Source organism: Numenius arquata, chromosome 3 (assembly GCF_964106895.1).
Source record: "Numenius arquata chromosome 3, bNumArq3.hap1.1, whole genome shotgun sequence".
Lineage (NCBI taxonomy): Eukaryota > Metazoa > Chordata > Aves > Charadriiformes > Scolopacidae > Numenius > Numenius arquata.
This window is the reverse complement of record NC_133578.1, coordinates 13,816,200-14,104,557: the sequence shown is the minus strand read 5'-3', so window position 1 is coordinate 14,104,557 and position 288,358 is coordinate 13,816,200. Positions and strand designations below refer to the sequence as shown.

The 288,358-nt window shown below is 44.3% G+C and overlaps 1 protein-coding gene across 2 annotated transcripts; it reads left to right on the top strand.

The window, feature by feature from the left end:
* The first annotated feature begins 112,465 nt into the window (after positions 1 to 112,465).
* On the top strand, positions 112,466 to 258,617 carry GLI2 (GLI family zinc finger 2). 2 transcript variants are annotated; one of them, XM_074144876.1, is made up of 14 exons: positions 112,466 to 112,598; positions 189,179 to 189,284; positions 215,951 to 216,153; positions 217,940 to 218,131; positions 228,724 to 228,925; positions 231,281 to 231,494; positions 233,122 to 233,235; positions 234,133 to 234,140; positions 236,651 to 236,816; positions 240,363 to 240,512; positions 244,051 to 244,215; positions 248,704 to 248,985; positions 252,092 to 252,428; positions 253,460 to 258,617. In XM_074144876.1, the coding sequence occupies exons 1-14, from the start codon at positions 112,466 to 112,468 to the stop codon at positions 255,808 to 255,810; spliced, it is 4,623 nt and encodes a 1,540-aa protein (XP_074000977.1). In that variant the 3' UTR covers positions 255,811 to 258,617. The 2 variants fall into 2 exon arrangements, with proteins under 2 accessions (XP_074000977.1, XP_074000978.1); XM_074144877.1 differs by lacking the exon at positions 234,133 to 234,140 and having other exon boundaries at positions 236,685 to 236,816.
* The last annotated feature ends 29,741 nt before the right edge of the window (positions 258,618 to 288,358 follow it).

The following is a 288,358-nucleotide window of genomic DNA, read 5'->3' as shown; positions in this document are numbered from 1 at the left end:
CAAGCTAACAGGACATCAAAGTATTAATTTTGAAACGATTTCCTTAGCTTTCCTATATTTAATAACCATGATCTACTTGGTTATGAACTGAATTTTTCCTTCCATGATTATACAGGGCTTGAAATTTAGCTCTCCTGTTGTCCCAAGTCCTTTCTTTGTTCTGTGCTTAGTGATGTTTTTATTTGCTTCCTGTCAACTGCAATCTCCTCTTTGCTGTTGGCCTCCCTGGACTGAAGGCTTTGTATTCTCTTTGCCAGCTAATAACATAAGAAGACACCAGGCTTGCCAATTGTGTTTGGCTTCTTGTAAAAATAACTATATGCAGAGATTCATGACCTTATTACTTGTTATATCCTGTGTATACAGTTATTTATCTAACTACTAGTCAAGCCAGGAGCAACCTGACTCCTCCAAACTCCTTCCTCCTGTAGCCTATGCTCCTTTCCTCTTGGCTAAAAACAACTGCAGCTAAACCCACTCATCTCTGAGGTAAAAGAGTATCTGGTACATCTCCTCCCTGATACTTCTGTCAATGCCTGTGATGCGGTCCAGTTGTATGTCTCCATCAGAGGATTAAATACATGTTGTGGCTGCCCAGATTTGGGAAACTTCCCAGGAATGTAAAATTAATTAAATATAAATGGGCAGATCTAGAGAGCAGATCACATGGAAAAAGCCTCAGAATTGCAGGGAACTCAAAGGTGTGTGACAAGGAAATCTAGTACTTACCCCAGAAATATTTAATCGGTCTGAGGACCTCACACGGGATGTTGAGGCCCATGGGTTCTGGGCCTCAAGGCCAACCCCTGAAGGTGGATAGTCAAATTCTCTGTATTCTCAAGTAAAGAAACCATTCTACACAATGCAGACTAAAAAAAAGTGGGGTTTTTTGACACAGTCCCACCTCTGAAATAATGCATTTTCAAGACTTTACAGGGGAAGTTGTAGAGCAAAGGGCAGATTTTAGTTGGGTCAGGTTTCTCGCAAGCTGGATATTTTGTACAGTGCTGAATTTGGCTTCCTGCATTGTTTCATACTGTTATTGTTTTGATTTTATTATCTGCATTATCCTAACACTCTAAAATCCCAATTTATAGGAATCCCACTGTGCTGGGGTTTATACAAGCAGAGCAAAAAACCAGCTTTGCCGGCTGCGTTTGCTTTCTAAGTGCAAACCAGGAGAAGAACACGGTCTGCCTGAGAAGCCGTCATGTCAGACATGTGGTCTGTGACCAGGGGAATTCACTATGCAGAATTTTCATAGACTTTTTCACAAACTTCCAGAGATGCACGCATCCTTATCATAACTGTGCATAAGTCTAATGAAATCTGGAACTAATAGTACATAAATCTTTCCACTCAAGCCATAAATTAGATGGTCTAGAACTGTAGTATTGTAATAAAGGAAGCATTCATAGGTTGGTTATTCTTTTTTTTTTTCCTGTTCTCATGGGAGCTGTGTTCAACTCCTCAGTTGATGTACTCCTAATCTCTGACTTGCATTCATTACCATAAAACTTACTCCATGCACTTTGAGCATGAAATAAAACAGAAATTTAATACCATGCTCATTTTAGATCCCCATTTCAAGTTGTTTATACAAAAAGAAAAAAAAAGGAAGTTGATCTCTTCTTTTTTTCTTTAAGGAAAATTGACAAGCTGCTTTGAAGACTTGCTTTGAGGCTGAGTTATTAGTTTTGCTGTGGTTTTAAGGAAAAGGTGAAGACAGAAGATGAAATTAGATCAGCAACAGGCTAAAAGTCCTTTCCCAGAACACCTGGAGAGGTTAAATAAACTGCATATGGCCCGCATTGAATTTACACATTGTTAAGACTTCTGGGAGTCAGGGAAAAAGTAGGTAGACTGCTAACTTGCCATCTTAAGCAAAAAGCAGCTGGAGGAATGATTATTGCAGTTTGAGACAATCATAATATACAATGAGATACATATCAAGCTTATAAAACACAATTTCTTAATTTGACTAAAATCTCCACGAGTCTAATTATGGTCCTGCATGCGAGGTTCTGAAAGCTAACTCATGCGTGGTAAACTTTTTGTTTGGTTTTATTTGCAGTGTGGGGAATTTGTTTGGTTTATTTTTGGGGGTGAGGTGGGGGAGGGGGTGCGTTTGTTTGTTTTTTTGCTAAACTACAAATGCCCTGGCTCCCGATGGACTTGCAACAACATCAGAGTTTGCTGATGCCTTGAAATAAATGGCAAGCATGGTATGCTTTCACTCAAGTATTCAGGATATCAAGGTTGGTTCATTGAAGTACCATTTGATGCTATACACTGACAATGTGCTTTTGTTTGTAACAAACTCTGAAGCCACAATCCTCGCCCTTCTAGTGTTAATCCAAGATCTTGGCTTGCTTTCAGGCTATAGAATTAACTGGGAAAAGTTGGAACTGCTTGAGATCTCCCAGCTGTCTTGCACAACGGCTTTTCTTCCAGTGCAACTCCTGAAGGCAGTCAGAAGCAATTAAATGTTTGAGGGATGAAATGCTAAGGAATTTTGAAAAACTCACAGAGATGAATTTAAAATCCACTGTCCTTCAAATGGCAGAAGACAACAGGTGGTAGCAAGTGATTTATATTTTTCTTCTGGGAAAAATTAATAGAGTCACATTTTATTTAGGTATTTTTGTACGTTTCGAGTAGGTTAGTTCTCTCCATATTGTGCTCTGGGGGTGATTTCTTTGGACCATTTTTGAGAAAGTATAGACTCCCTACTGCTAGGAATAGTTGCTGAACCTGCAGAGCTTTTACTGTTCTGTTGTCATGCATTGGGTCCTTCACTGATCCCGCTAAACCTGTAACAACAGCCCGTGGTAAGTGGGTCAAAAGACCATTAAAACAGATTCATATCTTAAAATCCTGGGATCCTCATCTGCACAGGGAAGCCGAAACTGTTCTGGCTGATAGATTGCATCTGACACCCTGCAAAACCTTGTTTGAGGGTCATTTATCCATGGGACAGATTGGTTGCCAATGTTTATGGCAAGAACTGATTGAAGAGAATACCTCTATTTTGGGCTGTGTCTTAAAATTCCCAGCTATATAAATATTGCTACATCTGAAACACTAATTGATCTTTGGTCTATAAATACACAGTACGTATGCAGCTCTAAGACTGTCCTGAGTTTGGCCATCCTGTGCTGAATGGACAGAAAAGCTATTTTTTGACTTCTGTAGATGCTTCTGAAACCTATTATGAAGAGTAGGAGTGGGAAGGCAAGCAAGTGGAGAAGCAACCGAGCTCGTGATTTTGTGCTGTGTGGCCAGGTTAGCCTTTAAGTATGTGCGTCTGACAACAGGTTATGTAAATGAGCATATTTTTCTGTTGAACTCAAGGCCATGGAAGGGAGGCAGTAAACAGACATGTGGTGGCTCATGTGATATCTTTGTGTCTGAATCCTAAAAGACACTGAAAAAGCAGCTGAACATAAAGATTGCTACATGATTGGTATGTGGAGAAGAGAAGGCCAGTGAAGTTCATTCAAGAACCCCTACCAGGATTGAAGGTTTGTCATGTTAGACACTACACTACCACCTAGCCGAGTGATAATCCAAAAAGTTTTCACTCTGAAGAGTTAAGGGACACACAAAATGGTAGCAGAAATAAGCACTCTGAAATGATGCAGCCAAATGCAAAATCCTACATCTATGAACAGAGAATGCAGGTCACGCTTAAAAGGGGGAGACCATTTCCATTAATGCAATGACATGAAAAGGGCATTGGGGTAATGGCAGAAACCCAGGTAATTCTGGGCTCCCAAATAGTCTCTGGCTTTTAAAATGGCAAATATGATTATTGGCTGTGTAAGGAGTAGGGAGGTAGGGAGACGACTCCTGGGTTACTGATGCTCAGCTTCACGAAGGTTATGGAAAAAATAGAAATAGCATTTAGGATGGAGCTATCAGAATGAGTTGAGGACTCAGATCTTTTGATCTTTTTGAGAGAAATGAGAGTGACGTTTTGTTACCAGTGCAACAGAATGACAGATGAGATGACCACAGATACTTTTTGTGGCTTTAACCCTACTAATAGGCTTCTTATGGACAACTCTCTGGATGTCCAATCTGGTGCATTTGTGCATTTTATATGGTTAGATGGTGTCTATGCACTAGGGAATCCTTCTTGGATGGTGCTGGAGTGGATTAAGGTATGTACTCTTGCCCAAGACTTCTCTCTAACATCTCATTTTTCAGCTTGATAAGGAGATGCCAATACCTGAGCTTTGTGGGGAGGTTAAATCTGGATTTTAGCTTTGAAGTTTCAACCTTTCTCAACTCTATATGGAACAGAATATTAATCCTGATGGTCTAGTTTCTTACACAAAATCAGTGGTAGCTAGCACTTTGATAAATTCTCAAAAGAGGCGCTTAAAAAAATTCTCGAAAGTCAAAGCTTTCTATTGTGTTTCCAGATAGAATAATAGATGAAAGCTAAGAAGATATGCCAAGTAATTCCAAAATCAACTTTAAAGCACACGATCATGTCTTGGCAATCTGAAAGCAGTGTGTGGAGAAGAGAAAAGGGTTGGCAGAGGAATGAAGAAAAGAAGTTTTCTACAAAAAAAGAAATGGCATGTCTTGGCAGAGAGACAATGTTTGCTAACCTGTTGAAGGGTTCAGTCGTAAAAGAACTGTGTTCATGAGAACTGAAATAGAGCAGAAACCATTTACCACTTGATGTTTTAAAGCAAACTGCCAAATAAAATTCTGAAAGGTTTCACTTTGCAGATCAACTCGACCTTATCATGTGATAAAATAGCAGGAAAACCTGTCCTCTCACTAGGTTCCTTAATAATGCATCTGAGAAGACAAGTCACATTCTGCTTACAGTTACAGCAGAGTAAGCCATAATATATCTGCTGAATTCATATTTATTTAGGCATAGCTGAGAAAATGAGATAGTCCAAAAGGTGCAGAAGGAGTAAAATCGGTCACTTGGGTGATAAATTAGAACTATAAACCAGGAGTCGGATGTTGAGCAGGGCAAGTATCAATCTGTGGTTGATTTTAAAAGTGCAAGGGATATTGTTAAAATCTAAATCTGGTCTTGCACATCAACATCCTCAGTGTTTGTTTTTTCAGACATAGACTGTTAGTCTGTCTTCTCTTCATCTGGCTTTCTAGATCAACTTTTATATAAATATATTGCATGCAATTATATAAATTCAAGAGAAAAGGGAACCTCAGATGTAGCAGCAACCATGGGTAAAACTAACTGAAACACTTCTAAAATCACCATGTAAAGAAATGTGTGGGGAAGGTTAGGCTCTAGTAGCCTGAAGAAGACCTGACTTTGTGGGTGACTGTGGCTGTGGCTATCTTGTGCAGACTTGCGCCCTGGCACGACAGTTGGGCAGTGCCGCTGCTTTTCTGCAAGCACCAGCAGGAATGCCAAAACACGTGAATGGCCACCTCTGATAGGATTTTAAAAATTATTATTTAGACTGAGGTTTTACTAATCAAGCAGGGAGCAGCTGAACTTTACTCACCCAGACAGAAGCCCTCTTACCCCTTTCCAACAACAGATAGCCCTGCTCTTTGCTCACCCAAGTGGATGTGCAGGCAGCGAAGCTGTGTTTGGATACACAGGGGGTTTGTCCAGCTTGAAAGATCCCTGTGTTTGTACTTAGCAATTAACTTTGCAGTTATCTGTCTTCAGTGTAACAGCTCTGCTGTGAGTACTCCTCGGGAGGGCTGTGCCTTGAGTACACAGCTGAGGATGTAAGCAGGATGTATACAGCGAGGCTGTCTCATATGGATTGGTTTGGGTATGCAAGGTGTTTCTTGAATGACTCCCGTTTTCTGAGTAGCAGCTCTCGTTATCCGGAGATAAAAGAAGGGTTAACACAAGCCCGTTCTCAGCCCCCCTTCTCTCCCCCACGCCAAACACACACACTCTCAACAAAATCTCTAAATCATGCTCTCTTCCCTGAGCTACAAGACTGTGAGTTACACATAGGACCTCTGTAGCTGCACAGTGCCACACTATTCTGAACGAGATGCTGAAGGCACTTGAGTTTCTTTTACTCTCTCCCCTCCCCTCCGCCCCAGATTTAACCTAGTTTTATGGCATGAACAGCCCCAAAGAAAGTTGGAGAGAAAAGAGATGAAGGCCAGAGAGCAGAGGAGGACCAATGAAAGAAGCAGTAACCATTCTGTCATTCCTTTGGAGAGCAACACTAGACACCTTTAAATGCAGAGAGTGTCCTCTGCCTTTTTGCCAAAGCCCTTTTATCTATGTGAATAAAAAGGGAGGCAGGTCAGCCTAGTTTCTGTTGCCAAATAAAAGCATGAATAAATTAGGCTATTCTTAGTAGGCAAGTGAAAGGGAGAGGGGGGGGAAAAAGTCAGTATCTATTTCTAAAGCAATTTCATATTCTGCCCCAACTGTTTGCACATGATAGAAAGGGGCTGGAGCTGCCTACTATTATGATTAGTACTATTGTTATCGCTGAAGGGCCTCATTGTTCTAGAAGATGTTAGGTTTGCACGATTCACAATCCGTCTCTATTCATCCAGGAAAGGTTAGGAGAGAGGATCTGATATTCTGCAAAGGGTTTTCTCCCCCCCCCCCCCCTCCCCCTGCCTTCTCCTTTACTGGCTTAAGGCAGAAAGCAGGCAGAAGGTCTCCTATTAACTAGAATTAGGAAACAGGGATCTAGGTGCCTGGGAACAGCCGCTCCGTAGCTCTAATCCCAGTGAGGACCTTAATTGTATCTGGTTTAACAGTTATTCATGCAGTTTTACTGCAGGCAGGCACGGTGATTAGGGACATTGGTTGGAAAAATCTGTTCATTAGCCTAATAAAGGCTGCCTAAGCCTGCTTGTTCAGCCACTAATAATCCAACTATTAGTGCCATGCTAGATGCCGTGGTATTAATATGTGTGGTTTACTAGTGTCACAACAGCAATATGGGTCAGTTTAGTCGTTCCTTGGTTTCACAATCAGGCACCCTGTGCTGGTGCAGGAGAAAGAAATGAATGAGTGGACAAGTCTGACAAAACAAATCACACCATATAGCAAACCCCAAATATGTTTTTTTCAGCAATTCGGAGGCAGCCCAGGAGCCTTAGGAACAGGGTTGTTTGAGGACAAGAAAATCAGCCCCTTCAAGCGATAGATGTTCTTGAAAAGCAGTTTATTTTTTCATAGGTGGTTTGCTCATTTTCTTCACAGAAGAGCTTTGGCTGTGTATCAAATATTAACAGAGGGTAATTGTTGGGGAAGAGGGGCCTTTGCTGTCCTCACAGCATCGCGCAGTGTATGGGCACACGCACCTCCTGGCATGTGCCGAGACCAACACCCAGCTTGGGAATGTCCAGGTTGTCTTTGGAGGAGGAGAGAAGGGCATATAATTGTCTTTTTTGCTGCTTCCTTGATTTCCCTCAGCTGACCTAAACTTTTCCTTTCCTGATAGAAGGAAGTAAAAATGCTGCTCACACGTTAGGGGATTCAGCCGCCCTAAGCATAATCCTTGGGTTGCTAATTAGAGTGGCAGGGGCTCCTTCTGTAATAAAATCCTGTCATTCATCTTGCTCTTTTATTTATGGGAAGGATTTGTTGCATTTTCCAATAGAAGATGAAAATGACACTAAAGTAATATTATAAATAAATTGTTGCCAGATATCTTTCTATAGAAGCTCCTTCTAAAGATTTTAATGAGGGATTAGAAAATTAGGAGGTGGATTATTGCTTTTTCCTTCTATAGCTGATCTTTCACCTGCTTGTTTTCAATAACTTTCCCTGTGACACATTATATATAACCAAAATCTGCCTTGACTTTGAACCAGACTAGATTCATAACTACAGCTGTGTTACACAATTAAACACGTACACATAGTGTGTGCCTGTTAATAGCAGTGGCACTTGTGATAAAATGGAAAAGAAACCTAAACCCACCACCAGACAGGTAGGTGACCTGTTGTTACCTATAGCTACCCATCCAAATCCAAAGGATATATATTCTACTACCCCCTGATAAATACCCCTTAAAATACATATGGCAAACCCAAACCCATTCAAATGGAAAAAAAACACACTCATTTGATTTCACTGGCCCTCACCTGCCCTCCTCCAAACCCAGAAAAAAATGACCCATATCCTCCCACAAAGTACAAGAGCCAAAATCTGGTTTTGCCGAGTGCTGGATTGTCTATGTAGGAATGATATTGTATAAATATAAAAGAAGTTGGCTGTTGCTGAAGTACCTTTAAAACAGATAGATGTCTTAATGCATCTGTTTTCAGCTAATGACTTTATTTTCTATTCTAGGTGTATAATTTAATTGCAATCGCTCTATGCCTGCTTATATAAGGATATTATTTTAATCCATTTGATTAGTATTTTGGGGGTTTCATGTCAATGCTATCCACTATTTTTTTGATAGTATTGCATTTGAACTGTTTATTTAGTGAGGTTAAGAGAGAACTCACCAGGTGGGCATGTGCTGTTCACGGTGGTGTCCGTGTGCAAACGCCTACATCTGGGGTGCTGGTGGTACGCTAAGCAGTGCTACACATTTCATAAATTTCAGTCAAGTGAATAAGTGTATTTTTCATGCTCCTGTGATCATCAGCTTCATCTCTGTGTTCAGAAACACTGCTTTCAGAACTACTGCTGCAGATCCCATGTAAATTAAGGCAGCAGTAAGGGGAATAAGCAGTGTACTTTTTCTTCCCCTTAATATGTTGGCTTGGAAAATGGGTGAACAATATTCACCTGTGAAAAATGATAGTAAGAGGTCTTATGACTGATGTCCTTTAACGTTTAAGGTTGGAATTCTGAATAGTATAGTCTAAAAGCTGGACTATTTCTAAGAGTTCACTGAGAAACATCCCATGTGCTTGTAATTCGGAAATAACAGATTTTATCTTTTTAAGTAATTGTAGTCGTTTGGAAAATATTATTATTAAAATAAATTCCACCTCCCTACAGAATTAGAGACAGGCAGCTGTTTAATAAGCTCCAGGAGTAGAAATAGCTTGTCTTTGTATGATTCCTGCTGTGTCTTCCTGCCTGGTGAGAGATGCTTTCTGTTGTAATATATTATAAGATGTTTTATGTAACTTTGTTGGAAGTAATCAGATTGGTTTGATATGCTGAAGAGAGAGGCTGTTGAAGAAACTCCAAGTATGAAATACCTTTGAAAAGTTCTGGATGTTGGCTATTACCGCATTTTATTATAATAATTTTATTATTACTACATTAGCTTTTACTGTTTGAGATTCAGCTCTATATCTCTGTCAGCCCCATTTTTTTATTTTATTTTACTTTTAAATTGGCAATGATAGACGTAGCAATATGTCATAGAGATTATACAGTGCTAGGAGTCCAAAATAAGACCGATCCCATTTTTAAATACAAGTAACATGAAAATATTGCTGTAGATGCTGTTGTGTTGGGAGTAATTCTGTAACGAGGACAGAAAAGACAGGTCTCTTGTACTCTATTTCCAACACTGCCATTGTTTGTGAAAAGTTTAGCAAGAAAAATGAACTTTTCATGACTAGCTTCCAGAATCTGTAAAATTATTAAAATGCCCCTTCCAGTCTCCAGAGGATCTCACAAGATTGAACTATCTTAGGATGTCTGGATGAAAAGCTCATGAAAAACAACTTTTTTGCTGGCCACATCTCTTGCAAGCCATATATTTATTTCATGAACAAATTGATTTATTTGCTACTTCATTTATTTTGGAGGCTGTATCTTAGATGCAGGAGTGCAAGAATTGTATAGAACAGCCCTGAGTGGATTTTAGCAAGTGAAAAGTAATTGCTCTACTAATGCATTCAGAGGAATTACAGTGAGCAACTTTTTTTGCTAAGGTGTAGCTAGATCTTTGCAATAAAAACTGTAGACCAATCAATGAATTTAAGTGAGCAAGGATATTTTTCCATTGCATATTGAAATCTGGCAGCACATTCTGGCACACAATCTGGCAGACCCCCTTCTCAGGGGTCATTCAGTGGAGAAAGGGTGCCAGCTGTTGAATCATGCAAGCAGAACTTCCCCTAGCACCTAAACTGTTGTTAATGGTCAACAACCTGTTGTATTAGTGCCTTGATTTGGAAATACCACAAGAAGTACAGTGATAGAAACAACTGACCACAATAGCACATGACGGAGAAGACAAATTGCCAGTTCTTGAAGACAGTACAGTAAAATGAACCATAACTCATTTTATTTCAAGCCTGCATCTATAGGGATATAGGACTAAGATAAAGCAACTAGAATGCAAGGAAATGCATAAGTTTTGTAGATGTCCCAGTTATGTAGATTAGATAGCTATATGGACTGTGACAATGCAAGAAGATGGTTCTTACCTCCCTGTAGCTCTTCGGTAAATAACCTCGATGTTGGCTAGCAAAACTGAGATGCTCACAGTGCCCGTGCTAGAAGTGACATCATGAATGTGGATATTCAAACATTAAGGAAAGGAAACCAAGTGCAGGACTAGTTGCCAATTGACAACTGAAAAATCTGAAAAACACTGGAATCATCTTTCAGTTGTACTGTGTGTGTATCTGTCAGATGTTACTTGGAGAAGGTGGAATTTAACTCACTTCAGCAGCAGTAGATGCATTCAACAGAAGCTCAGTGCAAACTTCTAATTCATGCTACTAATAGTTCAAGAAAAGATAATTCAGTCTAGACTTTGGTACAGTTTTAATTGGATTCCACGGATTTTAGATAAGCTTATGGCTGGAAGCCTAATTCTAAGAACCTTTAAGGAGCAGGAAATGGTAACTTTTATTTCAACACCTGCTAAAGAATACCCACGAATATGTCCAAAAATTAACTTCCACATGTGCCTTTCACATACATCTGGCTTGAAAAAGCAAAGAAATCCAATTGCTGCCTAAGGTATTACTTTTGAACACTTGGAAATGTATGGCAGTCCACATGAGGGTTTTCTGAGGCATATCCTCTCAACCTCATTGCTTGCTTTGCTGTAGAGCTGATTTTAAATTTAGGCATTGAAGTAAAAAGGCAGAGATGAAAGTAATTTGTGGTAACTTATTCTGTGACCTTATTCTGCCTCTAATAAATGAGGGAGGGATGGGTGTTTATTTTACCTGCTGGTAGCTTAAGGTTGATTGTTATTTCATTGTAGATGAAACCTTCTAGGTTTTCCACACATTACCAGTATTTATCTCCTCCAATATATAAGGACACTGTTATCTAGAGCAAGGAATGTAATTTGCGGCAGGCTGCTGAAAGAGCAGACGAACAGTGAGTTACTGTGAAGGACTGCACTATCTGATGGTGAGAACGTTGGATGGGGATTCATGAGACTCGTCTATTCTCAGCTCTGCCTTGTGCCTGTTGAATGACCTTCAGCAAGTCACTTTCTCTCTTTTGTCTCAGCTATCATTTTACCTGTTAAAATGTGATAATGAAACACTTTTTTTTTATAAACTGTTAGGTGCTGATGAACAGCACTGATGAAAAGTACTGTACAAAAGCTAAGTGGTATTGAATGTTTGATTGCATTTGGCTTTGTTGAATTATGACCGATAATACAGACCTTTACCAGCAAGTAACTTTATTGCTCCTGTAGATATTATTATATAACTATCAAATTTTCTATTTCTCTGCCTTTTTTAGTCTCTAAGAGGATGTTTCACAGATGACATTGATTTTGCTTTTGGCTGTAATTTCACAGAGAAGCTAAAATCTTGAAATCTTTTCATGGGCATTTACCCTGTTTGCTGACCTTTGGAGGGAATGGAGCTCAAGATGCTTATTCTGATTAGCTAATTTAAGATTGTTTTGTAGCAGGCTGAGGAGTCCAGAAGACTTGTATTTAGGTCAAATTCTTGTGGTTGTGCAAACACAAGACATACAGTTTCTTCCAGACATGAAGCAAATTGCTCCATTGTTCTACCTGATCCACCTGGGTGGGAGAGCAGTGATGTCCCCATAAGCTGAAGGAAGCAGAGGTGGCTGAGGTGCTTGCATGGGAGACCCTTTCTTAGGAGCTGTAGGCAGTTCTAACATGCCTTTCTGTTTCTGTGTGATCATGCAAGGGCCTGCTGAAGTCTAGAAACAAGTAACATTAAAGTAACTTACATGCTTTGCCAGAAATCTGGGCTAAAATAAATGTAGCTAAAATTTAGGGGAATACCATAGGCCTTTCAGAAGACCAAGAAGGCAAGAAAACAGACCAAGGATCCATCATGCTGCTAAACAAAAAGATTGCTACTAATCTCAAGGGCTTTTTGTTTCTAAAGGGCACTATCCTGGTGCAATTTTCCTCTGGTATTTAATTTAATTTCATGCTGAGCTTCTCAGCTGTGGGTACATTGGGACTTTTTTTTTTTCCTAACAATATATGAAGGTTTGGTAAAATTCAACCCTAAAATATCAGCTACCTCTTAGTGTTTCTTAATACTAACCTATATATTTTCAGTACTAAGTTACTACGGTTATTTTGTTGGGGGATTTTTTCAGAAACCCTGAAAACAAAGAACTACATGTGTACTTCTTTGGTGTAAAATTTGTACTCTGTTATTTTTAGTTCACTTGATGAATTACAGGATTAATATATCCATTCCAATTTGTTTATAAAACAGTCTTTTATATGTGTTTATTCCTCTGGAGCTGGTACCTTGAACTCTCAGATCCTACCTCTTGACTGAGTTGTCATAACTTTAATTGATGGCTTTTGGACATGATACAGTAGTAATATACTCCTTAATCATGGGCAAATGATAAGACTGTCCTGAAAAAGGTCCAATAGCTTTGAAAATACAAAGTCATAAACCTGACAAGAAAGAGATATTCAAAAGCTCAAATAGGGAGTAGGTGCCTTGTCCTCAGTGGCAGGTAGATGTCTATCACTCATGGCTTTTGAATATCATCTTTCCATCTTAGAAATAAAGATTGTCCTAAGGCATCTTTATTTTAGTGTTTCTATCATAGAAAAGATGAATTTGCCTCCATAGTTATGCAGCGTGCTGCAAGAACTAAAGAAACAGAGACAATTGATATAATAAAAATAGTGAACCAATATGAGCCTCTGTTAATGCTGGCTGAACCATCAGAAACAGAAAATTCCATAAAATATACTCATGTATATATAGGCTTGAAAGCTGTGATTTAAAAATATTTCCCACCTCTGGCTAAATGATGAAAATTACCAGGATGGAGAACTGTCTTATTTCCTGCCTTTCAAAGATGGAGTATCCTTATAACACAAAGGGAATTTTTATACAAACTCTGTTCTTTCAGGTTTTACCTCTGTCAAGAAAGAAAAATAATTTTTACATTTGTTCCCCAGAGCATAAGAGTATGAATTTTATTCCCTAAGTTTATTGCTTACCAACATGCAAAGATAAATATGTCCTATATAACCTAATTCCCTTGGGCTCCTCTCAGCTTTTGTTGTTTTGATTTAATTTCCTAGCTTTGGAGATATTCATTCAGAGGCTGAACTCCTTTGCTTCTGTACTTCCCCATAAAAATTATTTGCTTTGTAATCCAAACCAGCCAGTGAACTTTATAACAAGGAAGAACACAAAATCTAATAGAGAGTGATTCATCCTCAGCTGAGTTATAGACTTGAAGTCATTGCTAAAAGGTATTATTTTTAACAACTACTATCATGCATTTGCATTATAGTAACAACTGAAAACTGTCCAAGATTGGGATGGCACTGATCTAAGGCTCCTTTAAATGCCTAAAAAGAGATGATCCCTGTCCCCAGGAGTTGGCAAACTAATATACTGATTAAATATGATTCTGAAAAATGCTGGCAGTAAGGCTGCTTTTAAAGAAGGATGATTTCTGAAGTTACTTCTCACTCTGTTACATGGTTTGCTACATGCCTCTCTCATATCTTATTTTGTGATGTTATATATAAATTTTAAGTAATATACATTCAGTTTTTTGCTCTTTAAATTTGTGGATTTGTTTAGCGGCTGCACTAATTTTGTGGAAAAGGATAAAAAGAAGAGGTATTTGGATTATTTGAAACAGGCTTGCACAGAATTTCTTGAACGTGCTACAGCTTTCAGAGAGACCCTCTGGACAAGAACGTACTATACAGACATAAACATATTTATATCTACACGTATCTATGCTATACCAGCTGACTTCTGTGTTCACTCCGGCTTTCATTTAGGTCTTTGTTACGTTAAATTCCCAGGCTCTCTTCCATGTGTGACTTTTTAGAGGGTTTCACAGACGTGCATGTGTTACAGCTTGGGGGTCCTCAGGGCAGCGGTGGGTGATACTGCTGGTTGCCCCCTTCGCAAGGGCAGAGCGCGGGGCTGCTCTCTGCATCACTCCCCGTGCTCCTGCAGCCCTTGCTCCCCAAACCTCTCGCCTTGATACCACAGCGTTTGTGTGACTGTGCGTACACGGGCTCGCACCAGGAAAGTCATAGCTGCCTGTAGGTCACCTTCCTTCACCTCCTTTTCCAAGGGGGGGAACTGAAGCCAAATGAAGCTGAGCATTAGCCAGTGAACAGACTATTCTGCTGTTCTCACTTTTAGATGTGCTATTTCTTTAACCTTCTTGCTTTGAGCTGGGAACATTTTATGAAATAGTCATATTTTTCTCTAGAGCCTCTTTTGTTTACTTTTCACTCTCAAACTAGTGTTATAAGGGGCTGAACCGATATCCTCCACAATTTCCCTACCTCAACAGAAGAGATGCACTTGGAGCAGAGTGCAGCAAATAAAACATTTTAGCTTTATTATTTAACCAACTAAAGCTAACCTCTTGATTAAAATAGCCCTGAAATAATATGTAATTAATTTCTCTAATAGCTCTTAACCCAAGGCCTGCCTGCTTCCTCTGTTCTTCCTTCCCCCCAAATCCTTCCTTGTAGATATGGTCATGATGCACCTCGCTTGTGGGGTGTCTGCGGCACAGACAACATGACTGCTCTTACAGGCCCCATTACCATGAGGCAGCTGCCATTCCCAATCAACCTCTGAGAGATAAGGACCCAAATTAGTACAAGTTGACAGATACCCAGTAATGGGAGGAGGGCGATGGTTTCGGTTTATATGTTGTTAGGTTATGACCCAGCATATATTACAGGCTGAATGATTTGGCCTCACAAAGGCTGTGCATGGTAATACACCCTCAGCAGAGTTACCTGCTGCAGGTGGTCACCCTTGCATGGGGTAAGAGCAAGAGGGACAGGGGGTCTCCACCCCCATTGGGGTAGCCAGGAAGGGCTCGATGACACTGTGCGCAGGAATAGGTTTGCCAAGGGGTTTTGGGAAGAAGGACAGTGCTGTCAACACACAGATGGCAGCAAGATGATGCTGAGAGTCTCCAAACACTTGGAAACTTCTTGGAATTGGTTATAGTCTTCTGTGCTGTTTTGCTGTTCTTAGCAATAGCTCTCCCTCTCTTAAGAATTGTGTTATTAGAGAAAAGTGTAATTTCCTGTCATTGGTTGGAAATGCAAATATTCGTAGTGGTAGATCACAGATATTCCTGCATGGGAGAGTGGACACACTTCTTCCACAAAGGTCAATGAAACAGTCAGAGCTCATGCTGTTACAGACTTGGTTGCAGCAAGCAAAACAGAAGTACTACTTTTGAAAGAAAGTGTCATAAGAAATTATTATTGGGTTTGGAAAACCTGACTTGCTCCATTTAAAATCAGCTAAAAGAGTAAACACAAATAGTTCTGTCACTAACATTAGCTTGTATTTGAAAACAGACTTTGGTAATTTAGAGAGATATTAATAAAGTGCAATGAACTAAAATGACCAGAAATTTGAATACAGAGCATTCAAATATATATAAATAAATACATATATAAACATAATAAATACATATAAAATAAGAAGGTGACTCCGTTACAGCAATGACAGTCTTAGAACTTCTCTCCCCCTATTTTTATTAAATCTGCCTAATTTTGAGCTAGAAATGCACAGTTTTTAAGGTGCATTATATGGTATGGCTGTTAGCCATAGCAAGGCACAGAGCCGTGATCCAGACTGCTCCTTCCACAGTCATACATCAGAGCCTTATCCACCAGTAAAAGCGCAAGCCCGTAATATTGATCTTTGACTAACTGACAATCAAAATGAAACTGGGAAATGAGCTAATCAGTGTCTGAATTGCATCTAAGTATCTGAATAAAGTAAGTTAAGCTTCTTAATGCTGACATAGATAGTATAGGAGGATGTTGGGTTCTTGCTGCAGTTGACTGTGCGGAACACAAAGAGGAAGTTTAAGTTTTTTGAGCTGTTCTGTCACCAGCTGTAGTTCTTGTTTCACGTCTCAGCAAACCTGTGGCTTTCTCTCTTCAAATTATGTATTTCTTACTCAGTTTTCTCTTTGCTTTAAAAAGCCAGGTTTTCCATTATCATATGTAATAACTGGACTTGACATTTTGTCTTTACTCTTTTGGCTACTTAGAAAAATTTTAGCAAACCTCCATCTCCAAACAAAAGAGCTAAAGAAAGTTTGTCATTCTCTTCATGTAAAAGCATACGCTTCACTTGTTCAATAACGTTTATTTTCAGTACAAGCTCTGGATTGTCAAGTTGACATACAGTAATTGGTTATTATTTTCTTCCATCTTCTGAAATTTGGCTTTTCTTCAGTATCAGTTGTGGTCTTTTTAAAAAATAATGGTCAAACAGCCTCAGCTTGAGACGAATGTGCTCATTACACCAGGAAACCAGAACTATGACGTTGCATATCCAGCGTTTGGACATGGCCTCTACTTTTGAGACGCTACTTCTGTCTACCTCTGTAATACTACCGTCCTGATACCTGGATAAACTACAAAATCTTTACGGGAATCTGGCATCACTAGTGCAAAATGTTACCTTTCCCGTTTCTCAGGGATGAGCAGTTACTGTGTCTCATTCATTGGGCAAATTTTAAATGATGTTTTTGGAGCATAAAGCCATCTACTGAAATAAGACAGTATTGTAACCTTCATGGAGATCTGCTTCCTTTCTCCACTGAGGTTCTGTGTTCTGGCGCCCCTAGTTTGAGGCAGGACCCCCAGTGCTTTTCACTAAACAGAGAATTTGCTTTGTATACAACAGCAAGTGACTCTGCTGAGATAGTTAAAAACACATAACAGACTAAGTCCTTAAAGCTCCTACTGGTCTGTCAATAGCAGTCTGACTTGATCTCCATATGTGGTTTTCTTTCTATATGAATTTATTCTTATTTCCAGTTTAAATCTATGTCTTATGGTTCTATATTTTTATAATATTTTATCTGAAGGAAAGAATAACTCCTTCCTGGAGGTAGTTTGTTGGTAGGACCTGTGAAAATGAAACACAATTCAGGTATGCTGAAAACAACTGCTGGAGCTAAGGCAATGTCAAAATGGAAACTCATGAATTCTGTGGTTTACTTATGTTCAGGTGGTCTCTATGGACACAAAGAAATGGTCTGAGTGCACAGCCCCAGATTTAACTTTTATAAAACCGAACCAAACCGTGATTCAATGAAGCACAAACCCAGTGTACTGTTTCCATCTTCAGGGTTTTGCCTCTAACCCTCCAAGGCATTTCCTCCTGTAGTCTCTGATCATCTTTTCTGGGCCAAAACTGAAAGTCTGGTTATTTTCTCATCCTCCTTGGTCAATTTTGATATCAATAGGTTACTCCTTCCTTTTTTTTTTTTTTTTTCTTTTAAGGTTTATTCCTCTTATGAATCTGTTGAGCCTATGTTCAATATCTTACTAGCCCCACTTGCATGTCTGTCAGATACCTAGTATCAATTGCACATGCAGTAAAAATACATGAAGACCAGAGGGAGTGATGTTTAATTGACCACAGTCTATCAGATCTGAGTAGTTACCTGCGACTGTGTTCACTAGAAAATGTTGAAGTTGGACAAAAAGTTCCTGAAGTTCCAGGGGGATAAGAAATTTCTGCAAAAAGGCAGATAAGGACAGAGGAAGCTAATTGTCTAAATACAGCAAAGGAATTTGATGAATACCTCAGCTTGGAAGTAATTGATTTTATGATTTTTGTCTTACTGAAAGTTAGAACAGACACAGCCCCTCAGTTAAGCTCAGGGCTAACTTTAGTTACAGGACTCTGCTTTTAATCATGATCAACTTGTTAGTCATCATCATATAGTGCAGACCAATTTCCAGTTCTGGAAGATCACTGTAGTCAGTTCATAAATATCTGCATTTGTCAGAGAAAATGAATATCAGATAATATCTGAAGTGGTGAAGACTAAAAACTAACATCTTCATCACTTCTGACAGCATCTGGCATTTAGTAACAGCTACTAATATTTTTTAAATGTAGGGACTATTAGCCAATGATGCTGCACGTGGACATCATATTAGTGCTCTGCTTTGTATTGAAACATAACTTCAGTTAAAAACAAGACTATTGTTACCAATTTTGCATATAACTATAAACTTTAGAAAAGTGTTGAAACAGATAATTTACAGATGACTGATGTTACAAAGGCATTAATTTCAAGAGATCTTTAACTGACAACATTAGAATTATTTCAAATATGTCATTTGTTACTCTTTAGAAAATTGCTTTGTACTATGACTAATTTTGTCCAGTTTGATGAAATGAAGTCATCATCTATTCCACGCTTAATGTTTCTTTTACTTATGCAATTGTTAAATGTTCTTGATGGCACCCCTTTCTAGACCCAATGGACAGGAGTTTTCAAGCAGCTGAGAGCTGCCTTGCACAGACAGAGATTGATCAAGGTAATGATTTTTTAAATGTGCCTTTGTACATGTTACTTCACATCAAATATTTCTCCTCCCATCAGAACTGTATGCATATGTCATATGTCTTGTTTCCTAAGACATCCTTATCTCAACTATTCTGTTCTCCTTGTATGTTTGGCTTCCCCTGACTATTAACCTGGGACACTGCAAATCAAAGATTTGATCCCTTGAGTCTGATATTCCAGTTACCACATCTTCCAGTAAAGACAGACAAAGTTCGATGGCAATATTGTGTAATCTACTGCATGCCAGGAATATCTTACATACAGTTCTTTAGAAGGACAATCTGGTAATACATGTCACCACAGTGTATTTTAAAGATGATTAATGGACTTTTAAACGATTCCTCAGGTGAGCTGTAGATCTTCATTATCTTCTCTGAGGACATTGCATTGGATTTATTTGGAGAAAATGAAATTAGGGTCATGAACCTTTCTTGAACGGCTAATTTATATCTTCTGAAATATTGAAAAGCATTGCACTCTGATGTGATATGGTTGTTGATATTATAAAGACAACTGTCAATAACATCTGAAAGATAACTGTTATTTCTTATTTAACAACTTGGGAAGTTGCTGCTGTCTTTAAAGCTATTTTTAATAGCTGCCATTCCTTCTTCAATTTCATCTGGATACACTCGAATTTTATCTGACTACCCAATAATTAGTTGCTGTCAATCCAATCAGTGTAAGATGGGCTAAGCTCTTTTTTTTTTAAAATGCAAAAGTTGTCACAACACTGCTTGACAATATTATGTCATGGTGACGTTAGGTACTTTGCCACCTCACCCACTGCATAATGGCTAATTTGTATAATATTAATTGAATGATAGGATTTGGGATTTTGATGAGCCAGAATTTGCCTGAAAAAGTCTTGGCACACAGAATATTTGTATGTACTTCATTGGGATGAAGAACATCACAAGGAAAAAATTCCGTCATTTCCTATTGATATATTAAACCTTTCCAAGTAAAACACAACATCTAGATCTGAAAATAGAGGCTCTGGCCTATTTTGCGAGCTCCTCATTAGCTGACTGGGAGTTTATGCAGCGAGGAATCTAAGTGCTTGGCTTTTTGATGCTCTATCGTTATGTGTGGCCGTATATTTAATTCTGTCAGGGGTGTATGGAAAACTTTGCACAGCAGATGCCTTGTACCTCCATGATGATTGGGAAGTGGGTGGTTTGCCTGGAAGTACAATTTTGTCTTTAAACTTTTCTGCTGATCTTCGGTTTCTCCATGGTTTCCTGTGCTGTGACTATCTAAACACTTCCAAAAAACTGTGTTAGCTTTAAGTGGTCTTTAGTGGTCTTAAACATCCTCTGTGGTGTGAGGAGGCTCTGCTGTTTGGATTGCAATCTTTTTAATACCTAATATGTATGCTTTAGTATATAACTGAGATCAAAGAGGGTTTTAGCTGTGGACTGCTGATTAAACTGACATGTTCTAGAATTTCTGTATGTCACCACTTAACAGTACAGCTCCAAGCACAAGTCAGCTGCTTGGAAAGAGTGGATGTTTTTTGAAACTCCAGTGATCCTACTCAAACTGAATGGCCTTGTCTCTGGAGAACCACAAGCACCCATGGAAGACACTGGTGCACCTAGGTTTAACCACGTTACCCTCTCAGGGCTGGAATTAATGCCTGTCACACACGTGCAGTGCACAGAACGTCTCTTCTTTAAAGACTGGCAGCTCTGACTGTGTTTCTGTAAGGGGACTGTCAACACCATAATAAGCGTCATCACACCAGTGTTTTGGGTGAGGAGGTCCATTGTGTGGGCACAATGTCCACTTGAGGTAAAACATTCTCAGTGCAATGGCTGTCAGAGGAATAAGTGTTATCTCCCAGATGCTGGCAAGCACTTTAAAGTCAGTTTTAAGGTTTTCAGGTCCACAATGGCATCTTGCTAAGCATGGACTGTCTGTAGCATGTGTAACTCTTTCAGCCAGCCCTCTTTGAAGATGGCTTATTGCTCTTCAAACACATGGGACAAATCCACGCCCTAGTGCGCCCTGCACAATGGTTTTCACGGCTTCTTCAGGGTGTGCTCCAAGTCCCCTTCCTTTTCCAGGGCACACATCTGTGTGGTTCCCTATGAAAGGAGCCTAAGCAGAGGAAGGCAGCACAGACTGCGAGCATCCTGGAGCCAATTAGCATTCTGTTCCCTGTGTGTGCATATTTTTGTTTGGTTATAAAGTCCTTCAAAATATTAATATATACTAATATATATATTACTAATTATATATTACTAATTATTACTAATTATATATATACTAGTATATATATATACTAATCCCTTCATCTTTGACATTTCTTTATAAACTGAATGCAACCTGTTACCCCAGATTACATCATTCGCTAATTAAGAAAACTAGATAGAGAACTACAGTATATATTTTTCACCTGAGGTATTTCCAAGAACCCTTAGCAAAGGGAGTTACTGTGGTGAGTCTCAGCGTAGTGAAAAAGAAAAAAAGACAGACATTTTGTGTACCACTGTAGAATAATTGTGGTAGGACAAGTGTCGAGCAGCTCCCCCGTATGTTGGTGGGGTTGTCATTGCCTGTGATTTAAAGCTCTGGAATAAATGTACAGCTTTTTGCTGAGCGGCTCAGCGGCAATGGTTAAAATACCCTTCAACTGCACTATCACTTTCCTTTTTAAAAGTCAAAACAGGTCAGCGAGGGTGACAGAAAATTCTTTCTCCCACTTGCCTTCATTAAGCTTTTGCTTAAAAAAGAAGAGAGAAGGGACTGAAGCATGCAGCAATTGCTTCAATAACCTTGCAGCAGACTGCCAGAAAGTTTTCCAAGGCTCTCATGCAATTGAACCTGGTGAAAGGAACCTACTCCCCTACTCCAGCCCACAGCCCTCCTTAATAAAGTTGCTGGAAGTGGGTTTTTTTCTAAACACTTAATTGCACAGGTCTCCCAACAAACCAGTGCCAGCCTGAGAGAATCGGAGCTGACGTTGCTAGCAGGGAAGGGAAGAAGCCAAGCTGAAGGAGGACGCTCAGGGCTGGGGATCCACAGTCTCCGGTTTCCACTGCCGGCCGGCGTACAGAAGTCACCAGTTATGATTGGGTTACAGCTCATGACTATTTAGACTTGGACATGGACTTGAAGCCACTTCATGTCAGTACAAAGGGAGGAATGTAACACTGTCTCTCCAGTGCCAGGGGGGAGAGATTTGTAGGTTGGTATGTGACCTTCACTGCTGGCCCATGCAGGTGCTGTTCAAAGGCCCTCCCCATTCAGCTCTTGATACTGATACTAGATTAAAAAGAGAGAATGAAAAAAGTCGTTGTTAAAAACGTTCCTCTCTGTTTTTTCCCTTTATCTCTGTGAACAAGTTGTCTTTTGATTTGCTTGGGTTTGTGGGTATAGGAGGCTGTTTTCCTTTCAAGGACTTACTCTTGTACTATGTATTTTTTCCCTTAGTGAATAACATTTAACCCGGTGAAAGAAGATTTGCCTTGGGGCAGTTCTTGGGTCTTTTAAAAAAATTTTTAGTTCGTGTGCATGCTGTTTTGCAACACCACTTTTTAACACTTTAAATTGTAGCTCCTTAATTCATACCTTTTCAGTGCATGTGTTAAAAGAGTCAAATCAAGGAAAAGAGAAGCATGTAAAGCCAGCAAATTCACATCACCCAGGGCAATTAAAACAATAGCTAATAATGATCACTTGATCTTACTGGCTGCCGATCAGGGAAGGGACCAGCATTCTCTCTGGGACCATTTTTTCAGTGTCAGTTGTATTTCCGAGCAGCCTGCTGTTCTGTTCGCTTGGGTAATTCGCAGTATTTAAGATGTTTTCAGAGATGACGTGTTTGAAAACTGTTTAGCAAATGTGCCGCACCGCCCTGTAGATGGAAGAGGAACAGATCAGCCTTCCTCACCCTGCAAAGTAAACGACATCTATCAGCAAAGGAAGACTTTGCTTAGCACAGATGTTTGGGACTGAGTTTTGGGCTAGAAAGATCACAAGGTTTCTGGGGAGCTGAAGTGTGCAACAGAGCAAAGTTTATGTAAATGTCTTATGCTAGTAAGTACTCAGGTCAAATTTCTTCTTGAGTCCTCTTCGGAAGGCTGCAGAACTATGATGCCCCCTTTTAAATACTGTTCTTTTCCTGTATGTCTGCTAAAAGGACCAAAATACGTAGAACAGAATTGCCCTCTCTGCTTCCAAACTCTCTCCCTGGAATGCTACGCAGCAGAGCAAGCATGCCCAGCCTTAGCAGCAAATTTTTCCTAACCCTTATAAGGTTTTCCTATTGAAGTGGTTGGTATAATTAAGAAGCAGCTTGGCCGCTGCTGATATTCTTTGTTTTATATTTACTGGAGAAAACCACTGGGTTGTTAATCTGTGAGTTTTATGTTATTATTTAATTACATTGAGGGACAATCCTGCATTTTGGCCAACTTATTTTGAGTTCTACATTTTCCAGGGCCTCATTTCGTTCTAGCATTAATCCCTTTCCTTCACAGAAGTTTGCATATTGCTTTGGATTATTTATACTTCACTGTGCTTCCAAATCCATTATTAATCACACAGGTATTGAAATACATTTCACAGATAATACTGGACATACTGCTGTATTGTTTGCTCACATAATAGTCATGCTTTCACTCGGCAGGTTTCTCATACATCAAATTATCATTAGATAAGAAAAAATGTTACGGTGAAGATTTGCCAACAACTTAATGCTGAATGCTCAAGCAAAACCCTGATGTTCCCAATTCCAGGTGATGACTCCTGGGGACAATAAATGAGCAGATGCTCTAGTCAGATGAGAGCATATCACCTTCAGGGATGTGAACATTGCAAGGTTCTGCTCAGTGGACTTAAAGGAAACCTCTTGTTCATTTTTTCTCCGGCAGCAGTCCAGATGACTAAACAAGAGAGATTTCTTTTATGGTTGCATTTTGGTTAGTATAAAAAAGGGCCATACTTTAGTTTTGAGACTGTCCTGCAGCTATCAGTGACTGTAAGCCTAAGAATGTAAGGCTGGAAAGGACCATCTGGGTCATGGTGTCCATTTTCTGGGTCATCCAGCCTCTAGCAGCACATGGGCTGCAGGCCGTGCTTCCCCAGGCTTGATTGCATCATTACAGCCTCACAGCAAAAACCCAAAAACCTCAACTAAAAAGAATGGAAAGTCAAAGGAAAAAAGCAAGAGTGATCAAGAGGTTTAGCAATACTCTAGACCCTTGCAAGAACAGAAACTATTGAACGAAGCTCCTTGATGATTCCAGCAGTCAGACCTAGCCTACTGTGTAGAGAAAGACAAATTCCAATGTCCTCTGCTTTGCTTGCAGGTTTTTCCACCCTGAACCCTTGTGTAAAATTGGTTTAACCTTGAGAGTTTGAACAAGTGCATCAGCCAAGCTCTGGGAGATCCTACCACTGCTGGGATCTGCAGCTTGTGTATAGTCATTGCTTACTACCATGGCAAGATGTTTTAGATGATGAGCACAGCTTTGCACACTGGAGACAGCTAACTCATGAATGTGTTTCTCGGAACCGTACAGTATAGGGGTGTTCGCGCAAAAGGGATGACCCTACACTGTGTAAGATGGAGGTCCAGGTTGGATCCCTGGGACAGTGTTGCCATGTTCAGTCTGGTAGGGATCCCAGCATGAGTCCCTAGCTGTGGTACAGCATGGCACCGATCTGAAAGCCCTTCTCAGCTGGCACTGGCTTAGGGAGCTTAAATCTGGGCATATATGCAATGCAGGGACTAGGGAAGAACGCATTAAAATTTGAGATCTCAGTGCTGTTCCCAAGTTAGAGAAGAATCTTCATATATCTCTGTTTTTCCATTTCCACATCTGTAGTTAAGGGAAAGTAATAGCATTTTGACATAAAAGCATTTTTCTGGCCCTTGAATGGATGGTTGGTGCTGACATTAAGATATAAATCTGTTAAAGCTGAGGATTGGTTAAATAAGTAAAATATTATTACTGCAACAACTCTCTTAGCTGTTCAAAATGACCTTTTTTCTTAAATTAACATGAGTGAAAAAGGAATAATTGCTTTCTGTCTGCCCACACAGTCAGGCACACATGAAGTCCTCTGGGTTTATCAGACTTCACAACAGAGTGGAGGAGATCCACTGTGTCATCCTCATCGGTTTCTGCAGCGTCTGGCTCTTTTCAGCACGGTAAAAGGTCAGTTTCTGTAGACAAATAGCAACAGTAATAATGTCTACCTCACTCAAATTGGATCTATTATCTGAAATTCAGAGGAGTAGCAACACAAGTTTACAGAATTTCCTTCCAGTGATCTCAAAGGACTCTGCAAGTCGAAAAAAACCCTCAAAACCCCCACCCCCAGTCATTGGGACCCGGAGAAGTGTGACTATTTTGCAGGTGGCAAAGACATGTCACAAGCAAGAAGTGACTCATCAGATATACACAGGAGAGCTGGGGCACAGCAAAGAGCAAAAGAACTTGACTCTTGCCCGCCTGTGCTAAAAGCTAATCTTACAAAAATGAATAAATGCATAAAATAAAAGTGGGGATTTGTTTCTGTTGCCCTTTGAATTTCAATTTAAGTCAAGTGCAAATGACTCTGCATCCTTCCCTGTAGTGTAATATAAGCTCTAACTTGGCTTAGCCTTTGGGAAGGATGTTTGATTGACCGAATTAGAGAAGGAACCTCTGTCCACAGGCAACTCTACCAAAACCATTTTAAAGACTGGCTTAAGTTCAGCCTGTTCTGGGGACTCATGAAATCTCTTTATATGGTGATATCTATAATTTATGTGGAATAATCTTAATCTTTATAATCTATGTAATTACAATATATTAATGTGGTTACTTTAGATTTGTTTTTCTGCAGACAAGCACCACTGTGCTTCCCAATGTACAGAATTACAGCTGGGCCAGGACAGCATCCTCTAACCTGTCACTCTTCAAGCTCAGAAACGGCCTTGAAAGCAGAAACTTCAGCTTGCCTTTATGAGTTTCTCGGTCATCAGTTTTCCTCCGAGAACTGAGTATGAGGTCTCCTTGTTTTGCTTGCTAGTTCAAAAGCCTCTGCACTGCCTGCTCTTAGACTGTTAGTTCTGGGCTTGAAAAAATGGGATTGCACAGAAGTAGCAAAAGGGATTTCTTGGGGTGGAACAGTGTCTTTGATGCACCTAGAGGAAGAGCTCTGAGGGGACAGGACCATCTTCCAGCTTTGTCTCTTGAGTGCCCAGCTCACTGGGGGATTGCTCTGGAACAAGAGATCCTGCCAAAAGGCAATTGGGTGCAATGCAAGAGAGCTTTACAGTAAAAGAGCTTGAGAGTTTGTTTTTCCTGTAAGAAAGGAAAAGGTTATCAAAAGGAAATGGAAGTTTTATTTGGGGGGAGAATGTTGCTGGATTATTATTTTTGAAAACAGCAACATCATGACCCCTTGTGTGTTTGTGTGTCTTTTGTGAAGATTCAAACTATCTCCTCTGTGTTCGGGTTTGCAACATCAAAAGGACCATAGAACAGACTTCTTTGATGTTAAATTTTTCTGCTGATGCCATCTGTGGTCAGGTAATACCACATGATTAATGTACAAAGATTTGACCTTTGCATATTTTCCCATGTTCACTAGCAAGGCAAAGATGCAGTGCATCAGTGGGATACGAGATAGAGTCAATCAAGGAATTCCTCAGTATTAGAAAACAGATTTTTGGCTTCTCAAAATCAACGCTGATGTATTTTGTGTTTAATTTTTTGTGTGTTTGCATAATTGTTTAATATTAAAGAAAGAGAGCGTGGTTTGGTCATTTAGTTAGTAAAATCAGGCCTTGGGACTACTAGGCCTGGGAAGAACTGGCTCCTCTTGCCCTGCTTCACTCGGCTATTGGCCAGCCTGAGCAAGTTGCTTTGCCTCTTTATAAAATAAGGATAATCGTTCCTCAATTGTAAAGATGTGAGATCTACTGCTGAAAAGCAGTACGCGTGAGTTAGGTAATATTATTTCTGGCTCTCCTACAGATGTGCTTAGTGTTCAGTTTTCCCATCTGTAATGTGGGGATGTTAGAACTAATCTACCTCCCAGGGTTGTTTTGCTTAATTCCATAAAGTACTTGAAAACCTCACATGGAAAGAGTTATAGGAGCACAAGGTTTCTTAATAAAGATCATTCATGAGTAATGTATTTTTGAAGTAAGTGACTTGAACCTTCACCCATAGTTGGAAACCAACATGAGCCAAGTCGTCTTTGTTGTTCAGCAAAGGTTGGTTGATATTTTTTTCCTTACATATTTAATTCTCATAAGGCTTCGCATTTCTGGTTTCTGGCTATGATTGAAAGCAGAAATGCCAAAATACCACAAGAGAAGACTGGGGGTTTTTGCTTTTTTTTCCTGACCCTCCCAGAAGCTGGAAGTTTTGAAACATGCAAGAGTGTTCCCCACCATCCCCAGTTCTCAGTTTCCCCCTGCAAAGGTAGGTGTCTGAAGTTGTTTTCTCAGAAGACTGAGATTTACCCAAACACAGTCCATACCCTGCAGCTTGTGGGATCTGCCCAGCCATGTTGAACATGATGTGCAAGTGACTCTTAGGTGTATCAGGGCTGCTCTGTTCAGATAACCACTAGGTGCTTTATCAGCATATATCTACCCTGCCTTGAGCTATACAAGACCACATTCAATCTCATCCACTGCACAATTATTGTTGTTGATTATTGCACAGACCATGGTAAGGTTCTTTTGAGGTGCTGCACAAATGCTGAGGCTGAGATGGTCTTTATGTCAAAGGCTTGTAAGAGAAAATGAGCCAAAACTCATTTATCTCAATGTCAGAATTCCTACTAACTGGGGAGGAAGCGAATTTGGACCAACCCAGGAGGCTTTTAGAAAGCCTGGCCTTCGCACCATGGGATGTATTACAAACCCGGATTTGCAGGATCTCTGTCTGCAAATAATCCACAGTCGGAGCGCCCTGCACATATCATTTGATGTGTGTAAAAGAGGGATCGTGCCAGGAGCACAGAAGCTAACTTGGAGCCTGGGGAAGTTTTCAATCGTTTTTGCCAGGGTTTCCCTCCGTGGGAAGGCACGGACGGCTTTCTCCTGCCCCCTCCTGGTGCAGCCCTCAAAATGTGGCTCTGAAGGCACGGCAGGCAATGAAAAGGCTGAAAAAATGGCACCTTCATTTTTCAGGGGATGTGCACCTGGAGCGTATGGCAAAGTTGGTCTGTTTTCACGGCACAAAAAGGAGGTGTTATCCATTTTTTTTTTTCTTCTGGCATTGTAAATCCAATTGAGCTCTGTGAAAAGTAAGCTGAAGCTGGATCTGGTTAATGCAGTTGAATGGATAGCAAAATTTAGTTGCAGAGTCTTTCAGGTGTACGATCTAATGCCCTTCATCATTAGAATACATTGTCTTAGGCAATATTTTTATATTTCTCTTTAGGCTGGCCTTATACTCAGCCAACCAAAGAAACATGTAATGCAAATAATTTAAAGAAGGTAGATAAGAATACGTAGTTCTCTACCGAATGTAGGGACGCCATTCTAGGGGGGTAGCTGGAAAACCAAAATTTAATCTCAAGAACCAAACTTGGCAGTTTGTAAAATGTTCTGTCCCAAAAGACAGCCCCTAAGCACTGTGCTACATGAAGAGACAGTGTGGGGACTGCTGGGGTCTGCGGCACCACCAGGGGTATTTCAGCACAGTTGGGTGGACAGACCAATGCAGTCTTAAGTTTTGCAATATTTGAATATTTGCTCACAGAAACAGTAAATCAAAGTGTAATAACTCAAAATAGCTACTGTATGGTGTTGTTCCAGACTCAAACCCTTTAGTCTTTTGGATTGAACACAATTTGAATATGGTTGAATACAAACTGAAACAGAACTCCCTAAAGGTGAGCATCCTAAATCTGGGCTATCCATCTCTATCATCTGTGTTAAAGTATTCCACTTTTTTTTAATGATTATAATTCACCAGAACAGAATTTTTTTTAAAAATTTTCAAAAAAAATCAAATTTTCAAATTTTTTTAAAAAAATTTTCAGTATTTTCTTGAAATAAGGCTAAATCTTTCTTTCTCTGGACTAAAAATTCCATTCTGCATTTGATGCAAGTTCCCTTGACACCAACATGTTTCTGCAAAAAAACTTATTTTCACAAACTTAGAGTTTTCTAGTCATAGCAAAAAGAACTGATGATGAGTTTCTTACCATTTTGCTAAAAATCTGTTCCCTTATGCCTAATATATGTTTATTGCAGAGGTTGAATATTCTCCATTTTCTGACAATTTTGTACCTTTTTTTTTTTTTTTTTAAGTAAGTTTCAGCCACCTGTGATTGTGCTGTATTTTCAGAGGCTGTTTGTATTTCATGGGAAGGTGTTGAACTTTCCATCAAGTCTGTGTGGTTGTCTGAATTGGGGGAGCACTATGTATGCAGGATACGTAGCACAGCTATATCCCAAGCTGAGCTGAAGCGGTAGGTGCTTGCTACTCTATTACCTTTCTTCAATATATGTGTTTGAAAGACATGTCTTGCAGCATTATATGGACAAGCCTAACAATACAGTCCTCTCAATGAAAAATAACATCTCTTTCTTTTACGTGTTTTGGCTGAGAAATTTCCATTCGAGGTCTTGCAACAAAGCTCCCTCTGGGCACCACGTTTTCTGTCCAGTAGTTGGAGAAAGGTGGATGACAGACTGTGGTTCTGGTGGCTGTGTAGCTGCAGCATTGGAGGGGAGACAATTCCTGCTAAACGGACAATATCAGAGAGGGGGGAAAACGGCTGGACTTTCCGTTTTCTGTTAGTCGTGTCCAGTAGCTTTAAGGAGAAGGTTGGGCTGCACAAAGCTTTCTCCACCTGAGTGATGTTTTTTAGGGAGATTTCCAGAGACGAGTTCCTTTCAACAAGTTTCTCTGGACTTTTCCATTGCAGGGTGCATCTGGCCAGGTTTTGACCTCTGATGCATTTTGATACTATCAGCATCCAGCAGTGTAGCTATTGAAGCTGAAATGCATAGAAAGGTCTGAACAAAGCCACAAAAATTTTGAGGGGTGAATCATTTGTTCACCACTCAAAAATTCCATAGTGGCTTGACTTCTCAAGAAAATTTTCCATAAATTTATGTTTATATGCAGCAGACCACAAAGACAAAACAATTTCAAATCAAACAAAAGAGTTTAGTCAGCCTGATGAGAATAACTTTTTTTTTTTTTATAGCTCTTTCCATCAAGAAGCAGACATGAACTTCACTTCAGGGCAGTGTGAATGTTTCCTCTCCCTTCAAGTTCACCTGGCAAACTGAAAAATTAGTTATTTGTACAGGCCTCATTGTGAATCATCTTGACTCAGATGTGTCCCTGTTGCGGAGGACACATTAGCCCCTGCCACCTTTGCAGGGTGCTTTTGATTTTCTGCTTTTCAAGTTCACCATGATCCAGTTTGGCCTCAAATGGCCTGAAAAACACCATTTCTCAAAAAGTACTTGAACTGCTACAGGGCTTCAGGGCAGGTAAGTACCGAGATAGGTATTAGATAACCAAAACCTCCGTTTCTGATCTTTCCCAGACACTAGCATATCCAAAGAAAAATAATAAAAAAGCAGGCACACTTACCTTCTAAATAGAGCAATTTAGATGTGGAAGTTTTGAAGCATAACATAATGTTATGTTCAAATTTTCATTCAATTAAACCTTCTGCATAACAGAGGACCTGTCCCTCCCCACTAGCTTTAGCACCATGCCCGTGACTTTTACTTGAATCATATCAAAGAAATGATAGCAGTAGATGGAACCTTAGGAGGTAGTCTAGTCCTATCCCTGACCGAAGCAGAACCAGTGACACTGAAAGTGTTCTTCACAGAGATTTGTGTAAACAAGTCTGAAACCGTCCAGTGACAGTGACTTCAAAACTTCCCTAGATAATTAATCTGCAATGGTTACAACTGTAAAAGATTATTTCTCTGTCTCTCCTGGGGTTTTTGGGGGTTGGGTTGTTTTTTTTAAGAAATCCAGCCTAGATGTACAGTTTTAGCACCATCAGCATGTCCAGTGGTTAATTAGAGGGTTAATTAGAGTCAGTTTAATATTCTTAGCTCATTTTCAAGATTGGCTTTAAAATCTTTTTCCCTACTGGATTGCATTGCTGTATCAGATTAAGCCATCTTACTTGTGGATATCCAGAGCTTCTGCACTCTGATGGGACCTTGCAGTCATCACATTTTCTCTCCTGCATGCCACAGACTTTTATATTTCATGCTGTTACCCAATACTTTGCATTTGAATTAAGCATAGCTTTTATTTTGGCTAAAATATATTTTCTGGAAAAGCATCTAATTTTGATATGAATACATCAGGAAATGGATAATCAATCATTTCCTTTAGAAGTTTGTCACAGTGGTTAATCGCCGTCACTGTTTGAAAAATTGTGACCGTTTTGAATTTCTGATTTCAACTTCCAGTCACCGGTTCTCATTATGCTTTTCTCTGCCAGATGTAAGAACCCTTTAGTATCCAGTACGTTCTCGTCTGGAAGTAACTATGCAGTATAATCAAGACATCAGTCATTTTTTTTCTTCCCAATAAACTCAGTAGATGGGTCTCTAAATCTCTCATGGTCAGGTGTCTCCTTCATTCATAAGGTCAGTCTAATGTTGTACTCTGTTGCCATTTAAGTTCTTAATAGAGGTTGGTAAGAACTGAACTCCAGGCTTCTGTGAGATATACTGTGAGCAGGTAAAATCACATTACTGCTCACTACTCCCTTGTTTGTAGAGTATGGATCATGGGAACAACTTGCCTTTTTTTTTTAAGTTTTTCTGGAATTGGTAATTTCATGCTGCTTTACTTGTCCACTGTGATTCCCAAATCATTCTCCAGAATTACAGCTTTCCAGGATCCGTGGTCCAAATCAGGTTTATTTTGCTCTCTGCATTATAGATCACCTTTGCACTGACTGCATTTGGTTCAAGTGGGCTCCCTTTAACAAGTGACCCAGGATGCTCTCTGCATGAGTATTTTCTCCCCATCGTTATTTACCAGGCTGCTAATATTTGTGTCAGCCATCTGTCTGTCAGTGCTGACTTTATATTCCCTTGCAGAGCATCAGTGAAAATGCTGAATAGCACCGAGTATACTTCAAAGCCCTGCAGAAAGCCAGTAAAGCACCCTCATTTGATGATGGTCTGATTGACGCAGCTGGGTTTTGAGTTATGCTAAATAGCCATGTCTTAGCCATTTAACATAAGTTTCCTTGATGTTATATAGTGTTTATCTAGTAAGTATGTCATGCACTAAGTCCAAAGACTTCAGAAAGCCTGCTACATCTGTGCAGTTAGCTTTTTTGCAGGCAGAACATGAAACCAGTTTTATTTGTGAGGAGCTGTTTTCCATTCACCCATGTTGACTGGCAGTAATTAAAATCTTGTTCTTTCATGTTTCGGCAGTTCAGTCCTGTCTCAGCTTTTCCACTATTTTACCTGGGATTGATGTGAAGTTAACTGCTCAATAGTTCCCCTGTAATTGAATTTGATTTCCTGTTCTCCCCTCTCCCTCCCTCTCTCTTTATCTCTAGCTATCTCTTCACTTTCCCTTTTTTTCCAGGCTACTACCCTGTTTCCTGGAATCCCTCTGATATTAAAATTTATTAAAAATTAACATTAGCAAGCCAGAGTTCTCCTCAGTCAAATATTTTAGGACCCCTGGGTGTGATTTATCGAGGCCTGCTGATTTAAAAATGTTTATCTCTACTGAATGATGTTTAACATCCTGCTTATTTCCTAATGGGCTGGAAAGTACGTATTCAACCTTGGTCTCGCATAAACGCCACCATGCCTATTACTTTCTAAAATACCAAACAGAAACATTTATTGAACAAGTCTGGCTTTTTGTATTGCTGTTTGTAGCGTTACTGTAGCAGTGTGCCTCAGCAATTTGAACACTCTCCAAAAAATCCTGCTTAGCATTGCCACGGACCGATTTTTCACAATCTCTTTATTTTCTGAATTCAGTTTCTTCTACGTGGTAACTCTGCACTTCAGACAGTTGCTATATTTTTCCCATTTGTTGAATCTTTAGAATACTTTTGGTTTACCACTGAAGTAGCTAGGCCTTAGCCAGTCTGTCCACGATGATGCTGATGGACTGACTCTATTCTGAATGAACTTCTGATTTTCATTCATGTTTTCCTCTCTGATTTTTTCCTCCCACTCACCGTTTTATCATAATTTTCCTCAGCTGGAGGATATTAGCCATTGGGAAGCACCAGCTACAATTGTCTTCACTTTGTCCACTTTTAATTACGAGTTCTTAGGATAATGTCACTTTCCAGCTGTATGAGTGATGTGTTCTTTGTTAATCAAGAGGAGTTGCAAAATAAGTAGCTCATGTTGGATGCAATATCTTTTCCTTATGTAAATGCGTAAGTGCATGTTGTCATCAGATCACTTCCTCACTCTCATTTGGATGAACTGCGTTGCACCCAGGATTAACGAGATGATTAAGATTTCTCCAGAAACACAGGTCAGATCTGAGAATCTCTGCACTGCATTCAAGTCTGAACCTCAGCTTCTCTGGGGGATAACAGACTTCAGACTTGGCTTTACATTCTGGCCTTATCTCACGTTCGGTTCATTCCCCTCTGCCTAAGTTGCTCCATATTCTGATGCCTTCCTCAGGACTCACTGCTGCAGATGGTGGATTTATATTAACTTAAAGATTGCATTCCATCTTTCAAATGAGATTAATAAATTTTTTGGGCCATTGTGGTTACCCGACCCGACCTCCTATAAACGCAGCCTATAATTCCTCACCCAGATTCCAGCATCTGGCCCCGTAACTCATACTTGAAACACGGCATATAGTTTTTTAGAAATGCATCTTGTGGACGTGTAAACCCTCTGTCACTTGGACATGTTTCCCTATTTAGAATAAAATCTAGAATCTTGGTGATGTATAGACATCACAGTACCTATGGTTGTTTATAAGTGCGCGACAGTGACATACTCCTAACTGTATTTCAGTACCTGCCTTCTCCCTACCTAAAATACTGTCCTTAGTTTCTTTCAAGTGTATATTGTTCTAGACATGAACATGGGACCTGAAAGCCTCTGAGAGTCACAGATGGTTAATGAAAGATGCATGATAAAACCCAAAATAATCCAATTACCTATGGTGACATCCTTCTTAGACACATGTGCAGGGGTGCGTTGACTGTATTTCTTTGATTGCTATGTTTTACTTCTCTATAATGTCTTTCAAACAAGGATGAAGCTATAGCTGTTGGAATTAGGAGGACATTGTCATTTGTTCTGTGAAAGGGATGTGTCTTTTTATATCTATGATTAGTGTCAGAAAGCAGGAACTAGGGTAGAGTGTTCAACCTCTTACTAGTACTCCTGGGTTTTACACTTTTTTAAAATTTCATTTAATTTCTTCTTCTATGGTGAGATTTTACACTGAACCCTAATATACTCCTGCAGAATGGCATTCTCCTGGGCCTATTTGAAATTCTTGATCTTTTCTGCATCTGTTTAAATCCTGCGTTCATGCACGTACAGTACAAGGTCAACCCTTTTGTTTGTTATTTTTATGGAGTTTAAAGAAAGTCCAAATACCTGACCGAGGTACCTGTCTGGTGCAGCCTTGTGACAGTTGCAAAATCTTCAGACTCAGAAAGCCACATGATTAACTGTTTCATGAGGAATATAAGAAACAATAAAATCAGGGGGGTTGCCACGTAAAGGGTAAGCTTTGCCACTAGAGGTATTTAGGGCTGGCTCACCACTGATCAGAATTCAGGAGGTGGTGAATCGTATGCTCAGAGGAAAACAACTCAGCAGTATGTTGCGGACCCAGGCTCCGAACAGAGCCCCACGTACCGGGAGGCCAAACAGCTCACAAACAAACCACAAAGCTCAGACTTTAGCTTTGTGGCTAAAGTCTTCCTTAGACTTACCATCTTCAAATTCAGTCTTACCCCACAGCACAGCTAACCAGCTGCAGACATCAGAGAGTATGTAAGTAGAGATCACCTGCCAAGAGAACATTTGGGGTTATTTCTGCAGAAGTTACACACTTGAGTCTGGTACTGGCACTTTCCAAGTCAATACCAAACCGAGCCACCAGTTTGGCGTTGTTAGAGGTGTTGTACTCCTCTGAGATTGTCGTTTGTCTCACATATGAAGCTGAGCTGCCTGTAGTGGAACTGGCTGCACTGCTGAAATCCGAAGAACTTGCTCATGGAAGGCGGTGTTTTGTAATGGCTACAGTTAGCCCTGAAATTATAATTACTTTTATTTTTTATCTTTTTTTTTTTTCCTTCTTCCCCAAAGATAAACTCCCTTTAGACGTTTGAAGGGATTTTGTTATATTTCTGCTACATTTTATTGGTGTGAATCTTTGGGGAGCGGCTGATGTCTAAAGGAAATTTATTATTAAGAACTAGCTATACTGTTTCCCAGCAGTGAGCCTGTTACTGCCACATCTTCACCTAAACTCTATAATTGGTAATTATGTTTGTCTGACCTACATTCTTTTGTGTAATTGTAGTGAGATATGGTATTTTTCAATTCCTGTGTAAAAATGTCCACACCAGTTGTGGAGTGTTGCTGGGCAGAAGCTTTCACCGCCAAAAGACAATAGCATTTTTGTGGTAGAGGATGCATTTTTTTTTTAATGTATATAGCACTAAGATCCTATGGGGGTAAAAAGCAATGTAGAAATAAGTTAGATATAATGACATGATTTTTCAGAACCTAGGAAACTAATGGTCAATTAAATCCCAGTGGAGGGTGCATATTAGCTTCCTAATTTGTTTTGGACCCATGACTGGAATGTGTACGCACATGCTATTCAGTCTGGGGCGTTCATGCGAAAGATCCTTTGGGTAATTTAACAGCTACAAATGGCACTTCCATCTAAAATTGTTATTGTGTTGTGTTTCTGCACCAATTGAGTCTTCAGTAACAGATCTGATGATCAGGTTAGAAAATTCACTCTCCTACTGATTTTATCATCTAAGAAAGGAAAATTCAGATTCCTTCTAAGGTTCTTCAGAGGATAGAAAATCTTCTTTTCCACTTAACAAATAATTTTTGATTTCCCATAAATAACATGAGAAATATCTTCCCTACTGCTTCACCTCAGAAGTTTTCAAAGTTGTGCACCCATGAAGACCGGAGCATCTAGTGGATCGTTAGCATTTCCCAGTACGTGGACTAGATAATCTGACCACAAGTCTGGTTTCTGAGCCTTTCACTCTCTGGCTCATTGACCCAAAAGTTTTTCATCTGTTCCTTGGGGGCTACTGAGAATTCTGATATTTTCTCCATCTGTTTCTTGAAATTTCCCCTGTGAGCACTCGGCATGTTTCCCTGTTCCTTCCAGATGACCCTCTCTTGCTGTTCCCACTGGGTGTCATAAACTCCATGACTACTTCCAAGAAATGTTAAGGTGAGTCGCATTTTATTTATTGTGCTGAGTAATGCCATTAACACGTTCCAAATTGATCCATCAAAGAAGTCAGCCTGGAGAGCCTGCTCAGTGGCAACTTCAGGTCAAATATTTAGGTGGGGCACTGCTGTTCACCTGAGCACTAACTACGTGAAGTTGTTATCGAAGTATATTGCCTAAAATACCCCTCTGGGCTCTGCTGGAGTTGCTGGCCTATTCCATGAAGTCGACCAGCTGCTCCTTTTAGAGCCCCCTTCTGAAAAGTGAACACAGGACAGTGAAACTGTTGTCCCACCGGATCATTCATCTGGAAGAGACATTATTAATAAGGAGCGATAGACTTCCTATTGAATGGGGACGAAGGTATGTTTATTTTATCGGTGTTTTGTTTTCTCATGTTTTGAGCCCAGCACTGAGCCCCTGAGCACAGCCTGGCTGAGACTGAATTTTTCTTTAGGGGAGGCTCACAATATTGACACTTCCAATGGCTGCAATCAATGTTGGCAAAAGCAATCCCTTCATCTGAGGGAGACCAAAGTAGTCAAAAAACCCAGAATCAAATAATTCCCTGTGATGCAGCAGAGACATGAGGGCTGCTGTCTGGAGCTTCTCAGACATTGCTTTTTGGTCCTCAAGCTGTCTATGGGGGACAAGGGGCAGCTATTTGTTTCCTGAAAAACCCAAATAGGTTAATTTAAAAACCCAATAATTAACTTGTATTAAATCTATTTCTCTTTATGTATTTTGCCACGTGGCTTCACTGAAACTGTGTTGTGGGTTCCTCTTGCTCCTGTTCTCTTCCAGCTTTGCATCCACTTTGGGCTGCACATACCATGATGTTTCATGGTCCACACTTTGGGAAAAGGGGAAGCAGCCCCTAACAGGAATCCCAGCTGCAGGAGTGCTGGGCAAGTTGGAAGCCTGGCACAGGAGGGAGAATGGGAAGAACAAGACCACAGAATTACAGTGTCCCTGGTTACCAGGGAAACACTCCTAAATTGGAGCATTTTTTATTTCAATCAGAATATTTGTTTTCATTTGAAATATTTTTGATAAGGGTTTTGGGTTTTGATTAAAAAAATATACTTTTCAGGGAAAAATCTGTTTTTAAACTCAACTTTTTTTTTAATCAGTCTTTATAATATATAGATTTGATTTAAAAAAAAATATGGTGAGCTAGTCATTATCATCTTTTCAAAAACACCTAACCTTCGTAGAAATACAGACATCATTGATGGGGCTGGAGGGACTTAGAGAGGCCCAATGGTAGAGAACAGGATCAACTACCCCTGACTTTCCCCCAACAGATACTTGTTTAACGTGCTGGTGGAGAATTACCCATTGTGGGAGTTCCCGAGTCATCTCAGGTGGTCACACAGTTTCCCTACCCCTACAGTGGTAAGTTTTCTCTGATGTCAATCTAATACTTGCCACAATTTTAAAGCAGTTAAATAAAAATTTTGACTCTACTCTGTAGAGCAATCTTTTGCATATTAGCTGACCATTATGTATCCCCAGCCTCTTCCAAATACAATAATGTCAACGTTACTTTCTTGGTCAGAGGTCTATAATCCATGACCTTTCATGCTTATTCTCTTCAGACTCTCTATCTTTCTTGAAGTGTCATGCCCACAGCTCACATGAATGGTTTTATCCCAGCATGCACAGTTCTGATTGCAGGAAGGATCCTACTTTTTAAGCAATATCTGCATCTTTTCCTTTGAGCTGAACAGATATCTCACTATATCCAAAACTGTGTGTTTAAACATATTTTACCCTTCATGCCTATATAACAACAATATTTTGACAATGTAATTCGTCAGTAGCGTCCTCCTGTTAAGAGCTATCATCTATAAACTGAAGAAGTGATACAAATCTTAAGTACTCATAACCCTCTTGACTTGTTCATCGAAGATGATCTTACGTAGCCTTCACACCTGCCATTTCTCTGGCATTTTCCTCCACAGTATCCATTTGATGCTCATTAGGTTTTCAAGTTATTTTCCCAGCTTTTTAACTATGTGTGCAATCTTGTATTCTAAATAGGGTTGTTTATGCCTCATGTGTTTCAGTGAGTATTTTGGTAACAGTACACATGCAGGCGATATATTTGTCCTACACATCTTTGTCCCAGCATTCTGCAGTTCCTTCCCACTCGTGCCTGAAAATCGGAGTACACTGGTTTTTTCCTTCATCTCATCGTTGTTGTTGTATTTTTTTTACCCTCTAGCATTTTTAGAACATAACATATTTTCCTGTAAGTAGTGTTAATTATGTAACAGCAATTTATTTCAGATAAGATCTTTTATTTTTGTTGCAATTTTGCAATTAGAATGCAGAAAATTTCAGGCTTTGAACCCTGCCTTTTATGTCAAGTTGTCTGCCCACAATGATGACTATAAGTATCTTATTTGCCTCAGAAAAGGAAGTGAAAAAAGTACCATCTGCAAATTTATTGGGAATTTAAATATCTTGGAGGTATGACTGAAGGAATAGATCATGGAGTAGTCAAAGAGTTGCTCTGTAACAGTGATCACAGAGTACTTTGATTCAACAGCCTAAGAACCATTATCAAATGGCATCAAGAGTAAAAGCAGATCTTGCTTCAGACACATCAGGATAAGGCAACTGGCCAGTGCCTGATGGGCAGAGAATTGTATGGCAGGGAACCTAAATGAACTTTTCTTTGCTCACGCATCACAGTTTACAAGGGTTCTTTGAAGCGATCAGCAAGCATGTGGTTAAGGGAAAGCCAATTCATACAGACAACCCAGATGTCTAAGAGGCTTTTTACAATGTTTTTGTGAGAACTGAGTAATGGTTGGAGAAAAGGAAAGGCCATTGCATTAATTGAAATAGACTAAAATATGTAAAATGGAAGAGTAAATGGCAAATCTCACAGTGGACTTCCACAGGGATCTGTAGAAGAGTAAATGGCACATTTCATGATGGACTATTACAGGGATCTGTTTTGGACCTCTGATCCAACCCTGATCTTATTAACCATTCTTATGTTCTAATTTAGTCAACGCACCATGTGCTTCATCCAGGACTCTGAGTGGATGGTAAGTGACTTCCTGTCTCCTGAATATGTTGCTTCCACACAAACTCCTTTAAAGTGACTTCACCTAGATTTTTTTTTTTGGTAGGGACCTGAAACTAGCGGGGACTAGGCACTGTACTACTTCATTAAGAGGGCTCAATTTCTAAGGAGACACATTAGGAGGGCATGCAAGTAAATTTCATCCAGTGTTCCCTAGCTGCCTTCCTACAACCGTGGATGTTGATGTTGTATCATCTTTAGGAGAACCTATTGAGGTGCCACAGAACAAGCATGCTGGGCTTCCCACTATTGCTGTTCTTCCCATGGGGAGAGCTACACTGCTCTGCTTTATACATTTAATGTTGTGAAACGCATGTCTTTAGATGTTCACCTACCTTTACCATCCCCTGGGATACCTTAGTGACACAGGGTTATTACAGATCCTAATTTAGGTATATTTCCCGTGTTGGTAGAACACCATAAGCCCCATGTTCCCTATGAACTGCAACGGCACTGCTGGGTTATGGAGGATATTCCTCACTCGCTGTATCTATCACTGTCAGATTTGACTGTCCTCATCAAACTCATCAGCTGACAAATAGATTGTATTGCCTTGAACGTCAGAGTAGATTTTTCTAACTAGGTCTAGCTACTGAGCATATGCAGGAGCAAGAATAGCAGTTGCCTGCCTTTATTTCATCCTCCTCCTCTGACAAAGCTAAACTAGCTGATGTTCCCTGCCCAATATGATCTTTCAGGCCTTTTAGCACCCTCTATTTAATCAATTTCTAACTCTCTGAAAGATAAATTGTAGTTCCTTCAAGCCTGCTTTGTGGGGATGATGGAGAGGAATTACGCCAGATGGGTAGAGCCTTGCACCTATGTGACTCAAAGGATATCATGTATTACCAAGATGTATATCCTCTAGACTTCTTCAAATATGTATCTTTCTAACATCAGACATCCATAGATTAGCATTCTTGTGACACTTCATCAGTGTCGAGTAAAGAAGAGTCTGCTGGTTTTTCAGATGTGTTAGCATTGCTGGCTCTCCACTGATCTGCAGCGGAGCTCCCTGGTGTACAGAAAGTCCTAATGACACAAAGTCCTGATGACCCTCACTCTTGCACCCTGCCAGTGGCAGATCCTGCTCAGCATGGCAAGAAGGCAAGTTTTTGTTTCAGGACCTGCATGACTTGGAGAGGGGGAGACTTCCCAGGGATATGCAATGCGAAAGGATGTGCATGCACGTTCAGTGGATACTGTAGTGCTGTGAAGAAAACAGGTGCCTATTTGGTACATTTTCCTCATGCAGCCAGGTTTAAATCAGTCACCAGATTTGGGCTGAGGGAAGAGTATTTCCACAGCAGGTAAGATATCTCTGTTTGCTTCTTGTAGTTTTGTTCTCTTCTGCAGCACGGTGCATGGTCCATTTCCCAAGGAGTGTACGTCCCAAAGCTTGTCTACTGTATCCACCTATATTAACTGGCCAAATAACAGTTATCAACATTACTGATCTAAGATCACCCACACAGTTTCACACACAAATGCCCATGAGTCACAGTGTCCCTCCCCCATCATTATTCTATCCTGTTCTTGTCCTTTTCCATGGTCCAGTTTCTGAAGCTTTTGATCTTTGATGCTGAAAGTTTAAAATGAGTGTTGAGAGCTGTTCTGTGATTAGAGATGTCTAGGGATGGGGGGAGGGTAACAGGAGAATACATATTTCTTTCCTTACTAACCATTCATATACGGTGGCAGGGACTGTAGAGACCTGGTCCTGATGACCCAGCTAGACTGTTCCAATTCTGTTTTTTTCTCTCTCTTGAAGGACTGTGGTTCTTCAGCAAAAGGTAAATAACCCTGTTTCTTCTGACCCAGAAATACTTATATGAGTCATAATGTTCTAAATGTGCCTGTCGGTGTAAAACTACATGCCAATGTGAAATCCTTCTTAGGGTTTCAAGGTTGTTTCAGAACAAAGTGGTCTTTAATTCTTCACAAATATTTTACTTTATTGTTCTTAGAACTGGGAATGAAGGAACCATATGTGATGTTATTCACACAGAGCAAATATACGACTGTTTATTTCTGATCTCATAACTGCACCCATAGCAAGGAAAGAAAAGGGAGAAGAAGAAAAGAGAGTGCAGAGATTTAAGCAATTCTGACAAGGACAGAAAAGAAATCAGTGCTTCTAGAGAGTCTCTGTCTCCTAAATTTCTCTGTAGTGTCTACTGGACCATCCACAATCCCCATGGAGCAGGATTTTCAGAACTATTGGAGAGGCCACCGGGACTAGAAGTCTTTTATAATTTGTCTTCCTGAGCCAAAGAGATTCCCCTCAATTACCTTAATGTTATTCAGCATAAGGTTATTCTGACTCAGTTAAGCAAAGGGAGTCACCTTCTAATGAACTTAAGTGGACACAACACCATAACTAAAACTTATTCTTAAAACGTAAAGTTCCTTGAAACAACTCCTTTGTGAGTGGAAGAAGAGTAGGAGAGAAGGGGGCAGACCAAACTGAAAAAATTGCTGGGAATATGAGAATTATATAGGGCCAATAATGAGTTTATCAAAAAGAAGAGCTGGCTAAAAGCTGTAGGAGGACAGTGACAGCTTTGCCAGGTTTTCTTGGGTTTTTTTGTCCCTATTTTGAAGTTTCACAAAAATGATCTGTTCTATACAAATAATGCTTTGAGTTACTTTAAAATGTATGGTAGCCAGAAAAGCTTCTTGCAACTCTAGAGGTGTTGCTTTTTCTGTCTCTGGAGAAACTGTGTCTCTGCAGGTCCCAGGTGAAAGGCCCTTGTAAGTCTGTTTATTAAACAGTATGGACAGTCTGTCTAACACGGGCATTACAGAGTTGGGAAATGCTTAGCTAGTTTTGACAGTCTGGATCTGAACCTTGGGAGATTATAGAAGGGGAAGTAAAGGTATTTATTCAGAAGGTATTTAAGAGAATGCTATGGAATGTGACTCTATTGCTTTATGCTCCCCCTTGTAAACAAAGCCATAAAGACAAGGGTTCCTCATCCTGCTGTAGATGTAAAGTTGAATACAGGTAAGCGAAGTGCAAGACAATATCTGGTGCGCCAAGAAATTAGGACAAATGAGCAACTGGATCATGACAGAGCTCAGGAATCACAGGCAACCATTGCAGGTTAACATACATCAAGGTTGTAAGGCTCTATACGTGCTTCTTTCTCCTGCATAGAAATCCACATCATGGGCCATAAAATGCTGTAAGAAACTTAAGAGCAGTAGTAAAAGGTGTGAAACTGAAACTATAATATGTTGCAGGATAAGAGCAAGAAAGAGACAGTTCTGCTCATGCCCGAGGTCCTTGTGATAGCTAGAAATCTCTGCTAGAAAACACCAATGGCTCCTGGGAATCAGATTATGGTCCAGGGTACAGAGAAGGGGATGGATGAGGGGAACCCAGCATCACCCCTCCCAAAGAAATTCCCTCCATATCCAAATCTTGTCAGGTTGAAATTGGCAGTGTGCATGGATACCCTGACTATGCACCAGATTTAGCAGTTGGGAAGACACGGGTACAGGATGTTAGTGATCTGCTCCACACATGAAGCAGAGAGGTGAGGAGATCCCTGTTCCTATCCCTTGTGCTGCTTTTTGCAACGGTAAATGCAAGAGGAAAACAGAAAAACTTTGATCACAGAGGGCTGTGATTGTGGTTACACCTCAGGCTGCAGGGATCTGGGTTTTACTATGGGGAGATGATCAGTTGCAAAGAAGTTTTTGAGCTCAGATAATGTCAAACAGAGGGCTGGAAGCAGTGACAGCAGTGTGAAGTAATTTTTTTTTTTTTTTTTGTCTTGTGACTGTTTTTGTGCACACTGTAACTGCTGTACATTGGTGCCATCTACTGCCTGGCCTGTGGTTCTCCCTGCCTGGGCCTCCATTAGCATCACCAAAGCTACATGTAGCAAAAGTGCAGAACTGCTAGAAGCAACTCTACAATTCTCTTCACATAAGAAGAAAAAATTGTAATTGTCTGTCATGATGATTGCAGCACTGATTTAAAGAAAACAGACCTGCTAACCAGTAATACAGCTCATTGGCTTTGGAGGTAGGACAGAAACCATGGGTGAGCATCTCTTTGAAGGATTCAACTGGATTCCTTAACTGTGTCCACATGCTATGGCATGATAACTCTCACCTGCCATACCGACAGCAGTGAGACAGTACCTTGAGAGACAGGGGAGGAGGTGCTGCAGCTTTTGTGATGCTGATGGTATACAGCTGCTTCCCTGGTGCCAAAAACAGAGGTTCCTGTGGCATCTGTGCCAGGAGCCTGGCCAGGATCCTGTGCTAGGATCACCCCACAGCCACGGTGAGTGCCATCATGAGCAGGCAGCTGTACAGCTCTGAAAACCCGATTTGCGTGCCAGGGCATCTCTATAGTTCATGTCTGTCTTTTATGTCATTGCAGTAACCCGCTTGTGAAGCTTTCATGGTCATCCCTTAAGGTGCTGTTCACAGCTGCTGTAAAACCAATACAAGTCAGGGATGTCTCAATCAGCTGGTCTGAGCTGTAGAGCACAGTTCACATCAGCACAGTTAACTCAACTGAGGCTGCTCCAGAAAATTTTGTGTGCAGGGAGGGCATGACAAGGATGCTTAAACGTGAGAAAGAAAGAATTTCTGTTTGTACATAGAGTTATGCCATTAGGGGATTGAATAATGACTAGGAAGCCCCTCACTTATGTCAGATGTTGGCTCCTTAAGTAGCCATAGAAGTTGTGAAACCTATTTTAATCTAGCACAATTATTCAGGTTAAACTTTAGGAATATCTGCATGTACGTTGAGTTGACCTACAGGATTCTTATTAAGAGCCTGTATGCTGCCTCACATTCAGCAGCAGTGGTGTTTTGAGTGAGCAGTGGCATCTGACAAAAAATCCCCAAAAAATGATGGAGGAGCAGAAAGGTTAAAACTTCCCAGCAGAAGAAGAAAGGTCTGACCTAAGCAAATGGAAATTCAGCAGAGTATGCCCTGTATCCTTAGAAAATCCTAAGGATGAACACTTCATAAAGTTAAAGGACAGCAAATTTAAAATTTGAAAAGAAATGTCTTTACATCACATATTGCTGGGGTAATTCACCGTCCAAAGAAGTGACGGAGACAGAGAGGGTATGACTGAAGACCAAATGACTTTGACACTCAGGAGCGCGCTATAGCATTCAGCTCCTGAGGAACTGCTTGGGGTGGTAATGGTGCTCCCTCAGGTGGGACAGCCACAGGAATCAGGAGAGGGACCTGGCTTCCTTCCCTCCAAGAACAGGAATAGGATTAATGTTCCTTTCAATCCATGGCGCTGTTGTTCTTAAGCACTGTCAAACTGGGTATTTAGGTCCTTAGCACCGCTGTGGTCGAGGATTTCATCGTATTCAATGTAGTGTGCCCTCCTTGTGAGTGTGCTATCCTCATTTTACAGGCAACTGCAGCCAAAATCCCGGATCCCAGGTTTGTGACCAGTCACCAAACCAGTACCCAAGTGACAAGAACAGTGCCAGCAGCAGTAGCAAGTGCCATCTTCCAATAGACCTGCCTGGGGGAAGAGCACTTGAAGAGAGACACACTGTTTGGCTGATACACAGTTCAAGGTGAAGTCTCGTTTAATGACACAGGTCTCCGTGTTTACTTTGTGACAGAGATTGTTTCAAATGTTTTCAATCTGTGGGTAAATGCTGACTTTTCTAACATGTTATTCTGAAGCCTTGCTTAGTCATTATGATTACAAGGTAATCTCATAACCAAAGACTCTTGTTAAGTGCTTATAGAGTGCCTGGGTTCAAAAGGATCCATCTCAGTTTCTCTACTCAGTTTCCTCTGCTTCAAATGAAGACCAATACTAATCATAAATATCCCCAAGCCAATTCCTGTCTGTGGATAAAAACTTCTATAGATAGGAATGTATATTTTTGTTTTTATGGAAATTAATATTTTAAAAAAAAAAAACCCAAATAAAAGGGTTTTCATTCTCCTTTTAAGAGGGGAATTCTTTAGAAATTATGGAAAATAGCATTTCTTGGTAATTTATTTTTATAGAAATTGAGCATAAACTCTTCCTAAGAATACGCAAATAATGACAACATTTTCCCAGAGCTGCAGATCAGTGGAGCCTGCCTTTCAGGAGAAGAAACTTGAGTTTCCCACTGGGAGCTGATCCCACACATGACTTTCAGGAAGACCAGCCACGGCCACCAACAGATACACCATCAGAGCCAAACATAAGCCTTTCAGGGAACATGATCTGACAAGCAGCTGCCACTGCTGAAAACTTCCTTTGTAGACCATGACATCTGGCTTCTTCAGCTGCCAATCTTGGCCCCCTCCAAGGTGCCACAGGAGACAGGTCACTGCAACAGGTAGGAACCAGGAGGACAAAGATGACAATTTGATGTGACCAGGAGGTAGGAGACGAGGTTGGCTATATGCAAGGCACTAATTTGCAAGCCCTTTGTGACTCCTTTGATTTTTTACTGGTTTGCTCATAACTTTGCAGATCTAGATGCATAAATTATGGCAGTAGAAGAAAGGAAAGGTGCCAGAAAGGAATAGGAAGGTTTACAGTAAAACTTTTAATCTGCATTTGCATATTCAAAAGGTTGAGATAATTTGATGTGGCTTCAAACCAGAGCTCCAAATCTAAGTGCCTCGCTACATCTGAAAATTATGTGCACAGCAATGTTGAAGGTGTCAGCAGAAAGAAGTGAGATGGGGCAAGCAGTTGTGCATTAGTAATATCTGAGCATTAGACAGTGAGGATGAAAATGAAGGTTTACAAGGTGATGGTCTCTTGCACCATCCTGGATTTTGGGCACCTGGTGAGTGGAGACTCACCTGAGCTTGACACGGCATGGCAACATTCAGGTCTGTGTCTGGAACTCAGGTCCCCGCTGGCATACAGGGTTTTAATTTGACGCACAGAGCACCAGCACTTCAGTCCTGTTCAGGTGCAGGTGAGACCAAGCTGAAACTTTTTCAGATACTGAATAAGCCAAGATTTCATTTGGAGAGGTGATCACTTGAGATCTGAATGGTGAGACTGGGTGAAGGGGAGTTCATGTTGCTACGCTCGGTGTGACTGCATCGTCACAGTGAAAACAAGGTGTTTGTTTTCCATGGCTTGCCAACTGCTGGCTGCCCAGGGAGGGAGGAAAAGACCAAGATGAGTCACTCTTTGAAAGCAGGGTTTCTCACTCCTTCCTCTGAAGTATCTGGTCCCAGTGTGGGAGACAGGCTAGGTCACTGGTTTCAGCAAGGATAGCATTTCGTGTGGCCTCTTGGCGCTGTGCAAATAGCTGCTTTCCAAAAAGTTTAAACGGTTCTTTGCTTTATAATAATTTTTGCATATAATTGACTGAGCTGCTTTGTTCAAAACTTGGCTCCTACCAAGACCTCAGTAAGGAGGAAAAGAAATTGCCTGAGTTTAAATGCTCCCCTGTTTATAATCCAAACACTGCAGAACGGAGCTATTGCGTGAGAACTGGGAAGTGAACCTGACTACAAGCCAGCTCCTCACAAATGTGAAACAAATGTCAACCTTTCATTATCCGAGACAAAATGTAAAGCAAACAGCTACAGAGGTAGTTCACTTTTTAACCTATCTCATTGAAGGGTGGAGGTATTCCTAGCAATGTAGAACAGTGTCTTTACCATAAATATTTTAGCTTATGGTCTCTAGCAAAAATCTTTTATATCCAGCATATGTAGTTATCACCAGGAATTATTAAAGGTTAAACAGTACCTTTTAAAATCTACCACGAGATGGCAGAGTTGGACTTAGAACAATTGCATTTTTGCGTAAACTAGTGACTCTGAAACTTCATATTATAAAAACGTCTTTGTGTCCTGTAGAGAACAAACAAACAAGACCCAGTCATTAAAGAAACATCTTCCCATGGCATGGAATTGCACATCTGTATAAAACAATAGTAGTAAACAAACTAACCAGCTCTGTCTAGACCTAAAGGCAGACACTGAAATGTGGGCTCCCTTCTGAATACCTCTGGCCACAGCGGAGGGAATTACCTGGATCACGATGCATAAGAGCACTGAGGAGTGATTTGGTGGTACCTCTATTTTTTCCAGGGTCAGGCAAAGCAAAAAGCCAGCCAGCAGCAGTTACAAGCTGATTTCCAAAGATGCCAGAAATGCACATGATGGCCCACTGCTAACAGTCAGTGTTCCCATTAAACTTCTGTGAATACATTTGCCATAAAGAGAAAGTTGCAAAGTCTGACCTTTATAGATGGTCCCTGCTAAGCAGCTGCCTCCAAAAATAATACCTTCCCACAGCTACTGTGGTGTCTCTCACCCAAAGGGGTTTGCTGTCTTAAGGGGTATCCTGAGAATCAGATTTCATGTGCTTCAAAATGGTCGTATGATCCCCAGGATGCTAATCACCAACATGTTGTACACCAGGTCCCTGCCATTTCTGCATGCCAAAATAAGGTGGGGAGAGGGTGTGTGGAAGTGATGGAGGGAGATACTTCTCTATCAGGTAAGAAGTTAGAAACACGTACCCAGGTTTCTGGAAGCACAGGTCAGCATTGCTTGGGTGCTGACAGCAGAATGATATGGACTCCCATGGGGCAGTCTGGCCCTGCCTGTACACCTTAGAACTCCTCTGAAACCATGTGCTATGCAGTCTCCCTTAGCTGTGTGAAATTTTGTTGTTGGGTAGCTAGAAGGTAACTTTGGCCATGCTCAGTTATCAAAACGATGGGATGATAACTTTTAATAAACTTCTGGCTCCTAATATTGTAAGCATATAAGCACACACATGCACAATGTTATGAGCATCATATATGGTAAAAATATATTATACATACATTTTATAAGTTTCTGGCTAGATACACTGCCCTTTGGAGATTGAAATGCCAACCTAGGGTTATTTATCCATGGAGACCCTTGCCTGTGCGTCTGTCACCTTTCTAAAATAGCTTATTCCGCTCTTTCCAAGTTTTGGGAAATGTTTTTTATCACTTTCGGTGCCCAGTTGAGGTGCGATTTTGGCTTATCCACTAGATGGCAGATTGTCATAGTTTAAATCCTCGTTCTGGTCCGTTAATGAGCATCGTCTAGTTGCCAGCTTTGTAGTTGAACTGTTTCATGTACAAAGAAAACATTAAAAACAGGATAGATATGGTGATGCAGTCTTCACCAATTTGTCTAAAATTCAACAAGTTCGTTTGCTTATTTATAGAGCTTACTATACAGCAGTCTGACATTTCAGTACACACGCAGCAAGACTCATGGTTCTTGAGAGCATCAGATGTAAGCACTTTGCAGTTCCATAGTACCTGCACAGCTACTTTGGGGCTCTTCAGAAAGGAGTGTGTTGGCCAAACCTCTCCTGTACAAATCTAGGACATGTGTGCTGTAGCTCTGGGATTTCTGGACACAGGGCATCTCAAATAGTCCAGCTATGGCACAAAACAATTATTTTTCTCTCTGAGACCTAAAAGAATTGAACCTCCTTCTAAGAGCTATAGCTCTCCCGGTTGTGTATTGCAGAGTTTTTCAGTACCCTCTTCCCTTGCAAGTGGGGAGTTCCCTTCACTAGAATAGGTCCAGGTCTTCAAAAAGTCCCCGCAATGAAATCTGCAGTCCTGATGCTCCTGTGCTTGTATGAAGTTCTCCAGGTTCCAGTTCTGGTTTCAAAATTCAAAGCAAACTCCACTATAGCTACCAGATTTTTCCTGTTCTACTCAAACCCATAAATTGTTACAGATCCTTGGAAAGATGGCCTTGAGTCACAGGACCATTGAGCTGGGTCCAGGTTTTCTGCTCTGGAATTTGTTATTTATAACCTTAAGAAATTCTTCTAGGGATGGGCTTGAACTAGTGTCGTTCAGTGAGTTTAATGGATTTTTTTCCTGCTTCACTTTGATGTAAGAGATCAGAGTCAGTCCTTTGCATTTCTCCCCTACCAATAACTATAGTGCTCTCCTGACTCCCCAGTCTGTGCTAAGGAAGTAAATTAGCTGTTTAAGGGTCAAGGTCTCTCCATCTAAAATCACAGTGCAGGAGATTTCACATGCCCAGCTCGAACTGTGGTGGGGATTCGAGCTCCGTTAGTCGCAAAGCAGTCACTGGCACCTGAAATTTCCCGTCTGAAAGAACATGTGGGAGGTTTGCATACAAAGGCAAATAACAAATTACACTTCTGGAAGTGTCAGCTTTGTCATGTGCTGTTGCCTCAGCAATGGGGGCCTTTTAACAGCCCCAGAGAGGTGTGATGTACTCACACCTATCTGTATCTGTTTTCCTAAGTCTAGTGTAAGTCTTTCAAACTTTCATTTGGGAGGATGAATGCTTCCTAATAGGTTTTCAAAGGCATGGAACAATCTCCCACTTCCCTGTGACCTAGGTAAGGACCTTGGTGTCTTGCAGTGCTAATTGCAGCCCATTACAGCTGGACTGACCCGTTAGAGCGTGGCAGCATCAGGCACACAAAGGTCACCCAACCTCGTTGTTTTTTGTAAATGATGCCCAGAGCTGGCCGTGTCTTGGGAAGGTGGTGATCTCGCTTCTTCACACATCGAATTTGAATGACTCCTGTTGTAGTGGATTAGCACCAATGGGATGTAATAATAAGGACAATCTTGCTGCCCCACTCTCCTGGGAGCTCCCTTCCCCCTGTTACATGGGAATCTTTTCTGCGCATTTTTGTAGATATCAAGCTGCCAAAGCAATTCTCTGGGTTCGTTTGTTTGTTCTTTCTCCCACCAGGATCCTACTCATTTGTTAATGTAAAAGGTGGATTTTCAGATCCATCTCTCAGGGAGGTTTTGGCTCTTCAGAGAGCTGTACAAGTCCAGCAAAAACAGCCGTGTGGAAATACTTCATTTTCCCCAGACGTAGCCATTCCTTCAGTCTCCCAGCCTGCTTCAAGCCCATTCCCATTTGTGTCCATCTGCAATTTGCTGCAAGAGTCTTTTGTTGCCAAATATTGTTTTGACTACACACAAACAGAAGATCCCTAGAAACTATCTGAATTGATCTAATGGAAATCTGAAGACCTGTGGCAATGAAAAGGCTGGTCATAAGGCAGTGACAGGTTTTCTGAGCATAAAAAGCTTGTGACTAAAAGTCCAATACTTCATAGACTGCAGAAGTGGGAGCTTTATATCATTTCCAGCTCACTAATAGTGTTGCCAACTCTCATGATTTTATCATGAGTCTCATGATATTCTTCTTAAAAGCTTAGTTTCTGAAGTCAGGCAATTACATGAGAATCTTTCTCTCTCTCTCTTTTTTTTTTTTTAACATTCTTTTCTTAGCAGCAAGTTTCTAGCCCTGCTGCTTCCAAGGGGGAAAAAAAGGAAGGAAGAAAAAAAATATAGAAAGAGCTTTAAGACATAACCAGGATTTGTCTTGATGAAGACTCAAAAAACCCAAGAATGCAAACCAAAAGAGGTACATAGATATTACTGTTTGCTTGTTTCTTTTTAATCTTGTTGGTTTTTTTAAAGCCAACCTCATGCCCAACTCATGGTTTTTGAATGCTTGGCATTGGTAACACTATTTTGACGGACTTAATACGTATGTGTAGCACTGGAAGTCCTATTGTGGCATTTATTTTTAGAAAAGCTATTTTAGCTCATTTGGCACATTCTTTATAGCTCCATCTACCTTGTGTAGTTAGACTCATGGGGCCAGATCCTTTGCTGGAGCAAATTAGAACAAGACCAGTGATTTAAACCATCTGGAGACTTAGCCCATGGTGCAGTCATCTGGCTTTACTGGCAAAGGGATACAAAATATAGTCCCAATAACATTTTTTAAAACTCCATAAAATGTGCCTAAAATAGTCTTTCGTCGTTCTGGAGCAGATGTGGTATATACAGAGAACACAGGATGGAGAGCTTCAGAGGATTTTCTTGCTGCTTGTCTGAGAGCATCCGCGTAGCTCACTCCATCAGATCTGCCTCTTGTGGGTTTTGTACTCTTCTCATGCACTGCACCACAACCGAGCTGCTGCTTAAGTGTGTCTGTGTTGGGTGCTGTAAAATCATCTTCGCATGTGTGATTTTCCATACCAGGGAGTTACCTAGTGTGTTTCCTTTTCTTTATAATGTTTTACCCATTGCAGTAAAGCTATGTAGCTTCATATGCATGAAGGAGCCCCTCAGATAATAGCCCACACTCAAATCTCTTTGTGCTGGGCTCTCAGAAGTCCTCTGAGGTCAGACAAGGTCAGTGCCTCTCTGGGGTTGGATCGCTCAAGGACCACAGAGGAGCTGCAGGAAGCGATCTTGGTGACTCAGCTGATGGCAGTCCTCCCGCTGGTTCAGCATTGAGCCGATACTCCAGCATGACGTGAGAAGGCAATGTTTGCTTGGACATCCTTCAGACAAAGCACAAGGTGGGGACTCTAACCACTTTGTTTCCGAAAGATCTTACAAAACTTTTCTGTCAAAACAAAAATTGGACTATCCTTTCTGGGGACTGAAGTGGTCAAAGAAATGTGATTCCTAATTCAAATCTAGATAAATGCATTTTTAAATAATAAGTAATTCATTCCCAGCTCTTCTTCCAGACTTTCTGCAGTAAGACTTTCCCCTCAGCATCATGCAAAGCTCCTGAACGTCACCAGACCATTCCACATCGCTGGCTGCACTTCGTGGGACTGAGTTCCCCTTGCTGAACAGTTACCAGTGTTAATTAGAGTTGTTCAAAGCTGCTCTTTGACTTTAATTTATGTGACTGTATTGTTGACACTGCACTAGAAGCATGTGAGCCCCTCTCCTACTATTCAGTAATTCCAGTGACAATCACCAGAGCAAATTAAACAGCAATGCTCTGAGCCTCTGTAGTACCTTCTGCTCAGCTATCTCAAGTCGCTTCATGGAAGCTGAGTGTTTTGCAGCTCACAACAACTCTTTTCAAAGGTGGTGGCGGGAAGGAAACCACAGCTCAGCAGCTCAGTTGCAAATTGTGCAATGCCCTGACCCACACTTGTGGCTGGAGCTCTTTGCTCCCAAAAAAGCGTTGTAGCTGGGATAGCCCATCTCCTCAGGGACTGTACCCATGCAAGATGCAGGGCTCCCCGTGGTCTTCTGAACTACAGGTTTTGTTTGTTGTGGGCTTTCTCGTGGTTGTGCCTGCGTCAGTCCTTGATTGAGTTACAGTCCTAAAATACAGTTTGTGCTTTCTACCTTTTAACTACAGGGTATAAGCTGTCTCATGTTACATCAGCTCTATGCTTTTTCTTTCTCCATGTTTGCTTTGGATTTTTCTCTGGACTCATCCAGAACGTGATTAAATAACTTTGTCCAGGGCGGTTAACTCTTTAGAAAAGCTGGAGAAAATGGGCATTGGCCAGAGAGCATTTGGAAAGAAACACAGAGGTGGGCTGAGCATAACACCCCCAGGAGGGTCAGGGACCCAACACAGGCTGATGGAAAGCACTGTAATTCTTTGTAGGCTCACTTTCTTCCTGTCACTGTCTTCAAAGGTGGCTCACACTTCAGATGGTAACTGTGATGATCTCTGAAAGTTGAGGAAAAGGCTGGGCAAGCACAGTCCTTCAGGGTATACCTGATTATTTTTACCACAATTTATTCTTGTGTGGTCAGAAGGCGAAAAAGTAATTTAGCAGTGTAAGAAAATGTTTACTGGGTTAAGTATGTTCGTATCAGAATATAGCACATTTTTCAGACAAGTTGTGGGAGGTGTGTTGAGAGAAGTCCCAGGATGGGACAAACCATTGGGCTGCACCAGGATCCTGTGAGTTACCAGCCTTGTTCTGGGAGGACCCTACTGCTGCTTCAGTGTGCCAGGACCAAATGACAGAAAGACTTGACAGTATTCTTTCTGATATTTGGAATTTATAATAAGTAAGGACTACTGGGCTGTATTCAGTGTTTGTCAGCAACTCAAGATGATCTTTGCAGAGAGGAATGTTGTTCTTTGCATTGATTACAATCTGCATGGTCAGTACGGAGATGTTCATACCATAAGCACCTGGCTTGGGGAAGCTCAGCCCCCCTTGGGGCTGCCTGGGCGGCTGGGAGAAGCACAGCTTCTCCAAACAGGGATTCACAGCAACAGCCTGATTTACATGCTCTGACATGACCCTTGCTCAAGTCTCTCCCTCTGCATTGATACATGGGAAACCTATAGCAGTACCCTCCTAGATCAAGATGCTCAGCGTGGTGCCCGTGTTACAGTTAGTATTTAGGTTATGCCAGCTGGAACTGAGAATTTTGCAGTGATACTAGAAGATTAATTGGCCTATTAATAGGTCATATTACCACAGAACCAGCTGTATCCCACATTTTTATATCAACATAATATCATGGGGTTTTTTCATGTTTTATGCTAAACAATTTTGTGATTGCTGACTCTGAGGAAATTGAGGATTAATAAACTACATATTAGTAGCATAATCTCACTCTTCCTTGCATGTAAGATTGTTACTACAGTATATTTTCCATGGTTTGTCTCCTCCAAATTTTGAAATTCTCTAGAGATTGAATTTATTTGGTCTTGGTTTGTTTATTAGTAGAAATGTTGTAATTTTGATTCTCTTTTGGAAAACACGATACGAATCCATGCATCAGAAACAATGAATTTAAATAAGTGAATGGTGAGAAGGTGGTAGAAATGCATTTCAGACTTTCAGTGAAAGTTTTTGTGGTCCTTGCTAGTCACCTTCTGCTCATGCCATTGTTCTATAAATATATTAAGAGATCTAAATAGTCTTGGATTATCAAATAGCTACTGCACTAAAGCCAACTACACTTCCATTGTGGTGGTGCTCAATGTGATTCTACCGTATAGAAGTAGCACATTTATCTTGTGTATTGCTACATGATCTATCATATTATCTACCACTGAGGACTGTATCCCATCTGCATAGCCCACGAGACACGTACAGATCATCTCCTGTGTGTAAAGCCACTGGGATTTAGGCTCTGTTTTGGAAATGTTTGGGATCTTTCTGAAAGAAAGGAATTATATAAGTGTTACAGAGCTACTTACCTGTACTTATTATCCTAAAAACCAGTACCAAAGAAAAGAGAGAGAGAAGTGGTTTAGTTCTGTGGAAAGGTTTGATGCTGTGCATTTCAATGGAAATAACTTTTGTCTCTGCGGATGTGTAACTTTATAGCATCAGTTCCCTAAGTATATGTAAAACGTATTCTGCCAGTAAACCACTTCTTGTGTAGTCAACATGCATATTTATTTGTAAAACATATGCACACTGTCATCTGTCAAATGTTTTACATGTTACCCAATTTCAAATGAGTAGAATAAAATAACTGCATTAGGCTGCAGTGTATTGGTAAAACTTACCTGTTTTCTTATCATAATAGGAAGTTCTTAACCTCACTAATGATTGTGGTTCATAACACCAAAGCCTATTAAAAAGAGTATAAAATCTTGCCGTGGTGCCAGTTTGGGTTGTGTTCTCTTCATGAGACGCGCTGAGCAACACGTTCAGCAGAGAATATAGAGAAAAGGGGTATCCAAGCATTAATCATTCATCGCAATGCTTCATAAAAGAAACCTCGGTGAAAACAAAAGCAGGAAACTCAACTGTTCTGAGAAGCACTTTAAAGTAGCACTAGTTTCAGCTACCAGGTATTTGCACTATCAATCAAAACATATTTATTTATCAGTTGAATCATATATTAAAACTCCAGGCTATGCAGAATAAGAGGCAGAAGAGAAATATTGGATGTATACATACAAAAATACTGAAGCCTACACTTTCTGGAAAGAATACATAAATGTCATTTGCTGACAGAAAAACAGATTGTTGTAAAAGGAACTCCAGAAATGACCTGACATCAGAATCACAATTTCCTGTGTCACAGGTTAGTGAGAAATTGCTTCTTTACAGCCTAACAATTCAAGGAATAATGACCTAACATTGTTCCACTGTGAATTGGGGCCAAGAGATATATTTTTGCAGGTAGCAACAAATAAGAACAAACCTTGCAAAGAACTAGGATGCATAAATCCTAAAGCACACCGGAGAATTCACTGGTTTTGACATAAGCAATCTATAAACAATATAACCGATTTGAAATATATTAGGTATGATTGCAAGCATTACTTGTCTCTTCAGCAAAACCAGGCTGGACCTCTGTGGGCAGTACAGAGGAGGGCTATTATTTAGGGATTTGGGGTCCTTCTGCTTCCAGATGTTGATGTCACTCATTTATTCAAGAAATGTAATGGAAATTCACATTGGCTTGATAGTTTTCAGACACCTCATGCTGTTCAGCCAGCAGTTGCATATACCCATGTCCACATTTTTTCTCATCATCGTAAGATATTAGTCAAGATTTATATTAAAGGATGGGTATTTTGGATGCTTGACTTGAGATAACTCACAGACACCTGATTTTCAAAGAAGGCAGGCTACTTCTGAAAATTAGGAGCCCCTTCCAAAACTCTTAGCATTTATACAACTTTGTCCTGCAACCCTTGGAGATGTTATCTTGAGAAAGGGGCCCTCAGTACACATGAACTCTGAGACGTGGATGATATGGTCATATTCTTATTTCTAATCTTTTTTATTCCTTTACAGCCTCCTAAAACTAGGACTAGTGCAATAGTCCGTGCTTTTGCTGAAATGTCATCTAGGAGATCCGCAAATCTTCCCAGAAGACATAGAAAAAGTGACTTACAAAAGCAAATAAGGTGAGATGTTTTCAAGCATTTTATATACCCTGAAAGTCAGGGCAGCATAAAGAAGGCTGAGCTCTGACAAAGAATTTCTTCTTGGAACAGCACTGTCTATCACCTGAATTTGGATTTCGGAATTGGGATTTCCTTTCCAGCTTTATTAGGGACTCTTTATCTGGCCTTGGATGAAATAAGCACTGGATAATCTAATTAATATTCATATTGCTGGAACTGCAAAGGTTAAATGTATAAAGGTTTTTTGGTGGGTAGAAAGAAAAAGCTTTTACTAGAATCACTGGCCATTGTAGGTAATGTTTTAGTAGTCTAACACAAGAGCAAATTAGTGCAAATTATTAATCGGTATATATGCATTGAATACGCAGTGTGTACACGTAATACAGTATAATGCGTAAAGGACAAGATTATATATTTTTCAGTGATAGGGATTCTCTTTTTCTGCAAAACCCAAGAAATTTTCTTTTCCTGGAATGAATGAAAAATCTTCTCCATAGTTTTCCCTGGTGAAATGCAAATATAACTTCCAACAAAACTCGTTAACTTTGTACCAATGGCTGAGTTTTTCTCTCCGCACATTGCCAACTCCAGTTGTTTGCAGATATTCACACAATGCCACGTACAGGTACCTCAGTTACCATTTTGTGCATCCCACCTCCTACTCTCCTCTCCTCCCTCTAAGGAGACAACACACATTGAGTAACCCAGTCAACCCTGGGCAAGAAAATTGTTATCTGGCTCCTCATCAAATCAAGCATTTTGCTGGGGACAGAAAAAGTCCAGAAGGAGCCGGGTCAGGTTGGTGTGCTACGCTTCTCCTTTCTCAGACCCCCAGGCAGGCAGAGCCCTGTAGCCCATCCCCTCACTGGCAGAGGTTAGAAAGATGAGGAGAAGAGGGATAAAGAATGAGAAACCGCACAGTTTCTCATCCATCAGAAGATGTGCATTTTATTTTCACATCCATGCCAAAGAGCAATTCCCCACATAAGCACGATGTACTGTTTCTTTTCTACAGCTGGAAATGCTTCGAGAAGCATAGACCCAGACCTGATCTTTTAATTTTAAACTTTCTACAGTTTAGGTGCTGGAGCTTGGTTTCTTCTCTTAGAGCAAAACATGCTTTCTGTTTCAGATCTGAAAGGGAAAAGGGACTCCTCGCCACTCGTGAATGGGATGGATGGGTCTGGCAAGTGCAGCCGCAAGTGTGACGCTTCTTGAAAACCATACAGACGTGATGGGCTCTGTGAATTTTGAAGAAGCTTCTGTCCTTCAGCTGAGACAGGTAATGGATGGCATGCATATTCCTAGTTCATGGTGAATGCGCACCCAAATGGTTTGCTTATCATTTTACGAGCAGTAATTTCAGTGTATGTAGTCACGTGAATAAGGTCCTGCTTAAGCAGGACATTTCAGCTTGTGTTTAAAGTTGAATAAGATCTTGCATGCTCTCTGAAATGAAAGGCAGGCTTCCAGGCCAGTTTTCCAGTAAATAAAAGTACCACCTCCTTTGCTGACGTAGCATGCAAGTATCCTTTCACAATCACAGAAAAACCTTAGAACAGTTTATGGCATTAGCTCAATATTCATGATCCAATATAGATTAAATCTGGCAAGAATGGATCCTTCCAGTGGAAAAAAAAAAAAAAGAAGAAAAGAAAAGAAAAAAGGAAGCAGCTATCGGGAAATTAGCATTGAAGTTACACTTTGGATATACTTTGAAGAGAGGAAAAATAAAATAAGGCTTAATCAAAATATAGAATGCAGGAAAATGGTACCTGCCTCAAGGAACTTACCACTGAAGCTCTAAACAAGAGACAACACATTCATGGAGGCAGATAGGAATCAGAGCTGCATATCATCCCAGTGAGTATTGTCTCATAGTCTACGCACAGTTACAATTTCCCCCAGGTAACAGGGCTACTTAAAAAAAGAAGGGAATGTATTGTGCCAAAAAATCTTCCCCATTCTCTTAGAAAATTCTGAGCCAGCATTGTACACAACACTGTTAATTTATTAAATATCATTGTGATTAATTATATTCTATAGAAACGAGGTGCATTCAGACTTGGTGCAACTTTGTTGACCCCAGAGCTGGTACAGCTGTTTAAATCAGGGCAGAACTGATCATGTACTATTTCCCACTTGGACTGAAACCAGACATCATAAAGATATGAGTTGCATGAAACATGATTTTAGACCTCTATCTCCTAGTGATCATCCTACATGTAATTATTTTCTTCATTCTAGAAGAGAAGTGTATTTAAATGTGAATTTTTTCTGGTAGCTTCTACCCATGAGTATCCTTTGGAATGCTCAAATGGGTCTTTTAATTTATCATGAGGATCTATGAAGATTTATAGAAATAAATCCTATAGACATGAACAGAACAGAGCATCCCCCATTGGTTTTTCAACCATTTATCTATAATAAAAAATTACAGTCCTCTTTCAGAACTATATCAAACATTTTAAAAGCTGCATTTGTGCCTTTCTAGTGCTAGTCTAACTTCCTCTGTGGTTAATCAGATTCATTCCATTGACCTAACAGAAGTGGGACAGATCCCAGATTAGCAATCCTGGACCTGGTGATATGTCAATCTTTTATCATTGTGAGAACTTTTTTTTTTTTTAAATTGTGATTAAAAAAACCTCTTCCCTTAGTCCAGAACATTTTTGAATGTATCCTCTGTATCCACACACTCATGCTACAGCAAGGTATAGTAAGTGTACAATGTCATATATCTTTATATCCCTACTTAGTTTCATCCCCATCAAGTTGTACAAGAGCAGGAGGGAAGACCAGAGGGAAGAGCCGCACTTTGACCCCTTGTTCATATTTTGGTTCTTTTATGTATACCAAATGTCAGTCATTCTGTCATCTATTTAATCTCGGACACCTATGGAAGATTAAGAGAGGGCAGTTCAATGAGCAGAGCAAGAGAGGGAAGGACAGATGAGCTACAGCAGTCAGATAGTGTAAAAGCCGACTCAAAGTTCTCAAAAAAACCTCCAGCCGTGGCCAGCCATCATCCTTCTTTAAAAGGAGGAGTTTCTGTTCAGGCTTAAAAATCGCCATCTTCTAAAGCGTTGACACACATTAATTCTAGAAGAAAAATCGTCCTTCTTAACCACATAAGTACTCTGAATTAATCCTTTAATTCCTTCTTTTTTTGATTTTAAAAGTGTTGTTGTCCAACAGTCTTGGAGGTACATGTGTTTGTAACTGCACAGCAAGAATTTAGAACATATCTAATGTTAATTTTTTGCCAACTTCTCTATCTGGTCCATCCAAAACCCTCTTATTCTAACCCTCTTCCCAAGCTGCCAGGTAATCTTTCCCCAGTAAATTAACCTGGGAATACAAGTGGGCTTTGTCTTCTGGAGATCAAAGCCTTGGTTTGTTCCTACTTTTGGTAACCAAAGCCCCTCTCTCCATTGTGGAGTGCTCTTCGGTAGTAGGTGCAATGAAACTCCTCCGAGCACAAAATTACCCATCTGCATGGGGTACGGTTGTGCTGCTGTGCCAGCATGGACTGCATGCGTACCATGGTGAGAGGAGGGAATTTCTTTGGATGAGATAGTGGGTGCATGCTAGTGCTAGTCTTGGATCAAAAAAAAAAAAGCTGCAATGTTGGTGGTTGGCAAAATAACCTGTTGCCTCACCGTCCTCCTCAAGCTATCTGAACGGAATAAATACAGGATTTGGGTGTGCATGGGGAGCTAGTTGTCACTCTCAAACATCAGCCTTCTAATGCTATCAGGGGGAAAAAAAAAAAAAAAAGAAAGGAAAAAAAAAGATGTATGCAAACTTTCAGACAGAAGGCACCCAAATTGGTAGCGGGTTTTTAGGATTAAAATTGTAGTATCAAGTCTGGGGTCCAGCCAGGTTGCCTTGCATAGGCTAGACAAGGAAGGTTTCTGCGTGGCAAAAAGCTCATTTTCCACTTGCCCGGACCTGGGCTGCGTGTCGGGCAAATCCGCTGGCAAATGTTAACACTGCCCAAGGGACTGAAAGTGAAGCTGGGGGCTGATGTGGCATGCGGTTGCCATGGTACTGGCCATAATCCTGCCGGAGTCAGATACCCTGATGATACGGCGAGTTTCAGCTTGCTCTTGGGTACAGCGCGGTGACCCTCCCCGGCAGCATCTGGTCGTGTTTTAAAACTTTTGATAAATTTCATAGCCAAAGAAATCAAAACAAATCAAGTAACAAGCCCAGTCTGGCCGAAGTCCAAGTTAAAACTGCTGCATTCCTCATTGGTATTACTGTTAATGCATCAGATCAGTGCAAAAGCGAAGATATTTGGGGTGGAAGCGGGGTGCTTTTTGGCGATTCTTTTTCCTCTCCTTGTAGCCTCGGTCCCAAAACACGAGGATTAAAATAGATTATCGTGCTGCCGTTAGGTTGGTTACCGAGTGTAGGGAACAATCTGTAATGAACGCTTCTCCTCACCGAAGATGTTGGGGAAGGCTAAAGCCGCCCGGGTGCCGGCTCCCCGCCGGGGTACGGCCGCAGCCCGGGCCGGGCTGGCCGCGGCTGCGGAGATGCTCCGCGGGGCTTTGCTGCTTCCAACCTCGGCGGGGCGGGGGCTGCAAAAGTAGCGCAAACTCCCGGGTCGGGGGTGGGGGGAGAAAACCCCAAAGTTGGAGGAAAACCACCCTCACCCCCCAGCTCCATCCCCGCCTCTTGCGCGAGTGAATCTGCACAAGGCCAAACTTTTGTTGTTTGGGGGAGGACGGGGGCTACTTTCCCCGAAGAAGGAGGATTTTGGGGGGGTTTGTTGCAGATGCCTTCCGGCCGAGCGGGGTGAGGGGGGGCTCCCGGCTCGCTCCGGAGCGGATCCCATCCCCGCGGCTCCGAGAAAGCCCCGCACCCAAACCGGTGCGGTTCGCCGAAGGGAAGGGGCGATCCGGGATGAAAGGGGATTGGCGGGAGAAGGGAGAGGAGCCGGAGCGGTCCGAAGCGCCCGCGCCGAAAGGGTGGGAAGGTTTTGATTTTTTTTTTTTTTCCTTTTTCTTAAAGCGGGAGGAGGGGGGAAGGGGGGAGGAGAAAAAACAGACTCTACAGCCAGTTCTCTTCTTGTCTCGGAGCTTGAAAGCGTTCTAGTGTCTTCCCTGCAGACTGCTCAACTTCAGCTTGTGTGTATGTATGTGTGTATATATATATATATATAAAGTATGTATATGTTTGTGCGTGAGCGTGCGTTCCGTGTCCCGCCGCCGGCCGGGGCTGATGGGCAGCAGGAGCCGCCCGGCACCCGCGGCGCCCCGCACCTCTCCAAACTGCCCCCGGCCCTCCCCATCCTTTCTTCCCTCCCTCCCTCCCTCCCTCTATCCCTCCATCTCTCCATCCCTCCCTCCCTCCTTCCCCGCCCGCCTCCGCGGAGCTGCTCCGCGGCAGCAGCCGGGATTGCGCCGCGCCGCCGCCGGGATTCTCGGCAGCTTTTGGCGAGGAGCGGAGCGGAGCGGAGCCGGGGGGGGGGGGAGAGGCACAAAAGGGAAGGACGGAGGGAAAGTCCCTCCCACGCCCCCCTCCCCCAAGTTTATGATGGGGGTCCGGAGGAGCAGCTCTGCTCCGCAGCAACCGCTCGCCTGCTGAAAACTTGCTGCTCCGCCTTTTGGGTAAAGTTGATGCTTATTGTGTCTTTTCATTGTGCTTTTTATATATTTTTTTCTCCCGCTTTTATCGGAGGTGCCTTGCGCCGGGGTGGGATGAAGGGGGGGGTAGAGATTTTGCGAGGGGGGGTCCCCTTGCAACGTGTGCCCGGGGGGGTCCCGTCCCGTGTCCCCCGCCCCCGCAGGTGAACGGGGCAGATGCGTGTGTGTGTCCCGGCCCAGACCCCGCCGGGACCGGGCTTTGGGCCGTGCCTCCACGGCCATTGTTTTTCGCGGGGGCTGCGGTGACAGTCCCAGCCCCGGGCCACTGCTGGGACCGCCTTGCCCCGAGTCCCGGAGGCAAAGCCAACAGCGAGTTTGGCTTTTTTTTTTCCTTTTTTTTTTTTTTTAAAAAAAAAAAATGAAGTTGCTCCCCCCTCTTCTCCTTGTCACCCCCCGGGAGGGGCAATCTTTCGACAAGTATATTTGCTGAGGAATTTAAAAAATTCCCTGCTGCAACTTGATCCCTGTGTGATGAGGAGCGGCTTGGAGAGACCCGGACTCCAATCCTATTAAGGACTTAGAGAGTTGAGAGTTTTTCCCCCGGACTCGGTGGCTTTAAAACAATCAGGGAGGCGGGGAGGGAGATGGGCTCATGTAGATGCCTTTTCTGCCTCAAGTGATTGCCATCATTTCCTGGGAAACCTGACTTTTCCAGCGCGGGGGATAAGGATGTTTTATCAGTGGTCCTGCCGCCGGCTTTTCCGACGGTTACGGGCTATTTTATATATACGTTTTTATTTTTATTTTGTTAACCCGCACCCTGGGCTTCAAAACTTCCCGGGACGGGACCGCGGGCGCGGTGGAGGTGCGGGTGCGCGCAAAGCCATGTCCCTTCCGCGGGACCGGGAGCGCCGGTCCCGGGGGGAGCCGGGCTCGGGAGAGGGACCGGCCGCTCTGGGGGGGGTCCAGGCTCGGGCTTCACCGCCCGGTACATGTGTGCGAGTGAGCAAACGTCCAGGCGTGAGGGTCACCGCCAAACTTGTGCCTTCCTACAGATGCACTCGTATTTCATACAGCTCTAAGTACTGGAAACCTGTGTGCCCACCTTCGTGTGTGCAGAAATTAGCATTTTATTGGCGTATCGTGTTTATATTTTTACAGCCGTAGATAAAGGGACTAGTTGTAAAACTTTGTCCACCCCCTGCCAATCCCCTTCACTTTTTTCTTTTAATTTTTTTTTTTTTTTTTTTTTTTTTAGAACTGGGGCTCTTGGGATGTACAAGAATTTGAAAGTAAACGTTTGACTAGCATGCTGCATAAAACAGCATTTAAACAAATATTGTATTGGCATGCACTGTGAAGTTGGTGCCAAAAAAGTAAAGTAAATAAGCCATGAAATTCAAAATATACAGAAGTGGAATAGACTGATTTGTTATAAGACTTGCTGATTTGATCTGTTTGTTCTAGCTACCTTGCTTTAAAATAAAAAAAAAAAAAAAAAGGTTTGGGTTTTTTAGTTCTGCACCTAGTTCACTTCACTAGAAAAGAAACTACCTTCACCTGGAAAAGAGGATCCTGCTAAATAATTGTTTATGCTCCTGGGATGTTTGAAATGCATGGTAATTGCTGCATACAGCAACTGCAGTTGGTGAATTGGTTTGGTTCAACTTTTCTGATGGGCGGATATGGTAATTTGTATTTTGGCTGGAACTTCAGGAAATGTTGACACCTGTCAAACTTTGAATTGCAATAAAAATGTCATATTGAACGTTATTGCAAAACTGACAACTTTTAAGAAGTGAATGAAATTCATTATGGCTTTTCTACTGTAAACAACTCTTGGAAATTTGTCATTTGATTGAAAACATGACCTATCTGTAGCACTGAAAAGCGCCTGATCCACTGAAGATGAACTGTTAATCTACGGGTATGTGTATATCCAAGCCTCTGGTGTATGTTTGTGAAAGAGCTAATCTTTAAAGCAAGGTGAGGTAAGATTCACTTGATCTTGAATGTTGTTATTGCTCAAAGTATGTGACTTTGAAGTGCCCAGAAATGCAACTGCTGTTCTTCAAAGAAAAACAGATCTCGAGGACTGTTTCCAACTTCCTTTCAATGTCTTTTTTTCAGTGTGTCGAAGGGGATGTATACAGATGGACAAATACTGTTTGTGTTAGGTCATTCATTTAGAGAAAAATTAGAGCCATAGAAGAATTTGAACTAGATGCATATGCCAGTATAAATCTAGTATAATTTCATTGAAGCTACTCCAGTTTATACTTGTATAAAAGAAAACTGAACTTGACCTCAGATATCCAATACACAGCAGCCTATGTTCCCTAATGTCACACTGAACATTGAAGTCACGTTTAGAAAAAACAGCCTCTTTGCAGCATATATATAATAACCAGGATTTTTGGTGTTGTTTTGAAAACCAGTTTAAACTTTTATGGCAAAGAACCATTTCTGACTACACTTTCTGTGATTCTAATGACCTCAAAGGTTTATACCACAACTTCCCTTCCAGTGGCACTTTTGTATAGAAGCTGCCCAGGCTCTGGGGTTGTGTGATCAGCTGTATAGGGCAAGGGTTTTGTGATCACTACAGCTCTGTATAACTTGAAAATACGTTTTTCATGATCCTGATACTTTACTTCTATTGAGAGAGTTTTTCCTCTCTCTCTTTTTTTTCTCTCACTTTTCCTAATGAGTTTTCCAGTCCCCTGGCCCCATCTTTTTTGCTTAGGGATATGGTAAAGGTTCTGACCTAATAGCAATCGCATTATCCTCAGTCTGTGCTTGTAAGTACGGAGGACACTTGGTTAACTGCCTCCCCCTGGTTTTGGTGGCCCTACTGTAAGCCAGTTGTTTGCCCTGTAGTCTGAAAGGTACACAGATACTTCATGCTTTTGTACTCTGAGAAGTGCTCTGTTCATAGTGAAGTTTCCAGTGCAGATTAGCGCAGGCAGCAGATTCAGTAAGCAGTCACCAAAATCTGTATGTATTTGTGCAGCAAACACCTATCTATTGCTCCATCACAAAGCCCCCACTTAATAATCTGGCCAAGGATTTCAAGGCAGCGAGTTTTTTTCAAAGAAGCTACTTAGGAACATTAGATGTGACTATAGCATCAAACTAATTAGTTGCCACTCCATTTCTATGAAGCTTCCAGGGCTTTATAGAAATGCGATATTTGCACTTCTCACTTGCTGCTGAGGCATTGAGGTTAAGCAGTCTCTGCTTTTTGTCTGCTTTTTTTTTTACTGATGGGAAAGATTCCAGGGCATTGTTCGAGAGCTGCGCAACCCCCTTATATACCTGGGTAAATATTTTAAACAGTTGCGCATTTGGACAACTTGCCACAAAGCATTAAGTGGTATTTAGGGTTTGCTTCAGCTCTGTTCCCAGGGCCCTTTTAAAGAAAACCAAAACAACAGGAGGTATTTGGGAATTAATTAAAACAACACTAAATAAAATAATGTCAAAGACTGAATCCTAGTATGAATGACGTCGAGAAGGCATTGTGTTAGGAGGTAAATAATACACGTGCGCCTGTGCATCTCTATGTATATGTACACACACATATGGGTGTATGCATGTAATATGTACAATTCTTGATGCATGCATGCAGTAGATCCTATATATGTGCATCTTCTAGAATTTCACTGGTATTTGGTGTACAAGTAGTGAGAACTGGAATGGAAATACTGGGTAATCAGGTCTAATTTTCTCCAGGCCAGTTCCAGTTAGAAGCAAATACATGTAAGATGTGTACAGTCCAGAAGAGGCCATGGAACTTTTCTTGATTCACGCTTGCCTACTGTAAAACCGTACCCTTTAACTTCTTGTAAACAGAAGAAAACCAAATACACAAAAGCTAAAATTCACTGCACAAAGGGAACGAGAAAGTTGTTGTCCTGTAATTCAAAAGTTCAGGGCCATAAAAGTTATTTGGGATTTGTGAATATTCAGTACCGCTGAAAAAGAGGCCTTGGTGCCTGGAAGTGATCACCCAAATTAGAAAACACATTTGAAAATAGGTTCCTTCGGGCCCCCATTATAATGCGTGGAAGCATTTCTGGTACTGTCATGGGCATGGCTGCCCAAATACATTAGTCAGTGGTGAATCTTTTCTCATCGTTTCACAATTATTTGTGATTGGTTGTCACATTTCTGCAATTATAAATATTCCAAGAGAAAACAATACAAATTAGAACTGTAGATACCAGGATCTTTGTACTGGATGTATTTCTTTTTTACTTTCTAAGTGTTCTTTTTCACATGAAAAGAGTTTAGCAGCTTTATCCTTATTCAAGTCTTTTCTTTTTGTATCTACTGGGGAGAAAACCATTAATTTTAAGGAATGCTGAGAGTAAGCCTTAAGCTGTCTTTGACATTTTAGTTTAACTTGAATAGGTTAATTTTTTTTTTTTTTTAAAGAAAACAAGTTGGTGGGAAGTGTGTTTTAACTGTGAGCGCCCGATTTCGACCATTAGCATAAGAAAAAAAGTTTTAGTGCATTTACTATTGTATTGAATGAAGAGTTCCAACAGTCAGGGAAAAGAAAGTAAAAGGCTGTAAAGAAATGATGGTCTATTCAGATTATTCAGCAGCCCAAAGCTCTGGTCATCTGCCTCTGAAATCTGTGATCGGATATCACTTTTATCTTCCTGTGCCTTTCTCTCGCCTTTTTCACATGTTCACTTTTGTCAAGGTTTATTGATCACGTTTTCTTCTCTGCAAATCTGTGGAAAATTTAATGAACCAAAAACAACAGAGAAATAAAAGGAACTTTTTATTCATTAGCACTAGATTGAATTTTGTTCTATAGTCACTACCCTCTTGCCTCCCATGTGTGTTATTGTGTCACTCCTGCAGCACTTACAGTACCTACAGTGGGGATGGCTGCATTATTAATTCTTTTCCAGGGAAAAGTTTGTTTAATGTTGTGATCTCATGGCGGACCCAGCCCTGCTGCTTATCTCTTCTTCTCTGCCCTCCTGACATTCAGATTCTTGACTGTGGGGCTTCTGCAGCTAAATACCTTAAAGTGTGTATTCCGCAGAGCATTTACCTCTTCAAGAACGAAATGTATTTGCTGCCTAGCAATTAAACCCAAATTTAAATGATTGCAGATTAGTAGTAGTTATTTACAATCCTGATTGTTTTGGTGCTATGATCCTTGTTCATTACACATCTGCTTTGCCATGGTGCTGCCCCAGAGCGCTTTGTGATGCAAATGCTTTTGTTAACTTACAAATAGTTTCAGTATCTAGATCATCTCAGGTGACATACTTAAGTCTCTTCTTTTTTCCCAGATGGACTTAAAAAGCTGTAATTAAATGTGGCTTCCAGTATGATTAAGCTTTGCTAACATTTTCCATGGAACGATTTACTTGAACTCTGGCACTTTCTGATCCTGTCACTGGAAGATTTTTCAATAAAGGCCCTTTTTAACATTAATTTCATTTCATTTAGTGCAGCTTGTAAGTGTAGGGAAATGAGTTAAAATGGAGCATATATCTGCCTGAGAGATTTCTTGGGTGTTTCTTGATTCCAAAGAACTTCACTGCTACTCTATGCTAAATGCTAAGTTGTAAATCCCAGGGGAAAGAAAACCATAGAGTTCTGTAGAACAGTCCCAAGTACTCCCGTAATGAATTGTACCGTCAATGCTGATACTTTTAAGGGATGAACTAAAGGCCACAAAAGGGCACCTGTACTTGAGCTTGTAATTTCAGCTACAGTGATGGCACATCTGTGACTGCATCTGTTTTTCTGAGCACTGAGTGACTCTTCATTCTGTAGGAATACACACCTGCAGTCTTAAACTGCCTCTAAATCTAGAGAAAGGACTTTGTGCCCAGCAGAACAAACCCTGCTAGGAAAATCTAGGCTCCTGTTAAAAAAAAATAATAAAAAAGTCTTCTGTCTGCTATGAAATGTGGGATTTTACTGTTGAAAATTCATTCAAATGAAACTAATGAAATCTCTCCAGAGGAACATGCCTTCTCTGGGATGCTCTGCTGCACAGCTAGCGTGGGTCCAGCCCCTCCTTGATGAGCGCCCTGCAGTCACAGTCCTTCACCCCCACCATGAGGTGCCAAATACCCCCAGCAGGGGACCGCCTGGTCCTCCACAGCATCTGCAAGGGACGGCCAGCTGCACAGTTTAATTCCCGTAGGAGCAGTGGAAAAACTTCCAGTGTTACAAATGCAATTCAGATGAGTAGGAGATGCCATAGTATCACAGCATTGTGGTTTATACTCGTCACTGGTAGCTTTAAATGCCCAGTTTCTGGTAGTTAAATCCCTTTTTCTTTAAAAGTCCTGTGTGTTTAGTGATTATATTCTCTCGGAGCAAGTGGATCACCTGGAGGTTGTCTAGCACTGTGTTCAGCGCTTTGATTCAGTTACTAAAATTCATTGAAAACCCCTTGAAAACATCCCATTTTTTTTTTGTTTCCAGCTTGGAAAGTGGCATCCCTAGCTGAAATCAGCATATTGCTCCCCTCCATACCGACCTGTGAAGTCCTGTTAGAGCCCCTTTTAATCGTGCCTTCTTTAAAAACAAGGTCTGTTGATTGCGACGGTGTTAAAAGAGCATCGAGCATCGGTTCCCAACATCAAGATAGCTCCTTTTCAGAGCAATCCTCAGCAATGTCTCTTTGTGCAGTGGACAATGCAATAAGTCACACAGGACTTTTCTGAGCCACCTCTATAAGGAACTGTAAGGGCTGCTGAAGTACACTTGTGTTAAGTTGAATTGATTGAAATTTAATGGCTGTTAGTAGCTATGAATGGTAATGATTTTCTAGAGTATCTTCACCATGCTTGACATTAATAACTGGAGAGTGTGTATGTGTGACGCTAGCGTGTTATTCATTTTTAAAGATGCTTTCTCCCAGCCCTCTTTCCCATAATTTAGTTGTTTTGATGTTTCAGGAAAAAAAAAAAAGTCTTGGGCTTCGAAGAGCACGTACATCTTGTCAACATAATTTTGTGCTCATGATTTTTATTTTTTCCATTTCCAACATAAATCAGACTACAATATAGTGAGAGTGATGAATTTGTTTTACATGCCATCATGAATTAATGTTATGCAAATAGAAGCTTTACAGGTGCCATGATTTACTTAATAATTTCAAGTTCTAATATTTAAGCTCATTCATTATGTTTGAGTAAAAAAAACCACAACATGTTCATATTTTTAAATGTGAAATGTGAGATTTGTGTGCATTTGCTGTGTAAGCACATTTGATGGCTAAGAAAGAATCAATCAGTGTTTGCATTCAGCATCTTATTCCTGTAGATGTTACAGAGACATTTCAAAGAGAATAATCAAATATTTGCGTGTAAGGAGAGGAAGATGATGGTAAAACATCCTTCAAGGATATAAAGAAGCAGAAAACTGCCAAAGTAAAGTTTTTGGCCTTTAAAAATTGAGCAGAGCAGCGCGGTTTTGCTATGCAAAGTGGCCTTTATTTCATCCTGTACAACTTGCTGCGAGCTGCTCCCAGACTGCTGTCTTCTCCTTACGGTGAGGACGAGCCGAGGAGTTGGTGAGAGCTATAGGCATCCTGGGTCAAAGGTGAATGTGAATGTGATCGCAGGGTTTTCAGGCTTTGATATCATTTTTAGTGTGCTTCCCAAAGGCTAAGGACAAGTCAGAGAAAGTTTGACACATAAATACATCTTGAATCTCTGAAGATAAGAATAGATTTTGACTTTATTTCTCAAAAAATTGAGGTCACTGTGGTCTGATGACAGGCTGAAAGCCCATCACTCAATTTTTTTCTTTTTCTTTCTCTTCCTCCTCCCCCCCCACCCCCAAATAAACAGACAGGAGCTTATTTTTGATACATTGTGTAGGTTGAGTTAGTGACAGCATATTCAGGTTTTGAAGTTTGTGGCCCCAAGGTCAAGGTTTAGTGTCAACGTCTGGGCCGCCCTGCCCCTGGTAGTAAGGATTTTACTGATTATGCCACAAATGACCCAAATGTCTTAAATCTGGTAATGTAGAGGAATTAAAAGTGAAGCTTTGTGAAATACGTTTGCTCCTCATAACCAGACCACGTGTTTCCATGATAGCTACAGCCCTTAGGCATGGGAATAGGCTCAAGAGTTGGTCCTTGACCTCTTTAAGCCCAGGGGACCATTGGCCAGGGAGCAGAGTGGTACTTGGCTTTTAGTAATTTTGACAACTTCTTCTTTTGCTGTGTGTGTTCTTGAAGAACTCAGAGAAGAAATTCATCCTCATGTGTTATTCAAGTGAAGGATTTAGTTGGGTGTTAAAGGGCCATTTGGGAAGTAGTGCACAGTGTATGTACCGTGATTGAGTTAATTATGTTGCTTTGGCAACCACAGCTTTGGTATTTCCTGACTATGGCTCCTTGATGGAGTCATATTCCAATATCTGGCGTCATCAACACTAAAACCTCTTGCAAAATCAGGTCAGTTTTGTCAAAAAGTGGCAGAAAAAAAAGAGCAATGAAGGATTTTTCTTACTGTTAAAAATTCATTTTTTTACAATTAAATGCAGGTGTTGTGTTAAAATAAGTTTCCATTTAGAATTTTAAAATATAATTCCATGGTAGGAAATACAGTAACAATACAGTTGATTTTCCAGTAGGTTCCAAGTGATAGTTTTAAAATTCATTTTGCGGAGAATTTCAGCATTTCAGGGGTTTGTTCCAATTCACAATAAGTCAGATTTGGAAATCTTAAATTCCTTTGTAAACTGCAGTAACTCTGTTCCTAACTTTGCTCTTCCCTTTTCCAAACTGTAAGAGAATACAGGGCTGAGCATAGTACCCGTGTCACCGAACCATGTCCATGGCTAATTTTTTTACCTTTGATTTATTGCGTACGTTGCTGGGGTCTTTTCCCCAATTGTTTTTTTAAAGGGTGGGAAACCATTGCTCATATTGGAGTTGCATGGCCTCAGCAAAGCCTGCATCTAACGACTGACCATGCTGCGGCACTCTTAATCTCTATTTTCTATTCAAGAAAATGTTCTTCCTTCTGCATTTTACTCCAAGGCCTCTGGCAGGGCTTGCTAAAATTTAAACTATGCATTGGACTTATTCTGAGAAATTTACTGGTGCTGGAGGTGAGTTCATCCCTCTGGGACAAAGCACACAGGGGAAGGTGGGCGGCGAAAGGCAGGTCTGGATCCGCGTCAAGGGGACAGGGATGAAACAGGGCAGCACCGGCAGCCGCTGGAGGTTGCACCATTCTCCCAGGAGCGTGCAAGGTGAGGGATCCTCCTCCTTTGCTTTCCAGAGGGCATTTCCAGCTGTGCAGATGGCAGGGGGATCTTTGCCAAGGCATTCATTTTCTTTAATCTCTTCTCAGGGTAGAGAGAAATCTCTCTTGTCCAAGGGCAAAATGCCATTCAAGCTGTTGAAGGTGGGAGATGAGCAGGGCTTTCTGCTGACAGTGACCTGATGTCGCTCTCTGCTGCCTGTTCTGGGCTGGCTCATTTCAGGTCACCTCTGGTACCTCCACACTGCCTGATGGTTTGCTGAGGAGGCACTGCCTCAAATTAGGCTGGAAATTTTTGGTGCGTTGAGTGCAGTCAGATGATGACGCACTCCAGCTGTCAAGCTCAAAACAACTTGGGACCCCTAGCTCTGGTCATTTTGGTGTCTTCCTCTGCTGTTGAAGGTGCAACTTCGCAGCCTAAGGGGACCTCCTGGCTTCACCTAGTTCTCTCTCCTATCACTGCGTGTGGAATAACCAGCATGCTCATGGGGTTTACCAGGAGCAGATCTTAGTGCAGCGTTGGACCCTCCGGTGCAGATGAAGAAGGAGATGGATTCAGGATTGTCCTCTTCAGAGTGGCTTTTCCCTCCTTTCCTTGGCGGCTCTCTTCTCTTGATGTGGTGAGGCTAAGCTGGATATTAGTCCTCCTGTAATAAAGGAGGGGCAGTTGGCTTTCTGTTGGTTTCTTTCCTCTTGCTATGTGTTGTTAGTTGCTAGGATGAGGTCTGTGCTTCTCGCGTGCCAAACAGCGTGCCTTCTGGGTGTACTAAATCACACATCTCCATGAACCTCCCATGTAGGCTGGACCGGGAGCCGTTGGTGCAGCAGTTCAAAGAAAGTGCAGTGCTGCAGGTGCTCTTTTGCTGGCTGATTGCTCCAAATGTCACACCTCTCCTCAACTTAATGTCTACGTTATTTCAACATCCCATGTGAGCTAATGGAGTTTAGGCATCACCCGTTTCTCCCTCTCTCCCTGGAGGTTACAGAATTCTGGACACCCTAGAGATCGAGTTTTAGGGTCATCAGTGGCATTTTTATGTCACAGAACCGCAGCACCCTGTTTTCTTGCCAGCTAATCAAATGACTAATTAGTTCTTGTATCACTACCGTTATCTTTTTCTCTAGCTTTGGTTCAGCTCTGAAGGATGAAGCCTGCTAGGAGATGACATCTGAGAATTATTTGACTGGAAACTTAGAGGCAGACATGCTCAAGAGACTCCATATGAGCAACCATTGGTGCCTGTGTTGGTCTGTGTACCTCGGTTTGTCCATGTATATTAGGGCATCCATCAAAGCACAGCGTTTAAAAACAGCCTTCCTATAAGATTTCCTATAATTGTGGCAACAAAGATACCAAATACACAGCACTTTTAATTCCATTGTAATTTGGGTTATTTCTGCCAGATTATTTTTTTTTAACAAACGCAGCTGTGTACATGTATTTTAGTTCATTTTGGTGTACGTGCATTTTTTCACAAAGGTACTTTATCATGCACCCTCTAAAATGCTCAAAAGTAGGGACTTGAGCAGTGCAAACCTTTGTGTGTATCACAGCCACATTAACCCACTTTATTTCCCACTTCTCTCAGGTGTTGATGGCATCTGGTTGTGACAGATGCTTTTTGATAAAGCCTTCAGACCAACATGCCTTTGGAGACACCAGTGCTCTGTGTCGGTACTTGCAGACTGCTGTATCCAAATACTCTTCTTTAATTGTCTTATTAAGTAGAGAATTAAGCTCTGTGCTTTGACTGTTTTGGTGCCAGTGATTCTTATTGCAGGCTTTGGCACGGCACCGCGTTGTGTTTTAAAGAGACAGCATCACTTTAATGATGTGGGAATTGAGTTGGAGGATAAAAATCCGCTGAGAACAATGGCTGACTGAGAGTATGGTACGTAAAATCTGATTTTATGTTCTTCCCTTCAGACTGTTAGGTGGGGGGTTTAGTTCAAATGTCTGCGATGATTTAAGAAATAAAAAGCAGAAATTCTCACTGCTGCCAGACCACAGGCTCCTCAGCGCCAGACTTGCAGACGAATGTCACATGTTGCTGTATGTTTTGAAAGCATACCATGTGTTATTCTTTAGCTGTCTCAGTCCTCCCCCCAGCTATATCATCTTCTCCCTAGCCAATCTCACAGAAAAACTTTCAATCAAATAGACTGTCCTCTTCCTCCCCTCCCATGCAGACCCTCGGACGTGTTCCCCCCATACCTGTCACTCCACGTGAAGGTCTCTGCCCACAAACTTGCAGAAGTGATTTTAACTTGACTTCATGTAACTCTGCCTCTCATGCTTTAAATCAGGCGCTTTTGACACCGATATTGCAGCTTATGTTGTGTGTTAGGATCAAGAGCTCACAAATGACTAAACATATGGTTAAAACTTCTTTTTGCATGAAATATAATATGTTTCAGTTTAACTCGGCTGTGGGTCTTAGATAACGAGTGTTTGCCGTTAGAATCATTGCGTTTCCAGAAACAATTTTTTACTCCTTCTTTTCTACTGTCTTGGATTAATGTTTCCTCCAGCTAATGACAGGACCGGACATGCAAACTAGATTAGAGCATAGTGTGAATAGTATGAGCTGAAAATGCTGGCATCTCGCTTTATTGCCTACAAGGTTAAGCGGTTTACTGTGAGGTCGCAAGAAGTAAACTGAAAGCAAACAGGCAAATTAATCCAGATCTCTTAGGTCCCTCCCATGGCGAGAGCGGCTCCCAGGGGATTTGCCTCTAAAATGTTCTTTGAACCCCGCCTGTGCCTGTCCCCCTGACCTGTGGTGATGCAGAGCTTTCCCACTGATGGCCAAACGGCGTACAGATGGGAGGTCAGACTCTGGCCACCCATCGGGTACCTGGGTGTCACTCTGGCAGTGCGGCAATGGGATGCTGCTGCTCCTCCTCCTCCTGATCTGCGGTACGAGGATGGATGTGGCAGAAGAAGAGATGGCAATGGCAACCCGGCGCTGTGGCTGCTATGGGTGGTAAAGGCTGCTTCGCATTAGAGCCGCTCCCCGGGGCTGCCTTCTGCAGGAGGTCTGCTCCTGATTTCTGCAGGGGCAGCAGGCAGCCAGAGCTTGTGCTCGACATCTCTATTAAGTTTGCCGCACCAAAAAACCCCACAGCTTGGGAAAGCCTGCTGCTTGGGTTTCCACAGAAAAGAGCGTTTGAGTTGGTCTGGGGGTAGGACTTCAGATCACATCTCTGATAGGCAAGAAACTGTTGGGAAGTTAGATTAAAACAAAAGAGAGATGGTGAGGACTGCGAAGACCAGACCAAGCCCAAGCTGGTAGGAAGGATCATACATGTATACCTACATATGCTAGCCATGGGTACATTTTAGATCTCTGCTGTAGTATTTCTTTCTTATTCCTTCTATTTTTCCTTTTTCTCCCTGTTTTTTTTTTTTAACACTGCCATGAGTGGGATTTGTGTAAGCTCCTCCATCCAGCTGTACCTTCTAATTGTAGGTTCTTCCACCAGCCTGGGACCTTAGGTGCTGGGTGTGCCAACTGATGCCTAGTTTGCATCCATACTGGCCATACTGGGGACTGGGTGGGTCTGCATACTTATTCCACTCAAAAGCTTAGACTTTAATCCATGTTGAAAGGCTGGATCCCAGCCTGTGTCTTGGGTGTTGGGCTTGGAGCTCTCTCTCCAGTAGAAATGAATGAATTATTGGCTTTCTATGAAAACCAGAGAATAATGGAAAGTTTGTTTCACATTTTCACATTATGAATGTGATGTTTGAATGATGAGGTGTACAGCGTTCAGAGAAAAAGCTGGCACTGTCCCATGTGAGTGCAGGGTTTCCACCAGGCCGTGTCTCTGACAGATCAGTCTGACAAGTCCCACTGTGACTGGGACCTCCGTCTTCACCAGTTCCTCGTGTTTACTGGGGACATGCAGTGCTCAAACTGGGCACAGTGATCAGCTGTATTATAGTGGCAGAAATACGTCTGGGACATGCAAGGGTCTGGCCTGGGCCCACCAGCCCAAAGGAGAGCAAGAACTGTGTCCTGCCCAGCTGGAATATACAGCTTGTATCTGTGGTGAGAAAGAGGAAGATCCTCATCTCCCACCGGGGATATCACAGGGGAGACTGCTGGAGAACAGGGGACAGATTGGTCTATGGCAGGGTTGGGACCATGTGGCATTGAGGTAAAAAGGTGAAAGAGAACCATGAGAAAGCAGGTGTAATGATGCCTCTACTCACAAAACAACTTGTTATACTTAAAGTTATTTTTTTCTGTTCAGGACTGAGTTGTGTTGACTGCAGCAAGGCTCTAACACTGCTTGATCTTAGGCTAGCGCTGCTCACTGAGATGAGGTTGGGGGGAATTTGGGCCATATTTGGAGCTAGGCCAGTTTTTGTCCTAGTGCACAAAAGATGTATCTAAGGAAGCATTTTAGCCTCTGTCAGGGTACAGTTTTCCAAATGTGCAGTCAGGTGGCACTGGTTGCCTTGATCTGTAATTTGAAGGGAGCTCAAGAAGAGATTCCTGTTTGTTGCCATCCAAATGCAGCCTTCCTCCCTCGGGACAGCTTGTGGAGGAAGGTGGAGGATACAGTTCCCAGGCACCCAGAGTCCTCAGAGATATGGTTTTGAGATGAGGAGCTGGAGCAGAAAACTCTGCTGCTCATATGGACTGGTTGCCTGCATTGGCAGCAGAACTGGATGAGGAGTCAGTGGAGCTGCTGTTAACGCTAACCCACCTTCAGCATCCCACAGGATGGTTTTGAGCTCTCTGGAGTCATTAACAGTGCTGGCTCTGTCTCATCTCCTAGAGAAATCCAGAGGTGCAGTTTCCCAAACATTTCTGCTCCCTGAAGAGACTCTAAGATGCAGTGCTGCAGGTCGTGCTCTCCTCCCTGCTGCCCTGGGCTGTCAAGGGTAAGGGTGTTGCACAGGGCCATTTGGAGCATGTTTGCAACACCAAAGGCATGAAGCCCTGAATCAGTATCTAGTGTGTCTTTCTACAGGCAGGAGGATGGGTGACCAAGTGTTTTCACATGACAGGCACATGCAAGAGGATTGCTTAGTCCCTTGGAAATACTGGTAAATGTTGCAGCTCTGGCACACTCATCAAGGGAGCAGCATGGCTGTTCTTTGTAATACGGGTTCACAATAAAAAGCTCGTGAGGGATGTCTGTCAATTTGTGAGATTGTGTGACCAAGACAGCTTTCTTCCAGCCTCATGTGTTATTGTTTCCCTCACACGCGGACTCCTGTCACCTGCTTGTGCTAATGTGCTATGTGCATGGAGCTACGCCTTGAGCAAGATGCCCTCTTACCCTGCAGCCCTCCACAGACAACGAGTAATAGACATGTTCTGCTGCATACCTTGTCTGCATACAATTATGCAGGGGCCGTTCAAGATAGCTACTATAAACTAGAAATCTCCACCAAGGTTTGGGACTTGTATTGTGTGACGGACCTGTCCTTTGTAACGTTGTCGTGGTGGCACACGAGAAGCTGGCTGAACCCGATTGCCTCAATTTATGAAAGAGGTGGTTGTAAATTTGGTTATTTCCCATGGGGCTTCTCAGAAAGCAATGCTTTCCCTGCCTTTTCCTTATCTGAGAGACTTTCCTGTGGCCTGCAAAGGTCACCTTATCTTCAGGGTATTTGTAGGACATATATGTGTTATGGCTTTGGTTGGTAGTGATGCCTGTGTGGATTATCACAGAAGGCATTATTGTGTGGGAAGGTTATAGACCTTTTACAGTCTGTTTTTTTTTTTTTTTTAAAGGGAGATCTTTGCCTTAAATTCATTGATCTTCAGTGGAAGAGCCAGTGCCCTATAGAGGAGAAGGCTGGAATGTGGAATTAGCAGCTCTCTGCTCTGCTAGACCTGCGGGCTAGTGTAAAAGCACATTTAGCTCACAGCCAGCCACGGCATGTGCTGCCTCTTGGCTCACGTGTAGTTAAGGGACATGAAGGAGACTCGAAAAAACAGGTTTCCAGATAACCTGCTGGCAGCTGGTGTAAATACCGTTGGGGAAAGAAGGGATGTAAGACACCAAACCTGTAGGAAACCAGTCTTCATTAGTTCTGCAACCCGTTGGACAACTCACGTCCTTTTATTAACTTTTTATTATGGCAAAAGTGACTAGAATAAAAATAGTCTAGGTGCCAAGGGGATAAACAGTGAATTAAAAGGATTAAGGTCTGAGCATTTTATTGCTTTTAGAAAGATGTTATTAGATTTACTAGCTTAAGTTAAATTTACATGGCTGAATTACTTCTTAACTTAGTAATGAGTTTTGTGGGGAAAACCCCATCTCTTTAGGTGTTTTAGAAGGACATAATCCAGAATATATCATAACTCTTTAGGCTGTTATGGAAGAGTAAAGCAGCTATCCTTTCTATCATAAGCTAAACAGATGCTGACTGGGTATTTGAGTCTTCTGGAAGTCAGCGTGACCCGCACATTGTGTAGGAATTGATAGCAACTCCAGCGGGTAAGATAGCTAGGGAACTATTCCCAGTGTTATGTTAGTTATAGTGCCAACGGTGATATTTTAGTTTTCAAAAACTCTTGAGACACTAAAATAACCTGGCTTTTTTTGAACATATAAAAGCCTTTGTTTTCTGAAGATAGCTCATGGTAAACTGATGACTGACAACAACAATTCTGTTTGAGGTCACCTGCAATAAACTTCTCTCCCGATGCCTGGCGACGTAGTCGAGTCCAGTAAATAACCGACACGCTCCTGCCCTCTGTAGCGTTCAGGGTTGCTGGAGGGGTGTGTGTTGGCTTCCTCTGAATCCACACTGCTTGTGTGTGGTTCTTTTCCCCCCCCGACAGTTCCTCACACAGCACACTTGCACGTTGGAGAGAGTCCAGATTTCCTCCCTCCTGGGGATTCCTTTGCTGTTAATTTAAGTGATGGCAAATGCAAACTTCTTGCCAGAGCTTGCTGTGTGTTTTTGAATGCTTTTTTTGGCTGTTCCCTGAGGGGTCAGCTTTTGTCCTTCCCTACCGTACTTTCTGCTGTAGGCAGAGAGGCCTTGAGCCGGAGCTGATAGGTCCCACCTGGCTTTGAATGCGTCCCTGACGTGGCTTCAGTACCTAAGTGTCTGTCACAGTTTTCAAAGACTTTTGCTCTGTTGTTGTCTGTACAAAGCTGGCCTTATAATAACGTGAGTGTATATGTAATCTTTTTCTTAATAGCAGAATGAATCATTCATGCCTATAATAGAGTTACTATTAGTTGGTTGTCTGCAGCACTGAAACTTGCTGATTTTAGATGCTGACTGGAAATTAAAATTAGGGAAAAAAGGCTATTTTTAATAGGTATGCAAAATAGCTTTTCCCTTCAAAAGTCATGTGGTGAAGACATGGTGTTAATATGAGACAGAGTGAATGTGTTGTAGATAAGAGAGTGCCCATCTGCTGTAAGTCCGAACCAAAGATTTACAGGATATCTTCTCAAACTGGGGATATGCAGATAAATCAGATCATGGTCTGGAAAAGCACTCAGTGACCACAGTCTCCTTCTAGGTAGACCAGCAGTAGCCAGGAGTGTGGGCTAGCCGGGAAAGCTGGAGGGCAGCTTTTCTGTTTGAAGTCATCTCTGACTTTACTGACCTCCCTCCGAGGGGTCTGCCCTTGTCACTGGGGGGGTTCAGCGCCTGCCCCGGCGCCAAGCTCTGCTGCCCAGGGTTATTCTCCAGGGCCTTTGTCCCGCTGCGAGGATTGTGCTTGCACAGCCGAGAGCCAGTTCAGTTGTGGTTTTACCCCCCGTCAGCTATTTTCAGCAGTCCTCCTCTTATTTGTCCAGACAGTTTTTTTGGAGGAGCTGTGCAGCAGGACATGTCCACAGCACAGGGAAGAACAGCGCTGGCTTTATTAAGACGCAGGTGTTGGAGGAATGTCGTCTGTTTATGCTTCGTTTTGCACTGGGCTTCCGCAGGGCGCTGCATTTTCTGTGACCATCCAGTCTGTTTTTAAAATCAAAGTATTTGGCTTAGCACAGAGGTATGTAACCCCAGTCAGTGTATAGGAGGAAGGGCCCTGGTGTGATGTCCCCCTTCCTGGTGGGTTGAAAGTCTCTGGTGGAAGAGGTGGTGCATAGAAATGCTCTGTGATGGTACCTGGTAGGCAAGTGGAGACAATGGTGAGGGGGTGCTCCAGCATGATCTCCTGGGTGGAGGGTTAAATCCTCGTGTGAGGAGCAGCATGGCAGCTGGGCTCAGCATTTGGTGAAGTTACCAAGTGACTTGTGGAGAGTACGCAAGCAGCAGCACAGCATTTCGAAATGAGATTCAAGTAAGAAAAGAACGTAGACTATCTGGGGGAAAAAACAAAGGAGCAGACATCTAGAAAGAAGGATCTACTGGGATACCAAGGTCCTTGGGAAACAATGGCTGAGTATAAAGAGGCTGCAAATGTGCTGCTTTTGGTAACCTAAAAAGACCCAAAGAGGGTTTGGGCGCTCGTCCTGTAGTGAGGAGGCAGCTGGGGCTGAGGATGTAGCGCTGGTAACCACAGGAAGCGTAATGCATTCAGGTCTGCTTCACTCCATTACAACAGAGATTGACAAATTGGAGAGAGTTCAGGAGGAAAAAAAAAGTAACAAGAGAGCTTGAGGGATTGACTTATGAGAGAAGACCGAAAGAGCTGAATATGGATAACTTGGCTAAAGGATGACAGATGGGGTGGTTGAGATATAAATCTACAAATATCTGAAGGGTGTAAACACCAAGGCTATGAAGAATTATTTAGAGTGGTACAATGGGGTGTAACTAGAAGTAATGGGATGAAATTTAAGAGAAGGCAAATTTCAGTTGAATAATGGGAGAAGCTTTTTGACAGTGTGATGTATTAGTCCATGGTATGCTCTTCCAGCAGTAGTCCTATTGCTCACTACTTAGGGCACAACCCTGTTTATTAAGAAGCCAGAGTTTTCCAGACTCTTTATTATAAAGGACAGTTTCAAAATCATGCCTTTTGGTTTTTATGTGTTTGATGCGGAGGCGTGCAAGCCGTACACCAAAACTGCTGTGCCCCTCAAACTGTGCACCGCGTCTGGGTGTGACGTAGTGGCTCTTGGTATTGTGACGGTGAAGGAGAGGGCATGGGTCGGAGCAGCTCTGCAAGCCACAGCTCGGCCCAGACGGCCCCGCTGGCATGGAAAGTTCGGCCAGGTCGGTAGTGTCCGCTCTTTGATCAGGACCTCCTTCTACCTCCCGCACTTCTCCCCATCCGGGCGTTGTACTATTACCGTTTGGGGGTTAGTTCAGTTATGGTCTCTGGAATAGACATCAAAGTTACACTGCACCTCTGTGTAAAAACCAAGAAATACCCCACTTTGCTTCAAAGAAATCAGGACAAACAAGATCCCATTGATGCACATGGTCTATGGTCTTTTATAACTCTACAATACTGTACCTTAACTTTTTCTTTAGAAACTCCCATTTCTTCTCCTGCTTTTTACTTCACTTGAAATGCAAACTAAGGTCAAAGGATCACCTTCCTACTGGCAGAACACACTGCATTGTCTGTCATTTTAAAATGTCTTCCACAGTAACTGAGGAAAGGTTCATTTCTCTGCTCTTTATGCCTAAGAGTGACTCCCTTGAATGCATTTTGCTTTTCCTTATCTCGAAGGGCTAAATTAGAAAATTAGGTAAACTAGCCGTGTAAATCAAGTTAGAGCATCTCAACTAAAATGGTAGTTTATCTTCAGCACGGGGAAGATGGCAGATTCATGTAATTAGAGAAACAAATGCAGCTGTAGCACTTAGCATACACGGGCAACTCAGCTATTCTGTTGAAGAGAGGGAGGACAGGAAACTTTAAAGCACTGGCATGCTCGGAGCATAAATGAGACAAGAGCCGAAAGTGTCTTTTATAATTGTTCTTAAATGTGTTTTGTATTGCTCGTGCTGTCCCTGAAGAGGTCTGTGTCTGTATGCTTCAGGGAAATTTCTGAATTATATCCTCTCTTGGTCTGTGGGAAGAAAGAACCGCTGAAGGGTTTCATTCTCCTCTGGATGGGGATGAATATTTTCTTTGCTGAAAAATGCAGTTTTGGTCTCCTCAGAACTGGATGAATTTTGGGAATGCTTTTCATAGGAAATTTTGTATGTGGGGAAATGTCAAAACAATTGTGTCTTCATTGCAGCCCTTCCCGTCACTGAGGGTTGTGGTGAGAGCACACTTCTGGATAGGAGAGCTTTGCTTTGAACCACTTTTCACGTCCAGATCAAGGGTGGATGTGTGCTCAGGCCCCCTCATCTCAGGAGAGCAGCATAACCACTAAGCTACCTCAAGTTTGCCACCTTAATCTAAGTGGTTTCCATTCAGCAGAAATAAATCATTTATGTCAGTATGACTCCAGAATTATTTTTTAAAAATTCTTTGGTTTCACTACTGTGCAGGAGTATCAATTATTCTCCCTACTTTATTTCTGAGGCCACTTAAAAAAGGAATTTTAATTATGCAGCTGAGGGTTACTAATAGTATTTGCAGGAGACATGATTGTTTGTTGTTGGGTTTGGTTTTTTTCCTGGAGTTTGATTCATGATACTTTTGTACATCTATTAGTAGACTTGGGCCCTACCCCTTTACAAGGCAGACTTTCCAGCCATGCACACCTCAAGAAGAGGATGGACCAAACGTCGTCAGGTTTCTTTAAACTGTTATCGCAAATTTCTCCAAATCCCATTAGTGAAGCGCATTGTTGCAAAACCATGGCCTAGAGCACACAGAGGGGAAAGCTTGACGGTCATGAAAGGAGGCATATGGGAAAAGACACCTTAAAATAAACTGTTTTGGCGCCACCAGATGTCCAGGCCACTTTCTTTGGTGATGGAGGTCTTACAGCATTCTTGCAAAACGTCCATGCATGCCTGCAGCTTCCTGCCCTTCCTCTACCCCCTTGCAGGTGTCTCTATGCCACCCAGTTCCCAGGCTGGTATTTTATAGCTAATCCTTCACAGCAGGCCTGGATTATGACACGGGGCATTTAGAGTATTTCCACCTGGTTGGTCTGGGTTGATAATCTGCAGCTGAAGGGCCAGGGAGATAGGTGTGAGCCATGAAGTCCTAGTAGGAGCTGTAGAAATTCAGCTCCCAGAGGCTTGGTTCGCAAGAGCTAACCTGTGCAGTGTGGCAGACTATAAGGCACAGTAAGTATACTTTTATCAGTATAAGAAAGAAAAAAAAGTTGTCCTCCCCTCTTATCTGTTGAGGGCAATGAAAAATCTTGAGCCAGCTTGTGCAGTGAAAGGATTAATTTGCTAATGGTGTTGGACCTGTGTGGATGTTTGATTAATAAAGCAGTAGTTTATCTTCTCGCATTTCCCTATAGCAACTGCAAAAGAGTTTTAGATGTGCATGGCCTTTCCTGCTCTCCTTCTACCATGAAACAGATGTTTTGCTGACTACCCCTCAAAAGGACAGACCAGCACCCAAACCCATCCTCTGGCAGGATGCAAAGAGAAGCCCAGATTGAGGGAGTCAGCCCAAATGCAAGAAACGCACCTTAATTTTTCTTCTACCGTTTGGGAAAAAACACAAAAACATGTGTACATGAAAGCCTTACTACAGAATCAGATAATTTTGACTCAAAATACGTTATTCATTTTCTTTAGCAGTATTTAAAGGCAGGAGAGGTGTTATCTAATTGTACTGTGGGGTTGTACAGTTTCTCTGCTGCCTTGTTTCTTTTTCTGCACTTTTATCCTCCGTTTCTCTCGTAGTAGTGCCCTGACTTTATCTCCTGCAATTCCTGCTCCTTGGCCCAGCACTGAGGGCCTCTGAGAGTAAATGTTTATAATGTTCATTTAGCTTTTGGTGAAATCTCTTCCAACTTTCAAAGAAAGCTCTTTAGTTTGATCTGCACAGATGTAAACTTTCAATAGGAGAAATTCCCTGGATTCAACTAATGGCTTCAGGACTCCAAGTACTGCCGATGTGCCGTAGTTCAATGTCCTTGTAACTCTGTGTAAAAACTGTGTGCTACCTCTGATTTTGAGTTTAAGCACTCGACAAGAGTGGATTTAGGCCTTCTATACATGCACCGTATACAAACTACCTATTTTTGTTTATATATAAATACGATGTTTTTCCGCAAGATCTGTTGGAGGCCAAGCTTGGGGTTTAAAAAGGAATAAATAAGCAATGGAAGAGTTATTCTGTCGTAAGATGCATTGTGTCAACAGAAGTTTATTTTATTTACCTGTTAGAGTAGGAAGTGCTCTGACTTGTTACAGTTTGTTATTGCTTTCTGTTTTGTTGGGTGCTAACATGGCTCTCAGTCACCTTTGTGATCTCTTTCCCTAGGAAAAAAACTATATCAGCTTCTTTTTACAGTTATTTTCCTTGGCAAAAGTTAGTATTTTATTTGTTGTTAGCTGTCATAGGCTATAGAAGAGCTAGCTCATCCTTCGAGGTACATAATTCACTAATTTACTTTGCATATTTATTAAAAAAAATTGCGTAGATAACACCAGTCATGGGTGATGGAAGTTTTTGCCTTGTTGCATTCTCATTTCACAGCAAATCCAGATTAGTAGTGACTGAAGGTTGTGATAACCTCCACCCATACCTCACAAAGTGCTTTGAAAAAAAAAAAGTCTGAGCGTTATTATGCGAGATGCAGGTGTTAAGAAGCTAAGTCATAGACGGACAGTCAAGGGTAGCAATCACGACACCCTTGTGTCTGGAAATGGGGACCCTTGGCTTCCTGTCCTGGGAATTGGACCACTGCTTCACAGTGCTGTGTGCACTGAGTTTCCTTTGAGGTCAGGTTCTTGGTGAGTGATAGTCTCCACCTGTGTCGCACCATGTCCTGCAGAACTTGGAGGCACGTGTCTCTTAAGGTCTCGGCCACCTGCCAGCACCACAAGATACTGTATTCTAATGCACAACAAATTTCCCAGGATTTATTGGGATGTCCAAAGAAATCAGCTGTCTTTGCAGTACATCCACCCTGGATGAATGATTTCTTGTCACTTTTCTCTGACAAGACAGGGAAACTGAATGGCCATGACTCTGATCTGTGTCCTCAGCATCTCTTGTGAGGGCCAGGAGGAAAGGGCAGCGCTGGAGCTGGGCTCCGTCAGCCTGTGATGCTGGTGAAGTGCAGTTCCAGCACCTCTAAGTTAGCATCTGAGAAGTGAGTGATAAGGCAGGTTTATCAACATCCGGGCAGCTCACTGACGAGGTCACGCAGCCTGGTACTGGGCTGCCTTGGACTGGTCAGCCCCAGCCTGGAGGTGTCTAACATGCTTCATTCACAGCACAGACGTGTCTGCAAATGACTTCCAGAGCTGCAAGGCTGGGGACTTTCACCATGGTAAAACTCCCTTGGAAATGTAGAAATTAAAATTGAACAATTAGCAACCAAGCAGTGCTCTTGCCCTGAATTGGTCTTACCCTGTTCTCTCTCAGAAATTCTTCCCTTACGGTTTACCCCTATAAATCCTGAGAGCCGTTGTAGGGGCTTGCGTGTATGTGAGCAGGGAGGGGAGGAGAGAACTGCCAGTATTGATCGAACTGGATCTTAAGCTCTGGTTTGCGTCAAGGCAGAATGGCTTAAACAAATATATTTAACATGCACTGAAAAGCAATCCAGGACTTGGGTAGACCCTGCATCTAAGTGCTGCTTAGGGTGATTGAGAGGCGCTGAACCAGGCTTTAGATTTTGGAGATGCGGTTCAGACACAGAGTTGTGCTGGTGTCCCTAAACTTTCCTGGTTTCAAATAACATTTTTCTAGCTGAGGTTTTGCAAGTATGAAGCCTGAAGCCAGCTTAAGGAAACTTTATGATGTGAAAATTAAGTTTTCTCTAGTAAGCTGCAGTTTGTCAAAACAACAGCACACATTCCAGTTGGGCTACAATTTGGCAGGATGCAAAGATTTCATCTCTCCCTTTGAATATCCGAAGAAAATGGAAACCTGGCATCTTAGTGTTGCATGGATTTCTACACATCCCTTTCAACAGCTGGGATAAGCTACTCTGCTTTATCGCACATTTCCCCTGTGTTATGAATCACCACCTTCTCTTCAGGCAGTTCACATGCGGGATTCTTCAGTCTTTGGAAGCTTGTGTGTTTGGCTAAGGGGAACAAAAAAAGGTTGTAAAGGGACTTGCCCAAGGATAAGATGGATCTCAAATTTGGTTGTCTGACAAGAAAGGAATTGTCATATAATTGGAGCTGGTGCTAACTGATATTTCTGCTTTTGGGGGGAAATATTTTGGGAAAAATCACTCTGTTTCCCAACAAAGCTCTTAAAAGTGTCTCACAGAAAGGAAATTCCATACGTTTTTTTGCTCTGGAAGCAAAGAAAAGAACTGGTTTTAGCTGATTATTCCAAAATGAAAGAGAGCAGCTGTCTACCCTGACTCCCAGAGCAGGGCGCTTAAAGCCCCCCTAAACTTTGTGTAGAGATTGGACTCATGAAGCTCACAATATTTCTGCTCCTGCCAGCATCCTGGGATGGGCGTCCGGGCTCCCAGCTGCAGAAAGCAGCCCACGAGGTGGGGCTGCCTGGGAACTGCAGAATCTGGAGGCTTCAACTCTCTGCCCAGACAGCTGGTGAGAAATTAGGCAGTTTTCTGACCCACCCCACCAGCGGTTAGCTCGAACTGATGCACAGCCGAAGACACTTCCAGTGTAGACAACATGGTGTTTTCCATTGGAAGTCTCTTGTGGCAGGAGGCTCCTGACCTCTGTTATGTGCGTGTTGGGGCATATGTGATGTGTAGCAAACATGGTGTAAAGCCATTAAGATTTGGAGTCTTGCTGGAGCAGAGCTCATTTGGGGAAGCTGCTCTGAAGGTCAGCACTTGGATAGGAGGTAAACAGAGGTGCCCAAACAGTTGTCAGCAGGTAGTCAATAAACCAGAAGTGTCTGAGTTACTCCCTTTCTGCTTTGTGACTTCAGTATTTTAGAGCTTTCCTCTTTATGAAACTCGCCCCTGTGTGAATTTACTCACAGCTGTAAGAACGATTTAGTTCCACTCATTAGCGATGAAGCAAAGGTCCATAATAAAAAAGAAAGGATAATACATCACCTAATGTATTTTGTTCCTGGGCTTGATGCATACAGGGCACTTTAAAGTATTAGTTGTTTCCAGATATAGTAGACGTACTGTTGTGTGTATTGGAAAACGTAACTGTCTAAGTAATAGGAGACCTCAGCCATATGCTCCACTATTAAATCTTTGCTGAGAAGTATGGAGAAACTGGTTTGCTCTGTGTGTGTTTGTGTGAATTATGGGCTGTGCGGATCAGCGAAGTGCAAATGAGCAGTCCTCTACTGTCCTGTCATATCTCGACTCACAATAACAGAGTTCAGAAGTTCATTGCTTGGGGGATGCAAAAAAAAAAAAAAAAAAAAAAATTAAGAAAGTTTGCTCTGACTTCCTTGTGCTTTTATGAAGACTGTCTGGAGCTGAATAACCCCTGGTGAACTTGTATCCTCCACCCCAGCTGCAGCCTTTCAGCTCCAACAAAGACCACTCACTAAATCCAGGAAATCGAGCGGCGCGTGGGTGAGTGACTGCCTCCACATTCACACCCTGCCGCCCGTCCGGGGGGAACACCGCTCCTCCCTGGCCCTTCCACTCGGAGCCTGCGAGCAAAACTCTCTGCATGCGTGCGTGGAAAAAAGAATTCTTTACCATCCCCTGAAAACTGCACTTTCCATTGAGTTTTTCCAGTGGTGCAGCGTTTTAGAAACCACAATAAAAACTCTGGGCTGCGGGATTTTTATTCTTTGCATACCTCACTGCACAAAAAGGGGCGCCAAATGTTTTTCTGGAAGCAGGATTTCCAGCCATGAGCGATGATTTAGGAGGGTGAGAATATCAGTTTTCAAGAATGTTTCATTTGGAAAACTCTGAGATTCGCTTGAGACACCACCGATTTATTTCCTTTGCTTTGTTTGCTCTGCTTCCATATACATTTAGCCACTGGCTGTTGTTCTTTTACTCTCCAAAAATCTGTTTTGATGCCCTAAACATCATAATCTTTGTTATGCTAACACGGGAGATGGAGCAGTGTGCAGAGAGAGAGATAAAAGCAGTGTTGTTTTATGAATCCTACGCAGCGTACTTTGCAGGAACTTTTTTAATACTTTGCACAGTGTTCCTTAGTGGGATAAATGTTCTTTAAAACCATTTACAAAACACAAACAAAAGAATATTAACAAAGATGAGTAAGCACAGATTTCCTCATTTCACAGGTGAAGAAACAAAGCTGTGTAAAACCTATTCATTGGTACAGGGTCTGGTCAAGGGCAAAAATTATGACGCTCAACCTGCAGGGCCATTGCATCCATGTGTCATGGTGACCCCAGTTAGAGGGGAATGGCGGTTTAAAGCGACTGGGGAAAGAGTCAGATATATAGTAGTTCAGTCTTTAGTCTTTGCTGCTTGTATGATGTGAAATATTTAGGAGATGTGTTTAAGTGACAGGGGTTTCTATCAGTGGAGCGAAAAAACAACCCAGAACCTCAATGCCTCTGCCAGAAGCTGTGATGTTCTCTAATCCAAAAGATCACATTTTAAACAAAAAATTAAATTTTGTGATGCTCAAGGACCAGAAGTTTCCTTGGGAACTTCCAGCACTACAGCCTGAAATGAAGTAGGTGGACTTTTGGGCCAAGGAGAAGGTCCCCAAAGGAGCAGCTATTGAGGAAGAGTTCCTTACTGGCCCTGTGAACTCACTGAATGCATATTTGTGTGAAAGCCCCACTATCCAGTTTGTAGTTTTTGTTAAAACCAGTGGTTAGTGGTTTAAAATAGTTATAATAAAGCTCCTGAGGAGTTGTTAATGCAGAGTTGGAGCTTTGCACCTCTCCCACTGACTGTGCTGTTCCAGGTGCTCCCTGGTGGCCTCTCCTGGCAGAGGACTTTCAGACTCACTGCACTTGGGGATGCTTTTGGTCAATGGCAGATTCTCAGGGATGTTGTCAGGACGGGACTTGGAGCCTACAAGTTCTGACTGGAAAGTGTCCCCAGTGCAAATGCCAACCTTTGAGAGGCTGAAAAGTTTTCCCAGAAGCCTTGTGGAGGCACATTCGTGGGCTTTTCTGGCCTTTCCACTTGCACTAGGATTCCTCAATCTCTGCTGCTTCTGTGAGAAGACATATTTGGGATTTTTCTTCTGCAAGGTGTTGGTCAAAGGCAACTTAAACTGATCCAGCTGTTATGGTTCTGTTTCTATCTTTACCCTTCTGGCACTCATGTGGTCACACAATATGCACATTCAGATGCTGAAAACTGATCTCTTTTTTTTTTTTTTTTTTTTCCCCTCTCCTTCCTAGAATCAGGTTTTTGGCTGGATCAGTGCCCTGAGCTGATTGACACTGTAATTGCATTAATGTGAGTGCAAGAGAAAGGGAGGGAAGATGGGAACAGGAAGGATGATGGGATCACAGCATCGCGGGTTCAGTTTGGTTTAAGCTGCCTCCTTGATTGCTGGGACAGGCTGCATTTGTGATTGCCAGTGGGGCATAAATTTGAAGATAATGTGTGCAGGAGAGTATAGCAAAAAAATCCATTGATTGATCTCCCAGGCCACTGGAGGTAATCCTCTATGTCAGCTACTACACAGCCTAAATAATACTCTTAGACTTTTTATTTTCTTTTTTTTAATCATTTGCCTTGCAGTGGTTTCACTCTATGTCATCAGCACTTACTCTTGCTTCTGCAGTGTGATACCACTGCTTATCAGTGGCTGGAATTATGCTGCAGCTGGAGCTGAACCCCTCATCGAGCAGCTCCAGGAGGAGAGTTGGTCCCCAGGATCTGGTCTGGGCAGATGGACACCAAGAGTTTTGTAGCCTGCAAATGTCAGGCTGATGTTTTTTCATCTTTTGACTGGACGATTCAATAGGTACAGCTACCTTTCCTTCAATTGCCTACAGCATCAGGATACAAAGCACTTTGCTTTTCAGTGCTTACAGCTGGGTGCTTTTCTCCCTACCAATTGTAGTAGTATCCAGGGACACAGACTGACCATCCCGGTCTGGCTTCCTCACGAGCTGCTCCCTGCGTGCGTTTAGCTGTGGTTCAGTCATGTCTCCCAACAGGCTTGCCAGTAAACTGGAATCATCTGTCTTACAAATGGTCTTGTCTTTAATTAGAAAATCTTTAATGTCTGCAAAGTCACATGTGGGTGCCAGAGTTTGCAGCTCTGTAGTGTAAGTTCTTTTGCCTTGCTGGCTTTAGGCGTAAAGTTTTAGAAAATAATCTCTCGAGCTTCAGGATAACAGTACCCATTGAACCCTGCCAGCAGATGTTCCATGGGTTAATTCTGGCCAAAAAAAACCTCCTCTTATTCATATTTTTCTCTCAGTGAGACACTAAAAAAGCTTTCAATTCATTTTCTCATCTTTATCCCCTATGGCCAGCTGTACATGCAGACTCTATTTTTGTTTTCGCTGTCTCTGTGCTATTGTTTTTTTTTCTGTTTTTGTTTTGTCCTGTAGTCCGGTATCCTGAGCCTGTTTGCTCTGTGTCAAGCATTAGCTTGTTTTTCTGTTAATGACATTTAGCTGTAGCTTTTGCTGTCTGGCTGCTGCAGCCAAGTTTCTTATATATCGTGTGCTGGGTAGCACTGAGAGACCCCAAACTGCAACACATTTCTGATGGGAGAGCTCTATGGGACTATGTAGGCTCCTTGGTGTACCCTCCAAATGTTTCTCTTCCATGTCCATCCTGTGTTATGGGAACCTACCTTGCTCCAGACTTAGAAGGAGCCACGTCTAAGGGCTCCTAAGAACCTTGAGCAAATTCTTTACAAATAAAAGCCTTGTACATTTTTCTGACTTTGTAGGAACAAGAAAAACATGACCATGATTCAGCTCATGGGATTGTGGAAGAGGCGAAGTCTTTCCACTGAGATTAACAGGAGCTGCCCTGGAAGAGATGTAGCACAAGGCTAGATGGACCACAGAATCACAGAATGATATGGGGTTGGAAGGGACCTCTGGAGATCATCTAGTCCAGCCCCGCTGCCAAAGCAGGTCCACCTAGAGCAGGTTGCACAGGAACATGTCCAGGCGGATTTTGAATGTCTCCAGAGACGGAGACTCCACCACCTCTCTGGGCAGCCTGTTCCAGTGCTCTGCCACCCTCAAATTAAAGAAGTTCCTCCTCATGTTTAAATGGAACTTCTTATGTCCAAGTTTGTGCCCGTTACCTCTTGTCCCGTCACTGGGCACCACTGAAAAAAGACTGGCCCCTTCCTCTTGACACCCACCCTTTAAGTATTTATAGGCATTGATCAGATCCTCCCTCAGTCTTCTCTTCTCCAGACTAAAAAGACCCAAGTCCCTCAGCCTTTCCTCATAAGAGAGATGTTCTTGTCCCCTAATCATCTTTGTAGCTCTTTGCTGTATCCACTCCAGCAGTTCCCTATCCTTCTTGAACAGGTTACCTGTTTCCTATGTCTTTCCTATAAGTTGCTCCTATGTGTCGTAGCATCAGGAAAGTATGCTGCTTCTTTCCAGAGCCTAAAACTCTGAAAAGCACTTTGTGGACAAAGCTTGTTGAGTTGTGCAGGGAAGACTATTAATGAAATAAAACAGCTTCATGAGTAGCAACACCTAGTGCTTTGTCTGCGAAGGAATCAGTCTTTCATGAAAGACTTCATGTTCCGCCGATTTATTTATTTATTTTTCCATTCAATGAGCAAGATTGTTTAAAAAGGGTGGTGGGGAAGGTCCCTGGGGAAAATCCCCCTCCTCTACTCACTCATCAATTCTTCTAACATTAAAAAAATTAATTTAAATTGCCACTTTCCTCAAAATGAAGTGTAAAGCTTTCATAGTTCTGTTGTTTAATTTCCCAACTGGATATGAAATTAAGGAAATTGTAATTGTTTGACCTCTCACATCAGGGAGTCTAGGTATTTTTTCTTCTGTTTCACAGGAGTACATCTATATGAGAATAATGGCTTCCCTAGAGGCTCCACTTCTTGTAAAATAGGATCTAATGAATTAAAATATATCTCCTCTTGTTGGTGCTTTTGCACGCTGTGACCTGTCTTGGGTTTGAGTGTGGGGTGGCTCCTATTGAATTGTTTGAAGGCGCTCAGCACATTTCCTCCTGGTGAATTGTTCTTCCTGAAGTTTGTCCATTGATTTCATCCTCTGGATTGCGTCGCTTGTCTTTCCTACACGGTTCACTAATTATTCCTCTCTAAGCATTGCTAATGTGCCTTCCATAAACTTGCAGCTTTTTGAGCTTTGATCCAGGAACCTTTCCAAATTCAGCAAAAACAACTAAAGAAGTGGGACTTTTTTTTTTTCCCTTTTCTTTGGGTCCTTTGTTATTGAAGAGGGCTGCAAATATTTAATACCATTTACAGCTAGACAAAAAACCTTCTCTTTTGGTGATTTCTCCAAAACACCAGTTGATTATTGTTGGCAAGGACATCACACTGGAAAGGACTAGCTGTTCTGCATGGTTTTGAGGCCGGAGTACTGCTGGAATTGTCCCTGGTGGCTGGAATTGTACCCTGGCTGCCCCTGGAGCTCGCTGGGTACCTGCTTGAGAGCCACAGGGTCCCCATGCAGCAGATGGACCTCTGTTTTGGGGAAAAAAGATTGATATCAAAGAACAAAGCTCCTCTCCACTGAAGGGTGGAAAAAAATTTACACTGAATATCACTTAAGAAGCAGCAAACATTAGTCTGGAGATCTTTTGAGAGATCTTGAGATCTCTGTGCTCTGTATGTCTGATCAGATGCATACAAGGTTTTTCAGGGGATTTAATATACTGTGTTTCAGAGAATAGCCAGACATGTCTGAGCTGAGTGTGGGGTAAGGATGCATGCATTTTCTAGGGCTCTTGCAAAAAAATATTTGTCCTGAAGTCAGCAGTTTGAGAGGTTTCCCACATGGTAGGAATGAAGGCTGAGCTGACTTGCCACCAGAGTAAGGATATTTTGCTCTTAAAGAGGAAAGGTGAGCAAACATAAACCTCATTGATATATTTAGCTCCCAGTGATTGTAAGGATGAGTTCAACTGGATCCGTGATGTCTTGCTGAGCCCTTATTTCCCAAACAGGCCACACAAGTGGCCTTATGCACACCCATAGCAGCTGGTAAAACAGCTCCCATTGCGCAATGGGAAGAAATTGGCAGGAGAGGACTGTTGGGATGGTTTTGCTGGGAGTTCGTGGCAGAGAGGTGACTTTGTCAAGGCCACAGAAGACGTTGTGTCCAGACTCGATCAGAAGTCGGGGCTTGCTCTGTCACATTTTCGGTATTAGAAGCTCTGGCTTACATAACATATGTACCTGGGGTTTTAACAGGTAAAAATCCTTGTATCTGTTTCCCTTTCTCCAATCCACGTTGCTTTAAAAGGAGAGGAACTTTCCAGCATGCCCCAAATAAGAGAGTGGCAGAAAGCAGTGGGCTGATCACGCTTCAGGGCAACCCCCTCCATCCCCGGTGGGCAGAGGAGACTCCGCAGACGTGGGTGCCCATGGGAGCTGGTGTCGGGGGGGAAGGCAGGAGCCGCTCTGTGCTGCCAGACTGCGTCGGGAGCGAGCCACAGCTCTGCCTGCGGCGGGCAGGCAGCTGCGAGGCAGGCAGCGGCGGCCAGCTCGCTGACAGCACGGCTCTGGCACCGGGAAGAATCGAGCCCTTTGTATTTAGCCATCCAGACCTAACATACTGACATGGTCGTCACCAGATACAGTTGACACATGTTTAAATGGTGTATCTCGCTGCTTTGAACAAGTGGGAATGTGTTCTTGGACTGCTTTGCTCCCTGCATTTCTACGGAGTTTCCCACTGTCCATTTTCCATAGTTACTTACAGCAATTAAGTGGAATCCAGGGCTGCAGCGGCTGCAGGCATAGTCTCTCAAACCACACCTGTGGCTTTTTTGTGTCACATATAATTCATTACTGAGTGACGCTTCCTGCCTTGTCATCTTTAGTCCGAAATGAATGAATGGTGTAGCTAAATCAGCTTAGTGCCGAACTAAAGCGGCGGTTCGTGTTTAGCTGTGGCTCTCGCACAAGTCGTGCAGAAACTTATTTGTGTTGGTACGGCTGGGTGTTCACTGGAGGCTCCAGCTCTTTTGATATCGGATCCACTCACAGCTTGCGTGTCCTGCCTCAGCTTTATTTTCCCTTCCAGAGGCATAGATACTGCATGAATCACTGTGTCTTTGCAGAGGCTCTAACGGGCGAAGGTATTTGTGCTGAAACCTCACCAGGCTGTAATTAATCTGTAGACGAAAGGAAATGGTTTTGTGACAGCTAAATGAAGACCAAATAATGCAACGTGATGAAAGGTATGCTCAGCAGTCTGATTTGGGATCTGAAGTTTATATGCGTTTAGCTTTACGGTGAGCTGAAAATGTTTGAAACAAGAATTGCCTCAAGTTAGTAGCAGACAAAAGTAAACAGAGGAAAACCTGCACATAATTATATATTAATATGCAGAAAACTGAATAGAGATTTAAAAAAAATTACACCCTGTTATTCAGTGTATTTGAAAACGTTCAGGAAGTTTACATGTAAATTGTGTACGAGTGCTCTATGTGGGGAGGCACGTGCTTTATGCATTAGATCTGTGAAATCAGGATACGTTCTAGTGAACAGGCTCTCTCTTCTTCGGCCTTTAGTTATGCTGAGATAGAAAACATCTGATAACCTTTATAAAAATATTGCCGACTCTTGTAAATTAGGCTGGTTTTTTTTTTTTTTTTTCCAGCTTTGGATTGTTTTGCAGAAGGAAAGAAGTTGTTGATCATCTTGTTTGGAAGTTAAACATTTCTCCAGTGAAATGTTTTGAGGTTTTTTGTTTTGTTTTGTTTTCAAAGAAGGAAGTAATATTTTGAATTCATGTTTCTGCTTGTTCATTATCAGTTGTACCTTTTGATCCAGGTTCTCTCACATTACTTCATGTGTAGCTGAGATTGCTTTTAGCAAAAAGACGCAGCGTTAGGTCTGGCAGCTTCCCTGGAGTTTGGGGACAATGGCCTTTGGAATAGGAACTCTCAACTTGGTTGATACTGAACATTTCAAGTAGCAGCCCTAGTAAGTCCTTAGCTAACTAGATGATCTTCCAGAGTGTTGAGATTTCTCAAGTCCCCTTGTGTAGAATCACAGAATCCTAGAAATTTTGAGGGGCAGAGACCAGGGGGAGAGGGGTTCTAGTCTAGCCTCCAGCCCCAGTGGGGGCGGTCATCAATACCAGCTCAAGCTGATCATGGCTTCTCTAAAAGGGGCTTGGAAACCTCCAAGGATGGAGGTGCTGCAGCCTCTTGGGGTGGCCTGTTTCAGCACTGCATGGACCTCTTAGAGGAGAAGGTTTTCTGAATCTCCAGCCTGAATTTCCCAAGCTGCAATCTGAGGCCCGTGCCCTGTGTATACCCAAGCCAGGAAGGGTTTGGCTCCATCAATTGTAACTGCAGACTTTGTTATTAAATCATGCATGCGTGCCTATTTTCACTTTTACTCTAAGCCTTTGATAACCAAAGAGTAGTTAGATTGTCTGTGTTTAAGCTAAAACCCGATCAGGTTTAGGTTATTTATTTTTTTTAATGAAATCTCTTAATTTCATTGTGGCTATATCATACCTACACCTTGGTAGCGTTACAAGACTGTGACAGTACTGTTGTTATTACTACTATTGTTATTATTGTCACCATCTCTATACTTAATATGAACACATATATTATATGAAGTATAATAATATGAACATTTCAGGTTGTTATCCCTATTTTTGACAGCAGAAAGCAACATTTATTTTTAATGACTGGGCAGAGTCTCATACTGGTAGGAGAATGAGTTGGATTCTGTTACGACTTTAGCATCATCAACAAAATGGTCGAGTATTGTAAATTTACATTATAATTATGATGTCAGTCAGACATATAACTTGATTTTCAGGTTGACAAAGAATGTGCCCTGGGAATTTGGAGGGAATATATTTGTCTCATTTGGAAGCTGAATAAGTCCTAACAGAAGTATATCAAGAATATATGTGTAGTTCAATGATGTTATGTTCAGCAAGTATTTTCTAATTAGCCCAAGTTTTAAGGCCAGAACATTTCATTTTTTGGTTACCGTTTTATTTATTTGTAATAAATGATCTCAGGATTCTGCACCTATGTTTTTTAATATAATTTGCACCATACACATCTACAACAATACTCTTTTGTTTTTTTCTGAGAAATTGAAATTTTGTCCGAGATGTGCATTATTCATTCAAATAAGCAGGTTGTAGCTAACTTGAATCTTGAGAAATAAATGATGGAGGAAAAGCTTTGTTTTTAATACTTTGGCTAAGATGTAGGTAAATGTTTTCAAAAGACCAAAATGAATTGGCTGCTGGACTTCTTAGGGATGCTCTGGAACACGTTTCTACATGCACAGACGGACTGGGTACCTAACTCCTCCTGGTTGTATAATTGCTTTAAAACATCTCATGACGGACATCCAAAATCTTCTACATGTGAATGATGGTGATATCTAAGCCACACTTTGCCTCTGTTAGAGAAGGTATCCAAGACTCCAGATGCTTCTCAGAAGTCATCAGGAGGGGGTTATTTTTCTTCAAAACAAATCTTTGTAGCTCTAGTGATTTAGAGCTTCAGGAGAACTTTGTCTTCAAGATCTTTCTGGTCCTTCCTTAAGGAAGGCCTTTCTTGGTCCTGCTCAGGGCATTGGGGGTCCCCCGGGATGACTTCAAGGAGGCACTACAAGCAAAGGGCATGGTATTGTGGAGAGCGATGCTGTCAGTCATATCACAGTGGGTATGAGAGCACATCTACTGTGTTATGGAGAGATATCTCTTCCATCAGCAGCTTGTTTTACTTCTATTTGTGCTGGTGCCTGATACCAGTCAGCTGCTTTGTGAAAAAACAGCACTCACTGGAGCTGAGCACCCTGACAGTGCAGCAGCACGGTTCTGCAAATTTGCTTTCTTACCTTCCTGCCTCTCTCCTCCCCTTCCCCCCCAGTTTCTATGACGCTTGCTCTTGTAGACAGCAATATAGGATCAGGCTGCTTTTCATTTCCATCACTTTTCCCTGCTGTGACTGAATCTGTTGCAATTAAATTTTAATTGAGATGCACACTGCTTAAATAGACATAAGACAGCTACAGCTATTGCTAATTAATTTTCTTCCAAAATGACAACATTTAATAATTATATTCCATGTCACTTTCATTATTTATACAAGTTTAATTCTGGGAGTTTTTTTAAAGACACGTCAGCTGTGAAAGTGCTTTATGGTGTTAATCTCCTGTAAGGCAATTGTGATAACTTGAGAAGTGAAAGTTTGTTTAGGGTGCATTTGGTAAAATAGCATGTAGGTCCCCAAGTTGCAAGAAAGATTGAGATATTTCTATGAAGAGGTAACAGCGTTTCTGGTTACAGCATTCAAATCCAGAAAAGCCCTAATATTAATAATTTGTGCTTCTGTATCGTCTTTGAGGATCTCTAAGTACTTTCTGCCTACGAATGAACAAGCTCACGCCTTATGACAGAGATTCCTCCCCAGTCTCTCACTTCACCTTGCATAGCAAAAAGAGATCATCTGCTGCCCCAGCTTGCAAAATTCCTTGCCCTCTACTACCTTGCTCTAATACCAGGCAATGAAAATGACCTTTTTGTATTTTAGTCTGAAGAATCCATCACCGGTTGCTGTCAGACAGGGTGTTGGATGAGCAGGACCATTTGTCTGTTGCAGTGTGACAGTCCTCAGGCAGTGCTGTGACAATTTGGGGAGTTTGTGAGAGAATGCGTAATTGCTGCATCATGGCATGACTTGGTGTTCATGGAGAGACGCATCGTCAACCTCCGAACTTCAAATGTTCACCAAACAAGTAGAAACTTCACAGGACAGCTGTAATCAGAATTTTTCTAGCTTTTCCTGTGGGAGTGCACAACGGTGATGTTCCTGCAGAACAAAGGAGCCGGCTTATGGAAGGTGAGATTCATCAGCCTCGGGGATTTACTGGCAGATCAGAAAGCTTTGGGAAGGACTGGAGAATCAGAGGGCTGCTTTTTTTTTTTTTTTTTTGTCTCAGCGAGGGTCCAGTCTAAGGTGAAAGTTAAAGCTGGACGCTACAGGAGAGGGATTTTGTGGGGGTCAGAGAAATAAATGTGAGAGGGAGGGACAGGTAAGAGTTTTTGATCCCTCAGGGGACCCAAGACCAATAAAAGTCAAAACTAGACGAGAAAAGTGACTGCAAGTACCTGGTTGTGCATATTTCCTCGGCTAGCATAGAGTGATTCTTTAGAAACTTCACACCTTTCTGGTTGTCACTGTCATGTATAAGTGCAAAGTTAAGCTGGTCTGGGAACAGAGCTCTGGAAAAGTGTGGGTTTGCATTTATTAGGGACGTTGGGGATGAGCACTGATACTGCGGAGCGGAATTAGTTGGATGATGCAACCCCCTTCCAAGAAGGCAAAACAGAGATTTTCCAAGGATGGGATGAAAAGTAATTGTGCTGTGTGCTGCTGTCATCAGAGGAGGTTAAGATGTTGTGGATCTAAAGGACTGATTAACAGGGCCATCAGAGTGTCTCAGCCAAAGGAAATTTGATTAAAATTGTTAAATAGGCGTATAGTGAAACTCTTGTGTTGGAGATATGGGACTATCATATACTGTTCATCTCACATAAATTTCGGTGTCTTCTTGAAGCTAGTCATTTTGGTTCCTTTTATAGTGAATATATAGGAAAAAAAGTACCTTCAGAATAATTTCACTCTGTGTTAAGATGGATTTGAATGCAAGACTATCCGACTAGTCATTTGTCTATCCTCATGTACTGTCATGGAAGCAAAACTGCATTAAAAAAAAAAACCTTCTCGTTGTTACTTCACTTTATTTTCTCCTCAACTTTGTCAAGAGTAAACCAGACTGGGCAATAATTAGTTCTGTTTTGGTGTCTGTTTGGACTCTTGTGCACTGTTGCACAGTGGCAGGATTAGGTACTTCAGGAAACTGCATCTCGGGTTTTTTAGAAGTAATGGAAACTTTTTGCGCCTTTATTTTATCGCTTCTCTCAGTAGGTTGTGGCTTCTTCTACTTTCCTAAGCAGGTACTGCAGTTAATAATATACAGATTCTTGTGCTTATTGGTAATACAGTCATGATTCCTGGCAAAGACACAGTGTCTTGGTAGCACAGCAGGGTGGGACAACAGTGCCTGCACCCCCCTTTCTCCCCAGTGGGCCTGTCCCAGGAGCCAAGGGCAGCTCTATTTCACCTGAGGAGACAAGAATCACTTATTCCTCTAACAAATAGACCTCTTCCTCTGTGTGTTTTCCCTGAAGTTATTTACACATGAGGTTGTTTGCTTTGAGGTCTCGCACACACTGTAATTTGCATATGGCGCTGGAGTTACTGGCGGCTTGTTCCTTTGATTGCTGATTCTCACGGTCCTGAAATATGCCTTTAGCTGCCAGTGTGGTTGTGTAGCTCTAGGGGCTGTAACCCAAAAGGCCACAGCTCTGGTAAAAGCTAGAAGAGTTTTCTCCAAGGCGTATGGTATGAGTGGTCATGTCCACATCCCAACCAAAAGACAGAGCAGGAGCCACTTGGCTTTGGGTCTGTTTTGTATCATTGCACTGGCCAGTGCAAAGGGAAGGGTTAAACAGTAATGAGTGTTCACAACTACCAGTCCTCTGCTCTAAAAATCTCAGTAGGGTGCAGCAATGAAAGGCCAACCCTGTTCATGCTTCGGGTTTGTTTCTCTGAAGGCATTTGCCTGGATATATTCACATAAACGAAGACTCCTCTTCAGTCACAAGAGTGCTAAGGGAAGGAATCTAATGTTTTCTCAGTGTGCCATTAATGATTTGGGGGTCACTGGTGTTTTTTGTTTCCAAAAGACACATTTTCTCTAACTGTTTTTCTAATAAACATTTTATAAGTTAGCAACAAATCTGTGAAAATCTGAGTTTGCAGTGGAGATACTGGCTCCAAAATAGAATGTGTGTCGAGCTCTCTCACTTGTAATGTATGAAAGACCGGGAAAAGCCCAAGGGGGCAAAGTGGTACCAAATGTTGGGTACCTGTGGACATGGTTTAAAGACAAGAAACTGTATGGGCGTCTATAGCTGATGACACGTCCCCCATCCCTGTGCCTTCAGTTCTATGAAAGTTTGGGCTCAAATGGATGACTGTAGAGACAGGAGATAACATATGTTTAATTTCTTCAGTGGAGAAAAACCTAACTTGCCTTTCAGTCAAGTGCTAGTTTATGACAGCAATTAGGATGAATACTTGAAGAGGTGTTTCAGTATTTCTAGTGTATAATTTTGAATGTCGAGGTGCCCTGACACTGTGTGTTATGCAGAGAAAAGGGGATATATGCTCTTTCTTTTAGTGCGGAACAAGTGAGTTATGAGAAACAAGGTATGCAAATGGTTATTCCCTCACTTGAGAAAAAATACAGTGCGAAAACAGTTAACTGAAGAACCCCAATATTTCGCCTAAAATCAGAACAATGGATGCTAACAAATATGTTCACTGGTTCTTCATTTTTCCGAGAGGATCTGATTCTCATCTTGGAGACCTGTAATAGAGCAGAAAGTGCTCCAAGTCAATAGTTTCATTGGTGAAAACTAGTTATGAATGAGACTGGGAGTGGACAGATATTTCTGGTCTGTATAACCAAACCGACTCAAAGAACACATATTTAGGCCCAGACTGAAGAAAGTGCATATGCATTTACTGAGGTCTCCCTGAAGCCAATGAGATTGAAAGCATAGTGTGGTAGGCTTTGAAGGGCTTTGAAAGAGGAGACAATGGTTGAGGCAAAACAAAAGAGCATGCCATCAAAGGATGTAAAGCAAAGTGACAGGAACAAAGTGACAAGCTAGGAAAATGCTCTTTGCTCCCACATTCTGAATAGCTGTGAAATCAGCTTTGTGCTCATTAGAGCCAATGTAAAGGAACTTGCTGTAAATGAAAATGAATGGCTTAGAGGCTGGTGTTTTGAGTTCAGATGTGTAGGTGAGTGGCAGGAAGCTCAAGGAAGCGCCAAACTCTGAGACATTGTGCAGAAGGAAGAAGCGGGTGTCAGAGGTGGCCTAGAGGCAAAAATCTTACAGTCAGGTTGGAGGAACTTCAGACTTGAGTGACAAACAAGATGCTCTCCACCTCTACAGCATTTGTCATCCTTTGTCACCTTCTAACCATGGCCAGACAGCAGTGAGAAGATATTTGAGAGCAGACTGAGGTTTCTATGTGGTTGGAGGGAATCAGGTCTGAACTAGGTTGGTCTGTGAGTAAAATGTGGGAAAGATTTAGTGGAGAGAAATCCCAGAGGCAACTGGCTACAGAAGATTGGATATAGCTTAGCTGTGAATGAGGAGGAAGATGGAACGAGAGGTACAGGCACAAGTGGGATTTTGTTTTAAGAAAGAGGCAGACCGGGTGTGTGAGGAAAAAGAGCAGAAAAAAGGGCATGGAGAGCAAGAGAAGTGGCTGTGAAGATGGTTGTGGAGGAGTGAGGTGATTAGAGGAGAAGAGCAGATGAAACTTCAGGAGCAAGGAGGGAGCTGTGGATGGGAGGTAAAAGACTTATCTTGTTTTGACTGTTTTCTCTAGGAAGAACTCAACAAGCTTGCATGCAGTGAAAAAAGATACAGAGATAGAATATAATTATCTTATGCATTAGTATGCAAAAGAAATAATGTACAATAACTACAAGGTAAATAAGTAATAACTATTACTGCAGGACTAAAAAGCTGTATATATACGTGTGTATGCACACACGTTCCTGTGAAAGGGTTGTGTTCGGAAGAATTCATATTAATCCATTGCATTTTGACTTAATTTAGATAGTATCAAGGAACAAAAGCAAACAAGGAGGAAGTATTTACAGGGGCTTCTCAGGCAAGCCTTGATGATTTGAGTCTTATGTTATGAAATAGTAAAAAACCCCTTTTTTATGTGTGTGTTGTCTAGTGGCCACAGCAGTCACTGTGCCCCAAATTCTGGCATAGCCTCTGAATAGCTGTGGGAACACAACAAGAGTGAATGCTTCTTCCAGTCCTCCGACCCTGGCCTCATTACCACCAAACAGTTCTTTTGCTTCACTTGCTTCAACTGCCCAGTTACATGCACACAGTGTGGTTCCTAAACCATTCCTCTGAGCCATAGCAACCTGCCGACATTTGCTAAAAGTTTACTGCTAGCCTGGGTTTTATTCCAGTAAGTTTTGTAGACATGAGATGTGCTGGCATGTCAGCCCAGCTTATTTTGTATGTGAAAGAGACACTGCAGGGCAGTGGAGGATCAAACCTCCTCATATTCCCAATCTTCTGTAGGCTATGGAGACACCACCACTGGGGCTGAGAAGGGAGGTTTTTCCCTTAACTTTTACAACAAGAAAATGAAATAAATTGCAATGTTATTTCTTTCCTTTTTGATGCTGGCGGCTGCTTGCCAGACCAAGAAACCAAGTCAATTCTTGTAGGCTACCAAGTAAAAATTGCATGATATTCTGTTGGTGAACGGTTTTATATCTGTCTCAGTCATCAAAATACTTATAGCATGGTAGACATAACTGCATAGTAAAGGAATGTACATTCGGCAACATTGCCATTGGCAGGACGTAAACACCTTAAAAGTTTATCAGTGTTCTGGGAAATGTTTATTACTTGAGTCTTGCTATGTCCTTATCACAAAAGAAAAAAATAGAGAAGTTGGAAGGTAAAAGTGAGTTTTGCTTATCATCAGAAACAGGGATGGTAGGAGTCAATCGTTATAAATGCAGATGTTTTGATCTGTGAAGTTATGGCAAATTTATAACACACTGATATATAGGTGCATAAGATCATAGAGGATCAAGGTGCTGTTCTAGTTTGACTTTCTTTATAACACCATCAGAGGACTTCCCTGTGCTTAAACCCATCCACGTCCAGTGACAAGTTTTAGACTACAGCAGACCTTCTGGAAAAACATCTGAAAAAAATGTCAGCTCTACAGCACTGGAGTCTGTCACCAGCCTGAATCCAGTGCTCTTCTCACTCAGTTGAAACTGAGAACTTTGTTTCTAATTTGAATTTCTCTTGTTTGACTCCTAGCTCTTAGTCTTTGTAATCGGTATTAGGTAACTGTAATTTGCTTAGTCATAGATTCTTGTAATGTCCCTTACCTCTGGGTCAAAAAGCATCTGTTCTTATATGTTTGTTGATTATATATGTTTTAATATTACTGATCAAGTCATTCTGCAAGTGCCTCTCCTTTGAGGTCTCTTTCATTTTTCTTACGGATAGCACTGAGGACTTTGCAATTTTCATCTTTCTGCTTGAACTGTGGACACTAGAGCTGGGCATAGTGGTCCATTAACACTCAATTCAGGGTTAGAGAGAGAGGCATTATAACCTCCCAAATTCTGCGTAGACAAACACATTTTGCTTTACTTGTTTGGATACCAGCAACCCCCATAGAGCTTCTCAGCCACTGTTTGTCCACCATAAACTTCAAGTCATCTCCGGTCAGTGCTTCTCTAAACAGTCTTCATTTTAATCAATTGCTTTCCAGATGTGTGGCCTTGTATGTTGTTGCTTTAAAATATATAATCTTTGTATCTAGCCCATCTAGGGATAGAGAGCAGGTCACTGGTACAAAGAAATAATCTTTATTTACCGTGTCTGCAGTCATCTGTCACTGACAAACTTCATGACTCTGTATTTGTTTCCAGTCACTGATACGCAAAATGATTGTAGCTCTCCAATCATATGAATCTTTCCACCAGATTCAGTAAATTTGTGTATTAAATGAGCTATTCCACTTCTTGTTTATTACTCAGGTTCTCAGCGTTAGAGTCTACACAATTAAGGAATCTCTTCTGTTTGAGTCCCTTGGTACCTTGATTAATTTTAATCTTGACATCTTGATTTCTGGCTAAATGAGTGCTCATTTTCACCCTTGTCTTTTGTCATTAGCTTAATACCCTCCTGAATACTTTAGCCTGTCTCCTGAAAGACTTATTCCCTTCCACTGAAATGACAGCCAGCCACGTTGCACAGTCTCTTTTCTCTGTAGAAGATGGACCTGCACTGCTGAAAGCTGAGGGGGCTCTGCCTTTCACCGTTAATTTTTGGAATCTTATGTAGCCCTGTAACTTGAGTCGCAGCTCGCAGAAATGAGCACTGTTCAGAGCATTAATTTATTCTCCTTGATATCAAGTCCCTTGTAAGGCCTCGCTTGGTTGTTCTTAAATCTTTCTTCACCATCGTGCTTGCATCCTTGCAGACTAGGCTGCGTTGTGGTTCCTGGGTATGTCCCATATAACTCTGTCCTCTACATCAGCTGTCAGATATTTCAATAGGTTTGAGGTTTGCAAATGCTCTGTTACTTGTGAGCATGAGGCTGGACTCAATGACCTCCATAGGTCCCTTCCAAACCCATATACTCTTAAGATCCCATCAGAAACTCTTCTCCCATTTCCATCTGGATGAATTTTTTTCTATTCTCCAGTTTATGAACTGCCAACCATTTTATGTGGTCTGCATCCTGCCTTCAGCTGGCAACTGTAGTCTTATAAAGACAATATGTGTTTCTACCCAGTGTGTGGTGTATGTGTTCGGCAGAGGAAAACGAGCCAATTGAAGTGTTGCTTTTTTGTTTTTAATTACATTCTTGTTTCCTTCCCAGGCTTCTCTTCTACATACTTACACGTGTGCCTCTGGAGGGAGGATTCAATAGGCTGATGAAGTGAACTGGAATGTTTAAAAATAATCCAAAATTTTGCAATGAAACAATGTTCTGAAAGAACCCAGTTGCTATAGGGATTTTTGCAAGGATGCAGTCCTTCATCTTTCATTGCTCAAAATAAAGGTTTTTCTTCCTTGAGCCAAATGAGGGTTTTCTTATCCAAGCTTTGGAGTCTGTTCAATGTCATCTGTATGGACTAGTCGCTACAAGACAATATTACTCATCCCACTCCTACATAAAGCAAACCCATTAAACTTCACTGCATGTGGTTTGTATTTGGGGTTTCATTCATGGGAGTTGAAAGTGCCCAAACTGCTGCAGTACGGAAGTGAAACCCTGAGAGGATTCTCCTTCAGTCACCACCAGCCAACAAAACATTCACTTCCACCTTCTCAAAAGCTCCTTCAAATCTGACTTCAAGGCAGCTCTTTTCCTCCTAGCCAAATCTCCTGCTTTGACCCTCACCTGCTCTATGGAACCTGCATGAACATCTCTGTTCAGAACCAGAGTTTCTGCTCCACTTGTAGTACATCCAATTTACTTTCTTGGTATCTTTTACTCATAAACCTGCTGAAAAGTCAATAGGTTAATTATTGCTGATTTGGAATTAGAGTCTAATTTTGTTGTAAACAGTTTAACTGCTGGTCCTCCACCCTGGTCTTAATACAATCTGTGTTTAGCTGTTACCCACCCTGGTATATCTGCCAAGCACCACAGATGTTTTATCTGACACGTTAGTTATTAACAGTTTTTGCTCTTGTTGGAGCATGAAGACTTGACAAAGGGTTTTTTTTGGTTTCTTAATTTTCTTCTTTTTTTTTTTCTTTCTTTTCTATTTTGGTGTGCAAAGGTTTCCTAAAATGAAAACAACACTTTTTCATTAGATACGTGTGCGCACGTATATAGATAATATTTGTCTTTTTTTTTTCTTTTTGAAAAACCCCAGAAAATTCTATAACAGGAAATTGAAAACTTCTTTGGATTTATGTCAAAAAACAAACTTAGACAACTCTTTTTCCAAAGTTGTCTCTCCCTTACAACAAAAACAAACAAACAAAAAACAAGTGGAGATTTGTGGACCAGTTGTAATGGTGACGCATCACTTTTGAGCAATTTTTGTTTACCTGGGTGCATCCTCTCATATTTTTGCAGCATGTTAACACAGCGTCTGAATGCAGGAGTGTCTTGATTATCTTCTTTGACTGTTTTTTGCATGTTGGAATCCGCATAGTAAAAATTTTCTCATGATAAGACACGTAGGATTGGCTTTGTAAAAGTACAAGCATGACTTTGTTTTCCTGTTCCACCACAAAAGGCTCTTCCCTCCAGCCCCCATTCCTCTATCTTCTCAGTTCTTCCAAAGTGAAAAACAAAGATAACTTCTGAGAGAGAGGAGGGAAAGTCAGGTACCCCAGCCTGCATGCCTCAGCACGGACCAATGCCGAATCTGTGTCTGGGTTTGAGCTTTTATGTCTGCTCGTATGTTTTGATGATGTATTGTAATTGTTTATAACCCAGCATCTGAAAGATAATTTCTGTTCAAGGCTCTCAGGTTGGCAACTCGAAAATATACTTGAAGTGAGGACACAATTCAAATTTATCTGATACTTTATAAATTGGTATTATTTGTAAGGAAGCAGCAACATTAAAGTGACATTAGTGTTCATGAAAAATATGAAGCAGGCTAAACCCAAAGAATGGGTGAAATGTGAGTTCCTTTATTCGATATCATCTCCTTTCCAATAACCACAGCCTGTAAAGTAAATGGCTTTAGAAAGGGAAAAACCATTTATGTTTCAATTCCGTGGCCTCAGTGTTGTCGTCTGGTGCAATGGAGTGTCACTAGGACAGCCTGGCCTCTGGCTGACGTTCCTGAAGGATATGTGTCTCCCGTATGTCCTGTGCCACATCTGTCAGCTCTGCCCAGGACAGGGGTCCTAGGGTGCTGGGTGCCCCTGTGCAGACCCTGGCATTGCACCCTTGCTGTCTGGGGGCCATTAGTGTCTGGTCCCTGCTGGAAGGTCTCCAAGGAGCATCCAGATGGTGAACGCTAGTTCTGGAGCAGGTAGCTGTATACTTAAAGACCTTCCAGATGGGGATAATTTCTGATCACCACCACTAACTCCACGGGCGTTGTTTTATATAAGTGGAAGGCCAGTGTGGTCAGTGTCAGCGTTAGGAGGGACAGCACTTGTGACTCTTTCTGAGGTGTATCTGACATAATTTCCTTTCATATGCCTGGCACCACATGAAGCACTGGATTGTAGCCTTGTGTCTAGATACTCTGGGTACAAAGAGTAACAGAGCATGCTGGAGGGTTCCTAGGAGCTGTTTGCTGGGCATGTTTCTTCCATCAGAGACCCTTGCATCTCTGCCTTTTGCTTCCCTGCAAGATCCCTGAATGTTTTCTGTCTCTCTTACCTCTGTGTGATGCCTCCCTGCCCTGTCCCTGCCATGCTAGACATCATGCTGTGCTCTCCCCTGCCCCAGCAGGGCTATGTATCTCTGTCTCCCATGGTAGCAGGTCTGTCTGCAGCCTCTTTCTTCCTCTTTCCCATGCTACAGTTTTCTCTCTCCACAGGATTTGCCACTGCCTGCTTTGTGCCTGTACTTCCATTCGCTTGTATTCTTCAGTAAGGTCTTACCTACTCCAGTCTCTAAGGTCCTCCCTCTTTTCCCCTTATTTCAGCTTCCTCTCTGTCTTCCAGGCTCTTATCCATCTTCAGAACCCCCCTGCTCTTTCCACTTCCAACCAATTATCTTTGCAAACATTCCTCTTCCCCTCATGCCTCCTTCCCATCATGCATGGAACGAGTATGGAAGTTTTCTATACTTTGCCTCTATTCTATACCTCCCTGGGTAGAGTTGTGCCCATTAGTGTCTGGAATATCCCTGGATCTTCTGTAGCTGGTTGTTCTGGTGAGGTTCTGAAGTTATCCCATTACAGAGAAATGCTATGAAGAACCAGGCAGTCCTGGGTGCACTTTGACCCCTCACTGTAAGGCAAGAGTGGCTTCTTCCTCATGCTTTTGGTTTGCCGTTGCCATATGGAAATGGCAGATGGTGTTGATCAGGAAGTTAATCTAGAAGCGTATCCGTTTCATGCCGTACGTGAAAGATTTGTTCATTAAACTTAGAACTCTAATTTAAAGCCAATTAACAGAGTGATTTGAAGAGACTTGTTGTTTTTGAAGTTCAAACGAGATGCTAAGTCTCTGATTTCAGCCTTTGTACATTCCAGAACCTGTATAACTATTGCAGTGTTGCCAACTCTCCTGGGTTTTTTTGGCTTTTTTTTTTTTTCCTCCCCTCTTCATTTTTTTTGAGTGATGCAACTTTTGCCATGGGCTGGAACTGTTTAGTGAAGCCTTATGAATGCCCAGCTTTCTTAGCAATTTTAGCCTTACATTTGGGGGTGGGTGGGCAGAACTCGTGTGTCTTTCTTGAAAGCCAGCACAGGTCCCTCCTCCCTCCCTTTGTCAGCCGAGTATTGCTCTTCTCTAAGCAGGAGTTGGGGAAGGAGGTAGAAAAATGGAAGAAGCCCTGAACAGCTCTGTGCCCTCTTAACACCTCTTCTGTCATTATGGGGTCATCTCCACTTCCTTTCCTCCCTCCCCATAACATCTCCCAGAAGCTGGTATGGACCCACCACAGAAGCTTCTCAAGCTTGGAATGAGCAGCAGAGGCCTCCAGTCAGACAGCTACAGCTCTACATGTTCATGCCGCAATGTACAACACTAATTTCCATATGTAATCAACACTGTAGAATTGGCCCAAGAAGATCATTCCTAAGAATTATCATGATGGGAAGCCTTGTGTCAGGAAGACCCCAAAAATGATAAGTTCTGAATTAATATTTATGCTGCTTTTACCCGAGATTGATGTTCTGTAAACACTTGTAGGTCCTTCAGCAACAGACAATGTGTTTGGATAGTCTCAATGTTTAGTAGTAGCATGTGTACAGGAAAAACTCGTAATTTGAAGCTGTTGCTGATATAAAAGAAAATAAAAGGGTCAAGTTTTGCTGTGGTATAGAGCCTATGACTTCACTGGGTTAACTGCTGCTACTTTTGTGTAATTGAGAACATAATTTGGCTCAAACCCTGGGAGACTGAAAAGGATCACAGAAACCACTGTATTAAGCCAATGTTCAAACCAGTTGGCTCACGCGGAATTTCATAAGCAGACCGTGTATTCAGAAGGCTTTAGCTGTATGACACAGTCCACTGCAAAAGAAGAGATGATGGGAATATCTCTTTGTTTATCTTAACTAAAATGACATGCCAGGAAAAGCTCTCAAACATGATATTGTCCCTACAGGGGAGGTGATGTGGCAGAAGGGATAAAGTATCTCCCTGTTGGGTGCATGAGGACAAATATGGCGAGAGCTGTGAGAAGGCTGCCCTTGGTTATCCCAGCTACCCTTGGTCATACCAGGAGCCAGCAGCAGTGGGGCTTCATCCTGGCCATGCTGTGGTGGAGGTGGTGCTGGTGTCAGCAGCCAACACACCTCCATCATATCCCCTTGGGGGTGATGGCACATGTCTGGTGCTGCTGGGGCCGTGCATGAGGACATCAGGTAGAGATAGACTTAAAACGAAGGAGAAGAAAGACATCAGTATGAGTAAGCCCAAAATATTCACAAAAGCAGAATGGCTGCTGGAAGCCTCCTTTGGAAAACCCTTCCTGCCGCCCCATGGAGCTGCCAGGCATGAAGGTGGCATTCAGTGACTGTGGTGGCATCTGGAGGATTAGACCTGTGTCACAACATCACCGGCCGCACCTGCCCTCTACCAGAGAGGCTCAGTCCTGGGTTGGTACTTAGTCTTTGAGGAGACGTGGCCAAAATTGGTGATTCGCATTTCACAGAAAAGCTTGGGGGGCAGAAATGTATGTTTTCTGTGCTGTGTAGGGCAGGAGAAGGGGGTTTCCTGATGTAAGAAAAAGCCTGGAGAAGGAAATAACGCCTTTTCAAGAAAAGGGCGTGCGGGGGGTATGGCTGATGAGTATCTGTTTATTCCCAAGTTTGCTGGCAGCCCCTCCAAAAGAGACAGGCATTTTGGGACAGCACTTTCCACCATTCCTTGAGCACTTAGCGGGAGGGATTGTTTTATTAGGAAAGTTTATGGCTTCTTGTTTTCCCTCAAAGGCAAATGTGACTTTGTTGTTTTTAATTCTGTTGGGATTTCTCCCTTTTAATATACAACGCAGCTGTTAAAATAGCTGGGGTTGTCTAGGGCAAATCATATAGCACTTTCCTTGTTCAGATCTCAGATGGCTGCCTTTTTAGTGTCGCTGCAGAATTATATTACAGGGCATATGAATAGTGCTGGTATTAGTGTCAAAATCAATTACCCAACCCTCCTCCTGCAGAGAAAGCTACTAACCTTAGGAACAATCTGAGTAATCCATTCTGGGTTTCTAATTCTGAGTAATGACGGAGGGCAGAGACTTGTGCTTGAATAAGTGCACAGGGTCTTTCTCCATATAGTCACTCCTAAATGCATGCTCTTTACAGGAAAAAGCAGGCTCCCTGTGAAACCCTTTTTCATGCCAAATGGCTCGCCGCTAAGATTAATCTGTCATTGAATTTATAAATTCTGTGTGGCACAGAGCGGCAGAAAAAGTTTAGCATTGAACAGAAAGCAAACTATGTATTGCTTAAAAAAAATGAATATTGTGCTCCTGGATGGTGTGGATTGACTGCCTCCATCAATATATCTTCTTATACTGGTAATAAAAATACATCCATAGCCTTGTGCCTCCGAGGATCTCAAAGCACTTTGCAAACAGGGCAAAGTACTCTTTCCTGTTTTACAGCTGTGGAAACCAGCTGAGAGACAGGTTAAGCTTTTTGCCCAGAGATGCAGAGGAGACCGTAGCAGAGCCAAGATGGGAGCCTAAATCTCTGGAGCTCCAGCACTGTCTCCTGGAGACACTGCACCAAAGCACAGAGAGGCAGTCTTCTGGTCACTGACCATTTGTGGCCATTCTTGTGGCCATCCTCCACAAAATCTCAGGAGGTGGGATATGAAATCAGTGTTGGTGCTCCTTCGCTCCCTGGTCTCTCTCTGGGTCTGTGGGCAGAGGTGCTGAGCAGGACAGGATCTGTCCAGGGAGGATGCTTGTGTCCTCCTGGGCTGAGATGGTCAGCTCTGGTTGTGGGAGGAGAATGACTTTTGGTCGCTGCTGACTTGGGGAAAAGCTTGGAGCCTCTCATCCAGCCTGCTTTGCCCCAAGCATCTTTACAAAGCAAAATTAATTATAGACTTATTACCCTACATCCTGTAAGATTAGAGTAGTTGCATTTTTTTGGTGGTTTTTTTTTTTCTAATTCAGTATTTGAGAAGGATTTACCTGTTTAATACAATCATTTAATAGAAACACTTGATTTCTTTTTTTTTTAAATTCATAATTCATCTGAAAAGAGAACGTACGGCTACAAAGGCCAGATTTTCAAATATGAGCCTGATCTCTTCTCAAATTCCAGTTGGATAAATGACCCATCTGGAAAAACCGGGTCTCTACTGAGGTGTCTGTGGCAGGGACTCGGAGGTCTCACTTCAGGCACCTCTTTGGAACCTGAGTGTTTCACAGGAGAAGGATTTCTATGACTAGTTTTTTCCTTCCCCTCCCTGGCTGCTGTGCTCCGCAGCCCCCCGAAGAAGCTCCCGCGCCATGAGGCTGCCCTGAGGGTCAGGGTACCGGGGAGGGGGGAGGCTGGGAGGGGTATGAGGGCAAGCGTCTGGTTTCAAACAGAAGTGCAAAGCCTTGAAAGGAAGGACTAAGAAGAAACAGGTGGGGGGCTAGTAATATAGCCTCTGAAGTTTATTTGCTTAACGAACAGAAGCCCAGGCTGTCGGACCTAGGTCAAATACTCCTCCAGTTTGAGTGTATTTATTTCATACGTGGTCTGTAACCCAACCTGATTTCTGGATTAAACCTCTGTAAAGTCCTGGCCCCCAGGAACCATCCCATGTTTGCCATCAAGCCCAGCACATGCTGGGGCAGGACCTCAGGGGGCCACCTCGGTATTCACTGGAGCCTTGTGTCATCAGTAAAGCCTGTAATTGTGGGTCCTGTCATTTCCAATGCAAGCTTTGCTGTTTACAGCTGCAAATCGTGACCACAGATCCATCACTTAGTGGTCCCACTAATGCGAGTCATGCCTAAGGCTGCAGGGATAAGCTGCTGGGGCTGCAGCACATAGCAGCTTGGTGGGCCACCATCCTTCTGGAGCCCAGGTGGTGGTAGCAATGCTGGAGGACAACATCCACCACGTGCCATGTCCCTTTGGAGTGCCAGCAAGGGTGGTGTTGTATTTATGAGAGAGTTTTAAAGTAGCCATTGAGTGGAGGAGGAAGGGGTTTAGGACAGCCTGTCTTAAACAGTGGTGCAACACGGAGGGTCTCCAGTGGTGGGTGTGAGAGAGTCTGGGAGCATGGGGCTGTGTGCTAAGCCATGGAGCTCATCATCTAGAGGGGCAAGAGAGGCTTTCCTTTCCTGCTTGTCTCTCCTGAAGTTACAGCCCAAAAACTGCTTGAAAACCAGCAAAATAGCAAGAGGGAAAAAAAACCCAACTACAAAATGAAGTGCTTATGCCAGGATCATGGACAACTAAAGGGTAAAATTTACAGATCACACATAGGAGTTCCTAAAATCTTTATGTGCTCTAAAGTTTTTAGGAGTGTTAATTTTTTAATCCAAGATGTTCAGGAGTCAGTTAATCCTGCAGAGTGAAGGGAGGGAAGTTTAAGCTGACACAATGGCAGTAAAACTACCTGCACACATGAAACCAGTTTTCTGGTTTCCCGGACATTTTTCGGCTGATTCCACTAGTTCCATTAAGGTAAACAGATAGTGTCCTTCAGAGGATCTCAGGAGCTGAAAAATTTGCATCTGAAAATTTGCATGTGAAAAATTGCAGATCTGCATTAAAATTAGAAAGGAAAGGAGGAATTAGCAGTGGGTTTTCCCAAGACCAGCCTGAGGCCGGTGGTGCCAGGTTACTGTGTGGGTTCTGTGAAAACAGGAGTCACGTGGAGACATTTGAAATAAAACAAGTTAAAATGGGGTGAACAAAAGTATTTGCAGTCAGAAATGAAGCATGCCTCCTCGTTTAAGAGAAGCCCCATCTTTACATTGCATTTGGGACACGCATTTGTTGGCTTTTGGGAGATGAGACACATTTGAATTGTGCAGAACAAACGATCAAGCTAACAAAAAGTTCAGGAGCTGTTGTTTTCATGGATCTAATTTAAAATAAAAAAAACCACCTCAGGTTATTTGTGCTTTGGTATCTTCTTCTTTTGTGGAGCTTTCACTGGCACTTAATTCATCATTTGTAATGGGGTTAAAGCTGTAGCTGATTCTCAGATATGAAAATCTTTAGTCAGGACAGAAGAACTTGCTTGGGAGAGTCAGGAATTGGTGGATGTTAGTCCTTACCAGTGAGAGCTGGATGGGCTCTGGCAGACCTGCTGAGGCTTATCCATACTCACCATTGAAATGTTCTGGTCAGAGCACTGTTTCAGAACCAGTGCATAGAATAAGCACCAACTGGGGGAAAAAACACTCCCACCTCAAATGTATTTTTATTGGAAGTTTTTAGCTGACTCAGTTTTTTGTTTTGATGAGCTAGGTCATGTATAAGATGGACACATTGGTTTTATTTTTGTGTCTCACCTGTCCTTTAATCCTGGAAAGCCCTTTGTAACCTTTTATTGTACAGCCCAAGTTTAAGTGGGGAAAAAATGTATTTTGGTCCTGATCCTTTTATGTTTTCAACTGCCTGAAGCCAGCAGGATGTAAGAATACCCATCTCTTTGCAGAGCTGTGCCCTTTCTGCCTGTACTGGCTGCTCCGCTAGATGTAGAAAGCCAGGAAATCTCTGCTGCTCGCTGTTTACCTTTGAGCTCTGCCGAACCGTCGGCTGCTTCCTCGTGGAGCTGATTTTGCCTGTTTTGTGAGTGGTGACCAGAATCTGGTTTTGTTTTATGTCCTGTAGGGTTGCTGAGCTGGAAGATGCACGTCTAAGATGGAAACTTCTGCTTCAACTGCTGCTGGGAAAAAAGAAGGGAAAGGTGCAGTTCTGGAGGGGAATGGCTTTACGGAGACGGGGAAGAAACCCACTCCTTTAGCAGCTGCAGGAGCAGCAGTGGCACAAGGAGGTACTTTATGTTTTCCACACTTTGAAAGCAGCAGGGGTGTTTTTCATTAGACTGTAAGAATTTAATAAGTACGGTGGCATCTGTCCTCCTGTGAACACGCTGAGTTTATTGGGGTTCTCGGCCGTGGGAGGTCACAGGAATGGGAAGCTGTGTCACCGTGTGGCATCAAAACGTCGCTGCACTGTGGGAAGTCACCGCCGCTCCTAGAGAGCTGGACTGGGGTGAGGGAGAAGATGGGTGGTGAGAGGCAGCCATCGGAGAGTTGAGGCATCCCGTCTCTGTGTGGTGTAGGCAGCACGGTGCCTGCTGCTCCTCTGTGGAGGAGGTAAAGGGTGGCTGGCTGGAACTGGGGGAGCACCCTGTTATCATGGTCGGGGAGGGGTGCCCTGTGCCGCCTGTCATCCTGCTAGTGAGCTAAACAGACTGCACCGTCTTCAGCCATTGCTGATGGGATTTCATGGTTAGGGAGGAATTTGGGATTGGCCGGCCCCCAGTGCAAGAAGGTTCACAAAGAAACCCCACTGTTTGCGCCGTTCCTGTTCATGTCAGAAATAGCCCAGGTGCTGATTTCTTTTTCTGATGGTGTTTCTGGTACTGCTGGTGTTGAAGTCAGTTGGGAATCTCTCTTGGACACCCATGGACATGGGGATGTTTTTGGTGGGTATAACACCAGTGTGCAGATGGATGTGCAGGCGCATTGGTCCTGCCTCCTCTCGCCTGCTGCATCAGGCAAAATACAGACCCAGAACACTCTTGCCTCGCTGGCACACGTACGCTGGTGGATCTCCAAATTGGTGCCAGGGCCCTTCATGGTGGCTCCAGCTGCGGGCAAGGCTGCGCACTCCAGGGAGGCACCACACTGCCCTTACTGAGGACAGGGCATCCTGTCTGGACAGGGCGTAAGGAGGCACACTTAGAAGGGGTTACACCAGCTCGGATGTGACAAGAGACATCCCAGCTGTGTAAACTTTGCAGGCAGCTTTTTTTTTTTCTCTTTAAAATATACCTTATTGCTAGCCACAGTCTACCTCAAAATGAACCCTTCCCCTCCCTTTCCTTCACTGCAGGGTGGTTTCTGATCACCCCAGGAGAGCAGCACGACTCCTCTGTGGGCTCCTCTGTTTCTTACACAGCTCGGCGGGAGAGTTTGTGTTTTCTGTTGGCTGAGTTTTGAAGACAGTTCCCAGCCCAAATTACTTAAATCTGCTTTATCTATCCTTCCTTTTCAACACATTTGTTACCCAGTTTTCATTTCCACATTGACCTGGGAAGACTCAGATGTATAGAATAAGGTAGCAGCTGCTAGATTATAACCTATCAGATTAGTTCATGAGTGTGGTAAACTTTGTTAGCTTTTGTTAGCCAAAGGAAAATTTTTCTTAAAAAGCGCTAGAAAAATCATTTACACAGAGTTGTTTGGAGAGAAACACAATTTCATGCTGCTGAATGGGTTGGAGCTACCTTCCTGGGGAGGACTATGCAAAGTGGCAGAAAGGAAGGTTCAGCAGGTGGCAGAAGCAGGGGAAAGGCAGAGGCAGAAACATGCAGAAGTTTGCCATCCCTCAGCAGATTTTGGTCGCTGTTGAAGAAGCACAAGCTGTAGGAACCACAGAGGTAGCCTACTCAAGGTAATGTCTCAGTGACTGGCAGATCCAAAGGGCTGATTGGCACGAACAAAGTCCAAGCATGTGCTAAAATTCAAAACCCACAGATATGTTGATGTGAATAAACATCTTCTCTGCACTTGGCACTTGCCTTGGGAATGCCTCCTCTGAGGAAGCAGTCACCACGTTTCCAGGGATGTGATGGAAATGAGGATGCCCCCAAGGTGGAGTATCCATTGGTCCATTTGGCACCCCCAGAGGCTTGATTGGTTTTTAAGCATCCAGTATTGTATGTCCCATTGGCAGTGTGCGCTTGCCTTTGGAAAGAATGATTTACGGGCTCAATATTTCTCTTTTTATTAAGAGGAAGTGGAGAAGTAAGTGGAGGATTGTTTGAAGATGTCAGGAGATTCGTGATGAAAGCATTCTGTAATGAGATGTAAAGAGCAAAATCTATGTCATGCTGTGAAGAAAAGCGCTCATAAGTGACCTAAAATGGCTAGGAGTGAAGCAGGGTGTGATCGGATGCTGGCCCCTGGACTCTGCAGGTGATGCACGTGCTCTTGTGGTTTGGAGGGCTTTCCTTTGAATTCTGGCTAGACATAATACATGTTCCTGAAAGGGAGCAGCGCAATGCATGTGCTTATAAGTGGAAAAATTAATACAAAGTCCTTTTATAACATCAGTTAATTTCAAGGTGTGATTTAGCAGACGATAACAAAAAGGCTGGGTAGCGATGAGACTTGGTACTTACTTGGTATTCATGCTAATATAACATATTTGCTTCACTAAAGTAGTGTAATTACTCATAACAGGCTAGAAATATACATATTTGTGCTTATATTCTTACAGAAGAAAGGAAACGAGGCATGGAGATTAATTACAATGTTCAGCTTGAGGAGGGGAACAGCATTACAGGGAGGGCCTCTGAGCTCCCCACCCTGCTTTGGGGCCATACGAACAAGTCTTTATTCTCATCCAAGACAAACTCTTGATTTTATTTATTGTAGAGGTTTTACTCTTTGTACTAGCATGTGAGAAAGTGGCAGCAAGGCGCAGCTAGTGCTGCAGATCACTAAGCTGCTCTCCAGAGCCAAACAAATGTAATTTGCAACACATTTCTTCTCCTTTATTCTACTGAGTCACACAGATGGAGTGCCAACATAGCATGTTTCTCAGATCATAAGGTTTTCTTCTTCCCTCGTAGAAATGAATAGATTCATAAGGTTTTATTTATAATTAAGGTAATTGAAGCAATAAACTGAATATTAGTTAAATAATTGAAGAATAGCTATTTTATTATTATTTAGACTATATTATTATTATAAGGTAATAATATGCGTAGTCTCCATTTCTAGTTCTCTTGCTTTGGATATTTGTCCCAAATGTTTGCAGCCTTGAACAAATCAAATTATAGCTGTAGGGAAAGACACTGGTATTGTTGATGCTGTCAGTGGAGAAGAGTCCTTTCATACTAACAGTCTGTGTCTCGTATTTTTAGTCTACTGAAGCTGCCATTTTAGAGATCTTCTGTGACCTTTTTTTTTATAGCAACTCATTGATCAGATATTCATAAATTGGTCTCAAAGAAATGACATCAGGGAAGTCTCCTAATTTTTCTATTTTTCCGTAAATCATGCCGGCCAAGGAGTCAAAGCTCCTCTCTTCTGTTTCAATAGGTGCGCGCTCGTGTGTCCGTGACAGAGATGGAAGCTGGTTTTAGTGACAGTATGTAAGACCTATAGACATCTAGATCTGCAGAAGAGCCTTTCACTTTCAATGCCTCCACTTCTGGAAGGGCAGCTCATAACACTTCATGTTTAGAAAACGCTTTTGCTGAGTGCAAAAGTGGAAAATGCTATGTAGGGTAAGAGGCTTTGGAGCAGAGCAGCACGTGAGCGAGACTGGGCTGGGTCCTCCAGGCCAGCGCTGCCACATCCTTCGTATCAGCACACACGAGGAAGCCCAGGCACGCAGCTGGAGGAGAAATTTAAATGAGCTACTCTTTCAAAGGCAGAGATATTTAGGAAGATGGGTTTCTCATCTTGTAATAAAAATTAAATGAAAATTCTCCTAAATGCTAACTGCCTGACTTTAACAAGGCCCAGAATGCACCTTTCCCTCTCCACCCCACCCCAGCATGACACAAACACCAAGTTCCCAAATTGATGGTGTTTATGTTTGAAACATTTTTCTGATGTCTGGCTCTGTCAAGACTAATTTTAGCATTTCTAAAGCTGGGTAAAAATACAGCCTCATTACTTTGATGTCAGAGCATAGTTTACTATTAGTATATTCTGGGGTTTATCATTTTAGTCATGTTTAACACGGCTGCAGCAGGCATGCACTATTAAATCTGGCTTATTTTACATTCCTGTCCGAGATTATTTATTTGGAACAATTTCCTCTCTATCAAAAGACACGGCTAATGCTGAGTTTTAATGTGTTATTTACACACAAAATAACCTATTTACAACTCAGTATCTGCCGCAGGGAGAATGAATGGGGCAGTGCTCCCTTCATCCTGTTGTATCTGAGTTTAACAATCTGGATTGCTAATAGAACCATTTATCACGGGGTGGTAATTTATTTTATGTTAGCTGCACAGGTCTCCCTGCCTCTGATCTATGGAAATACTTTGTATATAATGAAGTTCAACAAGTCATTTGGTGTAAACATGGGGAAACCAAGCTGCAGAACCAGTAAGACTCTGGCTACAATTTTTTTTTTCCAGGAGGTAACGACTCTCCCCTGATATTAAGACTTCAGTTGATGAAATACAGCTCTTCGACCCGTGTATGCTGTAAGGGCAGAGCATGGGCCTTTTCTGCAGTGGATCAGAGATTGGGATGGAGTTTGGTCACCTGATTTATGGGCTGGTGGGAACGCTCAGTGCTGCAGAAGTAGCACACTCAGCCCTTTCATAGGCAGAGGAGAAGGGCAGGGAGCACCTCCCATTGCTCTCCAGAGATCTTCTGTAAGCAAGCCCCGAGTGGCGTTGGCAGGGATTCCTTGTGCAGTTCTGCTTGTGTCAGTGCTGGATTATGGGAAGACCATGTAAATGAGGAGGAGGAAATGCCAGCATCCCGACAGACCTCAGCGCACTGAAAAAATATATAGTTTGTGTGGCCTGAAACTCAGACAAATTAGAAGAACAGCCTTTATGAAATCATCTCCTCTGTCCACCCTGGAGGGGCAGGGATCTTCTCGAAAGAATGTTTTTCATTCAGTTCACTTTTTCCAGGAAAAAGAATATAACCAGTAGGAGCACATTCTTAGATTCCCTTCTCTGCATTGCTTTGCTGTATACAACTTAAAACTTTGAGATATGTGGTTAACAGAAAAGTCTGGGCTGCCCCTGGGAGGGAAGGGGGCAATTGGTTAAAACAGAAAGAAGGGAAAATGCTGTAATTTAGACTGTCTCATTCTCCTGACAGCTGCGCTCTCTGTCATGTGTCTACTGCATATAACTCAGTGGCCCCCTCCTTGGATAGGGCTTCAGTGCAACACTGCTGTAAGAGTGACAGCAACCAAGAATCATATTTCTTCCCTGAACGTTTCCCTCAGTGTTAAATAAAAGTAATTACTTCTGTTAGATCTTAAAGGGTGTTTCTTTGCTGCCATAGCCCTTCTGGCTGGCCAGGTGGCCTACAGGTCTCTCTTGGGTACCCACTCGTGTCCCTTTGGGAAGCCAGAGGTCTCAGATGCTTAGACTGGTGCAATGCTGAGGCTGTTCCTCAGTCACAGGATGTCAAGGCCCGTGACTAGCTGCCAGCTTTGAATTACGCTGGTCGCCTGGCACCTGCTCTTTGGAACAGTTTTGAAGAATCCATGTAGAGGTGGATAAAGTTAAAGCCATGCTGCACCATTTTTATGTTCAGTGAGCAGTATTTGGTGTGCGGGCATGGGGGAGAGCACTCCCCCATGCAGCAAGAGAGCAGCAGGTTTACTTCTTTAGCCATTAAAATTGCCATAAACTGCCACAAGAAGCACATCTTTTCTTCTGCCTGCCCTCTTTCCTCTATCCATGGCTTGCAACGCCGAGTCTCTCTATTCTCTTCTCTAAAATAGTCAGCAATGCAACTCAGTTGGGTAACCCTTTCTTTTATTTAATCAGAGATTGGAGTCCTGCTTTGTCACTTGTTTTTTTCCCCTTATGGGGGAAGCCTCCTTCCCCATCCCCTATACTGGGTTTCTAGTGTGGTAGCCAGCCCTGTGGGCAAAGGTGCAACTTCAGAGTGGATAACCATTAACGTCTACAGACTTTTTGGTTCACGTTGCATAGCCCTCACAGGTGACACTAGAGTCCATATCACCAAGGAATTTGATGATGCAGCAACTTCATAATATCAGCCAGCATTTGCTGATTGTATACAGCTCCCTCAAACTGTCATACCAAAAGTTCCTACAATTTCAGCCCATTACTGATGCCAAGATACTTTGAAGACAGCAATATAATCTTATCCCTAACCACACTGCAGGACTGCATGCCGACTTGAAAAGTTTTTATGAGTTTAAAATGAAAAAAGGTATTCTTCACAGGCTCGTTCTGGCACTGATGATCCCAACCACTAAGTATCACCTGAAAGGCCTTTGTATTTTGTGTGTTATTATTATCAGTAATAATAGTCATAATAACAATAATAGCTTCCACTTTTCTATTATATTGTAAGCTCCAAAAGTTTATTCTGGCAAGTACTGATCTATCTTCTGTGGATCCAGTTTAGGCTTTGGTAAAGTTCCTCTCAGAGGATACCTAAATATAATCTTTTTAACTGATGCTAAACTTACCTATTTGTGGGTTGCTCATTTATAGTCAAGTAAGAAAATCCAGTGGTGATAATGGATTATATTTATTATGATGCTTTCCTGGACTGTCTCCTCTGTGCTGCCAGCATGTCCCCATCGTTTTTTACTCTCTTTAACAGCTTTTTGCCTGACCATCTGAGAATTCGCACGGGTTTTGTAAATTAATTGTCCTGATGCCATCCATTAACTATGTCATTTGAGCCTGCCACAGTCATGGGGGACCAGGAACGAGACTTGTTTTGTCCGAGGTTGGCTGCCTAAATGTTAGGTGTCTAGTTTAGGAATCCTTTGCATTAGGGTGAAGTAAAACATGTTGTGGAGATGCCTGCTTTGTTCCCTTGAGGGCTTCATGCCTGATTTGAGGTGGCTAATGTTATGTGGACATATCCCAGTCTTCCTGACTTGGCAAAAATTGCGGAGTGGGGTTAAAGCAAGGAGCCAAGGTGAGACTAGATTAATGCTTTAAAGCCCTTCATTCACGTTCTTCAGTCCATAGCCTGATGAGCAGTCTGAGAGCACTGACTGCCAGCTCTGAACTGAAATCTCACTCTGTGGCTTCTCAAGTCAGAGGCAAACTCAACACCCAAGTGTCAACGCGGCCAGGGGAGCTGCTTCCCAGAGCTGCTCCAGTTTATATCAGCACTGACAAAACTAGTGTTTTAACAGCCTGTTCAGAGGGATGGGCAATTTAAAATCCCCACTAAAAAGACAAGAAAAAAAACTAGTAAATTCTAAAGGCTACAAAAGACTCCTAAAAATAACCCAAGTGGAGGAAGGCTATTAATGCAAAAGTAAATAATTATGTTAGGGGAAGCAACTAGAGAGGGCAGTTGTGTAAATCACTTTAAGGGGAACAAGCCTTAGATAAAATCCATTCTTTTATCACACAGATTAAGTCTTCCTTTTGACGCTAAATAATTGATAGGGTTTGGCAGAGCGTTTCATGGCTGCCTGCGCGGAGCAGTGGGACTGCTCCTGGGGTCAGACAAATGGCAGAGAAAAATGTTCTTAGAAATGCTGTGCATCCAATACCAGCATCAAGAAATGGGGCCTGTATTCCCAGCACTTCCTAAAGAGTTTCTGCCTGGCCTTGAGAAGACAGCCATGCACCTTGGAGCAAAAGGAGGACTTGGGGTTGCTCGTCTCCTCCTTAAAATGCCCCTCAAGAAACCAGGTGGTGTGTTTTCCTGGTTTCATGTGGCAGTTAGCGAGGCCTGTGAGGACACAGACCATTCCTCCGCACCATTATTTTTTTTTTTTTTTAATTAGAAAACATGAATTGTGCTGTGTGGTAGCTTCTGGGAGTCCAGGTTGTGTGGGAGGTTCTCTTACCTTGATCAGCCCCAATAGTGTCTGAATACTTCAGCCTATTGCACTTCTCTCCACACATGAACATCCTGGTAAAACAGGGAAATGTCATTGCTCTTGGTCTGCAGACACGGGGCATGGAAGATTTTCCAAGGCCAAAGTGGCTGTAATGGTTTTAGTTGTTTCAGAGAGATGTCAAGAATTGGTTGTCTTTCTGACTTTGGAAGTTCATAGGCGGCATATATGGGACATACCATGGTGGTATGGAAGACTTAGCCCAGGTGCTTTGGATCACCATATCCACTAGCCTTCCTCCTTCTCTCAATGATATGCCATGTAATCGTGGTCAAATGACTCAAATTCTCATGGCCATCTGCCAAATAGGGAAGTTGTTTCTTTCCCTTCAGGAGAGTTGAACACAAGTTGTCTATGCGTCACATAGTGCCTTTGAGAGCATCACTCTGCAGCAGTCAGTACCATTCCTTTTGGTTGCATAAGGATATGAAAATGTTCAGTAGCACTTAGGATTTTACTGAATTTAAACTCATTTTTGACCATGCTTTTGTCCAGTACCTAGCACAATGGGCTCATAATTAAGGGGCTACAATTTTTTTCCAGAACTAAGTGGGGCATAATTTGCAGAAACCTTAAATCCTGAAATAAATCAATATACCATGAATTCTGTGTGGGTTCTATGTTTGGCAGGATGAGTTCTCTGATTGTAATAGTGACGACAGATAAAGCTCAGCCAAGATTGTAAATTTAGCTCTTGAAGGAATGAAGTGGATATAGTCTCTTCATTCTAACTTGTTTAGGATTGTGTTAAACCCGTGAGTTTACATGTGTTTGGCAGTGACCTGCACTGGGTGTTCTATGACTCTTGTAGTGGTGTTGAGCTGAAATCAGGCAAACCTTTAAGGAAACAACTGAGCAAAAGTTTGGGCACATAGGCTGACCGAGTCCAAAACGAAAATAAATACAAAAAAACATTGAGTGTGATCCCACATGAGTACAAATGAAAAAGTTTTCACACAAACTTGTCTGAAATTAATTCTGCCTTTTCTACAGTTTGTTAGAGAACTTCATGGTTTTTTTCTCCTTTTCTTTTTTATACCTCTTCCCTTCTCTTGGAATCTCTTGATATTTTTAAGACTATATTCCATTAAAAATGTTTCCAATTGTAAGTAAATTATAAATAAGAACAGGAGTATTGCAAGCAAAATATTTATATTTACTGCCACTAATATCTGGTTTTTAAAGTACAGCCCCATTTGCAGGGATTGAAAGGTGCTGTTTTGGCCAGAAAGCTGTTCTCTCCTTTTACATGGATCAGCTCCTGACTCTGACAGATTTTCAAAAAAATCACAGCTTGCAACAGATGTATCCCCAAGTAAACAGTTAAAGTAGATGTTTTGATGACTTCAGTTGTATTGATGTAAAAGATCAGTGTCTGAGCATTCCTGAAAACTATCCAATAGAGGAGGTATCTTCCTGTAAGCCCCTGGCTTTATGTGCACTGCTTCAACAATAGTTTAATCATTTAATCAAAACGGAGACACTTCCGCACCTAAGGAGATGTTCCGAGCCTAGAGAGAGTGGTAAGAGCTCAGCACTCCTGACACTGGGTCCAAAGTGTTGGGAAATGTTTATATTTTCCCCAAGTGAAATCTTTGCTCTGTTTGTGAGGGGGAAAAATGACCTTTCTCTGCTCTGTTTTTCTGTCTGGGGCTCACCTCTGGGTTTATGTCTGCTCTTTGTGGGGTGGGGGAACCAAGCAGCTGCCGCTTCTGCATGCTGGCTGTTGTGAATACCAGAGTCCTGCATGAAAGAAGTGCCTTCTTCGTCAGGCTTGAGGTTAAGCTAAATCTTGTTCATATCAGTTCACAGGTAGAGCTGGTGATGTTCTTTCTGAGACATTTACAGCCACACTTTAAAGTAAAAACAGAGAAACACAAAGGTGAGGACTTTAGGCATTGGTTTGCACGTCCCATTTTAACGAGAGGAATTATTATGTGTTGTGGGAAGCCGACCCGACTCCCAGAGGCTGCTTGTGTGAAGATACCCAATTTTTTGGTGGCTCCCTACAGTGAGGGCACAGAACTGAGCCTGGAGAAAATTAGTTTCAGTTCCTGATCCAGCCTCAAACTTCCTTCATGATTTTGGGAAAGCTGCTTGACTTCCCTTCACTCCTCCTTTTATATAATGAACTGACGTTGTTCTTTGGGCCTCCAGGCCCATCCATCAGCATCTGGTTAGCATGTTTATGGCATTGGTCATACTGAAGCACTTAATGGGTCAGACTTGCATAGAGGTTGCCGTCCCCCCCTCCCCACTGCCTGCCAGAGGGTTCTGCTGCCCCTGGGCACTGTGTTACAACGGTGACCTTGTTCATATGTCTGAGGTGTCAACCTGCTGCTCTCAAAGGTGTCCAATAAAACAGATTTGCAGAGTTAGGGAAGAAAGGCATTTTGAATATCTCTAGTGGAGAGACCGTTTAGGGATGCATAGAAATTGACTGTATTCCAAGGGGTCACACTGTGCTCTGGAATAAGAAAGTTTTTCACATATTCTCACCTGGCAAATTCAGTTAGAGAATATCATGTTGTTAATAGCTGCGTAAATCTTTTGTACTGAAACAAGAGAAAATGAATTTTTCCAGTTTAAGAGGGTTCCCTACATACGTGATCTATGTATGGGTGAGGTTCATCAGATGGTTTGCTGAGGTTCAAGTACCTGGACAGAGTTTTGGACGGACCTGGATGAATTCACAGAAACTCTGCAGAGCTTCAGGGTTTCACCCCAGCCCTAGCAATAGACAGTGATTTTAGCAAAGTGTTTTGTAATTAGATTCTTAGGAAAGGTGGTGTTCTGGGGACCAGGTGACGGAAGGAGAAGAAAATCACTGATGTGGGATGACAGCTTCAGAGAAAACCTTAGTTTCATCTTTCCTTCTTGTTAGCCTTCTGTGCACGTGTACTCTCTAATACTGTAATAAGCTCCAGAGGAGCTGGCAATAGCATTGTTTGGTGCAATTTTTTCCCTTTGGAAAACTCTGGGGGAATCTTCGTGTGCTGTTACAAAGACGTCCTTAAAACATCTTTACTGCAGGGTCCTGTATTTCAAATGCTGGAGCAGTGACTCTTAAAATAGGTATGAGATGGCTGAATGTGTGAAAAACATTTGCATCTCTTTTTCTGAGCTCTGTGCATGCTGCATCACTTCTGCAAGCAAGCTAAAAGGGTTGGGAGGGAAAAAAAGAGTTTTGCAAATTTCTGTGCTGCTTTTAATTCCACTTGAAACAAGGTCTTAGTAGCTGAAATAAGATCCAAGGCTATCTTTTGGCCACATAGAGTCACTGACACTTGAAACAGGCTGGATTTATATGCAGTTACTAAAAAATATATAGCAAAATGAAAGTCTCAGACACTGAGTTCATGTGCATTGCCCATTGTAAAGATAAGTAACGGCTGTTATAAGATCACTTAAATGGTTACCTTTGGGACATAAAAGGGATCTTTGAAGACAGTAAGTCTTAATACAGAAATGTTTACTCATAAAAAATACATTTGGAATGGGGGAGGGGAACACATTTCCTATTAATGTAGTTTTTGCCTTTTATGGCAGGTTGTAGCAGGTCTTTAACCTCTGTAGCACTTGAGCGGGGATAGAAATGAGCTTCTCTAAGTATCAGCCCAAAGGGCCTTTCCTCACTGCCCGTATCTGCAATGTCTCTTGTAAAGATGGTTTTAGTTTATTCTTCCTTTCTGTGACCCAAATGAAAAACTATTCTTTTCCAACTTCAAAACCTTCCAGTAGTTAAGTCCTGAGGGCAGAATAGAAATGTCCTCCTGAATTTTGTTGACTTAACCTTGCGCTTTGTGAGGTGTGGGGCTGGTGGCCCAAACCATGCTTAGACACTGGGAATTTGAAGGCAACGGCAGCTGACTTAGGCATCAGAACAGAAGAGGGAATTGGCCCTTGAATGCCGTGATTGTAGATACCACAAAGGAGGGATGATGTTTCTGCAGATGCTCGCAACGGGTGCAGATATGCGAGTCCAACTTTCCTGATCAGCCCCTGGGTGCATGTGAAATGGATGGTGGATCACAGAAGAGCTGCATAGTTCATGATGCACAGAGGTAGCCAGGTTGCATGTGAGTTTTCTGGTAACAGTTCTGCAGATAGCTTTTTCTAGACAATTGTTATGCCCTTAAGTGAGGCAAAAGGCGATGTCAGCAGCATTTGATCAGGGCTGTGTGATCCCATAACTAGGGAGGACATGATTTATGCTTCAAACTTTTGCAAAATTATTAGTACATCATAGAATCATAGAATGGTTTGGGTAGGAAGGAACCTTAAAGATCACCTAGTTCCAACCCCCTGCCATGGGCAGGGACACCTCTTGCTAGACCAGGTTGCTCAAAGCCCCATCCAGCCTGGTCTTGAACACTTCCAGGGATGGGGCATCCACAACTTCTCTGGGCAGCCTGTACCAGTGTCTCACCACCCTCACAGTAAAGAATTTCTTCCTGATATCTAATCTAAATTTCCCCTTTTGGGATACGACACAAGGTGCCAGCAGCCTCAGAGTGGTAGAGAGAAGGTTAGAGTCCTTTATGGAAACCATGGTGGATTATGGTCAAAAGTCTTTTCTCAGATATGATGATTTACAAAGCAGCAGAGGTAGCCTGGAACAGAGGTGCAGGAGGAAGGCTGAGTTGTGTAAAGGGATTGGAAGGCCTTTGCTGTCCAGAGATGTGAGGAGCAAGCCTGTAACAGCAGGATTTGAGCCAAAAGACACAATTTTGTGGGATCTTCAAAAGGAGAACTTGGTAGCAAAGAAAAAATTGTGAAGTGTTTGAGTGGAAGAGTTACGCACTCATAGATGCATAAGAAGGAAGTGGCTGGGTGCACAAAAAGGCAAAAGGTAGAGGAGTGAGAAAAAAAGTTCATGTTTCTTATGCAGATGAGGTTACCAAGCTGAGATGACTAGATTTCTGATGAAATCTAGTCATCTTTTCTCTAAGCCCATGGCCTAATGCTAAATTAGCTCTCCACATGCCAGTGACAGGCAGGACTATTGGTGGACTTTGTTACTGTTATTTCAAAACATGATGCTCATCCAGGCAGCTATCCTTTAGGTAAGTAACAGAAATTAGGTTTTGAGTCACATACTGACCTGTCTTTGTAGTTAGTACAGCATGTTCTGGTCATGTAATGAGACAGAGGACAGATTAAACGAAAGACAGGCAAGATTTTCATTCAGGAAATTGGTATGGTAATGACAGATATGGGATCTTGGCATGTTTCAGATAGGCTTCATCTAGCTTCTTCAGGTAGCAGATACAAGCACGGTGCTTGCTTATATTCATCCAGTCAAGCATGAGGAGGTAACAAGTTCTCCGGGGAGGCTGGTATTTAATTTCTGCCAGATGCCTGCCAGAGAATACTAATACAGATCCCAGGTTTAATGTGCCCTGGGAATGCAAATGGTTGGTAGAAACATGCCTGGCCCGACAGCCACATCTCCCTTAGCTCCATGGCAGAGCTGCCTGGGTTTTCATCCCCTGCTATTTGGATTGTAAAAGCAATGGCTTGGTCAAAGAAGCCTTTGCTGACTTTCCTGCGAGATTTTTTGGAGGGTTAGTGAGACGTTGAGGTTGCCATCAGGGTATCACGCGGATGGGTAAGGGGAGTGACAACATCAGTTGCCCTAGACATCAGTTGGATCATCCTCTCAGGCAGGACAAGCCAAGTGCTGTGACGCAGTGAGGGCCACGGGGAGGGTTTGTGCTCGAGGAGCACTTTGGCCAGTCCCTGGGTTGTGTGTATCCCCCCCGAGATCACAGCGAGGGCAGAGGGAGGGTGGCATGCCAGCCTGCCACAGCCCTTGTAGGAAGAGACAGCTTGTTCTCGGGCTGGAGCGGGGATAGGACTTCTATGAATCTGGCTTTCTTACCAAAAAAAGGAAAGAAAAAACAAATAACCCCTGCAAGGCTCCATATAAATCAGGGTAATAAAACTGCCTGTGGTCGTGATCAAATTATACGGTCTAAATCTATATAAAAGAACTGGAGCAGGCTCAGTCCAGCATTAATGTCCTCCTTGCTGTAAGCAGTGAACAGGGGGTGAAGAGGAGAAGGAGGAAGAGGAGGGAAGGCAGGCGCTGGGCTCCTGGCACCAATGCACCGGGGAGACAATTTGCTGAGGTGGTTGAAGTACATGTTTTCAAAATTTGTTTGTGTCCATAAGGGTTTGAGAAGAGGATGTCGTCTGCTTACTCGGTAACTTGTGTGTGGCCTGCAAGTGGTTTCAGATGCTTGGCCAAAACCAAATAATCTCTCCTTTTAGGAAATTTGAAAAGCATGCATGCATCCCCAAAAAAGAACGGAGATTTGCAGTGACATCCCCTGCTTCTGCCGCAGCGCCTTGTGTAATCGTGGCACCACATGCCAGCGAGGTGGGGAGAGGGGGATTGCTGAGCCCTCTCTGCTAGAAACAGAGACCAGATATTATGATTTGGGCTTTCATGAGAGTCTGAGTTAATAGATTGTTTTTAACAGGAGAAAAGACTACTGAGGTATGTCGTATATCTTCAGAATTCAGCTGAATGCTGCAAAAATGTCCAAATTAGGACATGGTACTTACTAGAAGTGAAATAACAGAACTAGTGAACTTTTCACAGTGAGAAGAACTTGCAGATAAAGTTGAAATTTACGATGGTGTAGAAGATTTTTAAACTGAAGGTTTTGGCTTCTTTTCTGAGTACCCTGGCCACGCTGACAAGTTTATAAATCTCTGGTCTTTGGCTAATATCTTCAGGATCCTCAGTGTCCTACTCAAAAGTGGTAGCTGCCTTCATTATTAATTAGGGTCTGTATTAGGGAAGAGTGGTGGGAGCAAGAGGGGTCTTTCAAGCCTGACAGCCTCTGCTTTCAGAGGAAATGAGTAGAGTGGCTGCATTCACGCAGCCGGAGAGCCGGAGGGACACCCCATGTCTACACAGCAGCTGTGCGGGGCCAGCCAGGAGGTGTGAAAGACTCGTAGGTTGCAGGGGAAACGTCAAATCTCCTGGGGCCAGTGGGGGGAAAAATAAAAGCCAGGAAGCTAAAACCAGTAGCAGGTTTAGGCACAATCCATTGAAGACCACTGCAGACTTAGATGAAGGAAATGGTACCAAGAAATTTAATAACCTGTTATATTTATGTAGCACATTTCATCCTCAAAGCATTTTACGAACTTAATGATGTGCAAACTATGCGCGCATGTATCCTTTCATCTGCCAAGGACTGTTGCTGCCTTCGTCGTGAAGCCTGATGGTGGCTGCTTTGCAGCATCACAGCAGTATACGACAGCAAGTGGAAAATGCCTTAAGTGATTGAATTGGGAGCAGGCAACTTTAGGGAGGCAAAACTTAACCTTTGGGCAAGACAGAGGGATTCAGAACAGTTGTGCTGGCAAAGGGGGTGTATGGCAGTATCTTCTGTGACTGCCATCAGTCAGTGATTAATCTTTAAGACATCCCACCAGAGAGAGCTTTCTTGAAGGAAATCTGGAAAATTAGCCTTAGCTGGCCAGAAACCTTCAGTGCCACTTGGCAGTCTCCCACCTCAGAAAGTACTTGCTGACTCTGACTTGCGTGAGCTGCTTTTCCACCTGAGATCCAGTGGGATCAAATAACAAAGTTCTATGGATGGTGGTGTGATGTCCATTTCTTAAATTTTCCCACTTACTGGCATTCTTGTCTCAAAGGAAGAGTGATTATTTTTAAAAAGGGTCAATAAGCAAGAATTATAAATCCTAAGAGATGTACGAGTTGATAGCATTTCAAAGTTGTCAGGAAAGAAAAATACATACCACACCAGCAGCTTTGCCCCTGTTATCTTCCCAAGGAAGTTCTGTATTTTCAAGCATGATAGTTTTCAATGTCACCCACCCTGTAAGAGTTTCTGTGTGCCATCTAATCCCCCAACTTAATGAGTTCTGCAGGGATGCGCCATGATAGCTAAAGATCATTTACCTGAATTGCTTTTTAATTTCTGGAATGGGAAGCTGCTTGTGCAGCAGGATAATTACATTATAATTTACAGCAATCCAAAATCAATAAATTTAGTCATATTGGGATAGAGAAGGAGGGTGAAAAATCCCCCCACCATTAAATTATTTCACACTCTGTACTTGATGTTCCAAGAACTCAACAATAAACTTTGGGGGATGGGAGAGAGAACCACCAGCTTCCTGAGACTGGTCAGTAAATCAGCTTTGTCCAGTGATTTCTATAGTGAAACAACACATGCTTGTGTTTGCAGAAGAGGGCAAATACAGCAGGCAATGTCCTCTTTCTGTTTTATTTTAATTCCAGAGTATTAAAGGGGAGAAAATGCTTTGTACTCTCTGAGCCCTTATTCCAGTGGGGAAAAGCTGATGAACCATCACCAGCTGCAAGCTAAACCCGGGCATCCACCCGAGCTTTGCTCCCCACCAGAATGTAGCCACTACGGGAACTGGTGGGTTTTCAAGCTCTTCTTGTCTTCATCAGGATGAGATTGGAAGCTTTTCTCCGGGTTAATATTTTTGCCATGTACAAGCTGTTGGGCTTATTGCAGGGAGAAATTAATGAAAGGCCGTGAAGTGCGTTGTAAGGAGAACAGGCTATGTGGCCACTGTGTTTCCTGAGCTTCAGAGCCTCTGCTCCTCCATACCCCATACCCACCTGAGGGACGGTCATTTTTTTGGAGTCTTCAAAACCCAGCAGTGCTCTGGCTGCTGGAAATACTAAGGGAGGAGGGATGACCTTTGCAACGAGAGGGTTGGTCTTAGGACCTTTGTATCTGCTGCCAGCGCCTTTCTGGGGCAAGCCAAGCCCTGGCAAGATCAGTGCTGATCTAGCTGACCCCTAGGCCACCGGGCTGGCAGCATCCTCAGTGCTCCGTGTTTTCCAGGGTCCACCCAGGAGTCAGGTTTGGTTCCTGCAGGCGGGAGCGATGGCAAATAGACACAGGTAGCCCAAATATGCCCTGCATGATTTAAGAGAAGTATTATTTGAGTAGACAGTTCAAAGGGGTTGAGTTGGGCACATGGAGATTAGAGCTGTGGTTTTGGTTTTGGTTTTTTTTCCCCCTCTGTTTTCTTTAAAAGAAAGCTTCCTGGTTGTATTAAATCTCACCCATTTCTTCACTGAGGTATGACCTGCTGAATTCATCTAACAGGAAGATGTATTAGGCGTTTCTGGACTTCCCTCACTCAGTCTGACTTGATTTTATTTTTCCTTTGAAACCACAGAAAAGCTGTCGATGCTGCACCCAAAAAGGGATGTTGTATGAAAGGAAATCACTTTGTCTCTTGTATTTGAGGAGGATTATGATCTGGCATGACCTCATTATGGGTTAGGCGAGGATATTTCTGGAAATACTAATTAAATACTTTTTCCATCCCTTGTGCCCTTGTAGCATGTGTAGACTTTATAACAAGAAAAAGAGAAAAAAATCTGTCTGCAAGGATTTTTTTTTAAGCCCTTTCTCCAGTCAAATGAAGGAAGTACAGTTACAGTCATAGTAGCAATATTAGAAGCTATTAAACAAAGTTTTCTTAGTTGTGATGAACTAGAGGAAAATAATTATCTGAAAGAAAAGAGTAAAGCTGAGACTCTCCAGGCGCTTTTGTCTATGCTTGACTTTAGGAGTCTGAATAATTCTTGTAATTTCAGCAAGACCAGCCTGGATTGCTGAAAACATCCTTCCTTCTGTGTGTGTGTGTGTGTTGGTTTTTTGTTTTTTTTTTTTTTTCTTTTAATTTGTTTTCACATTCAGGTTCAATGATCACAAGCAGTAGCGCACAGCCCCACAGACCAGCTCGTCGGCAAAAGCTGGTGGTGAGCTGTGGCACAAAGGGGAAATCCGCTACACTCCTGCAGCCGTGGAAGAAACTACATGGCACCACGTCCCGATATATTTATTAATGGATATCCTCCTGCTATTTCTTACGGTGGTGTCCTCCTTCTAGGCTTACCCTTTTTGCTCCAAGAGCCGTGTCCTTAACTTGTGGCATTCCGGTGCCTTTTAGCAGCTCTGAATTTGGCCCTGACCGTCTGAGCTGTTTCCTATTGAGGTCAGTGGGAGTCTTCCAGTTAACTTCAATGGGAGCTGGACTTGGCTGGTGACAAAATGTCTTTAAAAATTGCCTTCAGCAAATAAGCTTGTAAATGTTAGCACTAAAATAGCAACGTGCAGGCCCAAATATGTCTGTATTGAAAACACATGCTGTCGAACAGATAAAAATGCATTCTTACAAAACCTTCAATCGTTACCAAGTGAAGGTTGTAAAGGTATATTTTTTTCTTGATTGTGAAATGATTTTGATTGTATATTTAGCACTTCGGTTCACTACCCTGTTGTGTGGTACTTCATATAAGGTTGAGTCTAACAAGGTGAACCCCTGGCTTGTCTGGAAGAGCAGTCGGTATATTTCGGTTTTGGTTATTGTTCTAAACCCAGGGATGTGGTGGTTCTTTTTTTCTGTGAATGTGAGATTTTCTTCAATTTGCTGTATTCCACTGGTGTATAACAATATCCAGTCCTGCATTTTGTTTAAAGTCTCATTGCCCCTATGGATATGAAATGGGACTGCTATATTGGAGCCAGATGAGGGAAATGGATGCATTCTCATGTTAACTTCAGGACTGACTTCTTGACCTGCAAGAGGCCAACCTTACATTGTAACATCGCAAATAGAGAGATGATGTGAGGGAACTGCTCACGTTTTTAAACTTTTTCTCTCTCTATCGTTCCCAATGGTTAAGGTAAATGAAAGCTCTGGTTAGGGTGGCTGGGACAGAACGATGAGTGGACCATGGCGGGTCGCTCGCTTTGCGCCGCTGGAGAAGTTTGTCTGTCATCAGCATCCTAAGTGCTGCACTTGAGAGAGTGATGGTTAAGGCAAAGGGGGCTGGGTGATGGCTTAAATGCCTGTTGTAAATTGTCGAGCCCCAGGAGTGGATTGATAACAGATAACTTGATTCAAGGCAAAGCAGGGGCAGCAGTGGAAGTGGTGCCTCCATCAGCCATCCCAAGCCCTGCTGCCTCTGCCTGTCAGTGAGCCAGCAGCACCTGGCCTTCGGCAGAGGGAAATGAAAAGATTTTATCTGGGATCATCTGAGATGACTTGTGTAACCATCCCCGTCCTCCAGATTCCAGTCTGTAATGTTTGAATACTCCTCCCAGCCATGCTGGTGATGCAAACCCTGTTGTTGCCTTTGTTTCTGTTTCTCTCATCAGAAGCATCTCTTTGCAGGGGTCAAAATCAAAGCTCTTCCTATGAAGTCTATTAAAATAAGTTGAACCTGACTGCCCAGAATAGGGAACAGGAAAATCTTTGGCAGGGTAAACCCTCTTGGGGAGCTAATGCAAGCTGGAGCTCAACGGATAAAACATTGAGATGGGCTGGAGTTTGCCAAGACAAACTCTTGGACTTTTCCAGACCATGTCCTCCCCTCCCATGGGACACGTTCACATCAGGGGGTCCTGCTGGTCCCTGTGGGTGCTGGCAGAAGCACAGTTTTGGTGCTATTGGTTTGGTGTGACCCCCTTTCCTCTTGTGGGAGGACTGCTGAAAGAAAATCTCCTGTTAGTCAGAGCTTGGCATTTGTATTATCTGAGAGAGGCCTCTCCTGCCTCATCTGCGTCAACAAACTACTCCAGTGGAGAGTACAGTTTATACCAGCGGAAGGGCTCCTCCTGCAGCTAAAACCCATTCTCCAAACCATCCTAGTCTACACAGGAAAATGATGTTTTCCCGCTCGCTCCTTCCTTTTCTTAGCTTTTTTTTTTTTCTTTTTGGCCAGTGCGCCTGTCTGTGCTCAGGACTTCAGGACGGTAGAGCAGCGTGTATGGGAGAGGTACCAGGATCCATCCTGGTGCAAGGGAGCTGAGGAAACCCGCAGTGCTTACCAAATTGGATGTTGGGTGGCCAGTCCAGTCTGAGCCCATCTAGAGGAGAAAAACATGCAGAGGCTCCTGCACATAGATTTATGCACGTCATGACATTTTTTGGCTTTGCAAGAGAAGGGACCCCCATCTTCCCTTTAGCCAAGGAGGCTTTTGAGAAGCCCAGACCTTCCTCCTCTCCAGCTCTTGAGGTGAAATATGTCTGTACCTTTGGGTAAATGCACTTATAGGATAAAGGTGTAGATGGTTCATGTCCTGGTCACTGCTGTGGCAGCATGTAGTGAAACTACAGCACTGCTCAGCACAGACACTGAGTCCAAGCCGATTATGTGAAAAAGTAACATATGAGCAAATTCAGGGTGAGGCAGAAGAACAGTATGGGATTTAAAAATCTCAGCCCTGTTATTAATTTCTCTGGAAAAGGTGAACTAATGATTCTGCTTTTAATTCATTAGTATTTAGGCTAAAAATACGTTGGCTCAGAAAGAAAAGGATAGAGTAAAGGGGAAGATGTAATAAAATCTCCCTCCTCCTCTTAAAAAAAAAAAAAAAAATGTTTTGCACAAAGCAAAGACAATTCACTGATTAGAAATGAAAGTTGTAGTCCCGTGGGGCCAGGCTGGAATTACTGCATACCACTTGCCTTTGAAATCAAGGCCTCCAACCTTCTTAATGTCCAGGTGGGGAATTCCGGTGGCTTTACTCTAATCCAGGCAAATCTGAAATCCAACCCTGTTGGGAGGAAACAATGTGGGAAACAGATTCATCTTGATCTCGGCTTTGTGCCTTGGAAAACGATTAAGACCAACTGTTAAGCAGCTCCTGATAGAGTTCACAAACCTGCCGGCCTCTGTGTGACACAGATTTCTTAGTTCAGGCTTCACCCCTTAAAATAACAGATGGAACTGATCCGGTTAAACTACAAAGTGGGTTTCCATTATTCCCCAGTTGTTAAAATATTATTATGTAGTTGCAAATGATTTTTAATATGATTGTTTTGCTGCAATTATTTTTTTTTTTTCAATTTCTATTGTTACGTTAAAAAAAATCAAACCCAAACAATTCAGGGCTGCTGACAGGCAGCCACGCTGACTCCTTTGAGACCGATGCCCTGAGACATTAAATCCCATGCAGTACTGTGGAGGTCACACACATGGTCCTATCAAACTCACGCGGTAGGGTTCCTTCTATACCCTTTTTCCTGTCCCGATCTCAGTCAAGATAACTGGTTTTATAGTGGCTTTTGAGGATTTCAAAGTGATTTAGAAAATCAAGCCCTTTGAGGTAGAGAAGTATCCACGTTCTGCACATAAATAAAAGGGGAAAGCAGAAAAGCTGTTCTTTGTTAAAGCTTATTTTGGCAAATCCATGAAGAAAATGAAGGACTCGCAAGTCCATCTACCAATATAGTTAGATAAGTTTCCTCAAGGGAACCTGCTTCCATGAGATTTCAGACCTGGTCAATATTGGAAGGACATCCTGACCTTGCAGAGGCTTCCTGAAAATGAGCATTAGAAAGTTTTGAGGTCTTTATGCTCCTACAACACTGGTTAAGGGAAGGGGGTAAGAAACTAATAACTAAACATTCATGTAGTCTTTGTTATTTTTCTTACTTCTATTAATTGCAAATGGTTACAGTCAACACCCATGGGTAGCAAACCTTTCTGCTGGTTTGATTCTCGGGTAATTTTGCAGGTGGTTAATAACAGATTGTGAGTTTTGGCACCTGACTATGCTACTTAAGGGTGGGATTTCAAAAGCTTCCAGTGGAATTCAAAGCACAGATCCCTCCATTCCTCCCTAGCAAATAGACATTTTATTCTTTACAGTGGATTTATCATTATTGCAGTTTTGGCAAGGATGTATCAGCAAATTTTGTTTAATGTCATTCCTCAGCATTCCATTACTTAAAAGGCATGGGCAGTTTTGTTCCTCTCCCTTCCTTTTTAGACAGCACATCCAATAGGTGATTTTTAAAAGCGCAGTTAAACATGCAGTATTGTGCATGCCTTTTGCACTGTGTCGATAGTGAGATAGTCTTTTTTTGGAGACCATCGATATTTTGCTAAAGCTGTGTGTGTCTATGTATGCATGAGCATTGGCCACCAGTCCTGTTCCATGCTGTAGGCATAGTTGATGTCTCCTGGTATGACCAGGAGGAACTAACAAGCCAGAAAAAGATCCAGTCTGAAAGTCGGTTTCAGCCTTATAATGGGGGCAGGAAGTTTCATCAGTTTGTCATGGGCAAATGTTTCTGCCGTTAGTGGGGTTCCTTGAGGTCGGGTTTATTTTCCTCTTTACCAGCCCCATTTTCCCCAAATACTGCCCCATTTCACCTCTTGGAGGTTGCCCAGAAAGTTTGTCATGGAACATTTGGGTTGAAACTGGAGCTTTCTGGTTCGTAGGCTGGCTCGAAGAGATGACTGCAACCCCATTCCCAGTGCCCAGCAGGGGCAAGGGGTGGGTGGCAGAGCTGGCACCTCCCATGGGCACAATGTCACTGCAGCCCCAGCAGGGCAGAGATGGGGGGGTAAAATCTCCTGCTGATCTGTTTTAGGGTGGAGGCAGGGCTGTGCTAGGCCACCTGCAGTTGGTCCTGCTTCCCTTTGCTCCTCGTCTGCAGGGCTTCAGGCTTCTTCTCCACCAAGTTGCATCCCTACCCTGCAAGCATCAGTGCTTGGCTTCTATGTGCACTTTGGGGGTGTCTTTTCTGAGTTCAGTGATATTTAAGCATGTCCTTAAAGTTGAATTTGAGCACAAGAGTTGGGCTGAATGGGGATGTCAATGTAAGAAATAAATGCTATAAGGTTATGGCTGATTTTGCTCTTCACCTTTGTAATTTTGTAGAGTTGCTTGGGTGTTTCCTTCTTACGTGCTGGGAATGCAGTAAATAAATGGAGAGTGTAAAAGAGGGCTCTGTTAGCACCATGCCAGAAGTCCAGTCAAAAGGTCGAGGAGAAGTTGGAAAGAGTTTGAGAGAGATTAATGTCTGTAAATGACTAGGTTTTTATGTAGCAATATACATATTTAATTTATGCTTGCAGCGACAGCAGTTGCATATGCAAAAGCAGGCGTGCAATTACATGTGCACTTCTGCTTGGGATTCCAGGCCTTAAGAAAGAAGCGATTATCATCATAGATGAGTTATACTGTAACGGCTCTTCGTGTCGGATAAGGAGCATCTGTATGCCATATTATGCACATGTGAAACTATTTTTATTATATTCATTTGATTTCCATGGGAGATTGCATAGTAACCGTTTGCATTTAATGGCTGCATAGAAACTTGTCTCGCAAAGGGTTCACCATTTATGTACATGGCTCTTGATACGCAGAGTGTACCTAGATGGTTGACATTTAGATGCGTACAGTTAGTATTTTTACAATGAAAAACCCAGTTGGTTTTCCGCAGAGGAGATGTCCCTGTGAGATTTTGATTGTAATTACAAACATGCAGCTTGCCAATTATTCTATTCGAGTACGTTTCTTAATGAATAACAAATCTGTTTTGATAAGAGTTAGTCCTCTGCTCATTGATTATGAAAGAACGATTGGAGGTTAAGGATATGAAGGGGCTTTTGCAATTGCCAGTGTGACATTTCTGCTTTCCTTTATTTATTTATCTGTTTTGAACAGTGATTTCCTCTTAGGTTTCTCCCCATGATAGAACTCTTCACTTTTCACAGGATGTAATTTCCTCATTTTCCTGGTTCTTTTAAGGCTTAGCAAAGTATGGTTCAGCAGTTCAACTGCTATATTGAGCTACCTTCCTAAGAAAAGACATGCACAAGACTTTGCCTCAGAAGCAGTGGAGTATCTAAACTTCTTCCTTTCCCAAGCTCATCCTTTAACTTTGTTATTTATTGTTATCCGTGCAGATGCTCAAGTCTTTCATGACTTTTGCTGAATTCTTGTCCACACTAATTTCTTATGGCAAAGGGTTCCCCTGAGGAGCCATGTGTCAAAATCTCTTACTTTTGCAAGAGGTAGTGAGCAGCGCATTACAACTGACCATCTCGATTTCCAGTTGAGACTTCATTTGAACAGCCACTTTTGCTTCTGGCTGTGCTTTTTCCGGGGCTCACAGTTTCCAATTTTCAAATTGCCTCTGTCACAACCAGGAATATTTCTAACTAAAAAAAAAAAAAAAATTCAGGAGGGAGAGTGCATTGGTAAGCAGCTTTTCATGGTTTTCATTCTTTGCAACACAATAGTAGGATAAAGAAATTACACGGGGAGAGATGGATTCTAAATAATTATGTTGATTCAGTACACAGAGATATGCCAAGCCTTGCCACAGAGGTACTGCTGCTCTGTTTAATGTGGCTTTTACATAGCGCAGAGGGAGCCCTGTGAGCACCACAACAGGCTTTCAAAGTCTTTTAAGGGCTGTTCCAGTAGACTACCAGTCAGTCCCCTTCCACAGGAAGTGGGGAGGATAGGAGGATGCAGAAGACTGCAAAGAAAATTAGTGTACGTTAACAGAGTGTGAGAATTTTTGGTACAAAGTTTAAGGTTATTTTTGGCACTGGTAAAGTAAATGTTCATCTGTGAGTTTTGTTAACTGAATATTTAAACTGTAGGGGTAGTCTAATGTTGATTTATATCTCCTTGGTGGGGCTTTTCTCATTCTTTTTCAGGCTCTAGGTTTAATAATAGTAATGTTCTTGGCATATATGTTAGATAATGGTCATCATATTTTGCTGTCTCCGTAGGGACACCGTGAAAATTAATTAGCTAGTGTTTATCAGGGAGGACGCTCCTATCCCCTTACTCCGACTAATTAGTCTCTGAAACCTGTATTGATTTAGCAAGAGTGTTCCCAGTATAGGATGATGCTATCCAGGGAGAAGACCATCCAAGTCTAACCAGAAGTGCCTTTGGGATGACACATGCTGCTGGTTTCCCAGCCGGCTCTGGGGAATATATTGACAAATATCTGATACTTGAATGTATAACCTTCCCTGCTCCAGGTTCTGCAGGATGCATTTATTGACACTGACTATCACTCTCCATGGTTTGTTAGACCAAATAAAACATGACTTGGGGAGGAAATCCTCAGGTTTCAGGGTCTGAATGTTGGGGAAGGTATTATCTACTATAGGTTAATATATGTATAAGTGCGTGTGTTTGGGTGCATAGATAATGTCTGTACATGTTAGATCATGAGAAATGTACTCCAATATGTGTATTTTTTCCTGATCTAACAAGTACAAACATCATCTGGTGGTAAACGCACCAGTTTGTAATTGCATTTAATAAGGGGATGGCCTGGAGCCAGGCACCCAGAGATCCCAGCACTGCTGGGTTTGAGAATGAAGCAGATGTCGGTCAGGGCTCTGTGATGTGGACGCATCCCTTCCCCGTGCTCCATCCCAGCGAGGGCTCTGGCACCTGCTGTGTGTGACATACGACAGCTCCAACTAGATTTTCAAACCAGAGAAACTGGGACTTCAGGCAAAAATTGGGCCAGAAGAATGTGAGCTGAGAGGAAAAATCCAATGACTAAGCAACCACCAGGTAATACAGTTCCCCGAGTTTAGCCGTTGTTCAGATAGCAGCAGCAGCTGAACCTTAGCAGCCCAGATTGCAAAACTCTCTCCAGCCCTGTGCAGAATTAGCCTGTCCCAAGGCCAAACTGCCACGTTTCATCTTGCTACCTGAACCAAAGGCAGCTCGCCCCAGCCACCTCATAGGTCTCAGTGCAGTTGCACAGCCCCTCTGAGCAAAGGATGACAGTGATGCATTTACACCAAGGGGATGGAGAGCAAACACAATCAATGGTGTAGAGAGCAGGCTGTTAGCCCAGGACGCCCCTGGTTTCATGGTTTGCAGCATTCCAGGCCCACAGGGCAGCCCCAAGAGCATATGGAGCAAGCAGACCAGCTCCTCCACCCAGCTTCAGAAGCCTCATATCTCATCCTTTGCCTACCGCCAGCCTCTGAACTGAAGGAAAGTTTGTTCCAGGCCCCAGGTATAGAGCAAAGTATATGCATTTCTGCCTGCTATGACTCAGAGGCAAAGTAGCAGCTTTGGTCTGGCGGAGGTGGAGCTGGGTATATGTTGCAGCCCAAGCATAATAAAGGTCTGGAGGCTATAAGTGGGGAAAACCATTCACAGTCCTGACTTGGCAAAGCTCTTAAAAAAAAAAAAAAAAAAAAAAAAAAAAAAAAAAAAGAGCTCTTTGCCCCAAGCCAGAGAGCCTCCCAAATCTCAGTCAGTTCCCAGAATTCAGACACCAGTGTTCCTACAAGAAATGAACACACACAGTTCATTTTAATAAGGATTGAATTGGCAGCTGCATGGAGTATTAGTTACAAGAACATAATAGATGTGGTAGAGGGAATCTTTGAGCCGCTAAAAGTGACTACAGGGATGTCCTGTCACTCATTGAGTCCTTTTCCTTTGGCTTCTTCCAAACAGTCATCCAGCAGAAATGTATCATCTGGGGGAGGTGAAGACGTGAATGTCCTTTCAATGGGACAGTGCTGCTCTTGAGGTTTTTGCTGCTTCCTAGATTGCATTAAGGGTTGCAATTTGCTGCAGCTTTTAGAGGTGTTTTTGTAGGCCTTTCCCATAACTGCTCCATAAGTCCAAATGAATCCTGAGTGTTGTGACCTGACAGCACAGCATGTATTTTTTGTGCGATTCTTGCAATGTTGCCTCATTTAACAGTAATGTGGCATCATCTCAGCTTCGTAGACTCAAGGGTCAGATGTTGTGATGACTCAGTTGTGGCAGGACAGCACTGCTCATCATTATGAAAGTTTTTCCCTGCAGAAACTCTGAGTATGTATGTATGTATATACATTTTCATGGTTTATTCTCCTTTAAGTAGCCTGAAATCTCTGTGGATCCCTTGCTAGATGTAGGGAAAGTATAGATGTGACTCTATTCTAATTTTCTTTGGGACTTAATGGCTTTGCCTGGTGGAGCAAGAGGTATGTTGTAGCAGAAAGGTCTTAGATAGTATTTCTGTGCATCTGAGCACAGAAGCTTCACTGAAACCACATAAACCCTGTTTGGGGCACGCTGGTAGTGGTGTACAGACAAGCAAAGCAAAGCTTGGACAGGTTTAGGTCATGGCATCAGAGGAAGAACCTGGAAACTCTGAGTTTCAGCCTCTTTGGCAGTGTGGAAGAGAAGAAACCAAAGTTGCCGGTTGTCCCTATTTGGCCACTATGCACGACTGCTCGTATTGTACTGCTGCAGCAAAGTGTCTTCATCAGAGGTGGTCCCCTACGTAGCCTGGATAAACCACTGAGGATTAAACCACAACAAAATATCCTCGTCACTAAGTCTGCAGATCTGGAGGGGAAAGAAATGAGGGATAGAAACAATGGATGTTTTTTGCTGGTTGCCAAGATTTATAATGATGATTACGATGATGATGAGTAGCTGAAGGAATGTTGCTCACATTGTAAACCACTGATCTCCTGACGCTCATCAGCAGAATTTCAACTCTCAGATGTTTTTAGCGCTGGGGTGTTTTCTGTCCTCCTCCAAGGGGTTTATTCAATACAGCTGCAGCCAAACCCCCAGCATGGTGGCTTCCAGCTGCAGAGCCTGCTAGCCCCCTCCCCAGGCCCCCCCTCGAGCCGCTGCTGTGCTGAGAGCTCAGCACAGGGAGGAGGAGGAGGAGAAGCGGCAGATGTCACCATGCGACATATCTTGTTTATCTTTTATTTATTGCCGGTATTTATACAGGGCAGGTCTCTCTGCTCCCTGCTCAGACTCTGCACCAGCGGCGGCTGCCGCTTGCCAGGTAGAGGCAGGAGGAAGGCGAGGGAAAGGGCATGAATAATGCAGCGCAACATATTTATCAACATTGTCAAGTTGAGCCTCAGATCAAGTTTCGTGGGTAACGAAAGGGCTTTGAATTCCTGACGTACAAAACATTAAGATTCAGATAACTTGATTTTGTAAAGTAAGTGAGTCCGAGAGGCTGAAACCTGGAAACTCTGTGTACAAAATGTAGCTCTTTTTTCTTTTTCTTTTTTTTTTTTTTCCCCCCTCCTTGTGTCACTGGTGGGGGATTTGAGGGGGGGGGAACTTGCCTGAAAAAGATTAGTTGGCCATGAACACACTTCTCTCCTTCCTCTGTTGTACATCTCTCCCACACTGTGGGACTGCTGCCCCATGTGTGGAAGGGTTGTTTCTGTGCCTCCCCAATCCTCATGCAACTTTTGGCACTTCTTTGATGTGCGCCGTCATTTGTAATTGTCAAGGCAAAAGTAATAAATAATTCTAAGTCAGTAAGCCTGGGCAGCCGGCCGGACGGTATTTCAACTACTTAAAGCCTCTGCACGCTCTCATGAGCCCCAGCCCCCGATGGGGCCAGGCAGCGAGCTGTGTGTCATTTCGGCACTCCTCAGAAACTTTGAAGCTGCGTTTGATGGCGGACTTGGACAGTGCCAAGCTCTGTGGCATCCCCTGAACATCATTCCTACCCCTGCTGGCACCGGGGAGCAGAGCTCGGCAGAGATGAGACATCTTGGAGAAAGTCCTCCCCAGCTGATCCACTGTTTTCCCTTTTTTCCCCAGCTTTGTTCTGTCCTTTCCCCATCACAGGCTGTGGTGCAGTCATCACTCCTGGTGTCATCTGCATGTCAGTGGTTCTCCAACCTCATCATTGGTATAAGTGGGGTATGGGGCAGCTCGTGGGGATGGCCGTCGTGCTCCAGCAGTGGTGGAGCAGCCCTGCCTGCCATCCCCAAGCTCGCAGCAGCACGGGCTTCCCACGCTGCCCCGCTTGGCTGCAGGAACAGCACAAACTGCTCGAGCTGAGAGAAAAGTGATTTCTTTATTTATCTATCTATCTGTCTGTCTGTCTATTTATTTATAGCACTGGACTAGGACTCGAGAGAGATGGTCTATCACAAACTACTCCAGTTGTTTCGAACAAGGCATTAGGGCTGGGATTTTCTTAAAGCCCACGGCAATGGTTCAACTCTTCTGTTCTTTGAAAAAAATGACAGTAAGTCCTGAATAACATCAAGGGGTGGGGAGGAAAGAAGCGAAGTGCAAGTTAAATTAGCACTGAGGACTTCAGAAACCCCCAACCTTCGTGTTCCTATTTTCGTCTCTGTGCAATGGGAGTGACGTTTCCTTACAGTGCGAAGCGCCCTGAAAATTAGACCACCAATAGCTGCAGTGGCTTTGCAACACTATGGACATACATAACTTATTTCAGCAAAAGTTCAGGATATTTTTGTATATAAAAGAGCGTACGTAATCTATTTTTAACAGGAGTTGCTCGTAACCTAAACAGCCTGTGTGGTTTGGGTCCGCGACACCAACGTCCCTATGGCCCATCTCTTTGATGTTAAACCTTGGTTTGTCCCCTGGGTTTGGGGGAGGCAAACCCAGGACCAGGCTGGTCCTGGGCTCTGAGGTTAGGAACTCATCCAACTCAGCCTCTTGCCCACAGGTAGTCGTTCATTAAGGCATAATTCAGGTGACATTTATTTACCGACACCACTTTTCACTGCAAACAGTAATTGCAGATGAAAAAAGCACCTAGTAAAGCTAGGTAGAAGCCACGCTGGGCTGTGGTGTGTGATACTGGTTTATAGCTCCTGGTTTTTAAATGTCTGTGCAAGGACAACATGTGTGTGTGTTTGTGAAATTAAAATGGCATCATTACCTGGCCTGCATTTTAAGTGCCTAACCTCTCCGTTTTGAAGACATCCTTGTGCTTTGTGGGAAAGCTCATACTCCTTAAATTGGTTTTTTTTAATGGGGGAGGGGGAGAGGTCCACAGGGAGTTTCGTGGGCAGTTCACACTGTCAACTCAGCATTTTTGCACACTCGAAAAACATAAGTCTTCACAGTCAAAAAAAAAAAAAAAAAAGCCCCTGAAGAGATGATCTTAATTCTTAGCAATTTTTTTTAATATAAATGTGAAGGGTCTGGGCTTGGGGTTTTTTTTTAATTCAAACAAATATTTTCCAGAGAACATACATAATTTCACTCTGTCTACAGCACCCAAGGGAGTGGGAGAAAAGACTACTTGACCCCAGGACAACATGATGCTTCTTTTTTTCTGTTGTCTGGTGGTGGTGCTGGACTGTGCAATCTGCAATTGGAACTGGCAGACGCACAACTTTTGTTTGTAAAACTGACTTCATTACTCCTGCTGTAGGGGTGGGCTGGCCGAAGATTTTTGGGATGCTGACAGTTTCTGGCCTTCCTGTTGAATCATCCGTATATTTGGCCTGGACTGAACGAGCAGTAGCGTCGCTAAGTTCGGATCCAGGGTCTTGGGAATGAGGGAGCAGCTGGCGTGTTTTAACCGTAGCTTTTTAGCACTAGTTCTCATTATCTAAGCATTGTCATGATTTTACTCCACCCCGTCCCCCGCCTTTATTTTGTCATCTGCTGAGACTACAGACTCTTTGGATCGGGGTCGTCTCCTCACATCGCATGCAAAGAGTGGGGCAGAGATAGTTTTTACTGGAGCTTTAGATAGCACTATCGCATTACAAATAACTATGATCTAATGTTATATATCACCCTAGAGCTAAAAATCCCAGCCGCCCACCAGTACTTAGCTATATTTTACTTCTGATGGCTTGTGCGGCGCTGCACCTCCTGCTTGTATCACTCTAATGACTGTCTTCCTTTATTTACCTTCTCAGATGTCTGCCCTAGTCTGAAGCGATTCCCTTAAGGTTAAGACAAAGGCTCTGGGGACAAAAATGATGTGTGATTTTGTAATTAAAGCCTGTATTAATATATGCGAGAGAGTCTGAGCAGCCCAAACTTTTGCATTTCTTTTGGAGCTCTTGAATCAATTTTCTCATTTGTCTAGTAAGACAAAACATTTTTTTTCCTCATTTTCCGAAGTGAAATTTCTTTGTTTTCTTAATAGAAAACCCCAGTTCCTCTATGCCCAAATATGATATTTCTGTTTCCTTTGCAACCACCCGTGGGGTTTGAACCACAGACCTACAGCACTGTAACAGAGGTCTCCATCGTGTGTGAATTAAAGGGATTAAAACCAAAGTTAGACAGAAGGGGAAAGCAGCAGCTCAAGGCCGGATGCTGGAAATGGGGGGTTGATGCAGGGACACATCACTCCGCGACAATCCCCGGCTGATCATACTGTCTCCATGGGTCACCTCCTGTGTCCCCCTGTTGGTGATCAGACCACCAACCATAGCTGTTTGTCGCCTGTCCCCTTCCACATCTCAGCTGGAAACTTTCCCTTCCCAATGCTGCTGGATTGGTTCCCTCCTCATCTCTCCCTCTCTGCTATTATTTATCCCTCTAATTGTGTAAAACGTTTTGGGCTGTAGTTTCTAAGAAAGATGCTGTGCAGAATAAAGTTGGTGCTGTATATATGAAATTGTGATCTGTAATTTGTATTTCCTCTGCTGTATAACTCAGGATTATTAAATAAGGATGTGGCTGGATGCAGTTATTAATATCAAGTAGACAATGCAATTTGTTTTCACTGTTTCCTTTTGTTGATCCCTCTTTATTACTTCTCATCTCGCTTGGAAACACAGAATGTTTGATTCGTGGCTTTGTAAGCATCGTAGCAGTGGGTCAGAGAGGCAGGAGAAGGAGAGGAGGTTAGGAGGCATGACTTGAGCATCTGTGACTCAAAGTGACCAGCAAGCTCTCTCCAGGGAGAGTTCGGTGTCTGCAAATCTCATTAAGCTGTTTATTTTATCTTACCTTCCTAGTATTTGATTTTTGCTAACACTTAGAAATCTTGCATTTCTGAATTGTGTTGGCTTGGGATCTGAAGCATTGAACACCTCATTACTATGGCAAAGCTCAACTCCTTTGTGTCTCATGACACTCATACAACTTGATGACCTGGGTGGTGGCCCTACCAAGGCCTCTGATCCTACCTTTTTGTTAGTATAGAGAGAGAAAAAAAAGAAAAGGCATTAAAATTAAAGTCTCATGACTGTAATGAAAAGGTTATTTCCCCTTCTCTCACAAGTTAAGTTCTATGCAATTGCAGCTCACTTTGTCCTGTCCATCTCGTAGTCTCATTAGCTGCTAGGCCACAGAGGAATTGAGGAGAGAGAGTTGGGGGTTTTATCTGCATGCCGTTCCAGCATGGAGGATTCAGAGAGACGATGGCTTGTCATTTTTTATTAATGAGTTGGAGCCTGATTCATTATAGATGTGTAGAATGAGCTCGGTGTGGCTGCAGGGGGAGGGGAGGGACTCTTCCAATGAAGAGGTACTTCCACCGTGGGTCTTCTCCTGCTTAGTCTTAAGCAAACTGGCTTACCAGCACAGCTTGCCAGTGTGCTACAGGGCAGCTGAGTTAGTGTGTGGCTCCAGTTTCCCGCTGCCCAAGCCCGTGTGTTTCAGTGTATGACAAATAGCCCCAGAGGAGAAATGAGTATTTAGCGATGCTCAACAATTAGACATTACAAAGAGGTTTCTAAGGGACCATCCCCTAGGGTCTGGCTGGCTGGCAGGTTGGTGGCTGGGAAAAAGGTTTCCAGATTTTCTGTTTGAGGGGGTAGATTGACGTGGTGGGGAAAATTGTGTTCTTGCCAACAGAAGCAAACAGCTGTGTGTCTTTCAGTCCTTCCTTACATGCTGGTGGCATGAATCATACATATATGTGATATGTGTATATACAGATACACACACATATATATGGGCATACATATATAAAAAAATATATTTTAAAATATATATATTTATAAAAAGCCATGTGGTCAGAAAAACCCATTTTTGTTCAGAAGGAGGTGTGTGAAGTACTGAGGAGGTTGAGGGCAGGTGATTCTCTTTGCCCCTGGCAAATCCAAATGTCCTCGAGCAGAGGTGGATACTGACACTTTGGGGACCCCCCAGCCACGCCACCACAGGAACCCCCTCTTGGCGGGTGCAGGCAGAGGCAGTGCTATCTGCTGTGGCCACTGACCCTTGGCCAGCAGCTCCCAGATCTGGTGGCCCCAGCAGCAGGCTGTGCCCGCAGTGTACCTCTCCCTTGTGGACCACACGTGCCTTCATGAGATGCTTCCTTGAGGGGAGGAATTTTGATAGCAAGAGCTCTTGACTGTTAGAAGACAGGATTAAATGCTTAAAAAGTATTCAAGCCTAGTTTAAAGAGTATTAAAGCCACCTTAAAAAGCCCAGCCCAGGCTCTTTTCCTTGCACAAACTTAATGAATTCTGGTTTTGGTGCTTCTGTGTTTCTGCTTATCACTACAAGAAGCCCTGAAAGGCTGTGAGAGGGGATCCTCTCTTACACTTTTTGTGCTATTTCTATGGGCCAAAGAAACGCAAGTAAATATGTCAACTTTTAGAAGTATCTGTGACAATAATCTGGCTTTTCGCAGAGTCACCAAGTTGCAGCTAGAGGCAGAATGGGACTCATTTAGCTTGTCTGTTGTATTATGTTTATTGTGTGTTTAAATTTGTGAGCTCTTTGCTCTTTAGCGAGATAGGTAACCATTCAGCATTAATCTAGGTGCAGACTGTCAGAAAGAGATATGCAGTTGGAGTTGTCTCTCGTGTTCTTCTTAATCTAAAGCGAAGGTCATTCAGATTCAAGTTATCTGGCTGCTCTTTGTACACAGAAAAGCGGAAATTCTGCGTGTTTGGCAGTGGTCTCCCACTGGGAAGATGTGGTATGTACCCCTGTGCCATGCTGGTGTACCAACCAGTGCACAAGTTTCTTATTTACATCAAACCACCAACTGAGAGCAGTTAAGAAACGTTGTTGAGCATCTTAGAGAATTGTTAATCTAATAGCTCTTGTTGAATACAGGAGATTTTTCCTGCTTTGCATTTACACATGACCTTAGGTAAATTCTGGCTGAGGTTATGTTCTGGAGACTTGTAGAGGACAGAACATGCTGTTTTCCAGTATTGTTATTTATAAACGTGCAGTGTGGTTCAAATGTTTTAAAGGTAGCTGCACAACTAGGTACACACAGAAATAAAGATATGCTGCTCCTGTCGTCGTCGGGAGCTTTCTTTTCCAATATTTTTTCAGGCCCCCAAGTCTTCTCAAATGGTTGGGTGTACTATGTAGAAACTAAAATACAAACTCCAGGTGCTGTTTGTTATTCTCTGCTTGCAAGAAAAATAAAAGATCAAACTGTCCTTGCAGTAAAAGTGCAGGCTTGAAAGGGTTAATGCAACAAACAGACCTAAAGGAATCTTTTCCCCTTGTAAAATATGCAGCCGGCATGACAGCAGTATTCCCAGAGTCAAGTTATCTTTTACATTAGTGAATGTTGTTCCTAAAGCTTTAGCTGGGGTAATAAATGATTCATGGTAACCACACTTTTGTGCACAGCCGTCCACTTGATGTTCAGTCCATACACGACTTCAAGAAGCCTTGTGCAGGAGCTCTACGGCTCCAGTTCAGCAGCTTTCTCCCAGTAACTGTGACAGGGTGAAAGGCATTTGAGTAACAAATGGTAAGTCGAAGGGAAAGGTTTCTCTTCTGCCTCTTAAAGTGTAAATTAGCAGTGTGTGTTTGTGCTTTCTGTGCAACCCAAGTTTGATGCACGCTCCTGAGAGTCTGGATGTGGAGAGGAGACTAAGGAGGAGACGGCTGAGTCTATTCTCTTCGGAAAAGAAGAAAATAGGAAGGGAACTTTAAAAGTTGTGCGTGTCAGTTCTCCAAGCGCTTCCCCAGCATGCAACTAATGAGACCTCCCAGTACATCTGTACTGCGAGGGAGCAAGGGAGACAGACCCCCTTGCAGAGGAGCTCCAAGTTAGATGACATTCGGAGTTGGGCTGGAGAGCAGATCTTCCACTCCCTGACCTTCTGCTCATGCTGTTAAATGTCCACCAAGAGACTGAGCTCCTTCCAGACCCTTCTGTGCCCAAATGCAGCTGTGGAACCAGGCTCCTTTTTCTGGGAGAAAGCAGCTGGCCCAGGTGGGAGCTCATCTCTGGACTTTGGAAGGCCAAGGCTCAGTCACTGCTACCTCCACAGTTTTTCCTGCTGGGTTAGTCATTTGACAGCTAGTATGTCACTTGATATGACATGTTAGATATGTTAACTTGGCCCAACCTAAAGCACAATACGTGGTCTATGCTACACTGGTTAAGCCACTGGCATAATTAGAGATGCTCATCCAGAGGGTTCTTCATCTGATCTGGAGGGCAGCTTGTAAAACAGTCGGGAAAGTTGCTTTTGAAAAACTCTTTCTGCAGATGTAGGGGAAGTAACAAAAAGTTACACATATGAGAGATGAAGCCTATCGTTACTCTCTCTGGTTGCATTTATAGGTCATACAGGTCAAGAATGAGGGCAGGAACATGTTCTCAGGCCCTGCAGGCCAGTGTAACAGAAGTGCTCACGTCCACTCAGCTACACTGCCTTCGTCCCCAAAGCAAAGTGGTCTTGTCTGCACCATGTACGGGGAACAACCCCAGGACAGTGCTCTCCAGTACTTCCTGGGCACAGTGCGGGAGGGAGGTTGCTGTCAGTTAAACAGAGCACCTTGGTACTTCCCTGGTGGGACTCACAGCCCTGCTGATACTTCTCCAATGGAGATGACTAAAAGGATAACTGTTAGATTTTGAGACCCTGTGATTACCAAAGATAGATTTGCTCAACCAGTAGGACTTGTGCAAGATTAAAAAGATCTAGAAAAGAGTCTTCCATTTGGGACAAACAAGGTAGGCACAAGGTTTGACACAATTAGAGAATGGACACTGCTAACAGGCCATTATGTCAGGACACTGGATAGTGGTTTATAACACTCATTGTGTTCTGAGAATTGGGTGGAGAGAGGAGCCTATCTAAAAGTAGGTTTGGACTAACCTGAGAAGTTTCTCAGGAGTTTAGAGAGGAGCCCAGAACTAAGTAGGACAGCAGACATCCAGGAGTGATACTAATGAAGAGAATTTGGCCCAGTTCATTCAGTTTTCTCCACAAAATCATGTGGGGGTGGTTTTTGGTTTTTATCTTGAATCGACTTCCAAACGGATAGTCCTTATGTCATTCCCCTTATGACTGTCCCCCGTGTGAGCATGAAACATTGCACCAAGCATTCAGCTGACTTTCCCAGAGTCTGGTTTCAGAGTGCCGGAACTCTCTGGAGCTGCAAACGTAATGTATTGGAGACCTGCGTTTTATGTATCTCTCTCTCCAGCAGTTCATGAATAGTAAGCACAGTGGGTTTTACAAGGACAGGTATGGAATAGTCTCCATTGCATTCGAGCAGAAAGTGCAGCATACAATTGACATAGCTCAGTCTTGGGTGTTTGCTGGTTTAAAACAAAAAACAATTTCCAACAATTGAGGGTTTTTTCTTACCAGACCAATCACAAACTTTTGAAGCATGAAATGAATTTCACTGGTCCTTGCCAATAAGCTTCTTTCTCTGATATTGGTTTTTATGAAATGGCTATAATCTTTGCAGGTAATGAATGAAAGCTACACTATGAAGTCCCACCTAACATTCTTCTTCTTGATTTATAGTGTATTGGTTAAAATAGTAAACTGATAATGATCACAAAATAGCGATAAATCACTATGGGCTGATGTATCAGAAACAATAGAAAATGTTCTGGAGGAAGAAACTTGGAGCCAGTCGGGGAACAGCTGGGTGTTCTGCAGATATGAAAGATACCAGAGAATCCACAAAAATACAAATTAAAAGACACTCTCCCTTTATTTCTGTCAAGATTGGGCTGTTCTTGCTTCTGTATGAAATAAACTCAAGACATTTATGATGAATTAAGGTTCCCACATCCCCCAGTGTATCAAATCTAATTAGAAAGTGCTGGTGGAAATCTGTTCAGGCCAAAATCCTGGCTGGATCTGAATTTTAGATCTGGATGTGATCATCCGATTTTGTACAATTCTGCAGAAGATGGGTATTTAGATCTTACTCCTGCCAAAAAAATTACCCTTGTGGATAAATGTATGTGTATGAGTAGTTTTCTAAAGGTGAAACAAAGTAATGTTGTTATCTTGTATTGCTTCAGCTTCTAGATAATGCACCTTTTCTCTTTGCTGTCCATTAGATGTGTTTTCAGACTGTCTATATTTTTTTTGTTGGGATCCTATAATCGTAATATATTCTGGCTCAGATGTGCTTTGGGTAATGATATGCCAATAGATGAAAGAAAAGATGGAGCAAAATGACCCCTGCCTAAATGTAGTTTGAAGAGGCCATGATGCCTCCAGAGAATCAAAAAGTTATCTGATCTTTTGGCGACTTGGCCGATCCCAAACTGATCTTCCTAGAAAGGTTTTGGGTTAAATTCTTCCTCTTGTCTTGTCTTCGTAATGGAAACTTTCTTTGGACTTGGTGCTAATCATACCAATGAGCCAGCTCTGATTGGTACTAGCTTGCAAAAGGCCTCTTTTGTTCTTGTTAGAGTATCTAACCTCTAAATCTATTTAATACCCTTTCCCTGGTTGTCCATCATTATGACACATGATTTTCCAAAGGATTTACTATTAGTTAGCAGCACAGGGCTTTCTCCCTGGGGTAGCAGCTACTTGCAGTGAAGAAAATGCATGTTCAATGTAGCAATTTGTCTTTTTTTATATATTTATTATAAGAGTAAATGAGTTATTGTGGGGGACTTCAATATTATTGCAAATTAGGTGCTACAAGCCAAGCCGTGCACATTTGTTATGTTTCCAGGCATACACAGCATGCATAGCAGTTCAAAAATCAGCAGTCATATTATATCTAGGCCTTTTCCTGGGCAGCTGCTACTTTGCAGGTATTTTTGTAGTGTGACTGTTCCATAACTCTGCTTACTTCAAATGAGGGGAGGGGGGAATCTGTCACAAAAGTGATTGCTATAAAAAAGGTTTTGATGAGCATGAAGGCATGAATTATAAAATCTCCCAAGATTTAGTTTCCAAAGTAGGCATGGGCTAATGAATATACAGAGAGCATTGCTTGTCGTATATTCCTTCTATAATAGTAATTTATGAACTGGGTTGTTTTTTTTCACTTGCACCTCTCTGGATGTACTTGCAGACTGGAAACTTATCGAAATTATATATTGCTCCTTTATTCAGAAAAGTGTACAGAATCAAGCAAAGCACACAGAACTGAATCCTACCCGACCTCTGCTTCAACAAGGAGCTTAAATTAACCGCAGAACTTTAAGTCAGAAGAATTAGTCAAATATTTTGGTTTCAGCAGTTCACCAGTTCAAAGCTGGGGTCTCTGTGCTGGGGATGGAGAGGAAAGAGTTCTGCCCCAGATCAAGCTTCTGAGTTCTGGTTTAGGGAAAACCAGATTCTCACCAGAAAAATCTCTTTTCACGTAATTTCATCTCACAGGGATGCAGAAATGGACAACTAGGCAAGAGACCCTTGCTCAGATCCTCTGCTTCCTATATCGAGCCCTTTTCTCTATCTTAGTCATCAACCTAATCCTGGATTTAGAGACTAATCTGGATTCAAACTCTGTTTCCTTTGATGTTCCTGTAGGACAGGTGGTGTCTGGTGGGAGGGGAGAACATCCTGTGTACAAAACAGTAAGGAGAAAAATTCTGAAAAGTCTCCTTGCCTCCATCAGCTTTCAGAGAAGAAGGTGGAACCCTCCTGCATCTCTTCCCTTCTACTTTTCCTTTTTTTTTTTTTCCAAGAAGACAGAGCCCATGTGTCATGTTTCATGTAACACTGGTTGTATTCATCATAGGTGACCTGGATCATTTGTACTTGAGGTTTATAGTCTCTCGACATGCATTGTTTTCTCTAGCTTGAAATATAGCACATTAATGAGGTATGTATCTGTTCAGATGTATGCAGTCAGCACATGAAAGATGCTTTGGTAGCACTTTGACTAGTTTGTCAACAGCTAGCATTGTGGCAGCTGCAGAGAAAAAAACATCCCAAATTCATACAAGGGACTAAGAAAATCTGACATTAAACTTTGGGGAGCCATGTATATGCATTCTGGAGCTCACTATAACCTCCCTAATCCCAGCTCCAGTGAAGTAGCTATCACTTTACAATTAATGCACATCCACTTTGGGGTTATATTGGAACTTCTGTTCCCTCTTTGCTGGGAGTGGACTGCAGCTGGTGTAGCTGACAGCCTGAGAAGGTACAACCCCACTGGAAAATAACACCATGCTCACGGACTGGTGCATGTTGAAGAGTCAGGATTGGTATGTTAGGTGAGATGCTGAAGGCACGGTCGGACAGCCTGGGGAGCTGGTGACTGGGCTGCTGCTACAGCTGGACCGGGTTGTCACCTCCAGCATGGGAGATTCATGCTAGCCTTCAGTCTTTGTGGGACGACCCATGCAAACAGTCTGCTCCTCTTGCTCTTTTGAAACCTCCCATTTCACCTGTGCCCTCCTGTTGAGCCTGAGCAACTGGTGCTCAGCAGTGACCCCCGGGCACTTTGCGGTAGTGGCTCCCTGTGGGCCGGTTGCTCACTGTTCCTGATATTCCTGATCTGCTGCAGTGGCATGTTTGTCCTTCCCCTTACAAAAAGGGGTCACTTTTTACTATTTTCCTATATAAGATCTGGAGTTGCTTGGAGTTTCTTGGTGGTGAGAACAGAATGACTGGGAAGTGCTGGGAGTCCCAAATTTAGCTCCTCATTTGGCCACAGGTTACAACTTTGTGCTTACATGCTTTAACAGTGCCTTGGAAAGCTGTTAGCATATCAGTTTCTAGCCATTGACTTCAGTAAACATTGGACTAGGACCTATTTGCAACATGATATTAGAGCTACAGGAGCATTGGGAACAATTTTGATTGTGTTCCCAATTACCAAGGCAAGTTGGAAAGACATATCAGGCATATTTGGGGAGGAAAAAACATTATTGCTATTTCTCCATCAGACAAAGAGAAGAAAAAGAATTTTCTTACCAAGATTTTGTGAGGTTTAAGCAATTGTGGAGTACAGTCCTATCGCTGCACTTGAATACAACTTTTTATTATTAATAGACAATCATCCAGAAAGCTGTCTCAGTTTTGCAGAAATAATTTTATTTGCATGTTAGTGCCTTCTGTATCAATGGATTACGGGTACCAATCTGGAGTGGCGCACTAAGGACAAAGAACATGAAAAACTACATCTTGAAATCCATCTAAACTTGAATAGTTCAAGTCTCAAGGGGCAAAACTGTGTTATAAGTATTCCTGTTGAGTAGTAACAAGTAGTCCCATTAAGCAGTAGCTAGAAATCAGCATGCCTCCGAGACAACCCAGCAACATTTATTCAGAGACCGATTTGTGGGTGAGATGAGCGGCGATGTCTTTGTACTTTGCTCTGAAATACTTATCCCCCAAACATCCCTCTGAGCTCCTGGGTTTCCAGAGGCCAGGGCCGCCTCTTAATCTTTGTTTGCATTCACCTCTCAGAGATCAGTATTTTCTCGTTACAAATTGTTCTGCTTCTTAAATGACAATAAAGGTAACTTTTAGCCCAGAGATTGAGCCAGTTGTTTGATTTAACTGAACTGGTGGTGTATATTTAGGGGCTTTCTGATTCACAAGAGTTTGTGTGTATACACTCTTAGGAGAATCTTTGCTGTCAGGGACTCTTTTTTCCTTGTATAGAGGCTCTTTATCAGAGCTCAAGCAGTACACTTTGTAGAAGCTGAGACCATAAGAAGTTTCTCCCAGCTGTACAGAAATCTTTACTGCCTTTAATCATTTAGTATTCCGCAGAAATAGTATTGTCGTCATCTTTTTTTTTTTTCATGCGCCACTCTGATATAAATGCATCTTTTATGTTCGCAGATTTGGCCAAACCAGTATGTTATTTCAGCTACTTTTCATTAACAACTTGGGGTATTTTAGCTGCGCAGTAGCTTTTTCATTGTGTTTCTATGCTACTTTACTATTGAATGAAATTTAATACATTGCTTATAATTAGCAGTGAGGAATGTTACCCTATCATCAGTTCACTGCTACGAGGCGTGCTTAAAGATTTTAACAAAGAAAATATTCTTTACTCTTGAAATGCTTTGCAGTTCTGCCCAGGCTGCTCAAAATAAACATTGTTTTTGAACCAAACTCTTCCCCCTTACCCCCCCTTCCAAAACAAACAAAATATTTTCAGTGGCCATCAGATAGAAATTTGACCCTAATTACATGCTTTGTCTATTCATGCCATGTAGTAGGGGTCCAGAGAGTGATAGTTTGAAACTGAATGCACTTTAACATAGCATCAGGTGCTGGCAGAAATACACAGCGTGTGTGTTGAAAGGTATAATGAGGGTTATGTGCTCTTGTAAGCTACAATTTGCATACGTGAAATGAGGTGGGCTTTTTTTCTGCAGTGATTAGCAGTTCTGGGACAAGCCCAGAAATCCTTACTCAGCTGCAACTCCTGATGCTCAGTCATTGTTCATATATTCATAATATAAATGGGACTTTTGCATTCATTGAGTTTCCAAAGACTGTCCCATTTCTTGCACCACTGTGGGTTTCAGTAGTCTCTGGGGCAAATCTCTAGGGCTCAACACTGCAGTATTACTCATTACCTCTTGCTCCAGAATCAGGATGCAGGGTTTTGTAGGGGTGGGGGACCTTGGAGTAGCTGCCCAATTCTCTTTGCTTGTTAAGTCCCCATCTCATTGCTCACACCCGTGGGCATTTCTCTGGGGAGCCTGGGAAGCCAGATGGCTTCTGCCTTTCATAAGCAAAGCCCCTGTTGATGGCTGGGTACCTTCAGCCCCCAAAGCCCCAGCAAAACACCCGGTCCAGGCTCTGCTCAGAAATGGCAAAGCATTGACTGGTGGTTCCCTTGGGGTGCTGGTGTGGAAGTGTCCGCGTGGAGAGGTGAATCGCTCAACAGAAGGACTTTTCATTCTTCCCTGAGTTGCTATGGCCTTGTTGCACTGTATTAGCTCTCGTGCCCCAGGTTCTTTTACTAAGCTCAGTATGCCACGCTAAGGTCCGGTCCTTCCCAAACTCAGTGCCTCTTCTGATGCACAAATTAAAAATAATAATGTTGTTTCATTTCCCTTTGGTGGTTCTTCTTTGTTTGTTTATTTCCTTGTTCTGAATTCAGTTTAGACTTTGGTTTCTATGATGTATAGGAAAATTTTGTGGTAGTTCCTCACAGGCGTTACTTCTAGGCAGCAACCTAAAACAAAACAAGAGGGAGAGAGAAAAAGGAGGAGATTGTCTCTTAGTTACAGAACAGCTAGTTTGTTTGTACTGAAAAAGAGACTAACTCTTAAAGAATGCACTGTGATTTGTATTGTAGATCTAATTTGTGTGAGTCTTAAGTGCAGCCATGCGTTAGAATGTTTGCAAAAATTAAAACTTTGAGATGTGGGAAGAGATTGAATTTAATTTGTAATTTGTGAAAACATTTTAATCTCCCTCACAGAAGACTTGTGAAGTCTTTTCAAGCCCAGAATGTTTAGTTGTTCAGATAGAGCTTTTCCAAGGGGCCCAAGGTAAGCAGGGACAAACTCTCAAATGCAAATCACATCCTTGGCCTCTCTCCCTGTTTTGATCAAACCTGCAGTTTCCGCCTCCGCCACATGAGCTACCAAAGAAAACTACTGTGGTGGTCCTGTGTGGTCCATGAGCAATGTCAGCTGTGGCTTCTGAAGGAGGCGTGAGCACGCATCAGATACAGGTGTCCCTGCCTATCTCAGCTCTAAATGGCTTCTAATAAAGTGAAGAAATCATAAGTACAGTCAATGAGCCAGCATTACAACGGGATACTAGAATGAGAAGGAAGAAATGAATTTGTTCAGCAGCCATGTTAGAGACTCAGTTTTGAGCTGCTTTGATGGTTCTGTGACTACTGTGGTCAAAAAGAGAAATGAAAATGAAGTACCAGTTTATGGGATACCTCCCAGTCTGAAATGGCTGTGCCAGGATGGGGCATTGACAGATGCCTGTGGCAGTTCTGTAGTAGAGTCTTTTCAGTGAGAAACATTGACTAAATGAACAGAACTGTTCATTTTAATGTATTCTTATAATTACCCTTGAGTGGTGTATCTCAAGGGTTCCTACTGGGACCAGTACTATTTGATATCTTCATCAATGACATAGACAGTGGGATTGAGGCCACCTTCAGCGAGTTTGCAGATGACACCAAGCTGAGTACTGCAGTTGGCATGCCTGAGGGATGGGATGCCACCCAGAGGGACCTGGACAGGCTTGAGTAGTGGGCCTGTGTGAACCTCGTGAGGGTTCCGCACCTGGGCCACAGCAATCCCCACTGTCAATACAGGCTGGGGGATGAAGGGATTGAGAGCAGCCCTGCCGAGAAGGGGGTGGTGGGGTACTGGTGGATGAAAAGCTGGACATGAGCCAACAATGTGCGCTTGCAGACTGGAAAGCCAACTGTATCCTGCGCTGCAAAACAAGAAGCGTGGCCAGCAGGTTGAGGGAGGTGATTCTGCCACTCTACTCCACTCTGGTGAGACCCCACCTGGAGTACTGCTTCCAGCTCTGGGGTCCCCAGCACAAGAGAGCATAGAGGAGGGCCACAAAAGTAACCAGAGAGCTGGAACACCTTTCCTATGAAGAAAGGCTGAGAAAGTTGTGGTTGTTCAGCTCGGAAAAGAGAAGGCTCTGGAAAGATCTTACTGAGTTCATTCCATACTTAAAGGGGGCTTATAAGAAAGATGGAGAAAGACGTTTTACCAAGGACAAGGCGCAGCAGTTTTAAATGGAAAGAGTGTAGGTTTAGTTTGGTCACTAGGAAGAAATTTTTTAAGGCAAGGGTGGTGAGACACTGGAACATGCTGCCCAGAGAAGTTGTGGATGCCCCATCATTGGAAGTGTTCAAAATCAGGTTGGACTGGACTTTGAGCAACCTGATCTAGTGAAAGATGCCCCTGCCTATGGCAGGAGTGTTGGATTAGATGATATTTGAAGGTCCCTGTCAAAATAAACCGTTCTGTGATTATAGGTTCTGGTTGTCTAGCTTGAAGCAGGTATGCTGAATGTTTCAACAGCATGAGACACAAGCTGCCTGAAAACAGCAGAGTCTCAAATTAGATTTTCAAAATATCTTAAAATCCTCTTGGAATATTTCCTGAGTGTGGTGAGGCTCTGTTACGCCCTCTTCAATCTGCTCTGAAGAAGGTACAGATTTGGAGCATGACTTGCCGCAAAGGCACTCTCCCAGACAATTTGGATGCTGTACTCCTGATATTACTGAATGGTGTGCCATAAACAGGCTATTTTGTATTTTGCACACACCCAGTCATCAATGGCTTCCTGCTTGGAAACTATGGTATTCAGACACGTTAGCAGCAGCAAAGACATGTAAACACATTTACACCTGTTAAGTCAAGGCGAGAAAAATGTTGAAAAATGTTGGCCCATTCCCACTAAGAAGATAATAACTTGCTCATTAGCACAGGTCCAGCTCACATGCTGGGGTGGTTTCTGGAGCAGCCCAGACTGGTGGCTGCATCCTAAGGAACCTCTATGACGTTGGGGTTGACTGAAGTATGGGCCAGTTGCAAGGCCATTGCACTTCTCTTCTGCCTTCTGCTCTGCTGTGTGCTTGAGGGATGATGGCCATTTTGGTCATAATTTATTCCTGGAGTAATGTTTGTTTCTCCAAGTCACCAACAGGTTGCCAGTTTCACTATTCATGATGGAAAGACGAGCAGAAATTATGTTGAAACCCACCATCAGGATCTGCTTGGGCAAACCCCTGTTAGTTCATAATTAGCTCTGATGCTTTTGGCCCAGCTGCTTAGGAATCAGCTCTAATCTTCTTATGAAGCCAAATTTCTGTTTTTTCTTGGCCCTGGCAGTGCTCCAGCAGTAATGTTATGATGTCTGGCTCGAATGATGCTTACAGTGAGTTTGTATGACTGAGTGATCAGGATGGAGCAATCATACCTAGAGTGTTCTTAAACACAGGCTTCAGTGGAGTACGTTGTCGTGTTTTTGTCTGACACCACAGGGTGATAGTTTTGTAGCTGCATCAGTCTTGAATCAGTATTGGAGACGGAATTTTTTTACCTTCATGTGTGTAGGTGCCAGCAGGCAACACTTTACAGGCAACTGAATATACTGTAGTATCAGTGGTCTCTACTGAAGATTTCCAAAGTGCTCCAGAATAAGCTGCAAATGGCTGAGAATAAGACAAGTGAAACCAGACTCTGATATACCTGATGGTTTGCTGATTAATTGAGCTACTGATTGATTTTTTTAATGCATTTTGGGAGTATGTGTGGTATTTTTACAAGAGGCAACTTGCTATTGCAGCTCCAGCCTCAGTAGCCTTAAAGGACTTCTACACACATTTTGCAATGGGTCTTTGAAGGCAATGACTCATACGTGGGTTTGGCCTGACTCCATGGAAAAGTGATTTTGATCCCCTCCAACAAGGGGCACTGCTGCCAGTCTGTGTCAGCCAGCACATGCTCTGTTCTCCTTCTGTGTATTCACATTTCCCGTGAACCCATGACAAATCTGAGCATGTGTGTGGCAGTGTTTTTCTTTTCTAAGCTAAAAAATGCAGTAGCGATGGTCCAAGTAAAGCCAAACCTAAGCACTTAGATACTTTGGGAATGTTCCCGTTATAACAGATAGGAAAACTTCCATTGCACAGAAGGGATTTTGCAAATCCAAGCAGCGAACGGAAAGCTCATTAGAATGTAGCCATTAATTCTTGAGCTAAATTAACAAGGTTAAATATAATTTAGTGAATTTCTCAACGTAGGTCTGCCCAATCCATTAACAGGAATTTAAAACAAACACACTGTGATAACCACATTTCTTAAGAGTTGCATCAAAAGTGCTTTCACAGAAGGTCAGCCCCGGATCTGTGATATTTTGGGCTCCCCCATGCTCTTGGGACCACTTTCAGCGTTTAACGTGCAATGAATAAATAAGCACTCCAGAGCCCTTTTTCTTTCCTTCCTTCATTTTTTTTTTTCTTCCCCCAAGTGTGAAAGGCTCTGAGAAACAATATTGGCAGCAGAAACACCTTGTGTAGATCAGAAGAAAAACCTCTCCTCTGACTTGAACTGACTCCCGCTAATTACACGGCTGGAGATGGACCTTTAGGGAAGCTGCCCCACAGTATTGTCCTGGACAATCCCCACCAAATTAGGGTCGGTCAGGCCGAATGCGAAGAGAGTGGTGATTACCGAGATTATTTTCTTTTTAAACATGCTCCTTAGCTCTACTTTGCTGGGTGTTGGTTTTCAAAGGGGACTTATAATAAACGTGGGCCATCTATATATAGCCAAACTTTTGTTCGTTTGCACAGTTCAGAAAGCCTACTGTTTGAGGTTAGCCTTGAGTAAACTTGTACCATTTACTTTGGAGCATTTCAAAGGGAACAAAAACACAAATCATGATGAGGCTAATAAGAAGTTTGGGTGTTTAGTTTAAATGTGTACACAGCAATCATTGTAGAGGAAGTCCTTCTCTTTGGGAGTACATTATTATTAAGCAGCATTGCTGTTTGCCTGGTTTTGTCTGGTCCGCAATTTGCATTCACTTGATGGATTGCCAGGGTCGGAGGTGCACTACTTGGGAAACACTGAAGTGCCGTCTCAGCAAACTCTTAAGAGGAAGGGAACACTAATACAAGCATTTGCCCAAACTCCTTGAGTCTTCTTAGGCTTCCTTAGGCTGTGCTAGATCAATATGACAGTTTGCTAAGAAGCTTTGGACATGCATTCACAAACTCTCTCTATTGGCTTTCTTGGCGTGTTATTCAGGAGGTAGCTGCTAGTGAAACATGTCTGCTACCAGCACAGAAGATTTATACATGCATTTTCTTCTCCTGCTAAGTGATTTATTTACTAGCAATAATGCCTTGCAGAGCTGCTTGGTCCAGTTTGCAGAACTCATTATGTCGACCCTCAACAATCTATAGATGAATGGGATCGCTCGCTCGCTCTCTCTCTTGTTGGGGTTTTTTTTTTTCCTCTCTCTGTCCTGCTTTTTTAAGCGTGGTCACGTGGCTCCAATCCTCCTGTTCAGTGGAGTGAGATGATCCCAAGCCGGTGAACATTTCTTTCTAAACTATGCACGGAGGTAAGTTCTCTTGTGCCACCTGTCTCAGAGCAATGAAGGGGTTTGCTTGCTTGCCTGTTTTAATTGCAATCATTTGCTTTCTGACCGCTTAATGTCAGTTGCTTGCAAATAGCAGACAATTTATACAGCTTATTTCCTGTGGTCTACAAGCCCTGCAAAATAGAACAAAAATGTAACATTGCGAAAGTTATTAATGGCAAAAACTCTGTTCTGGCCTTTACTCACAGAGCACTCAAATCTCTTCTGTTCTTGTGCCGCCAGTGTCTCACGCTGGTGCGTCTCAGCCCTCCTGCTCGCTGGCTGCTTTTCATTCCTGCCTCTCCTCAGCACTTGGTGAGATTCAGCCCTTTCGCTTCCTGCTGGCGGAGGATGGGAAATTGGCTGCTCCGACAGCTCTCGCTGCCGATCCCTCAGCCAGCGAGGCTACGCAAAGGTGAAAGGTGACCAGATTATTCACTTTTTTATCTGTGAAGCACTGGCGGTGCTCTTCCTGTCACTTACAGGAGGGATGGAGGTAGTCTGGGCTCAGATGCGCTGGGGTTTTTGCGTTCCCGTCAAAGCCATGCATGTCAGGGGGGTGCCTCCTGGGTGGGAGGACCTCTCCACCCGCCATGCACAGATTTTTCACTTAGCAGTGGAAAGTGCAATTCAAGATTTGAGTCTCACCATCCTTTTGGGGAGTGGGAAGCCTCATCCCGGTCTTCCCACTTCACCTGAGTCTTTTGTTCAGGGAGCTCCCCAGCACATTTGGCGTCGTCGCCTTCCCCAAATGTCTGAACAGACATATGATTCCTCAGACATGTGATTTAAAAATGTTCCAGGGCATCTTAAACCGTTTCGCATTTTATTAGCCCTGCCAAGTTCTAAGCACACCTTGAATAAATTCATAGTTGGTGGTTGTGGCGTATGTACCTTGGCTATCGTGGGTGGATAAAAAATGTTTTATACCCCCGAGCAGCAGCAAAAGAGCAAGCTCGCTCCATGCAGCGAGAGGAGTGAAAAAGTTGGATTAAATCATGTCTGTCTGCCTGTGGTTGAACTAGCAATGAGGCATTTTCAATCAGAGGTCAGGGCTGTGGTCAAATTTCTGCTTCAGTTTTTGCTTGCTCTAATTTTCCCTCATACCAGATTCTCTGTGAAACTCCAGAAGGACCGAGACACTCTCTGTGTCTGACCTTTCGGGGCAGGATTTTTCAGACAGTCCTGTTTCAACTGAACTCGCTGCCAGAGCATGCAGGAAGGAAGCGACATGTGTTAGTCATACGCCCCTGTGTGTGTTTAGCATCCAATTTGTGTACAGTCCAGGAATAACCCGGCATAATTCTGCAAAGCTGGACTCACGCTTAGATGTTTTGATGTTTGGGCTAGGAGGGGATTTCTTCATACATGAAACAGGCTTTCAGCGCTCGGGAAGGATCAATACCTCCCCCCGGGGAGCTCAGGCAATGAAAATATTTTTGCAGTAGATGCCGGAGCTCAACCTGTGCACAGGCATCTCAGGCTGAGCGACCGCGTTTCAAAGCTGGAGTTTACCTGCCTTTACCCACCCAAGCCAGACCCATCCTGAGGGCACAAGGGCATCGCTGCCCCGGCTTCACGGGCAGCATTGCACCCCAGGGACGGCTGATGTGCCGGTTCTGGGGCAGCCTGTGCCACAAAAGGCAGATTGTGAGAGGTGTGGGAAGAGCCTGAGCGTGCTCACTTTACTCACCAGCCTCTGGAAACGGCACCGGGGGCAGCCGCGCCAGGCTTGACATCTTGAAACAACATTAATTAAAAGTAACTTTTTAATCCTTGAGGAAAGAGAAACCAGAAGTGACAGTCTCCTGGCTACAGCCCTTCAGTTTTAATCCCGGTTTTGACTTTTTGCCTGGGATCGACAAGCCACAGAGAACAAAAACATATTTTAAAAAGTTTCTTTCAAGGCAGATGAATGTTAATCATGAGGGTGGGATATCTTTTGTTGGGGTTTTTTTGTTGGGTTTTTTTTGGTTTTTTTTTTTTTGTTTTTTTTTTTTTTTTTTTTGTTTTTTGTTTTTTTTTTTTTTTTTGACTGCTGCCGGTCTGGAGGAACTGGAACAGCAGACAGCCTCACTTTAAATGGGTATCGCTCTGCTCCTATACCTAGGACAGTATTTCTGCTCTTCAGCAATCGCAGTCGTACATTTTGTCTGGCTATTTTGGGGATATCAGGCTGCTGTGCAGGGTGGCTAGTCCTTTGCATCACATGAACATGGTGCTGGGATGATGTCTGCAAAGGGTCCTTGGCTGTGGTTCTCTGTGGTGGGAGGGACTGGGATGAGCCAGTGTTTGGATCCATGCAGTTGGGATGTCCTTAAAAATGGGCTCTTTGAAACCAAACTGGAAGTAAAGTGATGCAGGGGAGGTAGGAGATGCCATTTCTCTTCTTGCTGCAAAATCCCACCCTGTTTTCCCTCTGACACAACATAGCAGTCAGCACATCTGCTCCCTCACAAGGACCTTGGCCTGTTAGCAACTGGGAACACTTCAGCCGACCTTCTCAGCTACCTGTTAGAGCAGCAAGCCCAGGATTTCCAAATAACCCGTTGATCCAAAAATGTGTGTGTGCGGTACCACAATTAACATTCCTTCTGAGCGCCTTGCGTTAAGCATCTCTATATGTGTCTTGAAGGAAACCTCTGAGAGATTGTCTTTTATGGAGGAGTTATAAGAGATTTCTTATGGCTGAGTTCACCTATAGAAAATACAGAATTGTAAGTCTATGTAGTTCAAGAAAGAAACTGAATTAGCCAGACCCAGACAAGAATAAGTTAACAGTACTCACTAAGGAGCCTTGAGTGGAATTAGAAAAGAGAAAAATGGCCTGCTGATAAAAACAAAAGCCTAAAAACTCGAAGAAACCCTTCCTTCCCCCATCCCCATCTAATCAGTCCAGGACAGAGCGGGAGCGGGGGTAGGAGGGAACGAGGGATCTGCTTGATGCTGGTGGTGTATGTCCTCCTTCCCTTCTTTATTTGACCCTCTTTTAGAGGAATGTTTAGCAAAGCTGTTTATTTTGCATAAACCCAAGTAATAACGTGGCCCCGGGTGACAGGACCTGAATGAAGATGACAGCAGTTTGATTTAACGATTAGCCACCTGACCCGATAGCACCTCTGGAATCTCAACTGCAGAATAAATTCCCATTCTTCCTGCATGGGCTGCATGTTAATCACGGGAAGAAAAGCAAAGGGTGGTTGCAATAGGGCCATTGTTCCTGGGGGCGAAGGCTTGAAAAGAAACTGCCCGTCCCTGCCTGCTTTGTGCTGGCTTCACGCTGAGTCTTGGACACTCAAGTTTCTTTTACTGCTTCTGTATCCCCCCCTCCGACGAATTACTGGTTTCAGTCTGGTTCATTCACCGAGGGACTTGCCTTCTCCCTGAATTATCACTATATAGTTTCTAATATTTGTTTCAGCTGAAAGTCGGCGCTCGCAGCACGGGAGTCTCTCTATTTGCAGAGTTAGCGGAGCAATTCGCTGAGGGATCCCTGCTTTTTCCAAACATTCCCTAAAGCAGCTTAGCAAAGTGGTAGGGCTTTGTTTTGAGGGAAACCAATTTGGGCAAAATCTTGCTGTGCTTTTTGTTTCCTCCCTCCCCTCCCCCTGCCCTCCCAACTCTTTCAAAGCCCCTGCATTAAGTGCAGTTGTAATGGTACAACCCTCGCCTTAGCAGGCTGATATTCACTTACAGTTCAGCCTTCCAGCTTGGTAGCACAGGGAGAGATGTGGCAAAGGGGAATTAAAAAATGATTGCAAAGTCAATGGTTTAAAGAGTAATTACAGAGTCATTAAAGGTTATTACGGGGAAATGTTCAGCTGAGCAGTGATTAGCATTCCTGATGCCTCAAGTTCACCATGATTTGAGGGCACAAGTGAGACGAGTTGCAGAGGTCTCTGACGCGAGGGGATGGAAGCAGCTCCCAGCCCTGTGCTCGCTGCCTTCCCCAGGGCCACCGGCTCGGCTGTCAGCTGCACCTACGGATCGTAACCAGCTCCAAACTACACACTGCCGCCCTCTGCCCAGATCAACACTCGCTTGGGTTAGCTTGTGGCTGGTGATCCCAGCCAACCATTCAGAGCCACCTCAGTCCTTGCCCCGCTTCCTACCCATGCAAAAACCTTCAGGTGCCATCAGGATTCAGCTGTCTCACGACATGGGTGGTAGAGGGCTGGGTGCCGCTGTTTGCACCTGCAAATAATTTTGGAGGTTAAAACTCCCAGCAGGCAAATTCCTAAAACCAGCACCTCAGCATCGCCCTTGCAGGGTCACCGCAATACACTTGCGTGGCCGTGTCACCCCAGTGCCCAGAGCTGCTGGGGTTTGGGGTGCTCTCCTTGCACAGATGGACCTTGCTCAGCCCTGGTGGGAAAGCCTGGTATCCCTCCATAACGTAATTCTGAAAGTCTTGAGTAGCAGTGGGAGCAAACAGTGTTGTCTCTTGTGTGTTTGTGTTTGCCCATATACAATGAAAAAACCCGCAAATCAAAGTCAGGTCTGTTGTGTCAGTGCAAAAAGAGCGAAACTCTGGCCAGGCTCCCTGATGTTTTATAGTGGTGAAAGCCAAGTAAGCATTTAAACAGATAAAACACATAGGTAAAATAAAACTAAGTATTAATGACAGTATTAGCAAGTTATAAATATTTAGGTACAAAGCAGGTACCGCTCTCATTGCCCAGGCAGTTGGCTTCTGGTCTGTGCTGCTGTTTGGATTTTCTTTTGAACATTGAAAAGGACATTAATACGTTGCCAGGAAATATTATTTCCAAGGTAAATTAGAAAAAAAAAAAAAAGAAACGGGCGCAGTAAGCCAGCAGGAGCCCTGGGATATGCAGAGGCAGACCCTGGGGCGGGAATGCGCTTGTGCTCGAAGGGGAGCAATGGATGGGCACATCCGAGGCAGGTCTCTGGGCCAGTGGGGAAGACTCAGCCTTCCTTCTTGGGTAAAATAAAAAGGAGTTTGTTTTCAGGTTAAAAAGAGGTGTATTTTTAAAAAAATCGGGGATGACAAAAAGCTACTTTTTTTCCCCCTCTGAGGGCGAAAAGCACTTAGTTTGCTTATGGACTGACACCTCGGGAAGGAAACACTGCCGCCTTTTCACCGCGCCGCTCCCCGCATGTCTCCCCCAGACGGAGGGAGAGCACAGGTCCCGCCAGCCCGGCCGGCTTCCCCGGGGATGGCAGCCTGTCCGAGGAGGGAGGCTGCGCTCTGAGGCTCTCCGGGCAGCTGGTATTCATTTATGTTTTACAAGAGAGCCTCTCACTGCAAATAGCTTTTGCAGACCTCTAAGATGTCGGAGCAGCAGAGGGAGGGAGGGAGGCCGCATTCTTGGCTGCTCAGGGCTCGCTTCTGCGGGGCTGCTCAACACCAGCCTCTGATTCCACCCCCACCCCCACCCCCCCCGTCAGATCCTTCTATTCTGCTGTTGGCAGGGGGATTTTCACGCTGATGTGACCAAAGCTCATCCAAACACATTCAGTTAATTCAGTTGATTTAATTATTCTTGTAGGCTGCTTCCACCCTCTCTTCGTAGATCCTGCGACATCTCAGACGGGGAGTGATGGAGTAATGGACTTTGTATCCCAGGCTTTTGAGGCCCAGCAGCAGCAGAGAAGTAACCAGGCATCATAGCGTGGTGCATGATAACTGCTTTATATCTGAGCTGGGGCCACTTCTAAGGCTGTCAGATTTGCCAAAGTATCAAGAATTAAAACAGAACCTCTTGCTGCTAGTGCAAAGATCCCAGACCAAGAGCTAGTTTGGGGCTGGAAGTAGAGGGTTTGCAACACGCTGAGTGAACAAGAGGTTACTCTTCAACACACAAAATAGCAAAAGAGAAGGAGCCCCAGCCACTGCAGGTATCCGGGAATATTGCTCACCTGTTTTTTTTCTCCCACTGATGGAAAGAAGGGCAGCCGGAGGGTAACTGTTATGTTTAGCTGAACAAAAGACATTGGAGGTGAGAGAGACCTAATTCAAGCAGGCTGCCGTGCCATGCTGGGGAGGGAAGCTCCATGAAGTGTCAACACGGGAGCATCAGCAAAGGTGGAGGTTAAGGTCTGTCCATCCCTGGCTTCATCTTCAGACAGAGGCAAGCGCCCGGTTGCAGGGCAGGTGTGCAAGAAGGGACCAAGCACATCGCACTGCTTCCCAGAGGTGTTCTCACAGCCCTGCACGTTTTCCGGTTCAAGGACTGTCTGAATTGCAGGTGGCATCACTGGATTTTTCTTCCATGAATTTGCAGTCCTTTTCTGAAATGACATCTTTTTAGCACGGGCACCATCCTGCAGTGAGGAGTGCCACAGCCTAGCTTTGCTCTGCACAAGGGAACGTCCCCTCAGTGTTATTTGGTGGCTTGCAGGTCTTGCGTGGGAAGAGACTGTGAACTAGCAACCTGTAGTGCTGTCTTCATCCCAGCCACAACTTGCTGAACCCCCTTCGGTTGTTTTTTTGCAAAGTGATGAGTGTAGATCTGCCCACTTTCTTCATCCAGCCTCATCACGGGAGCAGATCTCAGTCTGCCGGACCTGAGGCTCCTTGCTTTTAAGTGCCTGAAGTAGGAAACGCGTCTCTCCAGGCGTCCTCAATAGTCAAAAGAGAGAAAAAGCCTCTCTCCAGCAGGGGAGCTGGGCCACCCAGTCTGATCCCCTTGTTTTTCTTTCTGCATTGCCTTTACAGGGAGACCCTTTATGTAGAGACCTACAAGGTTCAGATGGTGTGATTTTCACCCTGTAAGATAAACAGCTCCTATCTGTGACTTTCAAAGGACTGAGTGACTGGGTGCTTCTTGGCTTTTGGTGGGTTCCTACTAGGAACCCGCCAAGATAAGACAGGGTGCTGCTGGATTTTTTGTGGTGTGTGTTTGTTTGGGGTTTTTGTTTTGGTTTGGGTTTGGATTTTTTTCCCAAGGAATGGATGGAAAATGGACCCCTCTGGTTATGTACTGGTGATTGCTGGTCTCCTCTGAGAATTCAGGCTATACTGTCTTTTCTGTAGGCTGCTAATGGTATGTAGTCCTGTATTCATAGTGAGTGAAATATATAGCTTCATGCTGGCAGTCCTTTCTGCATGGCTTGCCCTTTCTGTTTGTATTTTGGTAGAGGACTTGCAGTCCCTCCCTCAGACATATCCTCCAAGGAGCAGTATGTTTTACCTTAGAAACAAGATGCAAACACAGAGACGTGTTCCCTGCGTAGTTAGTAACACCGATGACGCTCAGCGCACTCTACAAAATGCCTGGGGCCCTACAGAGGTGCTTTGTGCAGACTCACAACCCGCCGGCTATCTGCTTTTCCCCAAAGATATTTTGCGTGCGTGCTGGTGCCTGGGGAAAATGGAGGCGTTGGCAGAAGGGCAGAAGCCAGGGATGTTTGGGCAGGCGTTAGGCACATCTCTACCAGCTCAACCCCGACCTCTGCCTTCTCTCTCGCCTTTGCCAGTCCCGTCTACCTGGCGGCGGCGGGGCTGGGAACGCAGGCGGGCGCCAGTGGGAATCTGCAGCCCCTCTTTGAGTTCAACCCACCCGCGCTCTGAACGCAGGTCTCCATGGGTGAATGATCAGTCCCTTAAACAATCGCGCTGCGCTCTCCCGGCATCTAATTACCAGGACAAAGCGGTCCGTAATAATGGATATGGCAGAATAGCTTATTCTCCTGGAGGATTTGATCCAAACCCCAATGAAGTCGGTGGAAAGACTCCCATTGATTTCAATAGACTTTACGTCAGGCTGCTAGTGTGCTGTTGGTTGCTTTGCCCTTAACCGCAATATGCTTTTCCAAAACTTTTTCATTTGAGAGAAGATCTCAAAATCATAAGTGATTTACTCAGAGCAAGGAAGCGTCGTCCTTTTCAGAACAACTGTCCCTCTATCTTGCATTGAGATGTTGATTGCTAGGAAAACAGCATCACTTTTGAATATCACCTAACTTAGCTTTAGTAATGACAATTGGTAATTGCTTGCATTTTTTAGTTTTCCAGTAAGTAAAGCTGTGCAGGAGTTTATCCTAACATCATACCATTTCAGGAGCTTGGCAAAATATTTTATTTGCTTCCTCTGCTGTGAGCGTACATGAGGGCTGACATATACACTAAAACACTGTTCTCCTGTGCTTTCGCTCCTTGTGGCTACAGTCTCATTAACATTGCTGCATGTAAAAAACTCCTGAGACTTTTTTTTTGTAAACTAAAAGTTTCCTCATCTGATATTTTAACGAGTCTCAGGAAAATATTTTGATATAAACTGAGGGAGGAACAATGAAAAATCTGTATCATTTGTGTTACATATATATTTAAAAAAACATGTAATGCTTTAAAATTCTTATGGTCCCATGGGATTCCTTATTACCACACACTGGGAAAAAATGCTTGTGTCCAGCTAACACAACCATGTCCCTTTAAATGGACCATTTTATTTAGGAAACTAAAATTTTAAAAGCTGATGATGTTCCTTTGCTACTTCCTGGTTTGACCCTGGCAAGCAGGAGGATGCGAGATGACCATGCCTTGATGGTCATTCCTTTGGTTGGCGGTTCAAAACCTAGGGGATGAGCCTCAGAAGTGCTGCAGAAGGTGCAGCCTTGACCCACAGCAGGTAGATGTTGAGGTGGATGGTGCACATCTACGAGGGGGAAGGCTTTGGGATGCCTGTGGGTAGTGGAGACATGCCCAAGAGCAGTGGTGATGTGCCTGAGAGGTGGGGAAGGGGCTTGATGTGGGGGCTGGGAAGTGCCGACACAGAACTGGGAATCCCTTAAGAAAGGAGCTGGAGAGGGGCCTAGAGATGGAAAAATGGGACACCCATTGCCATCATGTTTAGGGATATAGCAGAGAGGCCAGAAGTGAAGCAAAAGGAGAACACTGAGAGCAGGACATTCAGAGCTGCCCCAGAGGAGGGTGCCTGGGAGAGGATACCCAATGACTGGCTTCCTCCCAGCCAGGAACCACCAGTGCAGGTCAAACAGCTGCTGAGCATGATCTCATCCCAAACCCAGAATATCACAAGCTAGCTAAAACAGAGGAAGAAAACCAGTACCAGGAGGGACGGGTTCAATGCCTCTTGGTTACCTGCCAAGCCAAGGATGGGGGGTATCAGCACAAGAAGAAATCCTCTTTGATCCCTGCACAGGAGTTTGTCCCTACTCAGCGGGCGATATCGGTCTGTGTATAAACTACAACCATCCTCACACATGAGTGTATCGGTGCCGGGGCAGCGCGTTCCGTCTGCTGGGCAGACAAGCCCGAGGGACAAGCTGCGCCGAGCACCGCGCTCAGCCCGGCATGCTGAATGCAAGAAACACAGCGCGCTTTGCCGCCAAGAAAGCGACAGCTAAATTTGTCTTCAATCTACAGCGATTTGGAGCAGGATCCCTGCAAGGGGAAGCTGGTTCGTCACGGTTCAGAAGATTATTCAAAATGCATGAAATTTGCGTGGAATTTCCTTAATCTGCCTTTACAGGAAAATTCCTTTCCCACTTCCTGAGGGCAGGCCCATATTGTTGAAGGCAGCATTCTTTAACTGGGGGATATCATTTATTATAAAGGATCACGGGTCAAAGTATCTTAACCCAGATCAAGGGCAAGGTCTGTGGGGACAGCCTGGAGCCTTTCGTGGTAACTCACAATAAAGGGCCAATTATAGAGCGAGCGGCTGACACCAGACCCATGCGGCGGCTGCAGATGGCAAATGCACCTATTTGGCCCGTGCATCTTGTAAAGGGAGAAATTACTGTAGGTTCAAATTCTTGAAATGGGTGACCACAGCTAACAAGCTAATTAAGCCTTTCCAAAGCGAAATCCATGTTGCTTAACACTCCCTGTATTTTTCTTAATAGTTTAACCTTGATATCTTTCCTGGGATTAGAGAGTGATGAAAGGTTGAATTATTTGTCTCTGAACTCCCACCGCGAGCGGTCTGACTGCATCTGTTCAAGTTCCTGGTTTCTCAATGTTGGTGTTGCATGCGATGCTCTGAGGGTGTTAGGCACTAAGATCGTATCACTCTAAACTAGTGTTATTCACTTGGGATGCAGTTCACTGGCTTGAAAGAGGCAGCAGTTCCAGGAAAAAGAAATAGCCAGGTAGTGAATCCCATGTAATTAAAAGAAACCTTAAAAATTAAGGGTGTTACATACATAAGCACGCATTTCTGTCCAAGCTTTTTTGAAGCAGTTAGCGAGTAGGGATGTAGTTGCTAAAAGATTTTTGTAAAACTAAGGGCAACTTATTTTCCATTTTGCTGCTGGGGAGGCTGAGGCACAGCCTGGAAGAGAAACCTATCAAAAGTTATTAAATACAAAGGCACATCTCTGGCTCAGGACCCAAGATGGGAAATTGCCTGGGGGGAGTACTCTGGAGTATTGTGGCATGTATCTTCTGGCCTTGGGGTCTTCTCTGGGAGATGGCCACCGCTGGAGATGGGACACCATGAACCTTGTCTGACCTGGTGGGGCCGTTTGGAGGTCCTTGGGTATTGCTGGGTATTGCAACTGCTAGTCAGGAGGCTGGGAGAAAGCGGAGGAGGAGGCCACCAAATTTACAATCCACTTCTAAATAGTAAAATCTGCTTTTTGTGCTGTTTTGGAATGCCAAACAAAACTGCAGACCCATGTTTCATTCCTGTTTTGCGTGTACGCTTTCAAAGTGTCCAGGTAACTGGCCAAGCCGGGTGTTTGCAAACGCAGCCCTGATGCATGGGGAGCTCTGCAGGAGAGTGGAGGCTAAGGGAGGTTAGCAATGTGTGGGATATCTGTAGCTGCTTTAAGTGCCAGGCTGTGCAAGGAGGTACTGTAACCTCTCCCTATGTCATTAAGGCTTATCGTTGCCACAGACAGTGATTGGAAAAGGCTTTTTGCAAGGCTGAACTGTAAGCAATAAAACTTGCATTCTGATACAGGCATAGTGCACTTAGCTAATAAAAATAGCCTTGGTGTCAAAAGGTTTCCGTAAATGTGGCTAAAGATATGAGCAGTCGTTGTGTTCGCCTTTCACTTCTCTATAGACCCAGGATGAGGTGAGGTGATAAAAACGGGCTTTTTGTTTCCACTGGGAGCCAAAGTCATAGAACTTTACTTAGGATGCTGAGGGAGCAGTCCTGACATTTCCCAAAGCAGATCATCTCCCCACTCTTCTCCCCTCTGGGCAGCCCAAATATATTCCCAGCCATGATGGGTTCCGTCTCAGGTGTCTCGGTGTGGGCAGCACCATCGTCCTTTCCTCCTGACACTGGCTGGAGGGCTGGAGCATGGGTGAAGTGCCTGACACCGGTGGATGGAGACCTGGCCCTGCCTTTCTTACTGCCTGTGACATGGGCAGGGACACTTGCATCATGCCGCTTAAAATCTCAGGCTATGAAAAGAGAGGGATAACTGTGCTGTGATGGACACAAGGATGTGCACCATCACTTTCCTGAATTAAGAGCTGTTTTCCAAAGCCCAAATCTACCATCCAGTCCCAGCTGGAGCTCCGTTAATTCAGTGGAACTGCTTGCAAACTACGGTATTACCAGACATAAGTAAGTGTAGCAAAACTGGACTTACAGATAATAATTTAAGGCTTTCTTGGGACCAGATGTTGATAAAAAAAGAAACATCATGTAATTGAAGGTGAATGTTGATTTGACAACAAAACATTTTTTGACAACGGAGCAGTTAATGTCACTGATTGCGTAACAGTGAACAGATTTCTTTTATACGATCACTTAGTCATTTGAGTCAGGAAAATGTATTAACCAGTCTGCCTGCATTTCCCAGTCGTATGTCAACCCCACAGTGTTTGCCAGGAGAGGTGACAGGGGTGCCCGTGAATAAGATTATGTTCCAGAGGTCCCTCATCAGCTGAGAACTGTGGTCACAACAGCTTAGTAATAATAATTAGCACCTATAAGTACTGGCAAAGCTGGTTTTGGCAACTGTTTTGGGCTATGGATGTGGCTTGTGTTGATACTAGATGAGGCAAAGCCAAGAGAAGGTAAGACAAGAGTGCACCCTGAAACATGGAGAAAACACAGTAATCCAGAAAATTGTTGTGCCCATAAACTCATTTGCTATCCAACTGAATAACTGAAAATCTCATAGGGAAGTGTGTGAATAATTAAACATAGTCATAGCCATTTGTGGCCATTGTAGTTCAATTAATAATTTAGAAAGGTATCCACAATAGCCTGTCTTCCCCTTCCTTCACATCCCGGCTTCCCCAGCCCTATTTCTTCCTTCTCCTCTTCTTCCCTGTCTTTTAGTACAGTAGAATCTGTGGGTCTGGATGATTCCTGGAGAAATGTGATAGGGTCCTGTGAACCCACCAGTGTGGTTAGATGTGCCATCACCTCAATCGATTGTGGCTTTGCCAACCAGCATGTTTCATCCAGGGCCTTTCTTTCCTTCTTCCTTAGCAGCCCTAGCGATGTTCCAAGGTGCTGGTGCCTACCTGGTGCTCTCGGTCCCTGAGGAACAAAGTCACTCTTGCAATGTGATTTCTTTGTCTCCCCAGTCCCTGACCCAGATCCCTTTTCCTTTTAAGCGCACGCAGGTGTGTTTGCCTATGAGTGGAGAGTTGTGAAATCGGGGTTGGTAATGGGAAAATGCTCATTCACGTGTTCAAAGGCATCTGGCACTGGAATTTTGCTGCTCAGCTGAGATTCCTGATGGCGCTCCCAGCAGTGAGTGTCCCTTCCCAGGGATACGTCCAGTGTATAGTGATACCTGCCCTTGTAGTGCTGGGCTAAGGAAATCGTCCTCTGACTGGGGGCTGGGAAAGTGAGCCTCCATGAGAGCCCCGACCGCTGCCAGTGAGGTGACACGGGTGATGTGACACGTGATGACATGAGTGCAGAGATTAAGGCACCACAGCTTCCTCAGCTGTCAATATGGCCTCATTCACACACATTAGAAATTCACTTGTAATTTTCAGGAGGATATGTGGAAAAGTTCCTCTAAAATGACTCTCAGCGAGAGTGTCACCAGCTCAGAGGATGAGCTCTCATGTAGGCCATATTTGAGTTATCAAACCCAACACCTAGAGGCAAATGTCATCTTATCATAACTGCTCTGTAAACAGAAATCATCGCATAATCTTTTGTCTCACCCATCACATCCAGGCGACAGCCCAGGAAGCCTATTAGCAAATGCCAACACGCCTACCACACCGGGGAGAGTTACGTGCCTGGGTTAAACACTGCAAGGGGAGTATGGGAGCCTCAGCAGGGTAACAGCAATGAGTCACCTGAAGTCAGAGAAGTGCTAAGTGATTTTCTCATGGGAAAAACTGAGATCTAACATCACTGTGATTGAAAATCTTTTTTTTTTTTTTTTAAGTTTCTTATTGAAAATATCATGCATGATAAAAGCAGAGCCCAGAAAGAGAGTGCATATACCCATGCGTCTCTGGATGGGCATATTACAGTGTGAATTTTGCAGTGGGAAGATAAATTATAGAAGTAACCAGAGCCAAACGAATACCAGAGCCAGAAGTAAAATTGCAAGAATTATAGTACATACTTCAAAGTAAAGTGCTTGTACTAATAGCCTGATAGCAGTACCCGTTTCAAAGTTAGAAGTGTGCTGTCAGTAAAACACAGTGTTCACAGATGTTTTGATCTGCCAGTACTGCATTTCTGAAGAACTTAATATGCCCGTTTCTGCTGCTGCCCTAGTTTGGGAGCCCGGTACACAAGCGGTTGGGTAGATCCCATCCTGAAATGGCGCAACGAGCCCCAGGCAGTGGGTCAAAGCAAATCCAAGGGTCTTCCACAAGCCTCTCCCCCCTGGCTGGTTGTTTTTCCTGTCCCATGCTGCTCTGCAGGTGTTGCTACATTGCAGTTGTTAATTTTATGCCAGACCAACATGGAAATGGAGAAAAAAGTTCAATATGATGCTATATCTGTTGTGCAGTGGCTTTCCAACTCAAAGCCAGTGCTAATATTGCTTCCAGCAGACAGTGAGTGCACAAAGAAACTCCTAGATGATATTCGAAGCTCTTTGCCATAGGAGGCTCCCCATCTTGCAAATCTCTCAAGTTAACTTGACGCTATCAGGACACATCAGCCAGGTGCTGATTCAAGACAGGGAGGGAAGTTCCTTTTTCTGCTCACTGAGGACAGATGCTAATAGAGGGCCATGCTGCAGAATTGTCCAACTTGGGAGTTAAATGTGGTCTTTTACACGTGGGGAATGTGCTGTCAGTAGTAGAGTTAAAAAAAAAAAAAAGTGCATTAGCCACAAATTAATAAAACCATCCCAATTTATGCAAAAACCTGAGCTTGCGGGGACCTGTTTCAGAGTCCCTTGTGACATCAAAAATATTCCTGCTGTCACAAAACTCTTTTGAATGGTGTCATATTTTGAAGTCCTTTCTTTTTTGTACATCCTTTAAGATTAGATGTTTTTTAATAAGAGATCCTCTCCAAAATTGGGGGTGGGGAGGAGGATAATCATTGGATTGTTTCAGTGCAGATGTCATTTGGTTTGTTTTAGCTTAGTTTAAGATTGTGCTTAACTTTAGTCCCCCAGATTGCCACTTTTAACTCAAGAGAAAGGGATGTGCACAGGTTGTCTTAAACAATAAAATGCACATAAACGAAACAACACAGTTTTTGTGGTTTGATCTGGCCAGAGTAATCTGCTTCACTTCCCAAAGTTATGGGATACGTTGACTGGCTGAATTAATATGGGGAGTGATACAGGATATTTGGACTCTTGTCAGTTGTTTCATTCTGCTTTTTCCCAGCAGTAAAATGGATTTGTTCTGAAACCTGGAAAAGAAAGAAATAAACTTGGCAGATGTGGCCAGTTTATGATTTATTCTGAGTTTGTAGCCTGATCCAAACACCACTGAAGTCTATGGAAATCTTTGGGGGGATTTCAAAAGGAATCTCATCAGGCGCTTGATTAATATGCTGGGGAGATGGGGGGGTACATGTTTGGGGCCAAGGGAGTCTTGCAGATCTCATCCTTCTTTTTTTTCCAGGGTTTGCATTCTCTTGGTGTACATCCTTTCATGCAAGTCTCTCAGTGTTCCCTGAACCATATGTATTTGGATTAAAAGGTAATATGAGAAGCGCTAGGAAAAGCTGGAGCCAAGTCCTATTTTATTGCAGGAAGGCCTCAAAGTGATGTGAGGAGGGACAGCGTGTCTGACATCTGGGGCTGTGGGAACATTACTTAGAGGTTGCAATAGAGACAGGGGATTCTTGTCAGTCCCGTTTCCCTCGTGTCCAAAGTCTTGTATTCACGTGCCAACTCTGAGCAAATTTGGGGATGGAAAGGAAAAGGGAGGCGAAGGAGGAGAGGTTTGCAGCGTGTGATCTCCTAGCGCGAGCCCCGCTGTGAGGGATGCTCCACAGGCAGGCGTCTCGTCTCGTCTCGGGGTGCGGGTGGACCGAGGTGGGTCGCGAAGCCTTGAGCTCTGGTGCACTTTGGATCTCGGTTTCACGAGTCAGCGTGTGTGACCTTAATCAAGCCGATTAACCTTGCTGAAGCATCTGGAAATAGAGATGAGTAATAATTGTAGGAGAATTTAGCATGCAGCGCCTTTTAAATTTACAGTTATCTGCAGTGTTTTCTAGACTGGAAAATTTCCAGATTTTTCTGTGACGGGAAAGGCCACTATGTGATGTATGGAAACGAAAGAGGGTTTGCGTCTTGATTTATTCTTAATCTTATTACTCTGTGACAGGATCAGCTATCTCTTAAGGGGTGGTATTAATTAATGTTTACAAACTATTTTGCAGCTCTTGGGGAAAAATGCATCACAGAACTGTGTTACTACTTGAGCTATTTATTAGATGGCACCCGATATGTGAAACCTCCTGCTTGTAACTGCGACCATGTTTCAGTGTACGTTATGAGCTTTCAAACTCCTTTTGGAAAAGCTTGTCTTTTAAAACCTTACTATTTTTCTTTTTTTTTTCCCCCTTAAAGTGGGAGGGAATCGCAGATGATCTTTCACATGATTCTTCCAACACCCAGTCATTCATCAGCAGAGACTTAAAGATAATAAACTTTTTGTTTCAGGCAATTACTTAATCTCGACAAACTCCTGTGTTAAGCAGGGCTATTAACTGAGCAGGCCATAAATCAGCGTGTTGCCAGGTGGGTGAGTCTCCTGAACTGCAATCACTCTTCAGGACCTTCCAGAGACCCCTTACAGTCTTAAGCACCCTCATTACACAAGCAGCATGCTAACAACCAGCACTTTGCATGAGCTGCCCAGAGAATCCACTGCAAACTGCACTGGGACCATTTTTAACACCAGGTGGAAAATTTTCATACCACGGCAGGATGATACATGGGAGTTATTAGCCTGCACCAAAACCACAGCTGGGTAAAACAGATAACTTCCTCACCCCTCTCCTTGTCAGACCTTCTGCTTAGTTAAGAGCAGCAGGCTGCCTTATGCTTGGTTAAAAGCCAGCTCGTGCAGGATCCTTTTAGACTTCATGGACTAGGAGTGCTTTGGGGACTGATGTCCTGAAGCATGAAAGCTCCCAAAACTCTTCTTTGAAGGCTACCGAGATGCTTATCACCTGGGTATTGAGTGCAAGAAAAAAATACCCAGCCCTGCAATTTTATCATGACTCTAGCAGAAAGCAGACATCTTTGCTTCCATTTCCAGAAAGGCGTTTGCTCAAAACGCACAGCAGACTCTGCGCGGGGTTTTTCCAGACTCGATTTGTTCAATTTTACAAATAATATAAACAGACCTTTCATACAGAGGGGAAATTTTTCAAGCCATTGCCTATAGGAACAGTTTGATTTCAGTTTGTTTTAGTGCCTGGAGGAGCATATGCATAAAGAAAGCAAACTCACTCCTGTGGTTTGGATTGGAGAGGCTAGAAATGCCAGCGCTGCATTTGAAGCACAGCCTTGTCCTGAAAGATTGAGAAAGCCTTCGTAGCGCGAGGGGGTACGGGTGTCCCCATGATGGCAGCAGTCAGCCCTGCGGCGGGGGAGACCGTTCAGGTAGGTCTGTGCTCAGGGCGGGCTGGCGTGCCCTTTCTTGTTGGCACTGGCACCTGCACTTTCATGGGATTTAAGCATCTGTTTGGGAGTTTTTCTTCTGCAAGGCGGCTTTCCAGCTCCTGCGAGTCGTGCCGGCTCCTTGAGCCTGGTGTGCTACCTGAAGGATCTGGGGAAATGTATTTAGTTTGCTATGGCTGGTCAGCCCAGCTTCTCTGTACACGTAGTTTGGCCAATACTAGAAGCAGCTGTACCCCCCCAGGATAGCACCTGGGAAGCTGGGCTGTGAACATGAAGCTCACCCAGCTGAGCACCAGCCACTGGAAAGGGGTAAGTTATCTTGCAGCAGGATGCTGAAGTCAGCCCTGCAGACACAAAAAACCAGCCTGGCCACCATAGTGGCACGACATGAGGATGAGTGGCCAAGGGAGGTCAGGACTTCTGCTTTCAGTGGCATTCTGGGCTGGAAGTGGTGCTGAACGGCAGCGTAAGGGCTTTCTTCACTCATTTGTGCACCGGCGATCTCATGGTAAACTGGTTCAGGGAGTTGATCCAGCCAGAGCCCCATGCAATAAATTTTAAGTTGATTAGTTTTCAACTGGATGAACTCCCTGAGCTGGCTGGGTGTGTGATTGCGTGAGTGCCAGTGCCACCTCCGGGGAGGGGTGTGAATGCGTGGCTGGGGGCGTGAGGCAGGGTTGATTTGAATGCTAAAAGACATCCCCATCTGTAGACCTGCTCCTGGAGATGCAGCTTGGGATGATGCTCCTTAATGAGCTTTTATTTGCACGAGTGGAGGGCACATGGTCAGGGCTCTGCTAGATTTGCTGTAAGGTGAGAAGTGTCATGCAGAGAGTACTGTGTGATAGATGATACGCTCTCCTCCTTTTTCATTCACTAATTTTGCCCTTTGGTGCTTAAGCAGTCTCCTTGTCTCTAGCCTGAGGCTGCTGAACTTCCCCATCTCACCAGCAGTGATCCTGAGCTTGGTTGTGTTGGGCACAACTGAGGGCATCAGTGTCCTCGGGTGCTCCTGCTGCCTCCTGGATATAAATACCAGTTAGTGCTTTCTCCCGTAGTGCCTCCATCTAATGGCAAATTACAATTTAGCCTTGTATTATTGGTGATCTAGTTGCACTTTTGAGACCAAATGAGAAGGTTGCTCAGATGTAAAGTCAAGCTCTGGGAGAAGCTAAGCTGTGCAGAGCAGCACGTTCAGCTGCCTGTGGGCCCACACTCCGGTGGTCTGCTCCCAGGGTCCCTGCTGCAGGAGGCAGGATCTCTGTCAGGACCTCATTTGCATGTGCATTAAATGCATTTCTTTCTCCTTGGGGTACCCAGAAAAAGAAACATCTTGAGGAGCTGGGGGGGTCTCTCACAGCCAGGTATTGGGGACCGCGGGAGAAAGGCAGGGGATATTGGGGAATACTCCGGTCACTCAGCAGGCGGCTGAGGTTCACACAAATCCTTTTCACCAGCCGTTTCAAGCGATGTGGCTCCCACTGTGAAATGAGCTTTAATATGAAATACACAGGGGAAAGAAAGAATTTGCCATTCATTGGCCCGGTCCCAGAGCAGTCAATGGCAAATCCTCTTGGCCCGGGTTTTTTTTGGAAATTGCTGCATCAGCTGGAGGTGCAGGCGGTTGCTGAATCCAGGATGCTACTGGCTTCCCATAAAGCAGGATGATAACAACTTGGAGAAAACTTCTCCCCTTAAACCTGTAGGCATTTTTTCTTCCGTGAACGTGTCTTTCTTGAGGGATCCCTAAGTTTGCATAGATGTTTTTGACATATTATTCTTCTCTTACTGCCCGTCCAGGCAGGCACAAGCTGAACTACCATCTGGTCTACCCCCACCTCGCTGCCTACCCCTGGCGTGCCAGGATTTCTTCCTCACTGGTTGGAATTTTTTTTTCTTTTTTTTTTTTTTTTTTTTTCCTTTTTCTTCTTTCCATTCTCTGGCAGCAGCTGTTGGGAGAGCAAGCCCCAAGATCCATCTGGCCCTCCGAGCTTATCGGGATGTGTCTTTTCTTCACAAAGCAGCAGTGGCCGCACTTTCATACAAGAGTTACATTTTATAACAGCAACTTGCTCGAAAAGCAAACTGCCTTTTATTCGCTTGTGCTGCCTTTCTCCCTTTAGAATTGCAGCCACGGCCGAACCACAATGTAGCCTCAGATCTGAGTCAGTCTAGAGAGCTGCTTTTCTCTTTTTCTTTTTTCTTTTTTATTTTTTCCCCTTTTTTTTTTTTCTTTCCCTCCTCTGCTTTCTGGAGGAGTTGGCACAATCCTGTGTTATTAGGACATAAGCCAGCTTGTTCTAGTGGAATTTCCTGTCTGATTTTAATTTCCCCCTCATTTTTTTTTCCCCCCTCAAAGTGAGACAGAAAAGCTTTTTAATTGCACTGCCGTAGGTTGGCCTTTCGGGATATTATTATTCTTATTAAGTACTTCCTGTTGGGAGGCGGCACATGAGTAGAAGTAACAAGGATCTCGGTGCAGTCAGGGCTTGTGGCCTCTTTGTTTGTTAATAACTGTCAGATTGGCAGCGTCCTCAAAATACATCTTGGCTTGACAGCCTGGCAATTAAGCGATTTTCAAGACTCTCAACATTTGCAGCTCAAGACCTGTGGAATTAATAAGCTGCATTAGGCCTTTTGGGTTTGTTTTCTGCCGTTCGGTAGTCACAACTCCTCGTCCATCTAATAAAAAGCTGGCACCGATGGGAAAGTCTTGCTCTGGAAATCCTCAGCGTGGAAGTAGAAACTCCTGATCGGGTGTGGTGGGGCAGACTGGCACGTCCCAGATAGGATTTGCATCCTGTTCTCCATCTCCATCTCACCAGGTTTAGATTGGATATTAGGAAAAATTTCTTCACTGAAAGGGTCATCAAGCATTGGAACAGGCTGCCCAGGGAAGTGGTTGAGTCACCATCCTTGGAGGTATTTAAAAGATGTGTATATGTGGTGCTTGGGGACATGGTTTAGTGGTGGACTTGGCCGTGCCAGGTTAATGGCTGGACTTGATATCTTAAAGGTCTTTTCCAACCTAAACTATTCTATGATTCTCCATCCCAACCTCGATGGCTTACATTTCAGCAGGCTCACTGTGCTCGTGTAGGGTTTAGTGATGAGCGTGTTCCCCTGGGGTGCTTCTGGCCATTGAAGCAAAGGGGCCTCCACAGCAACCCTGTGTGGTGCAGCCCAGAGACCAAAGTTTGGGCAACTTCTCCAGCAGCACCATGTGAGTGGAACGGGTTGCAATGGGCCATCATGCTGCTGATGTTTCAAATTTCATTGTGTGCCAAAGAAGAACTGAACACTTAAGAAGAATTAAAGGAGGAAAAGGCCATTTATTTTTTTTTTAAATTTCTCAGGAAGCAAAAATTCTCAGCAATCTCTTTCAGAATCTTCCCCTGTTGGCAGATACTTGTGTAATCAAGTCAAAGTGTTTCAAGTTCATCACTTCCACATTCTTCTTATAGTCTAAAATATAGTAGATCATAAACCATCTTGATCTTTTCTGAGCTGCTTTTGACAGCAGTTGTAGGTTCCTGGAAAATGTCTTCTAGCAGAAAACTGTTCTGCCTTAAACCTTCCACCAACTTGGGCTATTTAGGACTGGGGATGACTGCTGGTGCCAGCAAGACTGTTTAAGAGATTTTTCTAATTATTGCTCTTTGGAAAGCCATCCGAGCTTCAGTGTTTGGGCACCCCACTGCAGAAATTTCTCATGCTTGTGGGGTTCCCCCTGGCTGCAGGAGAGCTCTGTTTTCATGTTATTTACCCTTCCCAGAGGTATAAAAAACCAATAATTTGTCCCCTTAAGTCTACCACACAGTGGTAACCCAAAGAGCCTAGGAATTCTTGTAGAGTAATGAGTAATGCATCACCTTTATTCACAGATGCCCACCTGGATGTCTGAAAATACTTCTATAGATGTGAATAGGTACATCCTTGCAACACCGTTTTGAAGTTTTTGAAAGTTTTGGGTACAACCTGTTTTACAAGAGCAAAGCCAGAACTTTCCATGCAGGTTGTCTGCAAGCTTCAGAAAGTTCCTGTTTTCTCACCAAGAAGCAAAGCATCCAATTTTTGTTCACAGCTGAGGTGTGCTGCAAAGCCAGCTCCTGCGTGGGAGTGTGTTATTGCAGGGTTTTCTGGTGTCCTCATGTCCCCGCTGTCTCCACTGGGTTGGCCATCCCCATCCCTTCGGTGTCAGAGGCAGAATGCAGCATTTCGGAGATGGTAGATAGCAGCTGAGGTATTTCAGGGTTTGATTTCTTAATGACAGTTCTACGTTCTTGTAGAAAATGTCAATGAACTCTTACATTTTTAATCTAAATTTTCCGTGTAGAGGGAAAGGCCATTTTTAGACTCGCTGTAATTGTTCCAGCTCCTTTGCCCAGGAAAAGACTGGCAGGTTTAATGCCCTTAACGAAGGTCAGGCAGTGCACTGGAGCGAGCTGAGGAGAGCTGCCAGGAGCTTCAGGATGGGTTAGACATTGAGATGAACAAGAATATCCTACTTCCATTAGGGCCTGAGTTCATTTAAGCATCCCGCCTCCTTCTTGGGGTGGGGAGGAAATTTATGGGCAAATTTCTTCAGTGTTGCCTCAAGTTGGCCACGAGGCCGTGGGGGGAGCTCGCTGATCTAATCTCATCCCATCCCAGCTGCAAGAGCCAGCTCGCTCTGCAGACACCTACCTGCCTGCCCTGCTTTTGGACATAGCCTGTGGCCCGGTGGCCAGGCTGAAACGCGTTCCCTGGCTGTGGGGCCACCAGGACCACATTTTTGCCTGTTGTGAGGCAGCAGTGCCCGTGTCCTAGGTGGGGGCTGTGTAATGGCAGCCATCAGCATCTTCAGACTTTTTCTTTGTTCTTCCACCTAAGCTGAAGCAGCAGAATAAACTTTATAGAAGGTTAAACTCCTTTGACCCATCCCCAGGAGGATGGATGAGTGCTGTGATGGCTCCCAAGGAGGTTTCCTTCAGGATGCCGGAGAGGGGCAGCTTTGCATTTCAATGTCTGATGGATCAGTTTGCTGTGACCCGTGGCTTTTATAACAGCTTTTATTATGAAACCCAGGAATGGGCTTTATTCTGCGCCAAGCAAGCGCCACATCCATGTGGGTATCCAAAGTCTGTGTCCCCACAGGGGGATGAGCTGCCACCTGTGTGTCTCACTGCTGGCTGGCAGGGAAACAAGTGGCTCCCAGGTCCTTCTGTGGTGGTGAGTTGTGTGCAGGGGATCCAGACATGCTGCTAGAGGAGAGGCAAACGTTGTCCATGTTGTCCTCTGCTCCTCACTGTGCCTCAGTTTCCCTGAGTGTAAAGTCACGCTGACTCTGTCCTGGAGATACTGTGAGGTGTCAGTACTATAATGCTTGTTTCAAGGTTTTTTTTGTAATTTTATAGCTGAGGAAGGGAAATGTATTTTTTTGTATTTCTTGTTTACTTTTCACATATCTTCTTCCCAGCTGGGACTGTTCTCCTTCCAGTGCTCCTACAAGGTATTTACCATTACCTGAGCCATTTGTCCAACAGAAGTTACTTGTATTCTCTTTATCGCCTACCTGAATGGGAAGCTTGGCTTGCTGCACCCAACCCATGGTTAAACTGAGGACATTGACTTTTCTAGCACCCTGACACGCATTGTCTGAAAAAAATAGTTTTGTAAATCAGCCTACCACCATCTTTCTTCATTAGGTATGTTAGAAGAAGAGAGAACTGGTTCTGCATCCCTCTGGATGGAAACAGCTGCTTGGTTGTGTTTCAAAATAGCCTGTAATACTCGGGTCGGGAGAAGGGGCTCCTGTAGGTGAGCCGGTGGGATTCTGCCTCCCATTTATCCTTGCTAGAGTGTTCATAGTGGGCCAGAATGAATATTTACTATTATTTTACCTGTGTAGTTCCTGTTCTATTTTTGTCAAAGCCACTGAGCCAGGTAGTAAAACAATGTAATAATTAACCAATAATAATTGAAGTATGCTGAATGAAAACCAAACCCAATGCTAACAAGCCAAACAAAAGAAAAGCCCGCACGGTGCTGCCCTGTTTATAGTGCTGTCTGCTGGAATCATTATACACGTTGATATAATAATACTGAGCACTTAATTACCACATCATTTTTAAAGTGCTGTATAAACATTAACCAAACCTCTGAGGTAGGGAGGTATTATTATCTCCATTTTAAAGAGGGGAAATTCTGACAAAGCGAGGTTAGTCAGTAATTTAGTGTCGTGAAGTCAAGCAGCTGGCGGGGCGGGAGGTGGAGATTGCAGCTTCGCACCCGGTCCACTGCGATTTTGGAGACAGAAAAGCACCTGAGATGGCTTTTTGTGAAATGGACAGTGCTGCCATTCAGGGAGGGCAGATACTCCCTCAGACACTTCTCTCTGCTTAGAAAATATGCAGATCGGTGTAATTAGCAACCACATAATTATCCGGTTTTGAGGTAGGTGTGCAGTTGGTGTATTTTGCAAAGTATCTAAACAACGTTAAAGTTGAGTTCTCAAACGGGGGCTTTTGAGGGGGTAAGAGAGGGTGGCTCTAGGCTTGTGTGTCCGCTCCCCCTCCTCCCTGTATCGATCCGAGCGGTGGTTCTGGGAATGGCTTTCCTTGCAAAGCCCTTAATATTCTGCGTGGTGGTACATGACTTCATCCGAGGAGAATCCCACAGGCACACCAGCGTGATCTGCTCTGTCATGTTTCTGTGACCCAATTTTCCCCGTTCTTTGTCTCAGACCTTCCCTGACCCCAGGCCTATTATCTCTTCCAATAATTCACCCGGGCCATTATTAATGGTGCATTAACTTCGGCTGTGCTTTCAGCAACGATGTTTTTCTTGTGCTCATTCATTCGCTCAACTCACTTAAACAGCGAGATCATTATTCTGGGGACGTCACACAAACACAAAAACATCTCCCTTGCCGACACCTACAGCCCCACAGCACTTTGCTGGAGGGGCGGCCATCCAAATGCAACGCTGCAACACCCAGGAGGGACTATCAAAGGGAGTCAAGTAGCCACACACACACTCAGTCGCCTGGGGCCATTTTGCCACCCCTGCTCACATGCCTGGCTGTCCGGGGATGCTCTGGAGACCACCAAGCCCACCGAGCCTGGGGGAGCTCTAACATGAGGAAAACCACTGCACGGGGAAGGCTAGGGAGTGAAGCACAAGCCCCTCTTTGCTGTTTCAAAACAAATCTGATGTTTGCCACCGCAGTCGTTGGATGCCAAAATGCGTCCCTTTAAAGTGGATGAGTGAAATTGGGACTTTAAAAAGCGTAACAAGAAGATGAATGCTTCTTACAATTTATTTCTTACTTGATGCTTTGGTCTTCTCTGGGTGATGACTGAATGAAGAACACTTCATGTTTGTTGTATCTTTAATTTTGTCCTTGAGAAGAGAATGAGACTTGGACATCCAGGAGAAAATGTGGGCAGCAAGAAGGGCCTTTGCTCCAGAGATGGGGAAAAATTAGCAAATGCCTGCTCTCATGTCTTAGAGGTTTCCATATAATGCCTAGTGAAGACAGCACTTATTTTCCTATTATCCTTTTCAAAGAAAATGGACCTGGAAAAAAAAATAGCAGAAGTTGTTGCAAGCTGCCCTGTCGCACCAAGCAGCATCCCACCACCCCCAGTAAGAGGGATGTGGCCCATGACAGCACAGCGCTGCTGCTGCAAAAGCCCTTGTGGACACTCACCAGCACCTTCTGGGATATCCCTTTCCCATATTTTTTTCTGTGTCAGCTGCTTTTGCACAGATGCTAATGCCACTGTGGTGACAGGAGTGCGCGAGCCGTTGTCTGGAGAAGTTTTTCTCCCACAAATCTAAATCAATCCAATACCCTGGGGCTCCAAAGCCTTTTAGAGATAAAGTTGCAGTTTCTGCTTGCTGTGCTTGAGGTTCGCTGGGGAACTTGCTCTTGTTTGACCTGTATAGACTTGGGTGAGTTATTTTACTTTACCCTGCTTCAGCTCCCCTCGAGTGAAAAAAGGGGCTGTGTTTCAAATGAAAGTGTTTGTTTCTCTTGCTAAGGAGGGGTGAGTTTTTTAGTCTTTGCAAGGTAGCTTGTGATCCCTTTATGAAATCTGTGTCCCATGCATCATTAAAGCCATAGGAAACCAAGCCCAAAAGGGATCTCAAGAAGTCAGTGTTTGTTTTTTCTGTTTTATAAAATGTTATTTTTTTTATGGACTTTTTTTGCAAAGTCATTGGAAAAAAGCACTATAGGTACTGCATTATCCAGACAGCAATCTTTTACTTTTTTCCTCGACAAATGACTTTCCCCATTGATTACAAAATGGTTGTGCTCTGTTTCTGATGGCAAAGCAGCACACTCAAAGCCTGGACTTCTTGTTCCCACAGAATGCTGTTGGACAACCGTAGGAAAAACACGTCTGGTGGCCTGCAAGGCTCACGCGTGCTTTAGATAAAGCAGTGAGAGCTCTGTGCATATTAGAGGGTACAGAGGGTGTGGGGGGGGCCTTCTCAGGGTGTCTCCCCGGCCAGTGTCACTGTGGCATTCCAGTTGCAAGTGGGAACAGAAGACGTGTGCTTTCAGTCCTTTCTGAAGGGCTTTCCGAATTATTTTTGTCAAAGTGAAGTGCAAATGAAACCCAATTCAGCGGCTTGGGGTCTGATTCCTTTTCTCCTGCTGCCTTTTTTTTTTTTTTCCTTAAAGCAATCACGTGTGTAGGTCGAAGTATTTGGAATAGAAAAAAGCTTATTTGACCCTTCCTAATTCTCCTTTTTGGGCTCAAAAAGAGGTGCTGCTGTGAGTGATGTCAAAACGGCTCCTTTGCTCGCTATACAGACCCATATATGCAGTGTGTGTTTCTCTTGAAGCACAGGTTTATCTGTGGAGATAATCAAAAGCCTACATCATCCTCAAAAAATGCCTGTTTCTGATGCCTCCCTCCCCGATTCCTGGGATTTTCGGCAAAGGGACATCCCCTTTAAACACGCATTTCTGCTTCATATCTTTTCTCTTTGAAGCCAGAGGGTTGGCTGGCCTTTGAATAGACAAGGATGAGAATATAGCAGTGGGAGGTCCATGTCTTGCTCATAAACCTTGGCCAGAAAATCAGCTCCAACAAGTGGGGACAGGTAGCAGCGTCTTTCCCCTTATCAAACGGCGTGGCGGAGCAGACACATTCCTGCACGAGCAGCGGCTGGGTGGAAGGTGGGGCCTCCCAAATGCATCTTTCTGCTCCGTTGCTGTGCTTCACCCCCAGAGCTCCGTGCCACAGGCTGAACGAAGAGCCGTGTTATTTCTGCATGGAACCCCCTGTTTTCCCATTGTCCCTGCCCCTTGGGTGCTGCTTTCATTTGTACTTTGGTTTTCTCTCCCTTCCGAGGGAGCCAGAGAAAACGTTTACCTGTTGTCCCAGCGCTAGGGGACTTTTGGAGGTGCCATGGTGCACCTTCCTATCCCAGCATATCATACCACGCGGCCTGGTGTGGCCCAACTTTTTCCCGGGGGAAAGCTTTCCCCAGGTCTCCTACTAAAATCTTCCTCCCTCTGTGTAAAACAATCATCATTAGTGCTAATTGGGCAGGTTTGGGGTTAAATCTGCAAAGATTGCTTGGGTTTGGTAAATCCTCTGCCACCGCAAAGCAGATAATGCTAAACAAAAGATTGTCTTGATTAGATTAAAGTTGGCAAATTCATTGCCCTAATCATCATATTGCCCTTCCCGTGGCTATTCAGGAATACATCACCGTGACTTACTTGAAGTAATTGAATATAATTGTCTTTTTAACTCGTATGTGTAAAACATCCATCTTTGTTAACGGCATGTGTTGCTGTCCTGCTGCCAGCTCACCCGTCCTCTTTGGGAGGGGTGGGAACAAGAAGCAGAGCCAGGCTGACGTTTATGAATTGGTAGTTGATTGCCTATAAAACCATTCATTATTTCTGACCAAGCACCTGGAAGAGAATAAAAAGGAACAGCACCAGCCACCGGAGCCCATAGGCTTGGCTGGTGCTCCCAGGCAGGGGAGCAGAGGGGAAGCCCTGGAGTGGGATGTTGTAAAAGGACGTCACCAAAACCAACCCTTCCCCTTGCCCTCGGTGGCAGCAAAGCACAGAGCGTGTGGTGGGTTTGGAAATAAGAATGGCAGAGTGAAACAGGTGCCCAAGGCGGGGGCACTGCTGGGCCTCTCGCTATCCAAATAGGTTGAAAAGCTAAAAAAAATCCAACGGTGCCAGTGGGAGGGAGGAAGTTCATGGAAATTTTTCTCCCGTTAATAATCAGAGGTGTGAGGAGGGAGAAACTCTCTTCAGATGTCATTTTTATACCAACAGATAGCTAGGAAAGGAGGCCAGGCAGCAAACACCCCGTGTTTTCTGTTGCTCTCCTGAGTGAGAGGGGAAGACTCTTTTAGCACAAAATTTCCAATATTACCTCAGCGATCGATCATTTAGAAATGCACAGTTACAAAATTAAAAATAACTGACCTGGGTTTTAAGAGGCTCAGATTGACTTGTTGTTCTTAACGGTTTCATTATTATTATTAATTATTATTATTATTAGTGAATTAAACCAGTCCAGGGAATGGGCACAAGGATTAGGATATGACTCTCTATTATTAAAACATTACCATGATGCCCAGCACAGTTTCGGCCCATGTCGACTCGCATTTTCGTGGAGTTTGGGGGTTCACCCAGCCCTGGGTTATGGGCTGCCTGTTACAGGCCGAGTGGCCATCCTGTTTTGGGAGGGTGCAAAATTTCATCTATAGGGATGTCAGCTGGGCTGTGTAGGTTGGCCCCAGGACCGCGGAAGAGCTGGGTTTATTTGTATGCCGTAAATACGGGGTGAGCGCTGCAGGAAGCCCAGCCTAGGGGCTGAGGCTGGGAGTGATGTTTGTGTTGTCTGGCATTAGATGTCTCTGCAGGAATAGTGGATTTTGTGACGGTGCTTGGTGTGTGATGATGTAAAACCTCCTTGACCCACTCCCTCTGGTCCCCACAGCAGCCATGGGTTGTGGCTGTGGCAGTGTCCCCAGGGAGGGGGACAGCAGCTATAGGCGCCTGCCAGCCCTGGCAGCCGTTTGGGGAGACCAAAGGCTGTAATGTGCCGCGGGAGCACAGGACAGGGTGCGACGGCTGAACTCTGCTGCTTTTCTGACCTGGAAAAACACTGGCTGCCTCTTAAAATGAAGACTCCTTACAAGTGTCCTTATGTAAGAGATCATCCCTACCCAGGACGGTTAAAGGGTGAATCTTCCTCCTGCCAAAGCAAAATCCTAAAGGATGCAAGTTTATTCTCTCCCTGAGCTGCTTTTGGGAGAGGAGGGGAGGGGAGCAGAAGGGGGGAAGGCGGTTAACAGTTACCCTACTGTGTCCTGACATTAGGCGAGCTGCAAAAATGCTCCCAGTGTATCAGGTTGTGCGCGGTGCCAGCCCTTCGCTGGAGCACGGAGAGCAAGTCTGCTGCGGAGCCTTAAATACTTTCCACCCCGACTACCTTAGCTTAACGCCTTTCAGCAGAGTTGGCAGGAGGGTTGTTTTTGTGTAGTCTCTCACCTCTCCCGGCAGCCCGGCTGACGCGCCTGTGCCGCGCTGCGCTCAGGGATTGTACGTTGCGATGGGAGTAGGAGCCTCAGATCCTCTCGCTGATATGCCGGGAAAGACGTATACGGGGATTTCACGCAGGCTTTGCACGACGGACCCGAAAGGAGCACAGCCTCGCCGGACGGCGTCGGCGTAGCTCTGTTGCAGCTGGAGTCACAGATGCGAAAGGCTGAATTTTGAGTCTTTCATAGAAAAAAAGAGTTTGGCGTTTACTGGAGTTTGCTTAGCATCAGCGAGAGACTTGGCCCAAGCTCTGACACTTTGGTTTTGGATGGTGCTTCCCCACTCTCCAGAGAGATGCTACCTGTCGCGGAGGCAAGTCGCAGTGAAATGCTGAGTGCAGACTGGGTTCTGAAATGTTCACTTAGGAGGTTGGTTTTGTTTTGTTTTTAGTCGCCAGTTAGGCAGAAAGGCCAAGAAACCAGAGAGGGAACGGGAAGACCTGTGACAAAATTAAGTAATCTTTAATGAAGAATTTCTGTTTGTACAGGCAGAGCAAGACCAGCCTTTTATCTTTAAGCCGATTGCTGGTAAAATCTAGAAAGTGGCATCGTTACAGATGCGATGAGCCCTATCCGAGGGCAATTGTACGGTATCGTTATCGAGGCTTTGCTAATTGTATTTCTTTAGCTTCTGTAATTTTAGCAGAAAAGGCCCAGGCGGCCAGGCAGCATTGTCGGGGGTGGCGTGGAGAAATAACCTGATGAATTTTCCATCAGCTCGACTCACTCAAATATTCTCACCGTTAACTTTTGGGGTCAATAATAAATATTAAAACCTGTAGATTTAATAAGTCAATGTAGGTGTTCTCTGCCTTTTGAGACCACTTTATCTTTCCATCAAAGATGAAACAAGCTTCTCAAATGAATAAAAAATAGGGCCTCAAGTGATTACAAGTGAGAGCAATTTGGGCTCCTCTCTCAGAACCTGGCAGTAGGCACTTTTGAGCCTTTTCTGACTGCCTAGATGGTCTGCATTAGTGCTGCTCTCGCTGTTACATTTTTAGGTAAATATTTCCAACTTGTGTGTACAGACCTTCAGGAAAGGTGTTTGCTGCCACTCTAGGCATGAGGGACGACGCAGGTCTGGATCCCGCCAGGCTCTGTTGAGTCTGATTTGCGTTGCAAGTCTAGTTTTCCTTGGTGCTTCCTATAATCTCCTCAAGTTCAAAGAGCGCTTAGCTGCTTGTCTTTGTCAAAAACCCTGTTGGAGATCTTTTATGTCGAAGATGTAGGATTTCTCTGCATGACTTTGATTATTTATTCATTCCACTTCTCTGGTGTATGATAGCGCTGATATCATGAAGACCCCTTGTCTTGCACTGCTCTTGCTCTGAAATTCATGGAGATTTAGTGCCTTTGAAATTGTTTTAAAAGGAAAGGAAAAGTTTTTGAAGTCCCTTTTTTTTTTCTTCTTCTATTCCCCTCAACAGTGCCGCAGCACATTTTTCCGGCCTTCCACGCTCCTTTGCCAATTGACATGCGCCACCAGGAAGGACGATACCATTACGAACCTCACTCTATCCACGCTATCCACGGGTAAGTCTCGCATCTCCGCTCCCATGCCTTGCTAAAACCTTGGCTGCCCGCGGTATGCCGAATCCCACTGCTGAGGTCCTGGGGACTGGCTTGCCCTCCTGGCAGGCTGGCCCCGCTGGCCACCCCCTGCCCCACTGTCCCCGTCCGGTGGCAATACTGACCTGCCTGGCAGGAGTGCTCTACAGCTCCGTCAAACCTGTAGAAGTGCCGTGTAACAGAGGGATGGGAGAGCAGGGCTTCGGTGGCGTTATCCGGCTGTGGTTCTGGGGACCAGCTTGGCTTGTATTTTTGTGCCCGTGGTGTTTCACACGTCACACTGTTCCTGGGTCGTTTCTGGCACCGTCTTGGTGAAGACTGAGTGCTGCTCCCTCCATTTGGAGACCATGCGTGCTGTTCATGCGTGTCTGCCGGCTGGGGGGGTGACGGGGAAAGGTTGCCAGGAATTCCGTAATTCACTTTGATTTCACCGGACGATGGCCTGAACAGGTCGGATGGTGTTTTTTAAAATGTGGTAAAGAGGCAGGTCCTTGCGTGGATGTCCATGTCCGGTCTGGAAGGGCAGGATTCTAGGTTTTGGTGGGGACCTCTTCATGAGAGACACCCCTCCCTAGGGCAGCTGGTGGCCAGTGAGCTCAGGCGCCAGTCAGGGGCTGTGCGCTGAGAGGGGGGATCGTGGTTAAGCTCCTCATCTAGGTCATGACAGCTCAGTAGTCCTTAATGTCTTGCAGGACATATTTATATAGAGATCTGTGTTCACCTCCTGCAAGCATTGACCAGGGCAGGGAAAAAGGAGCCAGCAGAGATGTGAGCAGAGGCTGTAGTGATTGTGTGGCCGGGAGGGTTTCTCATCTTCCCTGAAACACACCGTTCCCATAGGAGGTGAAGAGCACCCTGATGGGGTCGGTGGTCCCACAGCTGCTCCAAGATCCCTCAACCCATGGCTGTAATACAGGGCTCAGCCATCAGATGAGGGACAGGTCCCAGGGCACTCAGTGTAGGGGAACCCGTAAGGGCTGGAAGAGCAAGGAAAGAACAAATAGGGCTCATCACTTAAAAAACTTTCATTTGATCCTTCTGTTGACTCCGGAGCCCTGCTGCTGCCTCGCTGTCTGGCCGGGGTCAGCACTCACCCGACTTTGCAGAGGCTGTTTGTAGAGCTGTGCTTTTTCTGGATAGGTGTAAGGGGGGGAACAGCCCCCTGGAGGCAAGTAGCACAGACGGCGGCAGCCAGGAGATCTGTGAAGTCCCACAGCTACCAGGGCTTTATTCCTTTTCCAAAATGCTGCAGGAAAAAATGATAGGGCATTCCCCTGGATCCTACCAGAAGACAAGTCGTTGTCTTTTTGGCTGGCAGTCAGTTTGACTGGATGTTTAAAGGGGCAGAGCAGCTCTTTCCACACTGTGCGCAAAAGGGAAAAGACAGAGGAGGTTGCTAACATGGGAACTGGGTGGGGGGCTAGGGAGCTGAATGACCTTCTGGTCTTGCGTGCAAGTACACACAAAAATTGTAGAAAAAAAAGACAGATTAATAAAAAAAACATACTGGGAAATATTTAATAAGCCAGAGCTCTAGCTGGTAAAGTTCATACTGACTTCTGAAAGGGGCAATATTGAAATCTGAAAGGGGCAGATGCTCAGATATTTGGCACCAGGTTATTTGTGTGCCCCACTTGGTGCTCCCCTTCACTCCTGTCAGGCAGGATATGGCACACTGCCTCTGCAGCAGCTTCTTCAGTAGGGTTGTAGAGCAAGGTCTTCTCCAGAATGCAGTCGAGACCTCACCAGCTGGTGTCATCCTCACCAGCTGGTGTCATCTACCTGTGAATCAAAACATCCACTGAAAGGAGCCAGTATTTTATCATATTGGGGTTGTCCAATTGATCAAGCCTGGCCAAGTGTACAGTGCTGCCAGATCAGGTTCCAGTTCATCTGCACCAATATTAATAATCCACTGTCTTAGCAGTGATATCATTTGTCTGTCAGGAACCTAGGGTGTCCTGCTTAGTATTTGGGTAAACTTGTTGGTAAATACCTATTGCCTTTCTTCTCTGGGATCCTTCACCTTCCCAGCAGCACCTCTCACAAAAACAACTTATGAGGTACGAGAGAGAAAACTTGGTTGTTGGTCTTAGAAGTGGAAAAATCATTGTCTTTGAAATGTTTTGATAACTTCGGTCTTACTACCTGGGCATTGCACTGGAAGTTGCCTCTGTGGCACATTGCCTCTGTGGTTGGTGAAGCACCAAAGCTGAGCAGCTCACTGCTTCTTGTCTGTGGGCTTTTTTTAGGGTTAAAGGAACGCCATTTCTGTTCAGCTCTTTTCCAAGTGCCCTCAACTACAGCACAGCCACACTGGGGAAATTCTCACCAGCCATGGAGTTAGTCTTTCGAGCATTTTATCTCTTTCAGTTTTATCTGCAAACTTCTTAACCTCATTTCCTGCCCTTTCCTCCTCTAGTTTTTGTTCACTTCTCTTTTGTCTTCCTCTTCTCTCCTCCAGTCTCTGCTCTGGAGATTATAATGTAGTGTTCATCCAGCATGAAATCATCCAGAACGTGGTGGTAGAGCTGGGCTAGAGCATGCCGAGAGGTTGCGTGTCTCTTGTTCAATAGGCTGGGTGGACTCTGCAGGCACAGTCAAGCCTCTAGAAATTTGAACTCCATCCTGGTGGTGCAGAAATCCATTCTCCTGTTTAAAATAAACAACTTAAAAAGAAAAAAAGAATGTCCATATTTTTACTCTAGAAAATTATGGTAAATGTTTGGAAGAAAAATTTTGTCACTAAGTTTTGGCTTTATGATTAATGTGATCAGTGCCTGACAGAGAGCCCCCAATTCATCAAGCCCATATTCTAGCTGTCTGCTGTTTTGCCGGTACCAAATTTATCTAATTACATGAACATTGCACAGCAAATTAAGTGTAGTCTCATTTGTTGCTAACTATGGGGTCTTATTATCTGCCTGCTGCATTATGTCAAAGGTTTGTTTCCCGATTGCTCAACGTGACATGGCAGTGCATTCCCCTTCATCACTATTTGCATTTGGCCTAATGAGAACATACATTATTTTATCCTAACTGGAAGGAACTCATCTGCAAGGCTCTCTTGAGCAGTACCACCTGTGGGACCTTTTTCTTGGGAATATGGTTGGGAATATGAAAAACTCAAGTAATAAAAGATCCACATGCCAAGACGGGGGCCTGAAGGATTTGCTGCATTTCTGCTCACTGTTGTCAGTCTTTATCTATCACTCCTTTCCTTGTTAAACAGCATGACAAATAATTCTCAGGGCTTGAGCCTTCTTCCAAATCACTGAGCATTTATTGTATGCATCCAGAAGCAGGTCATGTCGGTATTGCCTTGAAACATACTTCAAGGTGATTCTAGAGGTGTTTTTGGGGGGGGGTAAAATAGTGTTTTTCCAGTCAGTAGGACAACTCACTTTTCTAAATAACCTCCGCTTGTTTTTCCTGTTTGGTGATACACCACTCTTTTCCTTTTTTGACTTTTTTTGTCTTTAAGAACAATTTAGCAGAAATACGGTGCTTGCTTGACTAGTGTAGAAAAATAAAGTATCTCATTTGGCTCTCTGCAGGGCAAACCAACAGGAATATTGTGGATTCAAGGCATTGTCCTGGATTCTGATGCTTCTGAGCTTGGGGTCTTATGGAGGATGGTGGGAGAGGGAGGATTGGAGCCCAGTGGACACTGAGAAAGGATGTAATGCAGAATAGAGTAAAACTGACTGTGGGATGAAATCTCTTCCAGGACTGTGGAGTTAGAACAGAATGAATAAAGGAAATTGTATTGGTACCTATATCTTTTATGAGATACCACTTCCACCAAGCAACATTGTTTAATAGTAAGATTGCAAAATATAGAACTCAAAAGCTAAGAAATGACACAAAAATAAATTTGCAGATTCTGACCAATTTTTTATGCCACTGCAATAATGCATACATAGCCACATACTGTTTTTTCTGGGATCCTCAGCTCTTCCGCAGCATGGGATGGCCCAGGCTGTGTGGAAGAGCAATGATGGGTGTTATATGCATTTTCTGCATGTAGCTTTTATCGATTTGTCAGAATTTCACTCTGCACTGTTGGTTGTAGGCAGAACATAGGTCAGTGTTACCAGAGCAGAAGTTTCAGCAGGTTCAAAGCTGAACTAAATTCACTTCATAAGGGAGAGCAGGTCCTTTTTTAACAAAGGGGGATATTTCACATTTTAGTGAGCTGCTTCAGAAAAGCTTACTCCGCTGGGGCCCAGTCTCTGCAATAACTTCCTCCACTTTAAACCAAGGGGACTCTTCGCATCAGCTTTGCGAGATCAAGCCCTAGACTACAGAGGAAAGCTGCTGGCAGAGACGGCAGGTGATTACTGATAGCTCCCTTCCACTCCCCATTTTTAGGTGTGCTTAGCTACTCTCAACTTTTTTTTTTTTTTCTTTAAGCACAACAAAAATAACTAAAAACTCCTTAGCTCAGCTTAAAAGTCCCTGCCAATGAAAGAGCCTTCAGGGCTAACCCTTGTAAACAGCATGCCTAGGCTTGACTCAGCAAGAAGCTTTTTAACAGTAGCTCCTAAACTGTGGTTAAAACCCATCAGGCATTACGCAGTGTAACAAACAAAAGCAGCCTTGTTTTTCTACCGACATCCTGGTGGTGTTTCAGGATGCAGTTCTGACATTATTTATTAACAAAATATTGTTGTTGCTCTTCTGCCCACACACAAAAATACTAAAAAAAACACCCTGAGCTGATAGTCATGAATTCCATGGCTTCCATCAGGACTGAATTGTCCCAAAGACCTAAACATAGAGAAGACTCCATCTGCATGATAATGTGGACTTGCCCTTAATTTCCCTCTGGTAGGGATTTTATCTAGTTTAATCATGGATCTTCCTCCATTTCCCTGAGATCTTAATATATTACAGATTTTCCCTGATATTCAGCCTACACTTTTTTTCTTTATCTGATCCTATTACCCCTCCTTGTTGAAGTTTGTTTTCTTTTTACTATGTTAAAAATTACAGAATACCTTTTCGGGACCAGTTCCAATGTTCCCGAGCTGTTTAGGCAGGGTAATTCACAGGTGGGCAAGGTGACTGTTAAACTTTTCATCATAAAAAGGCTATGTCTCAAGTGTTTACAAATTTGCCAAATTTACTGTCTAACCCAAGATTTTCCATGTTGGATATCTGTTTCAGGCTGGTTTTCTCTTTCCTTTGTTGTTTTTGTGAGATTCAGCCAAGGGAGGCCAAGGGAGGTTAAGGGAAAATATGTTGTTTAGCCATACAAAAAATAATCATCATCATCTTATAACTGTGCTTGGAGAAACTCTAGTGTCCCTTGCTTTAGAGGTGGAATTTACTATTGTCACAGATGTGCCTTTTGCTGTTCCTATTTAAAAAAAAAAACACACAACCCCACCACCCCACCCCCCCTCAATTTTGCTGGACAGAAATCCTTCAAAAAATCTCACTTCCATCTCACTCGGTGAAGGGGGGTCAGAGATTTGCAGTGAAATTTTCCAAGCACTCCCGTGGCCCTGACCGTGCTCCAGCCAAGCCCTGCCAGGACGTTCCTGCCAGTGTTCCCCATTTTCTGCTGGGGGCTCTCAGCCGTCTCCTCCACCGAGGGGGATTCATGACCACAGCAGATGGTGGAGGGGAGCTGGTTACATTGCAATCTTGCGGAGCTGCATTTGTGCGTTATCGGGAGCGTGTAAAGTGCCTTCAGTTAATGTCCACGGGACACGGCTCCCACGAGGCTGCAGCTTTGATCCCATCAGGTGGTTTAGGATGGGACCCCAGGTGATGGTGGTTCCTGCAGCAAGGACACTGCTCGGCTGAGCCACAGAATGTACCCGCCAATAAGACCTGTGTGTTTTCATATTTACCTTGCTACTGGAGTAGAAAATCTTTGGCAGGTCATGATTGATGGTACTGTGCTGCTTTGGAGATAGAGCGAGCTCCCTCCGGAGTCAAAGCAAACAGCTGCTCAGAGAGGCCTTCTTACGTGTTTTGCAAAGTTTTACGACTTTCACCAAATAGACACATTGCTCATTTGGGAAACAGGTTTGGGGGCTCCCACATCCAATTTATTCTGTCCCCTTCTTTCCCACATGCTTCTTTTATTTATTTAGGAAAATAAGAATGTGTGAGTAAGCGATGGTTTGCAGAGGCTGGTCCTTTCCAGAAGGCTGGTTCAAACCTCTCCCTGGTCTGTAATTAGCAGGAGCGCGTTGCTTTTAAGTGGCTCTTTGGTAACCTACAGGAGGTGATTTGGGGGACTATCAATACCGATCTCACTGTAAAACTACCAGGATTAATCCTTGATGGTCACTTGATCCATCTCCAGGAGACCACAGGTTAAATAATGGGCTGCTGCTGTCCTGCTTTGGGAGCTGGAAAAATTACTTTAATTCCATCTGTGCTTTAGTTTTCCCGTCTCTCAAATGCCGTTACAGTAATACTCGCCCTCCTGATGTTTTGAGAGCTAAGAAAAGTCAGGTGGTCTGTACCTTGTTTGGCTCCCCAGCAGGGGCTGGTGGCATGTTTTCAGGCATCAGGAAAGAGCTACACAGCGCTACCTACCTGCGCAGAAGTTGAGAAGGTGCACACTTATCTTCTGCCCTCAGTGGGAGGACAGGCTGATCAGGTCTTCTGAAAATGGGGCAGACATAATCCAAAACACTCATCAGGGCTAGAATGTTTCTGTAGGTTTTTCCAATCTGATAAACTATTACATGGGAAAAAACCCAACCAGCCAAATACAAAACCCCACATCTTTCTCTTTTGAATCTTATTAACAATTTTCAAGCATTTTCCATTATGAGAGAGATTTGTACATTTATGCTGTTCCTTAAATTGAGGATAGTTTCATCGTGTGTGTTTACTTAAGTGGCATTTAGAATACTTTGAAAAACTCAAACTTGAAGTCCAGAGAGACCTGAAGGTGCATGGTTTCCGAGTCACTAAACTGTGCAGTAAGACACAGATTGGACGTGTGGGTTGGATCTTCAATTGCTGAACGCCGGCAGCATCACACTGGAGTGAGGGGCCTCGGTGAGCTCAGATGGAGTCGTGCCCATTAGCTCTTAGTGAAGATCTGGGCCACCGAGTTGCTGGTGCTGTGACACCACAACTTACTGAATAAGAAACTGCAGCTCTGATTTAGTGTAATCACCGCCAGAAGTGTAAAAGTGGCTAGGAGGTTTTAATATTGAGAACAAGAGCCTGATCTCTGAGGTCCTTTATGTAAACCTCTGGCATGTGTTCGTTTAATATGATGTCACTCTGTAATCCACCACTGCTTTTAAATGTCATTCTCAGAGCTTCATGTCAGCAAGTCTTAAGTGATAATCCCTTTGCTTACCTCACTTTATAGTAGATTAAAAGTGACTTCATGCTTCCACCTTATCCGCTCTTAAGCTTGTGCTTTAGGAAAAATTTATTTGAACTCTATTCTCCCGCTGCTTTCTAAAGAGTTTCTAAACAGGGAGTGCAGGTCTTTCAGAAGCTATCTCAATGGTATTGCCCAGTTTCCATTGCTTTCAGCATCCTGTGAAAGCACATAAATGTTCAGTGCCAGCCTCCTGCCCTTTTAAACTCCAGTGCTATGAATTTGTTTCTCAAGTTTTCTCCTGGCTAAATGTGGAGCGCTGCCCCTCCTGGCCTCTCCTTTTTCTTAATCCTAAATAAATTCCCTCTCTAGATGGTGCTTCACTTCTCACCAGCTTCCTACAGTCATGAGGACAAGTGACGATGAGACCTCTTGCGGTGTTTTGCTCCTGCGTAGCACTTTCTCTTGTGTAGCACGGGGATGTGCAGGTTCCCCCTTTCTGGTCCTGTGTCTCCTGGTTGAACTTTTACTCTATCCTGTGGCAAATCCTTTCTCAGTATAAAAAGCTGTCCATGCAGTTTACCTTCCTAGTTTGCCCCCCTCTTTTTCTCTCCCTGAATTTCACCCTTCTGCTGCCAGCACACCTCCTTGTGTAACACGTCCCTCCAGATACTTGCTGCATGTTGTCATATCCTTCCTCCCCGCACTAATGAACTGGCCAGGCTGCAGCCTGCAGCATATACTCAAATATCAATCTGCTCAGCCTCCTCATTTTCACTGTGTTTCTCTGAAATCCTTCCAGTGTGTATGGAGATAAATGGACAAAACCCATCCATCCCATTGGCTTGTGAAATGAAGCCTGCGGCACATCACTTTTCAGGTGCTGGTTAATCTGGGTTTCCAGCTACCAGTGGCCATGGGAAGCAAATAACACAAGGTGCTGAGAGATAAAAACTAATGGCAGGAATGCTGGTTTATGATACTGGAAGAAAAATGTAGGATTTTTAATGTCCATACAGAGCGGAAATTTTAAAATTTCATCCAAAAGTTCCCCCCACGCAATAAAGAGCAGAGAAGCCAATTTACCCTGGAAGGATGAAGGACTGAGTCAACTCTGCTGGGATTAGAACATGTGGTTCGAGGGATCCTAGGTATTTCGGGTCTGATTCTCAGACCACCCAGATGGCTGGGGCGAAAGGAAAAAAAATAATAAAAAAAGGACCCTATTTGGCAGAACTGTGGATCTGGATACCCTGCCTGCAGCTGATGCCGTGCACACACATCTGTATAAACCAAAGGGCAGAACTGGGTGCTGTTACTCTGGCAAATCTCAGATCTGCAGAGCGCTCCTGTGGGAGTGTGTGCATTTAAGTGGGCTTTCTAGATCCCTGGCTTTGACACTAAACCACGTATGTATGTTTTTCTTCTGTGTGCCAGACCATTTTGAGAATTTGTGATTTTATGCAATTTTCTGCCTTGGAGGCTTTTCATGCCTGTTCTTTTATGTTTCATCGTTGATATTAAATAGACAACTAACAGAGCTAAGTTTAGAGCATTACTCAAGGGTCAAATTTTAAAAAGTGCCTGTGTGATTGCAGATCATAAATCCCACTGTATTGGGTCTGGTTAACAACATTATTTTGAAAGTGGGTGTTGTGGGTGTCAAAATAACGTTGAACCTTATGGTTAGTGTGTCAGGCATTGGGAATGCAAAGGCACAGTGGGTTTTTCAAACGTGCTGGATCCCAGTTAATGCCTAACTCCCCTAACCTTCGTTGAAACTCAGGACCCCAAAGCCAGCCCTGGTAAAAGAGTTAAGTACCTAAAAATTAAGAAAATGGCTGGAATGGAGTTAAGAAACACAAACATGTTAATGAGGTGGTGTGTGCATGCTTGGAGTCCAGCATACATGTCCAGGTCATGCAGCTCCTGTAGAACTGATGGGGATGTTTTCTGTCCTGTCCCCTCTCTGTTGTAGGAGCATGCCCATGGCAAATCTTGTGGGAGGATGTCCTATGGAAAAAACGTATTCAAGGTTTAGTACATATCAGTTGGCCAGATTCCACTTCAAGAGCAAGTTCACTGCATTCCTTGTGCTCGCTTTATTGGCATGGATGGGGTTGGGTTTTGATGTAATTGATCGTGGTAGATGATAGTGAAACCAGGAGATTGTAAGCCTTTTGATGATTTTTTTAAGCTGATACTTGGTGGGGGGAGACACACACCTTACAGCATTGCAGGAGCCTGGGAGGTAGGAGCTATCCTTTTCCAACCCCTGAGCAGCAGAAGAACCGGTACCATGATCTCCCTGCTGCTGAGCGCCTGCTGTTAGATGAAATGTGAGAGTTAGGCTCCACCACCACCTCCTGCCATTTCTGTGAGTGCAGCAGGGCATCAGTGGTTTTTTGTACAGGTGGAGCCTCCTCACAGCAGCGGTATTTCTTCCTGCCGCAACTCATTTTATCTCTCTCTTACATATGTACCCAAGTCACTTACAACAGCATCTAGGTGCAGTCAGGCATGCCTGAAAAAATATGTTAGGGCTGTATAAAATGCAGTTACATTGAGCTTTTTGAGTTTAAGTCTCTGACAAATAAATGTGTGTTCCTAAATCCTGTAAGGGCCTTTGAAATATTTTCCGTTTGATCCTGTAAAACATCCCAGAGAAGAATTTGACTTATTCCTCCTCATGCACCTTCATGAGAGGCTTTTCTAGCTTGGTTCTGGAGCTACTTATGTGGATTTTGATTTACAAACCAGCTGCAGGACATGTTACCTGCTGATTGAATGCTTCATATGAAAGCCTCTTAAGATCCCACAGAGTAACCACACATCCCAAATTACTGCTGGTAGAGGAAAGCCTACCAGAATGTGGTTAATACACTAAAAATAGGAAAGTTTCAAGCTTACAGCTGCATTAGGGCGATGTTCTTACATGCGTATTCTTGTTTGAGACTATTTTTCTTCAGTCTGAGATAAAACACTTGATTTCATATGCTGTCTTTCATCCCAACTCAAGTGCAGTACGATATTTTACAAGAGAAAATCTCATTGTAGATGACAAAAAGCAGGGTGTAGAAAGATAGGGTGGTGAAGGAATTAACGCATTTAGTCATCAAATCACTAAATGAAAGGAAGATCAATCTAATGGGGATTAGCAAAGAAGGAGAAGAGATGTTTGTAAAAGATTTGAAAAGAAATGATGAGCTGATGAGGCAGAGGGACATACAGAAAAAGATCTAGGCTACAGAACTGTCTTTAAGTCTATCCTTGCTCAGTAAAATACTAAGTATATGCTTAATTAGAAATTAGGTCTGTTGGCTTCAGAGGAACTTAAATGCGTGTTCACATACTGTTCTGGAGAGACGTGTTCTTCTGAAGATGCCAGAAAACAGAAACGTTTACTAAATCCCACTCTTGTATTCTTGCTGTAAAAATAGTTTGTATTAGATATTTTTCATGTGACAATATGGACTTGGGAGTTGACTTCAGGTGTGGAGTATTTGTTGGTATTTTCATTAAGGGCTTCACTTCAGTAGTGTTTCTTTAGATAATTTTGGCAAAGTAAAAGTCAAAGCCTAATAAAGAGGGACTACAGCTCTGTGGTTACTTCCACAAAATATTGCTGTGAGTCCAGCATCCTCACAGAGATCCTGGGGCGGATGTCAAACAGACCAACTTGGAGGAGCCTGGTTGCAACAGTATCATGTGGACAAAATGTCCTGGTGTTTGCTTGCTAGGAACAGCAAATTTTCAAGGAATTAAGTGTTTGAGGTGCTGCTTTGAGTATCTGATCAGGTCAGACAGTGTGGTGGTCCTGCTTATTCGAAAAGACCCTCAAGGAGCCAATGATGTTTTCTGCTCCTTGGAAGGAACCAAAATGAGATTTTTTTTGTTCCTTATCATGAAGCATACATTTTGTGATGACATCTTGTGGGGGTCAGGATATGAGAGTTAGTGTATTGGTCGGGACTAGGTCAGAGTGCATAACTCTATTATTTGTAGACCAGTGGGAAGGATTTTGCAGTCAGTTCTCAGGAGAGAAATCATATAAAAGTTATTTCTAGCTTTTTCTCTTTCTTCCTAGTCCTACGGCTCAACTGTTTCTCTGTAAGAAGTAATGCCAAGAACTGATGAAAAGCGAAGTATCTGCAAAGTTTTATCTAGTACAGTTGAACTCTTAAATAGTTATTACCTGTTTGTATAGTATTTCCAGTAGAAGTCTCTAAAGAGAGAAATGTTCATAGTGAAATCATTGTCAGCAGACCCCAAAGCACTTTATTCGATTGGAAAAAATAGAAGACTTCCAAACTCCAAATAAATTTCCAGCCATCTTTGAAAAAGAAATTGTACAGGCACACATAACCAAACCAATTTTCAGGTTAGGTCAGGAAAGTTCAAACCCTCCCTCAGGGCATGCAACAATGAGATGACCAGAATGTAAGAGACTAAAATGGAATTGAGCCAGGTTAGATATCTTACAACCCATGTCTTTTTAAGAGTCCCACGGGACCTTAACTGAGGACAAATGTGCTGGACTTTTGGGCTTTAGTGGATGGGAATGACGGCTGCTCTGTGTTCCTCACCAAAGCGTTGTCACGTGGCATTGCCTCATGAGTCAGAGCGAAAGGCACTCTCCCACCAACACCACTTCCTCTGTGACCTGGGATTTTCTTTGCAAGTCATCTATTCAAGGCTTGGCTAGGTCTTGACCTCTCTTGGCATGTGAGATCTAAACCTGGTATGACTCCAGACTTCCCTTGACCACGTCTGGTTTGAATCCTGTCAGTGCCGAGGCGAGTGTTACCACAAGAATAAGAAACTCTTCAAAGAGTTGTTTGTTTGTTTGTTATTTTAAGAGCTGGCTTCTGCCAAATGTGAAGAAGATAGAGGCACTGTGAGCTGTAGTTTCTTTTCCTTCAGGTCCTGAAGTGCTGATGGTCCTCAGGCTCCTATCAGGCTGGTTTCTCCAAGCTTGATCTCTGTGGAGCAGGGTTTGCATTTCTGGTGAATTATGTGACAGTTTCTGATAGGGACAGATGGTGAGCAGAGACTTGGGCTTGGTTTGCACACGGATATCCCTTTGCTTCAGGTATGTCACACTGGTGCAGCGTATTGGGTGAGTGACCTTTCCGAGGGGGACTCAGTGAGTAAATGGCACAAACTGAGGGACAGAAAATTTCTCGAGGTGCCTGAAGAGCAGATCATGCTTCCTCCCAAAATTTTGTACTAGATGCAGTGGTTTCCTATCCCTTCATTTGTTTTTTGGCTACTTTGCCAAACTGGCCTTCATCCAGACCCTGGCTTCTGTGATTGATTTCATTGCTCTGCCGTTTGTAAACCCAGCCCCAACCCTACCAACTCTGTGTTCATTGGTGGCTTTTCTCCCAGGCAGGGCAATTTTGTGGTTCACACATTCACCAGCAAAATTGCTGCGATCTATGAACCTCCAGTGCAGTAAGGATTTGTGTATGTGGGTTTGTGTGTGTGCAGTCTCTCTTACTTACCGGTGCAAGGTCTCAATCTAATCTCCTCCTCCCATTATCATTCTCAGTGGGTGAAAGCTAGGCTGAAAGATAATCTCCTCGCCTACAGTGCATCGTGGTCTACACTCCCCCTGATTGCATTGAGTTTTAAATGAAAGAGCCTCTGAAGTCCAGGAGCAAATCTTCCATTAAAATGAAACTGGAGACTTTCAGAGGTTGTTCTTGCTGAAGGCCGAAGGTAGAAGATAGAAGATGGTGCAGCCAGGGAATCTGGCTTGTCAGGAGTGTCACAGGAGCTTGACAAATATGCCAGTGAAAATCCATGGGTACAATAGCATGAACTGCATTTGTTGTTCATTCTTGGCTCATCAAACTTTTGTTCTGCTTTGTTGAACAGCAGAATGAGAGCTTTCAAGTGGGACTTGTGTAATTAAAAGTTCATCTCCTACCCATAGGTTCTTACAACTCTTCTTGCACTTGCTCTGTCTGTCCCTCAGTCTATGACTGAGTTTAGAAAATGCCTTGTGTCTTCTTGTACTGTTTTTTATTGGCTAGAAGCTCTTTTGTGGCAGGCGTGGTGAATGGTTGTATTAATCCTTACAGTATTCATAAGTACCAAATGTGTACTGCAGTGCTGGGTAAGAGTAATTATTTTGCCATTACATTATGAACAGCTTTAAAACTTGCACTGTAATGTGACACGCATAAAGGGAATTGTTAATATTAGAACTTCAGTTCTGGATAGTGGAATTTCCTTGGTTACTAATAACACTATAGATTATTTAAACCATAAAATATTTTTTAAATCTGCTTTATTTTCACCCTTTATGTCCTTTGCTTATTTTAGCAAATCAAGCAGCAGATACAACTAAAAAAAACCCCAAAACGTGCAAAGTGCTGGACCTTAAGTCCTGTTTTCAAAGTAAACTTTGACCCAGGATTATTTAAACATCAAAATCCCATCATCAGTCTGCCCCCACAATGAATGCATGTAGGAGATTACACCCCGCTGAAATCAACTTGGGCTACAAAAGATACTTGAAGGTGCAAAAGGTTGACTGATGGGACTTTCAAAAGCTGCTGCCACATGGAAAAACTCACTGCTGGGATTTCGGTATAGCTTTGATTTCCAGGGTTGTTTTGTTTGTCACTGTGTTGTCTAAACAGGTAAAATAATTCACTGCACCTGAGCAGTTCTGTTTTCTCATTCCCAGACCACAGTTCACTGTCCCTGTGTTTGCCTTTTCCAAAACTGGAGAGAAATGTTTAAATAAAATTTTGTGCTGAATTATTAAAGCCACTGAAAATGTTTTCATTAAAATTTGAGTATGTTTAATATCCCTTCTCTTGAATTTTAAATAGAACCAATACTTGGTGATTTAATTACCCAGCAATATCTCTTTTTTAGATTTTTGCCTTATATTAATGAAATGAGTGTATTTACATAGTTCCAACCTAAGCACATCTCGTTTTACTGACCAAATGCATCATTTAAAGGGCACACAACGTTAACACCTTTTGGCTCGCCTGAGACTTTACATCATGCTACACACTGAACCCCATAGTGAACTTTATCCTCTGGGAAAAATAAATCATTTTCTCTATCCTTCCTGATAAAATGCTTTTTAAAAAAAAAAAAACCCACACCTCTCTGAACATTTTAAACTGTCCCCAAAATATACCTGCTTTCACTGAGGTTATATTCAGACTACCTAGAGTGTCATCTCAGACAGACTTTGGCTGCTCTTGTGGAAAGCGATGGCCATAACAGGTGAGTTGAGCACCTGCAGTTGGACACGCAAAGAGAGCAGCTGCCTCTTCCTTGGCTCTGCATAGTCTGAGAGCTTGGCAGAGTGTGTAGAGAGGGGGCTGGAAGTCTCATCCCTCTCTTCACTTAGATGCCATAACAGGAGCATAAGCTGGTGTTTGGTGAGATGCAAGAAGGGGTTTTTTTGAGGTTTGTGCAGTGATGAAGAACTTCCTACTTCTGCTCCCTGACCAGCAGTATGGACCATCACCAGACGTCTGGGGACCTTTGCCAGAACTGATGTTGTAAAAAAAAACTACCCATTTTTCAAGCAGCACCCCAAACCCAGCTGCACTTCCCTGGAAAGGGGAGAGTAAAGAGTAACCGTGCCTCTGCCATTGCTGCATTTGGGAGAGAAACAGCTTCAGCGACTTGGCATCAACCTGGTCGGTGCTTTTGGGAATTAGATGTGACATCTAAGGTTGGGTTGGGGTCATTTGAGGCTCAGCTGAGGACTAAAGGTACTGAATTTCCTATATTTGCCCAGCTGAGCTTAATGCCCTGCTTTTACCTGAGCTGAAGGAAGGTTTGGGACACCTAAAATTGGTGTGGGACACCACCCAGGCAGAAAGGCAGATGAGAGCGGTGGCCTGGGGAAACAAGGCCATGGCACAGCCATGAAGATGCAGGTCCCTGGAGGGTGGCGGCATGATGATGAGCTGTGCTGTGGTCAGCCATCCTCTCCTGCCAGACTGGTGAGTGCCAGACCCACTGGATCCTGACACAACCACGGCAGATGTGCAAGGGTGGGCTCCTTGGCCTTGAAAGGCCGTGTGCGTGTGTGCATTGCTCTCCAGCTAAGACAACAACGGCTCTTTGAAATGTTTTTCTGCCTTTGCATTTACAAAAGCTGGATAAGCCTTTTTTTAAAAAAAAAAATCTGATAAGTAGCAGGCAATTGAATTAACCACTGTTGACTGTATTGCTGTCTCTTAACAAACTCCATCTGTATGGTCTCCCTTTGTAGACACAATTTTATAACTTAATTTCCCTACCAAAACATCAGTGTTTACTTAGTAAGAAATCTGTTCTTTGTCAGCTTAAAACAGTGATTTCTTTATTACCACTCTGCGCAAGGAATGACAGCACAGAGTTGGCACTGGAGCAAGTCTGGTTGAGTCTACAGCGTTGTAATGGAAACAGGGTGAACCGAGGGTCAAGTATAATGGGATTTGTATACAGAAATGTGTCTGCATAAGGAATAGCTGCATGAGATAAGAGAATGAAAGATGAGACCCGCAGGTCTCCCTTTGCATGGTGGCGGGAGGGAGGTGTTGCCGTAGGTATACGGCGCTGCTGACACGGGAGACGGGGTTACCTCCGCGCCGACGTAGCAAAGATGCCTAAATCACGCAGGCGTGCTCCGGCACAGGCTGACGTCGGTGGGTGTTGGATGGGTTGGGGCAGTGGTCGGTGATTACTCTGAGAATGTCTCGTGTATAATTTTTATTGATTTCAGGAATCATAGAGTCAATGAGGGGTTTAAAAGCTATTGCAGTCTGTGGCCTCCCTAAAAATTTTCTAGCAGGGTTGTCAAACATGGTTTAGTGAATTTAACCTGAATAACAAGAGGCTTGCAGAGGTCTTTTGCTATCTTTCACAGCACCTGAAGGAGTTTTTTGTGATTCCCAAGGGTTTTGCAAACCACAGGTTGAAAAGCACTGGTGTAAACTTTCAGCAGCAAACAGCTGGGGAACATCAGATCCCTATTCCTTCCTTGATGAATACGTTATACTTTCCTGTGTCATTGGAAAACAGGAAAAATAGGAGAGCAGCTGTAGAGAATGACACCAACAGACCTGGGAGCAAAAGGGTTTTGGAAGGAAGGCTTTTCAGGTGGCACGAGGATAACGAGATATAAAACACGTCATCCATGAGCTGATGATGTGGGGGGAGAGGGGAGCATCCTGGTTTCTTTGAAGTCTGTTGGAGTTGTACAGTTCAGCAAGCAGTGCTGGTGTTTTACTGCAGGACTGGGCTTCTGTTTATCACATTTAGTTTCTGCTGCTACAGAGCCTTTCTCAGTCTTACACTGCATGATAGAACTGGTTGAGAAATGCCAGTTGTTTATCACAGAGAGATATGTAGAGAGATTCAGCTTTCTCTGAATTATTTGTGTTCATCATTTCCCTGTGGAAAATTAACTCCCAGCTGAATGTTGTCCAAATTTTAAAAACATCCGTGTTTCATTCTGGTTCACTTTCTTTCTAATGATTTCAAAAAAGGAAAGAAAAAAAACAATAGGTTAAAAAGAAGAAATTAAAAGGGAAGAGCTAACTTATTGTTAATTCTCTTATTTTTTACAGAAAGCTCCAGACATTTCCAAGAGAAAAGCTTGTTTGGAATAAAAAGGCTTTTCTCCCTGCAGTCATATCAGCGGAAAACTTTTACCTAGTTCTGCTCTTCACCATATAATTGCTTGCTTTTCAGCATACTCGTAGCAAAGGAAAGGATGGTTAGATCAGCCAGCCTGCTGGATCAGATCTTACATTACATCTTGAGCTCTTTGAGTGCCATTAGCATTTCCTTTTAGAAGTGAAGAAATATTGACAGTTTGGTAGGTTATCTCGCATTTTACTGCACGTTAGGGCACTTCAAAGTCTTTATGTAGTGATGGGAACTGTCATGAAGTAGATGTGAAAAGGGCCTTTGGTCCAACTAAACCTGTCAGCAAGAAGATTTAGGGCAGATGGTTATTATTAGAAATCAATGTATTTATTATATATTGTTCAGGAATATTTCCCTTTGGAGGTTACTGTGAGTGCTGTTGCTGTTTAAAATGTGTCAAATGCCAGTAAAATTAATTCCTGCAGAAAACCCAGGGAGTCCCGACCAAAAGCTTTGCTATTATAGGAATGCATGTCTTTTACTCCTTTGTGCTGTGATGCACCAGAGGCAGGTACACAGGCAGCACACCAGCAGCGTGCCTGGGGTGTGTGTACGTGTGTGTGCGTGCGAGATGTGTTTCTGTGTGGCTATCACAGTCACCTCTGCACACAGAGCTCCTCTGACTGCTGTGTCTAGAAAGGCTTTGTAGAGATCTGTGCTGTACCGGTTCCCCTTTCTTTTTATTCCCCTTTGTTAACCATGGTTTTCTGGTTGCTTCCAGTTGGTTACAACAGCTTACCGCTGCTTAGAGCAAGCACATCTTTCTAAAGCCTGAACACTGATGGTTTTACCTTGTACTTGGGAAAAGAGAAGTAGGACATTTCAGGCTTTTTATAATTAGTTGGGTGTAGGTTTTCCTTCCTTGGTGTCTTGCTTAGTTATAGGGTTTAAGGACCTTGGATTATGGGAAGCGGGCATTCCCAATAGAAAAGGAGCATATTAGCAGCAACATTAAAGCTGGAAGTCACTGTCCTGGAACAAAGATTCATTTTCCATTCACCCCATGATTTACAGCACATTCCAACCAAGTGATTTGGCTATGGTCTCCTGGCATAACATTGTTTGCCCTTTCCCTGACATTTTGCATATAAAGAAAAGTTATGAGCTTCTTGGGCATTCAAGGTACCAGGAAATACAGGAGTCTACCTAATTTGTTAACATGAAATTATAGATGTCAGACATAGACTCTGTTAGTTAACGTTGGTTAGAGTAATGCTGCAGCCAGTTGATTGTATTACAGTCATGATGAAGAGGAATGGTCCTTTTTTGCTTTTCTGGGATATGACGGGTATAGAGCCAAGGCAGATTTAAAGTGTAATGAATGAACAAGCATTTTCTGTGGTTTGCCTGACTCTTCCATGAGCTCCACTGCTGTGGTGTTGCTGCCACTGACTTGCCCTCTCCACAACAGGTTAGTGCTGGCGTAACACGGAAAGGGACTTTTCAGAAGTACTATAGGAATAGCCTTTTAAATGTTAAACCCCTCTGTAGCACTTCAATGCTATTTTCTTTTAAGGGAGAAAAGCTTAGCATGGCAAGAAGACACTAGGCAGGGATCAAAAATTCAGATTTCCTCCTTGCAGGCATACACTTCCCATTTGTTTTCCCAAGTGCAGGGTCTTCACAGCTACAAGCAAGTATTCGCTTGAAAGTGCTAATATCCTCAACATGTGTCCCAAGGGAAATCAATCAGATGCAGAGAAACTGCTGTGTCGCATCCAACACATCTTTCCAACACTCATTTCCCACATGCCCTCATCAGCACAGAATCCTCTCAGATCTCCCTCAACTTCCTACTCAGCTCTGCCATCAGGATCTGGTCCATGTCCACACCTTTCCTGCCCCAGTCCCCACTGCTTCCCACCTTGCTTGCCCCCCTGACATCTGCAATGTCACTGCCCAGCCCTCATCGCCTCCCTCCCCTGAGCCCATGGCGTTTCGACACCCCCAGCTCTCAGATTTTGTGACTACTGGAATCAAGTTCTCATGCCTGGTGGTTTCAACCTGAAGTTCACATGCCTCCAGGTTTCTGTTGCTCCTTCAGTCTGTCACTGAACTACTTCCATTGGCTCTTGCACTTTTATCCATGCTTTCTTTCATGCCTTTTCTCTCACTCTCCTTCCCTCTCTCCCCCTCAGCTACCTTCCTTGAAGTTCCCTTTCTTAAAATATGCTTCTTCTCTGAAGGCTTTCATCATTAATCTCTCAAGAAACTATCTTAGAGGCTCATCTGCTGTGCTTTGATTTATTCATTGTGGGGTTTTTTTTGGCGGGTATCTCACAAGAACTGAGCTGGTCATCCTTCTACCTCCGTCGCTAAAGGGAAGCTTGTGTGAAAAGGTGGGCTTTCAGAACTTAAATTAAAAGATCATGTAAGTAAGATAATTGGATAAAAAAGGATATTAGGATCTGAAACAGAATGTTTACTTGCTTTGATGTGCTTTGGGAACATATGTCTGCACAGTGGGCTGTGTGGCTGATTAAGTGTAAAACAACCCAAGAAAAAATCACCACTATTAAGCTTAAATCAAAGATCTCTCCTCAAGACACTAATTTGATTTGGGTTTGAAGGTCCCGTATCAACTCTAATTTCTGCCTTTGATGTCTTGCTTCTTTGTGTGTTGTATAATGGAGGGCAACCTTACTTATTAAAAATTTGCATTTTTCTTCCATTTTAAAAGCAAATATTGATATTGTTGTTGTTATTGTGTTGCAGTCGCGCCTATAAGTGTCAGCCAAAACTAGACCTGCATCGTGGTAAATGCAGCATAAATGCAATCAGGAGCCGTACAGAGTTAGGAGAGTTTCTAATTTGGGCGCCTATTCCTGTATTTAGGCTCACAAGTTTGCTCCTTCCAAACAATGCTGCCAACAACCTGTGGGTTTAAGAAAGGTGTTAACTTCTGCTGGACCTTAGATGGAAAAAAAAGTTTCAAGCTCTAAACCAAAATACTTTTGATTTCATTGATAAAAAATAATAACACTCATGTCAGGTGAAATTAAATCTTTTGTTCTATTTGTTCTTGGTTCTAGGTATTTTAAATTTAGGATTGAAGTCAGGTGTGTTTGAAAACAGAATGGTCTTTTGAAAGGAAAATGAAAGACGTTTAGCTTTTTTTTTTTAATTTGGAAACAAAAAAATCCTTCTTCTTACCTGGAGCAAATATATGAAAATGACCTCATACGCTAGAAGTTGCCTGTAAGTCTTGAATATGTTTTTCTAAGGGATGGAAAAAAAATTGTGCTAAGAAATGGCACCTACCTTAGATTATGATACTGTTTCCATGGTGTGGGTGGAAAACAGAGGAGTCAACTAATTAGAGGCTGTTCTTGTTGCTCCTGCCATCAGTGGCAGAGTTTCCTTTGACTTCAGTGGTACAAGATTAGACTTTAAGGCATGATTTTTAAAGGTATTTAAACAACTACCATTGGCAATGGATGCATGATGGGATTTTTCATGGTGTCTACCTAAATCCTTCTCAAAGCAGTGCCCAAGCCACAAATCCACAAATAATGGATTTTATATTCAGAGATTTGTGTCTGTTAAGACCCAAAGGAATTACTGCAGTTATTTGATCTGACGTCTGTGACACTGTCCATAGGATTCCTCCCTTTAATTTCTACAGTGGGAGAAATCACTCTTTTCTACTACTAAAACTCTAAACGTTGCAGTACACTTTGAGCCCATCTTTTAGAAAAACATCTAATTTTGCCGTAAAATCTTGCAGCAGCACTGAATTTACCACTTCCCTCCATAAACCTATCTAATGGGAACTTGCCCTTGCTGTTAAAATAATCTTTTTTATTTTTCATGCTTTCCATGCCTCAAAGCCATTTTTGAGGGGAAAGGAGAAAACGGGAACTGCTCAAAGAGTGCCCATTAAATTTCTGCAGAGAAGCTTTAGCAATTTTTGTCCAGGTTCACAGCTTTTTGTAATAAGTGAGTGCACTAATTGCTGAATTAGCAAATGTAGCTCTGATTTTCTATAATATTCAACTTTGTGGGTATGGAAAGAGAAAGAAGATATTATTAACCCCATTTTAGAGCTAAGAAAGTACAGGAAAAAGAAATAAAATGAATTGTGCCAAGCATCCCAGCAGGGGTGGGCTGGGAGTTAGCAGTGATATCTCTTGGGCCCCATCCCGATCTCTTCCTAGAGGGATGCATAAGCTGGCATCTTCGACTTGACAGCCCTATGTTTGAGCATCAGGTCACTTTACTGTATAATTATCAACTTGTTGCAGTGCCAGGAGAGCTGGGAAGCATGAGTGATTCCCCATCGCCTCATTATCAGGCTGCCCCGCTCTCCCTGGCAGCGGCTGGGGGGGAGAGGCGGCAGCAGGGCAGCTCCACAATGCTCCTCCAGGAGCATCCTCCGCTCTCTGAGTCAAAAACTGGGAGTGAAGGAAATCTTTGTGAGTGATCAAATGCCATGTGGATTTGATAGGTGCGGCCCAGGTTTGACCTCTGAAAGGTACCTTGTTTTGAGGAACCTCACAGGGTTTAATTCTGAGGGTACCGTGCAAGTGTCACGACCTCTCGCCCTTTCTGTTGTAAGGGACTTTAAATCAGAAATAAACAGAGGTGAAGTTGAGGGGCTGGCGAAAGCTATTTAGACTGAATCATTTAGCATGAGTCCTGGGGCATTTTAGGTTTCCTGCTGGATGCAGCTTTGGCATCCCCTGTGTAGCATGTATGCCATGAGCATGGTCCCTTTTTCGGGTGTCCATATGGCTCTCCTCCATCTTGTGCAGACTTCGGGTGGTGTTCTGGGTACACAGGACTTGCAAAAAACAGGCAAGGATGTTTAATTTAAAACCTCGTGGGGTTTAGAAGGGACTGTAGCTCTGTTCCTAGCTTCCATCTCTGTGTAGCATCTATGCAGTTTTTTTATTGTACAGCAAAACAATTGCCTGCAAGTGTCCATATTCCATTAAGCATATGGAAAAGTATTCAGCCCTTTGTTTTCCGCTGAATGAATGTATTTGGCACGTAAGTATTAATTCAGACTAGTCATGGGACATTAGTGCTGGTTAATTGTCCCCATTTTTCTGGGTTTTATTTAACCGATGGAGATTATTTCAGAAATGTGCAACTTCTTTAACTGTTGCATTCATTGCTGGGTGCCCCTTGCAGAGGCTCCAGGTCTGCATGTAGCAGCGGGGAGACAGTGCCACATCTCCACCACGCAAGATTTTTGGGTTGCTGGTGCCTGACTGCGGGGGGAGAGCAGAATGAGAAAAAGTCTCCCTGAGGCCCTCTTCACAGCAACTGCTACTGTTTTTTTCCAGCCCCTGAGGGGTTTCCCTTCCCAGGAGCCCAGCCCAGCTCCTCAGTGATGCTGCTCCTCTACCATGGGACCACGAGGATCCTTTTGCAGCGCTGTGTCCAGCTGTGGTGCATCGAGCAGAGCACACACATACACCTCCTATGAGCAGCAGCACGGGGGGGAAAGTGCCTGCCAGGCTCAAAGGCACAACCAGGGACGTGCCAGTCCACCTCTCTGAAAACCATGGGCTGAATTTTTTTGCCTTGCATTCCAAAGAAAAACTATCAGCTCCTTCCCTCAGCCTTTGGGATGAGACTATGGATCTTTGGACAAGCTTGCACTCCTTTCAGCAAAACCCAGGCGGCAGGAAAGTTAAGCAGATCTCTTTCTTTCTTCTGATGAACAGTTAAGGAGTGACCAGCTCCTGGGAAACCACCAAAAATCTCCGAGTGTCCCACCGACAGTGTGTGTCATATCTTGGGTGCTCCACCACTGCCCCACGGTCCCACTCTGCAGGTAGCTGGAGCAAGATAACTAGTGCAAGGGTTTATGCTCTCTGAGGATGGTTATCCACTGCACCGGTAAAGACCTATTCTGTAAAGCCTTCAGAAGCATTCATGCCCCCAGCATCACCATGAGGACCCACAGCTCTTGGTGGGGTCAGGTAATGCCTCTCCCACCTCAGTGTCTCCCTCTGTTAGAAAGTGGGGAAGGGAGAGCCTCTCTGGGGTGGGGGAGAAAATGAATCCAGGCTCGCGTGCTTCGTCAGAGATGTAAATTGCTCTACAAGTCCTGAGCATTAATTATAGAGCCTGGGCTTCTTGACGGAACTGCGGGGAAAACAGGCCCCTGGCTCCCATTAAATTTAATGGCATTTGGACACCCAATTCCCTTAGCCTATTTGAAAACCAGAATCTCAGTTTCTTCAGAAATATACATGGTCAGGTGAAATCCCTCGTCCCGCTGCAGGCAGCGAGATTTTTACAGTGTTGTTGTCTTCAACAGAGCCATGAGCTCTCCCCCAGGCATTGGGGTGTTTTCCTTGTGCCATCCACGGGATCCAGGGAGGGAGCAGGGGATGATGTATGTATAACGGGGATCTGGGCAGGGAGCTCTACGGACACGCTGGGAAACCCAGCTCTGACACCACGGCACCATTGCCCAGGCTGGTTCACTGCACCAAGCTGGAGATTGTGCCACTGCAGGGTTCGGGGCACAGGGATGGGGAGTCCCGCTTTCCTGGGAGGTGAGCCGGGGGGTGGGGGCAGAACCGCCTTCCCCTGGCATTGCTTCATGTCTCCCCCATTTAAGCCACTGCCTCTAAAAAGCAGCAGCGAGTTGTTGTCCCTTTGCCAGTCCGGGAGCAGACCTGTGAGGCTATGGCTGCCTCTTGCTGTGTGTTTGCAGAGTGCCGACGCGATGGCACAATCCGGGGCTTGGGGATTAGATAAGAAATAATGCCAGTGGCACAACTGGAAAAAAGAAAAATAGGGGAAAATGAAACTTTTGGGGAGTTAGGAGCAGAAGATCCCTCCGAATGAGTGAGCCATTCTTGGTAGGCATCTACTGGAAGCCACATTATTTGGAGATGTGATGCACCGTGGGATGGTGCTTTGCTAGAATTGTAGGTGTACAACGGTGAGAGGTGACCCCTGCCCAGGAGGGCTGTCAGGAGTCAGACCTGGCTGGGACTATGGCTGTCCTAGTCCGCAGGCGCAGAGATGCGTTGAGGAGAGGCTTTAAGCAGAGCCGTAAGCAGAAGTCTGCTCTCCAACTCTGTCTTTACATACACAGTCGGCCTCATGTTGAAACACCGCCCGGGTCTCCAGCTGCACACATTTTGGGTGAATTCTTGATCTTTTTCCCAGTGTTACCTTTTTGGCCAGGGTGGAGTTTTCCTGTTCTGAGGGACTCCAGCATTTCTGCCCAATTTAGCACAGAGAAAATGAACAGCAAACCCTTCATATTGTTATACACATTTTAGATGTCGGCCTCACAGTTTGATCAGCGGAGGCTCCGAAGGCTCGTAAACCTGGTAATACATAGTTTCAAGCCTGCATCAAAGAAGTTCACAACCCTTTTGGGAGAAGCTGTGAGTACTGATGAAAGAGGGAACTTATTGTATATGTAAGAAAATTTCTTTCATGGCTTATGTATTAAGGCAGGCTCTGTGGCCCAGGGAAGATTGGGGCTGCTTTTAATTTACATCCCCCCTCACTTATATTAAGTCTTCGTCAGAAGAAAAATTAGTCAGATGTTTTCTTAATGACATCATTTTTTTTAATCCTGTTTCATTTTTTCCAGATGAGGCGGTGGAGATTATTAGAAATGAATTGAAACTAAATCTGGAACAGAGACTTTGATTCACTTCTCCCTCCTCCCTGGTAGAAATAAATTGGTCGGCTCCGTGCTCGGCCGCCTTTATTAGCAGCCTCGACAGAAACCAGCCCCGGCGGTCTCGGCAGCAGCTTTCCTGAGCTTGCCGCCGCCGGGGCTGACGTCATGGCGAGAGGCACCCGAGAGCGACCCAGAGAAGGACTTCAGTCGCCCCATAATCTTGGTAACAAAATGCCACGGCCATGCAGGTGGGGAGGTTAGGAATAGCCGTGCCATCATAAGTTTGCCTTTCAGTGCCGTCAAAGAAAAGAGGCTCGATGCTGGTGGGTGTTCCCCTAGCGAAACCCCGGTCTCGGTCCGAGGAGCGTGTGTGTGTGTCAGTGGCAGTGCACATCAGTAAGTCCTTTATATCTGATCGGTTTTCACTGCCTTGTATTTCACACCAGTGAGCCGCGGAGTGTATTGCTACAAGAAAGTGCTTTGAACTATAAATATTTTAAAAGGCATTTAATTTACTACCCATCAGCAGAAAGTGTTCAAAAAGCCACAAGGTTTACTAATTTATCAGAAAGACAGAGAAACACGCGGAAGATCAAACAAAGACAAACATGCTCGTAAACTGCTGAATAAGTCTGCAAAGCTTATATTACATTTCTGTGTGGGTTTGTTGATATGCAAGTATTACAAATAAATTAAAATGCACCTGAACTGTTGATAAGGCAGGGTGGGACCGAGATCCTGAGGTGCAGGTGGCGTGTCTAAACTGCTCAGACCCTCGCGTTTGTGGTTATCTGTGCATGGAGAGACGGATCTTACATGCTCTCGCTAATGGCATATTTGGATATTCTTAGGTAAGGACCTTTGTAATACTGTCCCTTAGCTCAGCCCACATCCCAGATCTCTGACCTCCAAAACCCCAAATCCCTGTGGTCTCCCATGCCTGGGGTGGAGCCCCATGGGGTGCACATCCATCTCCCTCAGCTTGGCCAAAGCACGCAGCCAGGGACGAATGCCGTCCCTGCTGTGACCTACGTCTCTACACCAGCTCTGCTTCCATCAGTCTGTGAGTACAGAGAGCGCTAATGCAAAGCAGATTTTGCTCTTACGTTTTGCCTAATGACAATTCTGCCTCTTTTGGTGTCTAGCTCAGGTTTTTTGCTTCTCAGGTCAGGGCGTGTAACTTTTTCTTTCCTCCTTGCAGTCTCTGCAGTTTGTCTAAGAGGCTGAAGGGTACAGTAGGAGACGTGCCTGGGAGATGTCTGTACACTTTCTCTTCCATCCTCGCTCACCCTGCAAAAACTGCTCAAATGCCAAAACATGCCTGTGACTTTTTTTCTTACCTGCTGAATCCCTCAGCGTTTACTGACTTCTTTCTCAGGTAACACTTGGCCTGAGGAAGATCTGAGAGGCTTAAGAGAGGTGGCCCCCAGAAAGCATGCAATAAAACCTCTCCTGAACTTTTGCCCTCTGAACCGTACCGCCAACCTGTCAGGGAGGTTTGTGCAAGCCGTGATGGACGCAGGCGGGGAGGGCTGCTCCGCCGGCGCTGGCCGAGCCGAGCCGAGCACAGCTCGCCTCAAGGTCCTATAAGTACTTTTTTGTGCCCTTTACATCCTTTCACAGGCAGCCCTGTGCGGGGCTTTGTCTGCATTTAACATCTGGGTGGATACCCAGGGGCAGCAAGGAGCTTGCAAACCCTGCGTTGGCCTCAAACGTCTTCGTGTAGCCAGGCTCCCCCTGCCAGGAGATGGGGTGAGGTCTCTAGCACGGGATGTGCTCCACAGGCAGGCACTGCCCCAAGCAGCTCATGCCCCTTTTCACAAACATAAATTTAGTGCAATGCGGGTGCGGGTCCACAGAAAACTTGGACTGGCTTGAGGCTCCACGTATGGCAAGAGGGGAGGTTTTTCCCACCATGTGCTCAAACTCCTCCCTCGCAGGCAAAGGCGGTAGGGTGGGAGGGAGAAGGGTGGCAGGCGGCCGTGCCCGCCCCGGGTGGCTGTGGGTGACGACGTGCCTCTGCTTCCTTCCCAGGCCTCCTCCTCTGAGCGGCAGCCCCGTCATCTCTGACATCTCCCTCATCCGCCTGTCTCCTCACCCCGCCGGGCCCGGCGAGTCGCCCTTCAGCCCTCCGCACCCCTACGTGGCACCCCACATGGAGCACTACCTCCGCTCCGTCCACGGCAGCCCCACGCTCTCCGTCATCTCCGCTGCCAGGGGCCTCAGCCCCGCCGACGGTAAGACGCTGTGCTACTGGGACTGCAGCGAGTTTGTAGCTCACCAGCACTGAAATTCCCTAAAACGCGAGGATTTACAGCTGCAAAGGCTCCGCAGCTGCTCTCTGAAGTGGGAGAGCTGTCTCTTTTTCTTTTTGGGCTTTTTTTTTCCCCCGCCTTTAACTACACATTTGTTTTGCATCATTGCACTGAGAAAGCAGAGCGTGAGAATAGCTATTACCGCTGGATCATATTATAAATATTTTGCTTAAAGTACGTTCCTTTCTGCAGTGCTCTCAGCTCTCTTACAAGCTTCCCCGGTCTTATGTGTCTACTGGGAACCCTGCTCCCCACAAAGACGGTCACAGTCACTCCGGCTGTCTGGCCTGGCTGGGACTGATGTTGCAGTGATGAGGCAACGCCGACTGGGTTATCCCCTGTTGGCTTTGTGTCTTGGGGCAGGATGGCTGCTGGGTGAAGGAGAGGGGCCATACTTTCTCTACTTTCTCCCTTCTTACTCCTGAGCTGCCCCGAAGCAGCTTTTGGGGAAGGCAAGGGTGTGTGGGGAGCTGGTGCTGGGTGCACGTGGAAGTGGTGATGCTCTCTGAGCCCCAGCAGACCCTGTGTTGGGGGGCTGGGGACAAAAACAGCCAAGCAGGGAAAAGGGAAAATGCACTACTCTGCTTTCACTCGGGGAGGTGCAAGTCGTGACTGACTTCATCAGAAGTGTCTCATTACACGGTCGCAGGCGGCTGGCTCAGTGCCCAGGGAGCAGCTGGGATTTGGGGACCCATTCTCTGCACACCCAGCAAGCCCCAGCATCTCTTGGCTCCCGAGCTGCTGCGGGGGCAAGCGGCCCTTCAACGCCGCAAAGCAAAGCACACCAGAGAGCCACAAGGCCCCTGGCTTAGTCTCTAGCAGCATAAAACCATCTTCTGTGGCTAAAAAAAAACCACTGTGAGGGTGATGGGGAGATGCATGCATCTTCTTCCCTCCCCCAAAACGTCATCCGAACTCCCAGCCGCCCGCTGTGGAGAAGTCTGATGGCTGATGTGCGCGTGCTCTGCCCCATCCTCCCCTTCCAACGCCAGTTTCGTTTTTTGCTATGGAAAAAAAAGGCACTGTGTTTTGGGATGCTATTCTTGTCTCGTCTCTTCTCTTCTCTTCTCTTCTCTTCTCTTCTCTTCTCTTCTCTTCTCTTCTCTTCTCTTCTCTTCTCTTCTCTTCTCTTCTCTTCTCTTCTCTTCTCTATTTTTCTTTTTTTTTTAAGGCGATGGTAAATAAGTTAATGGGGCAAGCGGGTGGGGAGGCAGGTTTGAAAAATTACAGCTGGGAGAAAGTGAGCGTAATTGGCTTTGGCAGCCAAAATGGTTTTATGCTGCCAGACACTAAACCTAGCTCTATGCATTAGACCTTGGCTTTAATTTCCTCGTGCTGCTATCGGGAACTGGGCTGCATTTGTCTTTCCTTCCTAATAAGCAGGGATGTTAATGCTGACAGGGTTACTGCTGCCGGCGGGCTGGGCCCTCTCCCCCCTCCCCGGGGTGCTGGCTGCGTCCGAACGGGAGGATTATTAGAAGGGGGAACGAGAGATTGTTTATAAATTTGCGGAAATGGAGGAATGCAGAGGCCCCAGCTTAGTTTCTTTTGTCCACAGAAGCACGCCCAAGCGCACGTCACGAGAGCCCTACGTGGGGCTGGCGGGGGGCGCGGGGGGGAGACGGGGCCGCCAACGTCAGCGCCGAGGTCTAACATTGCGGTGGGAACCTTCTCCCCATGTTTTTCTCCTTGCCCGCGGCTCCGGCAGTGGCTCACGAGCACCTGAAGGAGCGAGGTCTCTTCGGGCTGCCCCCACCGCCACCGGGAGCCAACCCCGCCGACTACTACCACCAAATGACGCTGATGGCCGGCCACCCGAACCCCTATGGGGACCTCCTGATGCAGAGCGGGGGGGCATCCAGCACAGCCCACCTCCACGATTACCTCAGCCCCGTCGACGGTGAGTAGCGGTCCATTTTCTCCCTGGGACGGCTGAAATTTTGGCACAGATGGATGGGACTGTCCTCCAGGTGGAGGTTGCTATATGTGGTCACTCTGCCCTGCCAAAACCCATGGGTGCTGCGCTATAATTTTTGGCTTAAAGGGTCACCTCATTCCATATATATCTATAAAATATACATAATTTAAAATATATACATTGTGGCCTCTTTGGGAGGATGGCATGGCTGCTGCAATGGGTAGGAGATGGGCTGGTCCAGCAGGCAGGGCGTTGCTGGCATCCCACTGCCTTGGCCACAGGTCACCACAGTGTGCCTGGGGGCAAGCTCTGTGTCCAGGTCCCCATGTTTCACCTGGCTGGTGTCTGGGGCAAACGCTGGCCATTTCCAGGCATAGCTGTGCTTGGCACGATGGACCTCTCATCTTGGTTGGGAGCTCTTGAGTCCCTAAGGAGAAAAAGTATGTTAACGGGGAGCCACGGTGGAGAGGATATGTTAGCACTCTGTGGGAGAAAAAAATCGCAGGAATGTGGTATTTATGCTAGTACCGGGCATTATAAGCCCAGAAAGTTCTCACTCCTGGCTAAATGGAGAAGAAATAAGATGTTAGGCGCTGCGGTGCTGAGTCACCCCTGCGGCCTGACCGCTGCCCTGGTGAGATGGGTAATGTCTATCTGGAAGCGTATCTGAGGTCCAAATAATTTTTAGAGCTGTTAGAAATATCTTTCACTTTATGCCACATCTTGTAAGAACTGGGGTTGCGCAGATATTACAGAGGGCAGTTTGGGGATTGTTTCTGCTGCAAGAAAAAGAAGTTTCGGCTCAAATTTCAGATCCCGGCTTCTGTTTCCTGGGCTGCCTCCTGATCTGCCTGTGGACCATTATAATTTTTGGAGTGGAGATCTGCATCGTTTCATTGCTGCTTCAAAGTTTCTGTTGTTGAGCTTTTAAGATGAAAGACTTTGCGGTCTTGCTGCTTCGTAAAGTGACTGGTTTAGAATGATAAAAGCTGTTCTGGCTGTTCAGTGATGGGGGCTTAAAGATATTTCTAACAGAAAAACAATTTCTCATCTGCAGCTGCTGCGGAAGTTTTACCTGAATAGTCATTTTCTTCTGCCAATTCCTAGATTAATCGGGAACCTGGATCCCAGTTTGAAAGGGAGATCACATGCTCCTTGGTACCATCCTGCCTCTAACACCCAAAATAAATCCTGGGCTTCTCTGCTACAAAGCAGCTGGTCAGTAAGACCACTCTTTCTTCCCTCCAAAGGGTTAAGGGCTGTGGTTATAGCAGATGGGTGCAAACCAGCCCTGCCAAGTTCTCCTCGGGCTCATGAACAAGACTCCTTCCTCCTTGCCTCCTTATTAGTCCATCTCTGACCAGCAGTGCCTCACTGAAGTGCCAGATAAACAGCCAGTAAGGGAAGCAAACACAACTGTTTTCATGCTAGCGCAAGCTGACTCTTGACACACCAAGATGCTCGTCTCTGGTTTGCTGAAGATCAGTCTTTATCTGAAGTCATCTGAGATACTCCCCTTGGCAGAAGACTGTCTTCCTGCTTGCCTTCTCCTGAACGCAGCTCTGGAGTGAATCACGTATCAAAGGTCCCAGTTTCATGCAGCCAAGCTCATAACCATTATTTACTGCAAAGCCGGGGCTCACCAAGCATTTATTTTGATCTTTCAGCAAAGCTTTGTTGATGAGTAACTGGAAAGCCTTTACTGGGCCTTCACATGCTCCAAGTGAGATGAAAACTTAAAAATGTCACGAGGATGTGACATGAGACACCAGAAGACTACTTTTTAAGAATGTACAAAAGAGTAGCAGCCCAGCGCCAGCCTCTGGTCTACGTGTTTAGGTTTATCCATCAGCCAGAGAGAAGAGAGAATTGTGTGTTCTCAAGGCCGAGACTAAATTGGATGTCTCTGAAATGCTGGCCAAGGAACCAGAGTCTCCCTCTCTTTTTAGAAAGTTATTTCAAAAATTTAAATCAGCAGGGCCTAAGTAAATAGTTGAACAGATAATTTAATAAAGCATCCTCTTATGGTGCTTTTCTGAGACAAGAATATCAGTAGCATGCATAAAACCCCAGTGAGTCACCACCTCACAGCATCTATCATTGAGAGAGCCCTTTTCTTCCCAAGGAGCCCCAGAACATCAGAACTTTACAAGAATTAGTTTGCTGAAAATGCAGGTAACTCCTGTTAAACCACATGCAGCACCTTCACACATCTGTGATAACAGTGGCACCTCCAAAAGAAAAAGCAGCAGATAAGCTTATGTTAAAACTGGCCTATTCAGTGTCACATCACCTCCAAAGACCTGGAGGTCCATGGGAGCTTTAGACACTGAGTATGGTAGTTCTTCCACAGACACATACCTGGGCCCTTCTGGCTGCTGTAATTGCATTTCTTGGAGAATTTCTCAGTGCCTCTGTGTTTCTCAGTGTTTTTTCATCCCATCAGGTATCTAGGGTCAGGAAAAGTACTAGGACATAAGTGTCGGCTGGAGCTTGTTGGTACTGACCATCTGCCAGGTCTGCTGAGTGTTTAAGTGGTGACTGAGCCAGGGTGCCCCAGAGCTGCATTTCTTTAGCAGGGTGTTCACTGTGCAGCTAGAAGTAGCTAAACCACTAAAGTAGACCAAATTTAAGTTTTACGCACCAGACTGCTGGGGTCTTCAGGCCAGATCCAGTGGAGACTAAACACTTTAGTTAGCTGTCCTGTTTCATTCTGTCATCCAAACACGGACTCTAAATCCAAGAGTGGAGTTTGAATCCAGCCTCAAGTTCATTTTCTGGAAATCCTACACTTTCAAACCAGAAGTTAACTGTATTCCAATGTCACAACGTTGTTGCTGGGGCACTTTTGAGACTAATTTACAGTATCTATTCACCAAATCAAAACAAACTTTTGCATTTCTGTTCTGGAAGTGGGTGCCACATGGTGGATTATTCCAGGTGACAGAGTGGTTGCACAAGAACATCCCTGGGGCAGCAAAGACTAGTGAGGAGCACAGATGAACCTGGAGATGACTACAACTTTCTGAGCATGTTTAGTACATCCAACGGTGTTTTTTTTCCTAAGCACAAGGGCTCCTGTGATTACCTTCAGGGGGTGCCATTTGCTCTCTAGAAGATCATATCCAGACTGATTCAATGCTTATACTGTTATAGCCCTGTACATCAGAAGATCTCAAAGTACTGTACAAAGCAAAACTACTTCATCACTGGAGACCCCAAAGAGAAAGGAGATCAAATGATAAGTGAGCAGAGCAGTGGCAGCTCTGGGAACAAGACCCTGATCTTCAGAATAAGGACTCGTGTCAAGGTGGGAAGCAGAGATCATCTTTAAATCCATCATCTCTGTTTGCACAGCGTCAAAAGTGTGAGTGGGTTGTCCATGCTGAGTCACGGAATGGCGGAAAAAGGTCTTGAGTTCAACTTATGTCCAAGCAGTGCTGCACAGAGACAGCCACTCACATCAGGAGGGCAGCGTAGACGTGTGTGTGTGTGCAGCCTTACAGCTACCAACAGCGGGGATGACCCTGCAGTGCCATTAAGACATTTCATCCAGTTGTGGAGCTAGAGGAGGGATCCCTGCCCTGTTTCTTGCTGCCTAGTGCATGACAGTCATGAATGCCTTGATCATGACCAGCAGTTTAACTGGGAAAAGGCTTCGTTCAGCCAACGGGGAGAGCCAACTGGCTAGCGGCTGGCACACTTGCCTGGTATGTGGGCAAATCATCAAGCAGGACTTTATTCCCCCAAGTCAAACAGTGATTCAGCTTCACTGGCCTCTTTCAGCCAGTGTTGTTGGAGCCTTTCTACTTCAAGTAAATGATTTAATAGCCATCGGCGTTAGGAGCAGGGCTGGCAGTGCAGCCCGGTGGTTACTGCAGTCAGCAGGCATGTGTCTGTGAGAGGTGAGCTCAGGACTCTCCTGCAGCAGGTTTATGTGAAGCGACTGCTCCATCAGGATGGATGGAGAGAGCCCGGCCTCACAGCCACCTAGGAAAGAAGTGACTCACCTGGGGCTTGAGGGACCAGCGGCTCGGGTTTTGCAGGCTGGATATGCTGGATTGAAGAGGACTTTCCAAACAAGCCGGCTGTTGGCTACTCTGGGCAGACGGCGCGCCCTGTAGTCGCTTCCTTAAAGAATCTGAAAGATCTTTTTTTGTTGTTGTTTTCTTTGTCCCAGCACAGAATGGAAACTTGCTGAAATCTCAGAAAAGGTTCAGAGAATGGGAAACGATTTCCCACCCATTTCTAGCCAGCAATGCTGTTTTCCTCCCAGAAAAATATGTGCAGAAGAGAGAAAAAGTCCCAGAGCATCCCATAAGCACTGTCTGGAATCCCGCTGCACTCTGGTTTCTAAAGAATTCAATTTACATATGCAAGTTGAGTCGTCTAAACAGTTACCTTGTGGATTGGGAGTAGAAGAATGCAGCCTTGTCTTTCAGTGAGGGTTTGAGGGAAGCATTAGTATTCCTTGAACTGCAAAGCTGATTGGGCCTGGGGAGGGAAGAAAGAAGGGTCCCAGGACAGCATCTGGTGCCAGAACAAATGTCCAGCATCTGCTGCAGTCTCAGTAAGCTGTGTGCTGCCACTGCAGAAGGGGAGAGGGGAATAAGGAACTGGTTATGCGAAGGGTGTTTGTAGTTTATTGCTGCTGCTTATTGATTAAGGCATCATCCCATGTTTTAAGGCTGCCCTTGGATTTAATCTGATGATGGGAGGAGGGGGATATTTCTGTATGCTTTGGGTGGAGTTTTCTTGGTGAGCAGCCAGTAAGAGGGACCATTTTGATAACGCTGTATTTATCCCAGGGCTTGGCCAGGGGATGCAGGGGAAGCAGTGGCTCTGGCTGTGTTTCAGTGAGGAGGGGGGGTGAGCCATCTGCAGCCCACATGCCTTATGGGCTCAGCTGTTTAGAAGCAGATTCCCCTGATGTCCCTCTTGCAGTCAAGATCACAGCAACATGTTTGTTCATGAAGAGATGTCTGAGATTTCTTTGCCCTGAAGGAGCTCCCACTGAGTGCCTGGCGTTTCCTTTCAGAAGGGCTTTGCTGCCGCTATTTCTAATGCAGTATGGAAGTCTGAAATCTCCCTCCAGGAAAACCATCTCTTATACTGTCCCTCTGATGGACCATAGCCACGGTGAGTGGTGGGAGCAGGAACCTCTGCTCCCACCTCCCACATGAGCCCCATGGGGTCTGATCCTGCCCTTCAGCATTGGGAGCAGCTGCAGAAGTCAGACCACGAGCTGCAACGTGTGTAAAAACAAGGGGCTGACCATTTGGCTCATCACTGGCCCATTGTGGATAAATCCAAATTGGGAAAGAAAATCCCAGTTTCTGAGCAACTTTTGGATGTGATAATTTTAAGATCCTGTAGGAAATTGCCAAAGAAATTTTTATCTTTTACCAAGAAATTTGGACTTTTCTCCCAGCTCTAGGCTGGCTGGAGGACTGGGCTGGGACATCTGGCAGACATGGCCAGTGTCACTTGAAAATTAAGCCTTGAATTCTTGCTGGTTTAGAAGTGGGATATTTAAACTGCTCCAGGAGAGAAATGGCTTCGTTTGTGAGCTGTGGCATTTACATTTAGCCTGCAAAGACAATGCTGCTGTTAAATCCGGCTTTTTATACTGAAAAGTTATTCTAGGCAGTTTTGAAATATTTCTTAAAATACATGGGTTATTCTCATTCTCTAGCTTATAGAGCTGAGCCTATGACAGCCAGTGTATCTGGGTCTGGGTATGAAATGGATTGGAAGGGCCAGTGTGCTCCAATTAAAACACTATAAAATGTATCTGGAATTGACTTTTTGTAAGAAAAGAGAGCAGGGGGCAAAGGCCTATGGTAAATTTTTTACTGACCTTCATGGACTGCCATCCACTATCGCCAGTGCCCAGAGCTTTGGGCTCAACCTTTACTGCATCCTTCTGTTCACCACTTCACATTGTCATTTCAATCTCCTCCTAACTCTGAGAGTGTAGGGAGATGGGGACAGTCTTTTTGCTTAAAATTTCCTTTGTCTTACTTCAGGCCAAAGTATATTTCTGTTGTTTCTGCTTGAAATCTGAAAGAGTTTTGAATTCTAAGCAGGTATCTTTAGCTTTTGAAAACACAAGACAAAAAAAAAAAAATCAAGTTGCTTCCATTCAGAGCTGATTCTTTTAATATACACTGAATAAATAGAAACCAAGCTGTTAGTATGTCCAAAAATGAGCACATAAACAATAGCATGTTTTTCAAGTGGGAAAAAAGTCATTTGAAAGTAAAGTTGAGATAGCTGAAACAAGGGTGTCTCTAGGTCAGCGTTTGAATTCATATTTATTCCAAGTTCTGAAGTCCATGGCAGCCAATGGAAAGCATCTGCTAGCTTTAATAGGTCTTTATTCCAGGTGAGAAGTTGAAGTAGCAGAGCAAATTGATACGGGAAGAGCCATCACCAAAGAACACCCATGCTGTAATGTATGGGCATGTATTTACAGCATGTAAGGGCATGCTGTAAATGCTCTTGGCTGGAAAAATTACTGGACACCAGAGGAGGCAATGATACAGAGTAGCTCATGGAGTTGTCTTGTTTCTTGTTTTGCTTGCGGTCTTTGGCCCATCACTTCTGTCTGGACCTGGGTGAGAAAGAATTTTCCCATCTCTCAGAAGTATTCAAGGGAAAGAAACTGAAGGTAAAAAAGGTCCCCATCTGAGAGAGAGAGGCATAGATAAATTAATTTTAAAAATTGAAACTCTGACAGATGAGTGAAATTAGTTTTAAAATAATTTCCTATTTTTATTTCAATTTGTAACCTTTTCAAATTCATTTTAACCTATGATGACTTTATTGGTCTCAACAAAACATCTTTTAGAACAACAACATAAAAATACCAGTTTTTTTTCTTTTGAGAGTATTGAAGGGCGTACTCTGACAGTTTGGAAACTCTTCCCCTAACATATTTTCCAAACATCAAAAAAGTCTTAAAACTAACCCCATTCATTTTGATAAGTCAGCATTTTTGAAGGGGAGATGAGAGGAGGAGTGCTAGTGATAAATCCTCCCGAGGCTCTCTGTCTCTGAAAAATGGATCCCACCTTCATTTACTTCTCTGGGCACAGTCGCTCCTGAAGGAGTTGTTTTTCCTTTGAACATCACTGGACCTCAGGCAACAGCGGATTTTGCTTACGTATTCAAGTGGCTGCCGGGCAGCCCATACTGAACACCTTGCCTATACGCACAGCTACGCTAATGCTTATCTTTGCTGCTGCCTGGTACCATTTAGCATTCGTACTCCGTGTCCTCAGATCAGGGGATTAGGTCAGACCAATTGTATTATTAAGAATGATCCCGGTGCTGCTAATCTGCTTTTGAATAATAATTTTGAAAAGATTCCCTCTTCCTAAATGCACTAGTGAACACTTCTTCATGTGGTTAAACTCCTTTTCCGTTTCCCAGGCACTTCCCTTCCCAGGCACCTTGGGCAGGCTGTTATTGGGAAGAGAGGAATCGTTCATCCATAGCACGATTTTAGGTCACAGCTTTCCCTGGAAGCCCACAAGACCTAAGAGGCTTTTGTGTAAAGCATTAGCCCAACGTATTGGATCTGCTATCAAACATTTCAGGTAGCCCATGGTACTTGCAAGATCTAAATTAGAGCAGACAGTAATGCAATGCTTATTACTGGGTTTGGGCTGGAGAAGTCCCAGGCCAGCTTGCAAATCTGACAGCTTCCAGCAGAGTTTTACACAGGGAAAAAATGACATACCTGTGTGCAGTGGGGAGGGATGCCCGTGTTGGATGCACAGGGAAAAGCCAGGTTTCTGTTGGTCATCAGGACTTCTTCCCTCTGCAAATTAATGGCGACCAATGGCTGAGCCAGCACTGTGGACATAAATCATGGGAAGGAACAGCGAGAAATGAGTACAAGGCTTTTCTTTCTATTTAGTAATTTATCAAGGGAAGTGGCACATTAATAAACAGATCTCCCTTGAGGTGTGGGAGTAACAGAGATAAATATGACTGTCAAATCTGGCCTGCTTCCTTCTGTTAGAGAAGGAGGAGACTGTGGGAATGCAAATTCAGAAAACAATATCTATATCTGGAAAGACGCATATTATTTGTGGGACAGAAACACTGACAACTCAGCTAAGATGGAGCCCCATCACGCTCGGTGCAATACATACAGAATAAAACACAAACCCCATCTAAAGGAGCTCATCTAAATAGATGACAACGGGAAACAGGGACACAAAAAGAATCAACATGCTCAAGTAGATATGTCAGGGAGGACTGGGAACAGCACCCAGGTCTTCCCAGGTCATGGCCCATGTATTGAATCAAGATGCCTTAGAGTCAGAAGAAAAAAAAATAAAAGGAAAGAAAGAAAAGAAAAAGCAAAAAGAGTTTAAGTTCAAATCCATAAACTAATATGTTGCAGACAGAGCACAGTTTTGACCCTCATGTTGCTCGGTCCAGGGCTCTGGCAGGGCCCAAATTTCATGAACCAGGTGTGAAGTCTGGGAATACTCCACTCCAGCCTTTAGGCAGGACCAGCCTTTGCTGAGGGGAGTTTGCTAGTTTTGGTTTTGCCTCCGTAGTGCTCTACAAACCAGTTGTTCCTTTTCCAGCTCCTGAGGGAAGTGCCACTCACCATGGCAAAACGGGACTGGAGTCTGTCAGCCACAAGAGTTAGGATAGTTTGAATCTAGTCCCTCCAAATCATGGGACAGCTTTAAAACTCAGGATGTGATTTTTATAGACCGCTGCGTGCTCTTTCTGTTTGCTACCTGATCCTTGAGTCATGTTTTCTAGCACCTCCCTGGCCCACAAGGCTGCAAAATGTAGTTGTGCAAAATACTGTAAGAAGAATGTGTTCAGCATATATGCAACAATCTGATTTTTAGGAGAAATTCCCAATATTGTCAGTATTGCAATAAGGCAACTCCTGAAACTGCTTAGGTGTAAGACAAAAGTCACAAGAGTGCTTGGTTTAAGTACCGACTTAGCCTTGGACTTCCAGTGGGACCTTGGGCAAGTCATTAATCTTGTGCAATGGGTATGGTATTACATGATGGGTAATAAGGGGACTAAACCCCATTGATTACACAGCACCCAGGCATGGTAATGACAGTTAGAGCCACTTAGGCACACAGGTGAGTCATGGGGAGACTGGGAGACTGCAACCCAGCCACTGGTCTCAGGGAAATGTTGACACAAATTTCTGCGAGCCAACACAAATCAAGGAACTATTTGGTCACACTGGCAGGTTATATTTTACCTCCTTGCACATCCCATTCACCATCTCACATGCCAGCACTGTCGTCAGGATGGAAAGTTTATGCTCTTGCAAAGTGCCGGACTTGTATTTGGTCATATCCAGCCAGCATCAGTCCCTTCAACCAGCTAGAGGAAAATAGTTCATATTGCCTGTCTGGGCAGGTTACTGTTTTGTTCACAGTGTTTTATAGGATATACCCACAGCAAGCTTTCTGGGGAGACCGCTGCTGGAAAAGCCAGGTAGTGATACAGCGCTGCGCTCATCAAGGGAAAGAGCTGGAACAGCTGAGCCCTCCTGTGCCCCTGGGTGGGTGATGGGAATTACCAACTGGACCCCATGGCCAATTGGCATATTTTACCCTTAGAATTTATTTCTTTAAAAAAATTAGACAACATAAACACTGTTCTCATTGCTTTGGAGTGATGAGACATTTCAGACAGGCTAGGGCTCAGGCAAGCTTTGGATCTGGTACCCTGCTATCAGGGGTCATTGTGATATGGCCAGTCCCCAGCTCCCGTCCATGCCACCCTGGAGATTTGCAGGTGGGTCAGGCCTGGGCAGAGTTTCCTCTGGATGAGGTCAGTCGTTCCAGTTAGCAGTGCCAAAATGCTGGGGAAGGCCAAATTGGTACAGTAGTAACTCTCCATGTGTTGCAGATCCACAAATGGGACTGGCAGGGTTGGAAATGACTTCATGCCCGAGTGATTGACAATTGCTAATAGGGTCCAGGCATTGGCAGATCCCCTCGGGGGGGCAGAGCTTGAACTTTGTGCCTGAGCTGCCAGATTGGTTTTCTTAAAACTCTTAATTTACTTTCGGGGCTCCTGGAGCCTCGCCTCCTTCGTTAATTGGATGGCCAGCATTGTGCTCACGCTTGCTTGGTTTCCGCTCCCTCCGCACACAAGCGCATGCAACATTTCCAAGGGTCGCCCCCGCTCTGACGTGCAGCTCTTCTGGCCCGCTGCTCCTGCCACCGAGTCAACAGGGATTGCTGCGCTCACGGAAACCTTGCGGGTCCTTTTCCCTTTTAATTTTAAGTTAATTTAGTGCTGACGAAAGGGGGTGATGGATAGGCTTCTGTTTATCCCCAGAGGAGGGCGATGGAAGCGGTTGTTCACCGTGCTGCCTGACCCCCGTCATGCAGTGCCCAGCAGAGAGGAAACCCCCCATCAAAGTGCAGTCAGTCCCAGCGATGCTGCGGGCTCCTGAACATCCCACAGCAGTCACGAGTGCAGCAGGTCTCAGCACCTCCCGTGGCCCCACAGGACAGGAGCAGCCCGCTGCTGTTTTCTGACAAAGTCTCTCTTTCCTACAGTGTCCCGGTTTTCGAGCCCGCGGGTGACTCCAAGATTAAGCCGAAAACGAGCCCTGTCTATCTCCCCACTGTCTGATGCCAGCATTGATCTCCAGACGATGATCAGGACCTCCCCAAACTCTCTTGTGGCGTATATCAACAACTCCAGAAGCAGTTCAGCGGCAAGTGGCTCCTACGGCCATTTATCTGCCGGGACAATCAGGTAAAGCTCTGGGACCGGCTCCGTTCAGATGTGTAGCCATCCCCCCAAAAGGAGGGGTGATCCTCCAGCAGGGAAGACCTTCTCTTCCTTGCAACCTCTGCTTTTGTGTGTTGGGGCTATGTAGTGTATTAAATCAAAACCCCCATCTGGTTTTCCACGTGGAAGGGTACTTCATGGCATGGGGGGGAGAGGGCGGGGGGACACACACGACACGACATGGGAGGGTGGGGTGCTGGATTTGGATTATTGGTTTCCAGATTTGCAGTAATTACAGTATGATCATGCCTCCCTGCAAGCAGAAATGGAGAATAAATTAATCTAAAAAATGCTCATTGTGAGCGGTTGGACTGATTAAGAAACACTCTGATTTACGAGATTGCCCCAAAGTATTCTCCAAATTATTGGTCCACATCCTTAAAAAAAAATGTTGCCTGGGTGGATTTAAGAGCCTAATTCTAAAAACATACTTAAAAGAAATCTAAGCCCTTGAGTAAAATTTTACTCAAACCTTAATTAAAAAGCACTTACACTAGCAGCTCACTGTTGTCAATTCCTGCCGTGATTGCTTCACCCAAGTTTCACAATGTTATTATTCTTTTTATTACTTAACTGTTAAAAATGTTAGTTCTAATTAACACTGATGTTGCAAAGCAAGGGTTTATGAAGATCATGTCTCCTTAAATTTGTAGGGGAAAACATAGATATTGCCATTAGTAACTGTAACATTAATTTTATCAGTTACTTTATCTGGCAGCAGCAATTAGAAATTGACTGTAGAATCAAACATAATGCTAATTTAAACACATAGCAACTGCTTGTCTGCTAATCATATTTTTCTGGTCTTGTCACCTGTTGTCTTTAACTGGACATACCTGTAGCATCTCATCTTATACTCAGATTTTAAGCTTTTCAGGGTAGCATCTGCTATTTTCAACAATCAGTAGAGTGCAGAGTCTGACCCAATGGTCAGTTGTTGGCCTGCGACAGAATAATCAAGTAATAATACTGAATTTGAAACTCTTCTCGGTGTTCTAAAGGTGTATCTTGAATGTCAGGAATTGTAAAATGGGTTATGTATATAACAGGATAACTGTCAGAAATTTGGGGTGAAAAGATTTTTTTTTTATTATTTTAACAATGTCTTAGTGGCAGTAATGAAATCCTTTCTCACCCGCTCAGACCCAGATCCTAGTAGCACTTCAGAAAGTCATTTTTGGGCTTTGCTGTAACATAACAAAGCCGTGCAGCAGCCTGCCATCACACCTCATTTGCTGCAGCACATATCTAACTCCCAGAGCTCTTTTACACTGTAGTGGTTTTTGCCCTTTATTCTTTTAGTCAAGTTGTCATTAACTGGTTTGGAACAGAAATACTAATTCTATGGTCACCAGCAATAAGTATTTTCTCTAAAAGCAAAATTGGAAATGAAGCATGTTGCTAATTATGGCCCTGTTCTCTGAGCACTCACATCGTGGGCAGTTTTAGTGATGTGAGAGAAAATTCAATGAGGGTAAAGGTTCAGGGCAGCCACTTCTTAAAGGTGGCAAATAATTGATTTTGGGGCTGAGAGTCTATGGTTCATGCATCACCCGCCTAGAGTACAGGGAGCAGAGCGTCTCCCATGCTTCTCCACCTCTTCCCCTTGATTCCAGAAGCAGCATTGTGTTTTTAATGCTGTCAACTGCTGCATCCTGGCTCGGACCTGTTGCCCCCGGCCATTACCCAAGCAGCCAGGAACTGGTGTTGTTTCTGGTCACCACTGACCTAGATTGGAGCTGAACCAGTAACCTACATACGAAGGGTGACATACTTCAGCAGTCCCCTGAGCCAGCACTTCCCTCACCTGAATGCAGAGTAAATTGCGTGGTTTGGGACTATGTTAAGTGGATAGTTATTCATCCCTGCTGTGATCTCTGCCAGGTGAGCCAGGTGACGCTGGTTTTTTACATCCAGGGTAGCGTAACCCCAAGGTCGTGGGTCTGCAGAATAGATCGGCATGGGAAAACCTGGGAGCCTCAGGGGCTGCAAAGCCAGATGTGTCCAAGTCCTGTCCTCTTCTGCACTCCCTGCCAAGGGCTTTGGCTGTTTTTAAACATAGGAAGCAAAGAAATTACGATCAGTCTGATATGTGAGTCGAAATGAATCAGAAGTTTGCTGAGGCACACATGAGACGAATCCTGTCTTTGCAGTAAAACAGGCTGTCAGGCTTATTGTGGCATTGAAAGCATCTAGCTGGGTCATTGCAGCTTGTCTCCTGGAGTCTCCAGGAAGCTAAACTTGAATCAGTCACTAGCTAACGTGATAAATATTATTTAAAATAACTCCTCATCACTTTTCCTCCTTCTATTGCTGTAGCCCAGCGTTCAGCTTCCCCCACCCCATTAACCCCGTGACGTACCAGCAGATACTGACCCAGCAGAGAGGCCTGAGCTCAGCCTTTGGACACACTCCTCCCCTGATCCAGCCATCCCCGACCTTCCCCCCACGGCAGCACATGGCGGTCATCTCCGTCAACCCGCCGCCGGCACAGATCAGCAGCAACAGCAACTGCGTCTCTGACTCCAGCCAGGTAGGGACAGCTGTCCTGGCTCACTCCATGCATGGCACACGAGGAAATGGGGGCACGTTCTCCATGGGATAAGTGTTACCATTCATGGCGGCTGTGGGAGTTTTACCCACTCTCTTTTTACTCACGCTCTCCCTTTACGTTGCTTTTTCCTCCTCCTGGCAAAGTGGTTCTGGACTAGTCACAGGCAAATTTTGCGCCCACGTCCCTTCCTTGCACACACACGTATCTACCCATCCAGGAACCAAAGGCCTTAATCCATCAAAGCGTTGAGCATGATATGCAGGGTCCTCTCAAGCAGCAAATCTCCTTGAACATGTGTTATGTGCTATTGAAATCCAGGCCATGCCAAAGTGTTTTGCCAGATAAATACCCGAGCGCTGTGAACGAAGCTTCATCAGTTCCTTCACCAATTCCCCCTTCCTTTTTTCGACACGTGAACTATGCAAATGGTCTTAAAACATCTTATTCCTTTCCTCTTCAACAAATTAATGCGTCCTACCTAGAATCTCTAGCCATTTTACTTATCGTTCCTTCTTCTTCAGTAGCTTTCTCTCTTGGGGTATCTCTGCTGTTGATTTTTACTGTTAAGGTTTGCAAATGCAGGGGCCAGATTTTGAAAACTAGGAATGCTGCGATGTGTATGAAATCCCACGCCTCAAATGCGTCCTTGCAAATACCTGTGAGCTCACACAGGCACACGCATGTGTGCACAAGCCCTCCACATGCACAAGTTTAGTGGATACGTCTAGCACATTTTTAATCATTTTTCCTTCCCATTTTCATTCCTTGGAAGTTTAAATTGCAGTTGCTTTTCTCCCCAAAGACTTATTTCACCTCATTTCACACCCATTTCAAATTGTTGTTTTAGTTGTATCATACTGAACTTTTCAGACTGGTTTATTGTTTTAGGGTTTCTCATGGCTGCTGCACTGCAAACTCTGTTTGTTATTGAAGGTTATTTGATTGATTGGTTTTGTTTTCTTCTCACAAACTGGCTACCAAAATAATGTGGCTGGCAGGAGTTATGCCTCTGTTTAATAACTTGCAGGACCAATTTTGAGCAATTAGCAAGAGTGTATTTAAAATGTTAATGTTCCAATTTTATGCACATACAATGGGATGTTTTTTCTCCTGAAGTTGTTCTCATTTTTTAAGAGCTTAGCAAAATATACACATAGCCTTTCATGCACCCAGCACGCCGGAGCCCTTGCATGTAACCAGAGCCTCCTGCTTCCCCCAGGAATTCATTTTCTCAACAAATCATTTCATCGCATTGAGAAATAAATTCGTGGCTTGGGTGGGGGTTGCATAAGGTTTTGATGGCTTTGACAGGGACTGGATCGCTCTGAAACGGAGCAGCAGCGGCGAGGCCAAGCTCACTGGTGAGCCTGCAGAAGCTGACACTGCCCTTGACTCTTCCCTCTCTTCCATCTCTGCCTTGGACAAACCCACACGGGGTAGTTTTCACGTGAAACCCAGGCCAGCAGGCCAGTACCCCATGGTCCTCAGCCACTCCTGAAGCTCAACCTTGACTGATTTTTTAGTTAACTTTTAAGGAAGAGGTGGGCTGCAGCCGGTCTCTCACCCCAAAGCCCGGTGCCATACCTTGCCTGGTTTTCTTTCCTAGAGCAAGCAGAGCAGCGAGTCGGCCGTCAGCAGCACAGTCAATCCAGTAATTAACAAGCGCAGCAAAGTCAAGACTGAAGTCGAGGGCTTGCCCCCAGCGTCCCCAACCACACAGGTAACCTTCTTGGTGCGAGACGTGTTGTGGGGCCGAGGCAGTAAGCTGCTGGGTCTCGTTGTCCTTGGGAACAATACTCTTGGCACCTTTTGCAGCAGCTGGGAGCAAGGTATCAATATCTGCCAGGCAGGCGAGTGTCTCTTGTAGCAGGAAGGCCAGCAAGGTACAGGGCAGAGCTGCAGTGACCGAGTGAAGCATTCGATGGGTGCTTGGGACTCAGCTTGCTGTTGTGGTGTTTGGGTAGAAAAGGAGGGAGGGAATATTTCAAGTGTGATAACTTTAAAAATGAAGCCTGAGTTTTCTGTGCTGCAAAGCAAGCAGCGTTGGTGTCTCAGAGCAAACATAGATTACAAGGGATTCTTGCATGTAGGTAGAAAGCTTGCAAAAAAAAGGATGACTTCTTGATTCAACAAGGAATTGCTCATAGAAACATCCTTTACACTGGTGACACAACATTTGACACTGAGAAGGGCCCAAAGGCCTTTACTTTCTTTCTGGAGCTCTGTGATTGCAAACTGTTTAATGGCTGACAGTATCCATCTGACCATCCTTTATCACAACTGTAAACTATCAGGAGTGCTCTGGGCACTTCATTTTCATGAAATATTAGGCCGTGTTATTGTCAAGCGAATGGAAGAGTTGATGACAAATTTCTCCTTCTGCCCTGGTTCAGGAGCAGGTCTCAGCATGATGCATGGGGACAGCAACGTGTGCAGTCATCAGGGGGCTGGTAAAATTGATGAAGATAGCATATCAGGGAAAGATAAACATGCTGTAGTCAGCACGATTAGGGCAAAGAGGCATCTCTCTGGAGCTTTGAGCTTAGGAGTGCATCTACACGCTGCTGCAAAAGCACATGCCCCGAAAAACCAATCTGGCCACCACCCAGGCTAATAGGGCCACATGTTTAATTTGTTGTGGCAAATGACAAAAGATTTGAAAGCCATCACCTGCTTTCTCAAAGCATCTGTAGCAGAAGAGCTGTGGGACAGACAGCTGCTTGCTCGACGACTGTCGTACTTCTTTCCCTGCCCTGATTTGAAGAGGTGAGCACCCAAGCATAGGGAGTGCTTGAGTAGCATCAGCCTGGCTCACCCCTGCAGCCCTGCCCCAGAGCTTCATCCACTGAGCTTTACATGTAAGAAGCACTGAAAGAAGGGGGATAATTGTTTACAGTGGTGCAAGGAGGCCTGATTAGAATAGCAAGGTGAAATTAAGGAAAATGTGTGCTGGTGATCTAATAGCTCCTAATGAGGAGACCTGTGAAGTAATACCCCAAGAGAAATGTAGGCTTCATGTCTTGCAGCATTTCAGTATTGACTGGGAAATTACTGGAAAGTACCTTGTAAGAGACAGCCCATTCTTGGCAAGGAGAACAGTTTGTAAGACTGAACGTAGTGGGTGTCTCCACTTTAGTTGGTCTAAGCGGCAGCAACTTGTTAAATTTGAGGATTCCTGTTCTGCAGGAGACTGTGCTGAAAAGTTGAGTTACAGTCAGTTAATTATTGACTGATACATTTTTTGCAGAGTATGAAGCTCAGCCATCCCAAAAAAAGCACGTATGTGTGTGTTTTGTTTTGGAAATGCTGTACTGGAAACGCCTCATGTGAGTTGTGGTTTGGGTGTTTAAAATCCTTGGCCAGACAGTATCTCCCATGATGGCTTGTGCTATAAAAAATGCAATCCAGACAAGATTTGTGGGACACAGTGGAGCACCAGGCACGAGGGACCTGAGTTACTGTGCTCTTACGATACCACAATAGCTCCAGTAGAGAGTCAGATTAACGTTGAACTAGCAAGAAATGAAACAAGTCAGTCCTCTTCAATAAATTAAAATGGTTTAAATTCCATTTTTCCAACAGAAAGTATAAACATTTTGGCAAAATAAGATTTTTAGTAGAAAATTTCACTTTTCCAGAGACCACACTTTGCATGCAGAGAACTGTTTCAACAAAAGCAATATTCACAGCTCAAACAAATAGGAATTGCAGGACAAAGAAGCAGTCATTTCAGCTTTCTGAGACTATTGCTCTGGGTTCTGGTATAGTTTGAATCTCCAGAAGTCTTTCTGTAAATTACTTCAGTTTCCTGTCTCAAGAGCCACCTTGCAATTTTTATTTTTTTTTTAAATGAAGAGCTAATTAAAACAAATCTCTTCCTCTCCATATCTAAACTTTCAAATTGAAAAGTCACATCTGGCCTGTATGTCATGAGCTAGTTAATGAAAACTATTGAACTTTCGTACGGCGGATCTAACTTTCCAAGCCATATAATGCCATTAAGTCATTAATCATTGCAGCCCCTCAGTTGGCATTGGGAAGGTGTTGGTGGGGAAGGAGATGGCAGCCAAATAGGTCCATTTGGGAAGGTCAGAGGCAGTTTGAGGCGGGTCTGGCTGTGTCTACACACTTATGGGGCCAACTGTAGCATCAGATCATGAGGAATGGTGTCTGATGTGGTCAGTCACCCCAGACGTTCCTGTCTAAAGCTGCCCTGGAGGCAGGATGCTCTGTGCTGGGCAGTAGTAGTAATTAGGAGGAAAGGGAATGAAGGGGGTCAAAACCTGCAGGGTGCTGTATTGCTAAATTCCCAAGCCAATATTGGCTGCTGATTGCCTTGTCTGTAGTGCAAGTGTCTGATGCACGCAGAGCCGACAGTTGTCCTTACCTCTGAATTGTACTAATTATGTTGAATGTTACACTATTGTGTGGGTGTTGATGCTTTAATCCTCATAGCAGCCATAAAAAAATCTTCCGTGCTTCATTTAGCACTGAGGAGCTGGCTAGACAGAGAAGTTAAGGAGAGAGCTCACAGCGTGCCCAGCATTAAAGTAACTCATTTATGAGCCCAGAGGCGTTGGAGCTCTGCTTCGCAGCCCACTCGTCACTGGGTCTTGCTCAAGCTTCCTAAATTTCAATATCTCAGAGGAGTGCTTTGAGGGCTCACCACTTTGTCCCCATGGACCACCCTGAAGGCTAAAATCTTTGGATAAGCATTAGGTATAATAATTTTTCTCATCCATAGAAAGATGCAGAAAACAGGAACCCCCTGCCCAGCCCATGTCAGGTGAGTGTGGTAACCACTAGGCTTTGACTGCTGTGTGGTTTCTTCACACTCATATTTCCCCACTCCCCCCAGATCACAACTTTTGCTCCAGTGAAGAACACAGACCAAAGTCAAAAGCCTCCCTTTTTCCTTTCTCCAGCCTTTCCTGGGACTGCTCACGACGTGTCTAGAGCCAGCCACTGCTGTACCCTTGGTTTTGGGGTGTTTCATATGCATTTCTACCAAAACTCTGTAACTCATTATTTCACAGTAATCAAGGATGTTATGTTGCCACAAGGAGTATGCTTTTGTGATCGGTTGATATCTGCCCTGTAATCTATGAGTGACAGAGGAATTCAGATGAAAGAAGTTCACCTTATACAATGTGCCGTTGTGTGTTGCAGGAGCATCTGACAGACCTGAAAGAAGATCTAGATAAGGATGAATGTAAACAGGAGCCTGAAGTTATTTATGAGACGAACTGTCACTGGGAAGGGTGCACAAAGGAATATGACACTCAAGAGCAGCTCGTCCATGTGAGTAATGGTTGGGAGGAAACCCCAGCGATAAATTTGGGTTTCTGTGCACTTGTCCTCATTTTTTATCACTAGCTGCTGTACAGCCAGAGCTCACTCTGGGACCTACTAAAGGTGCAAATCAGAGATACAGTGTGTAAACACTGCCAAAGCAGGTCGCTGTTCCCCAAGGAGTTTAGCTGCAGGAAGCGTCTCATAGATTATTTGATGTTGCTCTCTTCTCAGCTGCTGATGCTGCAGTTTCGGTCTCCTTCGTGCAAGACCCAGTGAGAGAAGGCTTCGTGCAAAGGATCTGATCAGAAAATGGGGAAGGGGGCTGAGCTCTTCCCTCTTCCCTGGCCGTGTTCACTGAGCCTCCCCATACATTTATACCAGCTACGGGCCAGGGATTGTCCATACTGTCTTCAGTCCCTGTCCAGGCCACGAAAGCCTTTTATGCTGCTGTGACATGAGCTGTAGGCCCATATCACTTAGGGGCTCTTGACCTGCTCAGCTAATCCCTCCCACAAAAATAGAGCACTTCCAGAGTTTGGAGACATGCTCCAGTGTCTCCATCAGGGCCTGAAATAGAGAAAGTGGGTTGATTTTTTTAAAATTGGGAAATAGGGCTTCCGTAATCACAGTGATGTCCCCAAAACAGTGTCAAAGCTGTTCCCTGAAGGATCCCCAAACCAAGTCATTAATCAGATTTTCAGTTCTAATTAATTCCAGGAACCTTTTGTGTGCTTTGCTTCACCTGGGAATCCACCGTTTGTTTTCCTTTGGCTTTTGGGGTTGACAAATCCCTCAAACTCAGAGCAAGTCCTAGTGAAATCAGACATGATCTGTGTCTGAGCCCCACCCCAGCACCCTTCCAGTCCACATTTTGAGTCTGTCTTGTGAGCCGCACTTATCTGAAGAAGGCACAGAGCTACTGGGAATTCACCAGCCCCAGCAAAATGCTGGACTGAGCAAATTTTGTGACTGGAGCAGCTATCTTCTCCCTTCCCTTTGGCCTTGTGCTGCCTTGTGCCCCTGGCTCCAAGCCTGCCAGGGGCCACCCGTGTGCAAGTCACTTGTAGCCCTCATTCTGAAGTGTCATATCTCTTCTCACTCTTTTTTATAGATCTTCATTTTAGTTATGTTCAGATACCACCAAGCAGGCATTGGTCTCCATTTCCCCAAGCGTTTCCACACAAACATTATCTTAGTGCAGAGGGACCATACTCTAAATTATAATCTTGGGCATGTGTTCTTTTTCCATCTAAGGCTACTACCTGCCCATCTCTGCCAGAAGTCACTGGTTCAGTGCAGCCAGTCCTTGAGTACAGACAGATTTGGAAATGTTTTTCAGGGCCAAATGAGTGATAAGGTGCTTAATGGGCGGCACGTTGCATGCCATGGGATGTTGCTTTTCTGGGGTTAAACCACAGCAGTCCTGTCGGATGGGCTGGGCTCACATTTGTCAGGCAGTATTTGTGTATTTCCCTCTCAGATGTAAGAAAAACTCTTTAACTCTGCCCAGAGAAAAGTGCAGGGCAAATCCAGGCAGCTCAGCACAATTTATTTCCAGAGAAAACCCAAAGAAAAATATTTGACAGAATGTCCAAGATTTTCCTAAATTCGGAAGGTTATAAAAATGGAGGCTTCTGTACTATGATTACTAGCAACATGGGGTTGTGGATTTGGGATGCCCAAAATACACATGCAAATGAAATACAGATGTCGTGGGCCAACTTCTGAGAAGGTGGCATCCCACCATGCATGGAAAAACTCTAGTTTGTGTGCAAAGCAAAGTACCTGGGCGTGCAGGGTCCCTTCTCCACACACAGTGGGCAATGTGCTTGTGGGAGAAGTGCATGTCAATGGGGAGCAGCAGGAATGAGGACTTATTTTTTCAAGCACCACTGCTGCTCTCAGCCTTGAAGGTCACACTCACAATTTGAGAGAAGCCCAAGCAAAGCCTCCAGCCAGGTAGGGGGCTATGGAACCATAGCTGAAGTGTGGTGAGTTGTGCAACTGCTCCTCCCCCATGTGATGGGAAGCAGATGTTGCCCAGACAGTGAGTTAATAAGCCTGAAGGGGAGCTACAGTCCCCCTCCCATAAATGTGTCTTCCTCTGGCCCAAGCAGGACCCAGAGGGAGAGCCTGTGCACTCACCCACTCCTAGCACTGCCTTGTGTAGTCTTGGTTGCAAGTCAGACTCCCACACAAACAGGGCCAGGAGATGTATCTTCCCAGCCTGGTCTGGATGTGGTTTAGTGCGTCCATGGGTCTCTTGAGGGCTTCACTAGATTTCCACCATCTGAGGCTAAAATATCACACTGATGCTATGTTATAAAACCAGAACTGTAGGCAGCTGAGCTCCAAAACCATACAAAACCTCTCCCAAACCCAGGCCCTCCTGACAGTACACAGCTTTGGCTCTTGGTGTTTACCCATGGTGTCCAGCAGACCAGCTGAGCTCCTCACTCCTTGCTCCTGGGTAGACCTGGTGCCCCAAGGAGCAGTTTCCCTTCTCCAAGACAGGGCCATGGCATGAAAAATGCTGGGGATGGATTTCGCTGGGACCATGAAGACCAGTGACTGTTTTAATGAGGTTTTGTGTCCTCGTGCTGCCTCACCACCCCAAAAAAGTCTCATTCTGAGCCATAACATGTGTGCCTGGCCTTGGCCAGGGGGACGAAGGCGGGGGTTGGAAAAAATCTCAGCACAAAAAAACAAAACCCAAACCCAAAGTGGTTTATTTTAGGATTTCCTGTCAGTGAATGTCTGCTGAAAACACAGGAGCGAGGACAGGCATTATTTTTGGCAGCAAGACCCCATTCAGAGAGACAAGGCCGCTGCGGGAACAGCGCTGCCGACGGGCTGTTCTCCGGCTCTGTTTATTTTCGGCAGGGCTTCATCTGCCCCAGACTGGGAAAAAGCGACCCTCGTCTTCCTCCCAGGGTGGATGAAGGCACTGTTCTGGGCCTGGCTTTTCAACACCCTGGCGCAAGATTTTATGGACCTGAGTAATTAGCAGTAATTGAGGCCGCTGAGCTCTCCTTGGTGCATAGCTCGCAGATGCTGTCATTTCCTGCCAGCCTCCAGCACTGGACGGCAGGTGGATGTCTCAGGGCCAGCATACAAGCTGGCGTGCAAGCAGCCTTGTCTTCTCCTCTCCTCTGTCCTCCAGCAGCTCCCTAGAAAAGGGTCCCAGCTGCATAAATGAGGCACAGGAGGGTTCAACAGAGACAAAAATGTCTCTGTCATCCTCCCCAACAGTGGCATCAGGCAGCTCAGGAGACACTGAGAGGGCTCCTCTCTCCCTGGCACCATGGGTCACCATTGCTTTTGCAAACCTGCCGTTTGTAGCTGCTTTGGGCCCAGTGCCTTCTCCTGGAGGACACACTAGACCGCAGTGCTGGCTCTTGTGTCCCTGGTGTTATCTGTGCACCTGGATCCCAGGTGCAATGCCTGACCACAAGCAGTGGGGAGGGAATGGCTGGCTTTCGGAGCACTGTGGGTGCTTTGCTGGCATCAGCTCTTCCAAGATTGACCTGTTTCTCCCTTCTCTCCTACCAGCATATCAACAATGATCACATCCATGGGGAGAAGAAGGAGTTTGTCTGCCGCTGGCAGGACTGCACGCGGGAGCAGAAGCCCTTCAAGGCTCAGTACATGTTGGTGGTGCACATGCGAAGGCACACCGGAGAGAAGCCACACAAGTGCACGGTGAGCTGGCAGGGACATGTGGTGCATCTCACCTTGGCAAGTGGGACACCGGACTTTGGTGGTCACACAGATGTGTGTGCGGATGCAGGCATGGCTTCAAGCAGGGCTCTCCCAGGGTACCTGCAGGCACCCAGCTCAGGGCCAGTCCAGCTCTCTGTGTCTGGGTTATAGGTACTTGCAGGTTGCATCCTGGGGACAAGGCCCCACACTGTGGGAAACCACCTAACGCTGGTCATGGTTAACTCAGCATCATCCAGTACTGCTGCTGGGGCTGCAAGTTTCCCTCACCCACGTACCCAAGCATGCACACAAACCTCCTTCCAGCCTGGGGAGCTGGGCAAACACCTCCTGCCTCTGTTCTCTTAATCCAGAGGTGAGATCAACCCTTGGGTGTTTAAACCCCAAGAGGAGCTCAGTCCCCAGACCTCCTGCATGCAAGGAGCACTGTGCCTAGTGTTAAATATTGCCTGAGGAAGAGCTTGGGATGCTATTTTGTGTCTCAGCCCTGTGGGTGCAGGCTCATCTAGCACATTGGAAGAGCTGTGCTCACCTCCTCCTCAACTTCAAGATATCAAAGACTATATCTGCTCTCACACATGGAGTCTCCCACCACACTGCTCGCTGACATGGGGCAGTGAAGGATGCCTTGATGGGAGTCACAAGAGTGAAACTGTGGAGTTCAGTAGCTCTGGCCACTAGGTGTTCACCATCTCTCTCCATATATGCTTCATCCCTTTTTCCTCCCAAAGGTCTGTTCTTGTCTTTTGATATCCTCTGCTCCCTGCCTTCTCCTGCTAGTTTTTCATACCTCCTCCGCTGTCAGCATTATGCCGTTCCTCTCCCCAGAGTCTCGGGGATGAGTCTTTCTGCTCAGCAGATGTCTGAGCCCTCCTCCCGTATCTTCCTCCTCTTCTGCTCCATTAGTCACTTCCAGCCCTGCTCCCTCTCTGGCTCTGCCCCAGCTCCTGCTTACAAATATTAGGATATGTATGATTTGCTTTCTGCATGACTCCTTTATCAATCTTCTAGCCCTGTGTTCATTTAATTTAGAGCATAAGCTCCCCGGGGCACAGGGCCATGTCCTTTGTTTTAATCTTCTAAAGCACTTTGCCCAGTTGTAGTGCTTTACCAATCTTCCTTAAAAGTATCAAGGAATATTGATCGTCAGTGTGCTACGAAGTGAGCGGTGAGGGAAAGTCTAGCCCTGCCCTTGCAGGTAGAGGGACTTAGAAGACAAAAAGCAGCAGGGACTGCATCCTCTTCAGTGCTGTAATGGAGCAGGAAAAAGCACCGCTGCACAATCCTGCCTCTTTCAAGCCTCAGTTGTGTTGCACCGGAGCAAAGGAAAGGCTGTGTGTGTTCAAGTCTCAAGTCCTTCTCTGCCTGCTGGAGAACTGCAGTCCCCCCATGTGTGATATGTCACAGCAACTCTCCCCGAACTGGAGTACCACCAGTTTCCAATTGCCTGGGATACATGGCAGCTCTGGGTGCCTTTCTGTGGCAGAGCATTCCATGTCCAAATCTGGCAGTGATTTTTCAAAGTGCCATTTGTTTCAGACAAGAAGTTTGCGGTGTACATAAAGCTACAGATGAGCCCAATTGCAGCCTGGGATTCGGTCAAGGATTATTTCAACAGATGACAGCCAGAACTCCCACTGACATAATCAAATCCACACGTAAGAGTGGGAACAAATGCTTTGAACATGCACAGGCTGCTTTGCTGAGAAGCTCTTATTTGAAAATGTGGCCTCAGTACTTTTGGTCTTAATAACTGCATTTTTGTGTCAGTATCCAGCAAAATCAGAATGGACACATGAGTTGCCTCGTGCTGAGTTCCCTTTGTTTTCCAGCAAATGGAATGATGTATTTCAATAACCATAAGTGACTTGAGTTGTAAAGGACTTTGCACAGGGCAAGAGAAGAAAGGAATATACTGTGCTACCTCAAAGTTGCAGCATGTTCTATGGGCCAAATGGGCTAATGAAAGTTGTCTGAGGAAGGGGAAATGGATCCATCTCATCCTGACAAAGCTGTGGAAGGAATCAGCTCTTTCGAGATGCTTCTACTGTCCTTGAAGAGACGTGGATATCTCAAGAGAGCAGAGCAAGTTTGCCTTATATTCACTATCCCTATGGCAGACCTTAAAGGGAAGCTTAAGTAACCCTACTTTTTTTCCAGCACAACAGTTATATGGGATCAGCCTGTGCCTATGTGCTTCATGGGTTTCACAAGCTGCTTATTCGCCTTGCTCCTTAGCAGTGCAGGCAAGTCCTATGCCCGTGGAGCACAAGGAGATGGGTAATGTTGCTATTGCACACAGCAGCCTTTGGCTTCTGCCCAAAAGGGCCAGATCTCTGGACACGTGGAACCGTTCTGCTGCCCACAGGGAAATCAGACACAGAGCTGTGGCATGACCTGTCCTGCTGCAACACCGGTTTCTTCACTGGCCAAGACTCAAACATAGCAATGTGAAGTCCTGTCACATCTGGACTGAACTTGTAGAGACGTTTAAGTGATCTAACTAAAATACAACACCTTGCAGCTTGCATACATTACAACAGGAGGGGCTACTTGTTGAAATTTAAAGTGTGTTTTAAGATGCTTGCATAGGAAGTGCAGCATGGGCTTGACAATGCTCCCAGCTGAACAGTGAGTACAGCATTTAGCTAGAATTTGGAAGGGAGCCTTGCGTTCCTTAAAACCTCTTCCAGTGTTTGTACGTTCCACTTGTTTTTTCAAAGAACATTTAAGACGGCCTCCTTGGTTTGAGGTGAAATCCTCTCATGCTGCTGACGGGGCAGGTGCAGGGAGAAGCCTCCAGCCCAGTCAGAGTGGAGGGCGGCAGGACTTACATCACCCGAAGCCTCACCATGTCTCCCAAGCTGCTCCTTCTCATTGTGTGGGCAGCTGGTTTCCTCCCAGGAGGAAGGTTCCTGGCCTGTTTTGTCATCCAAATATCCATCTGTCTTCAAGACTGAGAGTCTTGTTTTTTAAACTGTTAATGTCAGACAGCCTGACCACAGCATCCTCCAAGAGTAGACCCAAGCTGTAATTTGGGAAACTTCAAAGCATGCTAGATTTCTGCTTGTGTGTTAGAGAATGGTCTGGCCTTTCCAGCGCTGGTGCTGGTGAAGTTGCTAGGCTGGACAAACTGTCAAGAAGCCGTCAGTTCTCTGAGTAGGAAGGAGAGGGCCTCTGTTTCTGAGTGTGTTAGCTACAGAGGGATGGCAGGAGGGGCTAAGAGAGCCCTGGGAGGAGTGGAGAGGTGTTCAACCCTACTGGAAAAAAGAGTCTCTTGTTGAAATGTCAGGTGGGTACCCGACAAGGAGCAGCACCTTAAATATGAGTCACTGCTGAAACTCTCAGCCTGCCTAGGGAAGTGAATTCTCCCAACAAAGTAGATGTTGTTCCCTAAAACACAAGCCCTTTAAAGGCAAGAAAAAAAGGAAGAATGAGAAACAGATGAGAAGGGTTTAGGCAGGGGAAAATCAAATTTTTCTGGTTAATTAATCACTCCTCTTGTGTTTTTTTATTTTAGTTTGAGGGTTGCTCCAAAGCCTATTCCCGCCTGGAGAACTTAAAGACACACCTGAGGTCCCATACTGGAGAAAAACCCTATGTCTGTGAACACGAAGGCTGCAATAAAGCCTTTTCCAATGCCTCGGACAGAGCCAAGCACCAGAACAGGACACATTCCAATGAGGTAAGCCTGGGCTCACCACAGCTCAACGGAGGAATTTTTTTTTTAATTTTGCTGACAATAAACATACACTTTACGTGCTGGACTCATGTAAAAAGAAACCTAGTGTAATGAGAGGTTTTTCTTATTTTTTAATGGGATTTATTTTGCTGGAGAGCCAGACCACATTAGCTTTATATTTATGAAATCCATGTTTGAAATCATAAACAGATGTTAAAGTATGCAAACTTTTTAATCGGTTTTGGAAATTAAAGCACACATTTTCCAAATTTATAATTTTTAATAGCGCAAATAGGATTGTACAATTGTGCATGTGGTGTTTAATATTACTGTGTAGCAGACTTGCAGTAGTATAACAGCTACCCTGGATCCTGACGCTCTGGAAATAATACTCTCTCCATCGTTTGATGTACAATGATAGAGCACAATGCAATGCTTTGTTAACCTTGGCTAATTAAGATCCACTATTAGTAGTTGGGGAGCAGAGGAAATTGCCTTTATTGTAACGCATGTGATGGTCTGTTGCAATCAACCACGGCCGACGATTGAAATTTATATTACCACTAATTAGCTGACAGGGGAACTAAAAACAACACTCCAAAGTTCTAATAGTGTTTGCAGCCATGAAGAATTCAGTCTGCAGCCTAATTTGCAACAGTTAAATATAGACTATTGGAGAATGGAACGCAATTGCCACAGATGACAGCTTTTTGAAATGATGCTGTGTCTACAAAGGGCTTGTTTGGAGTATTTCTCTCTCTGGCTTAATATGAGTCAGTGATAACCAAAGCTCTGTAGGTTTCAGAGATTCTGTTGGAGTCAGAATAAGGACTCAAAGTCTAGGATACCCTTCCGTGCTATGTGATGCTGAGACGGACACAATGAATGACCTGGATCCCAGTGTTATTTGAATTGGTTTGGGTGTGAACCCAAACATCAGCATTGTCCTTCACCAGTGAGCCGCTTCTCCAGCAGGACACAGGTTAAAATTAACCTATATCCACACTGGCACTTAGTAGTTTGGGCTTGATTTAAGGCTACACTGACCTTGGGGCCAAGAGAGACCAATGAGACATACAACCTCTGGTCTGCTCAGCAACCTGCATTCCCAGTAACTGGTGTTTGACTAAAGCATCATTTGCTCTCTGTTAAAGCTTCTTCCCCAGAAAGGTAGGCAGTCCTGAGTTAATCTCACATTTCAGGTATTAGAAGCTACTTGTTTTCCAGCCCTGGGTGTTTTCTCTGCCTTCCTCCAGTGCTGGATCCAATGTCCCTTTTGTTGTTGCTATTAACACCTCATAACACTACAGTGTTAAGTCACTCTCCATGTTTTCTCATAAACTAAATAAGTCAATCAAGCCACCGAAGATTCCCATTACTGCAGCATTTTTTCATGACCTTAAATCAAGTTTGCATCTCTCTTCCATCCCTAAGGATTCTCATGTGGATGATCAAGACTGCTGGTACAACTTTCAGTGCTGGATACATACTCAGTCTGCCCAGTTTGGGCACGCTGAAGCAGTATGTGAGCTACTTTTTGCGCTTAGATCATTTTAGTTCGTATGCCTAGAGCTTTTCCAGGATCCCTCTTAGGCAGGCAGAGTTTCCATTCTGTTGGGCCAGATGGTGTCCCGTGTTCTTACATGTGGAACTTTGGCTTTGGCTGTGTTATTAAATGTCATTTCTTTGATTTCTTTGATGGGTTCAGTTTCCCAAGTGATCCAGATCAGGAACTGCACTGGATCTGGGATGACTCCTCACTTCGTCTGAGCAGAGCTTGGACACACTTGAAGGTCTTGCTCCTTTGGGTTCCCATTGTGCAAGAAGGTGAGGCTGTAGGACAGGAGCCTCCAACTCCTTGTCTATGGTGGACTCTGATCTAGTATCCTGACACTTGGCACAGGCTGCATCCAACAACACAAATTAAAGACTCGAATAACAGATAGGGATTTTATCCTCTGCTCTTACTTCCCCTGGAGGATGCTAAAGCCTTCTCAGGTGCAGAAATAGTGTAGCCACTAGTGGAGGATTTGTACCAGACCAGCTGAGCCTTACCAAGGGAACTACATGGCACTGCATGATCTTACATTTTGCAATCATGCTCACTCCCAAACTGCTGTTCAACCCCCCTTGATGGAACACAGGCATACCCCAAGACTTGTTGGACATCTGTGGGCTACATATAATGGCTCTCTGGGCCATATATTTGAAACCCTCTTTTTGAGAAAGGTATAACATGATCCTTTGCAACAGGTGACATCCCTCATGGCAAAGCTCATTGTGTTGGGCAGAAGACCCAGATGAGGGTCCTGCAACCAGTTATGGCCATAACCAGTGGGTTAGCAAACTGGATTGAGACCTTGGCTCGCAGAACCACATAGATGCAAAGCAGGAGTTTGTGGCCATGAATATTTCCCATTACCCATTGGTAACTCTATTGTGGTTTCTAGCTACCTACTAAATATTTTCCTCTGTTTGCAGTGTTTATGTGCGATACACCACAGTTTCAGAATTAGTCATCCATGTCTCCTCTAAGGGGGAAGTTCCAGATTCCCTGTATTTGTCTCCATCATTGTGTGACAGGATGTAGGTGTATGGTCCAAACATGCTGAAGTTCAAGGCTGGGTATATATTACTACACTGGCTTTTGTTTGATTGTTGAAATGTCACGTGCACTACTACTTCATTTTAAACTTTCAGTGACTATTTGAATCCCTTTAAGGCATACCTTCAAAGTTACTCCTGGGAAAAGGGTTTTCATCCTATGACCGCTCTCCAGTGCTTACACAAGAGTGGCATGAGGTCATGGCCAGCCAAAGGCTCAGAGTGCTGTTTTCTCCAATTCAAGCTAAACAAGAGAAAAATGCAGAAATTCAGTTCTGCCAAGTGCCTGGGGAATTCTCCAGCTCTCCCACTCGAAGGAGTATCATGCTGTATGTGTATGGGAGTAGGAGGGAGGCTATCTGAGATATCTAAATTGTTGACTTCGCTAGGGCATACACTGCGTTGGATGTCAGAATCTGGATAACCCAGGGGACATATGAAGACATGCCAACAGAACAGCAGTTGTGCTCAGTTCAGATGAAGGAGGTATGGCCTGATGGAGAGGATGGTTGTACCCCATTAGGTGGAGTGTCTGCTGTCTAAGCAACAGCGATCTTGTTACCCTAATTACTGGTGTCTGAAAAATCAGAACAATTGGGCCTAAAGAATCTTTACAAAAACTCCTTTAACTGATTTATGTAGGGGTTTTTAGCATGTGTGGTGGGGGTTCTGTTCTTTAGAATAGGCCTTAATAGCAGCAATAATATTTCTATAATGCCTTGTCCGAAAGGTTGCATGAGATTTATAAACAAACTGGTTTACTTTTTGTGCTCTGGTTTACCCAGCTTTAAAATGTATTAAATATTTACCTCAGTGGGGTGTTACGAGGATTTAGTTTGTTCAAGTGATGTGCCAAGATCAGTCAGGAAGCATGCTTTTGAATAAAAAACAGACTTTCAGTGTTTTTCATGTGATGATACTGGCTTTCTCCAAAGAATATATACTCCTCTGTATTTTTTCACTTAAGCTTCTGGACGAAATTACAAAACAGATTAAAAAAGAAGAATAGGAATGGTCATTTTGGGTAGCCTTCAAACAACATCTATCTGTTTCTTCTCATGGATCTATCCTAGTGCGTTGGCAGAAAAGTACTTAGAGTAGCTGTGAGGCTGAAAGTGGAACTTGTGATGAATTCAGAGCTTCCAGCGCAGCAGCACCAGCTCAAACAACTGCAGCGCTAATACACTTTGGAATTGGAAACTCAATAAAAAAAAAAGTTAAAAGAAGAAGAGTATCTGTTTGCTGACTTCTGTTTTCGGAAGCATGGCTTCAGCCTTGTTTTCCTGTGGCAATCAATGATTCATGAATTCGGGACTAGAGTGCTATCATCTGAAAAAAACATTGCATGCCTGTGGTTTGTTTTGCACAATAACAGATTTCAAGGTGACAGGTGCTGGAGCGGTATGATAGATTGGGTAGGGTGAATCCAGTCTGGCTTGGTTCCGCTGGAATTCCGTCAGCCAGAAGGTCTCAGACATTTTCTCGGTGTAGACCCCACCTTAGCAGAGAGAATGTGTTATGGCCAGTCCTCTACATCACCTCCCTCCCATCCGTAATCAGGAAACATTCCTGTGGCCACCCGAGCAAATACATACATGGGAAAGTAATATTAGGAAAGTATTTCATGAATCCTTAGCTGTCTTTTAATCCAGAAACTGAAAACAAGGAGTTTAGCCAACATCAAATGACTGGCCAGGTCTGTGTGGATCAGCAGCAGCCCATATATCACATCTTAGAGATCTCAGTCTTTCAGAATCCTGCGGAACAGATGCTCCACATTTTGCTGCTGCCAGCCGCTATGCTCATTGTATTTTCTTGGTCCATACACTGTACCTGGAATATTTGGGCTTGTTCTAAATATAACCTAAGATTTGCTTGTATTGACAGAAACCCTACGTCTGTAAAATCCCTGGCTGCACAAAGCGGTACACGGACCCCAGTTCCCTCAGGAAACACGTCAAGACCGTGCACGGGCCTGATGCCCACGTCACGAAGAAGCAGCGCAATGATGTTCACCCGAGGCCACCTCCGCTCAAGGAAAATGGGGACAATGAGGCAAGTGCCAAGCAGAGCAGCAAAGTTTCAGAGGAGAGCCCCGAGGCCAACAGCACCACGAGGAGCATGGAGGATTGCTTACAAGTCAAAACGATAAAAACGGAGAATTCTGTGGTAAGAGCAGTTGCTCTTGGCAGAAAATACGCGGTCCCTAATTTCTCTGAAGCAATGGGGGCGTGAAGCATTTGCATGCCATTTAACCTCTCCAAGCAGTTGCCTTTCACCTGCCAACACCCTAGAGTTCAAGTCCAGAGATGAAACTGCAGGTCAGGGCACAGTCCAGTACATTTTGCACCTTCCTACCCAGCATCACAAATTCCCGCCCTTGTAGTCATGGGGGCCATGTGGTGCCCGGTGTTGAGCTTGGCTTCCCTGTGCTGTGAAAGTGGGTAAAACTCAAGAGTGTTGTGGTCAGATGAGCTTGACCTACCTCACCAATTTAAATTGAGCAACAACCATAGGACACAGATTGATGAACACTTCTTGGAGCAGAAATCCTGTCTTAAACAGTCTTTTTTCTCCTCCTCTTCCCTGCACCCTTCACTGTTTTTCTTTCCAGGCTGCTGCTGCACAGCAGTTTTGCTGGCACAACTTTGTTGTGGGCTGCCTGATGAAACCAGTGAGGATAAAAGTAGCTGTTTTATTTTTGTTGGGTATCTTAAAGCAAGTTCAATTCCTCGGTCTTGTCCATCGTACACAGAAGCACAGAATCACTGGGGTTGGCAGGGACCTCTTGAGATCATCTAGGCCAACCTCACTGCTCAAGCATGGTCAGCTAGAGCAGATTGCTCAAGAGTACACGAGTTCAATACAAAACTCCCAGCTGCCACAGAAAATTATAGTGGGATGGTGGAACAGGGATGTGAAACCAGGAATAAACATGAGAGTGAGGCTGTCATCCACAGACTACAGGCTTGCAGTCAACCATGATCATGTTTTACAACCCCATGAGTGGCCACCAGCTGAAGCAAAGACCATTTATCAGCCTTCTGGCCATTACATCAGCTCCACAGTAGGCAGAAGTGTGGTCTATGGTGCTAACGAGGTGTGTACAGCAATGGGTCCAAACACATTCAAGCCTCTTCTACCCCATGCAGGGAGCCCATCTGCTCCTCAGCACACCACTGCAGCTGGAGGAGATGGAGCATTGCAACACACGAGTCACTTTTGCCATCTGATGTTTCTCTTTACCTTCATAGCCAAAGTTCTGGTCTGCTGCTCCACTTCAGAGTGGGGCAGGGTATGGCTGGGTACAGCAGAAAAGACCTTCACCTGCAAAGGAGAGTGTTCACATAGTCCCCAGACTTCTCACTAGAGCTGAAGGACTGTGAGCTCCAAAATATATATTTTTCTTGATTTGAATCCAGGCTAAAAGATTGTTATTCCTGTGAAACAATAGGCCCTGGAGCTATAAAGATTTTCTAAAAAACATTAAGGGATGTGTTAGGTAGGAAGGAATTGAGCATTTTCACATCCGAAGTATCTGTAATTGACTAAAGGAACAGTTTTACTGTGATGAGGGTCTGTATTGGGTTACAAAAACTGAGTGTGAGAACCACTGGACAAAATGACCTCTCTCCAGTACTCTTCCTCTGTGTATTTTGGGTTTTTTTTCTATGAAAACATGGACACAATCACTGGTCTCCGTCGCATTTCTCCTGAAGGTGTGGGGTTGTTTTCCTAGGGCTCTGGACTCCCAGGGTTGCAGCCAAGCTGGCTGGCTGGCGGCAGGGCCACGGGTCAGACGTTCTTCTCTGCTCTCCTTGTCCAGTGCCGCGTACTTCATTCGTGCATGTCTAACTGGCGGCATCTGACCTGGCGGGCCCATGTCCAACTCCTGTTTCCTGGTTAAGGTCAGGGTGGTGGGAAGGATGAAATACTTCACTGGTTCCCATCACTCCCAGGTCCCTTGTTTTGACCCATCTTTGAGTCTCATCCAAAACCCATGGAGAGGGGTGGAGTTTTTATCTGGGGCCGCAAAGAGGGAAGGCAGGGAAGAGGCAGTACAGGAGAGGGGAAGATGTTGGTGATTTGTGTTGTATTCTGCACTCCCCTCTTCCTCCTTTTACTAACATGGTCCTTTCTGTTAATGCTATCTTTGTCCTAACAACCTGTTCTTTATTCCCACTTACCCTTCCTTACTCTACCTTCCTAAGGACAGTCGGTACTAAGGTGAGCAAAGAAATCCTTTATATTAAAATAGCTGTATAAAGCATGGTGTCCTTGAGACCTCCTGTCTCCAGCTAACCCCTGTGGGGTGGACAGGGAGGCATGCAGAGCAATGGGGAGGGACAGGGGATATTTGCTTGAGTGCAGAAAGGGAGAGGGTGCAGTGCTTGAGGATTCCCTTTGCCTCCTTTCTCCCAGCATCACAACTTGCCATTAAATCCTGGGACTGCAATCTCCATCATCCGGATTGAAGGGCAGTGAGGCCACCAGAGCCAGTCAGCCCTGCCCATGAGGGCTGCTAAGGAGCAAAGTAGAACACTGCATCACCCTGCGCTCCCACCTAGGCCTGGGGCAAAATACATTGCCTTTTCAGCACTCCATTTCTGACAGTTGCTGGAGCATGGGCCTGGAGCAGAGAAACCAGGCATCCTGTCTGGTAGCAGCAACAGCTACCTCATAGCAAGTTCAGACCATTCAGTGTCTGCTGCAAACAAACTACTGAATGTGAAATGCAATTCCTAATGTAAATAAAATAAATATTTATGGTGCTTATCTGCCTTATCTGCAAGTGGGAGTTTGCAAACAGTGAACCAGGTTTTTATCTGGCTGGGAAGTTTGTCAGCTAACCTAATTATACGTTAGGGTATTTTAAAGACAGAAATATGTTGTGTCTGAAATACTTAGGCCTTGATCCTATGTTAGATAAGCCAGTGCTTGCTGCAATACACCTTACAAAACCAGCTAATGTGATGCTTTTCTTCAAGAAGCATCCATCTTTAATCTTTTGGAGGAACAGCATTTAGTTTCTCTCCATGCTCCAGTTGAATGTTCCATAGTTTTTCCAGCTCTGGAGTGCTGCCCTGCCCTCCCCCTCTAGGGAAGGTGCCCCTGCCCTCTTTAGAGCTGAGATCTTGCAGCAGGGAAGGGTAACAAGAGAGGGGAGAGCCTGGGATAGGGCCAAATATGTGGAGCTCACTGGGGATGTTGGGCTCCTGGTTTCTTTCCACCCATGTTTCCACCTGCCCAACTCCTCCTCTTTTCCTTCCCCAAGATGTGTCAGTCCAGTCCTGGTGGCCAGTCGTCGTGCAGCAGTGAGCCATCACCCCTTGGCAGCACCAACAACAATGACAGTGGAGTAGAAATGAACATGCACAGCGGCGGAAGTCTGGGAGATCTGACGGCGTTGGATGACAACGCTCCTGTTGTGGACTCAACGGTCTCATCTGGTAATTCGACAGTCAGCCTGCAGCTAAGGAAACACATGACGACGATGCAACGGCTTGAACAGCTCAAGAAAGAGAAACTCAAGACAGTTAAGGATTCCTGCTCATGGGTGAGCCCAGCTCCACAAGCCAGAAACACCAAGCTGCCTCCCATCTCAGGAAACGGTAAGCCCTAGGCCTGTAGGAACCCTCCAGAGTTTGACTCTGGTTTCATAACCAACAGTCTGCCCTGGAGGAGGATCATTTGTTATTGCCCCTGAGTCAGCCCTTGATGAATAGAGATGTCAGGTAAAATGGAGGGCCTGGGTGTAAACACAGCCATCTGGTGATGTGCAACAGTAACCCAGATGCTCAGTGCTACAGAGCTAGAAAGGACGCAGAAGAGATGGTGTCCTTCCTGTCCCTGGGTCTGCCCGAGAGCTAGCCACAGTTGTCTTCACTGTCCCAGTGGCAGCTGCAAGACTGCTTGGGTTTGTTCCAGCCATAACAATTCCTCAAGGGCTGATGTGCCACCAGGGAGATTGCTGGAGTGCAGCAGCAGTATAGACAAGCTCTTCATCCTTGATCTTGCTCTGATAGGCCTTTTGTCACTTTGAGAGCTCCTGGTTATTGCCTACAGCTTCATATGCTAGTTTTCTGCTGGCTGGGGATTCCTGATAAAGGCCGCGTTATAATCCCTTCAGTTCTTCTCTAACTTTCCCAGGAAGTCCCAAGGCAAAGGGCCTGGGTTGTACTGTACCTCAGGGTTTAGTATATTAAAGCTGCTTGGTTTACTCTGGGAACAGCCTTTGAGTATCAACTTTTGTGTGCTCAGCCTTCTGTCCCTGACTGGTGTGCATCTGTCCCAGGGAGCAGCTGTGGTTGTAGCTACGTGCTGTCCCCGTGGCACTGTTCACACCAGTCCTACTTTTTTCCAACATGGAGGCACTTCCTCAGCAGGTGAGCATCAGTGGGGTACACATTGCAAAGAACGCTGCAGCAGAGACTTCTTGTCTTCTCTCTCCATCCTTCTTGCTCTTTGTGCATGGACACAGAGCTGGAGATGAAGCTTCGAATTCACTGGCAGCAAATTCATTATTGTTCCTGTAAAGTATTTGGGGGTGGCTCTGTGTGTCTGTATTCTGGCACCAAGAACACTGCCAAGTGAAATTTCTCAGCTAACCAAACCTTTTCCTGCTCTGCAACCTTTTTCTTAGGCTCTATTCTAGAAAATAGTGGTGGTTCTTCTGCTACGCTGCCTAATCCCAGAATAATGGAGCTGTCTGTCAATGAGGTTACGATGCTGAACCAACTCAACGAGCGCCGTGATAGTACGACAAGCACCATCAGCTCCGCCTACACCGTCAGCCGCAGATCATCAGGGATCTCCCCATACTTCTCCAGCCGCCGTTCCAGCGAGGCTTCTCAGCTCGGGCACCGTCCCAACAACACGAGCTCTGCTGACTCCTATGACCCAATTTCGACGGATGCCTCCCGTCGGTCGAGCGAGGCAAGCCAGTGCAGTGGGATGCCGGGTCTGCTGAACCTCACGCCAGCTCAGCACTACAGGCTGAAAGCCAAGTATGCTGCTGCCACAGGGGGCCCTCCTCCGACTCCCCTGCCGAACATGGAGAGGATGACCCTGAAGAACAGGATCTCACTTATGGATGGACCAGACCCCACCTTGCCCTCCATCCGCCTCCCACCAGGTCCCAGGCGTTGCAGTGATGGTAACACCTATGGCTACCCGTCAGCTGCAACATTTCCCCACGAGGTGCCGGGCAACTGCACCAGGCGGGCGAGCGACCCAGTGAGGAGACCTGCTGGAGAGCCCCAGGCCCTCCCACGAGTTCACCGCTTCAACAGCACCAACAACATGAACCCCTTCCATCCTCCACAGGACAGGAGGAATTTCGGCCTCCAGAGCTATGGTCGCTCAGATGGGAGCCTCCCCCGGCACACCTATTCACCTCGGCCACTGAGCATCAGCGAAAACATTGCCATGGAGGCCATGTCCGGCGAGGCAGAGGCACCTGTTGGAGATGATGACATTATGCTGCCAGATGACGTGGTGCAGTACATCAAATCCCAGAGCAATGGGACAGCAGCCGAGAGCACTTCCATGGGGTACAGCAATGAGATGGCGAGCTTCCAGGGAAGTGGGAAGCTACAGCCTCCAGCCTTGCCTGGCCAGCGCAGGATGGCAGTGGCTGAGGCGAGCATGAGCCACTTGGGACCCATGATGGCAGAGTGTCCCATGAGTTTTGATGCTTCCTCAGACATGAATAAAAATAACATGCCCGTCCAGTGGAACGAAGTTAGCTCGGGTACGGTTGATATGATGTCCAACCAGTCGAAGCAGCAGTTTTCACAGGGGAACTTAGCAGTTGTCCAGCAGAAGCAGAACTTTGGTCAGTACCAGAACTACAACCAGCAGCAGATGCAGCTGCCAGAGAACAATATGAACGTAACACAGCAGAGCTTTATGCAAAGAAATGTGGGCATGGATGGGCAGAGGCTAAACTGTATGCAGCTGCGGCAGCAGCCGATGAGCCTAGGCCCCGGTATGAACCCCGATCTGGGCTTGCACACGGGGTATAACCAACCTCATCAGATGCTGAGCCCCAGTGCAATCAGTGGCAACCCCAATCAGATCTCTCCTTCTTGTAGCAACATGGCAGCGAAGTCGGGACCCCACCTTCACCCTCAGCCAATGGACATGGTGACTGACCCTTCTTTAATGGTCGGCAGCAACAGTGAGCGCACGATGCTGGGCCAGGTCATGCACGAACCAAGTCAGCAGAACTACTCATCTCAGCCGACCCACCTGAACTTCCCCATGGCTCAGGAGGCCTTTCATCAGCCCATCATGACCTCCAACCAGCCCAGCTTTGAGCCTCAGCAGAGCATGATGGGCTCAGCCACGCAGGCATATCCATCCGGCATGGTCCAGCCTCGTCCTCCGCCTGAGCCGAGCCCGGCCAGCAGATCCCGAGGCCTCCGCACCGTCCAGCAGCTGGGCTACATGAGAACTCCCCACCCTACAAACACCATCAGCCCGGGCCAGGAGGTGGCAGAGGCCGCACATAAAAGAACCAGCGACATGTTGCCGGCACCGACCCAACAGTGTGCAGACGGCACCAGGGAAAACAATTTGATGTACTATTATGGTCAAATCCACATGTACGAACAGAACAGCAGCTTCGATAACCACGCGGACTGCCGGGTGAGACAGCAGCAGTGCGCGCTGAATGGCAAGCCGGCCGCCCTGCCTTCCCCGGGGGCCAACCAGGTGTCCAGCACGGTGGACTCGCAAGGTCTTGAGCCACCCCAGATAGATTTTGATGCCATCATGGACGATGGGGACCATTCGAGCCTGATGTCGGGAACCCTGAGCCCCAGCATCCTGCAGAACCTCTCCCAGAATTCCTCTCGCCTGACGACTCCACGAAACTCTCTCACACTGCCCACCATTCCTGCGGGAATAAGCAATATGGCAATAGGCGATATGAGCTCCATGCTAACCACGCTGGCAGAAGAGAGTAAATTTCTAAACATGATGTCATAACAGTAAAGCACAAGGCCTTAGCGCTATCCAAGGGGCTGTGTGTGAAGCAGTTTAATGAATGTGCTTTTGAAAAATAATCTGTTTCAATAGAGTAGATTTTTTTTTTTTATGAGTATTAAATACATTAAAGGGATACAAAATGAAAATTTTAAAAAGCTTCTGTACAGAACTATGTAAACTATATCCAGGCAGTTCAGCACCTCATGGTGCACCTCTAGTGTTATTTTTTGGCTTGGTTACCCAGAGCACTGAACAGTGTCACCACCAAGCTAGGAGACTGCATGAGCGTGGTTAGAGATGAAACCCTCCCTCCCCGGCAGCCTTGTAAATAGCACTCCCCATCATTTTCCGTTAGTTACATTCGCAAAAAATTCCATTTTCAACCCGCCCCAGAAAGAAATGGGAGGATGCGGTTTTGATCAGAATAAAAGCCATACTATGTATTCTGCTCTGATGAGAGTAGGCTTTAGTTACGTCTCCAAACAAGCCCTCTGCCAGCAGTATTGTTTTATACCGTAAATACCTTTGTACCTTGCAAAGAGCGTTGATTTCAAATGGCTTATCAGCAAAGTGCCTTACCATGCTTTCGTGTTAAGTAGCCAAGGCCTCTCTTCCTTTAAAAATCAAATATAGTGTATTGCCAGAAGCGTATATAAAATGTACATTTATAAAAACATAGTGGTGTTTCTGAGAAAACGTTGGAAAGACACATTGATGAGACACATAAAAGGTGAATGCACACTTTGATCAGATGTGTTTACAACATGGTTTATATCATGTGCAGAGTGGAGCAGAGGCCTGGGAACAGCAATCACTGGGAAATAATCCCCCGTGGCAGGAAGGCTCCAGTGTGCAGACTGACACACACGCATAACTTTGCGCCCTCTGAGCGCAGTGACTTTCTGCAGGAGCATCTTTAATGTCAGGTTTCTGAAGCACGCATTAGCATACCCCCGTGCGGCTTTGCAGCGGCTTCTCTTTCTGTTGGGTTTTCCATGCTAAGGTGCTCACATTCAAAAAGTGGTGATGATGGAAAGAGTTTTATGAACCGTTCAGCCCAGTCTGCACTGTGGCAGCGTTGTGGGAGCTGGTTTATTTGCCCAGTGTTCGTCTGTGTCATAAGTGTGAGCTAATACACCCTGCCAGAAGGCTTGTTGGCATGTACCCAGTGCTGCATTAACGTGTCCCACAGCCTTGGTCAGCATGAAAAGAGCTGCTGTATCCAAAAAATATACCAGGGACAACCCAGGGCATCAGTTTGGCTAATGCTTTGTGCTACAGTATATAGCTACTCTTTTGTACCCAGCCTGGTTCAATTCAGTGCTGCACCTGCAGCCCTACAGCATAGGCAAATATCTGGATAGTCTCAAAGCAGGTATTTGAGTCAAAATAGTAGCTCAGTCAGTGAGAATCTCTTGGAAACATCCTTGGGAAGAGATGGGAGCAGCAGGGCCTCCCAAAGCCAAATCCTCCACCAAAATATAACTGCTTATAATAACAATTGGCTGTTTCCAGGCTGGTCCCACCTGGCACTGAAGTCAATCTTTGTTGCATTATTTATTTTTACTGTCATTAGACAAAAGGGTAAAAGTGGTGGGGTGCATGTGCTTGGGCAGGAGGCCTTGCTTAATTTCTGATTGTGTTGGATAAGGACAACTCTCCTTATCCTGCTCTCATAGCACCATATACTTTGTACCCAGTATGTCGAAGGGCAAGGGCCAAATGTGACATCCTCCCAAGTTCTCATAGTGTGACCAGACAAGCATCTGCAGAGCTTCACTCTCTCCTTCCCATCTGCCCTCTCTCCCTCGTATCGATGTGATGTTCTCACCTGTGTCCAACTCCGACCCCTGCATGGGACAGAGGTGGCTCTATAAAGGTGCTTTCTGGTGTCCCTGCCTTCGTTTTGCACAAACAGATGTCAGGGTCTCTGTTCCCAACATGACCAAGGCTGGCATGAAAATGCCACATGTTGCCTTCAGGCAAACTTTGTGATATCAGATACACCAGCAGCCGTGCTTGGACGTGGTGCGTTGGTACAGCCCTGCTGCCAGGTAGCCCTGGGTACGGCTGGTGCAGGGAGGTGCTGCTCAGCATCCTGTGGTCTCACCCATCCTCATCCCAAATGCAGAGGGTGTGCACAGGACGCTCTTCACCCCTTGAGGCCCCCGTGGCTCCTGCTGATGTTCAGGTTGCATGAGGACAGGAAAGCAAAGCAAGGTGCCTGGCTGTTTATTTGTGTCTCCTGTGAAAGTTGTGTTTAAAGGGATTGTTTTATAGTCTGCTGTATATATTCTCCTGCAGTTACTGACCTTGCCCTTGCCTTTGCATTTATGAAAAGAGGGCAGCACATATTTTAGGACATTGTATGTTGTCCTTGGATGCTTGGAGTACAACTGGGCATCCCTTGTGCAGAGATGGATCAGGCTTTCGTGTGTCCTTCAACTACTAATCGGTTTTTTTCAACAGCTGCGTAGGGCAACGATGGCTACTGAGTCCCTCTTCACAGATATCTCATTAGAAAAAGATCAAATACAAAAGCAAAACCAAATCTCCAATGACTTGAGATTTCTCAGACTTTCCATTGGTGGTCTTCCTTCATTTACTGAAAAAGTATTATAATAACCATTCCAGCACTGTATATATTATGTATAGAAGACATCATTACTAAAAGTACTGTAGGTGAATTGTTCTGTCAAATTTGTATCTTAAGAACATTTTTAGCTGTTTTCTACATCATAAGAACGGAGGTAACATGCTGAACCTGTATATAAACCTTTTGTACATTAAAAAGTAATTTTTTTCATAATTCCTTGTGCCTGTTGTTAATGCTTTTTATTGGTAATGGTGGTTGGTCTTGGTTTGTCATTGCCACATCAACGCGGTCGATTGGACTCTGGCAGTGCTTGGGAACAGCTGCTGAGGAGCTAGATGGGCCTGGTGTGTAAGTCACTGCCTTGCCTTGAAGAACTTCCAGTCAGCAATGGGATGAAGGTGGCAGAAAGAGAGGCAGTGAAGCTGGGGTGCTGCTGCAAGCACCGCCATGCTGCCCAGGTGGCCTTCATTGGCCTCTTGGCAGATGAGGTGTTTGAACACCTTTGGCAGAGGTGTTTTGAAGGAGGATGACAGTGCAGCAGGGGACAGCACAGGAGAAGGGCTCAAAGCATGGGCTGGAGAAATTTGGCAACTAGAAGATTCATGGAAAAATGGTTTGTTAACCATCTTTGTCAGTGTCCAAAAGGAGACAGATCAGTAGAGCTGTGATGGGCCATGTCAGCAACTAGTTGAATATTGAGTTTGAAGAAAGGAGAAATTAATCTCTCCATGACGTATGTGATGGAAAGTAACGATCTGGTGAGCAACAGACACATGGGTCGTGATCCAGTCAGAAGGTGGTCCAGCCCATTGATGAGAAAGATCTCATTCGACTGCAGCAAGAGTTAGCTCAGCCACTCAAGAGACTGATTTTCAGCTTGGTTTCATAGAGGTGGGTTGGTGTGGGCAGGGCTAGAGCTTTAAGGGAGGGTGGGGAAGCTGTTCACAGGTGATCGTTAAGGGCACAGTGATGAGTTGAATGAAGTAAGCTATTGAGCAAAGCAGTTGGCCAGTGAGCTAGTCATGGCACCTGGTGCAAATGAACCAGCAGTTTTATGCAGAAGCAACTGAAGGGGATGGCCTTCCTCCATGCAGGATCCCTGCTGAGTCAACTGGTAGAATCAGGTAAGTTTGGGACAAATCCTCACCCTACTATTGGGTTCCCTCATAGTCCACAGCAAGAGATTGGTATATCCCAAGACAAAATTAATCTTTGCTGTTTTAGATGCATAGGATGGGGTTGATTTTCCTTTGGAAGACGTCTATCACTCACCTTGTTGATTACAGGGAGACACCATGTAGGCAGCTTAGATTATATACCTTCTCCAGCAGAGTGAGATGAATCCTATGCTCCTACAATTCTCTTGCACCAATCTAGTCACCCTCAGCACAGTCTGAGGTTGAGCCAGTGAACACAATGTTGATTAACGTGTTAATGATCCTGTTAGTCCGCAAATCCATTGGATAAATATCACACCCTTCTGTGCTGTCCAAGAACTACAGAAATCACATATTAAAAAAATGCAGTAATATTATTAAAAGGAAATTGTTCAGAGCCTTTCTATTGACAAAAGGCTTTGGAGACTCAGATCAGCTGCTACTGCTTTTCTACTTCAAACATTTAAAGTGGGTTTCTAATCTAGATCAAATGCTGCTTTTAGCTGGTATTTCACTTTAGAGTTCGATCAGGGCATGCCTCTGCCTGTGTAGAACATATTTATTGCTTAAACTGGGCTAACATTTCCTTGGAGCCCACCTGAGGTCGTGTACCAGCATGTGCATTTTTACTGCTCAGCCATCCTGGAACAAACAGGGATCGAAAGGCTCATTGCTCCAATTCCGAGCAGGTAATAACCCTTCTGCAACAAATGTTGTTTATAAGCCAGAGCTTGGAGTTTATACTACTGTGGCAGCTTCATAATATTCAATTAACCTTCTTTTTAATCAATCATATCCCTTATGAAAAAGAACCATCCTAACAGGGCTGATTCTGACCCTCTTTGGTGAGTGTTACCTCACTCCACCCCCAAAACCAGTGAGAGTAGAGGAGGAGTAAGATCCCACTCCGGGTAAAACCATCACAGCTCTTTAATATTGCACTAATATCTCAGGTTTTCCTGGAGGGGAGAAAAAGCCCATAAAAGCTACTGTTGCTGGATCTGATTGCACTTACTGAGTACAGAGTCATTCCAACGGCTCTTTATTGCAGTGGTCTCAGTAGGGATGACATAGGAGCTCTTGTTCTTTACGAGCTGTTGGATCTACTTGGAAGAGCATACGTGTTGTAAATAAATGGTGTGTTTTATATTATTGGAAGGACAATTTATGACCAACCAAGGCCTCTTGCAGACAGCTATTTAACTTGTAAGTAAAATGACCTAACACTTCAGAAATTTAGAAGCTACAAAACAACCTATGTTGTGGCCAATATACTTATTTCTCCGTGATTTATGCTTCATGTAAAACTTGAAATGGCTATATTAAATATATTTGCTGTAAAAATAAAAATAAAATTAAAAAAAGAACAAAGTGATGTTTTCACACATGCTGAAGGTTTGTGACCACTGTAGCTTCCTCCAATTGCACTAGCACCTCTAATTCATTACACTTTCCCCTCCCTATTTCCATTTTGCCCGTACTGGCTTGTCAGGCAGAAATGTAAGGGGCATGGTGGCCTGCCTGCTGTCAACTTTGGAAGAGCTGCTGCACTCAACTACAGTGCACTTGCTGGAAATGTCTCTCTAAGTATCAATGGCTTACAGAAAAGCAAACTCTATGGCTGCTACTTCTGTCCATCAGAGGCTATTTTTCCATCACACCTTTACCATCATTTGTAGGGTGGTATGAGCAAGAAGCTGCAGGCATGGCAACACACACCAAAAGGCAGCTTCTGCACCCCAGGACAAGGCATAGAGCTATATAAATCTTTGGTCTAGGTTTCTCTGGCTGGTCTTATTATAAGTACAGCCCAGCCTAGTCTCTATAGAGAAAGGGAGTTTAAGGAAGGACTCAAAGCAGAAACTTGGTCTGATGCTCTGAATGCCTTCTGAAGAAGTCTTTCTTTTTCTCTTTCTCTCTCCATTCACTATACAGAAAGTCTACAGATAAAGACAACCTTCAAAAATGTTTCCTCTCCCCCTGCCTTTTCTGTTCCTCTTTGGGAAGGGCCCCAGAGCGCTCTACCCCTACAAACATCCCCTCTGCCAGGGTTTGACAGACAGACAGTTGCATTTTTTGACTCAGGAGCATGAGGAACAGCTTTCCTGACACCTGCAGAGGGAATCATGCAGAAGAAGAGCGCACATTTCACAGCTGGATGTTGGCCAAAGCACCAAGGTTCGTGCTACAGTGCGGTGCTGGTGGGTAAAATAGATCAAATGAAATGAGGAGAGCAACAAGTGCCTAAAAGGTGGGTTGAAGGATGATGGAGCTGGACTCTTTTCAGTGGTTTCCAGCGATAGGACGAGGGGCAACGGGCACAAACTGGAACATAGAAAGTTCCATTTAAATATGGGGAAAAAACTTCTTTACGGTGAGGGTGACAGAGCACTGGAACAGGCTGCCCGGGGAGGTCGTGGAGTCCCCTTCTCTGGAGATTTTCAAGACCTACCTGGATGCAGTCCTGAGTAATGTGCTCTAGGCAACCCTGCTTTAGCAGGGGAGTTGGACTAGATGATCTCTAGAGGTGCCTTCCAACTCTGACGATTCTGTGAACAGGGGAGGAAGCAATACTGTGGTCAAAGCAGGGCTAATTTTCTTCATGGCTTTGTGATTCCCAGTGTGTCTCTCACCTGCAAAATTTCAGGGGCCGTGAGGAGTTACTGGCCATGACAAAAGCAAAAGAACGAAGTGATGCTTATGTAGGTATGAGAGATCTATTTTTTGAAGAGTTTAGATCTACAGAGCTTCACATAAAGGGCTTTGGGGAACAAAAGCACCATTTTTAGCTGTTACCTCTTTTGCCCACTGCTCGATTGACCCGTCATGCAAGCTGCCATCACCTGAGAAGGTGGTGTGACTGGTGGCACTGTAGCCGTACGGCGCTTGGAGGACTTCAGTCACCTGCTGGGGTGGAAATGACTGTGGGACCAAGGAACACAGCTGGGATTGATTCGCAGTGAGCCTTGGAAAGGCGCAGCAGCCGCAGGCCTGGAGTCTGTAGGTGGGCTGCCCCACCCTTTGGCAGCCCCAGCATCCTGCCCTTGGCTGCAGACCTTGGAGCAAAGGCGCTCCCAGCCTCTGCGGCTCAGCCAAGCTGCAGGAAAAAAAAAAACGTGCTTCTCCCTTTCTGCCCACTATTATTATATAGCAAGAACTTGGTAATCTCCAGGTGGCTTTATTGGCCCCATTTCCCAGCTGGCAAAGCAGCCCTCTGAGAAGGTACCTGCCTGCTGCACTTACCCATCTGACTGGCATCTGAGCAAAGTGTCTCAACTGATGGAAAAGTGATGTGTTAATTTTTTTTTTTTTTTTTTGAGCAAAACGTCTTGATGCGAATCATTTAACCTCTGTGTCACTCATCAATAATGACGATAAGTGAAATTCGATAGCACTACATGAAATGCACAGAGGATTAAACATCACTCCAGGCACACTGAAAGTGGGCGGCTTTACCGTATCTGGGAGATCTTAAGGAGGGGTGAGAAAACGGGTTTTGCTCTGCAGTCCAAGAGGCTGCACCCCTGTAGCACCAGCACTGACTGAGGAGGGTGCTCCAAATGGTGATCCTAATCGTTTCCTGCAGGCCAGTGAAATTCCCTCGTTAGCTGCCATCCAAGAACAGAACAGGTTTCACCTTGCTTGAGGAGCTCTCAGGAAACGATTGCTTGTCTTAGCAATGTCAGGAGATTTGTCACTGAATATGAAAAATGTTTTCAGGGAATAGAAACTGGGGCTGAGCCAGGTGAAGGTTTCTACTTAATTGGAAAAAAAAAAAAAATAAAAATCCCAGCATTTCCATCACTAACTGGAAGTGGAAGCATTTTGAACACATCAGCAGTGGTCTAGGTGTTGAAAACACCAATAGCACCAAAGTAGTTGAGAAGGCTTTTCTTGGAGAGGGGAGCCAGCTTTTTGGCCACTGAACACTTCAAAAAAATGTCCTGTAATTGCCCAAATTTGAAGGGAACTTTAAAATCTGATCCCATTCAAAAAGCCTTCCCGAAAGTTAACACCTACTAATAGCGCATTAACAAGTTTAGCCTGAAAACTTCCAAATCTAAACCTTGAATTTAGAAGAGCATGGGGCTGAGACATGACTGCCCAAGTAGTTCTGTAAAAGTGACATCAAAAGGATTTTCAGCTAAAATATTATCAGTACATTTTTTCATTAATGTTTTAACTGTCATTTATGTTTAAAAAAAAAAAATAATTTAGTATGCAGAGAGCTGGGCTGGCTTCATCATGGGTGAATCAGTACCAGAAAAAGTCAGGTCTCCAAGGGGCCCACAGGGAGCTGTTTTCCACCCCTACTCTTCCTACGAAGTTCTTCCACTTGTAAGAAGTTGGGATGGGGCAGGTCTCACAAAAGATGAAGATGTAAAATCATGTCAGGGGCTGATGGCCTTTTAGATTAGCATAATCCCTCCCTATAACAGGAAAATCCACATTGTTATGTTTAAAATTATCCCAACTAGCACACGAAGTATTGTACTGTGTTGCAATCAGATTAGCTAAGGCAAAACATCCTTCCCAGCCCTCATTTTAGTGCTGACACAAGGTACTTCAGGCAAAGCGCTGGTCCACAGATGTTTCAGCAGATTCAGGGGGGCTAGGAAATGGTTCATTTGGAAGCACAACTGGTGAACAAAGGGGGTCTTTTCTCCCTTCAGAATAAACCCCATAGACAGAGGGGAGGAGGTTTATTTATTTAAAGATATTCCAAACACCTTTACTGCTACTAAAAAAAGGCATTGCCATTTCATGAATAAAAATAACTGCAGACCCATCAGGGGGTTGCAATTGTAAACTTGATCTTGTGCACATGCATCAGTGCTCACTATTAGATTGTATAAAAACAAGTTAGAAAAAAAAATCCTCAAATGAACCAAACTGGGTATCATGCCAGAAACAAAGGTTCTCCTCTAGCATGAACAGCACAAGTGAGGCAGCATAATTTGTCTCGTTAGCTACATTACCAAAGGGCCATCCTGTCACATGTGAGGACCCAAGGAGAGTACTTTGGCTGTGTGAAGAACAGGAAAACAGGTGAACTGTGGAAAACCCGTATTTTAACTGCATTATGAAGGAGGAAGGTGAGTACAAGGATGGGGGTAGAGGTCCAACTGCTGAGACACTCTGCCAATGGGACCATTACCTTGAGGTCCCCACTCCCTTGGCAAGTGGTCATCCCTTCCCATCTTCTCCAGGGTGGCCAGAGGCAGGTCAGGCTGCTCCTGCAATTTGTAGCTACCTTTCCTCTGCCAAGGTCTGCTGCTTGCTCTCACTGTAGCTTTTGTGCTCTGCTGCTCACGCTGCTGCATCCCTTCAATTTGACAAACTTCTCTCCTGTCAGCAAAAGCAGACCCTCTCCAGGGGTTTTGTCACCAAACTGTGTCAGCTAGGAGCATTTCTTACCTCCAGCCCATACAACTAAGCCATAAAAGGTCTTGAGGCTGGGCCTGAACTGTATGTTTATTTTGGTGATAGTCATTTGTTTTTCCTTAAGACACCAAATTTTGAGCCTACCATTGCTCACAGCTAAAGAAAGCACAGAGAGATGGCACTCATGGGCAAAACTAGCCCAAAGGCTGAAACCTTGGCCAAGAAATTTCTCACTGACCTCAAGGATTTAGCTAATCCTCAGAGGGACTTTTGTCTCATAGAGCAACCTGCTGCTTCATTGAAGAGCTGGTTGCGGTTTTCAGAGTTTTCCTACTGTATCTTGGGGTTGTAACCAACAAGGGGTTTGGTGTTTTTTTATAGAATTGCACAAAATGTTGCTTTTATTTCAGCTACAAGGGAAATAGTCTTTATCCAATTCGTCAACCAGCAATGGGAAAAGCCCAAACCAACTAAGTTTTTAGGTCCAGGGCCCAAACAACGCCAGTCAGAGGTGGTTTCAGTGGAGGAGTCAGAGCTTTCCTTCCATCGGTGCAGGCTGAGGCAATCCAGCTCTACGGCTCAGAACACAAAACTTTTGTGAAGGACAACGTGGCACCTATTGAGAAAAGTCTTTTACTTTTTTTACTGAAAGTTGTGGTGGGAGAAACAGTCATGACCATTGCATGAAGCATAGCAGAAAGTAGACAAAGAAGCAGGAGCATATCTGAGCTTAGTGCCTCAGAAATAGCAAGCTGTATCACGCAAGTAGAAGAGACAACTGAAAGACACTAAGAAGTGCAGCACAACACGTGACAGCAGGCTCCAACAACCCGTGGACTTCATAGGGTGCTCAAGGTGACATACAACGAAGGACACCTTAGTATGCGCTCCATGTCTCAGGAAGCAGAATATGGAGCAAGTCAGGGACATCTAAAAAGTTATAGGGGACACCTGAAAAGGTTCTATGAAGGTGTTGGAGGCACAATGGCTCTTTGGATAGGGTTTTCTGGCAGCCACGCGAGCTTCTTTTTGTGTTTTGCAATGTACAGGATGAGACAATGCTGGTACCATCATTGCTTCAACCAAGAGGCAAATATCTCATTTAAAAGTTTATTTTAATGAAGTCACAATAAGGCCTCCAGCTGGAAAGGTTATTTATTAACCTCTTATTTACAAATTGAGCCCTGATTTGAAAATTAAGGCATTGTAATTTAATATTAACCCACATGTCAGAAAATAATGAGACAAACTACAGGGAAAATTGCATTCCATATTGCAAAAGACCCATTTTATTTATAATGACCAGGATTACAAGTCATGCCAACATTGATGGATCATACTTTAAAAATCTTGATAGCTCATTCATTTCTATAATTATATTTATTACAAATTAAATAAGTTGCGGACACCCTTGATATACAAAGAGACAAAATTAATTTGTGAATCAGTATTAATCTGTCATCAAACTAAATGAACTCTCTTTCTGGCAGCCTACTGAATGTAATGTACTGTACCAGGCTTTCCATGATCCTCAGGACATGAAAGCAGTGGAAGTTCCAGTCCAAGCTGTTGAAGGAACATCTCTTCACTTGGATGTATGTCATTTCTCAGTATGGCTTTTAAAATCAAGAGATGAGCTCACAATAGAAAACTTTCTTGGCCAATATCTAGTAACTAAAACAAATTCTAACACTTCCACGAGCCTCGCTGCGAGGGATCTGTGGCCAGGTGCCTCAATGCAGTCAATCGGTAGAGCTCCACGGATCTCAATGCAACCAAGCCCTTCAGCCTGGCCATCCCTCAGCCAGCAAACTAACCCAGTGGTCATGGCTATATGCCACCCCTCAGTTCCATAGCAAAATGCAGTGTGCAGTGCTTTAGCACTTTTCCTGTAACCCCTATACCTAGATCACACTGTGGAGGCTGAAAAGGCTTGTACATTACTGCTGTCCTTTCCTGACAATGCAGTTCCTGAGTTTCTCGGGGAAAACCCGCACTGTGGCAGCAGTGAGGGACATCAGCCCAAGCAGTGTGTGTGATGCTTCCTCCCCTCGGCCAAGGGAGAAGTGAAGGCGGCTGTTCCTGGCTGAGATTACAGACCCTAATGCTCAACAACTGCCACTGCGGTTAGCTGAAATGTGTGCCCATCTGCTTCGGGGTTTTGTGCCTGTAGACAAGGAGCTCTGCCAGCTTCAGGAGGACTCGGGCTTTCTTCCAAATTAGTAAATTTGGAGGGAAAAAAAAAAAAGGAAAAAGGCTCAATGCTGCAGGTTAAAGCACATTGTCCTAGTGGACACAAGCAAAGCACAGTAAGATGGATGGTGACTACATGGTGGCCTGTCCCCTTGCCACCAGCCTTGCCATCCCAGCATCATTCCCAGAGTCAGTGCTGACGAGCTGATGGTCGGGCTGTTCCTCTCCTAAAATGGACACAAGTCATCTAAGGCAGCAGAAGCACTTGCGTGTCTCTTTGGGGAGCAGGGTGTCCCCCCTGTGTTTACAGTTCTTTCTTATTTTTAATTTTTTCACCATATTTTCATACTTTCTTTTTTTTCTCTCTCTCCCCCCCAACCCCCACTGAGCTCTCCCAGAGGGAGATGCACAAGCTTATCATCTCAGAGGCAAATTTGCAACTCCAGAATGTTGGACCCCATGTAAAATTGGCTGAAACACACTGAACTTCCCTGCCATAGTCTGCTGATCTCTCCATGTCATTTAGCAGCTAGGATCAACTAATAAAGTACAAGATGTAGAAATGTCATTTAGCGTTACCTATCCGTAACTAAATAACTTTGTAATGAATGAAAGGCCATTTTGAGCTGATGCCTTAAAGACTAACTTCATCTCCATAAAGAAAGAAATATGACTCGAATGCAGACAGCCCGCATATGGCATTAACAAACCCTCTTTGTGTTTCTGTAGGAAAGACTGACACCAAGTGAGTTGTGCGCTTGCATCATCTTCACCTTATTTTGCTTTCAAACTGATGACTCCACCTCAGAATATTCTTGCAGCCTTAGGTCTGCTTGCAGGGAGCTGGTGGGCCCCTTCTCTAGGAAACTGAGAGATGGAAAGGTGTTTCTGAGCTAAAAATTAGGTTAACTTCAGTTATAGAATAAGAACAGTACCTGGTTTTGTAATATAATAGTAATTAATTCTGACTGTTCATAAAGAAAAACTCAGTATTGCCAGAAGAAATGATTTGTACATCTTTATATGACAGTGTTTTTCCATTCACCTTTTTTGGAGCGTTTCCTTCAAAAGACGTTAAGCCCATACATTACTATTTAGAGAGTCTAATTCAACCCAGGCAATAATGACCCATAAATATTCATGATTTTGTTTTAACATTAAAATAACATCTGTTTCAAAACATCTGCAATCTGTTTTCAATGCTTCAGTAACATTTAAATTAACTGTAACTAATACAATAAACCACTATTAGGGATAATGATAATGAAAGATGCCCTATTAAGAGACATGAGCAACATGGAATTGAATGAAAAACAAAACGGGGGGGTGGAGGGGATGAACCCGACAGTCAGATACCAAACCTCCTTGGAACTTAAATCCACCATTATGGGAGAGTTTCCTCTCTGTAGGACTATTGTTTAACCATCTCAGCTGCTGTGCCTCAGCTCCGCTTGGGTCTCGTTCAAATTTCCACTGCAAGAGCAGTAATTTATGGCACAGGTGGTGTGACTACTTTTAACGCGGGGTGGGGAGTCTTGTGCTCTCCGACTGAAGGGGCCCGCAAAGTATTTCTGAGCTGGAAAAACCAGCCAGCACCCGCACAGGGGTCTCCCAGCCAGATGCCGTTAATGAGCCTGTTAACCCTCCCCGCTGGCCCACCAGACATCCCCAGCGAGCAGCGATGCCCGGTGGCCGCGCTCGTGGGCGCTGCTGTGCTCCGGGGTGTGGAGTTACCCAAATCCGGGGCGTGGAGTTAATCTAAATGGTGAACTGCACCCCCCCTCCCCCCCCCCCTGCCAAAAGGGCTATTGTTTTCTGCTGTGATTTCTCCTCTTTTTCTCCCCGTGGCTGGGAGAGATGACATCATGCACATCTGCATATCGTTGCAAGAGGAAGGTGAAGGCTGGGCGCATTTCAGTGCCGGGGAGGAAGGTTCCCATCCTCTGCCAGCAGCTGCCGGTGGGCTGACACTCGGCACTCCCCTCCACAAGACCCACATGCACCTCGCGCACGCGGCCCATGGCTGGAAAGTTTTACTTCCATGGAAAGTCTTGGTGGGTCAGATCATCAATCATAAATGAATTTGTTTAAAAATTGTATTTAGGGGTTTTGTGGTTTGTTTGGGTTTTTTTTTTTTTTAAGCCAGCCCTCCCTCTTTGCTTCTCTCACTTCCCAGCAAAAATCCAGGAGGAGTTTTTAGTCTCCTGGATCGAATGCAAAGGGCCAGAGCAGCAAAAAGCAAGGATTACAGCAGCTGGGCTTTCTCTTATCTGATGATTTCTTTAAAAACAAAATTCTATGTTAAAATACATTTTTTCAGTCAAAACAAAGCCAGGACTCACCACACATCTGCGCAACCTCAATGCTATCAGAGCAGTTGTTTACACTGCCGGAGTGACTCCTTTTTACCCCAAAATCCTCAGGCAATATAAAGAGACCATTGCATAGGTACAAAAAGCTCCAAGAACTATGACCACTGATGTGGCCATTCATCCTCCTTGGTCCGAGCACTGCACCCCTGGCACAAAAACCCTGTGCGCTGGCTGTGCTCCCAGCCCCTGGCGCTGGGCTGGGCCAGGTCCTGGCGGGCCACCACGGAGCCATGCCTCCACGCTTTTCCAGCAGTGACAGGAGCCCATGGAAAGCAGAACATAAATCCAAACCATTTAAAGCGTGATTAAGACTTCCCCTGATTACTGCTCTGCATGATATTGAATGCTTTGGCTGTCGGTGATTTATTGAAGTAATATATAATATGCTGCATTCAGTTAACGGTCCCCATCAAGCACAATCTAGATGAATAAAAAAAAAAAAAAAAAAAAGGAGAGACAGAGAAAGAGAGAGCACTCTAAGAGGAAATCTCCCTGGATTTAAGGGAAATTGAAATATGCGCATGGTAATCTGTGTCCAAAGCTTTTAGCACTTCAGAAAGTGCCAGTTGCTAATACCACTGTATACCAATGCTAATCAGCATTGCTTTGATGGCTAATGATCCCAATGCCATCCTCACCCACTCCTTCCCTCCACCACTGACAGCTGGCTCCTTGACCTGGGCTACTTTGAGGCAGACACTTGACTTTTTGGTTTTTTTTCAGGTTTTGGGTGGGTTTGTTTCAGTTTTATTTGAGAGTGAAGTTTCAGTTGCAGATTCTTTGGCAAAGAGGAGGCCGCACCACAGTGTTTTATGCCTCACCACCAGCACCAAACCAGAGCAGGGGAGGTAAAACTGGTTGTAACGATAACCTGAAAGCAAATAAACTGGGGCTGATATTAAAAAAAAAAAAAAAAAAAAAAGGAGAAAATAGCAATATGAGCACTCAGTATAGTTCTAGTTCCATGCTTTAGTTTTAATAGCAGAATAGCTGTTAGTTAGGCAGGCAAGAGGTTTATTTATTTTCATATATGATATTTGGTGTATTATCGCTCCTTCAGGATCTGATTCAATGAGATACCTCCACAGTGGGCTAATTTTAAGGCATCATCTTCAATTAACACTGATCTCAATCACAAGCCTTCTTAAACAAGGTGGCTGGCTTAGAAATGATAAGATTATAAATCAAATGTTTTATTTGACATTTGCCTTTAAGGATCCATGCCTCCAAGTTGCTGGGTGGTTTTTTTCCCTTGAAGGCGTAAGCATTGGAAAGAGCTTTTTAAACCCAGTAACAATAAAAGCAGATACTCTCACACAAGCAACTCTACTTGGGCTTTCACAAAACCCAGATGCGACATCCAGAAATCACAAGTGCTTTCAGGGCAGTACTCAAACTTTTCCAGCTCACCAAAAAAACGGCACCTGAAAACACACATGGGCTTTGGTTTCATTTCCTCAGTTTCTAAATCTGGTGAAACTAGACCCAATACCAAACCTGACACTGATAAGAAGGACTTTTCATCAGCTCTGACATTCTTGCATGCAAGTTGAAGAGTTGCTTTTCTGCACCATGGCAGGTAGCTGACTTACAGGTGGTGTGTGATGGACATTGGTGCCCATGTGCACAAGCCAGCAAACAAGGGAGTGTTCTTGGCATTGTCCTGGCTCAACCGACAAAGAGCAAGACTTCACCTCATGTCTCTGGTTATTTTTCATCCTTCTGGATGCCAGGCAGATGTCCTCCCTGGTGACTGCAAGGATGCACAGCCCCTAGAACACAGTCCCTGCTGTTGTCTGAGACCCTGAACACACTGCCACCAGCAGAATTGCAAGAAAAGTCCTAGTTACTCCCACAGCCAAGGGATGCAGGCTTGGTCCAGCTGGGGAGGTGGTACATGCACATTTGGATGGGGGATGGCGCACTCACTGAGCTGATGGAGATGCAGAGCTTGGCTGCTGAGCTCTAACATCCCTAAAGCACACACTGACAAACAGAATTTTTTTATTTATTTATTTTTTTATTTTTTTTTTTACCTGCAATTAATCTGGGTGCATTTGGATCAGAGCAGCAGAAGCACAGCCTTGACCTGAGGGTAGGCACATGCCAAATGTTGAAGTCTTGCTCCAAGGTCCAGGAGCCTTAGACCTTCTCTGGAAAATGTCTGTAAGAATATTTTAGCCTGGGCATCATATTTTCCCTTAATCTCACTCTCAGAAATGACAGCATCGTTTCAGCTGAAACTTTCCAAATCAAATTCAGCCTGAGGCACAGACCATTAAAAGTCTGGCAAAGTTGTAGCCTGCTGGGTCTTCAAATGGGAAGGCTCAGGCAGAGAGGTGGAAGTCCCAGACCTGCCAACGAGCTATGACACTGCATGCCTACTGAAACCCAGAGAAGCCTCACCAGCCCAGAGCCTGGACACTACAAATCTCAGTATTGCAGCAGCAAAACTACTCCTATTTCTCAGCCCAATAAAGCAAAAAATGCATATGCAATAAATCGCCTTTTTTTTTTGTTGTTTTTTCACAGTTTGATTATCCGTCATGATAAGACATTACTTAAAGCAGTGGTGACACTGTCTAATCATTCTTGTGAAATATAGACTTCTCTCTCCACTTCAGACAGAGCCGACATTAATACACATTTATGCAAAGCAGAGCTGGAGCTGTCAGGGGCTAATCTTTACAAGTATGATAAATGATGTTTATTTTCAGTGATGGAACGAAACACCCGGGCTGACAATAATTGTAATAAAAAGGACAGATCAACTTCTATAAAGTGATTGAATTACCAGTCTATTGCATTAATGCCTGATCTTGGCTCTGTCATAAACCTGCTTTAGGTTACCAACGACTGCGCATTAGGAAACATCCACCTTCAAATAGACACCCTGCCCTTGACCTGTGGGAACGCAGGGGAGTCACTGCTGGATGCAGGTTTTGGTCAGTCTTACTTCCGTTTGTTTACAGTAAAGTAACGTTTCCTCTTCTCAGGCCGACAAAGAAGCATCCCGTGTCCCCCGAGCCTTGCCAAGAAGCTGCAAAAGCTCAGCAGCTGCACGTGCCTCCTCCACGCACAGGTGATGCCCAGGCTCCCATACGCAGGGCTGTCGGTACTGAATTTGCTGCTCATGCCTGCAACACAGGTCGGATTCAGCAACATCCACAAGGACCAGTGCAACGACTGTGGATCACCAAAGCCTCCTTGAAGCAAAAAATGGAAAGAAGTTAGCCTTCCCCACCTACCTGGGCAAAGGGCAGCGCCTTGCACTGGACAGGGCATGATGCAGCCCAGAGCTGTGGAGAAAAGAGGAGAGATGTATCAGACCAGACTCCAGCCTAGACATGAGCAGGCGACACCCTCCACATCTCCAGCCAAGACAAATGTCCTCTGTCTTGGAGGACAGAGCTCTCTGTGCCCTGGTCTTCAGTTTTGCAGAGAAGGATATTTTGATAAAATGTGGGCTGCAGAGAGTCCGTACGTCTTAACTTCATCTGTCAGTTTTGTCGAGTGGGTGCTACCACTAGATTTTTCTGTGGTTGCCCTGGCTGTGACATGAAGGGGAAAAAAGGGCACTTGAAGCCCTCACAGAACATTCCAGTGTGTGGAAGTGCTCACAGGTAGCACAGAGGCACACATTTCAACCAAACCCAGCTAAGAGTGGGGTTTCTGCAGCTTCTCTAGGCTGCAGAGTGATTTACTCCAGATTCATGACTCGGCCACAACCCACTGAATAGTGGGCTAAATTAGGAGATGTTGTGCTGCCTGCCCCGGTCTACAGCTCACCTTCGCATCCATGGTATGGCCAAAAACTCCCATAAATGACTGGGTCAATTGATTGCTTTGTAAGTAACTCTGTCATAGAAAGTAAAAACATTTTCAATTTTCAGAATGGAACAGGTGTTGTGGGAAAAAAAGAAAAGCAGAGCAGAAGAGTGCGCAGTTATATGTGTATGTTTATACACACGTGTTCACCCATTTATTGTTCTGTGTTTCCCTCCAACTAGGAATCCTAGCATAAGACTAAAAACTGAATAAGAAAGATAAAAATAGAATTCACCAATACTCACTCACAAAACAATATTTGGGAAACACTTTGCTTTGGGTCAATTGAAACACTTGCTTACATTTTTGTATTATTTCTTTTATAGGTTTTCCATTCCATTATATTTATTTTTAGTGTATGTTTCATATTTTGAGTATTCCATGTTTCTATTCCAGTCCAGATTTGTAGAGTATTATTCTGTTTCATAATTCATTTTGCATTATTTCCTGTAAGAATTTGTACTGTAGTATACATAAACACACAGTGGTGCCAAAGAGAAGTCATTTCAGACTGAGAACTTGAAATGTCCCATTCTGACAGCTGACTGCTGACTGCTGTGAGTTTATTGAAGTGAGTTATTCTGATTTTTTTTTCCCTTTATACTTAAGTTTGTCCGAATTGACACACTCCCATGGGATAGTTTAATTCTGGCAGAGCAGCATTCTCTGACAGCAGGCATTAAGCAGGAAATTTTCAACCTTTCTCAGTCATGTGCATTTGTCTGCATATGAGTGTGTGTGCGTGGTGCCACAGGGCAGGACCCCACAGGGACTGGGAGCTGGTGACCACGGCACGGCACGGGCTGGGCAGCAGGAGCTCTGATCACAGCCCAGATAATGGTTGCTGACAGCCCCAGCTCCTGCCTGGCTGATGCTGGAAGGGTGATGGTACTCCTGAAGGTCCTAACGGAGAGGATCGTGATTTTGCAAGCAATATAAGACAAGTAAATACGGTTGATCTAGAGACATAGCTTGCTTTAAATTGATAAATTTAAATTTATCAATTTTAATTATTTGATAATTTAAATATTATCAAATAATATTTATTTATTATTTGATAAAGGGATGCTTTATCAAAGAGCATTCCCAGCATCAATACCTTCATGAAATAAACCTTACTTCTGCTGGATCTGTCTGTTCCCAGCTTTGCTGTTACAAGGTTTCATCCTCTGCAGACCTGCCTGCAGTCAGAAATGCAACAGACCAACCTGCAGTGTGGTTCCTGTGTGCAGACCTGGGACCATCTGCTGTGAAGCCAACAGATGTGGCAGGTTCCTGGGATGGTTCTTCAGCCTCCGACGGGCATGGGGAGAGAGGAGAAAGATGGGTGGCTGAACCTGCTCATTCAGCTGGGGCTGGGTCGGGGGGCTCAAGGTCGGAGGCACTTCTGAATGATGGATCGGGTGAGAGATACATGAGTGCAAAGTCCTACCTGCCCTACATTGCAAAGGGCAATGAAAACTGCTACCCCTGGCCCTTTTCTCTCCCTCTCATTTTGTACTCTAAGCACTGATATTTTTCTAAATACTCCGCTGTTTAATAGAAGAGGGATATGTGCGTAGGATGTGCATCTCATAAAGAGGGCAGAAACCTCTAAATTACATCATATCCCAATTTTACATGTCACATAATGCTGTATATTCTCCAGTGTGAACTATTGTGAGAGTGAAAATCAACATCATAGGCAGCTAAAGACTTTTTTCCCCAGACAGCAGTGATAAAAGATCCAACACAAACTCCTGATCATCCAGCATTGCCTGTGTCTACACTTTGGTGGCAGAAGCGCTTGAGAGCTCAGTCAGAACAGCTATAGCTGCTTCTGTCACATCTCACGCGTCAGAGACAAGCAGGGTCCCATCGTCCTATCATCCAATAATGTCAGCAAGACACTGGCATCCTCAAAGCATTGCCAACCCCAAATGTGCCAAACTGTTAAGCCAGCCATGCAAAGTGCAGGTGTTTAGCTAAAAGAAAGAAAGAGCAAAGAAAGAAAAAAAGATTGTCTCCTCCCCTCTCTCCAGGACAAGCAAGGGGATACGTCACCAGCATGGCTGCATTTCCTTGCCCTGCTCACAGGCTGCTGGGATGCAAAACGCAGATGAAGTGGCAAGAAAACATGTGGTATTTTCAGAGAAAATGCTTGGCTTGTTTTCTTTGGGTACCAAAGCAGCCAGCCTGCATGCCGGTGCTGCTCTGGGCAAGGCGAGGGATGGGGCCAGCGTTACGAGACTCCCTCACACTTTCCAGGAGGAGGGCAAGGAAGCCTGTATACTTTTAATTTTTAAAATAACTTGTTTCCTGGGATACCAGTCAGCTTCTTACTTTTTTCTACGTTGCTTATATCAAACAACTTGTCATAAGGAAAACTAGAAGCACCTCCTTGTTTGGCAAGAGCAAAGATATCCCTCTCACCCAGATATATGCAGAGGGAAGAATAGAGCAAAAATCCAAGTAAAGCCCCTGGGCTGGGGGGAAGATGCCCAGGATGGCAGCGGGGATGAGCTGGGGGCTGTGGCATGAAGTACCTGGCAGTGCCTGGCCTCAGTGTGGAGCAACAATTGCCACCACCATCTCAGGAGCACCAATCTTCAAAGTACATGTCTCTAAAGAGGTGACAATCCCAGACAAAGCCTCCATGGCCTCCCAGAATGAGCACCACCAAGAGGTGCTTGAAGGGTGATGGGGAGCAGGATGACCCGCGGGAAGAGGTAACGTGATAGCAAGGGTTGTTGGTCTGGTCCTCTCAAACCACAGGGCTAAATTCCCAAACACAGAGGGGGTCACAGTTCAACACCAGGTGCTGGTGAAATGGGTCGTGGTCCCCAGCTCCCACTTTGACGCCTCCAGCAGGAGCTACTGCTCTTGCGCCTCTGCTACTGCTCTTGCAGCTCTGCCCACTCATGCTCAGTATGTTACTGGTCTGAATAGACTTGGGTGGTTTTTCTTGGGGAGAAGGAGGGGACACTCACATAATCTGCTCCCCCAGCAGTGATGCAACAACCCTGGAAAAGGGAAAAGCAGGAGGAGGCAGAGCACAGAGACCTCATTCACTGGCACAGACCACGATGCCACAGGGCATCTCACCCCAGCAAAGAACAGCGCTGAGAGGCCAGGGGAGAGCAAGGGCAGGGTGTCTGATATTGCACAGTGAAGGGGTCACACATGGGGCTTTTGCTGGTACTGTCAGAGTGGGGAAAGAGTTTTCTGATGCTTGAGAGCATCAAAAGGCAGCACCATGATAAAAATTGCGCAAACAGCAGGAACATTTCTTTAATAAGTCTCCAGACAGATAAATCACAGCTTAAGGAGAGATTGCGGTGCTATTTATTAGTCATTTGTGCATGATTTGCTCACACCATTGGTAGTGGAATTTCTTTTTCAGGTATTTAATTTTCATCAGAAATGATTTGTGTGCTGCACAGCAGTTCGTACCGACACCACCGCCCTGCAGTGCATGGGCACCTGTAACCAACCACCTAGGGATGGCTCCAGCCTTGAAGAAAAATGCTGACAGTGACCTCCTAAAGGAGATGCCACAGTGGTTAAAGGCATCAACTTTCACATGTATCTTTCTTATTTTTCAGAGCTGTTAGGTTTCCTTGCATGGCTGAGCAATACCCACCAGGTAGCACAGGGTCCTTTAAGCTGGATTCCTTATTTCCAGACACATTTTAGCTTCACACCAGGAAACAACAGGCACAGAATGAGGGAGTTAAAAGGCTGGTGTAAAGAAAAGCAAACAGAAATCATTAATCATGCAGAAATGACTTTTTGGAAGACTGAGTTAAATGCCACCCCAGTTTGTACCTGCTGTTAATCCAAGGGGTTAAGTCAAAGCTGAATTTTCTCCCTGTACGTAACACCTAGCAAGACAACAGTGCTAGGACTAAAGTGACATTGCAAAAGCTCTACAGCAATTTCTGCTGTACAGGGGAGATCTTGTTATTTGATGCTTCTCCAGAGTAAATACTGCCAGCTTTTGGAGAAGTAATCAACTGTCTTTCAGAGATCTTCATGGTGGAACCTAATGGCTGGTTTGATTGCATAGCCATTTCTGGGCAATTTTTACGTTTCCTCTAGCAAGAGGTACCAAAGCAAGATTTTGCATGGTAGCCAGACGTTTTCAAGCTCTCCAGGAGTAGCAACAGCAAAGGCTACCTACTTGAAATAGTTTAACTTACAAATTAAAAATAATCCCCATCTCTTGTTCTTGTCAAAGTTCAAGATACATTCACTTTTTTGCTCAAAGCCCCACTTACCAATAAAAGAGTAACCCAAAGAGTTTGGACTTTGGAAGCCATTATCTAAGAAGCATGAGGAACCCCAGACTAAGGCTCTGCCATCGTGTAGAACACATTTTTAGCCTTATTCAGGCACAAAGAGAAGTTCAGTCTCTAGTCTACTCCCTCCCCAGCTCCTTGAACTTGCAAGAAACACTAGCAGATGTTCGTTAGTGCATTGGTGAGTAGAGAATTGGAGGCACTTGTCGACTCTGTATGTGATGAATAAGCATTGGAAAGTTTCTGCTGGGGAATAGCACTGTTGGTTTGGGGCCAACTGACGAACTCAAAAAAAGCACGTGAAGGGTGGGGGAAGTTATGGCCAGCAGTTCCGCTTTGTTGTTCCTATTATTATTAATTTTAAGCACGAGCTGCCAAAAACCTGAGGGTATATAGCCCTTACTTAAACATAACAAGCAGCAAATATTTGGGTGAGATTAATCATTTTTTGAGGTTTAATAAAGCTTTGGCGGATCATGGGTATGCGTATGATGACCTCCTGCTCCCTAGCGCCGCAAGAGCCTGGACATCACAGTCATCTCACAGACCAATGGCCAAGAAGAGCAAAGCTGGCACAAGAGCATTGTAAGCACCAACATCACTTGAGGTCAAAACACACCTCCCAAACTCATCTTCGGGCTTGCACTTAGCTGGCAAATTCAGGAGGCTTTCCTTCCCTGCAAATGTCCCTCCAGAGCCTGAGTCCACCAAGCCCTCCAAAATCCAGCAAAAAATTTCCTACCACCTGGGTACCTGTCACTTGCACCAACTAGCCTCTTTTAGAAGGAGAGAGGGACTTTCTTCAGCATTAAACACAGCTGTGTCTTTCCCAGGTTGGCCTGGGACTTCAAGCAAAGTAACACTGCAAAGAAAATGCCTGAACTGTGCAAGAGAAAAAAGGCAACACATGGATCGGTGGTGGAGAAATTGCTTCACTTTGAAAAACTCGAATGTTTAAGCACTTCTTGTTAAAGTAATTCAAAAATGCAACACTGGCCCAACAGGACAAAAGCCAATGCTTCTCCCAAGGCAGCTGTCTGGGCCAGAGCTCTCTCTGAATGTGGGAGTGAGCAGCTCCGTTCAGTCTATTAGCAGAAAAATAACTGAAAGTGATCTGTTGGAAGCTGTCTCCATACACACAGGCATGCAGACACACACACAGACACACACAGAGCTTTGATATGTGGGTCTGACTTAATTATAGCTGGCAAATGCAAAGGCTAGATATGCTTGAGAATGGTGCTTGACAAAACTGTACACCACAAAGGAAAACTCGGTTTCCCAGAGAAAAATAAAGCAGATAGTGGCCACATCTGGATTTTTTCTCGCTCTCACATCACTCCGCATTTTCTGGTTAGAGCTGGGATCTCCCCAAGAGAGGCTTTTCTTGTGGTATTTCTAGCTGGGACTGGACGCACCACAAATCTCATGAGAAGGTCTTTCCTTCCAAGATTCATGAGCTGGAGGCTCATGAAGCACAGATAGTTCAGGGAAGTGACTGACTGTGCGGATGCTTTCCAAACTCTCAGCATTTTGGGGGGTCCGGTAGCACTCACAATGATATAGGGTCCCATCTAACCCCCTTCCCACCAGCTGAACAATTGTCTGGAAAGATCTTTACTTAAAAAAATTAAAAAGGGAAAAGAGAAGTCCTGCTGTATCTGAGCAGAGCTGCAGGGCTTGTAGGTCTGCCTGGCTGCTTCAGGTTTTAAAGCAGCCATCTCCCCAAAACCAATGCTCTAGTTGGTAACATATCAAGCATAGAGGGACACCCCAAAATCACCCAACTGCTGATTTCCATTGCCAGGGGACACCAACTCTCCTCCTTGCTGGGAGGCGGACAGTGTCCAGCAGGAGCCTCAGACCTCCTCTTCCAGGAAGAAAGAACAAAACAGTCCAACCCAAACCTTCTACTCCAGTCAACTATGGGTCCAATCCACCTTCATAGCACACACAAAGAAATTACATGAGAGAAACAACACACACTGCACCGCTTCAGAGCCCTCTCCACCCAGGCTCACACATTCTGTGCTTCATCTCTAGGTCTTCTGAAGAGGTACAAAACAAGGACTTCAGAAGGTATTTATCTACCTGTGGGACACCTAGGATCTCAGTCCCGCCTTGCCATGGGTTTGCTGTCTGACCCGGGGTAATCCACTTAACTGATCTGTGCCTCAGTTCCCTATCCACAAAAACAAGAGGGAGAGAGAAGTAACAGCATTTCCTGGCATCCCTGGGATGTTGTGAAGATTAATGCATTAAAGAACAAAGTGCGTCAAGATTCTCCAAAGGAAAAGCAAGTTAGAAGGTCAATAGAACACTGAGAAGGAGTGTGTTTCGACACAACTTTTGTTTATTCCATATTGTTCCTGTCCAAGGGATATTCGAAGGTTAAAATTAAAGCAGAATAAATGCATCTCTGTGCTCTGGAGGGGATTGCTCAGTGTGTGGGCACATAGGAACGCTCACAGGAATAGGAGTTCCAGAAACTATTGTGAAAACTGCGGTCAAGAAGAAGTGAAACCTACCAAATCTCCCAAGGAGCCCTTATTGCCAGCCACTCAGTGATCTCCTCCTGGGCAGAGGCTGGTGGACGCAGACTTTCCTGCTCTTTGACCCAAATGCGAAGCCTGGAGCTGCATAGTCTGAAAGGGCTCAGCCACCAGGTGCTGAAGCTGTCCCTCCTCTGCCTGGTTCTATTGTAGTTTCAGAGTAGCTCACATTGAGCCCCCCAAACCCACCAGTCACCTCTGAAAAACCTTGGCACAAACCCCCTGCGGGGTTAGGGTTAGAGACCTCTTTGCAATGTAATTCTGCTCCTGAAGCACACAACCCTCCTTCCTTCCACTTAATCATCGTTGAAACCTGAAGGCTTGTAGCTCTGCCTCTCCTGGAGGAAATCTCATTCTAACAGTGTGTTTTGGCACAGAATGCATTGGCCAGGGTCACACCACACGGGGACTGTGGTATCGTATATTAGCACAGGACAATGGGGCTTCCAGGACCTTTCCTTTTCACACGAGACAGCCGCTGTTTAAACGTGGAGCCAGATGGGAGCTGAACTCCCTCCAGTTCAGTCCGCAGCCTCACGCACCACAAAGTTTATTTTCCTTTTGGACCCATGAGACACATATTCCTGAGAGGGGACCTTTCTGGGGAAGTTAATACTATGTATTCAGGCCTCCTCCAACTGACAAAAAAAGACTAAAATTCAGGTCCACCATCTCCTGGGCTCTATTATGAAATGTCTGCCGTTACCATGAGCCTAGCTGAAGAAAATCAAGCTACTTGATTTAAGTGGTCATCCTGGATATCTAAGTTCAGGACACATTGCATCTATCTCTTCATGTCATGGAAACAACCACCTCAGGGCTGCAGGGACCTTCCAAAGCAATTGCAGGTACTTTTAGATTCAAACACATCATTGGTACTTCCTCTCAGCTGGGTTAGACCTTCATCGCACCCCATCCCCAGCAAGGCTATTGTGCTTAGGTAATTAACTGTATGGAAATGTCGGGTGCCCTGGTGAGGCCATATCTGGAGTACTGTGTCCAGTTCTGGGCTCCCCAGTTCAAGAAAGACAAGGAACCTCTGGAGAGAGTCCAGTGGAGGGCTATGAAGATGATCAAGGGACTGGAGTATCTCTGTGGCTGAGACGCTTGGGTCTGCTTATCCTGGAGACAAGAAGACTGAGAGGGGACCTCATCAATGCTTATTGATGTCAAGAGGGTGTCAAGAGGATGAGGCCAGACTCTTTTCAATGACACCCAGCAACAGGACAAGAGGCAACGGGCACAAACTGGAACACAGAAAATTCCATCTGAACGTAAGGAAAAACTTCTTTGCTTTGAGGGTGACAGAGCACTGGAACAGGCTGCCCAGAAAGTTTGTGGAGTCTCCTTCTCTGGAGTTATTCAAAATTCACCTGGATGCATTCCTGTCCAACCTGTTCTAGATGAACCTGCTTTGGTGGGGGGTTGGACTAGATGATCTCCGAAGGTCCCTCCCAACCCCTACCATTCTGTGATTCTGAGCCAGCATTATGCATCCAGCCCAGTGCTGGGGTCATGAGCTTTCCAGGACAAGACCAGCCCTGACTACTCAGCTATATGGCTCCCATTCATCCAGAGAATTCCTGTTTGCATGCCACCGCATGCAGCCCAGCTACTTAGGCTTTAGATAATTCAAAGAAACAGATCCAGTGCCTCCACCCTCCTCTGAATTACAGAGGTGTGCAAAAATAAAACCAGGCATGACGTTTGAGTGATGGGCTCCTGACACCCCCAGTCCGCAGCACCTGTCGCCTCTTCTCCTTTGATCTATTATTTTAGATAGCACAAAAAATTCCTAAAGCGAAATGTGATACACCAGAGCCAGGGGAGAGCGCAAGCTGCTGGAGCTGGTGCCTTGCTCCCTGCCTGAGCCTCTTGCTGGGGGTCCAGCTCTGAACCCCCCGCAAAGGAGCCTGGCAAGCACAAACTAAAGCAAACAGGGGCTGAAAATTCAAGTTGGTCTTTGGTCTGGTAGGAGTTAAGGGTTCTAGGTGCTGACCCGTGATTATGTCACCCACTTTGACCTGCCCCACTGAGTCTGAACTTCAAGGAAGATTTGAATGATCGGGAAGGACACACAGAAGATGAGGGCAAGGGACACAGGAGAGATCAGAAAAGACCAATTTCTGAGGGAAGGTGTGATAGTGTGCTTTAGATATAATAAACTACAATGAAAAGGAAAAAGGGTGTTTTTCTGTCCAAGGTGTATCACTTGAAGTCAGGGGTATCAAGTGCAGCAAAAAAGGGTCAGGTTAGACAGCAGGAAAAATCTCTCTAACGCTAAGGGCAATGCAGACTGTGGGGAAGCTGCAGAATTTTCCCCCATTAGAGACCTTTAAGAACCGGTCAGGTGAATAAATATGTGTCAGGCAGGAGCCAGGTACATTTGATCCTGCCTTCACGTGTGACCTCTTCAGGTCTCTGTCACTCCTCTGCTCTTCCAGGCACACCAGTCACCTGGGGCTGCTGTGAATCCCAGCCCTGGGCGGTCACTGGGAGCACAGGAGATCTCAATGGGAAATGTCACCTTCTTGAGGTGGCGGGGCTCCTCCTACCAACCTGCCCATGTCTCCATCCAGGCTGAGTGTGAGTCCTGCCTTGGAATAACTCACATGCACCTGGTTAAAGTTGCTACCAATGCAGATGTGTGTGATGTGTAGGGGGGAAAAAGGGGAGATAAAAGGAGTTATCATGAGCGGAAAACACTAAAGGTGCACCACGGACATCAGTCAAAGCTCACCAGCTCCTCGATGGTTTGTGGTGATACTAGGCCCCCCTGCTATCAGCATGAACGGTTTCTCTCCCCACTTCTCTTTCTTTTTAATAGATACAGTCCATTTCAAACCATATTTCCTAAGACCAACCAGTTAAGAGTCATAAAACACCTACAGGTGCCAAAACAAATGTGCTGTGGGTACCTACAGCCCTGCCTACAGCAGGGACAGCGGCTGGTGGTGAGCGACACCTGGGGCTTGCTGGGCTGCTGGTACCCTCACCCTGTTCAGCACCCTGCCCGCTCCCTGCCTCTCCCCAGGCTCTCTGCAGCAGCACCCCTGGTTTATTTGGTTCTGCTGAAGTCTCTGCTAAACCCGAGGTCTTTAGTTTTATGTGACAATCCCCCCTCCCTTGTGCTCAGCTGTGAGAAGCAGGAAGATTTTCAGCCAAGCTCTTCTCTACCACCTAGTGGGAAACCAGATTTTTCCCACCATGGCAAGCGTGGGACTGAGCAAGATCTCTTGCCTGATGCCTGGACAAGCCCTTTGCAGTCCATCTGCCCGTACCCACCAGGGACATCCTAACGGCCCCCAAAGGCCAGAGCAGCCCCAGGGCAATGGGTTCCTTCCTGCCTCTTAGCAGCACCCTGGCTTAGGGCTCAGCAAGGCACTGTTGGGAGAAGTTGCCCCCTCCAATATCCGCTATTTCTAGTGCAAAGAGGGACTAGCCAAGACCATTTTCTGACCAGTCACCAAGCAAAAGGGCACCTAAATTTGCAGCACCTCAATGCCTCTCAATGCAGCAGCCTCCACCAAAAATGCAGAATTTCCCACTGGTGCATAAACCCTCCGTGTTTTCCTGCCTCTAACCACCCCAGCCAAGGTTTGGGCATGACCCACACAGCCCTGAGTTCCCCGCAGCCTCTGGAGCGGTGATGGCTCTGCAGCACCTGAGCACCAGCCATTGCCGTCTGTCCCGGAGGCGGCTCTCGGAGGAGCAGGGCTCTGGCCAAACTCCGGCACAGGTAATTGCAGTCTACGTACTTAAATTCCCCCTGCAGATACAGCCGCCTTAATTTCCTGTCCTAAACTGTAGGGTAGTGTTGCAGCGCGTTGTTAAACAGCTGCCATGCGCTACCCAGAGGGGCTTGTATTTCGGCGGTGGGTGGGTTCGGCACATTCACGTATGGTCAGAAAGCAGGCAAGGAAGGCTCTGGGTTCGGCTGCCACTTGCCTCCTCGTTTCCCTGGCATGGTTTAGGCATCGCTGACTCCTAACGCTCTTTCTCACACAGCCAAAATCTGGTCACCCCCCTTCCCCTTGCCTGGTAAGCAAGTGCCAGTAGGGAAAGCCAGTCCTTCCTCCAACTGCTGCCGAAACAGAGGATGCAAAGGGTTAACGGTGTGACTGCCGAGGGGGGAGCTCTCCTTGCAAACTGGAGACTCCTTCGAGTTTTATGGGGAGGGCTGGTGGGGGCGGAGGGATGGGGCGGGGGAAGAGAATTTGCTTTATGGCTTTGACAGGAACTCCCATCATGGTATAATTATGGAAGTGAGAAGTCTGCGTGTAATGAAGACCATATGCCGTGTTAAAACACACACGCACAAATATTAGGCCCCCATGAGGCCTGCGGGGGAGCTAGGGGGGGGATCAGGAAGGGGTGGTGGACTCAGCCCTCCCCCAAAAGCTCCTCACAGATTTTCCAGCCTGGCTGTGGCCAGGACAGGGGGGATGTGGGGTGACTGGGGAACCCAGCACCACCGAGCAGGGCTGGTTTAGGGTGAAAAACATCCGGTTTCAATAACATATTGAGTGGAAGGAAGGACCTTGATGCCAAGAAAAAAAGGGATTTCACCCTGCATTGCTGCAGACAGCCCCTGGGAGCTGGGTCTCCTTCAACAGCAGTTTTTCTCCAGGTCCCACTACAATTTTTCCCTTTCCTTTCAAACTACGCCCTCGCTGCTCTTCCCTCACTGGAAAACATCTGCACACAGCTGCCTGTGGAGGCGACCAGCCCTCCTCCTCACCCGATCCAGCTGCGCTGGGCGGGAGCAGCGGGAGCCACGCGACGTCCCCAAGCAGCTCCTGGGCTGGGGAAGATGACTTTGGCGAGTGTCAGGGCCACCCAGCTGGTGTTTGAAGTCCCCATGCCATCCTCTCCATCACCCCGCCTGTTCTTTCTAATGTGAAGCTTTCTTGGCTACAGCATATTCATCCCTCCTCTCCGGATCTCACGTCTTCTGCTTCACATCTCCCACTCGCTCTCTTTATGGGTCCTTTTGCCTTCTTTTGAGGCTGTTTCTTCCTTTGCAGGTCACACACTTACAAGACTATCTTCTTCCCAGCTCACTTTCTGGGTCTGTCACCCTGCAAGCCCCTGTGACACTCACGCTCCCTTGCCCAAGTGCCCACTCTGCCAGCCCACATTCACCATGGCACACTCAACTATCCACCACATCTCTTAGGAAGCCATTCTCCATGTTAAACTTCACAGAGATGGACACGAGCTATGCTTCATCAGTCTTAAACCCACTTACAGTGTCTGCCCCCCGGTTTTGTCCATCTTTTTCCCTGCTGACAGGACATACTCTGACCTGGAGCAGATGGCCCTGGTTTTCCCCATTCTTCTGAGGCACTCTGGCGGTGCCTCAGCTGGAAGCCCCAGCTAGAGCTGCATGGCACGGGCTCATTTTGCTCCTCCAATGATTTTGCCAGCAAAAAGGGAGCTGCTGCTGTTGTGTACCAGGGCTGGAGGTGAGGGCTGTGCAGGAGCTGCTGTGGGCAGCGATGCTGCTCTCCTTGCCAAGCAGCATCAAGGGCGTTCAGCTGCAGGTCTGGCCAGGGTCAGCAGGGGAGTGCAAGGGTATGGGAAAGCAAAACTGATTAGCTCAACATCAGCTCTCCTTGCAACTAAGGAGAGGAAAATGCATCCCGTGCCTCTCTGGTAGAAAAGAGGTGAGAGGAAAAATCCCATTCCCCAGGGAAGAAACACCAAATGCAACAATGGATTATTCCAACTGGTTCCACTGGAACTGGCAATATGCAGGAGAGGAGAACCCAATAAATTATATTTGCCTTATCTGTCATACAACCTCCATATGAAATACACTTTTCATTCATTTATACACATACCACTGTGTGTCCTCATAGCTGCTTTCCACCACCCGAATCTGCTGCTATAGATTAATTACAGACACAGGGTTTGGGAGCACAACTCCCACAGCGTTGCAGGGCAGCATTAGAAGAGGGTCACTGACTCCGGAGGGTAAGAGCCCGCGTTTCCCAGACAGGCAAAGGGGATCCACCAAGAGTACAGCATAGAAAGTGCCTGGATGAACACTGCTGCCAAGTTCATGCTCATTTTAGGATTTACCTGTCCTCCTTGCTGATATTATCAGGTGTAAGTTCCTTCTGCACGTTTCCCATCTGCATCTGCTCTCAGGCAAAGAAATGAGCATTCAGTGCTGCGGTTTATTGTCTACTACATGCAAAATTATTGCTCCAATTGAAAGTATCCCTCATCATAGTGGCTGAAAGATGCTGGCACTCGGGGCTCGTCCTCCCTAACACTCACTACCCACACGCTGAAAACCCTCCCCACCGCTGTCTCCGCACCTGATGAGAAACAGAGACATCACCGGCTGGGCCCATCCAGCCCAGCTGCAACACGGGGAATATTCCAGGGCTCCTGCAAACTTTTACAGCCGTTTTTACGGGGCAGAGCTGTCACACAGAGGTGAACTGCAGGTGCAGTGCAAGTGGCCTTCCTCCACCGGGGACGGCAAGGCGAGGAGCGACCTCTTCTTTTCCTGATGTCTGCTGCGATCCGCGATTCCCGTCATGCACAGTGTGTCATTTCCCATGAGTACCTGCCTGTTTCTGCCATCTGCCATGATTTATAGAAAATGGGCAGTGATTAATAGCCCAGTCAATGCCGACTGAAGCCATTTTCTTTCATTTACCTGCTCCCTGACCTCCCTGCGCAGTCCCAGACAGGGGCTGGGAAAGTGTATTAATCATGCACTTAAAAAATATTTAAAAGGGGAGATTGGCCAGGAGCTCGGTCTTATTTATGGAGTCATTTTCTACAGAGGGTGCAAGCTAATTGGCAGATAAAACAAATGGGCTCTTTGAAATGGAAATGAGTCACTTGGAGGTACTCAGCGTTTGGTCCTTGAGTGATGCCCCAAACCCACGCTCCCCCTACGCCTCTCTGTCACCTACCTGGGACCAAGTCCAGTGGCGGCTGCAGCTCTCAGACACAAAGGATGGGGTACAGCACAGCAGCTTGAAGTGCGGTCATGGTGCTAAGAGGTCTCTGTCACCAGAGAGGGCTGTCTTCCCACCATATCATTGTGGTGGCACTGGGGCAGGGTGCTGCAAGGTGTCATAGGGCTCATGCCGGGCTGGAGTCCACCTGAAGAGATCCTTGCAACAGGGGAAGGGTATTTGGGGAAGAGACCTTGACTTCCTATCACATAAGTTGTATTCCTGGAGCATGTGAAGGCATTTGGTCCCTTGTCTGGACCCATGATATGAAGAGGCATTAGAAGTACCCCAGCACACCTCCCCAGGCATGAAGTGAGCTGCCCACACCATTTTTATGGTTTTTGCCAGTTCCAAGTGGGAAGACTGGCCCTGGGGCTCCTCATCCCCCAGGAGAACCAGATAACTTTATGGGATGAACATCAGCATCTCTTCCTTCCCCAATCCCCAGATGGGAGCCCCTGTTCACCTCTGCCTTCTGTGGCACAGAGCCATGATGCCATCATCTGGAGTAGCACTCCGCTTCAGTTTAAATCTGACTTTTCTCTTCCTTGTGCTACGTTCCCAGGTGGTACCAATGTGCCCCATGTCCTGTACAGCTCTGCGTGGCCTCCCGGAAAATGCTGCTCTGCCATGGGCCCCTAAGGACAGCCAGGATTGATAGCAATAAAATGAAAATCCCCTGTCAAGCCAAACAAAATTATTGAGTTATTCTCACCCGCCGGAGACCAAAGCTTTGTTGACAACTTAATTAACTGTGTTTGTAATGAATTTTTGGCCACATGCAACAGACTAATTATCAAAGCAAAACTTAATCTCTTTCTAGGCACATCAAAGTATTGAGAGCACAAAATATTTACATGAGTCTCAGATAAAATTCTTTGCACTAATTCTAACATAATTAAAATTATGTTGGGGCTAAGGTAATTATGCAAGGTGCTTATATGGCATAACAATGTAATACAAGCCTGTGCTTTTTTTTCCACCTGTGGTCGATCAGTGAAGTCCTCAAATGTGTATAACTTCTACTAAGTGCATTTTCAAATGAGAGAAAACAGCACCACTTTTAAGCTCGGTTAAGGCATTTAAAACTGCCCACTAAGGCCAGATTTGAGATAAGCACCTTCATTATTTGCATTATCTGAGCTTTTCCCAGCAATAACTAGACATGAGTAAAGTTGGTGAGTTTTAAATGGCCATTGAAG

Coding starts and splice junctions, on each gene's coding strand:
- GLI2 (XM_074144876.1), top strand. CDS start 112,466: ATGGAAACTTCTGCTTCAACTGCTGCTGGGAAAAAAGAAGGGAAAGGT. Junction 228,926..231,280: donor TTATCTGCCGGGACAATCAG/GTAAAGCTCTGG, acceptor CTATTGCTGTAG/CCCAGCGTTCAGCTTCCCCC. Junction 244,216..248,703: donor ACAGGACACATTCCAATGAG/GTAAGCCTGGGC, acceptor TTGTATTGACAG/AAACCCTACGTCTGTAAAAT.